Source organism: Rhea pennata, chromosome 16 (assembly GCF_028389875.1).
Source record: "Rhea pennata isolate bPtePen1 chromosome 16, bPtePen1.pri, whole genome shotgun sequence".
In the NCBI taxonomy this organism is placed as follows: Eukaryota; Metazoa; Chordata; class Aves; order Rheiformes; family Rheidae; genus Rhea; species Rhea pennata.
This window is the reverse complement of record NC_084678.1, coordinates 15,814,237-16,090,204: the sequence shown is the minus strand read 5'-3', so window position 1 is coordinate 16,090,204 and position 275,968 is coordinate 15,814,237. Positions and strand designations below refer to the sequence as shown.

Below are 275,968 nucleotides of genomic sequence, written 5' to 3'. Positions count from 1 at the left end.
TTTCTTTCATACTGTCTTTCTAAGATCATTTGGTGAAATTTCTTCACGGTGCAGGGTAGGCAATTTACATTTCTTGGTAACCTTTTAAGATGCAGGGCACAAAGGAATCACCTGGCCAGGGCTTTTGGAGGTCACAGTAACTGTTGGTTGGCAGTTGTCAATGGAGTTGACACCTTTACACATTTTGGAGTCGCAGAATGAACACATGGTTGTTTCTGGCTTAGATTTCAGGTTATGTGGTAATTACTGGAGGGTTATTAGTCCATAATTCCTCATCGGGAGGGTGGTAAAATTCCAGTATAATACATGGAAAAGTTGCATAGGGTCCTGCAGATGAGAGCTGGTGGTGAGAGGTTGCGATGGGCGTGAAGCTATTCTCACAGTTAGGCTGTGGCCAGCAGTGCTGTTGTGGAGCCACAGCGGCACGGTGCCGAAGGGAGAGGGTGACGCATCGGATGTTGTGGTCTCTGCGCTGCTGTGGACTCAGCGCTGAGCTCCAGCCTTAGAAGCCCTGCTGTCCAGAGCGGTGCCCTTTTCTTACACAATTTGCATTGTGCCTGAACACTTTTGCACACACTATGCCCCACAAAAATCTTCCCTTTCTTCTTCTGCCCTGCCAAAACTCTCACACTGGTGTCCTCAGGATGTCCTTACAGTTTTGTTTTGATCCCTCAAGCTGAGTTAAGAAGTGCTTCTTTGTTTCTTCACCGTCTTTTAGAAGCCTCTTACCTGTGCTTGCCCGCAAGTTGTGCCAATTCAAGTCTGCCCAGTTGCGTTGTCGTTAAAGTGCTTTCTCTTGGCAAGATCACTATGTCCTTACTGGGAACCTCAGCAGTGCATTCAGCTGGGGGAAGGCAAGGGGGAAAACAATGCTCAAATTTCTTTTGGGACCAAAACCAAGTCACAAAGTGATCCTTTGACTATCAGAGACCTGAGTAGGGTTTGGGTTTTTGGTTTTTTTTCCTTGCAGAGAGATGGATTAAGAAAAAATCTGCCAGTGTGTTTTGGGATCCGTCTCCTGGGCTGGGCCACCATGGCCAGTTTTGTGCCTGACTCCTCCCAGGCATCCACAGCCCAAATCCCACGTGTGTTTGTGCAGTGGAGTTGCAGCCGCGTCCATGATTTCAAATCTCGTCTCTCCACATTCTCCCCATGTCGTTGTCAGGAGTTTGTTAAGGGTAATTGGGGGACAACTCCATTTCAGTGTGGCTGTTGAGAGGCTGAATATTGACTTGCTTGGGGCGAAGGGAGAGTCATAGTGTTTTTCTGTCCTCCAGTTTGCTTGGCAAGAGGCAGCAACTAGGGGAGACACAGGACTCTTACGACCCCGGGGAAGACGTATGTGCAGGAAAGGAGTCTGAGAGCTTGTAGACAGGAAATAAAAACATCCTTCTGCCCCAGCTAAGGACCAATGCAGATCTTCGCGTGGAAGTGAAAAGTAGGGAGAGGCTTTGTGTCGTTTTTCCTACCATTTTTTTTCCATTCAGGAGGAAAAAGCATTTTTCCTAGGGAGAACTTGGAGTTCCAGTCCTGCTAGGTCCCTTCCTTCCCTTTCAGTCCATTTTCCCCTCTCTGCTTGTGCTCCCAAACTCCCTTTGGCTCCAGATTTCTCTCTGCAGAGTGAACCCAGTGATAAACTTCCATAAAGAGAAAGCTTTCATTTTGGAGTGCAAAATGGTTGTAAATTGTGCGTATCTGACCTTTGTGTGTTGCAAAATGAGATGCCTTTTGGTAGAGCAAGAAATGTCAGCAGGTCCCAAATCGGACTTGGTGACATGTTTTCTAGTGACACCAGGAATGGAAATGGCATTGAGTAAGGGAAGAAATCCACATTGCTCCAGGCAGCTGCTCACTGCTGATGTTGCCCAAGTCAGAGCAAACAAGCATTTGCCTTTGCACTTGCAAGTGCAAAGTGCCTCTTGGAAGGCCTGTTGGAAATTTGGCACAGAAAGGTATGATACAAAGGCAGTAACTGTAGCTGAGGTTGAGGATGATATTGTGCAGTCCTGTTACAGCATAGGTACATGGCAGGATTTTAATGTAGCCCCAAGACTGGAGGCAGTCAGCAGGGCATCGAGGCACAGTTTCTGTGTGGTGCAATTTTCATCGTGCCCTAAATTTGAAACCCCATTAATTCTGTTTTGAATGCCCATTTACGGTTCCTATTGCAAAATCCCTTTCCTTGCCTACATGATCTTATACCCTTGAAAGCGGGTAATGTCATGTGCGTGCATGTGTCCTGACGAGAAGTGGTCCCGCTGTATCCTCCCCACATGCTGAACTCTGGGGGAAATTTTCTTCTTAAAAAAAAAAAAAATCCAGATTCCCATTTCCCAGTCCTTCAAGGATTGAGAAGGTAGAATTGTCTGTTCCCTCTTCAAGTTAATTAGTACACTAATATTTATAAAGTTCTCCTAATTTGTAACTTTAAGAGGTATTGGATTTGTCCCACAGTCAGGGCTAAAAGGTTTTATATTTATGTGGCACAGATCGTATCTAGTTTTTACGAACTTCACAGAGATTTTTTTTTTGAAGATGTAAGAAAGATTCCACCTTTATCCCCACCATCGTTTCGTAGAAGTTCTCACACGCACGCACCCCTCCATCCACAACCAGTCGTCACTTCTCATTCATCCAGGCAAGAGGTCGGAGGTGCGTTCTGGGGTTAACTTACACCAGAATTAACCCCAAATAATGCTCCTTATTTTAGTCAAACTGAATTATGCCTGAATAAATGAGAACAGAGGTTGCTGTAACTGAAAGATTTGCTGCTTATAAGCATAAATCTTTTTTTTCCTCTGTTCCAAATTGTAATCCAGTATTCCCTGCAAAGTCATCGCTTTCCACCTCTCGCTTCTCCCATGCCCGTAAGACATGCTCCTGGTGTTACCTCTCCCAAAAAAGTCCTAGCTACTAAATTTAAATAAAATACTAGATTTTGGTCTAATAAAGGAGCCCCAATATGGCAGGTGTTTAACAAAAAAAATGACCAGGCAAACCTTTTTCCCCCGCTGAACCTCTGCCAGGCTGGGCTTCGCTCCCCTTTCCTCCCGTGTCCCCATCTGTATTTTTTGGAAAACGCCTAAAGGACAGAAGCAAGATTGAGGTAATACCAAGTTTGGACACAAGCCAAGGAGAACTGATGAACAGGCATAGGCCAAATTTGCAACAGGCCGTTTTGAGCCGCTCTCGGGGTGTTTGGGCACCCGGAGGCTGGGTTTCGGCATGCATCAGAGCCCAGCATCTGCGCTCCAGCATATTTTGGGGATATTTTTCAGAATCTGGGTATAAGCCTGGCCAGAAATATTACAAATGATCCCACCTCTGGAATGGGGCCATCCCTGAAATCTGGATCTGGAGCCACAGTCGGGTGTCGGGAGCTGTGTGTCCGAGCGTGATTTCAAGCCGCCGGGTCCGCTCTCGTCTCCGAACGGAGCTGGAGGAGGCTGAGGAACAGAGCGCTGGAATTAGTTGAATTTCCCAACATTTGGGAAAGGTCTTTAATGTTACTCAAGTGCAGGTTTTGTATGTGAATTTCCTTGTTGGCTCATTTTCTTATTAATAACTTTTGAAACAAAAATGTCAAGGAACTCACCCCAAAAAACCTCTTGTTCAGCGCAGACGGCCATTGCGTTTCTTTAGGCAACCTATGTGATGGATCAGGTTTTTTAAAAATGTGGTTTTTTTAATGCTGCTTAGTCGATCCAACTAAATTCAGCCGGGTCATTCCTATTTGCAGACAAATTGGTGCATTTTTACTTTTTTAATTGATTTTTTAAGATTTTAAATTATGTAAATTTTTAGAACAAGTTTATATAATCTTCCTGAGAAGCCAGAGCATCTCCACAGATGAAGCATTCACTTACCTAGTAGTTACTGAAGAGAAAGGAAAAACACGTTTGCTAATGTTTTTCTCAAGAGGGAATTACTGCAAACCGCATTTCCCTTATATCCCTAGACCACTGTGGTCACAACATTATCGCCAAGAACAAAACACGAGCCCAAACTTAATGCTGAGGCCAAACCATAGAAATACGTGGTACGGAGATACTTTAAGAGAAACTGAGGTTCCTGTGCTGCAGAGACCAGGAGGAGGAAATCGGGAGCTGGGCTGCAGCAGCCCGGTGCCGCGGGGGCCGGTCCGCGCGGGCAGCGCCTTCCCGGGCCGGCCGGGCTCTCCGTGGGCACGCAACCCACGGAGCTGCCACGCAAGAGCCCTGCTCCTCCCCAGAAAGGTTTCCTCCTGCCTGAATAGCAATTCCTATGGCCCTGTGCAAAATTCACCTTCTAGGAAACCGGAAGGTGATATTAGCCTGCTTCAGGACTCACTTTAATGAGAAATTCCCAAGGAATTCGAGCAAGAATTCTCCTGTGTAAATATCCACAGCAGTGAGTTGGTTTATTTATTAATTTTATTTATTTATTTATTTGCCCTCATCTTCCCTCTTGGGGCAATAATTTCTCGGGGTAAGCTTCCTTTTCATGAGACCAAAAACAAGGAAATCAGATACAAAAGCTCCTTCAGCTGCCAGTAACGTTGAACGGGGCAGGAGGCAGCAGCGCATCCGAGCCTCGTGCCGGCCACTTCCTTGGTGGTGTGAAACGCAAACACCCCGACTTTCCGCAGCCACGGCGTGGATGCTCCGTAGAGCAAGGCTGTGACTTTATTTTTTTTTTTTAAAAAAAATAACAATAGAGTTTTTTAAATAACAATTATAATAATAATACATAGGAATCTTCTTTAGTATATCTTAGTGTTTGATGCCCCAGTGACACAATACTGCTTGCCTTATACTAGTGTCTAGAGGGAGGGATTACACACGTTTTTGATACCGTATTAATCACGCTCATAATTTAGGTAACAGCAAGGAGCGGCTGCTGCAGGAGGAGCAGCCGGTTCCTTTTTAACGTTTGAATGTGCTTTCCAGACTATCTCACTGACTGTACTCTCAATTTTGCCTGCTGCTGCATGCAGCCTGAGACGAGTAGACAGCGATATGCTCCAGCTGTATCTGCACTCCCAGATTGCTGTAGTACTTAAAGAGGTGACATTGCCAAAAGCATCATTTCTGGGCGAGGACTTTCTCTCGCCGCCCCATCCCATAGGGTGCTGCGGTGCTTCTGTAGGTGACACTGATATACAAGTGTCTTCAATGCTGCGACTGACCATTGCCCTGTCCCTCTGATACAGCATGCACAACTTTCACTGCTACTACCTGTAACTAAGGGGCAAAAAATTACATGTTTGTAACTAGTGGTTCATAGAAATGTGTATATGGGGAGAAAAAAGAAAAACCAAGGACTGTGTTGGCTGTATATAATATAACCTTTCCACCTGGATGCCTCTACAGAGCAGCATCCTGGACACCTCGTCCTGAGGGCTGGAGAAGCAGGCAGAGCAGGGTGGGGCCTGGACTTCATCTGAGAGATGCCATTTTAGCCCACATGTGTGGGCCTTGCCATGTCTCTGTTTTAATTCCCATAGGGCTGTCTGGTGTGCATCAACCTGAGCAGCCCAAAGCAGCACGTCTGCACTGCGCTCCAGTGTGCATTTGTGCCTGCTGCCCAGCCCCAAGGGACTGGGGGAAAGGGGCTCCCAGACTCTGGGAAACCCTCTTTGGAGATTTCTTCCACTCATGTCTACAGTCCGTGGGTATCTTGGGGACATGTAGCTGTGCCATATCCATTCATTTTGGAAGCATCCTCTACTCTTTTCACTGAGAGGTGCTGAGCTACCTTCATATCTCAATAAATGTTTTGCCACTGTTCTCTCCCCTATAATACCAGACTGTCATGAGACTCTCGGGGTTTGCCAACATTGCTGGTGTTTGCCATCTCTCGCAGCTCTTAGTGCTTCTGTTGTAATCTGGTTTGCCACTGGGCCCACATCCTCATGTTCCTTGTCCGGCCTATGTACAAATGAACATGTAATGCCAGAGCTCTACTCCTGAGACTTGCTTTTGACATGGCATCACTAGATGCCCCAGGAAGCCTTTGCATCTTGTTAACGTGACAGTTTTGCTTTATATTGGCAGTTTGCTTCTTCGCTGAGCTACTGTAGGCTCCACACATCCCTAGTTTGTTCTACTGGAGCCTTTCAGTGTGCGGATGGAGCTGTTTTTGCCCATTTGTACAGCACCCTGTGAGGTTTTGCTCCCTTGGCTATAGCTCTTTGCAGTGAAACAGTGATGAGGGTTGAGTTCCCATTTTTGTGTCACAGACTCTAACAGTGTTGATGCTTTTGCTCCCTGAAAGCAAGAGCTGCTCTCGAGAGCCCAGACCAACTGAGCAGTGCACGAATGTGGCTTCACATGTCAGACTCCATGATTAATCTTGATCATGGAGAGAAATGTAAAGCAGCTAGTCTGACCTGTGTCACTGCCAAAGTTGCTGGTGAACCTGGAATCATCTTGCCCTCTCCTGACTTCTGTAAATACAGCCTCAAATGAATTGTTCAAGCAGCATCTGGTTGCCTAGTCCTGAGAAACTTGAGCTATCTGTAACCACAAAGCTTTCCAAAACACAATGCCAAGCTCAGGCTAGATTTCACTGGCAGCTTAGTCTATAATTTTAAGGCAGGGTTAATGACATAAGGCAGAAACATGCTAACTTTCCTTGGCCAAAGCCAAGGCTGAATGTCACACTGCCGGTGAAGTCTCCTTGGAATTTCAGATCCATTGGCTCTTTGGGCTTGAGGAGTCACTCTCCTTTCTGCTTCATTTCTGTGTAAAGTAGAAGCAGCAATTTCACTGTAATCTTTTAAATCTGACCAACACAGTGACTGTGACCGGGTTTCACATGTGCAGTGATGGTCATGAAATGGTTATAGATGGTTATAGATCTGTTACAGATGTCAATGTGGAGTGCTCAGTCTTTGAGCCTGCTCTGTGGACACCTGGCTCAGTCCTTGCTGATGACCTGGGGAAAGGTCTTGAAAGCACTGGTAACCGGACTCTTCTGTCCTACCCGGTTATCTATACTGGCTCCACACCTCTCCTGGAGCTGGAGATGGCCCATGCTCCTGTCAGCAGGTGGCATGTGGACCATTCTGGGTTGATTAGTCTTCCCCACTACTTGACCCAACCCCCTAAAATTTAAAGTAAGAATTTCTTCAAGTTTTTTTTCCTCCAAAACTTCACACATGACTTAGAGAACCTGAGGCTTGCAGGTAACATCGTGACAAGAAAAGATATAGCTGAGAAATGACAGAGGGTTTATGTTGGTTACTTTAAATCAAGAGCAGAATTTAAATATAGTTACAGTTGCTGCGTGGTATATCAAATGCTTTAGGAGATTCAATAAATTATTCTTATAAATGTTTTATTCTTTTATCAATAATTCATATGTGGGTGCCACTGTTCTTATACAGTAATGCCCCTTACACTAAAACTATACACCTGGTTCTCCAGTATAGACATGGTATTTATGAGGTTTATCTTGCTTAGTGTCACTTTGGCACAGTATCCACATACACTGCACACAAACTGCACATTACATGCCAAATGCTGACAGATACCATTCCATGTAATAAGTGTATGTGTGTTGACCAGACACCAAAGTTACCTGCCTATTTCGTGATGTGACTCAACATAACTAGGAGAAAAGAAGAGAAAGACTGCGGTTTGTTAAGAAATACCTTGTGTTTGCTTGCTTCTGAAAATGTATTTTACCAGGAAGCAAAAGTAAGTGAGATTTTGTTCTGGTACTTTTTTAAATGACACTCCAGAAACAACAAAACAAACGTATCCCTAAAGCACTAACTACTGTATTTCTAAGCATTCTTCATTACTTTACATCTGAACTGTAAATTCTGTACAGATTGAATGAAATACACAGTTTATCTTTGTCATAACCTGCAAGATAAAAGGACAACACAACTTTGGCTGCAAAAGTGTGTGAATGGTGTTTGCATATATGCTCATACGCATTACTGTATGTGTGTATATACATACACGTGCACACACAAGCTTTAAGGCAGAAAAATGCATCCAAGATGAACAGGAGAAAAAAGATTTTTTTTCTTTTGAGGTGGGAGAGTGAGTTAAAATGAAAACAAAAGACTATTTTGATAATATATTTCTTTCAAAAGAAAAAAAAAGGTTTGCAATATGGGATGATATATAACTTCCATCCCAGGGAGAAATCCCAAATCTGAAGGTAAAACAGCCCACTTCAAGTGATGCAATTCGTTTAGATGATTATTTGTTTGGCTTTCTTGAAAAAAAAAAAAAAAAAAAAGTATAGTGGCCAAGAGCAAAGGCTTGGCTTGCTGGGAAATGGGCACCCCCCTGCAGCAAGTCCCCCTCAGGACCGGCCACTGCCAACGGGGCAGATCCTGCTGCCTTTGTGGGTCCTGGTCTTACCCTTACCCACATGCTTAGTTATATACTTCAAAGTGTCTGTTTAGGATTCACTTTTTTTTTTTTTTTTTTTTTTTTTTTCCTTAAAAAAAAAGGAAACAGTATCATCATCAAAAGCCCATTTTTTTTGATCTTAGAGTTTCAAAAGAAATGACGTTACATAGCCAAGGGCCTGATTTTCCAAACTAGTCAGCCCACCAGACTCCAATTGCCTCTATCTCGAGATCTTGTCTTTCTCATCCAATTAATCATACTCTAAGATTTAATCTAGCTTTAAAATTTTACCTATATTTTGACAGATGTAAAATCTAGATTGGGTAGAATTTATCCTTCAGTGCTCAATCTAGATCTAACCACGCCATGAAAAATTGACTTTTTCAGCTGAATGCTGCTGGATACCATTAAAAGAACAGTAATCAGATTTTTGCATTGACCTGGAATTTGTGTCCTGGTCCAAAATTATTACAGTTTTAATAGCCACTTACGTCCCTAAAAGTGTATGTTCCAAAATATTTCTAAGCAAAGTGTATGTTCACCGCTGAAGCCTGGTGTAGTTTCCCTGAAGTACCTTGAAGATCCCACGGTTTATAACAGGATCCAGTTTTAATTCTGATCCTGGGTTTGCCCTCATCCTGAGCTAGGATGTGAAACTCATCCTGGGAGAGGCTGTTTTGGCTTCGCATGGGTGCAGGTGGCCGCGTGCTCTGGCCTCCCGGTCATACCAGTCTCGGGCTCAGTCGAGCGTTGAAGTTTGGTTGTCCTTTAGAAAGCAAAGACAGCTGCTGCTTTGCTTCCTTTCATTTGCTCTGTTGCCTTGGCTTTTTTGCACTTTTGTTTCATCTCCAAAGAATCTCTCATAATGCCTTTGGTACTTATGTACAATTTTAAAACATTTTGTATGTATTGAATGGTACACACTTTCTCTTGTAAAATAGCAATCGGAGTTCTTTTTTTTTTTCTTTTTTTTTCCCTGTGAATGTGTAATTTTCTCTGTACATTTCAATCACGACTTTGTGCAATGTACATTTTATAGGGACAGATGCCAAGGGAATGACCTGTAGTTTTCTAACGGAATAGCTAGATGCTGAACAGCACAGTCACAGATGGTTTTACATTAGCACCACTGAGAAGCAACGTAGCCCAGACACAGAAGCATTGAGCATGAAACAGCGTGTACCTTCACACGAATGACTGTGGCAGCTGCAAAACTGTATATGTGTGATATTAAAAAAAAAAAAAAAAAAAAAAAAAAAAAAAAAAAAAAGTTGCAGTCAGAAGGGAAACGGAGGAAAATTAAATAATCACAATCATTAATTAAAGCCTCAAAGCATCAGAATGGAAAATCTGAATTCAGTAAAAATGCCAGAGATTTAACCTTCATGAGATGAAATACACATTTATTTTTCTTTGCACTTCTTCCGTTCCCGTTGTTTGGTTATTTCTGATGACTTCTTAGCGCTCTGGGGACAAAGACTTATTCTTAATGGCAGCTAAGGAGGAGCAAGAAGGTGCCCAAGGGCCTGGCCCTTCCTGGCATTAAACTTCTCCACCTCTCTTATTCCTGAGTTTAGACAACACTCTTCTTTCTGATGTATGAAATCCAGCTCACAAATCTGAAGTGTCATCAGTTACAAGGATGCTGCCCCTTCAGAGTCCCTTAAAAATGTTGATTTTCTAAAAAAGTTTTTTGACATCAGGCACTTCCTGACAGATTGCTATCTGTCCTGTCTCCACCAGGTACTTAACACTATTCCAAAAATTGAGGCTGGTGTCATCTAAGTAGGCTCAGAGCCAACGAGCAGCACTGGAGACGCCTGTATCTGTCCCGAGTTGTCTGCTTTATGGAGCATCTATCCTAAGAAAATGCAGGCTGGCTCTCTCTAGGAACAACACAGGCGAACAGACAACATTTTCAATAGTAGGTTTAGCTGAGAAAGCAGCGGTTTCATTTTGCAAAGAAAGAGAAAAAAGTAAAACCCGTCCCCCCGCGCTGCTGTGCTGCCAGAAAGATGAAGGACCAGACTCCAGGTGAGAAGCCAGCGCCTGGGTTTTGGAGAGCCTGCCAGGCCGGTGAAACAGGCTCTGCAGAATGGACAGTTTGCTTTGGGCAGACCAGACCCTGTGTTAGCTCCGATGGCTCCAGGCCCTTAGCGATGGCCCTTCTTTGCAGAAGCTATTAAAGAAACCCAAGTGCAAGCATTTCCCACATGGATGCAGCACACTCAAGTGTACTTAAATAACATCACTGTATTTATTTCATTATACTTCTCCCCAGTGAGATAAACAGGAAAATTCTCAGCTTGCTAAATCCCATTCCCTGTCATTTGAACAGACTTAATGCCAGGTTTTTTCCCCGTACACCCAAGAAGTCTCTAGTAAAGCAGATATGGTATGCTCAGAGCAGAGTAACTCATGCTTTCCCACATGATGTGTCAGCACACCATGTACCACCCCTTAAATACTCTGTGAGCCCCTAGAGTTGCCCATCACACGTGCTGTAAAACCTGCCAGTGCTTCGGCGTGTCTGTGTCTGCTGGGCCCCAGTGTTGTCCTCCAGCTCTGCTTCCAGGTAAGCTGCAAAAAACCCGGGAGGCCGATGGGGCCTTATACAAAATTCGTGTGAGTGCAAAACATGCGAATTCCTGGCATGAACTTCTGCAAGAGGACGACATTGCCAGAAAGTCTGCCGAGGTTTAGGCTATGTTCTTAGGCAGGATCCCAAATACTGCTCCAGGCTCTCTTCCTGATAGAGCAGTAGTGCTGCTGCTGCCTCATTCATGAATTAAAACATATCCCACCCTTGAAAGGTAAAGAAAGGTTTATCCCTTAGTTCACTAGAGGGGTAAACATGAGTTGCCATAAGAAACTTAGGTTTTAAAAACTCAGTCCTAAATTTAAGTCCAGTTTGAGGCACCTGGAGCTTCTGCGTCCAAGGCAAAATCCAGCCAGTTCTGGCCTTTGATGTCAGCACCGTATCTGACTCCAGCCGTTTGGTTTCCAGCCGTGGGCAGAAGCAGCGTGCTACATGCCACAGTTTTTTTGACTTTCCAAGAAGATGCAATAACTTAGCACCAGAACCATGAAAGAAGGGAAGGCATTTCCTCTCAGACCCATTTAACTGGCTCCTCAAGCATCTCTCTAACTTATATCTACTAAGTTCCTGGCAGCTCTCCCTGATTTCTATCAATAGGAGCGTAGTGGTGGTTTTGCAGATAACGTAACTTTCTGGAAAGGAAACCTTTTCAGCAAAAGTGGCCACGAGTTCTTTAGCCTGCACTCCCCTTTTATGTAGGCAAATCAATTATTTATAGCTAAACAGGAAGAGAAGCATAAAATAAAGTTGAAGTAAGAAGAAGAGGGCACGGGACATGCTTTAAAGGATTACATAACTTGGCACAAATAAGGAATTTGATCAATTACAGAACATAAAATTTTCACACACAAGTCATGAGCAATTTTTTTTAATCTCCTTGCACCTGACAGACTTTTAACAGTAGGAAAGTCAGAGATGTAGAGATAAGTTTTCCAGATACAAGTAAATCTCTGTAAGGTTATTCTTTAAACCACCAAGTTTAGCTGTTAAAGAAAACAAAAAATGCTGCCATCCTTTTTCTCCCCCCCAGGCATTTGGGGATTTCTCAGCTTCAGTTAAATCAGCCACTGCTTTGCCGGAGTGAACACATGGAGACCCAGGCTGGAGGAGGTTTGAACCACCCCAGAAAAAGCCACCCAAGACCACCTCTAGCCCAAATTGCTCCAGCCTGGTGGCGACCGATACGGCGGTGATTGGGCCGACCAGAGGGGATGGGAAGGAGCTGAGGTCCGGAGACCTGTGAGCTCCTCTTTGCAGCAGGTTCGCAGGGCCGAGGCAGCGGGTTCGCAGAGCCTGGACCCTAGATGGCAGAGCGAACCCGCCGCTGAGCGCCGCGCTGCAGAAGCGCCCGCTGCTGCAAGGGCCCGCAGGCCGGCGGCTGCAGCGGGAGCCGCGTGTCAGAGCCTTCCCGTTCCCAGGAGCTGCTGACGTGATTAAGTAATGATAATAAGCCTCTTAATTTGTTTATTTTACCAGACGACAAAAATCTCATTACTGCTGTGCAGTTAAAGGGCCGTCTGGGTTTCCTCCAGGGAATGCCTCGAGGCTGCTTGAACAAGCAGCAGAGCATCCCCCAAATGGGACCAGACAAATCTGCTTTCTTCTCCAGCTCAATTTCTGGGTCATTTGGTGTCCAGAGAGCCACCTACCACTGCTCAGTAATTTTAGTTAAGTACCAAGTGGACAAACACACATGGAGTTTCCTGGGAGTCCTGGAAAACCATCCCTCGGAGATGCAAGTCGAGCTGCTTGTTCCTGGGACAGGGCCACTCACAGGATCAGGTACAAGGACAGGGTACATGCACAGCCACAGGCTGCAGTGCCAAGTGTCCAGGTTTCATTGCTGTTCTTTGCTACAGAGAGACTATAGGCAAATTTGAGGGTTTTCCTAAGTTTTAGGAAGTCTCTCAGCTCAGACAGAACAAACTTGGGGGATGTTTCTCCATCACAATAGAAATATTTTGAGAACAGATATCCAGGCATTCAGTTTTCAACAACAGTAAACACTCAGAATAGCTGCTCTCTTGCTGTTTGCAGAGTGAAAACAGCTTTGTTGACAAAAATACAGAAATTCAGTGAGACTCATTTCCTAAATGGGGTAAAACACCTACAAATGCATTCTTGGGTTATTCTATTAAGTGCATAAAGCTGCTGGATGAGGAACTACCAAAGATTTGAGGTTTAATATCGCCTGATCTCTCTCCCTTCAAGCCAAGGGCAGCAGAGGGAGAAAAAAAATTGTTTTTAATTCTGCAATTTATTGATAGTAGTGAAAGTATTATTCAAAGCTGCCTTCTGAACTGGGGCCGGCAGGGAGGCAGGGAGAAGGGTGGGCAGAGAGCCTGTCTCTGCTCCCCAGACTGAATTTTATCCCGGGTTTTGCTGCAGGCACCTTGATGCCTCCAAGCATGCTGCAGCCATGGACACCTCCGAATAGAGGCACAGGTCTCTGCATGTCAGATTGGTGCCCGGCCCAGCTTCAGTGGGGCCAAACTTTAGTTTTAGGCTGCTGCACATCATCAGGGTTGCACCAATTTGAGGGGTACCAGAGCAGGGACTAAGGCCCAGGACCTGCACAGGGCTCACTTGATCCTCATCTTCACGCAACTATACTGTTTTCTAGTGTTAGGAACCTGGCAAAAGTTGGGGTGAAAAGACTAGGGCTTTGGAGTGCCTGGCTACTCATCCACAAACCTCTCCCCAGTAGAGGGTGCAGGAGCTTTATTTCCATAGTTGATCATGCCTCACTTGGTTAATTAGCGATATTCATCAGTCTGGTGGTGGTGATCTGTTCTTGCCTTTTCTCATGTGCATTCTGTCCTGCAGAGCACAGAGGTTTGCGCTTCACATCAGCGTACAGAGACTTGCAACACTATCTTGCGAAAGGTGAATGAAGCTTCCTGCTGGATTCAGTTGTATTTCAGATGGAGGAGAAACGTGCACTATTTCCACACACCCCCCATCTCACATTATTGCTTGCTTGCCTGCACTGAGCAGTGCTATTTAGCTACCGGACATACAGCTCTTTGAAGATGTGTGGCACTTTGTAAATTCTTAGCATGATTACTCTCTGCTCTAATCATAAAAGGCAATGATGCAGTTTGTCTTCCACTACAGTGTGGAAGCTTTCGGGACCAGAGGGGGAGCTGATTTACTTCATTTCTTACTAATGGAGGGCAAGTTGGGAGGCTGACACCAGTCTTTGAAGGATATGTCCTGTGACCGATCTTGGATTCAGCTGAGAGGGTGGTTTGATGAAGAAATGGGATGGCTTAGAGAAAAATAGAGGTAGTTTTTTGCAAATCAATTTTCTGCAGGTTTTTAAAGCACAAAGCAGGCAAGACTTTTATCTGGAAAGCAAGTGAAGCTGTTTTTGTTTTAACAGAGGCTGGGGTTTTGCAAAGAGGTGAGTTGATACCACTTGTTCTGCAGAAGTGCAAGATATCGAGCAATCCCATTTCCTCACTCAGCCACAGCATCCAAAGCTGCTTCCTCCAACCACAAAGTACCCTGTGAAATCACAGGGGACATCTCCCAGGGAAGTCTTGCATCTAACCCTTGTCACACACTGCAGGAGGTCTCAGCCCAGTATGACATAAATGCCAACTGAGTGCTGCGCACCACAAAAAATCAAATCAATATTAGCACGGACCACAGCTGGTCAAAAGCCAGCAATGAAAGTGCCAAGAGAGTTATTTTTACAGACCTCTTGCTTTCTTTTACTGAGTGGCAATTGGCAGCACTAGTCTATAAAAACAGCCAGCCTGGGGCAGTGTGAAGGACTTGCTAGGTCAGCTCCTGGGCTCAGCAGCATGCGGCGGCATCGCATCCCTTTCCCTCCGGCTAATAGGAATGGGCCCAGCAATGGAGGCTTGCCAGAGAGCCGGGAAAAGAGCTGAGCGCTGGATCAGTAATGTGAGTTCAGCAGCATTTGGGAATTTCATCTGCCATGTGATGTTTATTTTTAAAGAGTAGATCTGAACAGACAATGTGCAGAAAAGTCTAATTAACAGAAGACTTCATCAAACTAGCTGAATCTCAAAAATTCTCTAATTTCTAAACTAATCTAATTAATCTAATTCTCTAAAATTCTAAATTTCAGGGGGTGTCAGGAAGAAAGTAAGAACATTTCCCATTCTTTTAATTTCCAAAATTTCCAGTAATCAGAAACCAGGCTGTTGCAGCTGGTGAGATGAACACTCTGGGTCTTCCTCGAGCCTCAGACCACCTTGGTAACAACCTGCTCTGCCAGCTCCTTGTTATTCCTGGTCCTGCACCACAGAGGGAGAAAAGCCATTTGGGATGATCCTTGTAGGCAGGGGAATGGAAGTGCCAGGTGGTGAGCTTCCTCAACCATCCACCCTCTTGCTGCGCTGGGAAGAGCGGAGGGGCACTAAAGGGAACAAAGGAAGGAGTGAGTTGAAGAATGACAGAGAAGCCAACCATGGCCTGAGATGATAAATTCTGCGCCTTAATAAAATGCTGCTGGGGAGGGTCATGTTCTTGCACTGCTCTTGAGTAGACAAGGTTTGCTTCCCAAAGTCTGTTTTCTCCTTCGGTCTTCAGTCTCAGATATTGATCTGTATAAAAATGGATTTTACAAAGGGGAGGTGGGGGAAACAACCCTGTGACCTTCACATTTATTTAACAGTCTGAGTCACTTGAAAAATATCTTGATTATAGCCTGGTAATTTTCTTCAGCTGCTCAGGAGTGGAAAGGCAGGGGAGCTGATGCAGGCAGGGGGGAAAAACACAAAGAGCAGAACTTCTTTCTTTAATCTGAGGGGACATTTATTCCAGAGGGCTGCATGAAATAATTTCTTCTGCCTTCTTCAGCCACCTGGACAAGGAGTTCAGATCACTGATTTTGTCTGCCGCGACTCTCAGTTGCCAGCTGGACAACGCGTGCACTTCCACTGGAAACAAGAGAACTGCTCTTGTGGGTAAGAGCTGCTGAGTTCCCCCGTTACCACCTGCTGGATCCGTTTCTCTGTTTCTCTGACTCGCCCTGGGTGGGACCCCTCATTCTCCCCAGGATCAGCACTGCCATGGGCTGTGCCAAGGGGCACCATCCTCATGCCGCACGGGGCTTGCGGGACAGCAACAACGACAACCCCAAGCACTGCTCACATCCCACTTAAATCCAGGCACATCCTTAGTAAATAGTGGTATATGATGGACATAAGTCACATGAATTGACCGGTGACCTAGAGATCACCACTGACCATAGACACGGTTTGGTAGCTCCTCCCAGTAAAGCATCTGTACAGCCATAGTCCATAGAAAGGAACGCTCAGACTACTGCTCACCAGGCTTTGGAGAAAGTCTTAAAACCTTTCTGCTTACAGAAGATGTATTAAGGTTCAGTCAGAGAAATTCCCAGACATCTCACAGATGTGATGACTGTTGAGGATTATATCAGATTACTGGAAATTCTTGTTCTTGTGAGTCCTCGGGCCCTAGTTTTCATTCTTGTGCAAGGCATTATTTGTATGGAACAATTTCAGCACAAGAAAAAGAAGTTCTGTTCTGTTGCCTTTGGTTAAAGTGTCTCTAATAATGTCGGAAAAATAGAAGAACAAAAACGAAAACAAGCTTTGTTGTTCATGGACAGGTGGCAAACAGCCAAAGGGCTTGTGAAGAAAGCTCCCAACCCACTCATGACCTCTCCCTCGTAGGTGCAGACTTTTTCCCTTTGATTGGGGGTTTAGACAAGAAACTGCTTTCTTTACCAGAGTTCTTTAAAGCGTTTAATGAATTCCCTGTGCAGAAATCAAATGCCAGCATAGTGGCACCACAGGCGTTCGGCAGGCCTGCTCTTCACCGCTGAAGAATTACATTTCTGCTCACTCCCCAGTGTTCCTCCTTCTCTTGAGCAGCAAATGGGGCATACACAATAAATAAATACCATATAGCCTTCCATTAATTCTTGTATGCCCAGCTGCCAACTGTATCTACATTTGAGCGAGCTTCCTTGAGGGTGTATCCAAGGATGCTCGCTGTGAGAACAGAAAGAAATATTTTGCTGGAGATGCTCTCATTAATTTCCCATGTTGACAAGAGCTCATACAAACTCTAAAAGGTTCTTCAAATGTTGAAAGCTCCAGTTTTGTGCCCTTTGTAGAGCGGCAGACACAGAGTCTTGCAGGTCACTGTCATACTATTATTTGCCTAGTCAGTTAAAAGTCTATGCTTATAACGGGCACATGTGCACAAAAAAAGTTATCTAAACAATCAAACTATTAAAAAATGGTCAGCAAAAGCTACAATTTCTTATGACAATAAAATAGTACATTAATATAATCAAGAGCAGATATTAAAAATAATTGGTTTAGATTTTGAGCAAAAGTCTGCTTCGGTTATTAATCATTGGACACTGTTTTAAATAGGATAATTCAAAGAAAATGTTATCCAGTGCCTTTAGTCTTCCTTCAGTAGAAAACTTTTTTTAAGAGAGCTCTGTGAAAGTTTGCTTTTCTGTGAAAAAATGTGTGTGTGTGTGTGTAATTATGTATGCAGTAACAACAGTTACAACTATTATTAGCTAATGTTAGCCAAGACACATGAGTGAAACCAACAGAAATTGGGTAGAGATTTTGGAAGGTTTAAATTCAGTTCTCCAGACTAAAGCACATGGAGAAGTCATGGAGAAACCAAGCATCCTGCATCTCATTGTTTCTTCATATGCCACAGATATTGTTCCACATGAGGTTAAATTTCTAAGAGTGACTCCCAGCGATCTTCTGTGGGATCACAACCCCACGTGCTTAGCGCCATCCCCACGCCACGACGCAATGCTGGTGGCCTTTGCTGGAAACTCGGTATCTTCTCCTGCACAGCCAAGAAACAGAGGAAGAGAGACAGAGTGAGCTGCTAAACATGACCCGTAAAGATTTCTGTTACAGAAAATGGATAATATGGACAGAAATTTAATTTAGAATGCTAGAAATACACACCAGATGGGAGAGACCCGTTTGTGCCAGAGCAGAGCTTGGCAAGTGGATGACTGAAGCTGTTGAGATAACATCAGCTTCGGTTTCATTTGAAAGCTGTGTTTATTTTTCCTTTTAACCTGAAACCTTGTCACAAAAAAAATGAGAAAAGAAGAGATTCTGAAGCACAAGAGGGTGAAGGATTGAGTCACAAGCTGAGACAAGACTCTCGAACCTTCCTCTCCCTAGCAATGCGGATCCTGGCCCATCCGTTGTGCTTATCCTGCTAGTTTTCAATCCGCAGCCTTTTGGCATTGCTGGACATCTCCTGTTCTTCTCCTCTTGGTGGCTTATATTGGTGTATGTTCCCGCAGAGCTGTTAGCTCACCCTACCACCACAAAGGCAGGAGTAAGCACACAAGAGCTCCCGCTGCTGCTGTCCTGTGATGGGGGCACAGGCTGGTTTATAGGGGTGCTCCCAGAGCTAGCACAAATCACTAGACAACTTTTCATTGGCAGCCTGCCAACATTTGGACACCTTACCTGAAATGAGGCAGATGAAGCCTGCAGAACTTTTTCCTTGACATTCAGAGCTGCTAATTTTTAATGAAAACTGTTGCCTTGGTATTTGCATTTGAAATGAGATCTGAGTTTCTTTAACTCTGTTGCCACCTCTCTCTGCAGCTACATAGACTGTGTAATTTTATAGGAGCATTCGAGACACCAGGTTGTCCCTGGGAGCTTTGCCTGGGTCTCTAAGATGAGCCATTCTTGAAGCAGATCAGCACAAGGACAATACTGCTCTCCTCCCCTCTTCTGAGATTCACGTCAAAAAACTTTGAAATTCTAATCAACCTGAAGATTTACTCAAGTCATTTGCTTGAAAACAAAATTCAGATTATATAGATGAAAATAAGAATTTGATTGCACAAAGCTGACCATATTTACTCATAGAATGATAACAGATTTGCAAGATTGGAAGTTAAAGGATATTTCATCACTCTTTTGTAAGGACATTTACTGCAATAACTCTTTGTAGCTCCCACTTCCCTCTGCTGCTAAAAACCTGCACAGGAATTAATGCTAGTGTCTCACTTGGAGAAAAAACAACTTTTGCACGTAGGTGTTCGGTGTGAAGTGAAAGAAGTATAAGGATTTAGTGTGAACCGTGAGCATGCATTCCTCATGAAAATGAATCAGTTCCAATATATTCAGGGTGAGGAAGGAATTTAATGCTTTGGTAACTTCTCTTGACATTGTCATTTGTATGGGTCCATTGTGCGTAACCACTGAAGTGCTGAAATGAGTGTTTTGCCAGAGGAATATATAGCTCATTTCCCTTGTGCAATATGATGTAGAGAGTCACTGAAGCTGGAAGGAATCTTTGGAGGCCTGATGGTCCAATCCTTGCTCTGAGACCAGGGCTGACTATGAAGTTAGACCTAACTTTGAATTTAGACCAGATTGCTCAATTTTCCACTCTGATTTTGAATGTCTCCATGGCTGGAGACTCCTCATCCTTCCTGAGCAGCCCGAAGAGTCTGTCGCATGGGAAACATGCAGCTGAGAAGCAGAACGATAGTCACTACATCAGCATTGATGACCCTGTGGTGGCCATTCTCATCAAAAGAGAGACAGCACTCAATTTTCTAAACCACACAGGCCCACGTGCAGCTGATACACTCTCCTCTTCCAATTTTTCTGACGAATTATGTGAGTAAGTGCACCATCAAATGAAATCAAGTTATGGCCTGACAAGTTTAAGCTCACTAGATGAGGCACAGCAGAAAGTCATATACATGCTTTTATCCCATACACCAGTGAAATCTATTTGTTTAGGCTTTTCTCAGCAAGTCAATCTAACGTGATCGTATTTGCCAGTACCCCAAACAAGCCTGTGCCAATGTGCAAGCTAGAATTATGGGAACAAATCAGTGCTCTCCTGTGCATCCTTCCATCTCCTCAAAACAAGACAAGATAAATAATGCAAAATTAATGCAGTTTTGTTAGGAAAATGGAAAAAGTCAGTGCTATTCTGCTTTACATGATGATAGGCTTGAATGTGGCAGTGGGAGACAGTCTGTGGGCAGTAAGAAATGATTTGGGAGCTTTAATTTAGTGGTTTTTGTAAGAGAAAGCACAACCCTATCTGGCATGATAGCACCTGGACACAAACATCCAGGCAGACAGCTAGGAGAAGGAGACACTTTACTGTCCTCAGAAACATAATGCGGTGTGATTTCAGACTTCGATAATCAGCATCCATTTTTTTGTCACATTAATAGTGATTGCATTCAAAGCTTTTTGGAGCACTACATTTGACAGACCTGGTGTCTGTGGGAATCTCCAGGAACAGAATCAGAAGCAGAAATTCACTCCCAGTGTGTGAGAAGAGAAAAACTTTTGACAGAAGAAAACCGAGCTTGATAATATCTAACCCTAAAACCAAGAGTCACTATGAACTGAAGTTTCAGTTCTGTAGACACTGGCTGCTGGGACTGATGTTACAGCCACAGCATTACATGGCTGTCCAGAGTAGTCCAAAAACTTCTCTCATCTGTCCCATCATTTCAATCTGTGTTAAATGGTGCCTTCAGGTATCTGGCTGCAGAGCTGCCTTGCAACAAGTTAAATACCAAAGATATTTCTTCCACTGCAGTCCAGACATGAATCTCAGGAAACATAAGTTTGTTTGCTTATTTGGTCTCACTTAAAAGTAACAAAACTCAGTGTGTGCCAACTTCCTTAGTAATCACAGACTCACAGCGGGGCTGGCTGGAAAGGACTTCTGGAGGTCTCTATTCCAACCTCCAGCTTGAAGCAGGGCTATTGCCAATGCAAGGTGAGGCCAGCCACAGCTTTAAATTCCTGACTGTGTAACTATAATCCGTGCACTTCCCATTAACTGTTCTCTTTTCCCTTATTTTTCTCTCTTGATTATTATTTGTATTATTTTGCATCTAAGAAACCCTAACTGACATCATGCACCACTGTGCAGAGATGCACAGATTCGTAATAGATGTGATTTGCCTGAAAACTCTCTAGGTCAGCAAGAAATAGCACTATCTTTATTTTGCAGTTGGAGACACACGGAGGTACAGATCCATACATTACTTGCCTTAGGCCAGGTGAAGGGCAGAAAGGACACACGAGGAAGGAGGACTGTGATGAAAAAGGCCCTGAGCTTGTGTCTCAGGACACGGACTGGCTGACGGATGTGATGAATGGGGAGCACACACAGCAAAACATCAGGGGCTCCATACCCTGATGCCTGGAACAAATTGGCTCATCACAGCCTGAAATGATCGAGGTGATGGTCCTTTGCTGTCCAGGACTATTCCTTACTATCTCCTGTCTTGTAGGTGTCAGACCTACCTCCATCCTTTCATTCAAAAAGACAGAAAAACTCTCTGGTCTCCAAGTCACTTACCACTACACCCACACACTCAGCAGGGCAACTCCTGCTGTTCTTCAAAGTTAGGTCACCTTACAGCACTCCATGGTTTTCTGCAATGTTTTAGCCACCAGGCACTCCCCGTAATCTGTGGCTGCAGGATCACAGTTTGAATTTTGGGAAAGGGATCTATATTTGTTAGAGCTGCAAGCAGCTGTGTGCATCCGAAGTCTTATGTTAATAATAAACAGTCCCATGCTTGATTGAGGTAGAGGCACGAGTCCAACACTCATTAAATGCAAGGGCCCAAATCCCATAAACATTCCTAGTGCCTTAATTACAACAGAGCAGAGAATAGATAGCAGCGAGTCGGGTCCTTCCTTGACAGACAGTTGCTCCATATTACAAGGGCACAGGGAATACAGATCTTATTTGAATGCATTAAGAAACAGCGGTCCTCAGAACAGTCTGAAGAAAATGTCTAGCATATTTTAATGACTTTTCTAGATAATTTTCCACTTAAGCAAAGGAACTCTATCAGTATACAATCAGCTGAGACAGTGACACTAGCTCCCAATGCTTGCTTATCACATTTACAGTAGCTCTTTCATATCATTTACTTGGAATTAGCATTTGGACCATCAGCAAAGCAAGTTCCTGAGCCAAGCACCTGTGTATGATAGGAAATTAAAATCAGGAGCCAGGACTGAAAGCCAGATCTTGCATACAAGCAGCCCAAATCTCCAGAGATGTAGCATATACTAGAGGATTTCATGCTGCACTGAACATGAATGTAGCCTGATTTGCAGATCCAAATCTGTTCCTACTAAAGACATACCAGGCAAAAATAATCTGCAGGTTAGGGCTCAGGTTTGGAAACTATGGGATTCTGCTCTGTTACAAATAGATCTTGATCAGTCACGTTGCTTCTCTGCCCCTCTGTTCCCCAGTGGTAAAGTAAAAATGGTCATGTTTTTCCATTTGCCTTTCAGCCTGTGAGGTGCTGAGGTCCTTTGGGTGGTGGCGGCCTGAGGAAGGAGGCAGCAGAGTTCTGTCTGAAGGCCAAATATTTCTTTTAGTGGGGGAAAAAAAAAACAGAAAAAGGACAGGTCCCCTCCCTCATCCACTAAAATGCAAGTTTATGGAAGGGAAAACCTGCCCTCAGTGAGAGCTTTGAGAAAGTCACTAGCTGAGTTCATTGCTTTCTGTTTTTGAAAGTGCATTATGTCACCTGAATACAAAGCCTCTACCTTTATCCTTTAAGCCTCGTCTGGTCACGCAAAGTAATCTAGCAGAACAGTTATCTGTTGCAAGCAGGCAGCTCGTGACGGCTCCCGGGTCTCTGTGCATATTCCTGCCTCTCTTTGGAGAGAGAGATGCTGATCTCTCCGATTGAGCCTCTGGTCATCAGCTGTTTCCGTCGATGGCTGCTCACCAAACGGGGCTCCGCCACCTCCTGCCCCAGGTGCTGGGCAGTGGTCGGTGCCTTCCCATTGCTCCCACTCTCACTTCCATCCCCAGCACCCCTGTCTCAGACAGTTGGCTTCTAAGTCTTGCCTTAAACACAATGTGGGAAAAAAACAAAAGACGAGTTTTAATTCACAGCCAATTTTGCAGAATCGCAGGCCATGAAAACAGAAGACCATCTCCACGTTGTGGATCAAGATGCAAGGTCCAAGGGCACGGTGCCTGCCTTGGAGACTTCTTATTGTGCTCAGCCCTGATCCCAGAGCATCCTTCTCTCTCCTCAGAGATAAGGGCCTCTGCATCCCTGTATTTCAGCTGGCCCCATGGAGCTGGGAGGGATGGAAGGAGGCTGCAGCCTTTCTCCCATGGGTGCCAGTTGCTGCGCCATGGTTTGCTTTGCACTCTGAGGAAGGAGCTTGCAGGACTCTATTCAGACAATGTCTTATATTTAGCACTGTATTATTCTGACCTGCAGTTGGACACTGTAATAATAGAAGATTTCCGTTGAATCTTAGCTCACGGCCGGGAGATCCTTGTCAAGAAAAGGTTTTTGAGGCTGTGCATGCGAGATGCCTGCTTCCACCAGTGTCAGGGCAAGCAAGGGGAAAGGCAAAGGTGTTACAATCTGCATCTCGCACCTTCCTCAGCAAAGCTGAAATGTTTGCCAACGCTTAGTTTATACAAGGCGGATAAGAGTTGGAAAAACAAGATTATATTCACCGAACACTTCAAAAGTAAGTGGCAATGGCTTCATGCAATCAAACTGGCTCCCTCGTTGAGGGGAAGGGAGCCCTGCCTTGGCCGAAGCATGCCCCAGGGCCAGCCCTGGCGTGGGGGCTCGAGCCCAGGCTCGCTTCCTCGCCTCGCAGCCACCTCCCTGACACCCACAGCCCCTCCTTTAGCAGTACTAAACTTGGATTTTTTTCCCTTCTCTCTGGCATTTTGTTTTCAGTGCAGACATCATATGATTAGAGTCTCAATCTGTTATTTACACGGCCACCTAGGATTGACCAACCCATGATAAGAAAAAGTGGAAGGGAAGAAAAAAAGCTTCAGTGGACTGGATTGACTGAGCTGGATGATGCAGGTTTGCACAAAATAACTGGAATCCCTGCGGTGATATTATGTAGTGAAGGATGCCCCTTTTCCCACCTTGGAGGAAAACCATTATGGGAGGGTGAGTTACAACGCAAGGGGAAAAATACTGCAAAAGGATTTGGATTCATTCTTTACTTACAAAGAAAATAAAGGAAAAAGTAAAATTTTATTTACAACCAACCATTATTCCCACCTTCATAGGCTCTGAATCACCTTGGCACGTACAGTCTAAGGTGTGTCAAAAGCTTATTTGGCTCCCAGAAGAAGCTAATGAGGCAATTAGGGAGGCAGAGGAGAGTATCCTATCTTGATGAGATACAGAGGAAGAAGCTGGATTGCAGACACTCAGGTATAAGTCCCATTTGGATGTGCCTCATTCAGTGGGGGGGTGGGGGAGGAACCACCCCATGGAAGCAAAATGTAGAAATCTGTGCAATGTTTGTAGCCAGCAGCACCATGATCTGAATAACATCTGTCTCACAGTGATGGTGAGCAGGATCCCTTCCTTTGAATGCAGCAAGCCCTAGAGCCCCTCTAGGAGTGAGAGCAACCTGCAGCAACCTGCTGCAAGCTTGGGAAGTGAAATGGAGAAAATATTGCTCATCCTCTTGCATGGCAAGTCTGCCCTTTCTCCTCCACCCCACCACAACTTTGGGGTGTTTCATGGCCCCAGTTGACTGGCTGAGCTGCAGACTCTTGCCAGCCGCTCTTGCTGCCTTGATGTGCTTCAGTATGACAGCGCTGCGTATGCCAGCACACCAGAGCCGAGCAAGCAGGTTCCCCTTTCCTGAGGCCACTCTTCAAGGATAAACATTTCCCGTTACCAATTATTTCCTCATCATTACAACTTGGAAATTTGCTTTCTGTGAAATTGTCCTTCTTCAGCCTGGCTGAATGGAGAATTGCTCACTGCTGCCCTTTCCTAAATAAAAAATCTCTACTGCTATACTTGGAAATGTAGTTCATTTTCCTGCACTACATTGTTGCAGGAACTAAAGTAAAACGCAGCATGATCTGAGGATTCTCTCTATCTCTCCTCCTGTTGGGTCATGTTAAAGAGAAAGAAAAGGCTGACAAATCTCAGGGTCCTTTTGAAAGAGATAATTGATTCATGTGACCTAGGTCCCATGAACCACCAGTAGAATCACTTTATTATACATATCTTAACGGTTTCTCTAGATGACAGACAAATCAGATCTGGCTCTACACGTGGAATGAGTGTATTCGTGCGATAAGATATTCACACTCGGCAGCAGCGACATGGTTTTGACAACACGGCATCGCTCAGCAGGCCCTTGAAGGCACTGCAGATAGCACAGCTCAGCTCAGGTCTCTCCAACAGTGTCCACAGGGACTTGGACTTTTGCACACTCCATTCAGGGCAGGCTCTACCCCAGCCCCCGTGAGCTGGGTCCCCTCTTCACTGGTCAACACAACCATCCTGCTACGAGGTCCTCAGCTACCTTCTCAGATGACTGACTCTGGCCTCTTTCCCAGCCTCGCAGCTCCACCTGAGCATCCTGAGATCTGTTCCTCAAAGAAGCTCTCAAGCTACTCTGCAAGGATGGAAGGTTTAGGGTTAGAGCCACAAGATAGTACACATTTTGGACAGACTGGTTTCCTCAATCTACCCTGCTTATTATGTGTGATTATATTTATTATCATGAGTTAACTGTAATTAAGAAGAAGAACAGTTAGCAGGCTTGTTAGTGAACTCGATTCCTCCCTTCCCTTGCCCAGCTTAGCAGGGCTCTTTCTACTGGGAACTCTCTTCTGCAGAGACAGCCCGGCCATCATGGCTTGGGCTGTCTAGCAAGGAACAACTGTTTGTCATCTGAGAAGAGAAGAGATTTGTGAATCTCCTGTGAAAGAAGTAGGAAAAATGAGGGACTGAGGAAGTTTAGCCAACCACAAAGCTTTTTTTCTTTCCCGGAGAGAGAATGAGGATGTTTACACATGCTCAGGGCCACCTCAGTTCTCCCTCTATTGAAGTCGACAGGTATTGCTCTGAACGGGAGCTTTGCCAGGGGATATTGTCTGCTCTTGGAAATCTCAGGCACAGTTTTTTATCGAGGTGGTGGGAGATCCCAGTGAGAACTTATTCAGGTTGCTCAAAAAGAAGATCACAAAAAGGCAAAGCTTTTTTATTATTAAGCCTTAGGTGAAGGCCCATGTTTTACAGATTAGCAAAATCTGTTTTTTCCTTCTTGCAGTAAACATATATATTAGTTTTGAGTAAGTGAACTGAAATGTCACTGGACCCCTCTCTTTGACAGTAGCTTCACTGCAATGAGCTCCATGCTCAGTGCAATTCCCAGACCAGCAAGTGCATTGTATTGACAACATCAGTTAACAAAAAAGAGGAAGAAAGGAGTAACCTACACTTAAACACTTTGTGAGTCTATTGATGTTGGATTACTGATGCCCAGAAAGAGGATATTAATAATGTATCGCTGCTGAAGGCTATACCCAGCCTGGGGAGAAGGACATCAGAGCGACTAAAGCAGTGAAGCATGAAATGTGAGCACCAAAACCAGAGACATTAGTCAGTAAGTTTCCATCATACCATTTACGCTTAAAACCAGAATAATCAGAGTGGCTATGAAGATCCCTAGCACGGCTTGATGTGGATGCAATGGTCTGGGTTTTTTAAGCATTTTCTCTACAGAAGGTGACAGGGTCCAGGGTTACCAAGCAATGCATTGCCATCCCCTGTCACTAGATTTACACATTTAACATCACCTTCCAGAAAAGATGGAAGCTAACTCTCCCTTCAAGCTGGTTGTGTTTGTGATACCAGTTAGACAAATACTAGAGAGTGGGCTGGGACCACCTAGCTCAGTCCACCTTGAAAATAAATCAACAGGTCGATGCTACTCCACAAGGAAAGAAGGTTGCATGTAGATATCCTGCTCCTTTTTAAGGATAAGACGCTTGGCATTTTTTTTAAATAGTCAATACATTCAAGTGTATTTAATAACTGCCCCCAAAATCTAAATGAAGAGACCACAAGCCTTACTCTTCCACTGGCTAAAGAGTTAACTAAAATATTTAACATTGCAATAAAGCATCTCATTCTATGAAAATCACCTATAGAAATGCATATGACCTCAAATTTAAAAATATGCCTAAGCAGAGCTAGCTGCTAGGAAGGGCATTATTAGACTGTCTGAGAAACCGCTTGTAACCCTGTATTTTCTCTTCTCCAGCAGCACTGACAGTGTCTCTGGTCAATACCATTAGACCAAGACTCTTGGAAGGCTTTGAAATGTTTTTTTTTCCACAGTGAAAAGGAACGACTCCGATGCAGGCTAAAAAGCCCTTCTTTTCCTCTTCCACTTCCTAATTAAGATGAGTGTGTAATCTTCATGAAGACAGAGGTTCAGCAAAACCAAGAAATGGAAGTGCTACAAATACAGGGCAAGACCCTTTCTTCACTAATAGCACTAATATTTTCAAATAGCCTCCTCAAGCCATGAGCAGACAAATTACCCTCCAGGACCTGGCATATGGGAAGAGGAGGCTCTCAGAAGATGAAAAGAGGAAGAGGAGAAAGGGAAAAGAAAACATTCTGAGTCATAATTTCCAATTCCCTTTATCAGCCAGTGCAAACTTTTTGGCTCTGCTTGGCTTGAACTTTTGGGACGTTCACCCTAACCACCAGTGTGAACACCAAACCCAGCCCTTTCTGGTGCCTGGCTTTCGAGCAGGCTTGGAAAGCAACACAACTGACGTGTTTGGGGATGGTGAGGGGTCTTGCACATGAATATGATCTTTTCTTCCAGAACAAGCTCAGTGCTGTGACAATTGTGCAGCTGAACAGGCAGGACATTTTTGCTGTAGATTTTTTTTCCCTTAGGCAAAAGTTAAGGAGCGGAGGTAGTGCTGGATGCTGCAGACCCAGCGGGGAAGGGACGAGCTAGCAGCTTTGCCTGTTTGCTTGCTATCTGCTCCCCTGGCAGAGCAATTTGCTGCAGCAAGCTAGAGCAGCCCAGGGATTGCTCTGAACTGGGCCAGGGTCATCTTGGCCTCTGCCTGGCCCCAAGTGCGGGCAATCAGCTAAGAAGTGTTTTCAAAAAGGTCATTTAAACATGGATTTGGTCCTTTTATCCGACTGTCTCAAAACATTCTGCTGCACCCTTGCACATGCCTGACCTAACTCCTCTGCTCGTAGCATCTGGCTGGCATTAAGCGGTGGCCTGGTGGAGGTGAGGTGAGCCAAGGGGATACACAACTATTTTTTGGTGTGGCGAGACAGGCTGGGGGAAGGGAGAAAGAGATTATTTTAATCTTTTTGGAAAATGGATGAAAAGGCTCTAAGCAGAGATTATCCACAGCCCAAGCCAGGCCCAACACTATACATTAAATAAAAAAAAAGAAAAAAAAAAAAAAAAAAAGAAAAAAAATGAAAAAAATTAAAAAATTAAAAAGAAAAGTCAGAAGCTTGACATAAACCCCACGAAATGCAGAAATTCGCAGCCAGCTTGCTCCCAAGGTGTTTGGGCATCGCGGCCTCGGCAGAACGACAGCGGCCGGATTAGATGCGGTGGGGCGCCTTGTGAATCCCTTCCGCTAATCACCCACTCCCACGGGCTTCCTGTTATCTCATGCAGGTAAAATCAGCACGTGCCCGATACATCCCTGCACAGGGCCACCGAGGAACCTCAGCAGGGCTTTCTCCCTTTTCCTGCTGGTGGCAGAGGGACTGGCACCATCTGTCTTTAAAGGAGGCCAAGTTCTAGATCCCTCCCCCCCCAAAAGAAAGGATAAATATTTTATGACTCTTTTTTGCTTAAACAGCATGAATCAAAGTGAAACGGGCCAGGAGGCCAAGCAGGCAGTGCTAAGAGGTGCAGCTGTGATAACCTTCAAAATAAAATGTCTGCGGAAAAAGGCACTGCTAAACTGGTCCGTGGAGTCCCGATGGCAACTGACCATTCAATAACGTTCAGCTGAAGCTTCAAAATGCTCCAATTTCTTTATATAAGGGGATTATGCCTCCGGCTACGCACGAGGAATGGGACCGCCTCGTATTGCAGGCAAGTGCAGGAGTGGGGCGGCTCGTCATCCAGCCTCACCGTGCAGCGGGGACACAAGCAAAAGTGCAATTGATGCTTTTGGATGATTTCCCCTCCTTCTCATCTCCCTGCCTAGTTGCTGTTTGCTTCTGCTAGCGTCGTGCAGTCTCCTAGGCTCCGACCCTGCCCAAAGCCCGGCTGCTGCTCCGCTCCGGACACCCGTCCCACATCCCGGTTGTGCCGGCGGGTGCGCGCGGCCCTTCTCCCCCGGCACTGCCGAGTCGTTGTTTTGCCACGAGGGACAGTCTGTTCTGCAAGAAGCACGCGGGTCTCGCAGGGGCTTTTTTTCCCCTTCGCTTTGCCAGACACACAATTTGTAGAGACGTGCGTGTAAACAGCAAAGGCAGCGCAGGTCCCAGCAGGGGCGAGGAGGGAGCAGAACAAAAGCTCAGACGTCAGAAAGGATTTAGAGCCACGGAAAGAAGGACGATTTGAGATGGGGGGGAGGAGAGACAGCAGAGGGGAAAGGCGAATCAGGGAAGGGAGGGAAAAAAGAAAAGAAAGGGGAAGAGAAGGGGGAGGGCAGCCGGGAGAAGGAAAAGGAGGTTGCAAAGTCTGCGGCACAGCAGCAGGGTGCCGGAGACGATCATAGCTCTGCTTTCCCCCTTTTCCTTACTGCTTTTTCTCCGTAAATAAACCACAGCCTTGATTGTGGCAAGGTTGTGCCAGGATTATGAATAGCAACTTGGTTCCTCAGTGTATCTGTAAATTATTGTAGAAACAGCAGGCAAGACTCTGTCTCTAAGGTCAAGTCACCTCTCATCAGCTTCTCAGGAAAGTTGGTGCCCTATCCCATGAAACTGAAAAAAAAAATAAATAAATAAAAAGGAAAGGAAATAACACTGTATAGGGCCCACAAATAAAGGGTTTCATCCCCTGCAGCACCCAGGGTGTTTGTCCTTTCAGCCCCTGGGCAATTCTTCTCCCCACAGTCGAGACAGCTTTCGTAATCCATCATTGCCCTTACTTGAACTTCTTGCCCATCCATCACACGTGTCAACACTTGTAGTAAACCCAGCACATACCTAGGACACGTCCTTCCGCTCCCAGGAGTGACTTGCCCTCAGGTTTCTGTCCCCAGCATGTCAGTGCCATAAATTATTATTGCCATGTGAAAACCTGGGACTGCAGTAATAGCCCAGACTCTCCCTTCTCCCCTTTACCTTCAGCACTGTACAGCTTTAAGTTTCATCTGATTACTAAAAATAATTTTTAAAAAAATCAAAACCTGCTGCTGCCTTCTGGTTTTGCCAAGACTAGAGCTGAAATATTTGATTGACATGAATTCTGTCTAACATATGTGTATTTATTTAAAATTCCAGCTTGCCTGCCCTGCGCTAAGAATAGCTCCTGTTGACATCAGCCAAACTAATCGTATGTGCAAATGAATCCAAATATCAAAAAAAAAAAAAAAAAAAAAAAAAGAGAGAGAGAGAGAAAGAAAGAAAGAAAAAGAAAAGAAGCAGCAGCACGTACAGTGTTTACAGGAATCTGTAGAGCCAGCCAGGTGAAGTACATGGGGAATTTATTGTCCAAATGCATACTGATATTTAAAACCAGTGCAACTCCCTCACATCCCATGGGAACATGATTCATAAGACCATATTATTGCAACAAGGCTTAAATATGTCATACAATTAAATGTGATTAACCATCTTCCCCAAATCCTGCATTCGTTCGTCTCAACTGTTTTAGCCATTTTCCAAAGTGACTGTTGAAAAAAGATATTAATAACATGAACCAAGAGGGGAAGGGGAGGAAACATCTTCACCCGTTGTTAGAACAAATTAGCTGCCTGATAGATGACGGAGACTCAACGGGGCGTTAATACCATTTGACACCTGCAGCCAGGACACAGCCAATTCTCCGATCACTGGGACCAGGCAGCATTTTGCTGGCCACCCCGCAATGGGAAGGAAGGCGATGCTGGCCTGTCATGAGTGTTGCTTGAAACAGCACCCATGGGCTTCTGCTCAGCTCATTTCAGGGCTTGGTTGGGCTTTCCCTTCCCTCTTCTCCCATTAACTTGGTTTCTTTCTGCCAAAGGAACAGTAAATCTTGCTAAGCCTGAGAGAATGAGATGCATGACACTTGGGCCCTTCCAGATGCAGCGAGGAGACTTGTCCCAGCAAACACAGTGCTGATGTGCCAGCTCAGACCAGGGACCAGCCTGGGCCCAAGCAACTGAAAATTGTAACTTGTATTTCCAACAAGGACAGCAGCTTGTCTAGCTTCCCTAGCCCCTGATCAACACCAAGCTCTTGTTAAGAAAAACTCTTGCCAGCCCTTAAGCCATGAGTATCTGAGAGCCACCACAGTCTCCATTTTCCAAGGTGTGTAATAACAAGTGACGAATATTTGACCAGGGGCATCACTTCAGAGTATCCTTTTTTTCTGAGCTGTCAGTCAGACAGTATGTTTGCAGTGGGCTTAATGGCACTCTGCCACGTCTGCTCATTAACAAACCAGGTGCTTCCTCCTGTGAGACCCAATTATGCCAGGGAGAATAACAATTTCTCACTAATCCCTACCAGAGTGGCCCTGTGCTGGCAGAGAGTTCAGTGATGTCTTGCCTGAATTGCAAGACAGGCCGAATGATGAATCACATCCTCCAAGGACAAGTAATGCCTCCTGAGCTGAAAACCACTTAGAAGGAAGAATCTGTTATACCTAATGCAAGAAGATTGAGGACCAAGCTGGTCCTAGGTCATACAAACTCACAGCTTAGGGAACACCCTAAAGATCCTGGTGAAGGTGTGCCTGACTTCTCTGTGGCTAGATGTAATCAGCACAATATATTGAGTATGTGCAAACTACTGAAAATTCAGTTAAATTTTTAGTGTCCTGTCAAATTTGTCTCCTTACCCTACTTGAGGAAGTTAGTCTGAAGTGAGACTAATGCCTCTTTCCTGGGCTCTCTATTCCTTTCTTTCCTAGAGAAGTCCTCAGAAGTGATTTTAAATGACCACCCAGAGAGATCTGGTGGCAGCTTTCAGCAAGGGTGATGTTTTGTGTGAATGAAAAACCCCAACCCCAAATGCTTGGATATACAACCCCTTTGCTGCATACACTCACGTAGGAAGGGCTGCTGGGTGTCAGTGCTTAGGAAAATGAAGCCTTGGCGTGAAAAATCATCCTAAAAGATGTCAGCTAACAGCATGGTCTCGCTGGCATTAACCTTCCCATATTATAGGTGACTTAAAGAAGTGATGGCCCCCTCCTGTGGTAATGGCTCCCAAAAGTCTCTGGGAGGAATTTCTTTCATGGGATTTAAAAGAAGGCAACTGTCAGAATAAAAATATAGGATTTTAAAGGGAGAAAGGAAGTAGCAACTCATTGTTATGCCCGTGTTGCATGTGAAAGCCCCAATGAGCTGTGTAGAACCATCTGCTCCTGTAGGGCCAGGTTGTCTCCCAGCTGCTCCAGACTCAGCAGCACAGGTCTGCTCCAGACTGAGCCAACTCACCAGTTTACACAACAGGAGCAAGAATCAGGCATCTCTTTCAACTCAGGCTGAACAAGCAACTCAAATCTGAGCATACTCATTTACTTAATTTCTATCATATTTTTTAACCAGATCCTCTATGCAAAATGCTCCAGGCTTTTCTGAAAAATACTTACAACATAGGAAAACTGCAGTTCTCTGTTGTGCAATAATCCCAACCAAGCAGGCATTAGAGCTAATAACCCTAAACAACTGACTTTCTCTCTCCCTAGGCACATTTCTATGAGTGCATAAAGCTTTGTTAACCCTTTTAAGACAGACTGCACAGCTTGCTCGGGTTCAGTGAATTCCTTCCAGCTGAAGCCTTTCCAGTCTCCTGTTTCACTTTTAATGAGGTGGGGAATTACCATCAGAGTCTTCTCTGCAGGAGATCCTGTGTGGAGATGATCCTTCTACAGGGAAGGTCCAAATTTCTCAAAACCTCAAATCCCTTCCTGACTCGATGCTGATGTGGGTTTGCTGAGGTGCAGGCTGTCAGTCAAATATCTCTGCTATGTATTGGCACTATTTGCTCAGTTTTGAAACTTGTTTCATGCTGCAAACATGAGGTTGGTCATGCAGCTATCAGGTGTGAAACCATCCACTGCTTAATGTCCAGCTACACATCCCACTGCCGTATTTGATCTGTGTACTTCCTCACCAGAGCACATTGTATTTAAAAACATCTAGATAACTTTGTTCGAATCTATCTAAACACCCCAGGCTTCTGGAAGAACTGAAGCATTAACATAACACAGCAAAGGGCATTTTACTCCTTGTCCTTTTAATGATCCCTTCCCCCCCGAAGATGCACTGCACTGAGGTGCCTCCCAGTGTATATCTGATTGTAGCCAGAAGTCACAGGCTCCTGAGCTCTTCTCCTAACTTTGCCACTTCTTGCCCTCACAGTTTTGGAGGCAAGCTGTTCTCTTGGATCAGCAAGTCCTAGCTGACCTATTCATCAACCAGAGAAAACAAGGATTGCCAGGTGGTTTGGTAGTTGGTGGTAAGGGTTTATGCTTTCTTGATGACTATTGAGGCTACTTTTGATCTCTGAGATCCAATTAGTAAAGGTGTGTACTCACCATGAAGAAGGGCTAAGTACGATGACGAGAAGGATTTTTTTCTTTTTTTCGGTAGTTGACAGGCTTTGTTAGAAGCCCTTTGCCCTGTGATGGGGTTGAGATGCTGCCGGAGTACATCCAGCCCAGAGTGGCATGTAATGCTGCAGCGAGGGGTGAAAGAGCCTCTGCACTGCAGAGAGGAGGCTGTGAGGGAGGACCGAGCCATCAGGCGGGAAGACTGCTCCACACAGAGGTGCCCTTGTGTACAGCTGTCCTCCTTAGGAAGAAACCTCCTGGGAAGTACCCATGGTGTGGGCTGCCTCCTTGGAAGAGTGGGGAAGGCACGAAATTCTGGGACCTTGGAAGATGGCTTAGTGCACTCACCTACCCTCAGGCAAGAGCAGCTCTGCTGAAACCATCTGTTTAAAGCCCTGCTCACGCAAAGCTGACGGAAGTTAGAGCTCCTGAACCGGTATGGAAGAATATCAGTGTCCTGCTGGAAACAAACTTACTTCATATTTGTTTGCACACAACAGTGGAGCCTCATAGATGCTTTATAGGCAAATTCAACATAGTTCACATTTTCAGAACAGGCAAAATATGTAAAATGTATCTTTAAGCTCATGACAAATGGAGTGGAAGGGAAAGGACAAACTTCAGGTCTGGTCAGAAGACTGAAAGGAGTGGCACTAGATTAGACTGAGATACTATGTTTTAACTGACAGATCTGCTTTACCACAGATATTGTAGGAACTTGGTTCTCGTAGACTAGATGAATGATTCCTATTCCGTGATGGCTGCGAACTTCACAAAGCTCTTGAAGACCTCCTGTCATTGACTTGTTTTCCAGCTTGCCTGGGATGACCCAGATCTGTTTGTGCCTGGATGGAGGTGACAGGATAAACCCAGCTAACATCGCTCCCTGAGCTTCAGGGTTATGTTCAAACTGTGCTGGATTTGGCTCTTTTCTTACCACCATGAACATCTAGAATTAAGAGACAAATAACAGCATCTGAAAGCAAAAATCATCCAAGCTTACGGGCTAAGCACACCTCCACTCCTGAAAGGCAGCCTGCTGCGTATGCCGAAGAACAAACGTATTAAGCAAATCATTCACTGAAAGGCAGGAATATCTCCCTGACAAACATTTGCTTTTCTACATGCCAGTGCCTCAGGAGCATTCAGGAAGGCAAAATATTAAAATTCTTGCCTCAGTCAGTTTAGAGCTTTACAAATATCTGCAAAATTGCCTTGCCTAAATAAATGCAGGAATTGTGCTGTCTTTTTCTGAGCTGCTGAGAAACCACTTCAGAAGAGGTGGATCGAAGCTCAGTTCCGTGGTACTTGTCCCCTATCCCATTTGGTACCTTTTGAAGTTTCCTCTTTGCTCAACCTCATTGCTCAGGCTCTGAGAGCTCCTCTCAGAGCGAAAATAGTCTTTTTTTTTTTTTTTTTTTTTTTTTTTTTTTGAAGTCAGGCTTCAAACAGTTCCTACTGCCTCCTAAAAAAACTTTGGGGGAAACACAAACATATAACTTCTTATGAGAGCAGAGCTGTGGTTATTTAACTTATTCCCCGTGTTAGCTTTCAAGCCTTATCCCGGAGAAAATGTTACAGCAATGTGTTATCATTCGTTCACAACTTGGACTTTAAAGAAAATGATCATCCTAGAGCTATTTTTTTAAATCTTCATAGACTATTTAAATAGCTTTCCCCTCACTTCCTTTACCACAAAAGCAGTTAAGCAGTAGCTGACTAAATGCGTGAGCAAAAATATCTTATTTTGTTCAAGCTTTTAAACTCTCCTTGTCAACAAATGATGTGAGCAGCTCTGCAGAGTGTGCCGTCACTTTCCTGCCATCTGCCATGTGTCACTTCTTTACTCTTACTCCCCAAGGAGAAATGTCAGTGGCTGATTTATATTTCATGTTTTATTTTACAAAAAAAAAAAAAAAAAAAAAAAAAAAAATCCTGCTAGGACACAACTGAACTGAGTTTTATGGCTCTTCCTCAGCTTCAGAGGGTATTAATTGTTCTCTTCCAGGCACTATATAATTCCTCCCCCATATTCCAGACATAGACATATTCTATTTGTCTCTCTCTCGCTCTTTTTTTTTAAGAAGCCATACATTCTGCTCATTTTAAAGCAAGGCAAGTGCAAACAAGTCTCACCAAAAATACTAAATGGTTGTTGAGACTGGTGGGAAAATGCTCCTGTGGTAGCAGAAATCAGACTGTGGATAAGATTAAATTTGATGGGAGAAACGCTATTATAGTTATATTTACTTGAGTCTAGGACAATTTCAGACACACAGGCTTTACTTTTGGAAAAAATATTTTTAAATAATCCATGACAAACCTCTTCCAGATACGTCTCTCTCGCTGTGGGGTAAGAGCTTGCATACGGGTGAGAGCTTGCATACGGGCAGAACAGAGGAGCTGACACGTTTGTGCAGAGACGGTGTTAAGGTAACATTTTGATTTTAAATCTGAGGAAGAAGGGAAGGTTTATTTTTACTGCTGTGCATTTAAATAAATCCATTTACACAGCCACTGTCTGCCCAGCAATGGGGCTGACTCATAGAGCAGGAACTGGTGAAGTGCTGCTTTTCTGCCTGTGGACGATGATTGCAAATGAACCAGGAGACCTCCAGTTCAGCAGCTTGGGGCTGAAGCAGTGTGAAGAGTTAGGTGGGCTCTGGCCTTCCTCTTCCCCCTCCTCCTCGGTGCAGCTCCCCATCACCTCGCTCAGAGCCCTGCAGCTGAGGAAAACTCCCCACAATGCCCAACGGGAAACCTCGCGCCTGGCCGTAGGGTGCTTTGGGGGGGCCAAATTACGGAGAGGGTTAGAAACCTCTTTGAAACCGTCCACACTTCTATTTCCTTGCAAATGTGGAAGGAGTCAGATGGTACCTGATTGCAGGAACTGCAGAGGAGGAAGGGAGGGGTGATGACAGCTGATAGTGGACTTTGCCTCTTAAATACAGAGGAAAAAAAAAAGAAAAAAGAAGAAGCTTTGATAGTTACAATGTTCTAAATGTCCCTATTTTTGCCCTCAGTCTCTGGAGAATCTTCAAATGATGCCCGACCTTACCCTCCCTGCTTAGAAAAGACGTTGGTTTCCAGATTTAATCAAAGTAGGGCTCATGCTGATTTATAAACGTTCCCCGCTGTGCAGCGCAGTGCCCGTGCCCTGCGGCCGGCGCGGAGCGAACGGTGCTGCTCCAGCCTGGCTTGAGCACTGGCTTTGATGGTGGTTTCAAGGCGACACGTGCAGCCAGGGATGTCCCACCCACAGTCCTGCTCACGTGCCTCTAGCTTCCACCCGTTACGTGGGAAATCTCTGGATCCCTGAACATTGCAAATTTGACCCAGATCAAGCTGACTTTTTACCTTTGCAGTAGGAACATTAGTGAGCCAGGGAGCTAATTAAACTTTCAGCAGATCACCTTTGTGAGAGCTTAATTACCTGCAATACTGCCTCCTCTATGTTTATCTTGTGTGTCTTCCAGAGATGCCTGTGGAAAGGAGGTTTGATTTGTAGGTTATGTAATCCTAAGCATGCATAAACTTTCCTGTTAGTCTCCTTGGAAGGACTGGTGGTGTGTAGGGCATCACTGGCTATGCTTTTTGCAGGGAAAGGTGAATATTCAAAATACTTGGGGGTTCAGAGGTTTGAGTCCTATGATTTAAATCAGAGTTGCACAGCAGAACGCATCAAATGCTTTCAGTGCTGAAATCACAGCAGCAAAGCCATCGCATGTGGCTTACTTTCATAGGTCAATTTTTTTGGTATGTAGCATGAACACAAACTCTGGTGAATAATCTTTACTTCCAAACCACATCAGCTGCATTTAAGAGAAAAAATACAAAAGCTACTGCAACCCCACCCCTTCCTTTACATAGCAAATGCCCTGCAGCAACTTCTGTGCTTGCCTCGATTTCATGATGCTAATTTTCTCCTTTCCTCCCTCTCCTCCTCACCCCAGTAGCTGCTTTCTCACACAGCGGCTGGTTTTCAGTGGAGGTGGGGCAAACGGGGCCTTTTCTGCAGGCAGCGTGGCTGTGAGGGGATGAATGTGCCTTTCTCCTTCCCTGGCCCGGCATCAGGAGGTATCTGGGCATCTTTCCCATGCGTGGCTCCTGCTGTTGGCTCCCACGGCAAGGGAGAACCAACGCGTTGGTGTGACCTCCCATGCAACGCTCTTCTGCCAAGAAAGCAATAAACTGGGTATTTTGGACTAGCAGATACTTTGATAGAAACTGTAGCTTAGTCTCTGGCCTCCCCCATGTTGCTGGCTCCAAGCTGACGTACCCAACAAAGCCACCCAAGGAGCCTTTCCCAGGGTGAGGAAGCACAATCAAAATCTACTCTTTCGGTACCAGAAACTCAGACTTTGCCTGTGAAATCATTAGAAAAGAGATGCTATGTCCTACACTTACAAGCATCGTTTCATCTCTGGTCACTGTGACTGTGCAATGAAATTTGATAGTCCTCCTAACCTCACTGAGGATGTGCATCGCTGTTCTGATTTGTATGCTTCTTCTCCATAAACTTTCCCCCTTCCCAAAAGATTCAGATCACCATGGCTATCCTCAGCTTTCACTGAAAACTTCAGCACAACAGCACAGCCCAGATTACGAGTAGCAACTTCATTCCTCAGTGTATCTCTAAATTATTGTAGGAATAGCAGGCAAAACTGTCTGTTAGGTCAAGTCATCTCTCCTCAGCTTCTCATGGAAGTCGGTGCCCTGTCCCATGAAATAAAAAAAGAAAAAAAAAAAGCAGGAGGGGGGAGGAAATAAGAACATTGTGTACATTGTATGAGTGCCACAATATGCTGAAATTCAAGCAAAAAAATGATATTGAAAATAAATATATCGCGATCTCCCTGAAAAAAACTATTACTCAATTTAGAGAATACCTGTGAATAGTCTCTGAATGGAATCATAGAACCATTGAATCAGTAAGGTTGGAAGGGACCTCTGGAGATCATCTAGTGCAACCTCCCTGCTCAGCACGGTCACCTAGAGCATGTTGGACAGGGTTGCATCCAGGCAGGCCTTGAATATCTCCGGAGAAGGAGACTCCACAACCTCTCTGGGCAACCTGTTCCAGCGCTCAGTCACTCTCACAGGGAAGAAATTCCCCCTCACGTTCAGGCGGAACTTCCTGTGCTTCAATTTCTGCCCATTGCCTCTTGTCCTGTCACATGGGACAACTGAAAAGAGTTTGGCCCCGTCCCCTTGACACCCTCCCTTCAGGTACTTGTACACACTGATCAGATCCCCCCTCAGTCTGCTCCTCCCCAGGCTGAACAGGCCCAGCTCTCGCAGCTGTTCCTCATAGGGCAGATGCTCCAGCCCTCTGATCATCTTCGTAGCTCTACGCTGGACTCTCCCCAGTAGCTCCATGTCTCTCTTGTACTGGGGAACCCAGAACTGGACACAGTACTCGAGATGAGGCCTCCCCAGGGCTGAGGAGAGGGGCAGGATCACCTCCTTTGACCTGCTGGCAACAGTCTTCCTACTGCACCCCAGGAGACCATTGGCCTTCCTGGCCACAAGGGCACATTGCTGGCTCAGGGTCAGCTTGTCATTCACCAGCACTTCCAGGTCCTTCTCCTCAGAGCCGCTCTCCAGCAGGTCAGCCCCCAGCTTGTCCTGGTGCCTAGGGTTATTTTTCCCTAGGTGCAGGACTCTGCATTTGCCCTTGTTGAACCTCATGAGGTTCCTCTCTACCCAACTCTCCAGCCTGTCCTGGTCTTTCTGAATGGCAGCACAGCCCCCAGGTGTGTCAGCCACTCCTCCCAGCTTGGGAATGGCCCTGCGATCGCACACAGGTCTCCAGCTCCTCCTGTTTGTTCCCCATGCTGCGTGCATTGATATACATGCATTTCAAGGAGGTAATCATGCCCGCAGGTTTCCCAGGAAGGGTGTACAGGGGTCCCCCATAGCCATGTCCCAAATGCACATCCCCAGCTGCATGCACCCGTTGGAGGCCCCCCAACCCAACTTGTGTTTTGTTGTCTACCCTTTCTCTACGACATCCCCTTTCCCAGCTCCAACCTAGTTTAAAGCCCTCTTTACTAGGCTGGCCAACCTGTTTGCAAAGGCAAATGTGCCCTGCTTGATGAGGTGAATCCCATCTCTCCCCGCCGGTTGTTGATCTGCAAACCATGTTCCATTGGCAATAAATATTCAGCAGGGCTTTGGCAGATTGCTTTGGAGGATGTCTAATTACCTCTAATTAGACTTACAAAGCCTTCCTTGTGCACACTTTACAAATTCAGGCTTTTTGGTTGTCATTTTTTTCTCCCCTTAAAGCCAGCTCTCCACACTTTACTGACATGCAACATCCTGCACTGGAGAATGGATTTGGAGAAGGGAGGAAAATTAAATTAGGAGACTGTGGGAAAGGGCTTCTCCCTCTGGAGAGGGGATGAGGGCCAAGCCTGAGGAAAACAAGCGGCTTGCCATGGATGCCAACCACGTTGGCACAACCATTAAAACTACATTGTCCACCGCGGGTGCAGCTCCGAGCTTCAGGAAGGCCAATTGATAAGGCATTGGGAAACAGCTGTGTTTTGATTTTTATCTTACCGATCTGGGGGGAAACCCTGCTCTTTTAGACCATGGTTAGGGCTTGCGTGTGGCCAGCATGCTGCCAAGGTGGGTGCAGCATGCTCATATCCCTATTTCCCAGGGCACTTGCTTGGATGCTTCAATTCCTGCAGCACTTCTGAAGCTTTCAGTTGCATTTATGCTCCCCATGCAGCCAGTTTGTTCCCTTGCTGTAGGCAAAACTGCAGCTGTCTCCATGCCATCCCGCAGGCCAGGGTGCTGGGATGGAACGGGCCCCGGGGTGAGGACAGACGTGGTGGGAGCAGGACAGGCAGAAGGTGACTGCAGTGATTCCTTTTCCCTGTTCCTACAGGACTCGGTGATCTTTGCACGGGAGAGCGGTACTCCATGTAGCCACTTAGCTTTTTTAGATGTGAGCAGTTCCCCTGCATGGGGGTTCTTCCTGTCAAAGCCTGTCCATAGCTTTGCTGAACTGCGGTTAGTCAAGCCCCAGCATAAAAATGGTGGTGTTACCTACCTCTGCTGGCAAGGCAGGGACAGGCTCCCCACCGTTTCTCAGCCCTGACAACCTTTCTGAGCCAGAGGTGATTTCTACAGCAGCTCTTTCTGCCCAAATATTCCTCTCCTTTACATTACTGAATTTGACTTTAAAAGTTGTGTTGAAAGGACTCAGGCTGGGAGCCTTCAAAGGAGCTCAAGGGAGTCTGGTGGATGACACATCAGCTGTGCAGAGGCTTCCTGAGCCAGTAAACCTTTTGAAAATGAAATAAACCTGGGAAAGCAGCTCTGGGTGAGTATTTATAACCTTGTCCATGTCCCACGGTCTGTTCCCAAATCTCTGGCTACTGCGACGGCTGCAGCTCCAGCCCTGCAGCCTTGGAAGGAAGGTCTCCAGGAGTGTGCAGCTCCCTCACCTTGGCAAGATTCACTGCGCGACAGATTCCCCTCCCAACTCACCTTAATTCAGCACTGACCATGCAGATGCAGACCACATGACTGTCCTGGGAGATACTTCTGGCCTGGTGGAAAGATCTCTAAGGCCACTGTAGTGGAAGTCAGTGTCTTGCTAAGTCAGTCCAAGCTGCAGCCCAGACGTCAAGCTGAGAGGCAGCAGAGCTTGGGACTGCCACGAGTCCGGCCGTTTGTCCCTGCCAAGAGTAGATGCCCAAAGCACAAGGTCTCTTCGGTACACTTACACTGACATAAGAATGGAGGCACCAAAGAACAGTGCTAGAAAAGGGAGGTCCAAATGGCATCGAAAGGCTTGTCTGAGTTTCTCAGGGGTGGTAAAAAGGGAGATTTTCATAGAAAATCTTTTTCTCCAATTTTCTCTTCTATTTCTGCCTCTGACGTGCTTTTGCCACACTACCACCTTGGCATTTATGAGCCATCGATCTTGTCCATCAAGTAGAGATCTTCGCTGTGGCCAGCATGGCCATGGAGAAGGATGCTGTGGGACAGATCATACCCCACTTTCCCCATGAGTGACACTCCTAGCCAGCCAAGGGTTATCTCTAGCCTTGGCTGTATTAAATACCCAACAGCTCCACCACAGATGGGATTTGAACCAAGTATGATGGTAGGTGGGCTTTGGGCTCTCTCACATAAAAGAATAGCACAGTGAAACCAAGTAAGTGTCCAAACCTAATGAATAATATCAGTATCATGTCTTTGAGGGGGCGCTCTTGTCCTGTTAAAAACTAGTGTAGTGTTTCCCTGAAGTCTCAGGGTAATAGCCAAAGACAGTGATACCATCTGATGGGGAAGGAGAACCTCATTAGAGCTGCACAACGTGATGCATACGGAAGAAAAGGATGTGCACAACTCCGAGCTCGCACATCGAGAACAGCATTGCAGATTGCCTTGGATCTCGCCTAAGTAGAAGTCTTTGCAGCGACCATTTTTGCAGGCATCTTCTCAGTTAGTTGATTTGCATAGATCTCAGCTAGACAGTTTGAATAAAGATGTTTCCATCTTGGATAAACACTGAGAAGTGACGTTGCTGACCCAGAGCGAACCATCTCCTAGAACATTTGGGAAATTGCTTGTAATAAGTTGTTGCTATGGCTCTGGACAGCTTTTCTTGTATCCTAGCAATGACTGTTTTTGACTGAAGCTTTGGTTGCTGTAGTTGGGCTCCTGACGGAGATATTCAGTGTCAGCCCCTTGCCTGCTCTCATACTGACTATTCCACAAAATGATCTCCTGCCTGCTTCCATAAAAGTGATAGCTTGCCTCAGGCAACTTCATTCCTTGCAACCTAGCAATTTACACCTTGCTGAAATGATTGCAGTATTAGAATAACATCATTTCTGCATGGGACCTGACTTGATTTTTAATAAACTCCAGGGCTGGTGTGATAGGTACTTATGAGTCACTGGCTGTAACAGAGCTGAGCAGCTCTCTGCCTTCAAAGCTAGTCTCAGTGAATCCTCTCTCAGAAGGCTCATTGATTTTGCCTGTATAATTTATACATTTGCCTTCTGTGAATAAAGGGAACAAACAATGGCTTGTTCTGCTCACAGAGACAGTCCTTTGAAGCAAATATCCTCCAATAAAATACTGTTTCATGAATTCCACAGCTCTTTCTCTTGGGGAGAAGAAAAGAAAAAACTAGGCAACTCCAAGAACAAAATAAATGTAGATTTTCAAATCTAGGAAGCTTTCCACAGTTGCAGCAAATAACAATCTCCAAACTAGAACAAGCCACGCTGAAATGTGGCCGGTCGTTTGGCTTTCTAAGCTTGTTCCCCTCCCCCCCCCCCCCCCCCCCCCCCAAAAAAAAAAAAGGGCTAGCAGCTCATGAATAACAGACGTGACCCAGTGAGTAACAGCGGAGAAGCGTGCTGCTTTGGGGAGCGCCTCTGTGTCTGCGTGGTGGTAGCAGAGGGTTGCAAGCTTGTGCTGAGTAAAGGGATGAAACCTGGGACGGCCAGCTCCCAGGATTTTATCGCTGGGCTTGCAGTGTTTTATTGACAGCCTCAGCTACTGAAGTTGAAAAAAGTATCTGAGAACCTTGGACTTTTTCTAGAAAAAAAGCTAGCTGTAGAAAAAACTTGCTCAAAAAGCGAAGCATACACTCCCTGCAGGTTAGAGGCAGACAAGAAATGAAAAGAATCGCAAATGTACTTTTTAATCCTACAATTTTTAAGAAAACCTCCTGTGTTTTTTTGAGTTTGACTCATATTTGGGAGTTCTCTTGCTTATATTTTGAGTAGTCTGGACATTTTTTCCTTGCAGAAAGCAAAGCTCAGCTCAGTGATTGGCGTCTTTGCTAAGAACAAAGAAGGGCAGTGACTCCTGGCAGGGAGGACACGCTACAGGAAACTCTTTTGCCAGAAATGTTTCAATATGGAGAGTAAAACGACTTTTTGTTGATTCAGGTCTGGCAGCATGGTCCTTAGCAGATCCGTTCCCTTTAATATTGGCTGTTTTAACTAATTGATTTTCACTCTGTGCTGTATAAAGCTGTTTACTGTCAGTTCCATTTAAAAACTTCGCGTTGTTCAAGGCGTTTATGTTATATGGATGTTAATGCATCTAGGCCATAGGATCAAACACAACTGCTCCACTTGCGAACAGCTCTGAATCCACCAATATTTTCATCCCACAACATTTAAACTGTCTGCGTTTTCAACATTTTCGTCTTCCAAGTGTCCGATTTTATTCCCCTGCCAGTAACACGACTGTGACGGAGAAGATTTGAGGATTGCAGCTTTTCGACTGTGAGCACTTTCCAGACAGACAGGGGGGATAACTGACCCGTGCCCACCTTTTCTTCCTTCACTCACACTGTGCGTCTTGCTGCAGCCTGTAAATAAGCAACTCTCTGACTGCTCTGAAATGTTTTCATTGGGATTACAAGAGGAATAATTAAAATTAGCAAAAGCTTTGCTGCTAACAGTGCTAACAAAAGTTTTACACCTCATTTATCCACACCTACTTTTGTGAAGATAGGTTAAAACTGGTAGTCTGGATAGTCCTGATGGCCTCAGATCAAGTAATAGAGACATGTCATTATGCTTTTTGGGAGGATATTTAAAAAAGAATATGCCAGTGTCCATTCCTCCAAGTTTCTACTGCAAACACATTGTCAAGAGTCTGGTTTCATTCTGTAAAGGAAGGGCCATTTGATTTTTAATCATATACCAGAGCTGGGAATGGATTTCTATTCCCCAAAGTTTTATTCAGAGCTAAATGTCTCATCTGAAACCCATTTCCGAACGGAAGTATATTATAGGAGCTCAAAAGAGGGACATTTTATCCCTTTAGAGAACAAACTTATACATAATGTTGCTCAATGTAGAAAATGTCTTCTTCCTGTTGAACAGTGGAATAAAAATGACATGACTATTTCCATTTGCCAAAAGCATCCACAGCCTGAGCCAGCCCAAAGGCAGAACTTGGTATTTTCAAGCATCAATCAAACATGCTTTCCCTTCAGCTGGTGCAGGGTCCAACAAAAGGCCATATGGGATGTTAGTCAGTGCCAGACGAAGAAGAATTGAATCAGGAATGAAATACATCAAAGTATCTCCAGGCTATTTCCAAGCTCTGTACTCAACATGATGTTGAGGGGGCTAATTGTAGTCATTCCAGCACAATCATCTTCATTGGCAAAATCAGAAGCAGCACAGGTATAAATATCCCTGCCCTAAGCTTCTCTTGTGGGTTTTCAGAGTGTAGGATAAGGTCTAAAGAAAACATGGTATTTTTGCAGAAAAGTGCAAAAAATAGCTGAGTTCTTAAGGAGCAAGTAGCAACTGCTGTGATTTACTGACTATAGTTTGAAGGGCACAGCCCAGGTCTCCAAAGGTATTTATACTTGTAAAAACAAGTGCTTACGTTCCTTCACTCAGACTGAGCAGTACTTACCTCTGTAAATAACTGCTATACAACACGCACGCAGGGTACAGAAATCTGGTCCCAGGTAAGTGCCTGAGTGTTATTAATATGCAGGGCTTCAGCTCTGAAGGCAGGAAAAGAAGCTGTAATTTTAGAGGGAGATATATAGTTCTTGGAAATCAGTGGGAGATGGGTGTCTCACTCATTTATTCTTTTGCAAAACCTCCTCCTTAATCAAGATCCAGATCTTGTGATCCAGAAATCTGTGGGAGGAACAGATGGCTGATGTTTCTTTTCATGTAGGCCCATCAGCAGTAAGCATGTTTCTCAATGAACAGAAAGTAAGTTGAGTCCAAAAGTACAGTAACATGGGAGACAGATGCAGACAAACATCCAGATGCTACCTCCCTGGTTATCAATAAACTTTCTTTGTTGCTCAAAAAGAGCTCTTGGACTGTCTTCTTTCCACCTCCCTAGGGGTACATCGGAGAAATGCACCCCAGATCAAGTGCTTGTATGATAAATTTGGCCCCAGCTTCTCTGGTGTCCATGAAAAGATGATACTGTACATCCCATAGGTTTCCTGAAAACACCTTTTCTCTCTGCTTTGGACAGCAGTTTGAACGATTCACTTCCCAAGAATGTCTATCAGCTACATATGAATGAATCCAGCCAATGAGGGGATTGATGGAAACATAAGAAGCTGTAACAGAACTGTCACTACAAACTCCTGCTGCAGACAGCTTTTGGACTGAGCTACGGAAAGTACAGAGTATTTTTTTCTGATCCCAGAGCTTCCAAACTCAACAAGGACAGAGAGGTGTTGAACTCCAGGAATTACCAAAAATCACCATTTCAGGGCTGCTTGCAAGAGGCAATGATGCTGCAGGAAAGCTGCCCTTGTTTCCCACATAAGCAAGGCAGGACCCCAGTGCCAAGCAATGTGAGCCAGTTACTACTCAACTGTAATTGAGATTTAAGAGCTATCATTTCCTATTGGTTAACCAAGGAAATATTTATGGGCAAAGCTTTGTGCCAAGCACAACATTTACGACCAAGTTTTCAGCACTAACTGCATCTTTTAATGCTAATTTTTGCACAAAGCACACAGATCACATTCACACTGAGGTGACACCAAAGGAAGCCTGGAGATTCTGAAGGAGAGTCTGGAGCAGAGTTCGTTTCTGCCAAACTTCATCCTTGCCATCACAGCAGGCAAGGCAAGGGCCCTGAAGCAGAAAATCACATCAGGTAGTAGAAATCAGAAGGCCTGGGTTGCTCTGCTGTCCTCTCCACCCTAGCTAAAACACCCTTTGCTCAGGGCACCAATGCCTGAAACAGGCAAGATTTTAAATGTTGTCTATGCACTGAAATCGAAAGCTTTAAATGAGGTTGCACCTTAGGAGCTCGACTGATTCACCCGGAGTGGCTGGAGAAGTTCCCAGCTGCTGCTCCCTGGGCTGGATGGACAGTGAGAACACTGCTGAGCCCCTGCACCGTTGCTACAGTCTTGCCCTGTCCATAGCAGTGAAGCCCTCTGACAGGTTTACACTGGTTGGGAAGATGTGAGCTGTAGCTAGCACTGATCATAGGGGAGAAAAGGGGAAGGATTTGTCAACCAGTCAACTCCAGATTTTTTTAATGAATAAATCGGGTTGCATTTGCCCTTTGGTGAGGAAGGACAAGAGCCTAATTTAGATCTACAAAGCTAAGCAGTGAAACCAAAGCTATCCTTGGAGAACAAACTTGTCTGGAGAGACATGCTTCTGTTCTCTAATTTAAAATCTATCTTCTCTTGGATCTCAAGAGAAGCTAAAGCCATCTCCTTGCTCTTTCTGTGCTCTTTACAATAATGTCTTGCATTTACAAATAAGAAGTTGAGGTTCATCTGATTTGTAACATTAAGTCTCTAATAGCTGTAGCGCTGGCTGCTGTAATGAGGTCATGCCTCGCTGTTTTGCTGCCCGTCCATTTTCAGTGGTCAGCTCGTTTTGTTTGTTTGCTTTTAGCACAGCCAGAATCAGAGATTCCCTTACTGACTTACTAATAATGAGTCTTATTCTGATATTCACGAGACATGTTTGACTGCCTGCGTGAGGAACAAGAAATGGAGAAAGTATAGAGTAAAAGAAGTGTCTGGATGAGTACATCTAGTTGTCATCAAGCATCACTGACCGAAGAGCCAGATCATCACCACATCATACAGCAGTGGAGGAGAGAGAGGTGGGAGTGAGCCAGGAGATGAAACAATGACAAGATGCTGAGAGAATTCCCCCTGCTCTGCAACGGCACAGCCCACTTAGAGATAAACACTACTTGAGGTTCCCCAGAGCTTTATTATGGAGCTAATCCTGCAAGGCGCTGAGCTCCCAGCTCAGTAATGCATGAGGATTTTAAGGCAACACAATAGCTTAATGCATTAGAGCTCTTGCGCTTGGATTCAAATCCTAATCAGCTCACAGGGAGGAGGGAGAGTGATTACGTTAGTGAACGTGCCCTGCTGTGAGGCATATGTGTTATCTTCCCTGTGTCCCATGGAGCGGCTCGGCATGGCTGGAGCCATGGGGGCTGCCACGGGCTGGGATTATGGTGCACTCAGAGCATCCCAATGGTTATATTCATTTAAGGTAGAGTCGTCTCTCCTGTCTTGGACCCTCTCCGTGTAGCTCCCATCTCCACACCCACAAAGCTCTGCAGCCTTCATAGGAACTGTGCAGTGATCTTCTCCAGGACTATGGCTGGTACTAAACAGCACGACGAAGGCTCTGCACACTTTGAATCTCACATTTACCAACATCCCTTGTTTTTCCACACCCTTGAGCTACCTGCCCTATGAGCTTCCTCAGCTCAGATGTGGGGTGCTTTCTCTGAAGTCACTACTTTTTTTCATGGAAAAATAAAAAGTGAAAATGAGCAGTGTCCATGTGGATAAGGGCTGTACCACGAGCTCCAGCCTGGTGCTCAGCGTCTGCTGGAGGGAGATAGAATGTCTTGTTATTAAAACACCTGGGACCAGATCTACTGCTTTGGTAAAAAGCGTTACCTACACCTGCTTTTTCTCCATCATTTTTTACTCTCATGCAGGTGTCTCAGCTTCCCTCCTTGGCCAGAAGTCTTCTGTGCAGTGAATGTGTTTAATTCAAAGTGTCTTTCAACATATTCTGACACTCCACAGAAAATCTGAAATACATCTGAATAAATCAGTCACTCTTGGGAAGCCACGAGTACCGCGAGGATTTCCCCAGAGGTAGATCCAGCCTGGGTTTTTCAGATACAGTCTCGCATGTCCGTCCTCTCTGCTCATGTTAATGCACAGTTCACTGGAAGGAGATGCCGCTCCTTTCCTCTTGGTTTTAGTCTTGCTGCTTCTGCTCCACCTGAAATCTCTGCTGACAATGAAGCTGCCAGCAACAAGAGAGAGAAATCTGCTTCAGCACCAGAATGGTGACAAGGAAAAAAAAATCAGATATGTGGGGAAAACTGCTTTGAAGGCAGAGTATTTCCCAAACTTCCCATTAACTTGCTTTGTCCCTCATGTGAAGCCCAAATAGACAGGATACTATGAGACGGCATTATTATTATTATTAATTACTGTTATTATTATGTCCTATTTCTGTACATCCAAACATGCAGATGACGTTTTGCAAAATGAACACGGGCCGAGGGCTTGCCCTAGAGAGGAGGCAGCAGCGACCCAGACCAGGAAGAGAGAGAGAAGGCGAATCCAAAGAAAGCGTCCAGCCCTCGGGTTCCCGGGCCGTGCAGTTCACGGCTGGCACTGTGCCTCTGCGGGTAATGGATTTTTTTTCTGTATTTCAATATTCCAAGAACAAGCCTGAGATTTCTTTGAAAACCTTGGGGGGAAACACTGCCTTTATTATGTTTAGCTCAATCTTCAACAGCTGAGTTGTTCGGACCCAATTTTTTGAACATCTGGATTACCCAGATTATCCACATCTTTTCCAAACAAAGGGAGATAATAACAATGGTGAGGCTCAGAGCTGGGTGCCTGAGAATCAGGCCAGAATTGCAGCTTTCTCCCACAATAAAAAATCATTAAAACCCTTAAATTGTATCTTTTGTCCCAGTTAGGCTGAGTCCCTAGCACATGTATTGGTGGAAAACACTGCCTTCCAAATACATCCAGGAGCTGATGGAAATTCTGTTATGGCCCAATGATGCAGAAAGAAACTGGCAGTGAGATTTAACAAGGTCACTTAAGCCACAGAAACCTCTGTAAAATACGCTTGTTCTCCCACATCATATAAAAATAGGGCCAGGGAGGTGAGGGATAAACCTCTCACTTGTAGGAGATGATGATTTATGATTAATTTCCAAAAGAAGGAAATCCATTTTTAATCAAAGTTATTTATAGGGTTAATCTAAAGGCAGTATTTGTCAGCCAGCTTCCTTGCTCACCAGCACAGAAAATGAGGCAAGGTGAAGATGGATGGAGTATGTCCATGGGATTTGAATCGCTCTGCACAGAAAGGCCTGTAGTCAAGGATACCTGTATAATTTATGGCCCCGATTTTCCAAAGGGACTAGCTGATTTTGGTTCCCCTGGGTCTGGTTGCCCAATGCGTGACCTGTGCCGAGTACCAACCCCTGAAAAATGGCCTTTACAGATCCCAGTTTACAGGCACACAGCAGCTTCGGTGCAGTGGCACACCACGCTATAGGCATTATAGCAACCCTATGGACCTTTATAGCACATCATAGGGGCTCAGATGCTGTAAGACTGGCTGCAAATGAGAGGTGTTTAGCCTGCAATTCTTGCCACCAGAGGCAAATTACACAGAAATTTATGCTTCCAGTAGAAAGAATGGGTGTAATGCAAAAAGGTCGACAACTGTTGAGAAAGAGGTGAAACAAGATGCGACGAAAAGAGTTTGATACTACACTGACTTTGTCCGTAATCTCACTATAGACCTAATTTCTTCTGTTGCTTTAATTCTCCCCATTTCCAGCCAGCAATCTCATCTAATGGAAGATATTTGAGATTCTCTGGGAGCAGGGAAATTACTATACATAAAATATGTAGCTAGTATTATTAGAACAGACTTTGATTAATTCTGCAGCTGGCAAAATTACCCCTCCTTGAAAATGAAATCCATTTGCTTTCAGTGTGGAAATAACGGTGTTAATATTAAAGCTAGTTTTAAAATGAATGGAGAGGGCTCTCCTCCTCGTCTCCCATGCACAGAGGCAGGGAGGTGAGACGAAGGGCCGGAGTGCTTATTTCCTTGCAATACTTTCCTCCGCAAATAATCTTCAGGACTTCAGCAGGGTTGTTTGTGATAATAGGTGTATTCTAATTGCAGTGAGCTCCTTCCTCAGCCTCACCTTCAGTTTGCAGATTGCTTGTGGCCAGAGGCTGTGGTTTTTTTGTTGCGTATTTGTACAGCGCCAAGCACTGTGGAGCCCTGTTGTCCACAATGAAGATACAAGCCCAGGCCAGATGTGTCCCCAGACAGCGGGCATGCTGACTACCCTGTTAGTCTGCAGGACTGATTTGGAAAAGCACCTGGTCAAGATTAGCTGAGCAGCTACGACTGACTACAGAGGTGCTTGGGGTTCAGGTGCTATAAGGCACATACGTGGCCCCAAATCCACCACTTCTGGCAGTCTGCTGGGTCCAGCTCTCCCCCTTATTTCTCACGCTGGAAGTTTTCCTCCCCGGCAGCTTGTTTGCTGGAGTGCACAGCCTCTCTCCTCCTCCTTCTCCTAAGCAGGAGGTGGGCAGGTCTAAAAACATTAAACACACAAACATACTCCACTCGCTCCTCGCTCATCCAAGGACTGGCGTTGGCAGCAGTGGACCACCAGCAGCAGAAGCTGCCCGGAGGGCTTGGGGGAGGGTGAAAACAGCAACAAGGCAACCAAGCAGCTAAGCCTCTCCCGTCGGAAAGGGGAACGGAGCAAGCAGGAGAGCCCGCAGAAGCTCTGCGGTTTGTGCCTGTCTGCAAGGGCTTTCTGCAGCCCCTGCACACCTCTTGCAAGTACTTGTGTGCATCCGTGTCCCAGGGAAGAGCATCCTTCCAGGAGGAAGAGCAGGGAAGCAGCTGGAAGAGAAGAGGAGGGGAGGAATCAGCTATTCTCCCCTGCTAGAGGCAGGTGAAAGAGGGAGAAAGAGCAGTTTAGGGGAATGAAGCTGGAGGATCCAGAGACTCAGGAAGGAAAAGTTGCTCTGCTGGGAGATTCTGCACACTAGAGATTGAGCTCGGCTCCACTATGGGATTTCGCATGTCTGACGGAAACCTCCTCCTTCTGCTGTGCGCCAGCGTCTTCCCCGGTAAGTTTGAGGAGGCTGTTTTTACTCCTGCTCTTCTATTTAGCTCTCTCCTGCCTGTGCCCTGCCACAGGCATGCCCCGTCCTTTGCAGCGAGGCTTTTTCCCCACTCATGCATCCTCCTGCCCCTCCGTTGCAGATCCCCGAAGTACCAGCCTCTACCAAGAGCGGTTTTCTTTTTATTTTCTGGTTATTAACTAATTTAGCAGGGAAACAGTTAAAGTCGTAATGGGGAAGGGGCAGCTGAACCCACACAGGGGCTCAGCCTACCTGCTCCCTGCCAGGTTTTTTTCCCTCGTTATCGAGTGCGTTGATGTGTCTCCCAGCTGCAGCTCCGGCTGGAGAGAAAAGTGCAGCCAGGGCTCAGCGAACACATCCCGTCGGATAAGCCCGGCTCCCTCGCACCCCGCGTCCGCGGGCCAAAGCTGCCGGGTGCCCGGGCAAACGGGCAGGGTCGGCACTCCTCCGGGCAGCGTCCAACTCTCAAAGTCGTTGCTGGGAGAAGCTGCACTCGTCACCCAGTCCATGCCCTTCCTCTCCCCTCACCCACCAATCTGTGAAAGATCAACCATGAAGCTTTGTTTGGAGAGCTGAATTTTTATCTGTTTTTTTATTATTTTTATTTTTCTGATATATTTGATTGCAGCTTTCACGTGTAAATCTGATCCAAGAACCCTGTCTCCTAGTGGGTTTTGCTGGAGAAAAGCTTCTTTCTCCTCTTCGGGTTGCCCTTTCTCGCACACCTAACCTAGCAGGTTACTTTGCTTCCCCGATCCGTGCCCGTACGCCAGCAAAGTGAGCATCCCTCTCTCCCAGCCACAGGCTTCAACACCAGCAGCTCGCCGCAAAGTGGCCAAAAAAATTGTAAACACTTTTGGGGAAGAATGTTCCATGTCGTGTTTTACCAGTGGTTTTAGCAATCAGCCTCTGCTGCAACGGCAATACTGCAGCTGGGGATCAGCCTCGGTGGGTGAAGGGATGCCCGGGGCAGGGCGGAGGGGGGACGTCAGCGGGGCACCGCCTCGCACCCCTCACCGCCCTGCCCGCAGCCCGCGGCCGCGTGGAGACCCGAGCCCACGCCGAGGAGCGGCTCCTGAAGAAGCTCTTCGCCGGCTATAACAAGTGGTCCCGCCCCGTGGCCAATATTTCGGATGTGGTCCTCGTCCGCTTCGGCTTGTCCATCGCCCAGCTCATCGACGTCGTAAGTGCAAGCCGCGAGCGCGACGGGCAACTGAGCTCGAGCGGGTCAGGGCTTTATTTGGTTTGGTCAGAATTTTGGACTTCGCACCAAACCCAGGGAGATGGAGCACAGCATGGCATGGGAGCATCTAGGATAAGGGCCAGAGGACACCGGCTAAGGGAAAACCAAGTAGCTAATTTGGAATTTGAGCCGTAATTATTAACACTGTGATTTACACGAGCTCATAGGTGCAGCGTAAGCTCTGGGACAGAGCTTCCCTAAAGAGCTAGCTCTTTGCTAGCTAATTTGGCAAATACTAGCAAGAAAAATATTCCTGAATATTTGTTCAAACAGAACTTACATGTAGGCAAGCTACAAATGCTATGTACCAAACAGAGTGATTTGTGCTGTGGACTGATACACATTGAAATGGTTTATATAAATATGCGATCTATTTCATAATTTAAATGCATTTATTTATATCAATATAAATTTTATGAAATAGGAGAAAGAACTTTTAGGAATAACGATTGCCGTGATTTTCACTTTCTACCTTGGAGAAGCTGAGGTTTCTTAGCACCAGCACCTCAGCTAGGGATAACTCAGATAGCCAAAGCAGTGAACAGAAATCTTGAATTATCCTCAATACCTTTTTCACACTATGTGTTGCAGTGATCGTTCCTGTTCCCTCCAGACCACAGGAGCTGTTTAGCTTCTTTCTCGGTGGCGGGAAATTAGGATCTTCGTTCTCAGTGAATCCCCAAATATTCAGGCCTTCGATTTGTCATTGAGATTTATTCTGTGTGAGGAGGGAAAAACAGAGAGGCAGGTTTTTCCACAGGGAAGAACAATACTGGGGGCTGCTACGTTCACGTGGGACCAGCGCAGCCGAGCAGCCGTCTGCGTGACGAGCGAGCAGCCCGCTGCGCCACGCGGGCGCGCGGCGTCAGGCCTGAGACGCGAGGAGACGCAGCCCGGCTGAGCCGGGAGCCGGGAAGCGAAGCACACGAGCGTCACGAGTTGCAGCTCCTTAACGTGCAGAAGCATTAGCCTCCAACTGTGCAGTGCAGAGACGGTTTTCTGTTCTCTTCTGCTCCCTTACGTAAGCCTGAGGGATCCAGAGCTGTTTGCCACTGTCGAAACTGTATGGTTTTCATTTGAATAATTGATAAGGCTCAAATGAGGCATCGATGATTGTGGAGGCATAACAGAGACTTTCTACCCTGCAGCTGCTGAACTGTGGAAGCGTGGGATCAATACACGTTTTGTAGTGCTGTGCCCAGAGTACTTCACAAGAAATGATCTTTTCAAATTATGGCAATGTTTAGAAGTGCAACTAGCAGACGCTTCTGTGGAGAGGCTGATGGCTATGTTAGGGGAATAGCTGGAGGAGAGGTCTTCTTCCCTCCCATCCTGTGTGCTGTTGGATAACCCCGCCACCGACGCATCCTCCTGCCTGTCACGGTGGCCTTTGGACCATCTCTGTCCTCCAAACAGCGATACCATGCTGGTGCGAGCCCCGATGTGACTGTGAGACCTGACACTGCTCCCAACAGCAGGAAGTCTGAAAGAGAAATCGGAGTCGTATTCAAATCCCAGTTCCTGCTGACAAAAGCTGGGGCCAGGGGGAGAAAAAAATCAATGTGAAACCTGCCATCCCTCTGTATCCTTAGATCACCCCAGCACACTGAAGTTATTTTGAGACCACAGTAGAGTGATAGGGGATCAAGCCATGAGTCTAGGAGCAGCCACTGAGAAACACATCTGGACTCCTAAGCCCCCGTCTCTGCAGGCCTTTGTGTGGTGCCTTCACCTTGAAAAACGGAGCCATGCAGCCCAGTATCACCATCGGCTGGGAAACCACCCGCTGTCCTCCAGGCCACCTCTGCGCAGAAGCAGGGAACTGTGCTGGCTGAGGCTTAGGCAGTCATTAGCATATTGCAGATCCTCCTACAAGAGAAACCCATGGGACCAGCCTCATCCTCCGCTGAGCCCAGATGGACGGCAGAGCCCTTGGGTATGGTATTGAGGTGTAAAACAGGCAGGATTTTCCGCCAAGACCTGCACACAGCTAGGGAGGAAAATGACGCTGAAAGGACAGCACCTACAACTTTGGGATCTCCGGTCCAGGAACTGTGGTGCAGATCCTCACATATTCACCCTACAAATTGACAAGGGGTGTGGGTGCCCAAGGAGCCTCCTCCAGTGCCATTTCGGGATCTCCCACCTGAGCCCAAAGAAGGAGCTAGATTTGTCCTTCCTCTATTGTTCACTTGAATAGCTATGTATTTTCTAACTGCCTACGACACAAGTTAAGCACTGAAGATGTTTTTTCAAGTGATTTCCTTCTTCGTGCCCTCCTTCACTCTCAGAAAAGGGATGTATTTTGTAGAATGAGGAATACCGTTTAGCTTCAGGTTTCCAGAAATGTATGCACTATTAATGTTTCACAGTATAAGTACTCGTAGATTAAACTGTTGTAATCCATGCATGATGTATGCACACACGTGTGAGGAGGGATGTATTTATCTGGCAATCCCTTTCCTCCTTGCTGAGGTCAGAGGAAGCATTTTCCTCTGCCTGTCCCCATGGTCCCATGCTGAATCCATCGACACTGAGGTAAATCCCCAAAAATTTGAACTGGTCTGTTCACAAGATTGCTTAGGTGCAGGCTCAGCTGTTCAGTAGTATCAAACAGCTGTGCCCTCTCCCATGTTAAATGGCAGAAACATCTGTTTTTTATTTCCAAGATGGAACTTGCATTTATTGCTGAGGTGGTTTATGACTACAGAAATTAATTACAATAAAGAAAAGTTCCATGAGGTCCTTGGGCCTCTTCATCTGCTCCTGTAACAGACATCTGATCTTGCATTTTAGGACGAGAAGAATCAAATGATGACCACAAATGTGTGGGTGAAGCAGGTGGGTGCACTAATAGGTACTTTTCCCTGTTCCTTTTCAGTTTTGCAATCCAAACTCTCCCAACTTTACAACCACCTTGTTTTTGGCAGGAGTGGCATGACTACAAGCTGCGCTGGGACCCCCAAGAATATGAGAATGTCACATCCATCCGTATCCCCTCAGAGCTCATCTGGAGGCCAGATATTGTTCTCTACAACAAGTGAGTGTGAGTGTGGTAACCGGCAGGCAAACCTGGTCCTTGCGCATTTGCTCGATGTATGGCATGAAGGATATTGTTGCAATTTTTGTTACCTTTGGTTCAAGCCTACTTAGTTCTCGTAATACCTGTCCCAGGCATGCCTTAAATGACATGACTGTTCTTCACAAGGGTTTGATTCTTCTGCTGATCCTGTCTCTGGAGAGCAAATTGTGTGGGTGGTATCAGGCATTATTTTATTTTCACATGTGGGAGACATAACTAAGCTGGATTTGAGCTTTCAGTTTCCTCACCATGGAGCTCCCCTCTAAATCTTCACCATCAGCTGGAAAAGCTGATTTCTAAGGATGGCCTTAAATAAGGAAAATATGCTGAAAAATGTCAGATTTGCCATGTCTCCAAATACGGACTAAGTCAAACTCTAATTTTTTTGGTCTTCACTTATACCAAGCTGTGATTTACGTTTTGCTCAGCCTATCATCCCTGATCAATAGCGTTTCCTTCAGGCGGAGTATTTCAGTGCAGAGTGTGTTAGCAGCAGTGAAGGAGGGCTCTTGATACCCGTATTATAAACTCTCTGCAGCTGCTAGGGCAGTGGGGGGCTCGTAGGTTAGTTTTCAGGTCAGCGCAATGCAATTCTAGGATTATTTCTAAATAGATATTTGTACCTGAATGCGAAATGCTCGAAATCTGTCTCCCTCATGGCCACTTCAGGGGGACCAGGTGATTGTTTCCTTTCTTTCCAATGGTGCCTGTATTCTTGGAAAGGGTGTCCACATTCCAAGACTTTCTCCTTGACCCCTCCCCCAACTTTGCTTATCACACCAGAGCTCCCTGGTCTCCTCAGATGCTGGAATACCCCAGCCTCCCTCTCCAGCATTGGCTCCAGAGGAAACACTTGCTGCAAGCATCAAACAAAACCGTCTTTGTATGTGGCTAACTCTCAGCGAAAACACTCACAACGGAAAGCAGACTTATTTTTAATGAATAGTTGCCTGGTTCTAGTTTGATATGATTTTGCTTTAGTTTTCCTAAAAAATGGCTGAGGGAGAAATCTGTCCAGGGGATTGTGAGCTTTGGAGACTATTGAAATTTTTATCTTTTGCAATAGCTTGTCTCTGATCCTCAGTGGTGGGGAGCGATTGCAAACCTCTTGGAAATCACTGGGCCCTCACATAGCAGCTCTGAGAGATTAGGCCAATGGAAATGATTAATTCATAGGCACGTGGGCCTTTCTACAGGGACACACTCTGAGCAGAATATTATACGACAAGTGTTTCACATTGCAGCCCAGAAAGTGCTCACAGCTTCCACTGGAGAAACTGAATGTGCCTATCTGTCTTATGTATGGAGAAATCACTGCTTAATTAATGATGGTGATAAAGATTATCATTTTAGGAGCTTCTGAAGACTGCTGGGTTAGACAGGACTGCCAAAGGAAATGATCAAAGTTTTATGCAAACCAGGCCCTCATAGTTCAAGCCACCCAGCTGCTGGTGCGCAAGGGTCTGATGTGTTGGCTTTCCATCTACCTCCTTGGCTCACCACACTCTCCTCGGGTGACTGAGCATGGGCCACCACGGGAGGACCTTAGTGCTAAAGCAGAAGGCCTAGAAGGCCTCTGCCACTCTGCTGCTGTGCTCTGGACCTCCTAGTGCCCCAGCTATCTAAATACAACTCTCCCTTTCTCTATATTAATCATCAATAATCATATATTCTGCTATTGATTACCATGAGTCTATCATGCATTTTTAATTGGTTACTTTATCCATGAATTAAACATGTATGTAGGCGCCAACCATTAGCCCGTAATGGTTTTCCGTTACTTCTACACCTCTTTAATACTATATTTGCCCTCGCTCTTTCAAACAGCGTCAAACATATCTTACATGGATTATTTTTTGTCTCGGGATGTTTAATCAGCATTCTGCACTTCTGTCTTCTAGCTAGCAAGTTATGAGCCATGCCTCCAGCTGCAGTCATTATTTTAGTTGCACTGCTTACAAGGTGCACTGGCAGAGTTACGACACTTCTGTTTGGGATACTATGCTTTGAAAAAAAAGAGCTTCCGGATGGAAGATTCAGCTAATGTCTCTTGTTTTCATCTTAGGGAATATACAGAAATGGTGAAATTTAAATTGATTTCAGATTTGCATCTTTAAGGAAACCTAACCACTTGTGAATTATTCTCATATCTAAGCTCATTATTGTCAAAAACTTCCATTTATTCATTATATGAGGCCCAAATTAAATCAGTAAACTTGGCTGGTTTGGCCTAGAGAGTATTTGTAAGTTGTCAGCATTCATAAAGGATCTAAAATCAAATTAATATCCTATGGGGAAATTAATATGCTGTTGGGTTTTCAGGCTTGATGAGATAAGTTCCAAGGCTCTGTAAATAGTTCCTGCTAGATGTGACAAAACATATGTATAACAGAGGAATGAGTTAATAGTGAAATGACAGAGCCTCTCTTTTTCTTTGCCAAGAAGGCCAGCTGTTCTCTGTCTGAGGTTGTGAAGGTTCTACAGGCACAATCAAATCATTTATAAATGAATTATCTAATCCTCTGCATTGGCTTCTTTTCCCATTCATGAATGGACTTGAAGCACATTTTATGTTTTCTGGGTATATTTAAAGTGAAAGTGAGCTTTGTTGGCTTGTTCTCAACTGGGTAGTCATGACAGCACCGTAGCATTTCTTTTCCCTGGCCTGGTGATTGTAATACCTGGGAAGAAGCTCAGACTTCAGAATTTCCTTTTCTCAGTATTTTCTGGTGTTAGCTGTTCCAGAAAGCTATTCCTGCTTTAGCCTTAACAGCCACAAAAATGAATAAAAGGCAAGATTGCACATGAAGAGAATTCAAATACAGTTTCTGTAATTAGGAGAAGGAAATATCTTCAGGAATTCACCCAGGGCTAATACGGACACAAAGCATTACTGGTCTTCGTTAGAAGATCAGCTGGTAGGCAGCTTTCAAAAATCATGGGAAGAAGATGGAGAGTTCTTTTGAACTATACTGTAGTGACTTGTTCTTTTTGAACTACACTACCGTGTTTGCAACCAGTGAGGCATATGGAATGACACTAGTTTCCTGACTCATCCCAAGGCTATTTGGAAAAGAAATACCAGAAAATGCCCTTGTCTAACTTTAAAAATATCGGAAACATTCTTGACATTTTTCTGTGTTTGCGTTTACTGACTCTTCCCAACAGAGTATATCTTGTCATTTCGTACTAGATTGTGCTTACGAAGGACCTTTAATTGCTATTTCACACTTAAACTTTCCTGATTCATCTGGGAAGTTTAGATGACTATGATTTTAGAGACAAATTGTATTTCTAGATGCCTTTGAGATTTGCCCTCAAGCTCTTTCTAGAAATACAGGAACAGATAGAAGGAAATCTATAAGAGAGATCTCTCTCATGGGTTCTTGCTGAGTTGGCGTCCAAGCCCTTCTCCTACCTTTATTCTTGGGACAGAGCTGGAGTCTCCAGTCTCCAAAGTGCTGATGAGGATTCTTGGTAAATGGAAGAGTCAAAGCAAAATGCGCAAATTGAGCATTGCTTAGAGCCCTGTGATGAAATAAGCACAAGATTCTCATTGTAACACTGCCACTTCTGAGACAAATGCTCATATTTACTGAGGATTGATAGGAATTTCCATTACCAATGATTTAAAAACATCTGAAGCAAGCAAAAACTGAGATAGGACCTACAGAAGTACATATCTCCACATAGATATCTACATCTGGCGTACCTGTGATGTAGATGGTCTCATCTATCTTGTACCCAAGAAGCCAAGATATTAGAGATATTCAAAACCCAACTGGATAAGGTCCTCAGCAACATGCTGTAGCTGATCCTGCTTTCAACTAGACAGTCTCCAAAGGTCCCTTCCAACCTCAAGTATTCTGTGATCCTCTGAATTTGTTGTGACCATTTTGACAGTACAAAATAGTTGCTAAACAAAGAATTCTGTAATTTGCCTTTGGAGAGTATCTTAATGTGAAGATCACAGATGCATCTAATGTTTACCACGTTGTTTGTAAAGGTCTTGTGACCTTGTTCTGTATTGGTTAGTGCTGTCATCTGACAAATGCATCAAATGAGGGATATTTTAGCTCTATCTATATATACATATAGCTAATTTTCAGGCTTTTAAAGCTCTGTTTGGATTAAAATAGTATAATCAGAAATTAAAATAAATGTGTGCCTCATTTACATGCATTCTGAAAACATTTAATTTGTGACATGATGTATCTTCCAAGTGCAGGGGAAATAGAAACTGGCAAAAAAAAAATCTCCATCAGCAGAGCTTTTTAATGAAGCATAGCTGACGTCTGCTGGACTTTATAATAAATAAAGCTAATAAAGCTCTGGTACTTTATTACTGACAGATATTTAGAGCTGCCAGGTCAGAGTAATCGAGTGAGTCTGACTATCTTAATTCTCCTAAGTCCTTGCTGTGATGTTTGCCTTTCACTAGCTCATTCTTCCAAATGGTTTTTCATGACAACTGTCACAACATAGTGATCTAGATTGAATTAGATGAAAATGTGTTTCCACTATAAAGGAATGACTGCAAACCAGATTTGCCCTGTCCCACTATATCAGAGGTCCTTTGTGTCTAAGGAAATATTCACATTACACAGTCAGAGCTGTTGGTATAACTTGGCTGAGAATGGGCTTTCCCACAGCAAAACCTTCTGCAAGGAAACAGGGTTTCCCCAGGCTTGTATCTCCAGACTTCGTTTGCGGTCAGTTGGCGCAACTTCATCCCGCAGAGGAGACAGGGGAAAGACTTTGGAAGACCATCAACAGTCAGGTGACATTGTTGGCTCCCTCTCATGTCAAAATGAACAGATTCACTCAGAATGAAGACCTCTCTCTAGGATCACCCCCACATTGCTGGCATGGTCCTGGACTGTAAATTGCACATAAGGAATAGGAAAGGAAAGGAAAGGAAAGGAAAGGAAAGGAAAGGAAAGGAAAGGAAAGGAAAGGAAAGGAAAGGAAAGGAAAGGAAAGGAAAGGAAAGGAAAGGAAAGGAAAGGAAAGGAAAGGAAAGGAAAGGAAAAGAAAGGAAAGGAAAGGAAAGGAAAGGAAAGGAAAGGAAAGGAAAGGAAAAGAAAGGAAAGGAAAGGAAAGGAAAGGAAAGGAAAGGAAAGGAGAGGAAAGGAGAGGAAAGGAGAGGAAAGGAGAGGAAGAGGAAGAGGGAAGAGTGGGCTAGATGGTACAATGATAACACTCTTTTATTTGTGTTGAAGAAAAGGCTATGGCGGTCTCTGCCTTGACCCCTATGGGACAGCAGCCTGGGTTTGTGCATATTTTTAGCTTTTCTGACTTAAATAACAGGAAATATTAAAGCTTTAGAGAAAGTTCCATGGATAAAAGGCACCGAGTCCTTCTGTGTTCCTTTGATTTCCAAAATCTGACACAAGCAACAAAGGCTTTCCATTATAGAAAGAAAAAAGTTTAGTTAAAAACCCCAGTTTTTCACCAAGCAATAATTCTAAGACTGTTTTTCCATTATTTCAACCAACCTGGAAAACTATCTCAGAGCTAAAGATCTGGGCAGTGATCCTGGGGGTTCTGCCTGTGCCTCCAGCAGCTGGAAAGGGCCCTGGTGGATCTTCCCAATGGAGTTTATCATGGTGTGGAATGGGAGTGGTCTGAGCCCGGTGCTTCGGCACCACACGGCTGTTGCCACAGCGGAGCACTGCAGCGGCTGAAGGAGTTTGCTGCTGGTTTGGAAAGAGGCTGCAGCCTGGGTCAGCTCCAGCCAGGAGGGTTTGGCAGGCAGCAGAAAGCTTTCTAGCTATGTCACACTGAATAATTCATGTCAGGGTCTTAGCAGAATCTCTCCTTTCCCTTCTCGGCTTCTTTGTTGTTTAGTAGCGTTGTTGCTTGCCACCGCTCTGCTTCTTACAGCTGGCCTCTTGCTTGGTATCCAAAGACTTTGCAGCACCTCGAGTGCATAAGAAGGTCCCAGATCCCTCCCTGCTACTGTGCCTTTCTCTGCTGATGTGGTCCTCAGCAGAGGGAAGCATAGATGGATCGCTCTCCAAAGAGTCCAGCTTCCCGGATTCCTTCTGCCTTTTCCGATTGGCTTGTTAGAAAATGTCCTGAGTGCATTTTTCAGAAGCCAGGCACTAAATAGGCTTTTTCTTTAGTAAGAGTTACAAAGTCTCAGAAAAGTCTAAAGATAGAATATTGTCACAGCTGTCATATTTAAAATCTCCCTGCAGATGTGATGGAATAATTTTCTTCACCTGTTGTCCTGGAAAGGCAGGCAGCAGGGCTGTGTGCCCTAGATCTCTCTTGGGCATATTCTCTCAGAATATGATCCGCATTTTGGGATATCACCTTCAAGGTCTAACTTTGTTGTCCTCTCACTCAAGTGGCACACAGATGTGGCAGGTGTATGCATTGAGGAGGTTTTCCAGATGTACATGTGTTCTGCCTGCCTAGGTGTGAGAACACTTGTTAAAAGTAATCTCTAGCTTGCAAGCTTTGAAGACACTATTTCCTCAGTCTTTTCTTATCTTACATCTCTTCCCAGTGCTGATGGTGACTTTGCAGTCACCCACCTGACCAAGGCCCACCTCTTCTATGATGGGAGAATTAAATGGATGCCACCTGCTATCTATAAAAGCTCCTGCAGCATCGATGTTACCTTCTTCCCCTTTGACCAGCAGAACTGTACAATGAAGTTTGGCTCCTGGACCTATGACAAAGCCAAGATAGACTTGGTGAGCATGCACAGCCATGTGGACCAGCTCGACTACTGGGAGAGTGGAGAATGGGTCATCATAAATGCTGTGGGCAATTACAACAGCAAGAAATATGAATGCTGCACGGAGATCTACCCTGATATAACTTACTCCTTCATCATCAGGAGGCTGCCCTTGTTCTATACAATCAATCTGATCATCCCCTGCCTGCTGATCTCTTGCCTGACTGTCTTGGTCTTCTACTTGCCCTCTGAGTGTGGAGAGAAGATAACCTTGTGCATCTCAGTGCTGCTGTCACTCACTGTGTTCCTGTTGCTCATCACAGAGATCATCCCTTCAACCTCCTTGGTCATCCCCCTGATTGGAGAGTATCTCCTCTTCACCATGATATTTGTCACCTTGTCTATCATCATCACTGTCTTTGTGCTCAATGTGCACCACCGTTCCCCACGTACCCACACTATGCCTGACTGGGTGAGGAGAATCTTCCTTGACATAGTCCCACGGCTCCTTTTTATGAAACGGCCCTCTGCAGTGAAAGATAATTGTAAGAAGCTCATTGAATCCATGCACAAAATAACTAGCGCACCAAGGCTTTGGTCTGAGACTGACATGGAACCCAACTTCACTACCTCATCTTCCCCAAGCCCCCAGAGTAATGAGCCATCACCCACATCTTCCTTCTGTGCCCATCTTGAGGAGCCAGCCAAGCCCCAACCTGTCTGCAAATCCCCTTCCAGCCAGTACACTGTGCTGCACCCAGAGCCCATTCAGGTGTCCTGCTCCTCACCACAGTCCTCCTGCCATCCCCTGAGTGACACCCAGAGCACATCCATCTCGAAAGGCAGATCATTAAGTGTTCAGCAGATGTACAGTCCCAATAAAGCAGAGGAAGGGAGCATCCGCTGTAGGTCTCGGAGCATCCAGTATTGCTACCTGCAGGAGGATTCCTCCCAGACCAATGGCCAGTCCTGTGGCTCTCCAGCATCCCAACGGTGCCACCTAAATGAAGATCAACCCCAGCATAAGCCCCATCTGTGCAAATGTAAGTGCAAAAAGAACGAGGCTGCTGGCATGACAGGTCAAGGGACCAACACTCACAGTGCCAAAGAGCAACATCTTCTGTTGATGTCCCCGGCCCTGAAGCTGGCAGTGGAAGGAGTTCATTATATTGCAGACCACCTACGAGCAGAAGATGCAGACTTCTCAGTAAGTGTGCTAATTTAGCCTGTTATCCTCGGGTAAGTCAAAAACCATCTACTAAGAGAGACCCACCAAACCCGCGGGCTATACAGATCATGTATTTGCTAGTATAGGCTCTGCCACCCTCTGTCACAGCCTCTGGACCCACTGGTCACTGCAGGCATGACTGCAGTGTTTGTTCCTGGGTCTTGGTAGGCCTGTGGGCTGAGAGGGTGGCATAGCCAGACCGCACTCAGGGCTGCAGCAGAGCAATAGGATTCTCCAGAAGAAAACAGAAGTAAAGTTGTTGTCAGATATGTTAGAAGGACCAGCTGTGAAAAAGAATAGTAATTACCCCCATCCCTTATTTATTTATTTATTGGGTGGGGGAATTTTAACTTATTTTTCTTTTTTGAATTCAAAACTTAGCGAGGACACAGTAATCCTTTGGCACTCCAAAGTCTGAACCTTTGCAAAATCCCTCTAGTTGCAACCAAGAATGAGATTTTAGTCAAGGGCCCAGATTCACTCAACACAGTGAATTTGCCCTTGCCTGCTATAGGAAACAGCAGTGAAATTTATTGTTTCACCATCACTGAGAATGGTATCATCAGGTGCACTTTAATTTAATTAATTTAATTTTGGTTGCTACAAGATGGCCTTAACAGCCAAACTTTGGTGGTTTCTCAGTTCACAATGAGGTGTGTTAAACATCTCTTGTGAGATGCTGAGAGCTGCAAATGCCTCTGACTTCTGTAAGAGCTGTTACTGGAGCACCCCTTGGCATTGCTGGGTAAAACTCATCCCCAAAGCTATTACCAAGGAACAGGAAGCCCATCAGCTGTAGGAAGCAGCTAAAATTAGGAAAGAAGGAGAAACAAAAAGCAGTCATCTCTTGGGAATTTATCTGACTTTCGCTTTATAGATATGCCTCTGACAGACAGAGATTTAGCATTCTCTGTTTTCTATTAAGTATCGACTCCGGTTATTGAGTTTGGCAAAGTAAATTACCCAGAATAGGTTATGGATATGGGCAGTATGCAGTAGCATGGGGATATGTTTGGTTTGGCATGACTTGATTCTTCATTAGTGGGCTTCCGCTGGAGCAGGTGGGTCTGTCTGCGGGAAGGTGGGTAGACAGACGAATTTCACACATACTCTGAAGGGGTAAATGTGTCTAAAAGGGTGAGAAGGAAAGACAGACTCAAAGTGCTTCTTCCACTGGAGTGGAAAATGTTGTTACACGTACAAGGAGCAAGTCCTTCTGCACCTCTTGTAGCTCTTCCCCTATGACACTAGGGATATAATGTGCTACTTAATTATGGCAGTACTGAAGGAAGCTGCAAGATAACCTGATGTTAGTATTCTTGCATTAAAGAGAAGTCTTATCTGGCCTTTCCCACATGGATCAGTCAACAAAAGCATTTTTTTCAGCTGTGTTTATAGTTTGATTGTCTTAAGATTTACAGTCAGTGTAAGCCATGCTGCTTTTTTGCAATACTTCTTGGGCATGGAGAGTGTCTTTATTCACAGCACTGAGCACTTAGCTATATAAGCAGCAACAACAAAAGATTACGTGCTACTATCCACTTATGCACCTTCTGCTACCACACTGAGATGTTTCTGTTCTTTAATGTCTTTCACTTCACAACATTCCTTTGAGGGGATAACTGTTTATTCCTCATTTTGAGGACTGACAGCCAAAACGCAGAGATGAGGTGACTTGTTCAAGGTTGCAGAACAAATCTGTGGCAGAGAAGGGATGTGAATCCCCATCTCCATTAGTCAACAGTACAGATCTCTCTGCGGGGCTAAGGCGCTTCACAGATGTTTTAGGACTACTGGCATTTAACTCTGCTCTTTCCCACTAAGAGTAATCACAAATAAATCCACAGAATTCAGTTGTTTTTGACTCGTACATTTTCCCATGGTGCAATTGAAAGAATATTGCACCAACAATACTTCTCATTTCTACTGATCCTCTTTCTGGTAAGCTTGTGGCTGTCAAACAAGAACCAAGTCAATAAGCATCATGGAGTCTTTCTTTAAAATGAAAAGAGTCTTCAGAGTCCACCAGTTTTCTTCTTGTACCCTGCTCTGCTCTTCCCTTTTGAAATGAAGCAATTATCCTGGGCAGAAAGAAATTCTCGGTGGCAAACATCAAAAGCAGAAGTAGAGCAGTTTTGCTGGCTCTGACCAGACCCTTTGCGCCAGCCCAGCCCGCTGCCAAAAGCATCTGGAAAACATCCAGCAACAAGGTGATGGCGAATGGAGGACAGCCACTGCCAGGACCACCGATGCACCAGGCTCCGCTGGAATAGCTTGGCCAGCCTGTGATACAAAACTATCTATCTCATTTGATGGCCAAACCACCTCACCAGCATTTCAAAGCCATAGGGAGCTTGACAATATTCTCAGAAACTAACAGAGAAGCAGACGTCCCCACCCTGGCATGATGGTAAAACAGATTACCCAACTGTCCGCAATTTTCTACTCTTTCTCAGCAATTGTGGGCCGCACTGTAGGCAGAGTTCAGTGTTTGGAGGATTTGCTGAACCTAGTCTAAGTTTTTTCTTGTTCTGGATCCAAGTCAAGTGGGAATTTTTCTGGATGGAAATGAAAGAGAAGAAAGAAATACTATCACTTGCAATTGAAATTTAATGTAAGGAACAGAGCTGAGCTAACAAAATGGGAAATTATTGGGAAAAAAAAATCAGTACTCTGAAATTTGCTTTCATCTTAAAAATCAAACTGTGGCGTTTATCCCTGGGATGCAAGTTTCCAAGGAATACATCAGCAGACACCTCTAATGTAGCTGCAGCCCCTTGGACAAGCTCTCTGTCTCTTGGGCAATATTTTTAGAGAAATACATCTCCCCAGAATAGGAACAGAGCTTCTTTTGAAGTTTCTGTCTTTTTCCTAAAGCAACATTGCCACAGGGCAGTGTTTCTAAATTAAAAGTAAATAGCTTGTTTAATTAAGTGCTTCAGCAAAAAAGAAAATGGGAAATGCAAGGAGCAGTTGCTTGCTACAACAATATCTGCAAACACAGACACAAAGGTACTCTGGGGAAAATGCAAGAAGAATGAATCACTCCAGCATATGTTAAAAACACCATTAGAAATTAATTACAGACTGAGAAGCAAGACAAGCTGGATGTCACATGAGCCAAAATAACCAGACAACCAACACTCCCATCCAGAAAACCTCATCATCTCTCTCATGACTACGCTAATAGAAAGTCTTTGAAGAAGGCTTAGAAATAAAATGGGAGAGAGTAAATCTTAAAGGGAGGGAACGTGAGATCATCTCACCAGTTTATTTTTAACAAAGTACAATAAACCCCACACAGGACTGCTCTAATCTGTGTTTCAGGCTATAGCTCATGAGGATCAGCTGCTACTTGGAGGTCCCTGAGGTGCCTCAGCCCACCAGTCAAACTCCTGGGCTCCTGCCCTAGTCCCATGGCTCGGGTTTGGAAGGAGCTGCACCAGGGAAGCAGAAACATGGGCTTCACCAGAGCCACAGAGTCCTGAACATTTCAAGACTTCGGGGGTGGGGGAATCAGCTGGTTCCTGCCCCTGATCCTTTCCCTAAAGTAGTTTTGAGTGAGATCACACTCAAAAATACAGATCAGAACTTGGGCTGCCAGATGTTGACAGCTGCATACCTGTTGGCAGAGATGCTGATGCAGATCATGTTCCACGTGTTTTACCAGAGAGTTTCAGTTAAAGAAAATGTATGCAGTCAGCCAAAAATAATAATTCTTTTCCTTCTGCTCTGTTTTTTCATAATGTCTCCATAATTTTCAATTTCCCCCTTCTGTGCTCTCAATCTGAAGCTGGATATTGATTTAGAAACATCTGATGCACTCCCAGCCATCATTTTCAAGATTGGCTGAGTTTTTTATGTACATGCCATTGCATCTGAAAGCAAATTTCTGTTGACCTTTTCAAATTGTTCCTCTTCTCCCATTCTCTCTCTTTTTTTTCTCTCTTTCTCTCAAAAAGAAACTTCTGTAGGTCATTTCTTGTCTTGGAGTGAGCTGTCACTTACTAGCACAAATACTTACGAAAGTTTATTTCACTAGAATGAGAGAATATTTCCTCAATCCAAACTCCCAGTTGGACATCAGATTATAAAATGCAAATTTTCTTCACTCTTTGGTTACATCATGAGCCACTAAACCCTGGAAGCTATCACCCAGCGCTTGCTTAGCCATCCTTCTTACTGGCAATATTAAGCATCAGACTGAGAGAGTCTCACCCCAACTCTCAGCAAACAATGAACAAATCAGTAAATTGGTGCAGCAAAGGGAAATTATCCACAGTGACCTTACGCCTGGATAAGAGAATTCCTTTGAATTTTGAGAGCTGCTATTTCTTTTACTCTCCATGATTATAGAGCATTGTGCTAGGTGCTGTGAAAGAATAGTTTCCCCCAGGAAGGTAACAAGCTCCAGGATAAGTCTCTGCTTGGTTACGTCTCCATGAAGTTATGCTAGTTCGACAGAGAATAAAATTATCCATTGCATGGAAACATACAATTGATTCTTACACTTTTGAAAATATTCCAAGTATTCCTGAAACTGAAGATTGGGAGTTCAGAGAACAAACTGGGGGGAAGTATTACTCACTCTCCGGGGCTCACCTCTAATTTCCCACGTTACGAAGCTGCACGCTGAGCCAGGGAGCTGCAGCAATACCAGGTGGCCTAAAGGCCTGAATAAGCAAATAATCAGCGGTGTCGTTAACGCGGTCACTTTGCAGGCATTGCTTCGGCTGGGTGCTGTCCATGTTAAGGCACGGAGTGGGCACGGGTGCTTAGCAAATACAGTTGAAGATTCATACTTGGTTGGGGAAGGGCTGAACAAGCCGAAATGAAGTGAATGCATATATCCTGCCTGCAGGATATATCCTTTCCATGCACAAGCCGGCCCCGTGCCTTTGGTGGGTTTGGGCTACGGCGCAGCCACCGTTTGCTGAGGCCGGCAGGACGTGCAGGTGGAAGCAACCACAGCCGGCAGGAGCGGCAGCCGCTGTGGCCTCTGCTTCCATCTCCCAGGGGAGCCGGGAGTAGCAAACCCAGCTCTAAGGCTGATTGATTTTAGTCTCGTCCTCGAGGGGCGGAGGGGCCTTTTCTCCCCTCGCCCCTGGGGAGGTTCGAGCCAGCTCCGGCCGAGGTGGTTCCCCTGCAGAGCGAGGCGGCGCGCCACGGTCCAGCCCAGGGCTCGAGGCAGCGGCAGGGCTGTTCATCGCGGAGCAGGACGTTAGAGGGAATTACAACGGGCAGAGCCGCGTCAGTTAAAACGCTGCCATCCGATCGGGCCTCTTCCTGGGAAAGAAATTAATAGCAGCAATATAATAAGAGAGGTTTTCGTGTGCATGTGGTTTCTTACTTAATGAAATCACCATTTACAAGAATTCTTTCTTGCTGGTATAAATGAGTATTAGACCTCCCTGGAGAGGAATTGCTGGAAAACCCTCCCACAGCAAGACAAAAGTGGATGAAGATGACCACTGCTTTTATTTGCAAGTTTGTTTTCACTTCCTACTCTGTCAAAGCAGTAAATCCCTTCTTAGAAAGAATTTGGCTTCATCAATCTGTGAGTGAGTCTGGGAAAATTAATACTTTTTTCCCCCTCTCAGCTTGAACACATGCCCAGTTACAGCTGTTGCTCATGGAAAATGGGACTGAGTGCGTAGATAAGCTTAATCACCCGCTGGCCTATGTCATCCGTGGAGAGTTGTGAACAGTGTGCAATTGCACACGCACTCCCTGCGAGACTGGAAATCGGACCCCCGCGTAGCTGCCAGAACAAACCTTGGCCAACACACAGGACTGTGGCATGTTAAACAGACCCCTCCCTTCCCTGCTCTCTCTGGACCTAAATTAAAATAGTATATTTTGGAATAAAGCACTAATAGTCTCACTAAGCTTCAGTCTGGATAAAGCATTAATAATTGTAATAATTGCCCTTTCCTCTCTGTGTTCCCAGGTGAAGGAAGACTGGAAGTATGTTGCAATGGTCATCGACCGAATCTTTCTCTGGATGTTCATCATCGTGTGCTTGCTGGGAACTGTTGGTCTCTTCCTCCCACCCTGGCTGGCAGGAATGATCTAAATATAATCCCAGAAAAAAGAAAGTATATCCCACTCGATGGGTTTTAGTTCACCTGGAAGGGGATGAGCAGAGGAACGGAGACACCTCTTGAATAATTTACTGGGCGTCTGTGCATGAGTTGCTCCGGAGCGCTCTGAGAACGCTCTCTGAGGTTACACCACTTTGCCAAGCCATTCTCATCTCCTCCATCTAAGTTAAGGGAAAAGTTGTTATTCAAGTTTGTACATAGCATGGTGGCATTCATTGACAAATATTCAGCAACGCGAGAGCAGGAGCGTGTTCTCCACAGCAGCACGTGCAGAGGCTTCGTGCATACCAACCAGCCCCGGGCAAGCTAGCTCCACTCATCTTCAGAGGTCCCGGTGTGCCCTGCCTAGTAAGTTCACCCCGTCAAGCTGATATGGGTCAGGACTCTTGTGTCCCTGTGTGTGTCATTATTTATAAATAAAGTTCCAGATTTGGGATTCTCGTGGAGGATGTGGTCTGTGCTTTCAAGGTAACGCTGAGCCATGCTCGGTGGTCCCCGAGGTCGGGTCTGCCAGGTCAGGCAAGGCCGGGCTGATCAACTTTCAAACAGCCGGTGGGAGTAAACAGCAGAAAGAGGCACAAACGTGCAAGCAGGGACTGAATCTGCCACCAGCCTCAGCTGGTGAGATAAACACTTGGGAGATGCTATTTTAAAGGGCAGTTTCAGCAAGACCATCTTTTGGAGCAGGCCAGATTTACAGATTAATCAGAAAGAAAGAAAGTCCCATGGTTTTATCAGAGTGCCAGCAGAACCAGGGAGCATGGACAAGGAGTGACACTGGCTGTCCCAGGTGCAGACAAGCCCACGTTAACCTGCTCAGGGAGCAATATGGGCTGTGTCAATCACCTCTGACAACCTAGCCTGCTAACAAGTAATTTATTACAGAGATTAGTGTGTTTTCTACCATTCCCAAATATGTGGATTCAGGTTGTGGCACATGTCCCACCTGCTATTACATTTGGTGGGCTAATCCTCACCTTTGTTGGTTCTTCTTTCCAAGGAAGACTGCGAGTCCCTGCTGCAACTTGGCTCCAGGAGCCATGTGATTATAGAGGTGAATAACAGCTTTTAGAGCTATTTTTATTTTAGAGCTATGATACAGATGGGAAGATGGTCTGAAGAGCAACCTGGGAGCCAAGAATATCCCACTGCCAGTGCCACCACTTTCTAGCACTACCCAGGGGAATCCTTTTGCCCTCTATGTTTCAGCTTCTCCATTTCCACCCTGGCTCAAGTGGGAGCAGGTCAGGGAAAGCACTGAGGACAGACCCTCTGCTCAGCTCCAACCTAAAGATCACTGTTTCCACGTCAGGATTTTCAAAGATGAAATGAGCCCTATAAAAACCCCGCTGCTGTTGTCATTCTGCCAGCAACGGGCTGCAGTCAACGTGCTTTCACAAGCCTCGCAGCAGCTCCATTTACGTTTAGCCCCTCTTTATTCTTCTGGGCTGTGGTTTTGAATTGCAATTTTTCCCTAGATTGCTTCAGCCGGGGCCAGTGCCTCCGGGGCAATGAATGTCACCTCTCTTCACACCGGGCTAACCTCACATCCAGGGAGAAGTGGGAAGCCGAACGTGGGCTCCTGCTGCTGACCTCTCCCAGGAGCTGCTTACTGTGGTTGAGTTTGATTTTTTAAGCCCAAAGTGCAATTTAGCCACCTCTCCCGCTGTCAGGCAGCTAGCTCCCATCCCAAGGTGAGGAGAGGCTGTGAATGTGAGTTATCTCCTCCTGCACAGCGCATCATGCAGGCTGCAACTTCAAGGCAGAATGGGCTTTTTGGGTGGGGAATGATGACTCCCCAGCTCCCGCTGGATCAGGTCTTGCCGTGCCAGGAGGCTGGGGGCAGCCGCCAAATGGCCCAGTGTTGACTGTGGAAACCTCTTCAAGTAGCAGCTCCAGTCTGGAGCCTGTCAGCCACCCTCATGTATCTCGGACAATGCTGGCCTCGCTATAAAGCATCCTGCAGCAGGTCTCTCCCTTCCTCCATCCAGTTTCCCTGCCTTTGCCTGATGGGCTGGAAGAAGTCGTTTAATGAGCATCAGATGATGAACTCACATGAATGCAACTACAAATGTTCACTACTATTTCAACAACTGTGTTCTTTCCACACAAAAACAATCCTTTATGTAAGCGTTGCCCTTGCTTTGGGACTCTCAGCAAGGAGGCAGAGATCAGTACCATGAGCCAGCAGGAAAAGGGAGCTGCTGGAGTCCTCTCCAGCTCCAGGAGCTGGAGACAGGACTGGACACCACAACTGAGCCAGATGCAATGGGTGAACCAGATAGAGGTTGAGCATCTGCCTTTTCTTTGTATGCATTCATAACCACAGAACGGCAGTCACACCAGGACAGACCCCAAGCCCATCTAGCCCTGCATCTCCTCTGTTTAGCATTTGTTAGGCCACAGTTCCCATCTCCACCACTGGTCGCGGGTGCCAGGTAGGAACAGCACAACAGTGCCTGGACCTGCATCCTGTTTGCAGGCAGAAGGGCACATAAACAGTTACTGCAGTGTGCGAAGGAAGACAGACGCAGCCTAAAAATACAGGCTTCCCCAGGGACCTGCCGTGACTGCACGCTTCAAAAAGCAGCCTGGCAGCTGAGGGGCTCTGCACCTCATGCAGCAGCTCCTCTGCAGCTGGGATCAGCACCCATGAGGCTCTCTGGCCACTATGAAGTTTATTTCCAGGCAACTCTAGTTAGCACAGAGCTTTGGAAAGAACACGTGGGGAGAGGTGGGCAGCTGCCTGGTGAGCAGCACAGAGGGTCCAGTACAAGCCAGAGCCTGTGTTAGGTGCGATGTGTTGCACCTCTACGCAGTAGTTTCGGACGTGAAGCTGAGCCATGCTGCGCGACCCAATGGAATAATATGGTTTAAACGAGATTTTTCTCAAATACAAGTTATCATACACACTCCAACAACCCGAGCACTACAGGCTAAAACCCAGGCAGTTATCAGCCCAGCTGATGTGCTGATCCCACTTGGTCTTCTTAGATAAGATGCTCACTCACACACTACTTTTTTCAGCTCTCAGCTTTTTAACTGGCGGTGCTGGCATCAGGCAAGATGTGGAAGAGATAAGCAGGCTTGTATCCTCAAAGTCCTTTAATAAAAGGAGGGGCAATCTTAAAAAGAGATAGCTACCCCTGCAAACTTCTAGTTCAAGTAAAGTCTTGCCTTTCTGATATTCTTCCTGGTAAAATTTCCTCGTAAAAAATAGGAATCAACCTAGGTTATTTCATCATGGAGGTTGCTAAGGAGGATGCTCTCCTCCATAGGAATCGAAGATCAGAAATAGCCTTACTGGAATAAAACTGGGACATGAACCAGGTGTAAATACAGGAAAATGAATAATTCTGCTATTCTAACTCCTTGCTCGGTAATGGCTAAGACAAAATACAAAGATAGAGTTTTTAGCATATGAAAGACTCTAGAAAAATGTGTGCAGCCAGACTATTAATATTTGTAATGCTCCCAGCTCAGAAGCGATTCCCACTACTTGGTTGACTAAGTAAGGAAGCAAGAGTGGTAACACAGCAGGTGCCCTGAAGCTGCCTTAGAAGAGATGCAAGGAAAAATAACTATTGCTCAGGATCTGGGCCTGCAAAACCGAGCTGAAAGACCCCAAAGGCATCATGGAAAGCAAACACAGATGCTAACCTTTTCTGCTGTACTCACTGAGGAGACGCCTCATCTTCACCATGGCAGTTCACATTTTCCCACCAGCATACCTCCATCAATCCCAGCAAAATCACTGTATCATGAAGGCAAGAAGGGCAAAGGCATTACCTGACTGTAATAACCTAAATTACCATCATTTTTCTAGTTTTCTATACATCGTTTTCCTTCTAATTCCATAATGCTCAGCTTGTCTGGGTTGCTTTTCCAGCCATAAAGCGCTCAGGGTACTTTATCTGCGGCTGGCTGCTAGGACAAGCTATGTAACCACCATTGCCCCAGCTGTTTGGGGGACTCTTCTCCACAGCAGCATCTCATCTTCTATGAGACGACCCACGTAGCCAGCACCACCTCCCTTCTGCATAAGTTTCTCTCTAGACAGTTATCTGAAAACTGCACTTAAGGAAACCCACTTGCCTAGAGACAGACAGACAGAAAGGCAGATGGACATGTAAGACAAGTACAGCTCTAAAGACAGAATCCCCTATCACAGCCTCGCTTGCTTAAAAATCCAAATTCATTCAAAGTTAAGGACTGGAGGATAGAAACTTTAAAGATGTAAGAAACTAAAGATGATCCCAGACTGTATCTTTTCACTGTGTGAAAAGGAAGTCTCTATACCACTGATTACATGAGGATAGTGGCAAGAATGAGCAAATCAGGACAAGGCACTTTACTAAAGGCTCATCAAAAGGGGAGGTAAATGATCATTAATTTGTAAAGATGAGGAAATGACAGGTACCTGTAGGGTTTCTCAGGGACTCATTAAACTCCTGCTTTATCAAGAAATCAGGCTTAAATCCCCCCAATTTATGGCCAAACTCTTTATTTGTGGTGATTAAAGCTTTAAGAACAAAGTCCCTACTGGCAAAAGATCTGCATAGGAATTTTAAATGCTGCATTGCTAACGCGTGGCACTGTTTTTAACTGCAGTTTCCATGAAATGTGATAAATTGGGCCAGAAAAGTACAAAGCGTACTAAAGAACGGTGCAACGGGGAAAATGGCAGGTTGCACTCACCAAAAGGAGCACGAAAAGTTTAATATTCACAAGCGGCCGGTACTCACTGGCAGAGGAGGGAAGGGCAATTCGGGCCGGGCAGGGGCCCCGCAAGCCGCTCTCCTGCCCTCCTCCCGCAGCCGCCGCCTTCCCCGCGCCGCACCTGCAACCCCGCGCACGTCGTGTGCCCTCCCCAGCAAACCTCTGCTGCTCCTGCCCAGTGCTCCACGCCACGAAACGCCGTGACAAACCCGCTGCAAAGGGCTTTGACCAGCCTTGGAGTGACAAACGAAGCAGGATGCGTTTTCTTATTCCCACGGAAACTGGTATGTATATATACTAGTCAGATCACATTCAGGCAGTTTAATTTCTTCAAGGGTTGATGTTTCTCCAACCACAGAAACGTTCTCTTTCTGCTATTTGCTAGTGTGCAGAGGTTAGTGCTGGATTAGGACATCTCAGTACCTGAAACCTCTCAACAGAAAGGCGCCTGGATTCAGAGCGACGGGGTCGCAACACGCTTGCATGTACAGTCACTTGTTGCGTCTTCATGCAAGTGAAGTTCCTAGTTGTTTCATATAGGCATCTTTAGATGCATTCCAAATAATCCTGGTTTATCTGGTCTCACATAGCAGGAGGAGGCTACTGGCAAGCATTTCCTTCCAGCGCAGCAGGAGTAGCGCTGGGGGCTTGTGCTGAACGCAGGCAACGCTGCTTTGGCTGCAGCAACTGCAACGTTTCAGGGACTTCCTCAGCCCCATCTCCGGCTGCTTCTGAAGGGGAGGCTCTGGCACTATCGTTTAGGAGTGGCTGAGTTTGCTGCTGATGGACATCTGGAGCAAGTAGCTAAGTTTAACAAGTTATCGTTCCCTGCCGGGCCAGGGCATCTGAAAACAGGGAGGTGGCACCACTTGCTGCCTGTCACTCTGCTCCGTTCCTCAGCAGCACCCTGGACTCATCATGACCCGCAAGGAGGCAACCTGTCTGGGCAAGGAGAGTGGCACAGCCTTGTTCTTCTACCTTTTCCACCACTTGTGCCAAAAGCCCCCATGTTCCTTCTACAGAATTAGTTTTTCTTCTTTAAACCACTTGCAGATTGGTTTATAGCCATTAATTAGCACAGCTGACGGGGCCCACGAGGCTCCTGCCTGCCTTTGAGCCAAGCAACACCATTCCTGCATGCTCCTGGGCCGATCCACACCCGCACATCAACTCCAGATAGGATGAAGGCAGATCAAAGACACGAGTACGTGCACCGAGCCAGCCTTAGCCACAGCCCCCTGCCGTGGACACCCCAAGCAGGGCACCATCCCAGCCAAGCCTTGAGCTGCCAGTTGCTGCGTCTGAGTGAGGAGCTCAAACTTCTGCAGGTACCAGCTCCTCCAACTGTGTGATTGTCCTTAGCCACCTACCAAGTACTTTCCTACGGGAGCTAAGAGTTTCTCTCCTCAGACCTTTGTGCAGGTATTCTTCATGTGCCTGAGCAGGATACAAAAAACTTCCAGGTTCTGTTCAAGGGGTAAAGTTTTGAATCTACAATACTAAACGGACTAAACAGCTATGATTTCAAGTAAATAAAACCACTCATGGGGCAAAATTTAGGAACATAAATGGACAAATTGTTTATGCAGGTTGCCTTTCTCCTAATCAATAGCTGTCATGGCACTAGGTTTTGTTAACAGCTGGTCTTTCATGTTGTATTTGAAATAATCAGACAAAAGCAAACGTCACTTGAAATTCTGCCTAATAGATTACATCCAAGTCAGGCAACGACATGATTCAAAAATAAAGAAAAACAAAGAATTCTATATCAAATAACCTGCAGTGACTAGATTTGAACAGACAAAACTGCAAATTCAAGACTTGGAATCTGGCTGTACCGATTTAAATGAGAATGGAAGCCAAATTACCTGCTAAATTCAGATGCTGTGTGTTGAACTACCTCACCCACTACATGAGTGGTTTTGAGGCCCAATTTTAGAGTTCTGCTGTGTGAAGAGCACCCCCTTTTACTTCCCCACTTTTCTTGCCCACTACTTTGTGTCTCATAGTTGCCAGAAGCGTTGAGTTCTATAACCAATGGTAAATACAGAAACATTCCTGATGCAATTTTATGTAGGTTTGTTGGATCCATTTTCAGAACATCTTCATTTTTCAGATAGGGAAAATGAAGATCAAATGGAAATGTATACAACTCCTCAGTATGTATGCAGGAGGTCTACTCCAGTGCCTACATCTGTTTTAATTACTGCATTCACAATATGCTATATATTCTAGCTCTTCTGACCTCTCCTTTCTTCTGCCTGGAGCTTTTGTCTGTGGTGATACTAAATCTAAGCCGGAAAGATTTCTATCTGATATGTTAAGGCAAGTCTGGAAAGCATCAACATGAACAGGAATTTTACTTCTGTCAACATGGTATTTCTTTGCACTTCCCTGCATTTACCAAGGGGAATATACATCATACTGAAAATATTCATTATTGTGAGTTTCTAGAGAATTGACAAGGACTAAGACAAGAATTACTTTAAATACTTGCAGACTGTAGTGATCCTGTTGTTACGTGACTCTTCTAGTAGGATTTATGATTCCCAAACAAGTCTGACATGTTAAGAAACTACTGTTAGCAAAATTTCTTACTTCTGTAAGATTTTTACTTAATGGAAAAAGAAATAATACTTGGATGCAGTGTTGAAGCAACCTAAATTTTCTTAACGGAAGCCTCTCTCTAATGGGTGCTTGACAATCTGGTCTCTAGGACCTGGAGCTAAGAATTCAAAAGTTAGCTATAGCCATGTGAATACACAGCTACCAGTACACACCTAGCTACAGAAACTGCACATCCCAATTAAGTGCACAGGAATACAAACCATGTTCCATTTTTTGCCTCTTAGGATCTTTGAAAATCTGTACTGATACTTTTTGCTCCATTTTGTTTTGACAAACATTTCATTCACAGAATTTGTTCCACGATGTATAAATCTAAGTTCATACACTACCGTTTGGCAGCAGGGGAAGCTTACAGCCAGGATAACATAAAGCAGCAACACAAAGCAGCAGGTACATTTTATCCGTATCTCTACAGTTCGTTGTGATACACATTAGACTGGAGCTGACACAAGGAAAAGGGTGTAACATGGCAATTACCTCCATGTCATACGGGTAAAAGTCAGGCTCAGAGCTATTCAATATTTTAGCCGACAAAATGTAAAGTAGCTACTAGGATTGCAGGAGGCAGAGATGGAAAAGGCCAAGAGGTTAATCTCCAGCTCCTCTCAGTACATGGCGGTGCTCTGTCTGATCTAAGACTTTGCTTGACAGATCTCAAGCCCCAGAGAGCACAACTAAATGGTGAGGTTTGTCACACCACGAGAAGGTTATCACGCTGTCTGCAGTGCTTGTGTACGTAACGCCGCTGTGAGGAAGCCATCAGCGCTGAGCTACAAGCAGAAACAGTCAAAGTAGTCCAGATTTTATTACACTGTCAGCCAACAGAAACAACAATTTTGTTCCAGTGGATTTGCATTTTTGGCCATGAGGTGCTGGTTTTTTGTCTGCGCTAGGGACCCAAAGTAACATGTGACAGAAATAAAGCACAAACTGGCAAAAATCACCTATGTTATATCTGAGCATTTCAATACATTATTAAGTCTATCAGCCTGCACTGCTGGCCATGTCTTTACTTTGTGTGGAACAAATGATGTGAATCTGAACACTGCACTTGTCCAGTGCTGATCAGGAAAACAGGAAAGGATGACCGGAGCTCATCTGTATGCAGCCTGGTTTGGTGGCTCTGGTGTTTGATTGACACGTCATTACAGAAACGATGGAAGGTTTAAAAAACAAACAAACAATGCATTTTGTGTTCAGATTGCTGCTTCTCTCAGAGTATGTGGAGCCTTCACCCAAAGATTGCCAGGGCAAAGCACTATCCTCAGCTGCCTCTGCATCAGGGGATGAAATCTGTATGTGGAAACATGCAATGATACCAGTGAATAAAAAAATAAATTAATGTCAAGTACTGAGGAGGAGGGTCCAGAGTTATTCCTTTCCAAATCTTTTGTTCAGCACAAGTGATTTTATTTTATGGGACTTTGCACAGTCAAATCTCTATAAGATATATGTAGGAATCCAGACACTGGTCCACCATAGAAACATCTCTGGGGACATTAAGAATTGAAGATATACCCATGATCACTTTTTATACCAAACTGCTACTACAGTTAAATATATTAATTTATGAAGGGTGGGTTAGGAGAAGCCAAATGTGCTGGCTTTTTAGTCTTTTTTTTTTTTTTTTTTTTTTTAATAGACCAATTGCATATGAATCATCAAAATTGCTTTACAAAGGAAGCTTTTCCAGGACTGACAGTGCCTGAAGGATGAACAAAGGGCTCTACCTAGTTTAAGAGAAGTAACCAGAAATATCAGTTCTAAAATCCTAACTTTTACATTAAGACATTCAAGGCTTACCTCTTCTACCTGTCCCATAACATCCAGAGATATCACAACCCCCTGGATATCCAGGCTGTCCAGGATGTCCTCTGACACCAGGAAAACCTTGAGGACCGGCATTTCCAGAGGAACCCTTTGGACCTGGTTTCCCCAGCACTATTTCTCCTGGTGGGCCTGAAGAAGGAGAAGCATTGTAAGCAGTAGCACATCTACTTTAGCTGGTCCTTGGTAATATCCACTCTGTACTGCCTCCATCCTACATTGCTGTTCATTATCTGAGTATTGTTTCCTCTTTTTCGTGGAAGGATTGCACCTGCCAGTTGGAAAAATATCTTCTGCATCCCAGTTAACTACAAGTCTTATCCTTGACTTCACAGGTGTCAAGTTCCCCTAAAAATGGAGCCTGTTTATGAGAATCCAAAGTTCACCTATGCAACAATGCAGAAAGTCACCTTAATCCCAGGAGCCATCTCAGAGTCATTGTTTTTGTGTTTTTATATCTCAATTATAAAAATTTGTATATACAAGAATATGTGTGACCATACTCCCTTGTTAGTGCCCAGTTCGTTAAGCCAGTGGTAAGCCTCTCACTGATTTCAAATAAGAGGGATCAGGATGGAAGAATATACCAAAGCCCAACAGATTACTCAAAAACCCTTGGGTTTCAGGAGTTGAATTTTCAATGCGTTTCTATCACTTGAGAGTCTGGATGGGAAAACTAAAACTCCCTGGATATGCCTCAGGTCATTAAAACACATCATTGCCTGTACGTAGGCACTGAACTGAGATGTCAGCCTGCAGACTGGCAGCTGTGTACTGAAGAGGGGAGGCTGTCTGGTACAGATGGATCTTTTTGTCTTAGTAGAGAGGAATTGGTGCAGCAAACAGCACCCTCAAGCTGTTTGATCCAGGATGCTGATTATCACCTACAGCTCTGCCAGCAACCCTGCAGTGGGAAGGCCAGTCTGCCCACTGCAACAGTCCTAAGGCTGAGTGGTGCCTTGAATCTGGCAGCCGGGAGGTCTGGATGACCCATGGTTGATACAAAAAGGTTTATTCACTCTACCTGTTCTGCCTCTGGGTCCTTGGATTCCTTCTTCACTGGCTCCAGACATCCCTTTTTCACCCTTGGGCCCTGGTGCACCTAGTTAAAGATAAAAGACAAGTTTCAGGTACCTGCATTTTGCATTTCACCCAGAATTAAAGCTCCTGTAATCTCCTCACTATGCTATTTTTCATTGTTTAAGCAGCACAGGAGGGTTGCAGCCTTTGGCAAAGCAGTCAAATAACTATTTTCTCCAATTCTGTCTGTGCACCATGGGGCAGCCTAGAGAAGTATCCCTTGAGTATCATCAGACACTAGGATGTTCAGTTTGAGGTTTAGTGAATGTTTGCTGGTACTGAAAGACCTGGCTATGCATACCTGGTCCTTCTCAGAAGGGTCCAGGCTATCAGCAGGTATTTAACACACAGACACAAACTCTTTGCTCTTGAATCTTCCTTTATCAACCAAACGGAAATGTCTTCTTAATGCAGGTCTGTACGTCATCCCTGTAGTTCCTCCTCCTCCCTGGTTCATCACTTCTCCCAGTCAATGTCTATAACCAAATGTTACCATCTCCCACTCTTTTCCATAATGACCAGTTGCCCATGACTAGCAGGGCTCCAACCAGCTTTGACTTGCATCCCGATACGGGTGAGAACAGAGATTTTTTACAAAGAAATTTGCAGTACTGGTGTTAGTGCAGTGGCCTGAATGTAAGGTCCATTCCCATATGTTCTTCACCTTGCTCAGACAAATCACACAGCTGAACAGTGTCTTCAACCAGCTGCTGGTTACATCAGGCTTACAGTTTTCTCACTGCTATCAAAACCAGTATGTTTCAGCAAAACAAGGGCATTTTGACAAAATATCATTTTTCATATTTTTAAGACGAAAATATTTTAATCAGCTCTGTCCTTAAGAGTTTTTTTCAGTGAGATCCATCTCCTCCTGTCTCCTCACTTGACAGGCTTGAAACATCTGCAAGCTGTTGCCTTCCATTTTCATTTCAGTAACATTTCGGCAACTTCTACAGATCACAGCCAAAATGGAACAACGCGGTCGGAAGGGTAAATAAAAGGTCTCTAGCTATTTAGAGGTGTTAGGCCACCACTGAAAGCAGTATGTTTTACTTTACTTTGACGATTACCTGAGCTTCTAACAAATGTTCTCAAATCCAAAGTGTATTCCCATGATTCATTCATGCTTGTGCAGTAACTGTTACTACTTTTATACCACTGCATACTTGTATCAATGTTTGAGACACGCTTCTGAACAGGATCCTCTCCTGTTTTGAATTTATGTACAAGGACTACTCCAGCACTTCCAAGTCTTTCATCATTTTGCTTTTGGGAGACACATCTGCATTTTCCAATTGGTTTCCCCAGTTTCATTAATATCTCTAAGTTTACTGTCATTTTATGGAACTTCTAAGTCTCCCATCACTAATCAGACAAATTGTTTGGAAATGTTTTGAACCTCTGAAAATGTCTTAGAGTGTATTTTATTATGTAATGATATTTGAAATAGCAAAGTTCATAATCTAGTTTGGCAAAGTGGGCAACCAGCCTAATCATGATTTCTATGTTTTGGGGGCTACAGTTAAATGCTATTCTCTAGACTGAAAAAGATACTATTTCCCTGAAAATATCGAAATACTGTTTTTATTTTTAATAGCTTTTTTCAACCCCCAGTTGGTGACCTTTGCTTATTCTCAGGATGTTGAGATTATATTAATCCATTTTTTTAGTCACATGTGAGGCTATTGTTGTTGGAAGTATTGCTCCAGAAACCTGCTTCCACCATCCGCATTACTTCAGTTGCCTCAGGCTTTCCTTCCACTTTTCCCGAGATTTGTCATTTCTGCCCAGAAGCAATCAATTCCATTGCCATGCAGTTCATCAAAATGGCTTTATTTTGCCTTTCTGTAAGGAAAATATCCAGCCCTCTAAAATCAAACTTTCCGTCCCCCAAAAATGTACAAATGGTTGCAAATTGACATCCCTCTCAAAGTAGACTTTACAAGAAGAGTGAGCTGCATTTGTTCTCTCTAGTCTTTGACCTATCTAACTTTGCAGTAAAAACACACACTGACATAATCCTTCTGGCTGCTGAAGCTTTCCAACAAGATTAGGAGAGGCCCTCCTGGAAGGACAACATTTACAAATGCACGTATGCATATATGTTTGTAACTACTTTGGTTTATCTCATCTACCACTTCATGTAGATAGCACTAAAGAGAAGTTTTCTTTTAGACATCGCGATGAGTCCAAGAGGAAAATAGGAAAGAGATGAGATAATATCATGAGGTATTTTTACTGCTTGAAGTACTGAAGCGCTTAAAGTATTAAATATGGGGTCAAATATGCTTAAGAACACTTCTAGCCATACCTCTTTCTCCAGGATATCCATCTTTGCCTGGCTGTCCGGGGATGCCATTTTCTCCTCTTTCTCCATTGTTCCCAGGGGGACCTGGAGGACCTGGTGGTCCTGGTTCTCCTGGTTTCAATTTTTCTTCCCAAATAGGAACTGGTTTCCTTGCATGTTCATGAATGAATGAGTCAAACTTCAACACGTGAGCTGAGAAGACAAGCCAGAAAACCAATGTCCATTTGCCAGGAACTCAGGAAAGGGACAAAAATCAGAGGATGTCATCTAAAAAGATACTTAAAAGGATCAGGTACTGCTAAAATATGCCAGTCCAAACTAAAAAAGCCAGAAGCTGAGGAGAAGACTGGCAGCTGAGTCATGATTTTGCTATCTGACCTTGGGCAAACTGTTTCATCTCTTTGTGCATCACAGCACAGGAACTTTTCTACAAATGCTTCATCTTAAGAGAGATCCATGCGATTTCTTTAGCATTTAAAACACACTGCACTCTGTTCATGTTGTACCCTCTGAGCTGAGCATACCAGATTAGATACATCTCCAAAGTAGGCGCTCCATTTTTTTTTCTGCTGCATAAAGTGAATCATTGATTCAGCACAAATCACAGCAGTTTTCCCTTAAAGGATCAAGTTTCAAACGGAATCTCTTCCATTTGAGAAAAATTTGAGTCTTTGCAAGGTGCCAAAGGGACTTCCTAAATAATACTTCACGGGTTTTTGTGCTAATACCAGCCCAATAAAAACAATGTAGCACTGACAGCCTGGCCTAGGACACTTGCTTTACTAGGCGCTCAGCATGGCACAGGATGGAGGAGCTCTATGGATCACTACAGCTTCAGGTTGTTCCCCTGTGATTTTGTTCATGCCTCACCATTGCTCTAGAGGCAGCATAAATTCAGGAGTCCAGTTGGTTATACTCACTCTGAATCATCCGCTCACAAGCCTGGCTAACTAGCTGGTAAATTGTGGCCAGGGACTGTGGTTCCCCCTAAAGTGAAACATTTTTTTAAAGAAAAGGAAGTATTAATATCATTAAAGCAGGATCAATATCATAATGCAGGATATCTGTCTGCCTGCTCTTCTTGTCAGCTTGAGTTAGAGATACTCATTACTATGAAATGTAGCTTTATTTATTTATCACAAAGCTCTGAAGCCATAAAATTGTAATTGGGAAATGTCAATAATTGCTTTTTTCCTGCACATCAAAAGCGCTAGACTGGATCTACGTAATTTATGAAGCTACCAAAAAAGGAGAATAAATTTCACTTTCAAATGTTATCACAAAGGATGCTAAGATTGTGTAGCCTGTAATTCAGCATCCTGTGATATGTAAAACATTTAATAAGATCAGATATTGCAGTGTGTTATCTTTGTCTAAACCTTTTACAAACATTGATTCTTACTGTTACTGTGTTCTAAAAAAAATGATATCGGGAGTTTCTATAGAAAGTTTTAGTGGAGCAAGGAAAAGCAATAACATGCAAAAAAACCTGCTTGAATATAAATATTTACTCTGAAAATCCATAACTGTAACATTGCATCTCTCCAAAGCCATATAAAACATACATCTTTGTCTGGATCAACATGCATACTTGCTCAAAATTAAACAAAAGCTTAGCACAACACCCAAGGGAGGGGAAAAAAAACAGTTCCATTGTAAAAGCAAGCATAGAAAAGGAAAAGCTGCTGGGAATGGAAGGAGAATAGTTTTAAAAATTATAATACCAAGGTGTTAACTTGACACTAAAACAGTCTTTAGCCTCAAGGAGATCTGCAAAACGTATCAGAGATTAAAAGGGGGATTCATCTCTCAGTTTTTGGAGTGTACGTCTGCAATTTGAGCCAATCCTAAAGGCACCCAGACAGGCAGGGAAAGGAAATAGGCAGTGGAGGACATGATTCATCTGACTTACTTTATTCTGCTTTTGGGTGAGAATCATGTCCTAAAAATACCTATTTCTCTCCACTGGTTATAAAGGGAGTCAGGGAAGAGGAGCTGACATGCATCTACACGGTAGACAGCTGGTTTGGCCTGATGAAACCCCCACAAAGTTTGAGGCTCTGATCCAGAATCTGCTGAAGGAGACCGTTGAAGGTGAACCACTGATGCTGGGTTCTCAGCCCCATCCTAACTGGGAGAAGGTATGACAGCACGTCCCGCAGCTGCACCTGCAGAGCAGCTTTACCTTTTCTCAGCGTGTGCTTTATGAACACAGCAATTATACAGAGGTGCAAAGGATGCACAAACCCACTAACGATAACAACAATCTAGAAACAGGCAAGTAAAGAGCACAGACTTTTCAAAACATCTTAGGTGACAAAAGTCCCCTTGACTTCCGTACAGATTTGCACACTGAACTTGCTGCAATTTATAGGGTTAATTGGGCTGTAGTAAAAGCAATGTTCATCTCTTCAATCTGCCTCAAACGTGAGGGAAGACATATTAGCCCATTAATTCCTTGTCATTTTTAAGCCAGTGCATATTACTCCGTGTCTGAGATAGGCTCAGAGTACATGCATGGCTAATTCCCTGGGCTCAGCTGGCGTGTGCTAACTCATTACACAGCATAGCTCTCCTGCTTGAAGCCTAATTCATGTAAGTCATATCTCGCAATGAGACTCGGACTCCCAGAAGTACACAGGGTTGCGTTTTTTTAAACCAAAAATCACGATAAGAAAATTTTTCTCACAATAAAATAACCTTCCAATGTAGCGTAAATATCCTGACTGCACCATCTCTCCGTGTAAGCACACCAGAGATATATTACACGAGTCCCTAGTTATACAATACATTTAGAAAGAACAACTGGGTGAAGTCAAGTGTTTTTGTGTTTTCCTTCCCAGTAAGATGGGATTTTCAACTGGCTTTTTTTCTCATTACTACAACTGACACTAAGAAGCTCCTAGCTGCTGTAAGATTATATATATCCCATCAGAATAGCCAGTGCAGGAAAGTGGAAAGGTAATGAATTACAGCTACATTAGGTTATTCAACATCAAAATGGTTTAAATATGTAAGTATAACTTGTGAAACAGATTACCACCTCCATTCTTTTGAGGATAGGATACAATGTCTGTGTTGCCCAATACCCCAAAAAACTCACTTTCTCTCCTCTTTCTCCTTTTGGACCTGGAAGCCCCTGTGAAAAAGCAAAAGGAAAAAAAATAAAAGTCTAGAGAAAGGAGGGGCAAAAGAAAATAAAAGTTCAACAGGGTACAGGTTACATTAGTGAGACATGGAGCACATTTGTTTCCAACACTCTGGTTGTTTATTTGACCTCCTGACAATGACTAAATAGGTTTTGAGTTCACAGGAATATTTTGTTTTCTTTTTAAGGGCATCAAAAATAAGGCAGCTGCTGATGCATAAAACACCATCAACAAGGATGCAGAAATTCCTCAGATATTATCTTAGGACAGTTTTCCCAACTTAAGTGGTTTTTAACATCTGAGAAGAAGAAATAAATGTTGACATCTAGACTTGAGGTTGCCTTGCCAAAGGCCAATATTAGCTAGTCCTGTTTGGGCCTTATTCTAATTCTTTATTTTATCTACACTCACACCAGATATTTGTTTGCCTGCTGGATTTTGTATAGCTTGTAAAACCACAGAGATTGAAGGAAAGTAGGATTTGTTAAATGCTTTATCAATGGTCAAGTAGCCTGGGCTTTGCATACCCAGAGATCTTCTTAAGAAAGGTGAGTGTAAAACAAAATTATTCTTTACACCTTGAGGGAGACCTTCTGTGGGAATAGTTTCTTTCCCCTGAATTATTTCATATCTTTGCCTTTGAACAAGCAGAAACTTACTGTTGGCCCAACGTCACCCGGAGGTCCTTTCTCTCCGCTGTTGCCTCGGGAGCCTGTCACTCCTTGGAAACCCTGCAGCATCAATTACAAGATGAAGATAAAAGGCCAGTTACTTCCTAACTTCTTTTTCTGTTTGAGGTTTACCCCTCCCTGTGGCTTCACAGGCACCAGCAGTTTGAGTTCAGAGGACTCTAGCAAGGGCATTGTCCTTAAGGCTTATGTCAGTGTCTAATCCAGCCATGAATATGGTGTTAAAAGTATATCATATATGAGTCATGTTCACATCATTCCCTATTACTGTCTCAATTATGGTCCAGCCAGCAAAGTTCAGTTTTGCTAACAAATTGCAATGCATTTTTTACCCTGCAGGTTTTAGATCCTTCATTATATATTCAGATTATTTTAGACTTAGCCTAGAGCATAATCCTTTTCTTCAGCCTGCTAATACCACATTATTCTTTTTTTCCTTGAAGACCTATGTTTGCCTCTAATGCTTCACTGCAACAGTAACAGTAGCTTAGAGAAAGGGAAGTACATTCTCTGGTCATCTCCTCTTTGTGCCATATAGAGAAAAACAAACAACACACACAAGAAGTATTTTCCTTTACAATTTTCCAGCTGTTAGGTTTAGACTCAGTGATTAGCAATTACTTTGAACAATGGAAAATGAAAGAAGTCTTTGAGACAGCACCAGAATGGCTTTCAGAGTCCAGTACGAAGGCTACAGTGCTCTCGTCATACTCAGAAAGCTCAGGTTCTATCCTGCCTCCTCTACATCTTCCCAGGATGAGCAAGTCACAGTCACAAGCTGAATTCAGACTTAGCTTCTATAAATACCCAACTAAAACTACTATGAGGTCTCATACAAAGACAGCAGTGAGCAATTTCCACTGCACACTGCTCCTTTCACATCTGCCTTCACCCTCCAGCTCCAGCTAGTGATTTCAGTGTGACAACTCCCATACACCTCAAACTCACACAACACCTGAAAAAAAAGTAGCAGGAGAAAACTAGCAATAGAAAAGCAATCATCTGCTTCCTGCCTCAAGGCCTCCCCAGAAGGTACCTCCAACAGGGGAAGCTAAAGGCATTACGCCTCATGCTGACAGCGTCAGCGTAGGTACACCTGTGAAAAGTGCTGGGGTACAGCCCTGGGACACCCTGAGAAGGGGTTTTACTCTGACATTGTTGGAGGACAGCTTGTCAACACAAACCACAACCACGTGATGAGGAAGATTTTTCTATTGAATGGCTCAGGGCATGCACCTACCCTTGGTCCAGGTGGTCCTGGAGGCCCAGCCGTGCCTTCTAGTCCTCTCACCCCCTGCAAAGCCAAACCCAGTTATGCATTAACAAGAGGACTCAAAGAAAGCTGGTAAGCAATGAAATGGTTTCTCCACACGCTGTTTTTAACAGAAGCTTGCCAGAAATTAGTAAAAATATACCTGCCAAGCAGACAAGACACTTGGCACCTGGTCAGTGATGAAAAAGTTTGACAAAACTGAGATGACCCAATATTTTTTTCTCCAGTCCTTTCGGCCTAGTGAAAGCATCATTCAGTTATGCACTGAGTTCATAAGGAGAGCTGAATGTTTCAGGTCTCTGCAAGTACACTCAACAATTGGAATTTATGGCACTCATGCTTGAAAACTCAGAGATTTACCTTTGCACCTTGAAGACCATCCCTGCCTGGAGCTCCCTGCACACCAGGAATGCCCTGTAATTTAGAATTGCTGGGTAAAATTGGCATCTGATTATTATTTCTCTACTTCATATTTTGCAACAGGGAACATAAGAAAACATGGAAAAAGAGACGGGGTTATTTGTGGAACAGAACAATCATTATCATTCCATCTTTAACCTGCATTGTCTCCAGGCCTCTGGATAAGTTCTTTTTTCTCCCACCAACTGACTCACTTTTCCTTTTTCCCCCTATATTGCACCCCTACCTTGAAAGGGTGCTTTTGATAACAGTTGAGTCCTAAGGCACTTTGCTGACACCATCTCCTCCCTCTTCTGCTCTGAGGATTCTTGGAAAACACCAAAGCAGAGAGCAGGCAGTCAAGCTGACTTTCCTTCCTACCTTTGCTGATTATTTACAGTTCATTTATGGCTTGCTTGTTGGAGATTGTCTTATCGCTCTGTGAAACGGGTAGGATATTTGCCCCTTTAGAAGGCTAAAGCTATGGATGATTGTATGTTTAAAACTTTAGGAAGCAGGACTAGACCAGCACAGGAAGATGGTTTGACACTCCAAGTGAAAGAGTTTCAAAACAGGCAACAAGAATCCTATCACTTTTCAAACTTGCTTAAATTAATTACTAGGAAAAAAGGGAAAATCTTCTAGACAATTTAAAGAAATGGTATCTGCTATTACTTGCATGCCAGGACTTCCTGTGTCTCCTTTCTCTCCTTTAATTCCTGGTGGTCCCTTGGATTGAAACAGAAAAATAGTTATGCATACTGGACTATCCTGTAAGGAAAACAACATCATGCCTGCTCTACACCCATTTCCCAGTTTGCTCATGCTCTCCAAAGTGCTAAAAGAGAGTTTGGAATCACATGTTCATGGGAATCTGCCACGTTCCTACAGACATGAACACAGTGACCTCCACCTGCATTCCTTGCTTAAAAATGATGACCAAGAAATGCCTGAACACTCTACTGGGCTGTTATCATTATCTTTCTCTAGTGCAGCTGCCCAGATGTTAACAGGATGATGTAAACACATTGACACATTGCCTGAATTTTTTCTTTCTTTCTTTCTCCTTTCTCTGTCTTTTTTTTATTTTATTTTTTTTTTTTTTTTGGAGACATGTTCTTAATGCAAAGCACAAGTGACAAATAAGGCAGTGGAAAAGATCACATACCACTGGACCCTGAACCGTGATCCCTTGGGAACCTGGAGAGCCTTGCTGGCCACTAGGACCCTCTGGCCCCACTTGTCCAGGTGGGCCTGGTTCACCCTAAAGCCCAAGACATAAAATCAAACATAAAGAAGGAAAACAATTAGAGGCTGTCCTCGACATAGACTGCACCACAGCAGCTGGGTCAGCACGAACCCTCTACAGGATTCAAGATCAATAATTCAGGACAGTAGGGATCTCTAGAAACCTCAGCTGCCTTTGTTTTTTTGGTCCAAGATGCTGGCACCCCATCTACAGGAGTCAATGGCAAGGTGCCACATCCTGCCTGGCAAAACAGGATTCACCCTCCCAAGCAGCAGGTCATTCCAGCTATTCAAGATGGCCTTAACCTGCAGGTGAAATCCGCATTTATTGTTATTTCCTCCCCAAACCGTTTCCCCTGCAACTCTGCTTCCTTCAGAGCGTTTACCCCAAAGAAGGGAAGAAGTGGGTTGGTCTGGCTTTGCCGTGCGTACATTAGTGGAACAGCACCTTCAATACACTAAACACTTCAGTCAGGACTTGCTCTTGTCCCCAACATTTGGGAAGTTCAGACTCGGTCATTCCTTATGAGCTCAGAGCTGCTCTTGAAGTCTGCGCGTGGCTCTTGCTCTGCTTCACAGCTCACCACAGACTAAGAGCACAATCAACCCAGGTGTGCTTGGCAGCCAGATCAAGCACAGCACAAAGACTGGCTCTTTTCCAGAATGGCTGCTTTCCAAGAACATTGCTGATCACAGTGCATTATTTCAATTCAATAAGGCCCATCATCTTAATTTTTATAACCTGAGTATTTAATTAATACTAAGTGATCCCATACTCCTCAACGCATTGGTTCTTAAGGCCCTAAGTCTACTTACTCTACACTCACTACGCTCTGCTTGGCACAGTAAAACAGGGAGAGGACTCAGAGGAATCAAGTTCAAATCTGAAACAAAAACATCCAGCTCCAATAAAGGTGAAGCTTACACTCCTGTATCCTTCCTCTGATGTAATCTGAAGCAAAAGAAAGTCAATTATAATGCTGAAAATTAGTTCTTACCTTGGGCCCTGGCTCTCCTCTTTCCCCTTGTGGCCCTCTCCTTCCAGGGCTGCCCTGCCAATAACACACAAAGCTACTGTTATTATTATTTTTATTTCAGTGTAACAAAGAGCCTAGCAGACAGAAGTTGGCCCGTTTGCTACATACACACAACGAAAAGAGAATCCTTACCCCAAAGAACCAGGTGAAAATGGGTGCAAGAAGAAAATGAATCAGCCATCCAGTCAATTGGAAGATGAAAGGAAAGATGACAGTAGAGCCCCATTTGTGACAGGGTACTTGCACCCACCGCCCATGGGAAGAGATGGAGTTTTGACCTGTTCAGACCTCCCCCAAACTACCAGTAAATCCAAGCTGAGGCAACAAATGGAGAAGGAGTCACACAGGAACATGGGAAGGCACCAGAGAAGAGGGGCTCATGTTTACATCCCTTTAGGCCAAGGCTGTTTTATGTAACATCCTCCTGATAAAATACACACATGCAGAGATCAGGGATGGTGGCCAACTCCAGCGAGACCCAGCTTAGCTCTGCATCTGCGTAACTGCTGGATCTGAGAGGAAACTAATCTTCTGGCACAAATCAGTACTCTGTGAACTTTTGACATCTTAATCTAAAAGTTTCTGTTCTTGAATCTAAACAACAATGGATTTAGATTAAGAGGTACATCCAGGAAGCTTTGCTAAAGGTTCTTTCAGAAATGCCCAGAAGCTCATTTCAGAAGTATAGCTTGGCCTGGTCAAAAACACTCATTAAGAAAGAGTAATAACTACAAAGTGGGAGATAATCTTGCTAACTTTAAACTACTGGAGTTTTAAAAGTAGCAGTAAGTACTCATGTAACTGCAGTAAATTACTGAGTCAGATGGTATGAGTATAAGGTTATGTATCATAACTGTATTTTCTCTTGTGCTCAAAAGAACTCAGCTCTTAAGAGAGTTGTGCTGCAGAGATGTTTAAACCACAGGGCAATGCAGGATGGTAATTATGCACTTAGTATATCGAAACATACTGTGATAGTACAGTGTGCTCTGTAATTAAACTTCCTTCCACTGGAACGAGCATGTAATTACTATACAACAAGATGCTGCTCCTAGTGAAGAGAGGAATCGATTTTCACAGTAGAATAACAGTATTAAAAAAGATGATCTAAAACACCTTCACCTGAGCAAGGAGGCCATTGTTGCTTAAACCATTACTTTCCAGGAGTAAAGCTTCTGGTACGATTGAAATCAGGTGCTGTGGACAGCATCTCAGCCTTCAGCAGCCAGTGCAATCACAAATGTTTCCACTCACACTTTAGAAGTGCAAACATTCAGCTGTGGACTAAACTGGCTGCCCTTGCTATTAAACCATGACCAGGTAAGTTACCACTGCTCCCCCAAAAGCTTCTCAGTGAATCCTAGAGAAATGCAGCCAGGAGGAAGCTGGCTTCTGGTCTGTCTGCCTGTTCCAAGGCAGGATCAGCTCCACTTATATTGTTCTTTAATCTCTTAAATGCCTCCATTAATGGAGATCCTACCGTATTCTTGCATTGCCTGGTCCCGGGCTTCGCCAACTGCTGGATAACTGCTTACTATTGTCTAACTAGAATATTTCTTGCTGCAGATTAATCCCATGGTGACTTTCCTCTGTCTATAATGGATAAGGCAAAAGATTGAGTTTGTCCTTTATCCCAGAGAACATTATATACCTAAAGACTATCATATTCCCTCATTTCCTTCAGGGTTTTCTTGCAGGTTTTGTCCTTTGTAAAGAGAGTGCTTTGGGGATAGACAGCATTGTAAAGTCTCCTCTTTCTTTCTACATTGCCGACCTACGCAGACACTCAGTCTGGTCTGAACCCAGACCGCCCACAAGCCAGTGGGGTGCTGTACAAACCTAGTGGCACAGCCACCCTCCAAAGCCCTCCCGTGCAGCTCAGCCACACTGCTGTGCGCCACCAGAAATCTCAGACTGCTCTGAGCAGAGATCTCCCTGCAAGCACCTGTACAGATGTGCCCCATGCGCAGTGGGCTATGAAATGTAAAATATGTGGTTAGAAGTTATCCATTTTTCACAGTGGGTGAAAAGAAGATGGATATAATCAGCTGCTGAGGATCAGATTCTTTATTGACACCCTTTTGCATGGGCAAAAGGGAGAGGTTTTGCCAAGTGTCTGCATAAGACTCCCAGTTAGCAGATGAACCTTTTTTTTTTCCCATTTACAAAGAGTTTCAAAGCTTCTGATCCATAAAATCTCTCCAGCGACACACACAGAGGGTGGTCAGTCCTCTCATAAGAGGATTAATGTGGCATCAGGAAATGCTCTGTCTCTTCCTAGCTGCAGTTATTGCCTTGCCGAAGTGCCATCTCCCCACTTCATGACCATAGGAAACCTGAAGGGTATCGCTTTGTTTCAGCCTTTGACTGGTGAGGGGAAGACTTTAATGTTCCCTCAGATGGGGACATCAGGGCAGGAGCTGGCCTGCCAAGCCCAGACTTCACCTGTTATTCTGAAAAACAGCCAAAACATGCACAGAGAAACAAAACTCTATCAGGCAAAGCTTTGGAGTCTGTGTTCAGCAGGGAAGAGCTGCCTTCCCACTTAATCGCATCTGGGATCAAGATAAGAGAAAGAAAACAAAACCTTGTAGAGGCCATGATCCTCCAACACACTATAGTCTTGCTTCAGTGGAATGCTGACCTCTCTCCATCTACCTGCCCAGCTCCTCACACCTGGCTTCCCTCAGGGTGTCCAAACAGCATGAAACAACATCAACGTATACAATATACTCACTTCTAAGAAGACATGGAAGGATAAACTTACAGGGGGTCCTGGAGGTCCCGGTAAGCCTGGGAGGCCAGACGTACAAGTGCAGGCAGGAGCTAAGGTAGGGCAAGTCTCTTCGTCCCTCTGAAACAAAGACAAGCCAAGGTGCCATGAATTGCTGCATAGCAAGAGTAGAATGCAACATTTTCAGTTATTTCAAAATTCAATCTTTCAGCTGGAGAAAAAGAAAAGTTTTCTGCAGCTCACTGAGAGATGTTTGTGAAAGATTTTCTGCTTTCTTTCTCTGTCAAATAACAAGTTCATACAGAAAATTATGGATCATCTCTGTCTGAAATTTGCATAGCAAACTGGAAGATAATTTGCTTTTTGCTAGTATTTGCACACACCCCCAAAACACTCAACTGCATATTAATTCTCATTTTGAAATGAGAATTTGAATAGTAGAGCAGAGCAATGTTGTAATTCTGGGCTGAAGGGTGACAGCAAAGCTGTATGGTTGTTGGGGCTGCTGTCACAGAAGAATTCATGATGGAAACGATATACGTTGCACTAGAATTTGAAGAGTTACCTTGCCTTTTGAAGCAAACAACTTCATTCACTTCACCAAGAAACATCCTGTCAGTAATCCCAATGGATGAGAAGAAAAATAGTTTCCCTTTTGTGTCTACCAAAATCGTTTGCAGTATCACCTCCTTCTGCATGGTCTTGTTCCATCATCCCCAACTTCATCTCAACTAGTAGAGTGGTCCCTTTTGTCTTACCAAGGCAGGAAGATCACAGCATCTGTCTTCCTCTGCCCCTAAACTGTTGCACACAATCCGCAAAGACTGCAGCTGGAACTGGGAGAAAAAAGGAGAATTTTATAAGGGAGCGTTGGCATAGTCAATCCATCACCAAAATCACCTTGTGACATTCAGGTACCGAAAATAATCTTCATCAATGATTTGACAGGACTCCTCTATATGGTCCCAAGTGCCATTGTGCAAACAGAGCTGTCCTATGCCCCACGGTCTCACCTTGATAACCGTGGAGGCAGATCCCAGTTTCACCCCACCCTCATAATACAGAGCTGTGAAATGTGTGGCAGTTTAGGTACTGTGGGAGATCAGGACTAGACTAGCCTCTAGCCCCCCGCACATCCTCCTTTTCAAGAGGCAGCTATAACAAATGTAGATGTGCTTAATGCATAATATAAAAAGTATCACTGGCCTCTGGGTGATTTACAAGTCTTCAGGTCTCCAAGTCTTGCTAAGCAAGTCAATATGAAGCTTCATTCCAGCAAAAGCCACGTTTGCAATTTACTCACTGTTCTGCAACAGTGGCAAGGAGCAGAGTCCTCAAGTAATTGGGCTTCAGCATCACCAAAATGTAAAAATAAACTTTGCTTTTGCTGGCCCTCAGGGGAATGAAGATAAAAGTGGCAACAATTCCTAGGAGATGGATGATTCTCCTCCCAATAACCCCTCATCCCGTCTTTCTCATCATATCCCACAACTGCCACATCTTCCCTTTTTGATTAACAAAGGAACACATACTGCACAAAGCTAGACAAAAATAATGAGGCAGAGATTTTTTCCCCTTAATACTGTTTCTAGTTTTTTTTTTTTTTTTTTAATTCCATTCCATGCATTTAACAATGAATAAGCTGTACAGCCACGGGAGTGTGACATGCAGCATACAGATACAGATGAGCCCTGTAGATCAAGCAGCATTTAAAGACATCTTAAATTAAATAAGGTGCCATGATAACCATTAATGAGGCACTCTGTCTTCTCAAGGGCAGCAGCACTGTGGAAGATGTGAAGCTTTGCTAGGCTTGAAAGGCAAAGGAAGCAGAGAAGGCATGAAGCTGTTCATTACCGTTTCCTCAGTTACAAGATCTGTCTAGCTAAGCTGTTAGCAGGAAAAATTTCACAAGGACAAAGCAAGCACAAATTTTCCTCCTTGGCAGCTGTCTGTTGGCTTCCAATCAGTCTAAACTCTTGCAGTGTTTATTTAGCAAAGAAGTATTGCTTGAATCCTAGTGTCCCCTTGTTTCTTACACAACTGCTCCTATACCTAATAGGCAATTCCAATAACCACTTTTCCCTGGTATATCCCAGTCCTCTGCTTCTTTCTTTGTAAGCCAAAGTGGTTGGGCAGGCTTACGGGACAAGCTAACTTTAACATGCCACTTTGAGGAGAGGGAAGTTGCAGTCAACTGGTATGCTTTCTCCTAGACTCTTAGCTCTAAAAGCAGAATCAATGAGGAGGAGCATCACGCAAGTCATGAGTGATTTTCTAGTCCCATTCAGCACATCATAGGTGACGAAATCCCCCTTTTTCTGGATATATTTAACATATCTATTGCATAGGGTAAACATGGCAACAGATTCCTGTGTGATGGCAGATATAGGTCTTTTTGCCTGTAGGACCATGCACCGTGCTGTCATAGGGCACAACACCTTGGCCTCACTTTTACTTACCCTTTCCTCTTGTAAGGAAGCAGGATGTCTGCAGCGCTGTGCAGCAAAGGTATGCCCACAGTCTGGCACTGATTGGTTTGTTTTCTTAAGCAGCAGCTGACAAAGAGCCTCTAAACTGAAAATTTTTTCCACCATTTGCATGCAGATACGCAAGCACGAGCACACTAGAGATTGAGACCAAACGAGGCACAACCAGACCTGTTACTCTCAGTCACCAGTGTTTCCTGTTGTCACTTGGAAGGGGTTGAGCTACACAGCCTTCACATTTAGAAGCAATTCCCTAACTCATCTGTCATCTTCAGCCTGTTAGGGCAGGAGGATCCGTATTTCCCCTGGTCCCCAGACTACGCAGCGTCATAGTGTGATGCCTCCTGCTCCGAGCACAGCTGAAGGCAGCTGCATGACACTTTCATACTCTGCCGCCTCTAATCACAAACCTCAAGCAGAGGTAGGAGGTGAGGAAGAGAGACATTGCACTAGGAAAGCTCATTAAATCTAAGAGATCAGCGGGATCAGTGGGAACTGTCCCACATCACAGCAGCGTTAGGAAGCATTCAGAGCGAAAATGATGCGAGATGGCAGTTCTCTCCTTCTGCCCACTCCAGCCAGCCCCATATTTAAGCTCCTCACTCTCCAAAAACATACATCACCGAGGGACTTACCGATGCTGACCCGCTCCTTGGCCCTCTAGTCCTTGTCACTTTTCCCAGCATGATAAAGCCAGCCATGGAGATGCTACCAATGGTGTTGATAGGTTTCTCTGCTATTTTCTTACAGTCCAGATAGAGTTTGATCTTGAAATGGCTCACTGCCACGTGCACCTGGGTGACAGGCAGAAAGAGTCAGGTTACAGCTCTGCTATGGGACGGAGGAGTCTTCTAAACAAGCCAACGCTTTCTGCCCAGATCCCAAACCTAGTGCTTTTCCAACTATGAGCAAATGGATCAAAAGTATAAGGGCTAGAGAATAATTTTGAGTATATGGTGTGTCTGCTATGCAACAGTGCGCTCCTCCCTGATGTTTCCCTGCTATACATCAACTCACTTTGTGGGAAGCCTTCCCAGAGTTACAGTATTAAGTAATTCAGTTTTGAAAACTAGCTTACTGATGGACCTGCCTATAGATACTAATAAAAAGTGTTCATTGCTCATTTGGGTGGAGTACCTTTGTTTTGAGGATATAGACAGCCAAAAAAAAAAAAAAAAAAAAAATCTTATGAATAATTATCGGGTTTTCACACAAAGATAGATATGTTTTTTTTCTTATTTCCAGCACTGAATGGTCACTAAAATTCCTAATTCTAGGGAAAAAAAAAGTTGATTTTAAAAATTTTCCTGGTTATTAACATCTTCCCAAAAAAAATAATTTTTAGAATTCTTTAAGGGAAAGGAAAGGAGCTTGCCAGGAAACCTCTCCTCCTCCTCTTTTCTCTCCATCTCAGTCCACTCCTGTCATCAACTCACTAGCAGTTTCAGTCACACCATGAAAGGCCCATCAAAATGGCACTTCAATACAAAAGTTCCTTTTTCCCCCCCCCACTAGATAAGGGAATGCAAAGCTTCCTCTTATCAGTTTCTAATGCAGTTCTCTGGACTCAGAGTTATTAATTTGTGGCTGAAGTCAATATCCACAGCATTGAGATGATGTTTGTTACTTCAGGGAGAAAGGGATATTTTTCTCTTGCATATTTAACACAAAACAAGTACATTTCAGAGATCTCAATGAGGCCTTCCAGGCAGCAGGCAGTATGGCACTAGCAGACTGACAGATGTGACATTAAATCCATGCAGCATTTGTCCCTGCTTTGAAACCCATCTGAAAGGCATTTAAGCCAATCCATGTCACTCTAGCTTTCAGCACTACCAAAATCTAGGCCCTTAGCACTTGGTTACACCTGGAGGAAGGAGATGTTCTGATTAGGAAGTTGCAAAGACCAAAATACACTGCTGCTGTTTTACTTTGAACTGGGCTTCAGGTGGGACTTGGGCTAAAGCTCTGCGTCTGGCTATACACGAGATGTGATTCACACTCTGGAGGTTTTTTTTGTTGTTGTTGTTTTTGTTTTTTTTTTTTTTCCAAAATCTGAGCTCAGATCTGAACCTCAACAAAAATTAGAGCTATATGGAGCTGGGATTTAGCTCGAGTGCATCTCTATTTCACTCCCTTTGCAGAGTTTATTTATAAAAGCTGGAGAATCTGATCCGTGCACTTGCAGTGCTAACTGTTTTTAGACGTAATGATGTATCACCTGCAGAAAAAGACAAGACACTATTTTTATCAAGAGGGATTGACTGGAAAATTCAAGGGAAATATAAGCAACAAGAACAGTGACAGCTTCTCAGTGATGTAAGCGCCTATTTGATACAACACAAATAAAGTTACAACAGAATTAAAAGCTGGAAGTGAGCTCTGCCTCTTTAAATTACAGCAGATCTATCTGTATTTAGGTCAACAGCCGTAGCTAAGATCATAGCTAAATACTCAGAAAGAGGGTCATAAAGGGCAACTTTGCAGGTACTGAGGTGAGCTGAGAAGTGCCTCAAGGGTTATGTTTTCCTGGGAGTGTTTTAGCTGTGGCAGGGGGGTAGGAACACAAGCTCTGCAGGGATTACACTGCTGAAAACCCCACAGCAGAAAGCGCTGCAGTGACTGATGACAGTATCACTGGCTGGGAAGGGTGGGAAAAAGCCAGGAAGCAGAGAAGAACTGAACATAGGGCAGCAGACTGCCATCCCTGCAGGAAATCGCTGCCTCTTCCACAGCCAGCCCCAGCAGACAGGCCCTAGACTAACAAAAAGGAGGCGTTTACAAAAAGAAGCTGTTTGTAGTCAATGACCCTGAAAACAGCCCCTGCTCCTAGTCTCTGCTATTGCCTTTCATTCCATCCTGCCTCTAGATCGAGCTCATCGCTGTCCTCAGTTTTCATACTCTCCTGGACTGCCACCTCCCTCGCACTTCTGCCACAGCCGCCTCCTTGCCTGGGGGTTGTTCCTCTGGGTACATCTAACAGTGCCCAGCTCTCATCCCTTGGACCCCCTGAAGCTCAGGGGGGCTGGACTTCTCCTCTCTCCTCAGTGAGCAGCGGTACTAGCAGCTCCTGTTGAGGTGTGTAAAACCAGTCTTTGGGACCACGCAAGACTTGCTCCTAGCACTGACAACGCTAAGCATCCTGCCAAGGCCGGCCGGCTTTGCGTGTCCAAGCAAGAGTTTTGTGCCTAGGTAATCAGTTACAGGGGTATCTTGGATCTTCACCCTTAGGCTTTGCCTCTACATAGGCTTAACTACGAAGACAGGAATTACATGGTTACAAAGGGACCACCTGCATACTTTGCAGGACACAGTTACAGCTTTAGGTGACCTGAGCTAAGTCCCCAAAGAAAGGACAGTGCAGCCGACAGCTAGCCTCAGCTTTTCTCCATAACTGTGTACCACCGAAACCACCATACACACCAGAAAGGAACAAGTACACATTCCCGAAAATGAAGTAGTTGGTTGGGGACAAAAATAATCAAGGTGACAGAACTAGAAGATTGTGCAATTCATAAAATGCATCCCTTAGAGTACTAACACATTGTTTGTGCGGGGAAGTTAAATCTTTAGAAAAATGTATATATGAAAATATATGCTGTATAAATACATACTGAAATGGCAAAGTTTCATCTTTGACAAGGAGAATTATAATTTTGTATATATTATGTATATTTTTTTTCTATGATATTTCACATTATGACCATCATTATTGTATGTAATACACGGTAGTAATGTGTGGCTATAATTTATCTATATATACCCAGTCTTTATAAAATGGATAAGTGTGCAATGCATTTTAAGAAGCATTCAATGTGTGAAAATCATATGTTGTGCACATAGGATCAACCCAAATTCTTTATAGCTATAACTTCAGCATATCAAATAGGTTTGCCAGTTCCCTAGCAGTCTGTATGCAAAGTATTTTTGTAATCACTCCTCAGTTTGAACAATATACATTGATAGCATAACATTCTCAGATTGGAGTGAGATCATGAGCTACAATTCTCCCTCCCTTGATAAGGACCTTATGAAAGCTCCCATAGAATATCTTCTTCACTTCCTGTTGGTCAAAGGAGACTTCCTGTAAATCAGCCTTGTAGTCATGATTGAAATAGGTCAAGGATTTCTTACTGGCTACAGGGAAAATAGGACAAATAACAACTTAGAATTAAAAGAGAATTTGATTTCACCCACATACTGAACAATAATAAATAAATAGGCTTAAACACAGTGAAAGTTTTAATATTTCACAATCAAGTATTTCTAAACAGCAGAAAAAGAAAAATAACATGTAAAAATAAAGAATATATTAGAGGTGGAATAAAAACAAAAGTATAGTTTTTACTTGCACTGAGAAACATTTAAAGTGCCATGTTGGCAGCAGCAAAGCATCCCATGACTGCTGGTGTATAACAAAAATATTAAAATAACACACTGTCCAATTTAAAAAAGAAATCAGTTCTATTACTCCCAAAAATGTATACAAATGCCCAAATTTAATCTATTCATCATGAAACTTACAGTCAAGGATAACACCAAGGAGGGGCTGGAAGTCCTCATCTGTTACTTGCCACACAGCAAATGGCTCCTTGGAGGTCTCAGGTAGGAGGCGGAGTAGGATGCTGATGGTGTGCTCAGGTGGAATTGCAAAGAGGTGGACATCACTGCAACAAGACAAGACAAGGAAGCGTCAGTGGCTTAAAGTGACAAATGTCCTTCAGACAGACAGGGTTTGCCGGCAGTGTTTCTCAGGTATGATGGCATAGAAAAGACTAACTTGTGGGAATGAAACACAGGCTCAAATTCCCATCTGGCACAATCCACGGCAGCGGAACAAGATACATCAGGAGAGAACCTGCCCATATTTTGTGCATTTCTCATGTATTTAAAGTCTGTGCTGAATCCTAAGCATGCACTGCAAGGCCCTCAAAAAGCCTTCTCCTCGTGCCGTGCAGAGATGCAGATGTGGTCGTTGGTGTCAGACCAGTACTGCCTGAGCCACTTCAGGGAATGCTGAAGAGATGGTGTGGGCAGCCTTAACGTTTTTCAAAACAGAGCTCAGTAGCAGCTTATAAAACATCTCTGCCAGGCTCCAAACAATTCTCCATTCTCCCCCAAATCTCTTCTTCAAGAAAGAAGAATGACGATCATGTTGTATGGGCTAAATATTTAAGCTGTGGCAGAAATTTGTAGAAGTGTCCTTCATGGAGCAAAAAACCCACAGAAAGCTCCCTCTGGATCTTCCCCACATCCTAGCCGAAAAAAATGGGTTCAGCTCTGGAACTCATGAACATACAGCAAATGCTGGCACAGCTTAGCTTCTTCCCAACTGTGCGCCAAACTTTTTAGAAAGCACCAGGCAAAAGCAATAATTAGAGGATACAAGGCAATGAGGAAGGTCAAATTGGTTATGCTTGAAATACATCTGTAATCTGAAACAGCACACATTTGCATGGGCATATACACAACTCATCAAGCATCTTTTCAGGACTGATTCATAAGTAATGTCAACTTCTTATTTATCTCTCTGTTTCTGAAGTAGTAATGTCCTTGGAAAGGCAAAAGTAATAGCTGAACAAAAGGATCAGCCATAATTTTCTGAGTACTTAGACCAAAGAGCTCTCTGAATCTCCCCAATTCTGTTTACTCTAAGAAGCTTTACTTCTGTAACTAAGTAATTAGTTACAGAAATTAGACTTAAAACAAAGTATCACTACATGTCATGAGTCAAATCGTTCTCGATTTATAATTATAAAAAAAGACAAAGGTCACTGGAGCTGCCTGGGCCAGAAATTGGCCCTCTGCAACTTGTGGAATGCTGAGATGAAGCCTACTATGCAACAAATGGAGTAAAGTCACAACTCAAAGTCAACAGTTAATCCTCATCAATAAAGACCAATCTGCTGAGGGAATCTTTGAGCCAAACATTTTCTAAAAGCAAGGATCTGTCTCCAAATCAGAGATGCTGAGAGAAAGGGTTGAAGATGAAAATACAACCTCAAGCTTTCATCACTGAAGTGTGTATATTTATGGACAGAATGCCTAAAGAATAGCACATTAATACTGATAATATTAATACATGACATAATCCTTACATCCATCATAGCCTGTTGGTGGGTAACTAACAATGCTGGAAAAAGTGATGCAGTAATAAGAAACAACCTCATAGTCTGATTATTTTTGGCCATGCCAAAAGGAGGGGGAAGAAAAAGAGAGAGGAGAGAGAGAGAGAGAGAGAGAGAGAGAGAGAGAGAGAGAGAGAGAGAGAGAAGAAAGAGAGGAGCCCTACTGTGTCCTATTGACTTCTGCATTATATATTCCACATTCTGATTCATTTTGAGGCAAGTCAGAGGTTAATTTCTTGATATATTAAGGAAAAATAAACTCTGGCATTCTTTTCAGTCTATCTATAGTTTGATTTCTCAAACTGCAACAGACTTATGGACAGCTCCAGACTTACGGAGTTTGCAGACTCATTGTCTGTAAGTTGCTAATGGGAATTAATCATTCACACACAAATCAGTGATCTTTATTCACTGTGAGCATAGTTAATGTGTATGCATCAGACAAATGATCAACATGATGCCGATCGCAGCTAATTTCCTAAATTACCTGGTTCTCTGGGTGAGCTGAGTATCTTTGAACAGGGTGTAGGTACGGGAACCACTGAATACGAATGGCTCCATAGCTACTCCTTTAACAGAAGCATATTCCTTCTCTACTAATCCAAAAGCTTCCATCATATCAAATCCTGGAACAAAGCAAAGCAGAAAAATAAATGGTTATAAAATAGTGCAAATATGTTGTAAAGGACTTCCCCGCACTGGGACAGAGATTTGCTTTTTACAAACATAGGTAAAGCGCTAGGCAAACTGGCACAACCAGCAGTCAGGCTGAACTTGAGATCCGTATGAAAACAGGGGGCCCAAGGAGGGTGAGGGTTTGCCACTTTGACTCAGGAAGGGTGTTCACAGATCCCGTTCCCCGGGGATCTTGAGAATGGACTGTGGTAATGCAAAGGACTAGTCGAACCATTTTTAGTCAAGGCTTCTCAGAGCACATAGTAATTCTGCGAACTGGCTGGGAGGCAGCATGACTAGCAGATCAGCAACGCTGGTGGAGTTCTTTGTTGACAAAACAGATTAAAAATAAATACAATCAATTTAAAATCAAATACAATACAAATAAAGGAAACAACTACTGTATCAATCCTGAAAGGAGGTATTTCTGCCTATGCATTCCTCTGCGCGGAAGGCACTGTGACTGCAGAGTATGCAGAATTAGCTTTTAGCTAGCCTGGAGAAGGCAACAGGAGGAAAGACAAGAAGCACAGACATCAGCACAGGCTGAACAAACTCACTGGAAAGCTGGAGCACATACCACAAGTGGTAACCAAGGAAAATAACATGCCCTTGTACTCTCTGCATACATTTGCTGTAATCACATCTCTTCTTGCAGAAGGGTATGCTACAGACAGACTTTTGTAATTTTGTTTTTAAATCTCCAGAATGAAAAACAAATGAGAAAACTTACTCAAACAATTTTTCCTTTTCAAGTTGATGCAAAAATATTATCTTCAAAAGACATGGAATCAATCCAGTAATTGCTAGCATGGAGGGAGAATTATCTCTGCTCTGAAATGCCTCATATGCAAGAGTCACAAAAATCAGGAAAGAACTTCAAAATATGAGCATTTCCAGTTCTATTTTCATGAAATACTCAGAGATGACCTGCCTTACACAGTCTACAGAGATTCTCCCCTGACATATCTGACATCGCCTCTCCGGCTCACGCAGCTTCATCTCACTTTCCCAGCTCATCATTAAAGCTCTGAGTCATTTTCTCATTTCATTTTTTTTTTTTCAGTAAAACAAGATCTTGCAATTGGGATTCTTTTTTTCGTTTATCTGAATTTGCAGCAGGCTGGGACGAGGGAGCTAGCTCGTTCTTTAGAAAGAGGAATGACTACAATTTCATTACAATATGGTCCTTTCAGTCTGGACTTCCTCACTCCTTCCTCAGTTACTGTCTTCTGTAGTGCCTTGACTCAGGATGTTATTTTGCACAGGGGCTGCTACAAGGTGCATTTTTTTCATTCCCCAACAATACTAGGGAGTCTGTTAAAAGAAAACACCTGCTGAGAGCTATTTACCTCTGATGTGCTGGTCCAGGCACTAGAACTACATTAAAATGTACATTAAATTTAGTAGTATAAAGACCAAAAGCAAAGCTTAAGTCACAGTTATAAACATGTTTTGAACCTGCTGTATAACGGATTCAGAGAGCTGATAAGGAAATGGGCTACTCCTGCTGCCATTGCCACGAGGATATGGAAGAGAAAGAGAAGGGAAAAGGAGGAGAAGGCAATGTTTCTTCTGGCTCTGCAATTCAACTGCTTTGAACAGTACCCAAGAAACTCCCAGGCATGGATGCACTGCCCCATGGTAGTGGTAAGGTAAGTTGGGGGGAGCTGAGCACAAGACTGAGTAACTTGCCCAACGAGATAAACAGCAGAGCTGAGATCTGTAGCCAGTTTCTCAGTCTTACCCATATTGCTGAGCTCTCTGGCAAGGAGGCAATATCAACTTATAAGCAGAATAAATTGCTTTCTAAGTAGCTCCAACAGCATAAAGAGGGGATATGGCATAGAGAGGATAAATGGGAACATGTTACCTTAGCTGTTTGTACAGCTGGACTTCAGAGAGCACTTCGGGTTATCTATAGCTCCTTGGCTGGATGCAAAGGTAATCTTGGTGATAGACTGCAACTTTCTTTTAAGGCCCCATATGAGTTAGAAAATTGAAATCTTCTTGAAATTCAACAGACATTTCAAACCTTTAAGGCCAGTGAAAATCCCAGCACTAAACACTAACAGCTGAGAGCAAAAACTGATGGGACAGCAGGGGCATATCAATTCAGTTAGTGCAAACTTTTACTGGAAGAGGAGGACAAAGCACAGGCAGGGGATGCAAGCACAGCAGGCCGGAAAGACAAGGGAATACCACTATGGGACGATGTTCATAATTAAAAGATAAAATCTGAAAAGGGTTTTGTTTTGAGAAGACGACCCTAAGGAATTATAATCCTCAAGCAATCTCACTTATAGTCTGATTAAACCGTCTTGGCAGAAGCCTTAAATCCAGCCATAAGCGTGACATATGGAAGGCAGGCTGCTGTCTTTCTCCTCTGATGGAGGCAACAGACAAGTGGGGGAGAAATAAGAAACGACACTCGTATGAGAAAAGGTGTTTGTACCAAATCTGCTGAGAAGGGTGGTAAGTACTGAGCCAAGACTTCTTTCCTGGCCTGAAAGATGCAACGGTGACCACTCGCATTCAAAACAAGGCTCTGGAGAAAACCATCAAGAACCTTCATCTAAACAGTCCCTAGCTGGAGAGTAGCAAAACCCTGAACCCTAAACTTTTTACAGAGATGACAGAATAGTTGTTTGTGGGCTTTCTTGCAGTACCAGAAAAAAAAACTGAGACAGGCAAAAAGACATCACACCCAGAGGTGCCTGTGACGTGATAGCTAGCAAACTACCCAGCAACTGGGGAGATTCAGGTAGCCTGAACCTCTGTGTCCTGCAGCCCACTGCAGCTTTATCCTCAAGTGCTCCTTTCACTGTTTACCTCATCTGGACTCATCCCATTGTATACATTTAACATTACATATTCACGGGAGCAAGGAAATGAGAATGCTGTCCCATGCCTCAAGTAAGTGCCTTAAGCAACAGAGTCAATCTCTTTCTTTCACCTAATAACCATTCATATGAAATCAAGTTGTTCCAACAGGAAAGACAGACTTGTGCAATAATAGCCCAAACTGAGATGGAAAGAGCAACCACCTGGCATACGGAAGCATCAGTTCTCTATCAGAACAGTAATTTAACCCATATCTTCCATATTCTATGAATATACTCTAACCTTTCAGGTTTAAATCAGCATCTGTCTCTATTTCTGTCCCTCAGCCTGCAAGGTGGTCTTCTTTGTCAGTATTTGAGAGGTCTCAGGTTTTACCTGATGAAGGATATTTTCCCATTACAGTTCTCAGACTTTGGTAGGACTAGAAAACCGCTTCCCCTCTGTTCAGACGTTGTGCATTTCTGAATAGACAAGATCTGATAGTGCTTTCACATTCACAACCCAGCACTGTAGGGGTGTGATATGATACTGTACCTCGTACAGAGCCTTCAGGTGAGCTGATGGTGGGGCAGGCTGCAAGAAGAAAACAAATGGAAAACAAACATGTTAGGGAGAAAGTCTTGCTAGGAGATCACAGGAACAAAAGAAAGAGGTCCTCTGTGCAGAGGAATAGAAAGCACAGGAAAATTTAGTAATATTACAATATTCCACAGCTTAATTCAGACTCTGGCCTTGAACTTTGATTTTATATTTAAACATATATATGCATATAAATATATAGACTTTATGCAAAAATAAAAGTTTTCCTCGGCTTGCCCATCACAACAGCAAATAAAAATATGACCTTTCACCAGACTTCACGATCGCTTTCTTTTGACTAAATCAGCTGGCACCGTGCAATAAGAAACAAAAAAAAAGAGCATCATTTCGAGCACGTTTCTCTTAACTCGTAGACATCCAAATGCCACTTTTAAAAAGTTCTACTTCTACTGAAACAAGCACCTTAACGACGCTGTAAAATACACGAACATATCTGCAGTCCTAATTTTTATACCTGAAACTCATCTTAGCAAAAATATATCTCTTGGCCTCATTTTTAAATAGCGTTACATTTAGTGTTACATTTCCTGAAAAGGGAACAAATAGCAAAACGAATAATTTCCCAGAAAGGGGGGCAACACAGTGCTGCATATACGCAGTGGCTTTGTGCCATCATACACTCAAATTACATGTAGCCATGCAATCTGCAAAATTTGTGCTCTTCCTTGTTCTTCTGAAGACATTCTGTCTCTACAGCTTGGACTTTGAACTCTTCAGAGAAACATGAAGAGTTCTGGCAATCTTTTGCAGTTCTCCTTTCAGAAACACTCTTGTTGAACCCTCTAACATGCCACAGAGCAGAAATTTCAAACACACCAGGGAGAACAGGCTAGAACCTGAGGCACGTGGTGAAGACTTGGTTATGAACACTCTCCATTTAAGTGGTTCAGGTAAAGGAGTGTTCTAGAGAACAGGGCACAACTGTAATTTTTAATTATCTGCTGCCGTTTAAATCCCTCAGCATGATTGCCAGATGGAGCTGGGAAAAAGGGAATGCTTGATGCAAAATGAGAAATAACCCTGAAAAATCAAGGACACTTGACAAGATGGGCTACTTCATAAATGATTTTCTAGGTCATCAGCATAATGCAATCTAGCAGCTCATTATATTAACGCTTTATTGTAACCCTTTTATTTCTATTAATATTACATCATATGACATTTCATATCTCTTCGGAAAAGCAGGGCTTCTAACTTCTGCAAAAGGTGTAAAAAATAAAATAAATAAATGAATAAAGAGGGGGAGGGGAAGGCATCACATCCTCCCTAAGGCACCTTAGATTCCTAAATCTGTTGGAGTTCCAGTGCAATTATTCTTGATCAAGACCTTCACAAGAGGAAAGGCACACAAACCTATGACTTCGATGGCTATGGGACTACTGAAACCATGAATTAAAACACAAAGACTTATAAGTCTCCATAACCTCCATTATCTGACCTGAAACTCAAAGGCTTACACATATATTCCATAATTCCAACAGATGTGGATTTAAAAGTAGTCGGTTACTGAAACTTTCGCCTTGAAACCATCTCTCTGAGCTTGATCAATCCCTGGTTGTAAAGCCATGCCCGGTAGCCAGGACAATCTGACTTCTGTCTACAAGCTCTTTCTCTTCACAGCATGGTACTACGGCAGGGTAATCAAACTAAATCGTTTTCCTAATGGGAGGGATTATTCAGAATTGGAGTGTGATATAGAAAAAAAAACATCTAAAATAACTTAAACAGGCTATACGCTGCCCTTTTACCAGGTAACCTACTCTGTCACTTGGGAGTCAGGGGAGTTCCTTATGGCCCTTTCCCCAGACCTTGCTGATGTCCCTGGCAGTCGCTCTCCTCCTTTCCAGGGTGGAGGCACTTTGCTCACAGCTCTTCGATGTGGCAATACTCAGCTTAGGCAAAGTGCATCAGAGTAAAGGTGACTGACACTGTCAGTTTGCCCTTCTCCCTTTAAAATTTTTGCTAGACTTTCAAACATAGGATGCCAGCTGCCTTGCACTCTTTGTTTTTTGTTTTTTCCCCCAAGTCCTAGTTACTGTACTGTGCAACAAACATCCACTCCTGCAATGTCAGAAAATTTCACAGTAACTTAGCTACATATCAACACTCAAATTTTTCACTGTACATCCCACAGTTTTCCCAACATTATCATCTATCATCTCTGCTCCTTCAAATAAATTACTTTATAAAATCTACAGGATTTTATATCTCTCCTATTGTTTTTTTCAGCTATCATAGCCATACAAACTATATTAAATTCTACCAAGTGGCTCAGCAAATTTACGGGATGTTTGATTTCTACTTAAAATTTCCTAAGACTTTCCTACTGTGTTCTAAACTTGTAGATTTTGTCAACAAGCCACTTGAAAATTCAGCCTGGTAGGTTCTTTGTTTGTTACAAACTACAGTTTTCTCAGCCGATCTGCTTCATTCTTCCTTATTGGCTTCCTTCAATAAGTTTTAAGCTGAAGTTGTATTTAGAATCATTTCAAATAGATAGGAAAGGACATTACTGCAACAGTATCTGTATTCTAGTATTTGCTTCTTATCAGCTTTTTATAATCTTGTTAATTCAGCATTTCTCACTAATCCACTTCATAGTTTGCTTTGTATCAGCTACAAGAACATATGCTCATTAAATTTAATAAGGGACTTAACAGAGAACTTTAATTTAAAAACATGTCATCATTCTCTTTGCTCCATTTTGGTCAAGTTGTGCAGATATCCTTTAAAAATACTATCAGTCTCTTCACTAAATGAGTCTGATTAAAGAAGTTGCACGGTTTCAGGCTTTTCTTGGATACATTCACAGTCCCTGTAGGCATCTGTCAAGAAACAGTATAGCTATTCCTGCCTGCCTCGCAAGGACTTTACAGGGTTAGGTTTAGCTCAGTTGGTTACAGCATGGTGCTAATAATGCCAAGGTTGTTGGTTCAATCCCCATATGGGCCACTTGTTTGAGGGTTGGACTAGATGATCTCCAGAGGTCCCTTCCAACCTTCCCAATTCTATGATGCTATGATTTGTCATTGGAAAAACTAAAGCAATACTTTATAGCAGCTGATTTACCCTCTGCTTTAGATGGAACAAATCCTCGTATTGAAGGGAGTTTAGACAATACAGGAGCTGAAAGAGAAAACAACACACATGAGCTCTGTTATTCAGGACCATGATAGCTAGCTCAAGACCTGTATACTTGCTAGCCCTTCTCCATTATCGTGGAGCAACAAATAATGCATAGGAGGAGTGCAAAAATTAGGGCAGGAGTGTTTGTTTGTTTTTTTTTTTTTTGTTTGTTTTGTTTTGTTTTTTTTTTAAGGCTAGCAGTCTACCTTGATTAGGAAAACTCTGACCTTAGTCACAGGCCAGTGCAAGCATTGCCACCATCCCACAGACTGCCTTGGGACTGATGGATGACAGGTTACAAACAATGCACAAGCGATGACTGATTCACTTACTTGTTCGGCCTGTTGTGGACACGCTTTCGCTCTCTCCTGTGTTGTGGACAGCAGAAATAGTCACCTTGTAGGCTCGGTCAGGCATCAGGGACTGCAGGGTCACACTGCTGCTTTTGCCAGAAGCCATTACCTACAACAGGATGGAAAAAGAGCCCAGCGTTGATGCAGACTTCCCTCTACAGCTTCTCATTCACACCTTAGAGTTATATGAAGCTGCAAGTCTTGAGCCAGCAGAGCTCAGGATGGTTATCCCACCTAGTTCAGACAACAGTAAAAACAAACCAAGGAAGCTTTGCTGTGCATTGACATCAGCTGTGTCCAGGGGAAGAGCTGTTCTCTATATAAACTCTCTGTATAAACAAATACTCTTCACATAGACATTTTAACACAGGTCGAAAATTCTTTATGACATAGCAGCTAGGCTGGGTCTGAGTAGAAAATTCTGAGTTTTAAGTTAATCCTTAACCTCCTCAAGTCAGAGGGGCAGTAGATTTATCCTCTACCACTCTCTGAGTATTCCCCACCATGGTTCATGAAGAAGAGAAAGCTGCATCAGTAGCAGCTTTGATGGACACAAATACCTGATTAGCAAAGAAGCCTGGTGGACCTTGGCTCCCGTACAGAACTGGTGTCCCTTTCTATTAGTCAAAAGACTGCCACAAAGCAATATGCTGGCGAGTCAGGGGAAGTGGTTGTTTTTTGTACTCCTGCAAACCAGTCTTCTATAATGTGAACCCCACTGGCATAAGCAGTTCCCTTAGGTGGGAAATTGTTCCCATGCCCCCTAGTTCACAGCCTTCCACCTACAAAGCTGCTAAAGACCTACTGTTTGCTGAGCACTGTTATCAGAAACAGGGCTGTAGATGATTTTGTAGTGCTGTATGCGGCCATCTGGGGGTTTCCAGTGGACCTGGAAGGTGGTGGGAGTCTCAGAGTCAATGAAGAGGTTGGTGGGTGGGCTCCGGGAATCTGCAGCAGAGATTAAAGGTGAACCACATAAAAAACAGATAGTGATGTCTAAACTGGACCAGCAACATTTGCTTTTGGACTGAAAGTTTCACCGCTCTGCTGTGCTATTAACCAGAGCACAGAGCAGAAACAGTCACCTCAGAGATCAGGAGGGAACTAAAACAGATCTCAGATGGAAAAGGATTGCCCAAACACAATATAGTACAATTCAAACATACACTTCAAGCCCTAGGACCTGGAAATAAAACTTTGAAGGGGAGAAAGTAGTGCTGGAAGTATGTGGAAAAGTGATCTTTTAAATATATCACTTATAAACGGCTAAGGATAGCCTTCATAAAGCCCAAACTGAAATTTTATTTCATCAAAGATCTTGAGATACCCTGGAAAAACAGCTCAATTGGTAGTTAAGGACTTACAAGTTCATCCATTATCATTTCTAATATTTTCCAGTTAATGCCGTGTTTGGCCTTGTCCTTCTGTTTTAAAACAATTCTAAAATAAGCCAGAGCAGCCAGCACACAACAGTTTTGTCTAGCTCTTGTCACTCTAATACTCAGCAGCCTTGGGAGTGGACTGCATACAGCGCCTGAGCTATTCTTTCTCTTTCTGGCACCGAACTGTTCTGCATAGATGCATCGCAAACAGGTAATCAGCTGAGCTGCTCTCAGCAAGAACAGTATTTGTCAGAGAGCATAGTTGAGAGTACCTTAAAATACATGTTGAATGAAGATTATTTGCATCCTCATTAATCCTCCTTCCTTTTCCTAGACAAAATGAGCTTAGTTTTACTGATGCTGAACCAAGTTTGTTGGCAGCTGAATCAAGCTGGATGCTGTTGCAGTGCCTCACCACAAGATAAAGTGGAGCAGAAAGCAATCGTAGAAGGAAAAGTCACTTCAACAGCAGTATTATTTAGTGCTGTGCTCTACCTCTGCCTTTGCACCTTTGCTATGTGTACTGGCTATTTCATTCAGCTGAGCTAACCAGAGACTCTTAAGTGAACAAAGCGGAAAGTCAGGGGAAATCTTCCAAGTCAGGTTTATTCTGGAAGGCCCTCAGGCCTGGTAGAATTTGATGGCATGGATTTGACAGCCAGGGGAAAGGTCACTTTTCTAAGCTGCCCAGGAGGAAAGAAGCATCTCTGACACAGAGGACACCATCTGTGCCTTCCATTAGCTCTTGAACCTCTGCTCTCTATTCCTCCACAGCAGGAATCTCAGGCTGCTCACTCTTGGGTCTAACTAGTAATACAGACACATCTTCAAATAAAAGTAAAGCCCCAGAGACCAATCCGTCAGAATACTCATCTGCAATTATTATATAGATCATAATTTTGCCCTCATTGCCATGGGTTGAAGCCTCTTCCCACATTTCAACCCCTTTCATTTGCAACGTATAGCCTGTGGAAAAGATATCTAGGAAGCTAGACAGAGAAGCTGAAGATGTTTATCATCCCGGAGCTAGAGACTGCTGCCTACATATCTTAGCTAGAGGAATGGGATACAGAAGCACTTCATAATCCACTTCAGTGCAAAGTCAGTTGGGTCAGCTCAGCCCAGCTTCAGCAACAGTTGATATTCAAAACTGATGACTTTGCATTGAAGAAGTGAGACACGCTCATGTGCCCTGTTCAGACAGCTCTGCTTTGATGGCAGGAACTTCCCACTAAGGGAAAGCATACAGGCAGATTGAAAGGGATGGGGAGTGCTTGGGCATAACATTTCAAAATGCCCCGGCTATCAAATAAATAAAAAATAAATACAATCTTCCTAAGTCCATATTTACTAATCTTTACCTCAGCTTGCCTAAGCTGAAGGACTTCTCTTTCATGACCCTGCAGTTGTGGATCTGTCTGACGAAGTGACATACAACATGGGGTGCCCTGTTACAGCCCTGCTCGAAAAGTCTATGTTAGCAAACTATTAAAGGTAGTTTTCGAGGTAGTTTTTCTACCTCGAAAAGTCGATGTTAGCAAACTATTAAAAGTCAGAAACACAGCTTGGGTATGGTGGCTTAACATGTAACTATTCCTCCACCAAGCCTTGATTACTTCTCTCTGGGACATAATGTCACTTCACTTTACCCTTTTTTAGTAAGATTTGAGCTACATCTGATTATCACAGGAGGGTACAGACTGTGAGTGCTTACCCCAAAATTCATGCTGATAGTATAAATCAGTCAAGAGGCTGAATATCTTCTTATGCTGCTGTAATTCAGTTACATACACAGTAGATCTTAGAGTCCTGCATTTATGTCTGGATCCCCGAGTCATATCAGAGCCCTTCTGCTGCAGGGTAAGCTCTGTACCACCATGCTGTCAGCTGCAATGGACTGCTTAGGTATCCTGCAAGGGACATTCACATCACCCCTGCTCGAGAGCACTACTCAGGAAATGCGGTGGCAGAAAGAGACCCCAATATCTTCAGAACAAAAACGTGACAATTTTGCTCTGCTCAAGGGAGAACAGGCAGACTCATTTACCTCACAGTGTGAGATTTCTTTTTTCCCCTCAGTACAAGACGTCCTTATCTGCTTCTGAGCAAGGACAAAACTTCCAGATCTTTCAACGGATCACCAGCCAACACTGCCTCTATGTCCCTGTAGCTTCCTCTCCAAAACTGCATCCTCTGAACTCCTGCTAGTTTGTCTGAAAGGTTTGTGTCCTTTTGAAGTATTGCTAGGATTATTTATTCGTGTGACAAATGATAGCAGTATGTAGACTCCTTTAGTCAACGGTAAGGATTTTGTTAGGCTAGATAATTTATGCTAACATAATAAAAGGACAGCTCTTAACTCAAAAGAGTCTTCAGTCTAAATATAACAGAAAGACAAAAAGATACAACAGAACAACGGAAAAAGCACATGGAAACAATTTTACTATCCTTGGCCAATATATCAGTCAACTGTTACTCCTGCTCTGTATTTTGGTAAGCCCATGGGGAAAGGTTTGCTTAATGGGGATAATGGAAGAAAAGCCTTAACTTCTTATTTTTTCCTAGCCATAATTAAGAATCGAAATACGTGTTTTGTACATTTTCTGTTGACTAGAGTCCTCTCTCCTTGGCACTAGGTTTTCAATTCGAGACTCATAAAAGTGAAGCAACAACAATGAGGGACTAGGCTTACAGAACCTGGGCTGGTCCAGCTACACTTCTGAACTCCAGAAGTAATTATCAGTTCCTCTTGCTCACTGAATATTTAATTATGTCATGAGAACCTAAACACCAAGATAAAAAGAGATCTGCAGCATACGAATCTTTCTCCAACTTTTGTTGCTTTTCCAGACAAAACCATTCAGACAGTTTAAATTGAGTTCACAAGTACTTTGGGGATAAATTAAACCATAGCTTTGGGGAAAAAAAAAATCTGTCTGCCAAGAAAAATAGGTACTTTAGCCCAACCCTATGGAAAAACATACTGCAGTGATGAACAGGCTTTAGGAGGGAAGATGTTTCTGCTGTTTTTTTGTGAGGTTTCTGCAGCATTCCTTTAGCATAAACTATTTGACCTTGAAATGGGATGTTTCACCTGGTGCAAGAGGCAAAGTGATCCTGAACAAAATGAACTTGGTGTTCTCACCTCACCCCCAAGGGAGGAATACACTTCGGCTTCACAAAAGCAGCATACAAAGAACATCACTCTGATCTGGCTTTTTTCCCCCCCTTAATCTTCAAGAAAACAGTATTCAGAGGAGAATGAAGGATAGAAAGATAAGCATGTGTTACCAGTGCTTCCTGCCGAATTTCACTTCCATCACTGCCCTTAAGCTTCAGTATTCTCACAAATTCTACTGAAGCATTTTTAAGAGAAACTTCACGTCTTTATTTCTGTGTATGGGGATGATGCCAAGAAAAGAAAATAGAAAAGCAGCAAAACAAAGGTGCCTTTTCATCTCCCTCTGTTGCTTTTGATCAACACACTTGATTACAGCTGTTTACCATGTTGTAATCCAAAGACACTGATAGTATGTGCCTGTATCAGCACTGAGAAATGTGGGGCACTGGCCTGATTGCTCATGCAAAATGACCTGCAGCACCCAGGCAGGAGGCTGCAGCCTGGCTCCCCAGTTGTACACCTGATTTGTCTGAACATTTTCTTTTTTTCATGAAGCGAATGATATCTCTAATGCATTCCTGTTCATGCACAAGGACAACAAGCTGACAAGCTGAAGTCCAACTGCCTTCACTATCCCACCGGGGTGCCAACTCCAGCAAGGAGTGGCTTGTCCAAATATGCCTAGAAGAGTGCCATCACATACTTTTGCAGTGGGCTGAGGATGATTCTCTGGCATCCTGTAATTCCTGCCTTAAAATACAGACATTTGTTTACTCAAGCTTCTAAACAGCTCTAATTGTCCCTTTGTTCTTGGATAGCTGTACGATATTTTCTTTTTTCTTGTGGGCACGTTTCTTTTCTTGTCCTATGTACTTGCCTAGGGTAGCTTTCTATAAACAAAGATTATTATTATTCATTATTATTCATTATTAATGAAGCCTGAACTTCTTATTTCAAGATAATCATTTGCTCTAAGCTTCATCAACTCATCATCAACCTAAATGAGCTTATTCTGCAAAGGAAGTTGAGAGCTGAGAGATGCAGGAGTGGACTGCTGCTGTTGAATGAATCATATTCCATTTTCTGCCAACAAAGCCATTACACAGGCAATATTAATTAGGAGGACATCGGGGAATGCCACTTTTTAACCTCATATCCTGTCTGTACAAAGCGAGAGTTAGATAATGCTTCCACACAGAGTATGACTGCAGGATTCCCTCTCATCAGATGAAGCATGATTCAGCAGTTATGTAGCTGAGGAATTCATCACTCTCCTTAATAGACAATATTTTACTAACAGGAAACATTTATTAGGTAGTACTGCGACACAGTCAGCTGAATACCCTACAGAAAGCCAGCACATTTGCATCAATACACTATACTGAAATGGGAAAAAAGCAATGTATTCTATACAAAGTAATGCAAGGTCATCAAATATCTGTAAGATACACCAACCTGCCTAAGCATGCCCAGCCTCTTTGTATCCGAAAAGGCTCAGAATACTAAAATGGGAGTCTAAATACTGCTAGCCGCTTTTATACATTTAGTTTGGGGTTTTCAGAGCTGGAAAAGACCAGATCCAAGCTGCTGGTCTGCGATCTGTTCTGAGTTATCCCACAGCCTGTATATTTTCCCTAAGCCATGAATACTGAGCACTGATCACTTACTGGTTCTATGCTGAACTGAAACTGTGTCACTTCGAGCACCATCTTTGTAATAGGCCCACATGGATATCTTATAGTCCGTGTTCTTCTGCAAGCTTGGCAGAACAGCGGTTGCCACGTTTCCAGCAACAGAGAGCTGCATCAGGGAAAGAAATGAGTCAGTGGAATTTCCAGGCCTTCCCAAGCTAGCTCACACCATCCAGCTGCCTGACTCAAGACTGCCTGTAGGTATGAGTTATCACTGGGCTTTGGGAATAAAGTCTGCTGTTGTGGGTTGCACAAATTTAAGTAGTGGCAAAATTCCAGCCCTAATTAATTCTGAGTAGACGCCCATGCATTGCTGCCCAATTATATTCAGCAGCTACTACTACACAACACAGTGCTCTGATACCAGCTACTCTACCTATTCTGAGCATGAAATCCCTTTGCTTAGTTTTCAGTATCATTGCTATCCCAACTCTGTAAGGCAAGCTAGAATACCTACAAGGTATCTCTGAGATAGACTTGTGAGGCACCAGTGCTCGTATCATTGCTCCATCATGCTCACGCTCAGAGGCTGAAATGAGACTGAAATTGTGTCAGTGTACCTTTCAGAGGTACTGAAAACAGAAGTCCCAATACACTCTTACTCCAGCCCAGCTGCGAAGAACGACATCCTTCTCGAAGAGCAGTAAAAATTAATCAGTGCTCACAGCACTGAGCAGAACAGAAGTTGCTTTACCTATCTTAGAGGTGATACCTCTAGCTATAGATATCTGAGTATGATGTTTGTCTTTTCCTCAGCAACTTGACATTGTGAATTGGTGATTCGCTGTAACCCGAGATCTTTTTCTGCTGAATAGCTACTTAGCTATTTGTTCTACATCCTGTATACCTGTAATTAATTATTCCTGCCTAAGCCTAGTACTTTGTACTTGCTCCTCTTGAATTTCATCCTTTAATTTTTCAAAGAACATTTTCCAGTCTTCCCAGATACTTTAGGACTCGTGCCCACCCTCTTGTAGTCCTTCCCTGCTCCTCTCTCTACCAGCACTCAATTTGTTGACTAATCCACGGAACAAGCCAGGTCCAGGACAGATCCAAGGGCCTTTATCCAAAAGGCTTCTCCAGTCAGGTGGTGAACCACTGAATTTCCTGAGTCCATTAACCTGAATAGTTTTACATCTCTTTATTCCACTTCCACAAGCAAGTTCAGAGTCATGAAGCAGGCACAAAGCCCAGCTATGCATGGTTCAGTACCTCCTGAGGCTTCTCTCCACCGAGGGTGCTCCATCTGATCTGATAGACAACCACATCTGAAGCAGCGACAGCTTCCCACTGCAGTTGGAGATTGCTTCCTGAGAGCTCAGTAACCTTCAGTGCCCGTGGTGGGGGGACCTTTACTGAGAGACACAGAAGGAAAACAAGCTGAAGTGCAGGCACTGACAGAGCTTTGTCAGAGCCAAGGTAGGGAGCAGATGGTCAGGGAACAAAACATCAGCCAGGCAGATGTCTGAGACCAGCATGTCTTTCACTTCTCCAGAGCCAAATGACAACAGCCATCAGAACAAAAAGGGATAAAATATTTTTAAAACCCTAATTAAGGAGGGTTATTTCATTTGTGGAAAGGACCTGCATCACATTGGCACTTCAATGGGGAGAAGGCTATGAGGGCACTCAAGGACACACAGGTTACCAATACACTGCTTTCTCTCTTTTTTTTTTTTTTTTTTTTTTTTTTTTTTTGCCTCCTTCCTTTAATTCTTCCATCTCATTTCATACCTAACACAGTTGGGCATATTCCACACACAAAGAACAACCCTCTAAATAGTCCTCTGAGTTTTGTGTGAGGGTTTTGGCCATAACCTGCTGGGACTGGTCTGTAAATCTCCTATTTAGGGCACAAAAAAAGCCAATTTCATAACCTGTAATTGGGTCCAAAGACCTTCTGAATCTCTCAGCATTTCTCTTGCCTACTTACATGTGGTAACATTGCCAGTAATTGGCAAGGAGTCACCTTCATCATATGTAGATCTGACACTGATGAAGTACTGGGTGAATGAGGACAAAGGTCTTAGGACTGTGGATGATGCAGTGCCAGGAACCTCAACCTACAAGGGAAGAGTAACATGAGTATTAGGAGAGAAGCCTGGAGCTGAACTCCCCTGGGATTGGTACACTGGGGACAACTGCATAACAGGTGCCCATGTCGGTACCGCTGTTAAAATGCTGCCAGCAGGTGAGCCCTCCTTGAACCATGCAGCTGAGGGAGGACAGAGCAGAGTCTGACCTCCTGATTTCTTTTCCATCTACCAGCTCACTGAGGACTCACCTCCCCAGTGTTACTTCCTCTGCTGGAGATGTAGGTCACGTGGTGAGCTTTCACTGCCTGAGACGCAGCCTTCCAGCTGACTCTGACAGAGGAGTGGCTGATCTCAGAGAAACTCAGGTATCTAGGAGCACTCAAGGCCACTGCAACAACAATTAGTGACAGCACTTAAATATTTTAAAGGCTGTACAAAGGCAATGCCACTGGTTGTCTCCTACTACTCGTAGAAGGCTCCACCTTAAACCAGGAGGCTCATTCACTATGAGGGAAAATACTCTCTTTATATCACTGCCATACATGCCTCTGGATGTCAAGAAAGGCTTCTGGGGCCTTAGGTGGAGAAAAGGCCAAAGAATTCCACTTTCTCCTCAAGAAACAAACATCTTGGGGAACACTGTTTCAGGAGGCCTCTTTTACCAGAGGAAAATTGCTCCTTTCCATAGCGCATCATGTGATTAGAAATCCCCTCATGGAACAATATTTGCTGAAGATCAGACAGGGAAGAGACAGTCTGTTTGCAAACCACATGAACTGCATGGGAAGCACCTCATTTAACATCTCACATGCCTTAAGTGTTTAATAGCACCTTAGTAGGAAGCAACACTTACAGGTGGTTTCCTGGATGCTCGCTGGATCACTTGCATCTTCCCCATACATTGCATACACCGCAACAGAGTACTCTGTGCTGGGCGACAACCCGTCTAGTAGAACCTCAGGCTGGGACACTTTCACCTACCAACAGAGAGCCATCTTGGAGTACCCTTCAATTCTAGGGTACCCTCCAATGCCCTCAACAGCACAAGGGCCAAGCAAGATCTTACAGAGACACAGGCTGAAGCCAAAGTTATACTTTAATTAGCCTTTTAGTTATACTAGTGACATGTCACAATTTGGGTAGGTGTATTACGGTCGTCAGTGCTTTGCCCCCTCACTTCCTAAGGGACCCAAGTACACATCGCTTTCTCCTGCCCTGGCCTGTAGATGTATAAGTCTCTTACACTTCACCTGCAGTGGAAAAGAAATGATTCTCTGTTTCTAAGAAAAATCTCATTGAGATTTTTCTGGAGAATTTACTAAAATGGGAAGGTGAGGGGGGAGGTAGAAAGGAGAGTCGCTTCCACAACTGAGAATATTTAAGTTTAGGGCTGTTTTCTAACATAGCACTCAAAAATCATATCCTTAATAAAAATCCTTAAAAAAGGAAGGCAACATAACATGCAGTTCAAACACTTTCATTTACAGGCATCGTGCAACGGTGAGTCCCCTTAGAGGACCCAATTCTCTCTGAGACAGTCCCAAAAGTTTGCAAAGAGAAGGCAAATTCCTAATCCTACCTCCCCAGGATGGAGCACAGCCCTTTAGGGATGAAGGCCAGAGGAGACCAAACAGGCAGCTGCTGTGGTGAGCAGCGCAACGTTTTGGGGGTACTATGTCTTATGTCTCACAGAGAGAGAGGATGAAAGGGGTGCATAAAAGCTGAGGTTTTAAGCAAAAGTTGAAGGTCCTGTTTCCTGAGAGATGCAGGGAAATTCAGGCTTACAGCAGTCGCCTGTTTGCATGCAGGCCCGTAGCAGCCGGAATGCTGCCACCTGCCGCTAACAGAGCACAGCCACATCTCTTCTTTCACAAGATGTTCACGGCAGAAACCCACCTCGGAGTGCTTTAGGAGTCTGCATACAAAGGAGCAAACTTTTAAAAAAGGCTAGGAACATTTTAGTAATATTTTTGTAGACATCACGCAGCCATAGTGCATTGAACTTTTACATTGGGTAGGTCAAGTAACAGGAGAAATATTCTAATATGTTAAAACATAATTTTAAATGTTGTTCTCTATTAAAATGCTCTGAATCTTAAAAAAAAATACATCTGTATATTGGAAGCAGAGTACAAGCATTAATTGCTGTATTTTGAAAACCATCTTGCAATTGTTCTTATCGCTATGCCATTAGGAGGGGAATCTGAGTCCGAGAGGCGGCACACGTTCTCCAAAGCCATATGGAGCACATGTGGCAGAGGCCTCATGCACAAACAAGGAACTAACTCAACCCCCTGAGAGGAGAGTAAAGCAGCAGCAGATCCTTTCTACTATACTTCATATCCTCAGTATATGGGTACTCCAGAAAACTTATTAAAATCCACACAAGACCTTAGAGGTTTTTAAAGATTTTTCATTCATCTGCTATTACTTTATTTTTACACAGTGTCATAAGCCCAGCTTTAGAGTCAGAGGAAACTACCTTGATAAATTTTCAAAGAAAAAATTAAAGATAAACAAAACAGACATTTCTGTACAGAATCAAGGATACTGCAATTACAATTGGGGCTCAAGAGATGTGGGTTTAATCCCAAGGCTTCTAGGGTCCTACACAGTAGTCACTCCTCTCCCTATGCCTCAGTATCCCACATGTGAAACCTTCACAACCACACTGACCTTCTTTATAAAGTATATTCAGATACAAAATAATAAAAAAAATCTTTCATGAAAGATGCTACCAATAATAACAATGATACTTTTACACATTACATCAATTCATAAATAGTAGAGCTAGAGCCAAACTCCTTTATTTTCCAGAGAGCCCCTGAGTTTACATTTAACTCTCCACAGCTCACATATTCACTAACTGGAACTCTCCCAAAGGTTTTTGTGTTTTAAATCTGCTCCATAAGTAACCAGCATTTAAATCTCACCTGCATACTGATAATAAAGAGCTGAGGGTTCATTTCGGCCTAACTTTACTGAGGACAGCCCAGAGAGAGGAAAAACAGTGGCATTATTCTTTTGAACTCTACCTCCATCGTATAGTCCTCTGCTCCTCTGGGGGCTGCGGAGCAGAGCACGAGGTACTGGGTAGCTCCCTTTGCTGCCTTCCAGCTCAGCCTCATGCTGTTGTGACTCAGCTCAGAGACGCGCAGGGAACGGGGAGAAGACAAAGGCACTGGGGGAAAAAAACACGACAAAGACTCACAAAATAAGCCAGTTAAAGCACAGTCCCCTCCTCCCCTCAGATGTTCAAGCGTATTGAAGCCAAACTGTCAGTTTAAGGAAAGCAATTAGGACTCATAGGAAGAACGTCCTCAGCGTACGAGGTTTACAACAAACTCCAGAGCAGTGCTGGCTTTGCAACAGCTACTGTAAGCCAGTGGACATCTGCCTAGCATCTAACACAGTACAATAACCACTTTATGGATAAATAGGATTAATTAGTGTGGAATCCCAGGATAAAAAGGGACAAGGGGCTGAAAGACATTTCTAGCAAAAAAGGTTACACCCATGTCTGGATAGGCTTAACACAGTGCCCTCCTCTGCAGAATGACACAGGTGGAAAGGGCTCCCTGAAGTTCTCTGGTCCAACCCCCTGTTCAAAACAGGGCCAGATTAGAGAGAGTTCCTCAGCATCTTGTCCAGCCAAGTTCTGAACATGTCCCAAGGATAGAGATAGTCGTACGCAGACTGTCTGAACTTGAGGAGGGAAATACTATGCCAAGCTCCAACCTGAGGATCATAAGAGCTATTACAGAACTGTCCATCAGCATAATTCTCTGTACTCACGACCTACATGTGGAGGTGACGCCTCTTAGCCCCTCTCCCATAGCAGGGGGAGAGTCATAAACAGCAAACACTGACACAAGATATTCTGTGTGCGAGGTCAAGTTGACAAGCTGCAAAGAGGAGATTGTTCCATCTAAAACCACCTGAAAGCACAAAGGAAGGCTGTCAGGATGGAAAGATGCTGGCAACTCTCTAGCAAAGGAACAGCTGAATTAGCCTTCTCTAGCAGGTGCAACTTCTTTGTCATAGTTCTGTGCCCAGAAACATGAAGTTCAATTACCCCCTTTATTTTATGCCAGCTAGTATCTCTGAGGAGGCTCTCTTACCCTCCCCCAAACAGATAGGGCCTTAAGGATGCCTGTCCTCCAAGATGGGATCTGTACAAACAGATCTAGCAAAGGCTCTAGTAGCACTCTCACTGAAATTAGTGGAAACCTATCAAGCTTTTCTGTTTTATTCTATCCAGTACAAAGTAGCATATTTAGGCAGCTGAATGTACCAGCATGTCGACTCCAAGTGATACCAGTGCCCCATAGGCTTGCAAGGAGCTAGTCTGGCGACATGGGGTCAGCCTTGCTGCAAGGAAGGGCAGAGTAGGGGTTCAGAGCAGCGAGGCAGAAAGGAAATGCTAACTGCCCACAATTTGAGAAACAAGAATAGCAGTTGGGAAGACAGAAATCTATTTTCTCTGAATATTGAAAGGCTGAGCAATCAGAGGAAAATATATTAACAATGGGAAAGCGACAATGATTCTGGCATTCAGGGAACCGCAAGTCAGGGTTGTCTGCCCAGCTGAAGGTCTAAGAGCAAAATTGATAGTTTCCTGAACACCCCACCTCAGATTCAATGAGGCTACACAAGTGGAATGGAGGGTAGTACTTGTCAGCTCAACAACAGCAAGGTCCTGAATGTTTTGGCCTATAGTCCCCAAATTATTATTTTTATAACATCATGGAGATAGCAAATGCTTTACAGACAAAACTGAAGCGCAGATATGTACATGACTGAGCTTAATCAGAACAGATTTTAGGTAGGGGATAACACTGTTCAAGAGACAGAAGATCTGCATCAGAATGTCTTGCAATATGTCTAGTAACATGATACTTATTCATACTTTTGCTGTATGTAACATGATACTTTTGCTTTGCCGTTCTATCAGTTGACCACATATGTAGTCACTGTGTTCATTTAAATTCATACCTGGTTTTAGTTGATACACTGTGATAATTGCACTTCTACCCTCATCTCTTAGTCTGTTCAAGTCTGCTTAAATTCTTAGCCACCACCTGGAAGATACTGCTGTCAAAGCTGTTCAAAGAAAGGCCTCTCACCTCTTTGGGGATGCCACCCCTAGATGGATAATACATAATACGATATTTCTTTGGTGGTCTCAGAGGAGGATTCCAGGTCAAGTGCATGCTCTTAGAGGTCACAGCTGATATTTTAAGGTCAGTTGGGCTCAGCTGGGGACTGGAGTTCACAGGGATATCTTTCACAGTGCTACCTAGGAATTCAAAACAGTCACTTTCTTATATTATCTTCTCATGCCAGATGCACTTTCTTACTCATGAGTGATATTTTTCAAATTGAGTTACAGTCTCCCTCCCTGTAGAGTTCAAAAAATGTTCCAAATTGTTCTGATATAAATATTAAAAAGCTAGCATACAGAGAACATAAATACTCTGTTGAGAACAAGTTGTGTATTGTGATGGATGCTGGGAATATATTTTCATTATAAGCCTGCATTTTTGCCTATATAGAAAAGATGACCCAGCTTTTTTCAATCCTGAAGATCTGTCAAAATGAACAAGTAGAAGATATTTTGGTTTCTTTTTTAAACAGTGCCTCTTTCTTTAGGATAACTTGTACCTGTGAAAAAACAGTCTAATTGTATCAAACAATTTCAAATTGATAAGGACAAGTCAATTTATCTCTATGAATCTCCAGAGCATTAGAATTAAATTATGTTTGAAAGTTTGACTCTCCCATTTTCCTCAGGCCAATCTGTGAGCAGAGAGAAATGAAAATATGTACATGATATTGCTCCTGATGATATAAGCTAACATCTGGAGTGGTTCTTCACTCTTCTGTTCATTGCACAAGCTGTTTTCCAGCAAAGAAAAGAAATAGATTGTTCATTTTTAACTTGAAAATGCTTTGGAGATCCATCATCTGAAAAAAAGGGTGTGGAAAAATTGTTTTTAGATGTTTTGCTGTCTCCTCATCCAGCCTCCATATTTCCACCTTCATCTCTCCCTAATGTCTTCCCATATTAGCATCTTTGCTTCTTCTGCCTCCTCTTGGCTGGAAGAAACTCAGAGAAGGAAAAAGTGACAACACAGTTATCTCTCAGTAGGATAATGGAAGTGAGAGGATAAGCCCTCTCTTTACTGTAACAGTAATTTTTGTCATTAAATATTTATATCCACTAAGAGCAATCCAAATCACTAGTAAGAACAGTCTTTGCCTATACTGACACATAGTCCAAGAATAGATAACTCAATTGAGAGCAGCTGATTGGAAACAAACATAGGTAACATCTCTCTGTGGCTTGTTACAGACAGTAGTAAGCCTGCAGTCGAGTAAGAGAGAAGAACTACATCCAAAGGGTCTTGCAGAAAATAATGACCACATGTGAAACTGGCCAGAAAGAGGACAAAGCAGGAGCACTGTCAGGCAGCAACAGAGCTGAGCAAGGAGACCAGCATGAGAGAAGAGTTAGGCAGAGCTGAGAAGATGGTAGAGCTCATAGATGGAAAAATAGGAGAAAAGATCCAGCCAGGCGGTGAGGAAGACATATGGCCAGCAGGGAGGAAGCTAAGCCCACACAGAGCAGGTTTCATTTCACCTGTGTTTTCACTGTTCCTCTTCTCTTTGATCCTGATGCACAAGACCTGGATGAGCCTGCCAACCAGAGAGCTCAGCAAGGGGAAATCCAGCACGTTGTACACTGTGAGCTCCAGTGGCTCTGAGGCCACCTGCTTCAGCTCTGCTTCATCAGCATTTTTCACCCCTGGTAAGCAAAAAACAAGACTGAGAAAATTCCCCAGAGACGAGCAGCTTTCAGGCCTCCCCCTGTTTACATGTTGCTTTTACAAGGCCAGAATGAGGACATCCTTGTGCTCTCCAAGCAGAGCTATCCACCTTCCCAGTGGGATGGTGGTTTCCAAGAATGGCCTTGGCCTTTTCTGAAGCTACAGCCTCAGTCCAGTCTGGAAATGGCTTTAAACTCTGTGGGGTCAAAAGGTCTGTTGTGGCCTGGAGACAGTCTAGTGAATCCTTCTTGTGTTTTCCTGCCTTCACATCGCTTGCAGGTTTTGCTACCAGGAAGGCAGATATCTTTCACCCTTGGATGTAGTTGGCATAGATGGGGGAAGAAGTGAATGAATAAACATTTTTTATATTTATGAGGTGCCAGTATTCCCCACAGAGAGTCTGTTGTTCATCAGAACATCACATTGTATTTCAAAGAGTTGGAGATGGAATAAAAGCACATCATTTATTTTGCAGAACTTTACCAGTGCAGAGCATCCTTTGTCCCTACCCTTCTGCTCTCCTTTCTCATTAACTCTCTGCAAATCAAGCCCTACCACAGACCACAGATTTTGTTTCACAGTTCAGAGACAGCATTAGAGAGAGTAGATCAGGGTTTACTCCTCCTTCACATTCACTTTTCACAACATTCACATGAATGGTAGAGCCATGGAAACTAAACTAACTGCTTAACCCTCTAAGGATGTTTTGCTTCATCAGATGACAACTCAACCTGTTACACTCATATGCAGCCCTGATTTCACCCTTCCACACAGCTCAGAGCAACTGTGCCCCCACTGCATGTATAGGAACGGTTCACGTTCACTTTTTTTAAACAAACAAAATCCCCATTCAAAACACTGTGTGATGAATAAACGAGTTAATTTTCATCTTAGCCACAATGCAACGCAGTCCTGCCCACTATCTTAGTTTTACAGCTTCAGGCTGCTCCTATCAAAGTTGAAGAAACATAGCCTTCAATTTGAACATGAGTGAAAGTAGTCTAGCCTTTTCCTAGAGCTTAATAGCTCTTCAATAGCTGTGTTCTTACCAATGGCAAATATCTCTATACCCATGCTTTTCAAGGTCTGAGCAACCAGGTTGGCGTCATCCTGGGATTTTCCATCAGTCAAGAGGATCACAAATTTCTCTGCCTCCACTCGGGCACCAGATTCTGGTTTTAGATTCTGTTCCAAGACATGGGTCAAAGCAAGGCCTGGAGAGGAACACAGAAGGATGGTACACTAAAGCCTCACAGATAATCCTTAACCTTTCCTTTTTTTTTTCTAGCCATAGAATAGCTTTGCTCCCCATGGAGGATATTCTCATAGGAGAACAGCTTTCTGGCTTGCAGCCTTAAAAACCATTTAGCAGACATCTGAGAGCTGGAGTTACCTGTAAATGTGTTGCCGCCCTTGTACCGCAAGTTCCTCATGGCCTCCAGCACCTCCTCCCTTGTAGTGTAAGTGTTCAAATCCCACTCTGTGCGGGGATCACTGCTGTACTGAGACAACCCTGGGGAAGGCAAGAGCTATTAGCATCATGCAAGCCAAGCTAGAAGATGAGACTGGTTTCAGGAGGAGGAGTTTACAGGCTTGTCATGGTAGGATGACAGAAAATAGTGAATAGAGTGCTGTATTGGGGGCCAACAGACCTGGTTTCCAGCTCCACTTCTCTTCATGGTCCTAAGCACACAGACAACTAGGTGATGCCTCAAGTCTCATTGGGTGCAGTGTTACTTACCCTTGCAGTGGTGCTCTGAAGTAGCTGACAATGTCTCAGCATCATTCAGGAATGCTCCCAGGTCAAACTAAGCAGCTGCAAGGAGTAGGAAGGATTTGCACTGTCCCCAAGGCCACGTACATTCTGCTCTTTTTAATCTTTCTCCTTTCCACTCCATACTTGTGTCAGTTTTCTCTCTAGCTGAGATGAGCCAAATTTTCAACCAAAGCTTTTGCACTGAGGGTCTCCTGTTTCGTGCACAGGCTGCCCAGTGTTGTCAGCTGGACTGAGTGTCGCTCAGAACTGAAAGCAGCACTGTTCTGAACCAAAGCAACTGTAGTGTGTCACCAACAACATTCTGTTTACTGCTGTGTAAACTGAGCACCTCGTCATAGCTGGGCAGGAAACCTTAAATGTATCCGAGCATTGAGTGCTCCCTAAATGCCTGACTTGGTGCTAATCAGAAGACATTGCTTCTGTTCACTGTACAACTGTTTTTTACAGCCACTAGAGGCCAGAGCTTGCTACCAGGCAGAAAAAGCTGTCAAGAGTGGTCTGTCACACCCCAGCCTAGAGGAATAAAAGCTGCTCAGATTAGCACATAAACACAGGAACAGAGACCACAGCATCTTCAAATACAGCTATGTTTTCAGATAAATTTCCCAAGCTCAGGAAACAGGAAGGTCTCCTACCTACTCTTATCTTGTCCTGGGCGATATTGAATGGGGAAATCAAAGTGCTCAGGAACTCTTTAATTAGCTTGAAATTGTTGCGTCCAATGCTCCAAGACCCATCCACAAGCAGAACAATATCAGTCATTGCCGATGTGTCGCACTGAAACTGGGAACCTGAGGGAGATAATGTTTGATATTTAAAGGAGGAAAAAGGAGGAAAAAAATGCTTGAGTTTTAAGATTAGAAACAAATCTGAAGCGTAAAGCCTTGTCTGGATGGCAGATTGGACCATCTGCCAGCCTGACCCATTCCACCCTCTTGGTAAAAACCATGTAGCTAAGGGTAACAGGTCTCAGTACCAAGCAGCTGAGTGGCGAGCAGTTGCATTTTTGCAGTTAAGGGGTTAAACTTATGAGAAACTGTGCTCCTAACCTAGGCACTTCTCTCTGCAAACTGTCAGCTTGATTATATCTCAGCCCCAGTCTAGTGCTTCCCTTTTATCTCGCTCTACGTCTCAAAAGAATTGCAGGTGATTGTTTAATTCCATTCCACCACAAGATTCCCTGTGGGCTATAATTATTTAGTGGCTTTATATTAAATTCAATCTCTTCCTAAAACCCTGCTGGCATCACAGATACTCAGCCCTGCCTTTCTCTCCACCCCAGGCCTGCAGCTTAACAGAGGATAAGATAGGGCATGTTGCTGATCAAATGCATCTTCCCTGAATATTTTTCAGATGGGGGATTTTACATCTGTGGTGGAATGAAACAGATGATACCATCAAGATTAAGCAGGCTGCAAACAAGTTACTCTCCTATCTCTTTCACAGCCATGGCTTCCTACCCGTCTCAAGGGACCAAATGCAAATGCTTTGGCCAATCCAATTTTCACCACTAAGAGTCCTCTTCAAAAGTGCTGTGAACCTTCTACCCTGCCATATTCTCAACTGACAAAACCGAAGGATCAGAACAAGTCAGTCATCTGGGAAAACACAAAGAACCACTCCAGGCAGGACATGGAGCAGGTTGGGTAATCAACAACACTGATGCACTCCTAACCTTCTGAAGAGTTATTTGTCCTTTGGGTAAGTCCATGGCTGGGCGGGACTCCTCAAGAATGCAAACCCCTACATGCATCTCTCAGAAGTCCGGGGAGGTGACAACATATGTCAGCAACACAAATTCGTACATTTGTGAAAACAAGGCCTCTGAAGACTGGAAGAAACCTTTAAAACAAGCAGGAGTTTGCTGCCAGCCAGAGGAGTTACTGCCAGTGCTATCAGCTGCAGAACAAGTCCTTTTTTTTCCAGCTAGAAAATCATCATCAGTCTAGTCTAGCTTTGGATTGTTCTTTAAAAGCTGTACTGATAAAAGCTGTTAGCTACAGATGTCATTTTATGGCCCATGTTGGAGAGCAGCAGCTGTGACTGGGGAGTGCTATACATCCTATTTTATAAGTGCAGAAATGATAGAAGAATATGAGTTGAATCGAGGTTGCCTCTGTCACAAACATAGACCATTCTTCCTCTTCATAGTTTAATAAATCAGGATAATTGAGACAATGATTAGAGAGTCTGAATAAGAAATTCACAGTTCATATTAAGACTACTCATCCCTCACAGTTTGGGACAGCTCACCTAATCACATGGTACTACTCTGCTTCTTCAATGGATAACACAAATCTGTAAGCTGGAAAATCATGAATAGAGGACAAAGAATAAATGAAGCCTCCCAGATGGAATTTTTGGCCTATTTCCATTTTGCCCTAAAATCTGTGATGTTTTGCAGAATTGCAAACTTTTCCAGTGATCCGTGATAGTTCCCCAAAGTGTCACATAGCAAATAAAAGCAAAATCAACAGCACTCTCATTCCTGAAAATCTTGGTGACAGATAGTGGGCTGGCAGGCTTGTATTCAAAAACCTTAGGGAACACAGTGCAAAAGAAGGAATGAATTCTAAACCCCACTCACCTCTCCTCAATGAATCCTTCGTGGGTTTTTCTTTACCTAGAGACTCTCGTCCTGAGTTTGCAGAGGTGCGCTGTGGTGATTTAGTGCTTGCTGGTGTTGCTTCTGTCACACTGGCTTTGGCACTGGGTTGGTTTCTTACAGCTTCACCTGAGACCTTTGATTGACTCCCTTTCTGCCTTTTCTTTTCAGTTCTGTCCTTTGCTGTGCTCCAAAAAGAAAAACCCCATCATCTCTGGCTGTATTATCACCCACAAAAACTGCTGCATAACAATATGTGATGGTGTGATGGCTGATTTCAGCCACGTTTGATAGAAGTTTAAGGGACACAGAGAAGATAAAAGTTTTATGAAGCTTTAAGCTTTATGAAAACAGGTGACTAGGTAAAGAAAACCATCTCCATTCATGCCTCTCTGAAAGGCTGTACATGGGCTCATAAGTTAGCATAAGAATGTTGATCACATCAAAAGTTTGTCCATTCCATTGTCTTTGACATTGAAGAATAATGAATGTTTATAAAGTATAAAACTAGGGAAAATACCATGACATCTGTTATCTGGTGTACTCTTCAGACTTCAGCAATCTGGGACTCAGAAACATCATGAGCAAACAGTGGTTTTATGTACAATGGACCCTGACAGATCTTTCTTCCATGAATATCAATAATTGCTTTTTAAACAAATGAAAACCTTGTTCTTAGGCAAAAGAGAATCTATGTGGGTTGTGTACAAGACTCAGCCATAGGGGCAAGCTCACACTTTTTTGGAGACCAATTGCAGGCAGACTTGGGATACAAAGCTTAGGAAATCAGCATCTTTAGCTCCGCTGCTCACGGAACAACTTTGTTCTCAAAGAATCAGTGCTCCGTTAAAGGATGTGACGGTATCTGTTGAATTTCAATACTTGTCAGTCCCAGGCATGCATGGATGTAGTTTGTTTGTCTGGAATGAGGGATAAATATCTCAGGCTGCTTACAGCGGTTTTTGTAGTTAGGATGAGATATGTGAAGGATAAGGTTGTAGGTGTAAGATGACATCTTACTGTACGAGTGCCCTTGACAGGATAAGGATTGTCTGGGGAAAGGTGGATGTGATGCTGGGGGACAGTTGTACTTTACCCTCAAAACAGCCCTTGTGACTCAATTCCACAAGACACTTGGACTGCAAAACATGCCTGATGCTAAAGCAGGAGCCGTTATCTGAAGACCACTCCAAGCCCAACAGGGCTGTCCCCCTGCGGACTAGATTTCTATTTCTTACATGCACTTGTAGCACAGCAGATGCTCCGGCTCAGAGATGCCTAGTGAAAGATGCTACATGAACCCAGACTAGTTACATGGCCCTTTTCACACCCTTACACATTTTTTCCCAACCAGCAGTCCACCATGCCTCTGGGCACTGACCCCCAATGGTCTGTGCACCTACCTGTCTGTGTCAAGACTGCATTCAGGGGTGGTAGAGTGGCCTCTGCCACTGAACTATGCTCAGCTGCCGAACTCCCTGAAGAAGTGAGATTCTTTTCTGACATGGTTCCTGAGTTTCTTCGGTTACTTCTAGTCTGGGAGGCATTTTTGAGCTCCTCAACTACAGGAACAGCAAAAAAGATACCAATGTATCCAGGTCTGTGAGCTTCACAGTTCTTCGCTTACTCTTTGGTCTTCATCACTCCCTTATTAACCCTCTGATCAAAGGGATAACAGACAGTGCTGTTATTGCAGCACAATCTACAAGGTACATAACAGAAGATGAACTCTGAAAAACCAAGTCTCTGAGAGCCTAAGGAGCTCTCTGCATGGAGAAAGAAAAGTAGCACACTACTTACTCACGAATTTCCTTTTGGCAAACAGGGCTTCCTGGGAGCCATTAAGCACATAGACCTGCAACGTGTATTCCTTGGTAGGGCTCAGCCCTGCAACTGTGGCTTTGGGAGTCTTGGTTTTCAGCATAACTTCTTGCTCTGAGTCCCCTGAGGTAGGATGAAGCCACAGTTCAGAGTCTGTTACAGATTAAATTTATGCTGAGAGTAGCAAAAGCATAGCTGAAATGCAGAGAATAGCTCAATCAACTCTAATTTCCTATTTAATTTTGTGGATCTCTTAATGATTTTGACTTTTTTCCCCAGTCCAGGGTTGAGAAAGTATTTTAAAATCCCTGATATACGCCCAAAACAGAAAATCAATTTCCACCTAGCATTAGTGTGACTTTCATCAACTTCTCCAGGAGCTGCTGATATTTAAATTTCTGAAAAGCCAGTCCTCAGAGGCTGCAGGTTGGGCCATTGCTCAGAAAGACCACTTACAAAAACAGCCAAGTGATTTGCTTGAGGTCACATGTGACAAAGTGAGGAACTGGCTTTGCATGATGTCCTAGATGGCACTTGGGATTCACTTTGCTTATCTCTGCTGCTCTTGCCATGTTATCTATCCTCGCAAGCCTCCTCTATCTCTAGAGGATCAGCTGCTGTCTGCAGATAGACAGCTCATTTCTGGAATCAGCACTGCTTCCAGCTCTCTGTTGCCCTCGCTCACGCTCCTGCCATCACCAGGCCTCCTGATAGGCCTCCCCGCTCTCCAAATGTAGGCAGGTTTGTTCGGACTCAGTTATGCACTGGAAGGGAAGCTCACTCTGGCTCCTTCCTTCCTTAGCCTGTGGTGCTTCAGTAACAGCAGCGCACAGGGAGAGAAATGATTGTAAGGAAAAGGGAGGAGAACAGAAGAGACTAAGGCACTAAGGCCCTGACCCGGAACACATCGTCCAGCGCATCTGCATTATGGGAACAGGCATTTGCACTTGGCTACAGCTGCAGTGACACTTTGTAAGGGAACTGCCAGCGGTCTGGCAGTGGCACATAGAAGCACTGCTCACACAGGACCTACGCTTACTGCTGCCTATGAGTCACAGAATCATAGAAGGTTGAGGTTGGAAGGGACCTCTGGAGATCATCTAGTCCAATCCCCCTGCTCAAGCAGGATCACCTGGAGCACGTAAAGTCCAGGCAAGGACCTTTAAATCTGGCTCTCCTTGTCTCTGCTGTTATGTTTCTGAGGCCAGACTCCTCCTGCAGTGGATTCCTGGACTTCCAGCAATACCTCATAGCCCGTGGAAGCTGTCCTGGGGCTGTGATCCCTCTGATCCGTTGGGAATTGGAATACTTCCACATTAACCTGTCAGCAAGTAGATGGCTCAAGACAGCTCTTGAAAGCAGTGGTCAAATGCAGCACAGAGATCTCTCTGTTATTGGAGTGGTTAGACTATCCCAGCTGATATGGGGAAGTTTTAGGATCACAGGAACAAAATGAAGGGAAAGACAATCAAACTGGCTTCCTAAAATCCTCTGATTAAGATCCATGATTCTGTAATTGTGGCAATGGATGAGTTTGACACCTCAGCTCCTGTGCTCATGCCTAGTTGGAGAGCTAGAAATGGAGCTCCCCAGCCTATGCAGTGGGGAAAGCCTTAGGCATGTATCACAGAGCGCGTGCCTGAGTGCAGAAAGGGAATTCCCTGCATTCCCGGGATGCTCACTGCTCTCAACCCAGCACCAAGGCCCGGGGAGGAACAAGGGAAGGCAGGAATGAGAAATGTTTTGCTCCTGCTCAGTAAACAGGTGCAGGCTGAGCTAAAAGCAGGCAGAGGAGCAAATGTCCTCTCATCAATGGCTCTGTGAACATGCATTCCTGACTCATAGCACCCTTCTTCTGGCTAACTGGGATAAGGGCAGTGACTGCAGACCTTTCTGAAAACCAAATGCCAGCCAAGACTAAGGTTCTCCCTTTGCTGCCAACCATTGCTCCTGACGAAGGATGTAGTGTCCTTTCAATACCACCAAGTTCAGTGTCAAAAACTCAGGAGAATTGGAGCCTGGCCAGGGCAGGGAGCCAAGAGGCTGAGCCCCACTACAGTACACACACTGCAGGGTCAAGGACTTTGACTAGGAATCCCCAGACAAGCCAAGTACAGGCACAGCGGCTGTAATGAGAGAGGATACAACAGCAAAGGGGATCAGAGCAGGGGCAGTGACATCCTGCAGCCATGTCTAGCCAGTTATAACCGCAGCACCTTGAACCTGTTTTCTTCTTTCACTCCACTTTGGATAAATACTCAGTAGTGCCAGGCAAGAGGAAAAGAGAATTCAGTGAACACATAATTAATTATACAGAAGTGGAACAGCTCCCATAGAAGAATAAAACAACAAACCTTTCCCAATCTTTTCTTTCACACAGTCTCAAATAGTAAGAGTTTCTCGCTAAGGCATTCCCTTAGGACGAAATGGACAGTTTCACGTCTTGTGAATCTATGATACAGTGATTTGATAATCTTTCCTACGTGTACATTAACAGAGCACTATTACTGATTGCTCTTACGCTAGCCAGAAAGGCTCCTTGTCCAGACTGCTATGTACAGCCCCATGGAAATTTTTGATCTAGGTTAATTAGCACTTAAAATGAAAATAAGCAGTATGTAATTCCCTTTTCCTTAGTTTTATCACACAAACTAATGCTTGTAATTAAGTTCTGCTGCCCAAGATACACACCAGATAAAAACTGAGGCTTGGTCCCCACTCACACAGAAATTTTTGCTTGGTCTAAAGTGTGACTCATTAGCACATACCTGCCATGGGCTTTACCCGAACTTTGTAGCCATTGATGTTCCCTTCAGTTTCTTTCCATTTCATTTGGAGTCTGTCTTCCGAAAGGACAGTGAGTTTCAGTCGACCTGACCCTGGAGGAGAAGTGTCAGGCTGTTATATACAGAATTCTTCCCACATGCCCATGTACAAAACGCCTCGTGAGTTATCTCCTCTGGGGACATGAGAATAATTTCAGCATAGAGGAAACCTTTGCTGTCCCATCAAGTGTTTTGCATTCCCTGACACTGTTCTTCAACTCCTGTGGTCCTTCTGCACCTCTGCCAGGAAATCTAACAAGATTTACTCTGTCAAATCTGCAGCCTTCACCCTACGCAAAGAGAGTTTCTCCGTGTATTGAGTGAGTATATACTCAGTATATACTTCAGCAAACAGAAGAAACAGTCTGGAATAGAAGTGGTGGCTTTCCCTGCACCCCAAACATCCTAGGAGGCTCATTTCCAAGAACTTTTTGCAGCATCTTTTATGTGTGGAATTCAGCAAGCGTGTTAGAGTGCACACTTAGTAAATGAGATGGCAGGAGACAGGTAAAAGGGATCAGTAAGGCTATTCAGTAGACTTGGGCCGTGGAGCAATAAAAAAATTCCCAAGGTGATGGATTCCATACTTCGACAGGAAGATCATTTCAGAGGCAGCTCCAAGGACCAGCTTAAAAAGAACAGGAAAGAACAAGAAAAATCTCATAAAGAGTAAATAATAGTTCTTGACAGGACCATAACACATGGGTGCCAGCTTGTACCAGTTTGCTGCAGGGAGCAGCAAACTGAAAAGACAAATCTTGAGGGAAAAATAATATCAGAAAAAGAAGTAAAAAGAAAGAGAAATAGGGCTAGCCCACTCCCTTAGCATCTCCAGATTTCAGAGAGATCTTTTAAACCTCAACGAGATTTTTGAACTCATGTCACTCTGAAACAATGATTCCTCAATAGAACAGAGCTGTACCATTGTATGAACATCACCATATGAAACATTTTCACTTCACTGGATGAAGAACGGCAGATTTATCTCCTCTCTTTCCTTACATTTTATCTATAACTGCCTTTTCAGTAGACTTCCTGCTGAAGCAAGGTGCAATATGCAATGGATGAGCACATCCTTTGCCTGCATACTGTAAATATCTGCACTCGTTTGCATCTGTGCCAAAAATGGCCACACTGCACTCAGCTGCACGCACGATTACCAGAACTGCACATGCAGCTGCAATAAGCATGGACACAGATTAGCCCCACAACTGACAAGTGCATGGAAAATGGACAACCAAAGACACAAACACTGAGCTATGTGTAGAAGTGTGACATAACCTAGCACGTGTTTTGCAAATACAAATAGATGGTTGAGGGAGGGAGTAGTAAAAGCATGGACATTCACTGGGGAAAGAAGAGTCAGAAAGAAAGGTAAGAATGACTGATAGTCTTGATCCAAACACACTGTGGACAGAACTCAGACATACGAAATTTCTAAATATTTTTCAAAATGACAAAAGTCATATTTTTCTCTTCATCATTAGTCAAAAAAAGCTTAGGAAGACATGGAGTTTTCTGCTCAGTGCTGGCAAACTGTGCTGCACAGGAATCCTTGGGTTCCTAATCTGGTCTTGCACAGAATCCAGACATCTCCTGACATCTTTTCCATGAAGCCACAACCCAAAAGAGCATTGATAGCTGGCAGTGAGGACTTGTTTGTTTCAGCCTGACATCTGTGCCTTAGCTTCTCATCATGGACACTTCCTGCAGGCTGCCCAACAAGCAGATAACTATGTTAGGAAAACAAAGCTCAGATTCACATCTCACCCCAGACAAATATGAAGGGAAAGAAAGAAAACATAAGGAAGGGGGGTTAGGGGTAAAATCAAGTCCCAGAATCATGTCTAAGAGAAATGGTAAAAGATCTTGGAACAATGAGGGGAATTCATATTTGGATGAAACATGGAGCTGTCTTCTTCTGGACACATATGGTCCAGCTCCTCAGCCATCACTCTAGGAGCCCAAAAGTTAAAAAGGCAAGAATGTCCACTGACAGATCTGAAAGGACTACATCTTCTAAAGCTCCTTTATGTGCTGGATGCAAATGAATGCCAGTGCCATGAAAGCGCTACTGTTTCTCTTCCCGGTGTTGGATGTGCACTATTTGATGCTGTAACCTTGCTCTCCAGTTGATTCAGAGTTAAGTCCAGAGATGCTGCAGAGGCATCTGCAGAGGTCTAGAAGATACACAGCATGGAGATACATTTGTCCAAATCCTAAAGTACTACCACTTGTTAAGAAGCCCTTGTATCAACCACTTATATAGGAGTAGATAAAGGTAGATCCTTTAACATCAAAAAGCAGATGATGAGGTTCTACGGGTATTTTCTGTCCACTTGTGAAACCATGGGAACACTGTATGTAACAGAAGGAATACACCTTGTGTACTTTTTGATCCAGATGTTGCAGCATATATTGACATATTGCTTCAAAGAAATAGTTTCAGACTGCAGGACAAATGCAGTGATTAATAGAAGCAACATCATTTAAAAAAATAATAATTTTTTAAGCTCTATTTGCAGATCACATAAGCATCCCTCATTGCTTATATAGGTAGAAACGCATCCCTAGCGTAAGGCAGTAGCATGCTGGATTACTGCCAGTGATGAAGACAGGCATTGCAGGATAGGGAGGGACTAAGGTATTCTCCCTGAATGGGTCTCCTGTTGCTCTTATGTGTGGAAACCACCTGTTTGAATTTCCACCAATAGACACTGAAGCCTAGCAGCCCCCTGAAATTGTGTATGTGTTTAGAAGTGGTCCTCACACACAAGGTTAGCGCAGCTGACAGTCATACCCTAAGGGATTGTGCCTAGTGCTTCTTTCAGAGCAACCACAGACAAGCTCCTTACCTTGGCTGCTCACTCGGCCGCAGACATCACTCACGACAGTCAGGCAGGTAAAAAAGAAGCAAGTGTGAATCCGCATGGTGACCAGGACCTACATGAAGGTAAACATCAGGAAAGAGAAGTAAAGTTGCATTTACCAAATCAAAAGCCACTTTCATTCTTTTGACTAATTCTGTTGCCCTGGAATCTCTCTCCTTTCTTCATCCCTGCAGAAATATTAGACAGAGATTCCAGAACAACTGTTGTTTCAAGTAATATATAAGTAATTATTACAGACTTAACCATGTCAGTGAATCACTCTGACCAAAAAGTAACCTTTGCTGCATTCCCAGGGCTGGTTAGCTTACAGACAGACCCCCATCTACAGCTCATTGACTTCAAGGGAAGTCCCTGTCTCATCTTCCCTGGCCTGGATTTAACCTTTACTCAGTTTGGCTCAGAAAAGCTACACCAGCATAAAACCATCTCAGTTGATGGAAACAGTGCCTCCCCCTTGCCTCAGTCTCAGTATACAGGGTTTAAAACATATGCTGTTGGCCTTTGCAACGCATCATTGGCATCTGTCATTTTTGTGCTACCCAGTTCAGCCTTGTTGCTTTTGGCAGGATCAGACTATACACGAGTTTCTTTCATTGCAGTCTGCAGTGACATTTCGGTTTTGTTCATTTTGATGGACAGGTATTTAGAGGCTCCTGGTAAATGCCTATTTCCCATCAAATATGTCAGCTTTTTAGTGATTAAAAGGAAAAATATATCTAAGTGAATGATCCAGCTAGTTTTTAAATCAGAAGTTCTAAAATGTTGTAAGATTGAATGGAAAAATATGCAAGTTATAACGGACAGATGTTAACAACCACCCTACCCCCATACACAGACACACAGACACACATATGCTCACTACTCAGTCTGAGTTTTTTTTTTGTTTTTTTTTTTCCCTTTGATTGAATATCAGGTTATATGGAACAACTGCAGTGTAACTGTAGCCCTTAGCCATGGGAAATGCTTGTTGTTTTTTTTTTTTAATTCCAGCTAATAAAATTAAGTCATTGCTTATAAAAAAAACAGCAAACATTTTACAGGTAGGTTTTAGAAATCTGACTATCATACCCAGAAAAGCAAAGCAGGCACTTGTGCCGAGCAACAGAGAAATCTACATTTTTGAAAAATTCCCTGAATCATTAATAAAGTTTATTTTTGTCATTTTGCAATGCCACCAAAGCTGCTAAACTTCCTTGCAACTTCCCTGTGGCCATAGGATGTCAGCTGCAGACAGAAACACTGGATTGCATAGGACCTTCTCATATTGACAAGCGTTATAGAGGGTCCAAAGTCCAGTGAAAAGACGGCACAGACTTCTCCAACCTACACTGAATCAGGTTTATTGTAAGGTCTGATTCAGCCATCAGCTTCCACCTCTGATGTGTCATTAAGGAAGAATTCAATATTAACTCAGGTTGCACAAAGCAAGTTCCCAAGAATGTAAATCTTCACTCTTACAGCATTGCATCTAAGGCAAGAAACAGGGTCTTGATGTTTCTTTCCTCACTCAGAGACAAGCCCACAGATATTTTGCTTCCCCTCCAAGTTTCATTTTCCTGCCTGTAAAGCAGGGATGGAAAAACATGCACCTGTTTCAGATGGTTGAAGATATATGTCTGGAGGAGGTATGCTTCCCCACCTCACAGTACTTTCTACTCCAAAGGATACCGGTTACATCCCAGGCCCCCACCTGAGTGTCTGTGGTCCCTTCCCATCCAATTCTGTCCTCGCTAGTGCAGCCATCCAGCCAGGCTGAACCACAGACACTGGGCTCAGCAGGACCTCAGTGTCATCACCCTGCCGGGGGCAGGGAACCTCCCACATGCCAATTCCTCTCTCCCATTAGGTGCTCAGGGAAAGAATCTGGAGACAGCAACACACGGAGCACATGGTAAGAACTTGCAGGGCCCAGAAAATGTGTATGAGGGAAGCACCACTTCCCCAAGTGGGCTGAACGTGACTTCCCGTTTGCCCCAGCTACATGGTCAGAAGGGATCTGGAGGTTAAATCAGCCTGACGTCACCTTATTTGTACAGGAAATTTCTAAAATAGTCACTTTAATTAAAGAAAAAAAAAAAGATTTTTTTCTCCAAAAGCCCGTCACTTTTTTAACTCAGCGCAAATGAAGGTGAGGATTTTGGAGCATCGTGAACTAATGCCACTCTCCACAGCCACAGAGGCTAGCTCACAGTTTTAAGGACATTTCTACCACTCCTCATCCCAGAGGGCATCACTGACTGCCACAAAGCACTGGCAGGAGCAACACCACTCCACAGCCTACTCACTGCCAGTCACATGAGCAGGATGAGGCCTTCTGCTCCTTCCACCTTGGCGGGAGCCAGTGCAGCACTGAGCAGCGTTTATCTGTTCAGAAGCATTCCTCGAATGAACCTGAAGAGCAGTTCCTCACCTCCTCTGAGCAAAACACAATAAGCTACATCAGAGTTAGCCTGTGAGCAAATCCCAATCCAGACTGGTTCCCTGGAGCTGGTCCATGCATGAGGGGAGATTCTTATGGGAGAACCACACAGAAGAAACTAGCAACCCTAGGAGAGCTGGATTTTCTGCCAGAGCTACAGAAAATCAATCTGGCCCACACTCCCTGAACACTTTGCTAGTTAAAGGACCTAAAAGAGAAAAAAAACATGTTCAGCCTGCCCTTCCTTTACTCTCCAAAAAGCCTTCTGTGTTTCTGTTTAACTATTGAACCAAAAGCCTCAATTATATCAGCACTTGTCTTAAAAATAATGTACAAAGTTCACTTTGGGACTGAGCATTTTTAGCTCCCCATGACCCAGACACGCTTTAAGATACTGGCTTGATGCAGACACACATCACATCTATAGGTGGGGGGAAAAAAAAATAGACAACTGCAATTTCAGCCACAAGTTAGCAAGCTCTTCCAATTATTGTCTTCTTTTGCTGAAATTTCCCCCAGGTTTTACCCATTAACAACTGAAGGAAAACAATAAAAACACCAGTCAAACTCCATTTCCCACTGCCATCACTCTAAAAGAATTTCCTGCTCTCTATAAAACCAGTCCTTTGACATTTAGACCTTACCTCCAGTGAATCTGAGTCTTGAAGCTACTTCACCTTGCAAGGATCAGACTCGTAGGACCTGCCTTCCTTACATGACATTGGAGGTGCTGCCCCTGAGCTGAGCTGCACCACTGCACTAGCTCAAAGTTTCTCCCAGTTGGAAAGTCTGCAGAAGTTCCCTGTTCTGTCAGTACGCACACATCCCCCCAAACCATGCAGCCCCCCCAACCCAGCCAAGTGACATCCAGGCAGACTCAGCCCCAGATGGGGATCAGTCACAAACCTTTGCTGAGCAGTGCTGTTTTTCTCTGAAGTCAGATGGGAGGTGTGAAGAATCCAGCTACATTCTTAAATTGTGAGAGAACTCAGCTCCATGTCTGCTTCTCAGAGTGTTTAGAGGGATTTCAAGCCCATACGTCAGGACAGCTAGGAAAGGGGAGGAAGGGGAGGGAGATAAGGGGGAGAGGGACAGCGATTCCCCCACCTCCTTCTCACCACGTAGCAGAGAGCAGTACTCTACGCATGGCCTGCTACATGCAGCTAAATAAAGCACACACACACAAAAAAAAAAAAAAAAAAAAAAAAAAAAAAAAAAAAAAAAAAAAAGAGAGAGAGAGAGAGAGAAAAGAGAGAGAGAGAGAGGAAGAGCCCGCTTCTGTGAAGCGCAGTAAATAGCTTTTACTGTTTTTTCTAGGATGAACCAAATACGTAATTTCTATATAGGAAATTGCATACTGATTTCCTAGAGTGCAGCAAAAAGTCATGGTTCCCACCCACTGTTATACTCTCAGGAATAAAGTCCCTTTGGACACATTCACATCTCATTAAATATTTTTGAGAGCCTAGAGTTTGCACTGACGGCATACAGTATCACATTTGTCCAAGGAAATTAAGCACATCTGTACATTTTGCAAGGCCAGAGTCTGAATCATGCACTGGGGGCTTGATGCTGCTGTAGATTTCACAGCTGTTTGATACAGCTCTGACCTCAAATAGTATGTGCTTCCCCGCCCCAAGAGCGCTTGAGAGAGCCACCCAGCTCTGGGCCAAAACATTTTTTGAAAGATTTTGTCCTCATTGCCAAGAATAGAACAACTGACAGTGGCATTCCTCATTTTAATTGGAGACCAGATTTTCAGCTGTACTCCCAGGAACTACAGCATCACTCTCATATTGCAACAGAACAAGCTACAGGAAACTCACAATTGCCATTCTGCAGGAAATATAGACACTTTCTAAATTGTCAGATTGGAAGAAAAGATTACAGTTTGTAAATAAGTCTGCAGAGTTTTTAAATATGCCCCAACAAGACAAACATTATATACTTCTCTGCAACTTTAGCATTATGCATGAGTATTTAAAGGTATCACAATATACAAGTCAGAGGGTAACATTAAAATGAAATGCTTAATCTTGCTAATCTTGTTAAAACAGAATAGAGAGCACTTGGTAGTCTGCAGAAACAGAATTGTTACTATCCTACAGATTACCTTTACTGTACTTGCTGTTGCATTTTAATAGTTGCTTACATTTGCCAGTTTACTCTGCAACTAGGAGGAGGTGAAAAAGGAAAGACCACATATCTCCTGCATTTCACTTTCGGGGAAGTTCAGACCCAGAGGCAAAATTCATGCTCTGTTCATCTCAGAAAAATCTAGAGTTGCTTCCAGTCTTTATGTTAACATTAACTACTCTTCCCAAGGTATATAAACAATACTGTACAGTCTCTTGGCTTTGTCTTGCTTCAGAACAAGCCCAATATTCCAGAGTAAACCTTGGCGCCATCACAGAAGCCCAACCAAAATGCCAACACAGAACTGAATTTAGAAAGCAAACAGGCAGATAAATATGCTTTGCTTTCTTTGTGCACTGAAATGCTGGAAATAATAATTGCATGTTGACAAATAGCTTGGAAGATTGTCTAGTTTCACATAGGGCCTGGAAGGACCCCAGTGGAGTATCAATTCAAACATCTTACTTGGACCATGTTCCAGTAATACCATTGCAATTAGGACTACTACCTCTGCAGCAGCATTAGGAGAGTAAATATTCCTTTATGCCAAGGAAAAGAAAGCAGTCAGCAGTAATGTAATGCTACCTAATAAACAGCTGGCACCAGGTTTTCCAGGAAAGTCAGCTTCCATTTTAACACAAATCAAAGTGACTAGATTAAAAAAAAAAAAAAAAAAAAAAAAAAAAAAAAAAAAAGATTTGGCTGGCAATCAATAGAGCTGCATTCAGAGACCTGTCCCAACCAGGAGTGCCGGGAATCATCCTGCTGTATGCACAACATTGTAGGCCAATTATAAGCAAGATGCTCTGTGACCTGGAAAGCAAGAAATCTCCCGTTTTCTTGTTATTACCTGTTATTCTATATTTAATTCACTTGCAGGGTAGGCTGCATATGAATATTCTGTATTGCCTTTAAATGACATGATTCTGGGAGCAGATGGCTCAGGAGGGCAAGTTTTGGGTGGCTTTCACTTGTATCTGTTTCATTCCATTTGGATTTTCCAGTATCTAGTGATGCAGTTGGGACAGACAGTATTTAGGGTCTCTGTTTTCCCCCACTGCCTGCTGTCACTAGGTTGGTAGCAGCCAAAAATCTTCCAGACCTCTCCCTTGTTCCATGCAAAACTGGCCAATGAATTTAAGCAGTTGTTTGGCAGGGGGAAGGAGAGGGGATGACACAGATTACAATCACAGATGTCTGATCTCTTCAAGAAACTCAGCTAGGAAATGTAACCACTCCTAACTGTAATTGTGGGTGAGCCAAGAGTGGACTTTCTTTACAAAAAAAGATAATTCATCATTGCATGCATTTCCTTCTTCTCTCGAGACAATTCACAGTATGACTTATTGGACCATCTCTTGGCATTCGTTGCTCACTTCCTCAATACCAAACTTCTTGGTACTTACCAGCTTGTACAGCCTGACTTGCAGCTTGGCTGAGTGAAAGAATCATTTGTTCTAAAGACTTTGTTTTGAGATGTGCTCAACTCTCTCACTGGCATTAAAAAGAAGCTGTTAGAGTTCAGACCCTCTCAAAATCAGGTAAAGCCAAATATCTCACCACCATCGACATCCAAAACTTGTCCATTAGAACATATTTATTTGAAGATATGTTAAAATGCCCGGCTAATATTTCAGAATGAAAGGTCATGCTTGGTCCCTCCCCAGAGTCCATCCTTGCTTTGCCAAGTGTCCTGCTTTTCTAAATAGTGATGGGATGAGAGACTCCTCCATTCATTCAATGGCTTCCATGACTTCCATGACAAGAGTTCGCGGTCCTGTCATGATGAGGCTGCTGATGGTCTGATAGTCCAAGTGCAAAACGTACATGCCATTCACAGAGAAAACAAGCTGACACACCTGCAAGGGAGATGAAGGGCTGGTTACCTTGAACTGATGCATGCAGGCAACTACTGCTGATGACTAACTACAGCCAGACTTTGTAAAGCAAATAACTTTCTACAAAAATCCTACAAACCAGAAAGCATTACTACTCTATGAGCAACAGTAATAATCACTGTGCTATAATCATTGTATCATAAGAAAAGGACCAAGGGGATTTAAACAGTGAGCTAGCAGAAAGTAAAAAGATTCACTTATGAGCAGTGGTTCATTTCACAGATGGAAATGAGACACAATATTAACATTTGGCAGTTTGGTAGCAAATGAGATTAGTAGGGGAGAGATGAACTAGGCTCCTGAGTAAATGAAACAAATTCACCCATCTCCTTCCAAAGCTGCCTGAAGCAGAGTCAAACTCTTCCTCTGAAGAAACCCATTATTTTAAATATCCAAGTGATTTTAGAGTTATACTAGCTTGTTGAAATTACTCCCTCCCTGTTAGGGTTTTTACAGCAGAACTGTGAAACTACTATTTCCTTCATTCACTCCTAAAACTAGGCCTGCAGCTCAACACACAGCCCATATATGCTTGAATAGTTGGTCTAAAATTATATTCAAGACCTCAGCTCATTTCAACTGAGCTGAAAATACTGGAGATTACCAGAGGAATCAAATCGAGAGGAAATTATCGATACAAAGTTATTCAGCTTTCCTGAACATAAAGAACAGTTCTGCACAGAGCAATGTTGTTAATAGTAGGCAAATACAAAATACATTACCATCGCAGAAGCAGTAAGAACAAATAATTCATGATAAAGATCTGCTCCTTTCCTGCTTTCCTTTAGTTATATATAGTTACTAGAGCTGAACTGGGAATTCCCTGCTTTCAGTACCTAAAATAGTTTCAACAGCTCTAAAGTTTGCCACAGGACAGCTTAGTTTTGACTATTTTAGCTGCCCAGTCTCTGAACTGCTGGGGCAAAAGTCAAACCCCGCCCATGGAACAGAAACACACAGTACACTGCCTGCAGGACAGTATGTCTTTCACCCTGCCTCTCACAATGTTATTGAAGTTTCCTGAGCTAACACAAGCAGATTTTTCTCTGTTGCAGGTGGTAGGATTAGCACAGAGGATGCTTTCAACTTGAAAAGCTCAAGTAGAACGTAAAGCTTCTCTCATTTTAAGTTACCATGATCAAGAAGTACCTTCATCCCTGCAGCAGCAGCAGGTCCTCCTGGGTCCACAGCTTGGATATGGCAAGGTCTTCCTCCTCGGACCACAAACCCCCAGCCCACAGCATCCCCCACAATCTACAAGCAGAATAAAATGGCTTTAAAAACAAAGGAATGGGCTTTGTTTTCTTCACGTGGAAGAGGTTCTGCTGTACTGAAGCTAAGGTTAACTGATCAGCTTAAACACTTCCACAAGTGAATGGCTCACCTTACCACAGAGCAATGACATGCAACCAAATTCCAATTGCAGTACCTGGATAGATGAGATGTAACAGCTCTAGTGGTGTGGAGAATTCTCCTCAAGATCCTAGTCTCTGTGATGAGTGGGAGAGAAAAAAGGGTTTACCTCAAGGCTCCTCTGACCATTAAGAAAAAAAAAAAGGACCTTTATGTCCTGCTTCCAGCTCTGTTAGCAATAGTCAGTGTCACCCAACAGTTCTTTCTCAGCCTCTCCGGTGGAGGAAGACATACTTGGGCACTAGTGAGCTTTCCATATCTCCAGTTATAAATCTCTTGACAGTTCTCAGCATGGCAACTAGGCTCTAATTCCTCCTGGGAATCTTGTCTTCAAGAAGAGTTCTTCTGTCTCTGCTTTTATTCTGGTGGACCTTTTCATTCACCTGTGCCAATGTGGTGTTTCAGAGAGCATCCTTGGCAATTAAACATCCCTTCCATTTTCTCGTGTGTGTCATGCTCAGCTGTAGATAGTTCTTGCTTTCATTTTTTGAGGTTGTGAAACTTTTCAAACAGGCAACATCTGCAAATCCAACCATGTCAACCATTGCTTTCCCCTTCTGGATTGTTTATTTCTCTATCTGCAAGTATCATTAACACTTCTCCTTGCTTTGTTCAGTGTCTTGCTACATTTGGGCAAAATATATATTTTTAAGAAATATTTAATCCTCCACTTACCATTTAATCCTACACTACCATCATTTGGAAGAGTATGATGGAATATTCCTAGGCTGTATGTCATATGAGATGCAGAATTACTTGCTATCTGAAAAGCTGTTTTCTGGTTAATGTGCCATGCCAGTAAGTATAGAAGAATGAAGCACAAGCAACATGAAGTTAAATGCAGGACATGTATTAAGAACATGTTGAGGACATTTCTAGAGAACACACACAGAGTGTTTGCCTTTTTACTGGCACAGGACAGCATTTCCAGGATAGAATTATCCACTCCTTCAACTTTTCCCACTCTGTTCTCAGCTTGTCAGAGCAGTTTACTGTAATATGTTGTCCATCTGATGTGACTTAAAGAGAAAACAAATTCTCAAAGCACTCTGTGTATTACCCATATAAACAAACAAAAGCAACTGCACAGCTAAGCGGAAGGAAATGAGCCATGAAAAGCACAGCCTGGCAGAGTTGAAGGGCAAGGCAAGAGCATTCTGCAGGAGAATGAACGGCATGTCCTCATACATCTCACACCGATCATCTGCTCGTTTCTCCCATCATCAGTTTCTACGGCAGAGTTAATCTGGGGACCTGATCCTCAGCCCTTCCCTTCTATAACCTCACTTGGATCAAACTAGGAAGGCAAGGCAGCCATCACACTCCCTAAGTTGGTTTTACAGAATTTCCCCTAATGGAGCCAGATAGGAAAGGTCCGAGAAGTAGGAAGTGTGTCAGTTCTCGACAAGTGATCATTTACACAAAAATAAACAAGCATAACAGGATCTACAGGGCAGCACACACAAGCTCTGCTTTGACTGACTGCAACTATCAGGTTCTATATCTCTATAAATAATTCGAAGAACAAAAGCCCAAAACTAAGGTTTTCACTAGCATCCTGGAGATTTTGCAGTGTATTTATTTTGTTCACACACACACACAAAAAAAAGTAAGATACAGCCCATTATGAGGAAGAGCAGAGTGGCCCTCAAATGTTCCCCATTCACTTCTGTTCCATACAACCATTTTCCACACAACTCTACGTTTTCATAAACCTAGTGACACCTTCCACATCTAGTCTGTAGCATGAAGCCAAAAAAATGCATAAGACAGTGCAGAAAGGTGACATCTTTGTGACTGAGAGAATAAGGGATATCAAAGTCTCAACTGTCACAAGGTTTGACTGAATCTTCAGTTTGCATGGAGCTGGATGAAATATAAATGGGACTTTTCCTGCCCAGGAAACAATTCCTTTCCTGATTCTACCTCTTTAATATACACCACACTAAAACAGAGGCTGCAGAGAGTGAACACCAGTTTCACTCTCAAGAATATCTGAAGACATCAACCCGCTGAAACTCGCAATGTTAGTGTGATGATGTGACATGCAATCAAAGTTTCAACGAACAGAGGTCACAGCAGCAGATACAAAGCTATCAAAGAGTGGTCAGAGAGTTCAGTACTATTAGATTAGCAATACTGCTCATACTGATCACTTACAGTTAGTGTTTTCTTGATGTAGGGGGCCCCAGGGGACAGAAGCTCTTCATTGGTAACTGGTCTCTTTAACACTAGAGAGGAAGGTGACAGATCCTATCAGAATCAAGGGTTTCATACAGTAAAGTGCTTAATAGGAAGCATGGGGATTACCATAGGCTGAGGAACAGATGTTAGAAGCAGCTACAACTACTACACACAGAAATCTTTGAATTCATCTCAATTTTTTTCCAAGATAATTACACAACTTCTCAAATCAAGCCCCAGAAGAGAGGCTGACCCTCCCCTCTTGCATACTACCAAGTAAATGGTGGATAGGTTTGTACTTAAGGCCAGAGCCAGCCCATACCCTAGGGATGTAGATATATCTTACACAATAACATGGCAATGCAGAAGCTCTGACCTGATTTTGGGTTGCACTCAGCCACAGGAGGGAAAACCAATGTAGGAGTAGCACTGAAGTAGGGATTGGAGTTTCCAGCCAGGGAAGTGACGCTGCTCCTTCGAACTGCTGAGACAATTTTAATCTCCTTGGTGGGCTGGACTGAAAGAGACAAAAAAAAAAAAAAAAACTAAGAAAGGAATAAACTAGCCTAACACAATAAAATTACTCCATCAGTCTGGCCCACATCTGAAGGGTAAACACACACTGAAGGTGGCAGTTGAACACAGACAGCATAAAACCAGCTTTAAAGAAGAGATTTCAGGGGTAAAAAACAATGTAGTGTGGCATAGTGGAATTCTAAATACAAAATTGCTGTCATGTTTTGAGGTTAGAGGAGTTTTGCATATATTAGAGAATGGTCTGTGTCTGCTGAAATTGTTCTTTGCTGTCCTTGGAAAGACAAGAATCAGATTTTCTAGCTCTTAAAGGCAGACACACACCCCTATACACGTACATCCCCATATTTGTTCATTTTCAGTTTCCTCTCCTGCTTATTTCTGCCTAAGTGTTGATTTTTTTTTCTCATTCAAAAGCTGAACTGGAGGCTTTCCCATGCCAGTCTGGCATTACTGTCTCCTGACAGCCCACATCAGTCTATGGGAAATTGAGGTATGTGGGACAACTGGATCAGGACCAAGAGTCGAGATAAAGTCCTGCTTCAAAATACAAATTCCTTCACCTCCTGGAAAAGAAATAATCATAGAATCAATAAGTTTGGAAGGGACCTCTGGAGATCATCTAGTGCAACCTCCCTGCTCAGCACGGTCACCTAGAGCATGTCAGACAGGGTTGCATCCAGGCAGGCCTTGAAGATCTCCAGAGAAGGAGACTCCACAACCTCTCTGGGCAACCTGGTCCAGCGCTCCGTCACTCTCACAGGGAAGAAATTCCCCCTCACGTTCAGGCAGAACTTCCTGTGCTTCAGTTTCTGTCCATTGCCTCTTGTCCTGTCACATGGGACAACTGAAAAGAGTTTGTCCCTGTCCCCTTGACACCCTCCCTTCAGGTACTTTGTACACATTGATAAGATCCCCCCTCAAGTCTTCTCTTCCCCAGGCTGAAGAGGCCCAGCTCTCACAGCCGTTCCTCATAGGGCAGATGCTCCAGCCCTCTGATCATCTTCGTAGCCCTGTGCTGGACTCTCTCCAGTAGCTCCATGTCTCTCTTGTACTGGGGAGCCCAGAACTGGACACAGTACTTGAGATGAGGCCTCACCAGGGCTGAGGAGAGGGGCAGGATCACCTCCCTCGACCTGTTGGCAACACTCTTCCTACTGCACTCCAGGATACCATTGGCCTTCCTGGCCACAAGGGCACGTTGCTGGCTCATGGTCAACTTGTCATCCACCAGCACTCCCAGCTGCTTCTCCTCAGAGTCGCTCTCCAGCAGGTCAGCCCCCAGCTTGTCCTGGTGCATTTCTGCCTAGGGTTATTTTTCCCTAGGTGCAGGACTCTGCACTTGCTCTTGTTGAACCTCATGAGGTTCCTCTCTGCCCAACTCTCCAGCCTGTCCAGGTCTCTCTGAATGGCAGCACAGCCCTCAGGTGTGTCAGCCACTCCTCCCAGCTTGGTATCATCAGCAAACTTGCTGAGGAGGCACTCTGTCCCCTCATCCAGGTCACTGATGAATAAGATGGACAGGATGGGACCCAGGACTGAGGCCTGGGGGACACCATTAGCCACAGGCCTCCAACTGGACTCCACGCCATTGATGACGACTCTCTGAGCCCTGCCTTTCAGCCAGTTCTCAATCCACCTCACCGTCTACTCGTCTAAGCCACACTTCCTGAGCTCATCTAGGAGGATGTTATGGGAGACAGTGTCAAAAGCCTTGCTGAAGTCACGGTACACAACATCCACTGCTCTCCCCTCATCCACCCAGCCAGTCATTCCATCATATCATTTATATATGGCAGGGAGCTTATAACTATTAGAAATAGTAATACTAGAGACCTGAGAAGTTATTTTCCTGAGATGGGCAACTGAGGAAGAAACTGCCACTGCATCATAATATCCACCACAAACCAATCCTTGGGATGAGTAGTTACTTCGTAGTATGCCTAAAATAACATTCTAGGCTCCGTTTTACTCTGGTCACGACAGGCTTGCTTTTGCACCCTTCCACAAATACACCCACATTACCGGAAAGAAAGCTGGTGTTGCCTTGGTCTGGGTTGAGCTTGCGAAGACAGAAGGGACTGTCCGGGCTCTCGGACAGAGCACGAGAAGAGTTCTCATTGAGTAACTCTGTGAGACGACGCCTCCGGCGGAAGTTGATCCAGAATTGATAGAGGATGTTACTGTCAAAGAAGTGATGTCTGTTGGACACTGGGAGAGAACAGAAGAGGGGAGAGAGGCTGAGGATGTGTAAAAAATATATATATATACACAGCAAATACACTGAGGGACCCAAATTAATTATTTTTAATGCCTTTATGATATATTTTAATCTTTCTGATTGTTTGAGGATGCCAGTCCCTTGGCTCTCCACAGGGAAATTGGAACAGCAAGCCAGGCTTTTCAGAGATACCATCTCCCAGAGGCAGGCCACTTTGAGTCACAGTCCTCAACTTGTGCCATACCCAAGGCAATACCTTTTGTACTGAAAATCCAATTCCTGCAGAAGGTTATCTCCAGCAAAGCAGAACTGAACATCACATCTTCACAAACAGCCTTCAAAACTAGGGGAGGATTCCCCCAGCCTGAGGCTTTGAAGAACTGCAGAGAAATAACTTCATCTCAAATTTCATCTCAAAGCCTTTGTAGGCGATGTCAGATTGCTCCCATTTCAAAGGTCACAAACTCCAAACATAGAACTAAATGGACCCATTACCATCTCCAAGTGGGCACTTGACCAGCACTTGTTGGATGACATGAATGAGGATTTGTTCCTAGCAAAGCCTTGGTAGCTATGCTCATCTTTTACTTTCCTTCTCTGCATCAGCTTGAACCTTCACTCACCATGCTGAATGATCCCATGCTCCAGAAGTGCACGGCCCAGCTCCACAGCTTCCTTTCGGTTTGCTGTTTCTCCTTCCTGAATGAGCCAGTCAATCATTTCACAGCCCAAGAATGTCCTCTGGTACTTCACAGAGTTTTCCTCTCTCACCTTCAGAATTGAATCTTCAAGACTGATCAGCCTGGTACAGAGGTGAAACATGGCTCCAGTGACCCTTAGAAACCCTGTCTACTTACACAAGGAGCTCAGCGGGAGCTGAAACCAGCCAAAACAAGACCAAGAGAAGCAGGCAAACTGTTCCAGACAAAATATTTCTGTCTAGAATCAGGGGGAAGGGAGGGGAAAATGCACAGATGCACGTTTCTATGCTAATCAGGTAGTTTTGTATATCTTTATCACAAAGGAGGAAGCAATTTCAGCAAAATCAGTTCAGCTGGAACCTCAATTAAAGACTGCAGGGGAAAAGCCAAATAAGCAACTAAATGTATGTCTAAATGTCAGATAATTCAAATTGATGGAGAAGATGCATTTCAGTAAGGATAAGCTCATTGTTTGCTACATATGTGAAAGCTAAATCCAGTACATCCACGAGAGGGTGCAGCAACCTCAGTCATGAGAAGAGCATTTGGCTCTTCTCCACTGCCCAATTTCTTCTGCCATAGCTGTGCAAAAGCAAAATACAAACGATGCACTTCTGCCAGAATGGTAGGGAGACAGCAAAAATCACCCATCTGTTTGCCTGAAGAAGGAATTCTCCCTCAGTACTAATTTGTGAATCTGACTTCCAGTCTGTTAAGGATCAAGAAAATATTAGGAGGCTGTTAAAGAAGACAGGTCCAGAGAGAGCTTTGAAGTTGAACTCAATCTAAGGAAAGGACTTATCAGGTGTGTTAGGATCATCTGGATTTAGAATCAGAATCAATCAAGAAGAATAAAACATTTCTCATTAATGCCTAGGTACACAGAAATTTCTTTAGTGTACGAGAATTGATATTTCCACTGGAAATTTTGCAGATAGACTAAGTGAAGTATAGGGATCCAGGTCCAGAAGGACCTTGAAAATCCTATATCCTGCTGATTTCAGTGGGATATAACTCCTAAGTGCTGGTGGAAAATTCACTCAGCCAGGGAGTTTGCGGGAGAGGTAAGAACACACTAGATGTGCTTGTCCCAACCAGCACTTTAACTGCGAACGAGATCACAGTACTTCTTTGTACTAAATCCCGGAACTAGCAGCTGCGCAGGAGCCCTTTAAAATATCAGTGAGTTCAGATTCCAGCTTTTCTCCCTCTCTAAGCTCCAAAAAGCCCTATTTTTCTGTTGCTGTGACAAGACTTTGGAAACAGTATATCCTGATGCTAAAGCATGAGGTATAAAACGAAAGGAAGAAAGAGGCCGGCTGTAGTGGTGATTCTCAGGTGCAAAGCATCAGCAGCAAGTGGAACCAGCAGACTGCACTTCCAAAGCCTTTGCTAAGAATTATTTTGCAAGGAAAGGACTCACATACTTCTCATAAAGACTCTGTCCTCTCATGAACACCTTCACATCCTTATTGAGAGGGAAGGTCCCATCATCCTTGCGGAAACGGTACAGCAGCTTGGCATCCTTGTAGTCTGAGTGCTCGTCGCAAACTGAAAGGAGTCCAGAGCAGGCACATCAGTAATATACGGTGCAAACATCACAGCCTAGATTTCAGCCCATAACAGGCAGACAACAGAGCTACACAGAGCACAGACTCATCAGTTTTAGTTATCTCTAAGTTAAAATCTATGGAGGCTTGTGTGTGATGCCCTTCTCTAGGCCTCTCGCACCATGCTGCTGAAGCCATCTGTGCATCAACCAGTCCACACTGGAACTAGCATTTGAGCCTTCGGTGCCCAAATTAGGTGCTTACAAATGCCTGCAGCCCAGCTGGTGGGAGAAATCACTCCCACTGTATAGAATTCCTTAGGGAAGCTTGAATCCCAGTCTACCCTTTGATCCATTAAAATTTTTTTTTTTAATATTTTTTCAGTCTAGACAAAAAGGAAACAAACAGAACTGCCACTGCCATGCATAAGCAAACTTCAGGGGGTGGACCTCCAACAGGGCATCCAAAACCCCATTAGATCACCGTTGTCCTTGCTGAAAATACTTGTATATAAAATGTCATAATGACATCAACTTTTCCACATTGTTTTGTGCCAATCTTGCCTAATTTATTTGTATGGCAGGCTGATCTCTAGAGAGAGATTGTTTTAAAGCTAGATGCATACCACTGGAATAATTCAATCAATATGAAAAGCCTAATTTTTACAATTATCTTGGGAATGACAGCACAGTCTATGGATGCATGGCTGTTAAGTATATGCAATATTTCACGGGCAAATATTTGAGATTCAGTTTTGAGATTAAACTTGTCTGCAATAGATTCATAGACTAAACCTCCCCTAAAAATCACAGTCCAGTTATCAAATGGGTCTTGCCTTTCTTCAGGTTCACCTACTTGAAGTGAGAAAAGTGCTATTTCCTGCTTAGTTTCAGGGGTTAAAAAAGAGTAAAGTAAGAATATGCCCAGAAAACAAAAAAAAAAAAAAACAAACAAAAAAAAAAAGTCAAAGAGGGGGGAAAAAGAGAGATTTCCTCACTAAAATACTGTGCATTTAAAAAAAAGACAAAAGACATTCTTGTGATAATTTTAAGTAATAGCTGTTCATTTCTTCTGAACCGAATGACACTGCAAAGCTTCATTTACTTTTTGGTAACCAGCTCAATGTCCGTAACTATCAGATTATCTGGAGTTCAAAATTCTTCCTGAACACTCTTCATAGTGCCAAATCAGGACATTGAAAAACACAGGACTCATCAGACAATCATGTAGCTTCAGACCATTGCTTTAAAAGGTGAAAGTTTTCATGTTCTTAACTGAAAGGAATAATGAATCAGATGCCATTTACAGTTGGTTGATTGTTGGAAACTGAGCAGAGTACCTTACAGGACTGAGTTCTTGGAAAGCCAAACGATTTTTGTTACTTGAAGACCAATTTCAACATGTTTCCAGCATGTTAATAGAGTAACAGCTCAAACCACATCAGATCATTAAGAATCAGCACAGACAATGATTTTCGTGAGATAATTAGTGCCTTCTAGATCCCAGCAAAGAAGAGTGCAAACACTTTAGACAGCCAATTGCAAAGCACTTAGCACAGTGCTGTGGTTAGCAGGCAGGCCTGTTACCATAGAATTAATGAAAATTAATGGTCATAAGACAAGTTAGAAAGTCAGCTTCTGTGTTCTGCAAGGAATTATCACAGAAATAGGAGGGACGTGCCCATGATAAGCAATCAAAACAGCACTGGTACTCAGTGCTGCATAGGTTTAATCAACTAATGGATTTATTTGAACCTAACAGCCTAGCTGTGAAGAAATCACTGAAAAAGATGGAAAAATAATCAGTTTTGAGAGTTAATGGTTAACCAAGAACTAACTGCTTCAGCTTTATTCTTTTGCGATAAAGCACAGCAGCAAAGCTTATTTTTATTCAAGGTACCTTAATGTAAAAGGCATTAATCTCAGCAAGCAGCAGATGGCAACTGAGAATGTTTGCACTGCAGTGGGCAAAGACAGCTATTTCTGGGCTCTGTAGAAGGGGGAGGAAAATCAGATTGAATGTCATCTGCTTATATCTCCTCAGCTGCATCCTCTTGCAATAAACTACCAACTCCAGCTTACCACATCTCTTGTCCTGAAGACTTGGAAGCAGGTTTGCAAGAGAGCTCAGCCAAGGAGAGTAAGCAGGTTTCTTCTCCAAGCTCAGCCACTCCTAGTCACAAACCTTCCCAGGGAGGGCAATGGTCTCCCAGATCTATTGGAAAGACTAGGACTTCATTCTTCCTTAATGGGAGCCTACTTGGGCCTGAAATCCCAGGGAGGGGAAGTTCTTCACAGATTTGAAGTACTGCTATTTCCTGTCCTAAACATACAGTTCCTTATCAGCAAGCACTAAAGCACGTTAGAGTCTTTATGTTTTAGATAACTATTCAACAATCCTTTTGGTCATTTACTCTCCATATAAACTTACAGTAACATAAAGCTTCCCTTCCAACGGTACCCAGAAAAGCCGGGTCCCCCACCATGCCACTGACATGTAGTTCTTTAACGTAAAGGCCTTTCTATGCACAGCAAACAAAAACAAAACAAAAAAAACCCAGAAAATTATTTTCTTCTTTTATTAGCAAAAATGTTTTTGTGCAAAGCCCTGATATGTCTACAGAAAACCATAATTAAGATAAAACTGTAGAAATCTTCATTGAAACTGAAAACCTTCCTATTTAGGAACCTTTGCTCTTGGCCTGTCAGTAGGAGATGTGTTGTCAAAGGCAGAAAAGGTCAAGGCAGGGAAACAGTCCCAGACTTGGTTAAACACCTGGTCTTTTAAGCACGGCCCTGTATGGATATGGACAACTGTCATGCAATAAATGGTGTTTTCTCCATATCAGCATCACACAGGAATCGAGAGAACAGGAAGACTTCAGCAGAGGCTGTCTGAATCTGACTCAAAAAGTCTTTAAAATGGCATCACACACAATTTCTAAGGGAGACATTCCTGCAGGATACTTTGGCCTCAAGTCTAAAGGGATTGGATTACCTTTTGCACTGATTGGCATGGATTCCACACCCCTACTTCTCCCACCCCAACATATACTGAGAAACCAGGGGTGCTGTGCAGATATGGTGAAAAATAAACTTTGATGCACACATGAAGTATCCACTATCATTCAGCTTCCATTTCTGCATGATGCAAACATGGGCTAAGACAAGCATCTGCAAAAATATCCACCACTCTATTTAGGTGGCTGCATTTGCTGTAAGGAATACAGGTCAGATATTACTGAACTTGCTTTCAAATAAGAGACACTTAAGATGTCTTTTTACCAGTACACAGCCCTATTCTCTTCTCTGTGGCACAGGGAATTAAGACATCCTCCAAAGTATTACAACCTAACAGAGATTCAATTCTGTGTGGCCTTACTTGCCTGTAATCTTCTAGCTCCTCTGGGAGCCCGCACCATGTGAGGGTCATAAAACAGGGACTTAACTGCTCCCATTTCCTGGGTTGACTGACAAACACTGTGACCAGATACTCAGGTGTCCTCTCTGGGGAGACTTAAAAAGTAGCTAAAAAATCCACAAACCATGATGGATGATGTAATGGTCCATTAGCTTCTGCATTAGGCGGATACCCGTCTCTCTGTCAGGTGCTTCTTTGTGGTCAATCAGCCAGTCTGTGAGCTCCTTTGCCACAAAGCAGTTTGGGTATGTTCGGAGGTGGTAACGTCTGTCCTTAATGAGCTTCCCGTCATGGAGGCGAAGCCTAGAGTGAAAGAACACCTTTGAACATAGCTGGAGTTACAGGGACATTAGAGTCTAACAGCTCAGTATCTACCCAGCCTGGAGAAACCACTCATGTTTTGGGACTTCTGGCAAGTACTCAGAGACTTATAAGCTTAGCTAAACCTTTTTGCTTTGCAAAACTGCATCAGTCAATTCTAAGGAGCCTCTCTTCAAAATTCCCCTCTCTCCTACTATCACTATACAGCTTTTGTAATTGTCAGCAGCAGACTTGTTCTGAATCTTACTAAAAAAGCCTCTAAAAAAACACAGCAGCTAACTGGAGCTTGTGAAAAAGGGCCAAAAAAGGTTTTATTTTTTAAAAAAAATGTTATTGGCACAGTTCTGTACCTAGCTCTCTTCTCCCCATAACTGTGTAAGAGTAGCTTCCCCCAGGACAAAGGCTGAAGTCTTAGTCATAGCTCAGGGTGGGAACATAAATGGGAGTATTTGTTGTTTCTGTACGTAGCCAACAAAGAGGAACATCAGGCTAATTCCATGCTGCGTTCCTGTACCCACTAATATACAGCGCACAGTATCGGACTAGTCCTGCTCACGTGTATTAGTGCTGGCCAGTGAACGCACACCAGACGTCTCGCTCACAGAAAGCATGGCCTTCAACCCCATGGCTACTCCTGACGCTTTCTGGTTCACGCTGGGATAGACTGGGACGGAGTTTATTAGAACGTATCTGCAAGAGCCCTATTCCGCGAACCCTGATGACTCTGATGGGAAGATATAGCTGAATAAAGATTACTCAGGTGAGAATGGCTTTTACTTTTAAAAGGATCTTAACACGAGCAAACTGCAAAGCACAGACATCTTATGTATTCAGGCCAAAGCTCACCAAATTTGGCATGAGATCTAACTAGAAGCCAAATGTGTGCCCTGTAGTCATTACTGTTTTCAAAATACTAACCCTGGAAAATGCCCAGTGCACGCAGCAGATTCAGAGAGGAGATGTTTAATTAATATCCCCTCCCTAACTCTTTTTTTTTCCACATTTCAAATTACTCATTTCAAGTCACAGTTTTGCCTTGGGCCAGTATATTTTAAAAAGGCATTAATCACTGGATCATTTCTTTATTTAATGCTTCAGGTTCTTTTGTCCTGTCTAGTATTTTTGACAAAACTATCTGTATTGCACATCATACATGATGTTGTCTGTTGGACAATGCTTTCAGGAACCATACAAGAATTTCTAAATATCCTGAAATCTAACAGAAAACAATGGATTATTCTATATTATAGGATTAAGGAATAGTAGGTTCTCAGAAGTCATAAAGTTAAGACCCTTGGCTGGTGAAGAATATTTTTTCACTGATCATTGCAAATAATGTTCCGGTTATTATGAGCAAATATAATTCTTAAAGACTTTCAAGGACATATGTATATTGCTGTATGTATGACCTTCCAGGTAACATACAAAAAAAAAAAAAATCACATTAGAATTTTTCAGTGCAGACAAATAAGGAAAGCAATTTGAAAAACTAAACCAAAAATTTCAGGTACACCCAGTTCCTGAGCATCTTTAGAAAGAGACATCCTGCTTTCAACTGGCCTGCCTCAAATTCTCAAGTTCAGAGAACTTGAGAATTTATTTTTTTTAATTTATTTTTATTTTTTCCACTTTGTTTAACCAAAAGTACTCCATTGCTGTTGAGTGTCTGCAGAAGTCTATAAACACTGTATATGTAACATATATACACATATATATGTTGTAACATATATACGTATATGTATGTATGTATATATCTTCACCCACAATGACACAGAGCATAATCACACAAGGCCTGAATAAAAACTGGCTTGAAAAAAAACTGTTTCCACCACACTTTCTTTCCATTTTTCAGACTACTGGAGAAAACGTACATAACTTATGAATAAGGGGAAAAAGGATTTTCAACAAATGAATACCATTAAAAAACTAGGAATCTTAAATATTTTAAAAATCTATTATATATTCTGCAAGCTACTCCATCATAAACAATTATCAAGACAAGAACCTAAGCAGTATTTGAGCGTCTCTGGAGCAGCAACGTCCTGGCACTTCATGCTGTTTTCATGTGAAAGTTGCCATTTTGCCCTCAGAATCAGTGCAGAAGGCACCAGAAGATGTACTACTCAGTGTCCCTGTGTCCTTGCTAATTTTCCTCTCCTTTACTGTTTCCTGTCAACAAAAGAGAAACAAAAATGTTGTCCTTCACATACAGAAGGACATAAACCCAACTGCGTCTTCGAACAGCTCAGCTGACTCCCTATAAACCAACCAAAAAATTATGTTGGAAAAACAAAGCTAATGAAACTGGCTGGTTTACAGTCGTGCTTCCAGATAAAAATTGTTACGGAAGGATGTGTAACTGAATATGATGACTTTTCTAAACGCCAAAACCTTCCCTGTGTACATTTTACCTCTTCAAAAGGAAAAATAAAGAGAATGGAATAACACAAGGATATGCTTGCTGGAACACGAGAATCGACTGTTACGAAACACTCCTCTCGTTTCGCGGTCTGCGTGCTGCTTTCACATGCATTTGCTTTGGACAGGCTGCTTTGGGTAACCAAACTGTTTCTTTGTCAAGGTTGCTAAAAAGGCATTATTATTCATTCTCTGTAACCTTGTGGAAAGGCAAATATGCAGCAGTGTAAGTAGAAAAAAAAAATCACAGGATTCAGTGTGTAGGTCACTTTAGTTGTTACAAATATGACATAGAATTTGTCATGGATTGGAAGTCAGATTGGTTTTCTATTCCTAATCTGAGATGTTCCCTCTCTTGGATCCAGCTTTTTCCTGTTTGCTGTGTCCCTTCCCTGGTTTGTATTTCCCCCTATTTAGGTGAAACTATATCCCAAATGCTACAGACAGCATTACTGGGAGGCTTGTTCTGTTGACCGAGCTTGGTGCAGGCACAAACATCTGCTCCAACACATTCAATTTTTAGAGAGGATGCCAGAACAAGGGAATTTTCCTATGCTGGTTTAAAGTACTGTAATTCTCTGCATTTGTCCTTCTCACACAGAGTGGCTCCAGACATACTTTCCATTCAAATCTGTCAACAGGTCTTTCTCAATCTCCTCTAGGTTTTCACAAATACAAGCTCTATTTTTATTATTGTTCCTTGCCAAAGTTGAAATATTCTTTGTTATCTTCCTAAAAAAAATAGATTTTTTTTAACAGATCTTTCCTTTGCATTTTTGAACATTTTGACTATTCACTTCATCTCCTGATACTTCTTAGCAATTGTTTCTATTCCAGGTAGTTATTTTTATGAAAACAGTATACCTGACTAGAATCAAGCCTTCCCTAATGATTTTTGGTCAGCCACTGAATGACTGTAAAGGAGGTGAAATTATTAATTATCTAAATAAATGCAAGGTGTTACCCAGAAATCATTTTTTCTGCTATATTTCCCTTCCAATTGCACTTGCCTTAATTAGATTTTGTATATTGCATCAAAAGGCTTTTGTACCATTTCACAGGATTATTTCCAGTGAAAAATTAATTATACTATTCTGTAAGCCAAGGTGTGGATTAGCTCATTTGAACTTTTTTGCAATGGATTTCTGGCTGTATTACTGCAGGTGCTACATTCCTGGGGAAAAAGAAAAGCATTGTGTCTTTTTTTTTGGCATCCCTGTAACTAATGACATAAAATCAGTAGAGGTAAGACTTGAAATATTTTTCCTTCAGTACAATGGCTTGGCATTTCCCTTCTGCCAGGCATGTGAATATTTATCACAGCTACTTTCAGACATGAAAACAGCCCTACTCTTTCTCTCCATTCAAATTCTAGGTTGAGATAGCTACCCTCTACTACACAGGCTGGCAGCATACTTCTGCTGTGAAGAGAGTCTCTGAAGTGCCTGAGAGCTGTCTTCCCTCTGAAAGGACTTTCACAAGTAACAGGCCAAGCTGTACTCTTGGCACGAGCCTCCCCTGCTCTTCCCAAAGGCAGTCACTCTTCCAAGGGTATTTCGGAAGTCCACCGCTGGAGCAACCCAAGCAGCTCCTCTCCTGAGGATTCACATTTCATGTGCTCCTACAACAGAGAGTCTGAATCCAGGGCGGACACAGAAGCGAGAGGCTTTCTTGTAATGGAAAAGGTGCTAGTTCTCCTGTGTTACTGGACAGTCAGAGCAATTCCTTGAGCTGCAGTCACTGGGCACAGACCATATGTCTGTGTGAAGTAGGAATGCCTCCACAGGGGCTGGTGGCGAATAGCTCTTCCGAGCTTCCCTTCACCTCCTACCCACCTAAACAGACTTTGGGCATCTCAAATGTCAAGGTGGATCTTTCAAGGCTATTAATTTCAGTTCACATTCCCACAGCAATCAAATACAAATGAACAGCCTTGAAAAGATACTTCAGAAGAATCTTTTTTATTCCTATCTTTAAATGATCCATAAAATGCAGGAATAGCCACAACGGCATCTCTGCAAAATTGCTGCTAGAGGCACAATGTGGGCCATACAGCAGAGTGAGCATTGCAAGCAGTAAAACCCCATTTGCTACGCTCCATGTTTGCAAAAGCACAGGTGCATTCCGGAGAGAAGGGGAAAGCGTGGCATGACTGTATCAGCCCTGCCAAAGTGGTACAGAAGTGTTTTATTTCCACTCATTTAAATGTACACAGAGGAGCACGGGACCTGAATCTCAAAAAAAAAAAAAAAAATCCCTGCAAGTACAAGTCTACTTTCTAGTCTTCACTTTTATCAGCGCTGAAAACTTACTAATGGGCTAAAAACCAGACAAGACCACTCCGATCATTTAGTCTGATCTTCTGAACATAGCCTAGAGATTCTACCTGCTGACTCCCACATCAAGTTGTGTTACACGATTCTTCTAGAAAGACATCTTCACTTCATTGAAGGATCTGAATTCAACAGAGAGCTACCAAAACCTTCTGTGGGCCCAGTATTTTGGCCAGGCATATAACCTTTAGCAGTTCGACTAGATATCTTTAAGTGAGTCCAATTTTCAGAGCATCACAACATTAGCACTTAATGTTAGCATTTAACAGTGTCTCAATCTGGGTATCCAAATAAATCATTCATTACCTTTGAACATCTTGTACAGTACTTGAACTCACAATTGTTTTCCTCATAGGGGAAAACCTTCCATCTTCCCTCTTACTTCTTTGAGAAATAGATCTACTGAGTGTATTTTACATCTAAGAGTGATTAATGCTTTTAATGCAGTTATTAAAGAACTGCTGGTTCACTTGACCATGAAAAACACCTGGGAGAGAGATTGTATGAGGACTCATCTATACTTGAAGAAACTCAGATTATAATAGTGTGAATTTAAAGTACAGTAGTTGTTCCAGAATAGCTCTGTGCACATAAGCCATTTGTTGCTACAAGACTAACTGGACTCCTACAAAGTGCCACCCAGAAACCCAGTTCCTGCCCTTTGCTGCACACACACAACACCTAGTACACCTAGAGAGATTTTCATGCAAGAGTGTGTGCCTGGAACAAAAAGAGTAACAGCAGAAGATATAAGGAATGAGAGTCTGACACAACAGCTCTGTCAAACACAATATCAAGATAGCAGTGGAAATCTTAATCTTTCTGATGAGGAGAGACCAACGGCCAAATTCCTCTTTTCCCTCTTTGTGGGCTGGAAAGCAGCATCCCTGTGGAAGCTGTGGGGCCCTCACAGACTCTGTGTCTGATGCTGTCATCCAGTATCCCCTTGATCTATTTAGGATCAGTTTCGTTCCTGGTCATCCCCACGAACCTTTCCCTTACCCCTCCATTGTGCAGTTATTTCTGGCTCAGAAAGCTGTCCCAACACTGAACAGACTCATCCCTCTGGCCAAACCAAACTGAGAGGGATTTGCAAACTTCCTTGGAAGCCAAAGAATCGTGAGGATGGAGCAAAGGTTTGTTTCGTTAAACAAAACAGTGGGGAGGAGGCAGGGCAGGAAGTGGAAAGTAGAGAAAACAAATGTTTGGGATTTTATATAGATACAGCAGCATTATTTGCTGATCAAGGCTTACAGAATTCACATTCGAAAAGCAGCTCCCAGAATGACTGCAAGGCTCCTTTATTGCTTATGTGGGCATAAGCTGCAGAGCACAATGCAGACATTTCATTCTGCTTCCCTCTGCTATTGCCTGAGGCAAGGTCCTCCAGCCTCCCTGCCTCCGTTTCCCCATCCCTACCTATCGGACGCCCAGAGCCCTGGGAAGCTTCGTATCATCTCTGAAACACAGCTGCTCTCTACATGTCAAACTGAAGTTCCTGGAAGTGCAAGAGACAGACAGGCTCAAACACTCAGCACCCTGTATTCTGGCTTCAGGTAATTCTCATTTCAGCTGGACTAGCTGCAACAGAAAGAAGGAGGGGAGCCAGCAGGTTAGTGGAGTCTCTCTCTTCACCTTCCTCCCCAGGCTTTTAAACTCTTTGCTATCCAGCAGCTGTCTTTCCAGTCTTTCTACGCTGAGAAGAGGCTCTTGCCTAGCTTAACGGAGAAGGATGTGACTGCTCCTTGCCAAGGCACCAGCAGAAAGATTATTGATCCCACTCACCTCTCCATCACTGTGAGCACTGGACACCTTAGGGTCTTTCACTGGCATTCAGATCTGTCACCCACAAAACACAGCTGAGGAAAAGAGCAGTTGTACTGGATGAAATCCACCTGCTGTTCTCTAGGCAAGTGTTCAAGAGCAGGTCAGAGGTGTGATGCAATCCAGACTGCCCAAGGGCAGAACAGGTTTGCTCTCTACAATCAAGTGTTGGCAAAACAGCATGTGTCTGCCAGTGTTGTTGTTTTTAGTGTATGTTAACCTCTGAGGTGAGAGCTTGTCTCTACATTCCTGATCATGGCTTGTGCTTCCTCCTACCCCTCTACCATGCTGCTCAGAGAAGTAACTTGCACCAAGCTCATCATAACATAAAAGATTGGAGAGGACGAGGCAATTCAAAATGCACTCTCACTGCAATTGGCTCAGCCCAAAAACCATCTGAGATTCTGTGAGCTCCCTAACTCAGGCAAGGATTCTCCAAGGAACTCTAGTTGGGGGGGGGGGGGGGGAGGAGATGAGTGCACCAAAAAGTTTGTCTGCTTGTTTCAAGTTCTCTCCAAGATCATCTCAGTCACTCTAACAGAAAAATATTCCCTTCCTGCACAAATGTTTTCTTCCTTTAGGATTTCAGCATCCTTTTTAAAGGTTCACGGCACATTCAGGCTGGCAGTGAGGAGTTAAGTTTCCAGACAAATATTTGGAGGAAAAAAAAAAGGATTCATAGTATCAATTATCCAAAGAGTGTAACATTTGTACTATGTCTTTTCCTTGCTTCTAAGAACTAGAGCATTGTGCAGTATAGGAGAATAGTTCTATTCAACAAACAGATTTATTGTATCCCTTTCTCCTCTTTACAGTCACACAGCTGCCAGACTGATAGGCAATCTGATATGCTGGTTTCCTGTAAAAAGACCTAGGAAGGCACAGCATTCCCCTTGCACGAATCTGACTGCAGCTTTAACACATGGGTGGATAATCTTATTGTCTCTCTGAGTACCTGACCCCTCTTCTTTAGCCCACGCTATTAGACCATTTATAAACTGCAATCACTTGGGATGGGCAAATCAGAAAAAAATATATATATGGATAAGCCTGCTCTGCCCATAGGATAGAAAAAGTAATAACTTTACCCCTCAATTATTGAAATGAAGCTACTCACTCCAAGATCAACAGCTGCTTTTCCCTATAAAAAAACTAAGCTCATTTTCTAAACTTGGTTTATAATTTGGGCTGCAAATCTTGCAAAAGCAGAAAGGTTTGATGCAGTCCTCCACTCCCTAACAGCAGTTCTCCTAGTTGTTACCTACGGAAAGGATTTAATTTCTGGAGCCAGGACAGCAGTATTGGGGAAAGATAACAGACTGGAAATGCAGCTGACTGTCACTACACATTTAAAATCCAGTCAGTTTGGACATGGGCAGTATTTGCAAGATGGAGCCCTAATCCTTATTTGAAAGTTATAAATCCTTAATATGATACAAATAAATAAAGCTGAGGCTAATATGACTCACTGAGGATGGACAACATAGATACACAAGGCTAATTTTACAGATCTTGCATTAGCAATCTTACATTCTGGGTTGTTTAAATTATTCAAGGATGCATTTCCCAGCTTCTACCTGCATTTTGAAATGAAGCAGCATGGACCCAGATGCAAACAAGCAAACTGTGCTGAAGAGCTAGAAAAGCCTACAGTCAGATACCTAGAAGTAGTTTTGTTTTTCCAACCTCAGATCCACAAGGAAAAGGGAAATGTTTCCTCAGTCTTGCAGGTTTTTCTGTATAGTAGAATATATTTTCATTGTCATAAGAAAAAATCTTTTAAGTTACTCAAGAATTGTGATAACAAAAAAGCAAATTTTCACAAGTGACTTTTGAAAGAGAGGACCCTACATTTTGCTATGTGAAATGATTCAGGAACATGGCACCCGTGGGACGGCCTCCTGAATCACCTTTGAAAGTCCAACCATGCACCCAAACTGCATACAGGCAGTACTGCTCCCATGCAGCTGAGAACTGGGCACCTCGCCACATCTAGGTCCAAGTTTGAGACAAGATGTAAGGGGAGCAGAAAACCTGTTTGCATCTAAAAACATCTGCTGTCTGAGATACCTGCAGGTGGAGGGCAGGTGAGCCCCAGTCGCGCTGAGAGGAGCGGAACAAGGTAACAAGGGAAAGGAACTGGTGGGAGAGAGGAGAGTCAGCTGCCAAAGGGGAGGAGGAGATCCTACCAACTGGGACAAAAGTGCTTGCTTAAGATAATATTTTGAGCCTCCTGCTAACGGGAAGCAGTCAAGAGTCCCAAGGACTAACACTGAGCACACCCCTGCCTCAGCCTAGAAGACAGAAGGAGTGCATCTGAGTCCCGTTGCCTCCTACCTCAGTTGTTCTCCAGCAATCATCACTTCTGCCCTGTGGTGCCTCTCTGTTGCTTTCTTCTTCAGGCTGTTGCTCAGGCTCTCCATGCCAGGCTGGAAGCAGATGGTGGTGGGAAGATGTGCTTTGGGTAGCAGGGAGTGCTGGGAGACTTGGCACACTCCAGGGGATGCAGGTTTCAAAGATGCTCGCCCCCACCTCGGTCCCTCTGCCCGGCTGGCAAGGTGCAGGTAGGCAGTGTGAAGTTGCTGGCTCCGGGCTCCCTGCCTCTCCTTTCCCTTCTGTTGTCTGGAGGAGGAGCCTGCTGCAATCTGATCCTGGCTTTGCTGGTTTCTCACAGGCACATCTCCAGCAAGGCTTCTGCTGAAAGCCTACAATTTCTTCCTAGGGGAGGGAGAGCTCCCACTACCCTCAGGTCTCCTAGGCCCCCTCTCAGCTCCTGCAGGGTGGCAAAGCTGGGTTTTCAGCAAGCTGGAGATGGTATCCTTTCTGCTTGCTGCGTGCAAATGAGACATGACTCCAGTAAGCTCTGTGGAAACAGTTAGTTGAGTGGTTCGATTAGCGGCAACATGGACAAAGCCAACATGTCCCTCATGCTGTTACTTTCCCACAAAGGTTTCAAGAAGTGCCTTTTCTCATGCACAGTGTTGACTTGGGGACTGGCTCCCACCTCTTCCCTAATAGCCTTCTTCCCAGAGTGGGCTGCATCTAACACCATGGCCAATACTTGCTAAAAAATGGGCTCAGAACTGCTTGGCCTCTTTCTCATTTTAACAACTCCCACAGAAGTCAGATGGAAGAGCATAGGTTGTAGGAGAAAAGAATCTAGAGCCAACCTACATCCCTACTACCTGCAGAAAAAGCCTGCCTGGTAGAGACCCTCTTCTCCCTAGAAATCTAAAGCCTTATCCTATCATTCCCAACAGAAAATAAAGATCCAAACTGTACCAGCATCCAGATAGGTGCTTTAGCCATGTCTCTGGCAGGAAACAAAGTCAATCAGTCTATACGTAAAATCGGCATGCAGCAATGCAGCTGTTAAGGCACACAGGTACCATGCAAATGGTGCAGAAGCCTGATTCAGAGGATGCCCCTGAATGCAGGAATAAAAGTTGCTGTTATTTCAGGTTAGCTAGCACAGGTGAGAGCTTCACTGTTGATTCAGTCATCTGTGTTTGTACTGGAAAGGCCACTGGAGTATGGCCAGACTGCGTATCAGCAGCTCTTTCACTGCATAAAGACATAATTCTCCGCTCAGAGCCAGCAATCAAACCCATTGAGGCTTCTGTTCTCAAATTAACCAGTATCACTGAAATCAACTGCTTTGCAGCTAGGGAAGGCTTAAAACCTGAGCACAGTTCCTAGCAGTTCGGCAGGTTGCAAGTCCCGAGTCAGTTTTGTGCACAGAGCTGGCATCAGAGAGATTTAGCATAACCAAAACAAAACCACAGAATTTACCAAGTATCTTTTAAGTACTCAAGAAGGAATCTTAAGGTCAAGTACAGCTTTCACCATACCATCCCAAGTCTCCTACTAACTTCAGCTGTTAGCAGATACATGGTTTTCCACTGTCTAGTTCTGCAGTACTTAACAGCCCAGCTTTAGACCTTCAGTACAGTCCTAAGCCTTTCAAATGACCTACGCCCAGAGTCAGAACTTAGTAGAGTTCACACTGACACAGGAAGTATATACACAATAAAAATAATGCAATTATTCAAATATTGATACGCAATATTCCTTCATCCTTCATTTCCTTCATTTGCACTTTTCACTTACCATCTAACTTCTACTGCAGCCTCACAAAATCCACAGGAGCTGTATCCTAAAATAGAAGTTAGAGGCTTAAATACAACTGTAGATCTGGGTCTTGTGAAGACTTACTACCACTAAATTTGTGCTCACTGATACCAAATACATGCAGCACCAGGACCTAATTAGCAAGACCTGGCACTGATGAATTTGGGACTTTGCTGCTGCCAAACTGTTCGCCTGTATGATGCTCCTAGCTTTGGGTGTTAAAATCTGACACCTTACTCAGCTACCATTAACCATTTCTATTATTCAAGACATGTTTTTTACAGGCCAGCCTGGAAGTGATAATGTTCAGTAATGAAATAGGCAGAGGAACTACGATATGAAGCTGGTTAATAATATCTACTGTTGCCATTGTATGCATATGTAATTATATTCTTATTAGTTAAATTCAGAGTGAAAAAATACAGGCTGGTAAAGAGTACCAAAACCCAGAGATGCAAAGGAGGGGAGAAAACTCTAACAAAACACAACACAGAGAAGATGGGGTTCAGGGAAGGGAAGGAAATCATATTAGCTAAGAAGGTTCTTTGCTTCAATTAGAAGCCTAATAAAGCAGCAGTAAACTAGATACTGTGTTTAATCATCAGCCTTAGCAGCAGTTCATCAGCCAGGAGCTAGTTAGCCAATATCCCAAGTCTGTATGAAGGCTGATGAACATGAAAAAGAGGAGTAGTCTCTGATTAGAGCAGAGAATACAGCACAACAGAGAAGGGATGGTCAACCAGGAAAGCTGCTTCTTAGTCCATTTGTACTGCTCTCATCAAGTTAACAGTGCCTTAGAGCCAACTTTGGGTTAGTGCCTGGTGAAAACTCCCCAGCAGCCACCAGTTAGGATTACTCTGCAGCACTCACTGCTACAGAGTAATAGAGGATGAGGAATAGGGACTCTGGTTCGTTTGCATGATCTTTGCTATATCCTATGGGGCTAGTGAATTATTAAGGTGAACCCATAAAATTCTCATTTTATTAATAAACAAAAGCTATGACTTTATCAATAATGAGTGATCTCTTATTTTACTCCTCAGTGAGGGACAAGCAAGCAAGGGAGGATAGTCTGAGGAAGGGCACTGAGAAACCACTTGAGTCCAGGTGTCCCCTATAGCAGTTATTCAGTGAGGTCTAATCCTCTCTGGGAATCTGGCTTCAGCTAAAATACATTTCATCATGTCTCAGAGTTGCACAGCTTTGTTTCACCAAAGCTCAGATTTTGATACTCTGCCCTGCTAAGTAACACCTTTCTCTTAAAAATAAAAATAAATAAAAATAAATGAATAAATAAAAATTTAACACGTGAAGGAAGTAAGCGGTCTATGGAGTTAGGAATAACCCAGCTGAACAAGGGAATCTGCATCCGGCCTCAAACCACCTTCCTTTCCTCCTGTGGTTTCAGTCTTGTGTTACTAACACAATTTGCCGTATTGTTTCCTGGGCTAGCAGGAATCCCTGCTGGTTATTAAAGGAAACAAGGAGTTTATTTACCCTAAAACTCTCTTACGTTGGTATAACAACAGCAATGCCAAAGCACTGTACAAAGGAATTTTAACACAAATGAGACTCGGCTGTCAGTTTGTTAAGCAGAACAGTAACTCTGTCTTCAGGCTCCCCGGTAGTAGGCAGAGCACTGAGCAGAGGCAGGCTGTATTCCCAGCTCTGCTTAATAGGCAGCGTCCAGCAATTGTTCCATCTCACCTTCTCTATCACTAAATGCCATCTAATTTCCTCTTTAAAATACCTGAAGGATATAGAGCCCAAAAGAAGAAGAAATCTAAGGTAAGGAACATGCTAACACAAGACCAATGGGCCTATAAAAAATTAGTCTAGGAAGGAGGTTGCTGACCACCCGAGAGGCAGGAGGCTCTGGCACGATCCTCTACAGCGCTAGCAGAAGCACACAGCCGAGCTGGTTTTAAAACAGAGCCTGATCTGTTTGCAGCAGATACTCTGTGACTCAGTGTCCTTGAGGGCAGGGGGCTGCACTCACACAAGCAAATCCTTCCAGGCTTATATTCCCCCTATACCATAATACTGCTAAATCAAACAAGTTCGGGTTAGCATTTCAAGAAGCCTTATATGCTGCAGTGAGGGCCAAGATCTGAAATCAAAGAGAGAGCTGTGTGCCTTCTGCACTGAAAGAGCAGTGAGCTGGCATGTGGAACCACATGTTCTTGGCTCTCCCAAATGAGCTCCGTGTCTTAAATTACTACTCGCCGTCTGTGGTTATTGGATGGCATGTGAACAGAGAAGGACCAGCTTTTACAGAATGCCTCCTGTCATGGCTGAGCTGACCCTGAACTGTCCATTCCACTCCCCTAACATCTTCCTTACCTTTCCTGACCTCTCCATCAAAAAAAAAAAAAAAAAAAAAAAAAAAAAAAATCATTGCAACACTCTTTCACTCTTTTTGTCACCAAGTCATAAGAAGTGAGATTTAAGATGGCAGTTTGATTCCTATAATGCGGATGATGAAAAGACTTCAGAGAAGAAGATAGGCCCCTATCTTTGGAGGGGGTTGGGATGCAGGGGCCAGTAATACCTGGCTGTTGATAAGGTCACTGACAGACACTGCTAATTCTTGCCAACCCAGATGGGGATTTTCACATTGTGCCAGGAGAGACTTAACTCTCGCAAGCCTGCTGTTCTGTAGGTGCTAAGGCACATCTTTATAACAACTACATTTCATGCAGCTTTTTCCTCAGAGTAGAGTTTGCAAAATCACTTTGCTGAGGGGTGCAAACACTGCTGGACCTTCCCTTTGGAAAGCTGCCTTCCCAACACCAGCTCCACATGCTCCCTGGCAGAAGGCTGAGGGCCCAGTTGCATTCTCTTCCGCCCTGCTTGGATGGCTGCTCATTCTGTTGAGTTCCAAAAATATCCTCTAGGTTTTCTCCCCTACAGAGGAGCCCTACATCAGGCTTTCACAGGTTTGCAAAAAAATTTATTCCACCAGGCCTATATCCTTTCCATCGTTTGGAATGCAAGCAGTGGCCTTCCTCCAGAGAGTACTACTATCTGCCTGGAGAGAGACAGGCATCTGACACTGAGAGGAATTTCATTATTCCTGTGCAAACATTTGGGGAGTGCATATGGAAAGATGTTGACAGGCATCATCCATCTCCAGCTGACCCAAGCACTCACCTTATTCTGAGCACAGGGGAAGAACGTAGGAGAAAACATTTCTGTACATGCAGAGACAGAAGCTCAGCAAGAAGGAACTGACACAGGGTAAAGGAACCCCTGCAGCACGTTTTTCCTCCAGCCAGCACCTCTGGTGGCCCTCTTTGGCCAAGAGGGAGCAATAGAAATGCAGCTAGCAGACTGAACAAATTTGAAGACAGTCAGTGTCAAGTCCAAGTCAAACAGCTGCTGCAGTCTGGCTGTGCAAAGAACTGCAGCAATAGACTGTATCAACAAGGCTTCTTCTATCCAGGCACCTCACAGAGCGTCCTGGCTCTGCTTGTCTTGCTCATCATGCCACATCATCAACCTAGGAAAACAGGCTCCCCTTGTGCACATAGGCAGGCTTAGCTGACTGCCCTTTCCCCAGCCGTAGGGCAGCTTTCAGGCTGTCTCCTGAAGGGATCCACTTCAACATTGCTGATGCATCTATTCTAATCTCAGGGAAAGAACCTTTAAAGTGCTCTTAAGGCAGGGCATAGCTTGCCACTGCCCAGCACTGGGACATCCTTCATTGGTAACATGATGCTATGGTGTGATTGTATATTGTTGTGGAAAGTTTCCTCAGAATTGCTTATCCCATCACTTCCACTCATCACAGCATGTGAGTAGTGTAGCCAGCTCCCTACACCTTGCCTACACACACAGGTGACAGCATGTTGCTCAGCTAAACCTGTATTCAACCTCAGGACATCAAAGCTCAAGCTCAGCTCTCATTCTTCAGCACCCAGAGCCATCCAACCCATGGAGCTATCACAGTTCGCTTCTTTTCTCCCGGCCCTTAGCTAGTTTATAGTTTGACCAGCAACAGTACCTGTAGCCAGCTGGCTTTCCCACATCCACTGTGCACAGTGGGATGCTTTTTATGGTAGAAACAATAGCATACACCAGAAAGGTGTAAGGCTAACACTATATCATTACAAGCACAAAGGATTGAGAGGACTCACCAGCCATCTTATTAAACTCCCAAGTTAGTTCTCATTTATGCCATTTCTCTGATCTGTACCATAATCGTGTGCTATCAGTGTGGAAGTGCAGAAGTGACCAGGATTCCCCCTTTGCTTTCCTCTTGGGTCTGGTATTCTTCACTTCAACTAATGAGAAACTGCTGGTGTTTTATTCATCAGATTTTATATGCCTTCCTGAAAAAAAAAAATAACACAAAAGACTATTTCAAGTATAGCTCCAAGGCTGAGAGTGAATATTTTGCTGTTATAGTAACAATGTAAAGGATTGCAGTTCTTGCCAACTTTGTTCATGAAAAAACAGGTGGGGAAAAAAGCTTATTGCTTCTATAAATAACCTTGTAAAATGTACCATTTAAGCTAGACATCAATGGTCTTACCTAAGTCACAAAAACAAAGAAGTGAAGCTACTAAAACATACTCTCTCTCCTAATCAATTCCTGAGAGTACTTGACTGGTAAGCAGAGGGAAGGCACAGTGCTCCAGCTCCCAATAAAGCTAGAGATGCCTAGGTCTGCTGAGGATCACGGATACTCAGGGAGCTGTCCTGCCTGTCTCCCACTACTGGAGACAGCTAAAGAGGAACTCTTGGCTTTTGTTCTTCCTTGAGAGGAAAAACAGAAACCACCATGACTCCTCTTCAATGATCCATTGCATCTCCAGAGGTTGAAAGCACCATGCAGTTCTGATTCTTCATCCAAAAAGACAAGGAGACACAACTGGAAAGAGCATCCCAAGAGAAACTGAGGATGATCAGAGACCTGAAACATCTATATGGACGAGGGACAGACAAATAGACTAGAACTTGTCAGGAGAGGAAAGAGTCATTATAAAAGTCACACCTGTTACAGAAAAGGTGACTATGTAATAGGCATTCTCTCAACAGAAGAACCAGGGCAGAGCCCATAAAATGAGCGAGCAGGCTTGAAACAAACTACAGGTTTTTCCCCTTTACTAATATAAAATTGAATTGTGTGATTTATCACCACAAGATATTAAGGCTCAAAATCTAAATGAATTCACAAATGGATTATGTAAATTCATAGAGGAGAAGTCTAGCTACTGAACACAATAATCCATACGCTGCTTCCATTTGGGGAAATCTCTGATTCTTGATGTCTGGAAGCTGAAAGAATGTTAGTGAAAAGGTTACTCACTGTTTCTTATCCTTTTTCCCTGGCTTCTGCTATTAGCCACATAATAGAAAGGATCCAGGCCTGAAAGAACTTTCGGTCTCTGTTAGCATACTAGTTTAAATGTCATGATTTTATGCATTTACACATGGCACTTGGAATGGAGAAAGGGGAAGGAAGGAGCCCCAAGTATCTCATTAATTAAAGAGAAAATGAATGTCAAATCAAAGCCAAACATGCCCCATGCTCACAGCACAGAGATCTTACTTAACCTCAGGAGTGTCCTTTACAGTTTTGACACGTGGCACTGGAGGGTACGTACCCAGCAAGCTGCTGTTAAACTCTACCCCAGAGATGGCAGCATTTCAGGACTGGGAAAAACGATCCCTGGATGTGTCTTCCCCACTTCCCATATATGCAGGGATTAGTTAGACTTAATTAGTTATCAGCTAGATCCACAGATGAAAGGTGTTATTCATAGGCAGTACAGTTTAGGAGTCCAAGGCTACAGTGAATATGCATACACGACCACAGAGTCATTTCATCTAGGTTTCCTCTCCAGAGGAACTGAAGTGTCTGATTTTTCTCTGTTTCAATAGACTAGAAAGTAGTTTGTCTCATTAAGTGTTCAGAAAAGATAGAGGGGCCTCTGGCTACAGCAAGATCTCTTGTTTTTTAACTCCCCGCATTGTTACAACATCAAGCAGAAGTTTTAACATCCGCTGATACTTGTTTCAAGCAGGGCTGAAGAAAGCAAAGGAGGGAATTAGAGCTTGTTTTTAAATTATACATTTATAAGTTGTCAAAAGGGGGGGAAACTGCTTGTAAAGTATTTCTTTTATGCAGCAGTACAGCAGAAATGAGCACAGAGGACACCATAATCTGTCAAAGTCATCTTTGATATTGAGTGCAAAGTTTGCCTTAGTTCTTTACCTAAACTTCATCCTCCACATGGCAGGCCAGGGTTTGCATGCAGAGCAGGCAGGCAGAGAACTGCAGAAATATTCCATGCAGCGAGCCTGGCAGCATCCTGAGATTAAGCTTTTTTCCTGCTCCAAGCTGGCACATGCAATACCAGCAGCTGGCCGTCAGCCATCCCTTCCCCCACTCCCACAACTGATTTTGATTCAGCTTAGCAAAAAAAGCAGTTCACAGCCAACATCAACACAATAAAATCCCTGATTTTGTCAGGCCTGGGCTTCCTCTTCAGCATGAAAGAGTGCCCCACACCAGCTAGCAGCAAGCTTTTCTTGCCAGAGACCATTTTCCCTAGGGGTAATTCTTTGTCCTGAGCAAGGTGTGTTTAACCTAGCCTGGAGTCCTGCCAGCAGGGCCGGGCAGTAGAAGGCAGGGCATTGTTTGGAAGTCAAGCTCTCCCTGCTGCTTTCTGAAGGAAGTTTGTATTTGGATATGAAGCTCACAATCCACTCCCAGGCTAGGCACCATTTAACTCATTGATGCCTGCCCCAGAATAACAAATACTGGAAGCCAGCTCCCAGCACATGCCTCCATACTGTGCAACAGTAGAAGAGCATTTAACATATCAGATCAGCAATACTAGAGCCATCTTGCACGAGCATCTCTCAATCAACAGTGCTCAGGGAAACGTAGCTAAGGGAACAGTCTTACAGCTATTAAAGGCAGCCTTAATGCTGAGGAAGCAGCAGGAACTGTGTTGCACTGCAGGCTAAGAGTGATCCTATCACATCTCATGTAAAAGAACTGTCAGCTGCTACTACTACTGCTACAGCAGGCCTGTATCAGAAGCAACGGAGAGGAAAGCTCTGTCCCCGGTTCTCTGTCACAAAAGCCTAGTACCTCCTTGTCATGAAAAAGGGCTGTTGCAGTGTTTTAACAGCAAAGGACCTATGTTAACAGGGGTTAACAAAACAGCCTGGATACCTGTTATTACCTAAACTTGAAACAGGCTTTATGCAGCTGAGTACATTGAGCCAGAGAGACAGGAGAGCCAAAATCACAACATAAGTAGTAAAACCAAAGGTGTAAGTGTGTGTGATTGAGGACAGGGAATTCACATCACACAAGCTTAACACAGCATGTAAGTCAAAGGCAGAGGACAGGATGGTACCATGGATAAGCAGATACACAAGCAGAAGCAAGTTTCTAACCCTGCATCCAGCTATTCAAACCTTCATTTAAGCTATATACAGTAAAATAATTCCCTCTAGAGGAAGGATGGAGAAGTGAGACTATTCAACCAGCAATCGTTAACTCTGATTTCAAGCTCCCAAAAAAGGGCATCTTCTGTGACAGCTTGTACATTGCTGCAGTCCTTTATCTCAACCTGTGCAAAGTAAGATGGTATGCACTTGATATGAAGATGTTTCAGTCCAAGGAATGCACTCTATGGAGCCTCGCTAGCGTTAAGATTACAAATGCAAATAGAAAATGACCCAGAGAAAATTCACTAGTTCTAAGCTACTGCCATAAGGAGGCTATTCACAGCACGATTATTTCCCAGTTGCACTGATATTCAAACACACTTCACCTTAACGCATCACCTACAGTTTTCTTACTTCATCTCCCATTCCTCTGACAGCAGTGGCCAAGTGTAGCAGAACGGTTTCACCTCCGATCCCTTGAGGATTCTGGAAAGAGATTGTTCACAAATGATAAAAGGCAGATGAACCTCTGGACTGCATCACAAGCAGTGCCCAGTGTATGTGGTCTTTTATAGGTGAAAGAAGCTCTACATAAACAGCATCATGCAAAAGACAGGCTTTTAAGAGATGTGGAAAAAAAGTCTATTTTGCAGCAGTTAACTAGTTTGGATATTGCTAATAGTCTAGGCTACACAAAAAAGTATTCCACTTTTTTGACATATTTTGTGCTCCATACCAAAGTTCTGTGACCAGCTTAGAAACACACCTTGATATTGTCAAGCTTAAGGGACCTTCCAGAGGTTTGAGGGTCAAATTCTCTATTATCCATACTGCTGTAACAGCTGGGTTGAATGGGAAGTGCTGTACACATGTAGAATATACAGTCAACTTGCAAAACAAGCTATGTAAGCATCTTTAATAGAAGCAGTCCTTTCAGTGATCAATGGGGAACAGCACTGCACAGCTTTGGATCTAGTGAAGAAAGGAGGACTGCATTTGGGTACAGGACAAAGGCGAGGGCACACAGGAAGAATGTTGACGAACAGCAGTGCAGGGGACTGAACATGAATATTCTCTACGTAATCTTGGGCCATATCCCATAGCATGTCAGCGAGCGTGAAAGAGAGCTTTCAAAACTCCCTCCTAAAACTCCAAGGAATTATCATTGAAATTAGCACATCCCTCCGAAGAGTTTCCTTTTTAATAAGACAACATCTCCTTCTAGAAGACCATTTTAATGGAATGTTTCCAACCAACTCCACTACCACCTCCCAAACTGCAGAAAAGGCAGTTTGAATTAAAACACAGAGTAATTGCTTATTTACCAAGGCAGGGGAGACATTTCACCGCAACACTGTTTTGCTTTCAAGACTTTTCATCTTTTCTAAAGCAATCTTGGTATTTCTTTGTACTTGAAAGAATAAGAGCTTGAGTCAAGCTTCATATCAGTTGAATTGCATATTACCTATAAACATCTTATGTAATGAAGCTGTATCGAAGTTCGGTGGTTATGACTACAAGGTATCAAGAGTAGTGTCAGTGTTGTAACCATCATATCATTTAGACTTGGTCTGAGTAGGGTTAGATAGCATCTCAGAAATAATACAATGTAGAGCATTAAGACATCATCATATTTATGACTGCCTGTTGAACTGATTCTGTTTCCAGCAAATCTCGTGGTTAGGCTCACACCAATTTCAACAGAAAAGTCTGGTCAAAGCTGGGGGTTAACAGAAAGCCCTGTCCAGGTGGATTGAATTTGAAATTCAAGTCCACTGCATTGTACCGATGTCCATGACAGAAGTGACAGCTGATTGCTAGAGTCAATAGAAATTTGTCAAGATAAGAGTAAAAAATAGCAATTCACTCTAACTATAGCGTATAATGGGCTTACATACAGTAAACAAACACAAAGATTTCTGTAAGGAGAAAAATAATTCCAAGTTTGACCTTGATCACAACATCCCTCACATGGTCTGGTATAACTTTTTACATATATTAAACATACTTCTCAGAAGAGTAGGAATAAACTGCATATACTTGCCTTATATAGTCAAGATTAAACACTTACATAAAAGACAATCTGAGCAGTCTAGTGAAGAACTGCAGATACTAAGCAGCAACACTTCAATCAGAAGTGGACAAAATATTCTTTTCAGAGACACATTCCAATCTTCGTGTTTCTGGACAAGAGCCAATTTATGTATTATAAAATCCACCAGCCTCAAAGCTGAATAGCCTTTCAGAGGGAATATAGTTTGGCAGAGCTTAAAGGGAAAGACTGGTATAGGAACTGTGAAAAGCTGATAGCACTGGATTTTCCTGTTTAAGCAGCAAGCACAGTCCTAGTGAGGCACAACACAACTGTAGTCTTGGCAGTCCTTGTAATCACCACAGCCTGAGAGAATCAGTCTCCCCCACCTGCACTCAATGACTGCAAGCACAAGTAATTTTCTCCTGATGAGGTTTCTTTGGTATTTATTTCATCCCCTCCATTCATGGCCAGTTTAAATGTGGCCATTCTAGAAGCAGTGAAATTCAGAGCCTGGAGGAAGAGTGCAATGTGAGGATTGAAAGAAAAAAAAAAAAGGAAAAAAAAAAGATAGAACTTCATCTTGTTTCAAAGAATTATCAGTGAATTGCTCAAGAGAGGAAGGTGACGTATATTATTGCTTCTTTTCCTGTGTTCTTGATGACATAGAGCTTCTTGCTGGAAGAGCACCAACAGCTGGAGCTAAAGCAGACAAGGCAACATGTCTTGGCCTACTTGCAGATTAGTGACTTAGAGGATAATGAATGGTTGTTCTGCGTTTGTGTTGGAATTGCTTCCGAACAGGACACCTTTACTCCATATCAATTTCCTTTCAAGACTTTCAGTTTTCACACAGTTGCCACATCCAGTTATCCTTTGTCAAAGCAGCAGAAAAGGGAAGAGTCACTGGGGTACCTGTGTACTAGTGTAAGCCAGAGCAGTTTGGGGAAAATATGGAAGTCAACCAGCTCTGGGTTGACCTCTCAAAATGAAGAGCTCATGTTGAAGAAACTACTGACATAACTACAGTGTATAAAAGGGAACCTCCAACTTTATAGTTAGTAGCTTGGGACTTCATCTCAGGAAAGCAGTCATGCTAATATAGTCTGCCACTAATTCAGCACATCCAGGATGCTTCCCAACTGTCTGTTCTCAAAAAATATAGAATGCAAAACCACTTGATTCCTTAAAAAAAATAAATGGGCTGTGAACTCAAGACGACCCAAGTAGCCTTCTTCTGAGCCTGTGTCTGCTATGAAAGCATATATAAACAGCTATATAATGGTAAAGGAGCTTGAAAATGAATTTGCTCGTGCAATTGGGATCACAGCACAAAAAGATGGTTGAGAAGGGACAAAGAAAAGTTACCCAGTAGAAGCGTGATATGTTTTCCCTCAAGTCAGTGACTATGGTATTTTCTGATCTACACACTATCAGCTTTTGCCGATTGTGCTCAGTTTGAAACTCCAGACATGTATTATTGCTTTTCATGGTATTTTCTATGTTTCTAGGTAACTGGTCTCCATATGCTTTCAGAAGCAAGTGCCCCCAAAACCTCCATCTAAAAATAGCATATTCTCTTTGATGTAATTCCTGCTAAAGGCTTTGTATCCAATACACACAGGAAACCTTACCACAGGATGTTATGTCAAGAACAGACAGTGCATCAGTGGAACAATGCTAGTTTAGTTACCCAAACATCCACTTTTCTGTGTGAAAAATAATATAGTTACTTGTACAAAACAAGCAAGGTTCAATCCTGCTGACTGATAATATAGTAAAGAGATTTTAAACTTACATAAAGTTCAGTGCAATGATGAGTCATCTACAGTACCCACACAATTGGCTAATTAAAGAAATTGGAATCTGATTATGAAGAATCACCACCAGCTGAAGTACTCAAAGGAACTTCCTGGATGGGAAAAATCCTTTTAAAATTTTGCTTTGTCATGGTGGTAAGTACCTTTGCAGATAAACTAATAAAATCCAGTGGTATATAAATCTGTGTACAACTACCTGATTTCTGTTTTATTGTTTAGTTTAAATAAAGGGGCAACCAATATTGTCTTAAACTGTTCCTAATCTAAATAAATCTTTAACTGGTATTTAAAGTTAGACTATGAAATGGAAAGACAAAATACCTGCTCTCAGTTCTGTCATCAACACTGGCAGCTTCCCTTCTCCTTCATCACTGGCAGAGAAGAGTTCACAACATAACCCCTGATCTCCAGTGAAGAATGTGTACGACATCAGGACATATATTTATACTGTTCGACTGCCCTGCAATGTTATGTTAACGATCAATATGTCAGTTACTCTCCAGGATGACAATTTTCACATTGATACTGTAGTGATACTTTCCTACTTTCTTAACAATGAAGCATCCCATTTGACTTATTCTATGATCCAACTATACTGAGAACTAAGCTACTTCATTTCTTAGAGAGACCAGTTCCACTGAACCAATGGAGCCAGTTCTAGCCATCCCTCCAACCAAAGGTCATGTTAAGCCACACTGTCTCATTCTAGGCAAGTTAGACTGATGCAAATTGATTATTTTTCCTAGTTTTTAAAATTAACTGAAGTTTCTTGAAAAACAGCTAAACACAATTCTGCTCTGTATCTCTTTGCTTTATTTCAATGCTCTTTTAAGAGATGACACTGCCATTCAAGGTCGGTACCACTCTACAGAACAATGAAGAGCACTCACTGAAATTGCCATTCCTGTGAATTTCACATAAAACACATCAGGAAAATTAAAGATACAGTACTCCACACTGACTACTGGCATGAAAATTAAAAAGGGTTTTAAGAGGTCACTCTAAGTCATTACTGTAAAGTTCTAACAGCCATTACAGTGTTTCTTGATTTCTGTTTAAATAACTGCCTCCTTGACATGGTTACTGGAATTTAATTGTCAAAGCAAGGTAAAAACTGAAATACTGTGGTTGACTGCTATTCTCAAAGACCACCACTGTATCTTTAAATATATATCCTGGATTAAATAACAAAGGCTTTACCTATACTTGTTAAATTATTGCACAGACTATTACACTGATAAATACATTATGAACCCACGGAATGTTACATAGTTTGGACTAAAAAAATAAAAGCAGCAGCATTATCCTTGAAATCTCAACCATGAGAGAGAGTTGTCCAAACACTTCTTGAAATGTAATAGTTATTAACAGGCTCCAAGACAAAAATGAAATATTTTAAAATAACCCCCAACTCCTAGAATTAGGCTCTGTTCCTGGCTTGGGAACACTAACCAAGACCTTCTGTCCTTTGCAAGTGGCACTTAATTTGAATGTCTTGAAATTTCTCTGATTTCAGATCATTGGCAGGAATCCAGCTGCTCGGTATCTTCTAAAGTTGAAGCCATACAAAGGAATAAAATAAAGTTTGAAACACTATGAAATTTGAAACAAATGTTACAATGTCCAATTGTCATTGCCAAATACCAGGTGTCATCTCACCTACAGCCCTTTCTCCCAACAATCTGACCTGCTTGTATGACCTTTAAAAGTGTCCATGAAAGATGCAGGATTGAATGGAAAGTGGAACCCTATTCATCGTCCATACAAGTGAAGTATAGGGACATTAGAGCCACCAGACGCTGACTCAAATCCACCACCAAGCCATATCTTTAGGGAGGCAGCCTCAGCTCTGCCAAACTATAATCAGTACCTATCAACAGTGCTCACAATTGAGCCAAAAAAAGAAAGGACAGGAGAGGTTTTAAAGAAGTCCAGTTCATAATGAAAATTGACTCCCAAATATTCCCTCCACACATCCAACTTGATTGTATGCCTTCTACCAAACTGCTTTCCAAAGCAGAAAATTCCTAGTCACCTCCTCTTTGAAAGAGTAAATCAAAACAGAGCCTTTGCAACAGAAAATGCCCTCATTCCATCATCTCCTCTGGAAGACATGGTAAATTATTCAGATTCAAACAAGTAAAAAAATTTTGATTCATCTGTTAAACTGAGACCAGTCAGCATGTTAGTTTTGTCACTGTAGCTTTGATTTCTGCCAGCTCTTTATATTGTCTTTTAGTATTTTCCACTAACACCTTTCTGTTCTAGAAGTTGTAGCCTAGCTTTTTATTCTACAGCATTATGTAGAAAAGGCAACTTCTCTGTCACTATCTACTCAACTGGAAGGAAAAAAAAAAAGAAAATCAATATTCCAAAGCTTTGCCTTAGTAGGACTCTGGTTGTTTAATTCTGAACAAAATTTCAAAACAAAACAAAACAAAACGACACTCGACAAATAAACAAATGGCTTATGCCATTTGTAGCTGCAACTGATACCAGTTTTCTCCTAGGCAACACACACAACCGAGGAGAACATATTCATACACATCACAGTACTGTTGATTGAATGGATTGAAATAAAGCTCATCCTTCTACAAGCTATTGCAGGAGGTTTATGAAAGAGAAACTGTAATAAATTTGTACACAGGAAGCTGAATCAGCTTCACCTCACCTCAGACAGACATGAGCAGTCAGACAATACAACCGGTTAGATGCATCACGCTGTCACCACTACTGCAACACTCCACAAAGATTAACTGTCAGTCAAGGACTTGGCAGTGCCAGTTCACATAAATTACACAGCATGGCCTTCAAAGTACATGCATTACAGTTTCGTACTGGGCAGCAGACAAACTACAAGAATAAGGCAACAAAAGTGTATGCATAGAAATACAAAGTTACATGTGTGACATGCAATTAAGCTATGACAAAAGTATCTCTGGAACAGAAGAAAACATAGAACAAAATTCTTGTTTTATGGTCAGGCTGTAAACCTCTTTTCCAAGAGTAGCACAGGTTGCCTTGAAAACTTAGATCTCTCCTGCCTCTGTCTCTTCTGTAGGTTCATCATGTCAGCAAGGATGCTTTGCGCATCTGGCATGGCTCAGCCTAGACTGGTGCTTGGGTCACGAGCAGTACTGTGGTGCTTGGGTCACGAGCAGTACTGGCTCCAGCAGCTGCATTAGATTCAGAGATCATTTTATAAGGAGAAGGAGGGAAAAAAAAACAAAAACAAAAACAAAAAAAAAACCTACGTTTTGCTGTAGAGGGCTAGAGAAGGCTAGAAAATTTTTTTGACCATCTGAAAGATCATATGAATAGAAATACAGCAGTGGGTCTGCAAGATCAGAATTCAGGTATATAAATAGAGATGTTCTTACTTGGACTACAACTCTTTAAAAACTGCTACTTTAAAAACTACTTATTTCATAATTTACCTCCCCCTTCCCCTTCTTTTTCTTTTTTGGCTGCTAAATACAATTACATGGCCTCTTGACTTTTGACTATTACTATAAACTTGAAAACCTCTGTGAAGAGGCAAAGAAATGAAGCATTATTTGAGATAACTGACAACTGGAGCTGATCATTTGCTTGAACAGTTAAATAAACGGTTTTCTGGACAGGTTCTAAGATCTACAGTGTCCACAGTAGAGAACTCCATACTGGTACCAAAGTAGACTACATAAAGACATCATGATTTAGTTTTCAAATATATCTGAAAATAATCAGCTCATAACCCACTCCCCAAAACAGAACTAGTAAGCATACATAAGACATCTTTGCTGATAAAGGAGGAAGTCCAAATATTTCTACAAAAGTTATGGTGTATGTCATGCAAACCAGTTTGTGGGGTCAAAATTGCAACATGACTGAATCTCATTTCATTCCTTAATGCTGACAAGAAGTTTCTAAAAGTTTCCAAAAGTATGTTCCTTTTAATAAGATCCAGGAAGAAAATCTGGAGAAAGACATAACAGAAACAGAGATATAGTGGACAAATTAATGATTAATTTAGAAAACATCTGCTTAATTTAAATTTGACTATTAAATCCAGACATTTACTTATCTGGAAATGGGCTTGCTGCCAGCCTTGCTCCTCGATGTTCTCACATTTTCCACCTATTTCATCTAACTGTATTTTTCTAATAAGTTCGTTTCATTGCCAAGTTGCCAAATAAACATCCAAAAGGCCATAAGCAGCAGAAAAGATGCAATTTTTTTTTATCAGAATAGATAAAATAGAAGAGTAGAAGGAAGAAAATTTGACAGAGAAAAGAGACTCTACCAATATTCAAATCAGGGGAGAAGTACAGAAAAGGAAGGAGAATATCACAGCTTTGCATTATATGTGTAGGAAAGCTGCACTGTGTAAACTTTTAACCAAACGAGTAAGAAGGACAAGCAGAGCCATTCTAAATATCCCTTGATAGCTCACACTGTCAAAACAATAAGTGTATACAAGTAACTGTCTAGTTCTAGATTCTTTATTAATTCTAGGGGAGAAGTTTTAAAAGTCTTCACACCTCAAAGTTTAAAAACACATATCCAATAAAAAGCATCTTAAAGACCGTTTTGAACTGCCAGACTTAATGTGGTCCCAGCAATCTATAAGGCATTTGATCTAAAACGATGCAACTGCAATTTGCCTATTTAATGGCTATCTTTTTAAGATACACATTCCCCTTTGTTTGTATTAAACTATTCAGGTCATCTCAAGTTATATGGAGACTGGATGAAGACCTATAAAACTACACATGCAAGGTTGTGCCATGAAAATGTGCTTGCACTTTTTTTTTTTTTTTTTTTCCTGTAAACACCCCTGTTAGGAAAGTTACTGTACTCAGCTTCAATAGTGCAAGGAGATTATATTTATCATTATCCTTAAAAATGGGAGTCATCTTTATGTAATAACAAGATTCCGACACTAATTTTTTCCTAAACTTGGAAAGAAGAAAGGAGAATGAATGGGAAGGCAGCACAAAAATAACAGATCAGTAAAGTCAACCAAGATAATCCAATTGTGTGTGAATCTGTCTCCCCTCAATCAGCCAGCATAGCCACCCTTCCCTAGCTGTGCAAAACAGGGTTAACAGAGTTCTACCAGTTTTGGTTATCCCACCCATCATCAGCTGAAGAAGCCTTTTTTGTTGCCTTAGGAGGTTTTTTGGTCTTGCTCTCCCCTCCTGCATTTTCCCAGTTAGTCTCCCAGTTTTCCCAGCTGTCGCTGTTACTGTTCTTGTTGTTGGAGACTGTTCCTGAACCCCATACATCCCAGCTATCGGAGCTCTTCTTCTCTGTGGAATTGTCCACATACGTCCAACTCTCACTGCTTGGAGATTTATGAGCTTTTGGTGGGTCCGAGTTGCCAAAGGTCTCCCAGAAGCTTTGATCTACAGCATTGTTCTGGTAGCCCTCCCCTCCACTGTTCTGGTAGCTGTCTCCTTCAGCTGGTCTTTTATAGAGAAAAAGAAAAAAAAAGGGGGGGGGGGAAATCAGTTATGACATAAATGACTATAAACAGAGAAAGTGATAATGCTGTTGTCCTTTGTTCAAACAGAAACTAAGGATAAAGGCAGAAAGACTAGAGGTATTGGTCAGAATGGCATATATTCCAAAACACAGACTTTGGACACATTCTAAAATATGAAGGAAGGGGCTTTTGGCATGAATTTAAAACCTAGGTGCAGTGCACTACTTGCTCTCGGTTTAACAACTGGCATAAACAAACTCTAATACCTAGCTAAGCTTTGTGTGCCCCTGTACTACATACAGAAGCACTGCTATCAAAGTTTTCCTAATAGACAGAATCATTTCTTCATATTTAAAAATTATCTGCTACAACTATATTAAACGGAACATACAGGAGATGAAACTATGTGTTTAAAGGGACACAGAAGCCAATAACAAAAAATATATATATACCTTTCAGAATTATCATCTGGTTTACCAGAAAAGAAAGTGGTGACATCTCGCCATCCCTTACTTCCAACTCCCTGAACCTAGAGAAAAAGGACATACCATTCATATATACAGAACCAACATCTGCTCTAACAGTCTAAATAGCAAAAAACACAACACATTCCTCCACTTGTTCAAATGAAGATAACATATTTCATCAAAATATTTCACTCATCAGGTATTAATATTTTTGATGAGGAGTTACAAGGTTGATGTAATGAAAATACATTTGACAGCATCATGCTGCTGGAAGATGTGAAAAGTAGGTCAAATTCATTTTTTTCACCTACTGTTGTCAGTAAGAGCTTTGAATTCTGCCCTAAGCTTTCTTGACAAAAAGTGCTGGAACTGCACCTTACATAAATTGCACGCTGCAAAAATATTAGCAATTCATAACGGTAGTACTTCCCAGCTACTATGCACTACTATAAAAGTGGGACAGAGTTCGCAGAAACAGAATCCAGTACGTCTAAATTTTTAGAACTTGTTTCAATTTAATGTACCCACTTCAGTGCATAATAGCAGGCGCTCAGAAATCAAGCAAGCTCCAATTCCACAGACTAGAGTATCCTTTCACTACTTTGAAAGCTAACTTGCACTGTCATGTGTTTCCTAACAAGTTTTATATGGATGCACCGTAAAATTTAGAGGTCTCAGTCACTGATCAGTACACAGGAGAAACAATTCAACGATGGTTTTGTAAGCCAAAAGAAATTAAAGTGCACTAATAAGAAAAACTCAGATTAGGAAGTTTGTCTAGATCTTTTAAATTATTAGAGCATAGTAATTTTCAAGAACTTAGGGACTATGTTAAGCAAGTTTCAAATTAATGATAGTATTGGTGTTTTGATGTTACCAAGTAGTATTTATACTTCTATTGTTTTACGAAACTACTTCCACCCATTTTCACTAGTTTTATTTCAGTGGTCATGTAACAGGTCAAAAGCTAAGTTCTAGAATAAATATGACTGCTAGAGGAATCCTTTTAGGGGTATGTTAGATTGGTGTTGTATTAGAAACAAGAATTCTGAAGCGACATCAACAGAAGTCACTATTTTAAGTCACAGATACTAAGGATGGGTCCCAGAATTCAGACTTCAAGTTGTCAGGCTTTAAGCAAAAAAAATATTGTAAGAACTTACTTTATTCAAATATTTGCAACATTTAAGACATTAAGTGGGTACATGATATGGCTTCCCCTGCCAACTTTCACTGTGCTAGAAAGACAGACTCTCCCATGTAATACCACAGAAGTTACTCAAAACAGGCATTACAACTCTGCAGCACTCTAGACTTCACAGCTGTAGAGAGCACTTACCACATTACCAAGCAACGAAAGCAAAAGAAAAACAAAGGAAAAAAGGTGCAATACATTAGTAAGTTTAACAGTACAGATGTAATGCAAGCTGTCTCCATATTCTCTAGCAGGTATTTCTCTTTCGCGTTTGGGACGCCGTCAGTGTAGCCATTGTGAAATTGTATCATACCTGTATAGAGTTTTTCAATACCACAGCACAAGTACTGTACATTGAAAACTACTTTGTCAAAACTTAACTACGTTCAACACAAGCAGAGACTAAAGCTGCTTTGGGGTTTTATTTCACTAAAAACACTTGATAAGAATATGGAGACTGGCTTGGTATTTGCCTCCTCAAAGGCAAGCAGGCCACTTCATACCTTGCTAGCCAACTGTGATACCCCCACGGTGACCTCCTCAAATATTTTTCCCTCTTTCACCTACATGAATCAAAGTATTAGTAATTAATCATAAAAAGAAGTATTGTAATACCTTAAAATAAGCTTAGTTATGGTAAGAGCTAAAGATATTGTGGCAGCTTAAAACAATCTTATTTATGATAACAGCTAAGAATAAAAAGTGAAAAACCCAAAGTGAATCCAAATATATTTAATTTATTTAATTCAAAGTAACAAGGTTACCAAAATAAAATCCATATAGTACATGGATCTCTAATGGAGTGAACCAGTACTCTGAAGTTCACGGGAATTTTCTACTGAAATACACAGTCTGCGGAAGGCATCATTATATTAACACTAAGCATTAAAACTAAAGACATCAGCTCTTAAAAAAAAAAAAAAACTTGGCTTTTATAAAGAATATGTTTTACTACATTAAAAAATGTTTTGGGGAGGTTAAAAAAAAAAAAGCAAAATTGAAAACTTACCAGATCTTACTATCTTTTATACATGCTTACATAAATATTAAAAAGACCTTGAAATTTGGTGTCCTTCACCAACTAATAAATTACAGCCATTGCAAAGCAAGTGACATTATCACATGTGCCAGGCCATCACTGAATACATACTTCAGAATGTAACATTTATGTAGAACTAACAGCACAACATCCTAGAGGGAAATACTCTTTAAGTAGAGTACATTTCTCATTAAATAGTCCTACAAAATGTAAGTCAGCTCAAGAAAATGCACCCTAAAAATAATATATCTAAAGAGTCTAAAATAAACCATGGATAATTCTAGGGAATAGGAAACCAATTAGACTTTTCCACTGTGATTTGAGATGCTATGTAAAGAAAGCTGAATTAACAAAGGTAATGCAAAGGAAATTATTTTCTGATGTACTTAAACCATACTTTTCAGATTGAAAATTACTCAATATCCCAAAGTGATGGCATTGCTTCTCTCATGAAAAGAATTAGTCTGCTTTATTAAAAATAATGTTTTGGAAAAGATATGTAGGTAATTAGATTACCACATTCTCAGAAAAGGCATCATCAAAATCTTGGAGTTGATCCAAAATTCTGGAAGCACAGAACAAATCCATGCCAAATGAGTAAGATGTAACAGTATGTACACATGTGTGCGCATGTGTTTAAATATATGAAACGAGAAGGTAACATTTGACACTATGGAGAATCTTTTTCTAAAATAGGTAGAATCAACTGTGATTAGTCACTTAGGAGGATCAACTGCTTTACTTTTTTTTTTTTTTTTTTTTTACATGCCAACCACCAAGAAGTATTTATCCAAATTAATATAATGTGCACTTTCCACCGAGCACTGTTGAAAGTGCTATTAGCTACGTGTTTGAGGTCATTAACAATTGTAAAAGGAAGACCAAAAAAAAAAAAAAAAACTAAAAAAATACTTCAGACTATTTCAGTTTCCTAGAAATAACACAGCAATTAGAATGACTAATCAGAATGTTGCTTTAGAGGATACTTTGCTTATGACTGCATGAAAACCTTGATATTAAGGAACTACCGTAAGATTTTAAAAGAATTCTAAAGGTTACAAGAACATATTATTTGTATTAGTAAATTGTCACTATTCATCTTAAACATATACTAGTGCTTCAACTTCTTCTACTGCCCCTCATGTAGCAGCAGATAATCTAATGGGGCTCAGAGAGGCTAAGCTGAACTAGGAGTACTGGCAGGCAGATGGGGGAAACACTTTTTTTTAGCAATGTCTTTGAGTATTACGTTCAAAATTTGTTTATGACTGATTTCTCTGCCCATTTCAGATGCATCTTCATCCTGTCCACTTTTCCATTACTGAAAAGACCGTATCTATGAAAGAATATATCTAATAGAGAAAGAGTGTAAAAGGGAAGACTTGTGAACACAGGGAAGATTATTCAGGGAAAATATGCCCAATTAACATTTCTTTGCTACCATATTAGCAGTGAATTATTTGATGTTTCCCCTCTGCTACTATGCTAGTATATGAAAACAGAAGGGTGCATTGACAAGCCAGTTATGGGAGGAAACAATCACTCCCCAAGGAATCATAATCATGTTCTTTAATAATTTACTAGTTCCAAAGTTACCTTTTCCTGTGCAGGTTTGAGAACATTTTCATTTAATGTCTGACCTAACTCTGATGCCTATTTAAAAGTAAAACAAAAACAAAAGTCAGTTTTTTTTTTCTTTATTTTTTTTTTAAAGCCAACATTCTCTGCAGATGAGATATTGCTAAGATTCTCTTAGCAGTATCTCCAAAAACATATAAAGCCTTAAGCTTTGATTCAAACAAGCAGAATGAGCTGAAAGCATGTACAGTACAGTGCGGCAGAAAACATTAAAGGAAAATAAATCTAAAACCAGATGTGCATGGCCACAGGTTGTGGGAAATGTCCAGAGCCCAAGCAAAGTCTGACCTTCCACTGCAAGCAGAAGCAATGTTTCAATCAACAATAACCTGGAACATTGGCCCCTTGCTAATACTTGCAGCTTAATATTTGAGAAAACCAACCTCCTCTACCCTTACTTTTTCTAATTAATGGAAATACTCATAGAACGAGGTGTTTTCATTCCCAGTTTTTTTACCAGTTCTTTTGTCTTGTAAGGCTGCTGATGTCATCTATTAATAACAATCTAGCCCTGTTTCTAAGCAATACACAAGAGTCAGTTGTGACAGAAGATTTTTGTAATTTTTTCAGGTTTGCAGGGAGAGAAAACAATGAAATTCAGATACTCCTAACAATCCCAAAAAAAGGATGCATAAGGGCATTTTACTTTAGAGGCAAACTTACAAAAATGCAAGTCCACAGTCTACATCACAAAATGATTTGTGTAAAAGAATCATATTGACAAGGACAGTAGGGTTTGAAAATGCTTCATGTGAAATCATCTTTCCCTACTACTGTAATAAGCCTCTAACAGTTGCCCTTCTTCAGAACTGGCAGGCGTATTCTACCGATTAATTTCTTAATCAGCCCACTGATCAGTCCGAAAGGGCTACCTAGTGCTTGCAAGACAAACACCATTCCCATTCACTAGCACAAGGGAGTAATGAAGTTCAGCTTCTCACAGGTTTGCGTCTTACAATCGACTACCCCTGGTTAGGGTGTGAGCCTCCACTGAAGTTCCTCATTGGGATGGTGCACATGTGTACATTTTTCCCCTCCAGATTCCCAGCTGTCTATTAAGCTTTTCCCTAAGCCACAGCCCTGCTGGGATCTCCCCTCTACCCAACCACCCATTATCTCCAATGCTTCTACTCCTTAACAATTTGAAAGTTATTTGAGGAGACAAAGGCTAAAAGTAACCCCATTCCCACCTTATAAGAAACATGAAACATCACTTAAGGTTTTTTCCCATAGAAAGTCAGACTAAGAAAGTGTTAAGAAAAACAGGAAAGGGGATTGAATAGGATTTTCCAAAGATACAAAATATCTCAACACAGTCTATTAAACTTGATAAATTAACTGCTTACATTATATAATAAAAAGTCTAATATGTTAAGTCTAATACTTGAGGTTTGCTAAGTGAAGTCATTGCTAGGATCAGCAAGAATTGTGATATAACCTCATTTAGTCAACCATATTGTTTATAAATATGGAAAAGGGAGATCTGGATAAAACTGTGTTCCCTTCTGAATTATTTCATATTTATTATTGTTGAAGGCCGAATAGCATATTACCCACCACTACAGACTCTACATAGTGAAGCATTTCTTACAGAGTCTGCCTGCAAACAACACCTCAGTGTAATTCTTGGTACATAGCACTCCTGAATCAGACATGCAAAAAGGAGATCCAGAAACCATCAGTACTTAAGAAAAGCATGGGCAGAAGTACGGAGTGTTTTCTGACAGTGCAGAGCTTGGATATCTCTATCCAATTTAACTTATTTTAGTAAGTTTGAAGAAACATTATTGTACAAAACACACAACATTACTCTAAACAGATTTGACTTAAGGCAAAAAAGAAAAGACAGCTCAAGAGCAAATGCACATATTTAGCACGAACAGTGACAAGGAGTCCATGCACGAAAAAATATGTGAGGGCGTTACCGGCTCTGGCTGCTGCTTGTAGCCCCAAAACTTTACCCAGACAGCAAGAGAAAGAGCAAGGAAGGTAGAAGCAGCTTTTAGAAAAAAACTGGAAGCATTTTTTTTCCAAGCAAGTTAAGGAGCATGAACCTTCTCGAATTTTAACATCTACTGACAAGAAAAACAGTGAATACATTTGGTTGCTGGACATCAAATACACTTTTAATCAATATATTACATCAAAGAGATGTTAAACCTGTATTACAGGACAACAATTCAGGTGTTTCAGGAATAAAATTTAACAGTAACAGGACTTAAGATTCTAGATCAGCATGTTGCTGAGGTTCTTGTCAGTAGTTGTGGTAAGCTTTTACACTTAATACTGTATTTACATATGCACACAAATGCTGATAATACTAAACAAAGTACAGTTTTTCTAAAAGCTAAACTGCTGGACAAAGTGAAAAAAAAGACTTGCAGAACACTAAATTTTTCTTATGTAAGCCAAGCAGCAAATGTTCTAAAGCTTCTAAGTATCCAGTTTGTGTGCTTTCACTACACATTTTTGTTAATCTTGTTAATCAAACTGAAACAAGTTTGGCTTGCTACGTGGAATATTGATATCCTATGGCAAACACCTTTTTGAACACCAACTCCTACAGCTTTGCCTATGTTTTGAGCAATAGTATCCTATGCATATGAGGAAGCATTCCTGGCTAATGCTATACATAGAAGACAACCCAGTTCAAAGTAAAATTCCCTATACCATATATTAATATATATATAAGCCCTCTCTCACTCAGAACATCGGTATGTGAAGAATCCTGTTTATAGATTACTATACTTAAATTTAAAAATTTTCAACGCAAGCAGATCTCACTAATGCCAGAGCTCAGTATTATTCAGGTCTGACTGTTTCTCTTTCAAGCTTAGTTTGAAAGAATACATTTTTGGAATTATCACTTCAAATACACAGAGGCAAGTTAATTTAATATTAAGTAAATTACATTTATAATGTACTATTAAAATTTAGCAATGGAATGATGGCTTGCATTCCACAAGACAACCTAAAGAAGAAAGCTTCTTCAGATGGACCACATTAAAGCTTCAAAAAAATAAAATCACTAGCATATTTTATGGTCACAAACATGAATTAAAGCATTTAATTCTACTGCCTATCAAATACTCCCCTACAATTACGTAAACTACCACTATTTGCTTTCCGCTTATTATGCCCATTGCAGTTGATTGCAATCCCCATGGAAATAAAATCTAAATTCTTTCAGATGACATCCTAAAACATCATCATGCATCATGAGGGATAAACACACTGATCTCTTGATGATCAAATCTAAATCAACTGGTGCAACCAAATGCATGACATTTAAAGATAATTACTATCAATAAAGCACAGCTAAATCTATAATCACCTTTTGACTTGCTTGAGATCCAAATCTGGTAGCCTGTGAAAAGAAGCAAATATATTAAAATTTAAATTAATCAAAGGCTTTATTCCTAGTAAACACACACATTCAGAAATGCTGCACGACCCTCTTTAAGATGAATGCATCTTTGCTAGAATTTCACATTGAATGGGCAATATTCATTAATTCCTTTGGTATTTCAGATCGTCCTGGGAAGCATCAATCTCAACTTACAACACAGGTAAGAAAGACTCCTCAATCCAGATCAGATCTAAATGAACCTACACAGATGAGTATCAAAATGTCCCATATAATGTATACTTAAGTATTTTTCTCAAGAGATAACTGTTATGTTCAAAAAAGATTGGAAGACTAAGTAGAACAAAAAAAATGTATCTTTCATAAAGTTATTTATTTCCACCATCATCATCATAAAATCTGAAAAATTTTTACTTCCTCTGGTTTCAGTCTGTAGTTACATGACTGTTACATGACAGTGTGTGCAAATTTTTCAGAACACACTGAGTAGGAAGACCATGCCCTAGTTTTTTGCAGATGTCCCTCCTAGTACAACCTCTGCCTAACAAACTTTCTGATTAACCAGAAGAAAAGTCACAGTTCAAGAGATGTCAAAGAAAAGAAGAAAAAGCCATCAACAATTTGCCAGCTGATATTAAATTCTTGCTGAAAAATGCAGGTTAGCTTTACTTAGAGCATACAAATTTCAGCTGCAGAAATAATTCTTCTATTTATAAAGTCAGTATAGAAATGCCAGTTGAGTTCTTCCCTGATGCTTACAAGCAACAGACAAATTTACAGAAATACCTATCCAGAAACACGAAGTAAGGCACAGGTAAGGAAACACAGGTAAGGCAGAGATACACGCTCACTGTGCCCATGTTTTATACGCCATAGGCAAAAACATAGGTACAAACAAACAAAAGTTTAGTTTGTCTTGGTGATACTTTTAAACATACACCTCTATTAGATTTCAGATCACATTAATAGTCTCCTCTAGTCTGCAAGAATTACACCAAAATATATTTTGTTTACTTACACCTTCTTTAGCAGCTGAGGCAATCTTGCTAGCTCCAGTTGTAAAACTGCTCCATCCCTTTAAAAGAAAGGAAGAATGCAGTACTCTGCACTGACTATTTACAATCATTATTCATAATGTTCATGAATGCATGTTAAATTAAGTCAAAATGCTCTAATACTTGTCCTGTAGTCATGAAAACTACCCGCTGGTGAGTAAAATTAGTCTCTCGCTGAACTGCAATATTGTAACAAATCTCCATTACTTGCCTGCACATACACCAAGCAACAAAACATTCCACACATCTATCTATTCTATCTAGACAGAAAAATGTTTTCCCTTCATCTTAAAAACAAACAAAAAAAGCCCCACCACCCAGCAAAACATACATTTTGGCTGTCCCTTTAAAGTCTCTTCATTATTAGTCCCTCCTCAGCCTGTTCTATGCTGAAACACTGAGTAATAATTATGTCATCAGTATGCAAATGGCAGAGTGGTATTTCTTGTAGTTCTTACGTTAAGTGCAGTCTGAAAGGACACAAGACAAACAATTGAAATTATCTATTTTTTACAGAAAAGCTTGGATGGACTAGTCAGTGTGACTTCTGTAGAAAATGCTCCTTATGATATGTAGTAGCAGAATACTGATGTGTATATGTAAATGTAGCATATGGGGCAAAGATGATCACACATTGTAGAAGGAAATTCATCCTAGTGAGGAAAACTATGTGTGCAAGTAAATTTCACCATGTCTTTAAATTACACTGTAGTATGTATTTGTGGTCACAAGAGGGCATTTTAATCATAAGTTTCAATGAGATCATATATTCAAACAATGGTTGACAGTAACTTAGACAAGTGTCATCTCGCCTTTACCGTCTTAGCAGTACATTATGGTTGCGGTTTCTAATCTTAATTTTCTGGCCCACAATCAATGGAAAACCTAGAAAAGGTTCAGCAGCACCATACAGGCTAAGCATCTTCCTTGTAGGACCATTTGGAATAGTATTCAATGACTCAGGAATTTTTTTTTTTCCTATTACGTTCTAGTGAATTATGTAAAACCATAAAATGGAGTCTGGTGTGGATATTCAGTTGTATTCTACTACACCACAGGAGTCAGGACTTCTGGGTGAAATATTTAAAAGTTGTGTGTCAGTAACAAAAACAAACAAAAAAAAAACAAACACAAGCAGTATTTCTGATGTGTCTCCCTGCTGTGTTGGAATACAGTATTGCAAAGGGTTCCATGGGTAAATGAGTCATTTCCTTGATATCACAAGCATTTTTGAACCCTTTAATTTTACCAGGTACATTTGGAAAACAGATTTTTGTTCACCACTAATTCGTCCCAAAAGTCTGTTCCAAAGCCTACTCTAATTTAAAGATAAGTATGACCCATAGTATCCAAATCATATGCTGAAGACTATAGTAGAAGTCCAGAAGACTATAGTAGAAATCCTTGCTGTATATTCAAAGTGACTCTGAATACCAAATGTTGTTTTGCACGGCTACTTCGCAGCATACCACAGCAGCAAGATGCACCTGACTAGCTCTGTGTTCTCACTTTCCTTCAATAAAGTACTTTTCAGTACTTCTGCTTCAAACATTGACAACTGTTCAACCATATGCCAATATCTCTTCATGTCTGGCCACAAGTACTTACAACTTTTTCATCATTGCTCAGTACTGCTGCCACCCATATAAGCACATATTTCAGCTATTTTCTACTGAACCCATCTAATATGATTAATCACTGCATTATCAACCCAACTATTTTCATCACATGACTATTTTTTTTTTATTCAAGTCCCATTAGGTATTAGATCTTAATTCATTGCTATATATCAGTTCACAGATATGAAGAAATGAAGATACCAGACATACTGCTTAAATTTCTTTCAAACTTCTCCCTTAAGTCTTCCAGTATCTTTCTCACTCCTTGAGAATACCACTATTACTCTATATTCACTTTGTACCTATCTGCAGTCTACAGTTTGTATTCTCAAGTCATATTCCAAGAAAATAGCACAAAATAGAAGAAAACAGCATTTCAGGTCACAGAAAGCTCAGAGCCTTTCCTTACCGAGTACAGTGACGACATAGCATTATTCAGGAAGTCATCTTCCTTTTTTGGAGGGGTTACTGTGTTCCCAAACCCCACATAGCGATTCTCTTGGCCACTACCATAAGAAAATGAATAGCATCTGTATTTGTATGCATTCATTAAAACTAAAAATGCAAAGCATGAAACAACAATTGTTTAACAGCCTTTAAAACACACTTGGGGAAAAAAGCATCGTAGTGCTGATATCTGCATAGACACTGAATTCCTGAAGTACTTAGCATCCAAAAATATAAACCCACCAATTTTATGAAAATATAACACTATCAAGGGTTCACTAGTGAATCCTTACAAAGGAAAGTGTAAACTAACATTGTCTAAATCATTCTCTAGTGGTTTAACAGATCACTCATATCAGAAATCTGAAGTAGGTCTCAAAGAAGTGATGTATGAAAACATGAGTAGGAAATGGACAGAGAAGAAATCTCTGGACAGAGAAGAAAAGTGTTAGTGTTATAAATACTCCAGTTTAACCCAATACACTCTATACACTAAAAACTTGTTAGTTCAGAGCTCACCACAGTAACATTTTGATTTACAATAACTTTTTTCAAACACTATTCAAATATTTCCTTTTTACACAAATGCAGTAAAAGGCATCTTCCATCATCTTCTCCCTTAACACATTACCAATTTTTTTTCCAACAGTAAACAAGACATAACTGTTTACCTAGGCTGAGTGAATCAGGATCACGCTCACGTAGCTGTAGCATAACATCCTGGTCTATGCTATGCTTGGGGATGAGGCACACAAAATGTTAATGTAATAAATATTATGTTACCCTTGATAGGAGTTAACATCATCATTTAACCAGTCTTCAAAAGCTTTGTCAGATGAGGCAGTTGCATTCTGAGATTGTCCAGCAGAACTACTGAAATGAAAGATTTAAAATAAACTATGTAAAGCAAAAACTACTAAGTGAGCACTGCAGCTTGTCAAATATCATCAGAAAGAGGTGCAAAATTGATTATTTCTTTGGTCTATCAAATAGCCACTAAAAGCCACTAGGGTATTGAATGAATAAAGCAACAGCAGACCCAGTGTTACTCAGACTACAGTTAGCCGACTGAACTTGCTGGATGATGGCCAAGCACAGAGCACTTGTTTGTCTGATTTACAATTGTTTTTTTCAGTTAGCTCAATTCTTAATTGCAGAAGAAAATAAACAAGCATGCAAAAGCAGAAAAACAAGACTGCTGCATTCTAATTTTGATGCCCTATTAGCAACTAAATCCATACAGAAAAGACTGCTACTTCCAGTTTGTGACTGATTACCAAGCAACAGCACTGTAGTTAAGGTAAGTCTGTGACACACTAAAATGACTGACAAGACTAAACTCAGTTGCATTACAAGGCAAAAGCAAAAAGATGATCGAGTTTGCTTTCTGCTCTTGCTCACTTGTCTCTATCACAATTTTTAAGATTCAGGAAAGGCCAAGGAAGGGGGACTGATTACAGAAATTAAAGCCCTGCTACCTCAGTTTCCTTATCTTCAACAAATAAAATGCTTGTTAAAGCAACATTATCGACAAAATGAAAATAGAAGACATTCCAACATCAGTGTTTGATCCTGCTATTGTTATGTCAATATTAGGTAGTAAGAATACATACCGATGAGCTGAAGAGAGAGACATTTTAGGCTGTGGTGGAGTCCAGTTCTTTGCAGGAGAAGTTTCAAGGGACCACTCCTTGCCTTCAGCTACAGTAGCTACCTAACAGTGGTACGAAAAAGATCAGAATGTCAGGGGTCCAGATTTTCACACATATTATAAACTGTTCCTGTAAAACAAGTTGATTTTTCAGTTCACTGCCAGTTATGCAGTTAACTCATTTTCACACACACAAAAAAAAAAATATTGAATCTGAGACTAATATCTTCTCTTCCCCAGGCTAAAGAGGCCCAGCTCTCACAGCCGCTCCTCAGAGGGCGGATGCTCCAGCCCTCTGATCATCTTTATAGCCCTGTGCTGGACTCTCTCCAGTAGCTCCATGTCTCTCTTGTACTGGGGAGCCCAGAACTGGACACAGTACTCAATATGAGGCCTCACCAGGGCTGAGGAGAGGGGCAGGATCACCTCCCTCAACTTGCTGGCAACACTCTTCCTAATGCACCCCAGGACACCATTGGCCTTCCTGGCCACAAGGGCACATTGCTGGCTCATGGTCAACTTGTCATCTACCAGCACTCCCAGCTGCTTCTCTGCAGAGCTGCTCTCCAGCAGGTCAGCCCCCAGCTTGTACTTGTGCCTAGGGTTATTTTTCCTCTAGATGCAGGACTCCGCATTTGCTCTTGTTGAACCTCTGAGGTTCCTCTCTGCCCAACTCTCCAGCCTGTCCAGGTCTCTCTGAATGGCAGCACAGCCCTCAAGTGTATCAGGCACAGAAAAAAAAGAGTTGAAAAGAGAAGCTCTAAGACTCACCCCTTCCAATTACTGCAGAAGTTCAAAAAGGTTGGGTGGGGGGTTTTGCTTTTTTTTTTTTTTTTTTTTTTTTGGTGTTGGGGCGGGGGGAGGGAGGTTAGTGCTTATGAAGTACTTCGGAGATTTTCAAATAGAAGGGAACGAGGACATTCATGGCTATACAACTAGATTTACCTGATCTCTAAAAAGAGCTGCAGCTCTGCTGTTGTATTTCTCTTGCATCGACCAGCAGGGATCATAGTCATCTTGAGACTCCAAGAACTCTCGAAATTTGCTGTTACCTCCAGCCTTCATTTTCTCCAGCTCGATATCCTTCCATTTATCCATAGTTACAGAGCGTACAAAGCTGAAAATCAGTTAAAGATTCACAGCTTGTTATGCTATATCCTTCTACAACAGCAGGAACTGATATTATTGCAACTTATCTCAAAGACTGAGGGTATGGAAATGTTAGAATCACTCTCAAAGTATAGAAAGAAAGAGTCTCATAACACAAAGGTCAAATCCTCACTGAAACAGTCTAAAATCATGCCTATATAGGTAATTAAAGATGGCCACCAGAAGGCAACTGACAGAAAAAAAACAGCTTTCTTCTACAAGCTTAGAAAATGATTTAACCCATTATACAAAAGAAAGCTTCTCCCAACCTGTTTTATTCTGTAATTTTTTCATGTTCTCTATTTCGCACAGTTACACTTAGGGAATCTGTAAGGATACCTTGTGTCCCTCCTCACTCAATGCCTCTGCCATCAGGTACCTGACAGCTCACCTGTCTTAAGGAGCTACACTGTAGTATCTACCACGACCTCATCCCGAGGCATTTACGATCGCAGTTAATATCTCAGCTCTGTTTCAAGCTATAAATTTTTGCTACTGCTCATTAAAGTACATTAAAAAAAAGTGCCCTATTGTTAATGTTTCAATATATGATCACACACACACACACAAAAAAAAAAATCCTCCTCAGCAAGGCTCTGTAAAAACTTGTATCTTGACTGATTTCTATCTTTTTGTCCCTAAATCATTACCATTCATCACATCTTCCTTTCTCTCACATAACACATGGAATAGCTCCACTAAACTCATTTCTCACACAATTTCAACTCACTAAGGAACTTCAAAATACCCCTTAAAAAGCAAAGCACATACTTCTGAATGGCCTCCTTGCTTTGATGATCTCCCTCCTGGACTTTCTTTCCCTTTCTCATTTGAGTAACTGTCCCATGTTCTGCCCCTATTATAGACCGTGGAGTCTCTGGAACACATAACAGTTCTTATTCCATAATTTCCTGGCTCAGTTGAGTATGTTTCTTGGAAAAAATAAGAGCTATCATTTATATTACAAAAAAAAAAAAAAAAAAAAAAAAAAACTCTAGAAGTGAATAAAACTGTTTTATACACATATGACAAAAATATATTGTAATCGTACTGTAACTTTTTTGCTCAAATCTTAAATTGCTCTAGTACTACTGGTTTCTATCAATAAAATTATACACTTTAAAAAAAACCAAAAAAGTATATTAATGAAGGAGGACAAAACTAGTGCAGTGCTTTACAGATTCTGTAGTACAACTCTGACTATGAAGGAAGAGATCTCATTTCCTGAACTAAGAACAATATAGCTACACCAAAGCAGCACGTGCCCAGTTTAATCACAAAGAGTACCCAGAGAGTTAAATACACTTTGGAAAGAAGCACAAAGCAAAATTGCCTATGAAATGCTGAAATTGAGACATTCTATACCTCTCCAGAACAATAGATTTTGTTCATAGCCACAATATACCCCCAGGTAACCCAATGCAGTGTTTGCCAGAAAGGCTGACCTGAGATGAACTCCCAAGCCTCGATGTTTTCCCGAGCATTCAAGACAGATCCAAATTCCATAGGTCACACTCACCCACTGGGGGTTAAATGCACCACATTCAAAACAGACCTGTGAGAGAAAAACAATTATCTCTAACATTCAAGCATTGCTTATCTATGTGAAGCCTTTAAAATACAACTCAAAAAGTCAAATCTTCAAGATGCTGCATGCGGAAAATAAATTCAGAATAGAGGATTCTCAGTATTTGAAAAACTCCTTCCCTGAAAGTCCAAGCTTCCTTTAAATATTAATAGTTCATGGAAAGAAATATTTGTTAACCTGCCTGACTCAGACTGCAAAACTATTTTACTGAATCAGGCACCAAAAAACAGTAAGGAAATAAAGACAAGTGAACTCAAATTAGTCAGCAAAGAAGTCATCTTGATTTTATTTTCAGATTGTTTTGAAGGAGGAAAAAATAGCCAAATATAACCAAACAGACTTCCTGAAGATACAACATCAAGTTTTTGAATGTATATTCAGCTGTACTACAGTTTGGTAGTAAAGTGAAAAGATGATAGCAAATCAAAACGGAGTTTTTCTTAAAAATCGTTACTGCTCATAGATCACAAAATCTTACATTCTTATGATTGGAATCACACTTTAGTATTACATATTGTGGGTGTAACCCACAAAAATAATTTCAAATGGGGTTGCAAATAATTTTTGGAGGTGCCCACAGATATCAATGTGTCAATAAAAATTAAAATGAGCTTGTCTGTGGACTATTATATTTAAGGTGAAGTACAAAGAAACTTCTTTAAATAAACCATTTTATACTAAGTTATGCCCAAGACATCACTTGTTCGACAAACTGTTAGGGCTTACAGCATTACTAAAATCTCTGAAGACCTGTGGCAAATATGCAACCATGCACTGTAATACAAATATGAATAAAAGTTACTGAAACTACCACAAATTCGAGATTCCAAATTTGTATGTTACCATTAGTTAGCCATACCAGTGCTATAAGCAGATTAGCTCTAGCAGACAGTAACGTACGTCTGCAGCAGGCAAAAAAAAATATATATATATATATATATAATGCTACAAAACTAATTTAAACGAGATCATAAATAAATTTCTCACATTGTTCTCATCTTGTGCTCTGACTTCCTTAAGAACTTTCCTAGTCCTTGGACTTGCCATGGTTCTACAAAAAGGAAGAAAAATAAAAGCACAAAACTAAAACATTTTGTAAGATTTGATATTGATAATATATATTCAGTACTAAATAAGGATGATCTCTACAAAAAAACGTTTACAATTTAAACAACTGAGTCACAATTAACTGCAGGAAAAACTCTTACCACAACCTTATTTTTCCATTTGATTTGTACATTTTGACAGGTAGTCATCCTATCTCACACACTGGCAAGGTATAATTAAAAAGCAGAGAGGCTAAACATGGAGATTCTTTTACACTAAGGTATCAGAACAGACACTCACTGATACTGCTTCCCAACCCATCTGCTATCTTTGCTGAAATAGCTTTATAATTCTTTTTAATTCCATGGGTCATACGTATACAACTGAATAGACCTAACCAAGGAATAGTAGCTACTCTTAGAGCGCGGAACAGACTGCTAGAAGTGCACTTTATTAGAAGATACAAAAAAAAATTGTTTTTCCGTAACTCTTGAGTTTCCTTGTTAGTTAAATTCCATGAAAATAGCACACTTATTGGGATCTATTACACAAAATAGAATTCAAATTCTGATAAAGTTGGTCTGGTTGGCAGACCAGATCATCTTCTCATCAACTTTTAATTTTATATAGCTTACTCATATCCATGCGAGGAAGAAGACAGCACTATGAATAAAGTGTGTTTCTAAACAGAAACCATAACAAACACACTTGCACAAATCAAAGTCCAGCCTTTGATTCTACTTTGTGTCACTAGTAGGGTAAGAAAATCTCCCTCCTAACTTAGGATTGAAATTAAGTAAGTAGACAACTTAATCAGTTGGTAGACAATTAAATATATTTCCGGCCTTCTGCTTTGCCATTTTTGTTAGACTCTCTTTGTTAATTCCCCTTTCACAAGGTTGTATTTTGATAACAACTTATAACTCTTGAGTATACCACAGGTCCCTCTTTGGCTAGCCATTTGTTCTCCTTATTACTCTTGTTTTTTAAAGCACTATTATCATTTTTCCTCCATTTCCTCAAGTTGGTAAAACTGGTTTTCATTTAGAATAATGAATAAGAGATTGATTACACTGTAAAGTCCTCGCAGGCTCAATGGCAAACACTCATTACTAGAGCTGAACAGGAAAGCTTTTTTCCCATTCTAATTCAGCAAGAGCCAAAAATTTCAGTATTTTGTTGAGCAGAAAAACCCATCCAACTACACCAATACCCAGACTATTTGAGAGTTTATAAGAATGTGAATTTGGAATCTTTGACTCAAAGCTGACAGAACAGGCAATTGCCTTTGAATTCTCCTTAACTGCCACAGTGGCCACAGCCACTGTTTGCTCAGAACTATGTATTCTTCCTTACCAAGGAAGTTTATACACTACTTTAGCAATCTTACCATGACAAGACAGCTGAAAAACTTCCAATAATAGATTTCATTTTAACAAACTGGCTTTTCTGGATGAAAAGCTGACATCAAATTACTTTTAGCTGACTATAATCTGAACATACGCCCTATTCCAGAAGGGATAACTTCCCTAACTAACCCACCAAGTGTTTCTGATGAAAAGGCAGAGCTCCAGCCACACTGCTTCATCCAAGAAAAGGAGCAGGAAACACAGGTCACCAGCTTCCTACCTTTTTCTCTGCTCCTCTTCCACCCCCTCTGTGACAAATCATTTGGAAATGAAGGGGGGTGAGCTATAAAAGGCCTTTGCTCCTCTGATGTAGCAGCAAATTCATATAGCCAACCTGTAATGAGTTCTGCAGGTCAATATACGAAGATCAGCTGTGCAAAGTGATCTGCATGATTTCACGCACCTGAAGTACCCCTAGGGGATCTCACCAACACAAAAAGGCTTCTGAGGCCCTGTTATTTGAAGAAAAGTTTTGAACAAAATGCTGCCATCCCTCTGCACGGAGCAAGCGCGATTCACATCAAAATACATTTCATCTTTTTAAAAGAAGGTCAAGTTCAACCCCCTCTTAAAGTCTGATGCTTTTCTATACTAAGAAGCAGAACCAACTTACCAAGAACTTCCCCAAGGATGAGAGGCTAGCAATTTTCTTCCAGAAAACCCGTGAAACTAAGATGCTCGGCTCTCAGGTGGGTCCCGGAGAAGGACTTCAAAACATGGCCGGATTCAGGGGCAACACCTCAGCTTCTCCTTTCTAGGGGAGGAAAAGAAAAGAGGGAGAGAGAGAAAATGAGAAAATAGAAGGGGGAAAGACGCTGTAAGCACAAGCGAGGGCAGACCACGTCCCGGCTGGCTGTCCCCACCCCCATGCCACCTGGGCACGCGCTCCCCCCGCACATCCCGCCTGCTTTTAAGGGATTTTCCTTTATAAAAGCAGAAGCCGGGAGAGGGGTCGGGTCGGGCCGAGGTAGAGCTGCCCGCGCCCCGCGAGGAGGGGGAGGGCGGCCGCCCGCCCCCGAGGCAGGGCAGAGGGGAGGCAGCGCTGGAGCTGAGGGGGGGATCCGCGCCCCGGCAGGTGCGAGGGAGCCCGCCGGGCACAGCCCGGTAACGCACCGGCCGCGCTGGCGGTGCCGCGGCTCCCGGTCCCGCCCGGCTCCTCAGTGCGCAGCCGCTGCCCCCGCCGCGGCCGGCGACGTTGCAGGGCCGCGAGGCATTGTGGGCGCCGCCGTTAACCCGCTGGCGCCCGGCGGGAGGGCTGAGGGGGCCGCGCCGCGCCGAGGTGCGGCGGGAGGCCGAGAGACGTGGCGGGGGCGGGAGGCGAGGCAGGCCGCGGCCACGCTGACCGGCTCCGGTGTGTTTCAGCCCCGTAGGGAGATGCGGCCCTGTCCCGGCAGAGCCGGGAGCAGGGGGGACGCGGGCGCACGGTGACAGTGAGAGGAAAATCCTCCCCCTCGGGTCAGAGCTGGAGAGAGGCAGGTTGGTACGCGCAGCGCGGCCCCTGCGAGCGCCGGGGCCCGCGGAGCCGTGGCCTGGGCCGAAAGCAGCCGGGCTCAGGGCCGGGGAAAGGCCCCACGACCGGGGGGTTCCTCCTGCGTGTCCTCTCGGGGGGCGTGGCACGGAAATAGGGGCGAAAAAGCAAAAACTTGCTTCTTAGAAAACAATTAGGAGGAAATTGTTTTATACGGAAGTCGTATCCATGTGTTTTAAACAAAAGGTGCTTACCAGACGTGCTGTTGAAAGCATAATTAAACTGCTGCTGGTTCGAGTTTTTATTATTATTTTTATTATTTCAAAAGCCTGCTTTTGGTAAGTGAAATCTGTAAGAATGTGAAATTATCAAACATTGAGAGAGCAAAAATGAGTGTTGCAAACCAAGCAAAACTGAACCTCAACTGTGAACTTCTATCATCTATTCTCACTTACTCAGTAACTGACCCTCGATATTTTAGCTCTGGACTTCTTTGAGCAGATGTTACTTATAAAACCGAATTATATCAAATTATGGGGCTGAGCACTGTAAGTCTCTTTCACACATTTAGTCCGCAAGTAGTTTCTGTGAACTCTCAGGCTAGGCACCTGAGACTGCCTAAATGATGTTAGGTTGTGAGATCGGGCTCTTGGAGGGATTGGTCTATAGGGAGCAGTATGAAACTATAGACCTCATTTCATTTGATATCAGAGGATGATTTCCATTAATTGCTATCCAACAATACTCTCTAAAGGTGGAGGTATATTAGATGATATGAAAAGAGCCTGTGGAACTGCTTTGTAATGGTTGGAGCCAAATGTCAGGAGAGCACATTTATACTGTCTGTAATTTCTTTTTAATCATCATCTGTAGATGCTTCAGAGCAATCCTTTAACATTTACACATGAATTCCACAGAGACAATATGCTGTTCATGTTCAGTGCAACTCCTATTCTGGCTTTCGTACTTAATAAGTAGGCTATTATCTTAATATCAGTGCATGGGCGATTAACAGAAGCAATTCTCATTATCATTAATGGTGGCTACATACATAACCCCCTTAAATCAACAAGAAGATAATGGGTCCTTAAATGTGTGTACAGCTGAAGGAGAGGAGGAGGAGTGTGAAGCATAAAGCAAACTCTACTTGCACAATTTGTTCTTCCAGTTAGGGCAAAGTGGTCTCTTCTGATAAGCAGCATTGTTTTCTGGTAAACAGGAGCTAATGGGCAATGAAGTTCCCATTATACAGATACTGTATTATAGGCTCTAATGAGAAATATTAATCTTAGTTTTTCTGTAATTGATAAAGAGTCCAGTGATTCGTGCTGGTGTTGGTTCTGCAGTGTGTCTGGTGGGGCTGACATTGCACATTCAACACTTTGTGCTCACAGCCTCAGGGGAGCACTGTTGTGCAACATTTTTCATCTGTTGTGATGCTGGACTGGAGTACTAATGCCTTCTGTATTCTTACTTAATTTACAAAATGTGAATGTTCACACTCTGCCTGGGCAGCAAATTCTGGCAACTTGTTTTCTGGGATCAAAATTGCTGCAACTGAAAAAAAGCGCTAAATGAATGTCTTATCTACACTGAAGCTGCCATTTCTGTCCTCCTCAGAAGCATAAACAGTGCTTCTCTTTTCAGTATAGTAACAATACTGCAATTTGCCCTACATCTGGAGTCATCTTTAACTATGGGAAGGAAATGCTTCCCTACATGAATAAATGTTACAAGATCAGACTATCTAGTTCTCAGTAGGAATGAAAGGAAGCTGTAAGCATAACTTTCTTGGTGAGCAAGTAAATGCATGGCATTCACTGACAAGTCCAATTTGTGCTGTTCTGGAATTTGGGACGGGTGCATAGCTCTCTTCCCATGTCTGCCATGTGTGATATATCTATTATACACTAGGAAGAGAACACTTCACATGCCAACAAGAAGCATTTGGAAAGACATCTTGCATTGTATTCCCCACTTCTTCCCTTTTTTTAGTTACCAAATTGGTTCTATCTTGAAACTAAATTATAAATATTTTTAGCATATTGTTATAACTGTTATGCCTAGTTTCAAACTTGTATGAAATGTGACAGTAAGGAACAAATTGTAGAATGAAATAATAAACTGTAAGGAACACAGTCTTTTTGAGCTGTTTTTCACAATCAGATTTTTCAAATAGAAATAATTTTACTTGGCTACAAAAGGATAATACTTCTGCTGTCTCAAAAATGGGATGGCTAGTCTGATTTGCAAACATACATGGCAACTAATAGAGTCCAACTCGACAAAGTTTTCATGAATATATGCATCTAACTGCAATGAGAAACACTAATCACAAGTGAAAGCCTATTAATTTAATCTACATAGTTTAGAATTTTGCTTTTACATTAATGTTTATCAATGATCTCTTCAAAACTGCTCAAAAAAGCCTCTGAAAGAAGATTTCAACCAGAGCATTGTTTTTTCACTTTTTTCATCCTTTCAGATTTCCAGAACTCTTTCTAATCTGTTAGTAAAACTTGATTTCAGCCATTAAATATAGTGGTCCATGATATAAAAAAAGCGGCATTACCAGACATTTTAAATTCCTCAAAAGAATGTGAAAAATTCTAGAACTGATGATGACATGAGCAATGGTGATGGGAGAGAATCATCATAAACCTTAAATTATTAAAGAACAAAGAACATCAACAAAGCTCTATTTTGATATATTTATAAAGATCTGTGTGGGATGAGTGCAGTACTAGTTGCACCTCTCATGGACTGAGAAGCTATAGATACTTACTACCTTCTTCCCTCACAACACACCTGAGATTAGCAAGTATATCAGAGTAATGTTCAAGGTGCCACAACACTTAAATTGAGGGAGAACTAAATGAAATGGAGATACCCTTGTTAGATAAATCTATTTAATAAATCTGAAGAGCAAACAGAAAGGAATAGACCTGCTTGCTAATAAATGCCACCTTTCAAGTTGTGCGTTGCTATTATTTATGACTTAAGAAAGTATAACTGTGAATAAGAAGAAAATACTGGGTTCGGCCCTTCTAGCTTTATGAGTAGCCTCATTAGTTGATGTGAATATGATAATGTCTTCCACTTGTAGGGTTTTTCGGTTCTGTATGTTGCATGTTCTGAATAGCATCTTGTGAACTGTAAACAGGTTTTCAGCCATGCAATGAAAGACTTGGTGATATTTTAACCTAACGGGTTTCAGAACTGCAAGTGGTGTCAGGAGGATGTCTTGTATTTGCAAATTTCTACAGGATCATGTACATACTAAAATTATATCACATAAAAAATATTAGAAAAGTAAAACTTGAAATGTTTTCTACCATAGGATGAAATATCAGTCCAGTTGTTATTAGTTGTCTATTTAATGTTTTTATTGCTATAAATATCATTTGTTTATTATGAATTACAACATTCAGCACTATTGGTATGCATTGTGTTTGGCAGCCATAACATAGCAACCTTATCAAGAGAGAATGTATGTTGCTATTAGGTTATGGAAATGTCACATAGGCTGAATAATTTAACTGCTTCCCTCTCATTGTGCAAGGGAACATTTTCCATCCTTTTCAAATGAGGCCTATGTGTAAGGGCTTTTCTGTCACATTTCCGTAGTTATGCTAGCAAAATCTGGACCTATAGCTAACTACTAGGACAGCCCTACTGGTAAACTAAATTTATAGTTTAGGCAAGACTCCTGCAGTTAAAGCAAGGAGTCCTGCCTACACTAGGGATGGCACTCTGCAGCCACCAGTGCTGAATTTCATGTCCAGCTTTTCAAACATGGCAAGATTAGGAGACTAATCAACTACCATCTTTCCACAGAATATTTATAGGACATTCATTTATGATTTGAACTCACTATGCCCACTTCATCATGTGGCTAGGAATACATTTTAACATGTGCATTTGTATTATTAATCAGGTTGCTGAGACATCCTTTCATTATTTTTCTCTAATGACACTTCACAGCTAGATTTGATAGAAAAATATCAAGCAGCTGCTTCGGACCTTCTGCCCATGCAAATTTTTTTAAATCTTAGGAATGTAACAAAATTTGAAAAGTCTCTGTGTGAGACATCAATAATTCTTACCTCTAATATTAAAATAGTAAGCAAACGATTTTATTTAACAAGCAGCTCTTATTACACACACGCACACAGCTGAAACTTCATGTAAATGTCACGTATGTGTGTGTAATAGCTGGTCAATGCATCGGCACAGCAACTAAATGAGGAACTAAAACCACTGAGAGCTGTTTTATTTCTTTCTATTTCACACCCATAAAGTACTTGGAGAAAACCATGAGGTGGCTTTACTTCTTGGAAGCATAGAGTTACTCAGCCTAAAAACATCACAATTTGTGTCAGTATTAAATAAACTTTCCAGAGTGGCCATCTAGAGTGGTCCAGGCAGGATGAAGAAGCCTGAAACTGCTACTCTTGGTCTGTATCCATTCTTTGAATATTCAAAGTGAACTTCTGGAGGCTGGCTAAAGTGGCTTATTTCATGGGCAATTTATTCATTCTAAAGTAAGCGTGCATAAAAAAAATGCATTGCTCCTTCAGCCTGGTGGCACCTGATGCTACCTGTGACTTCTTAATTTGTATTAGATTTTACTGTCTGGAATTGGAAAGAGCATTACTGAAGGCATGGCAGAAAAGTAGTTCTCTTTTGTGTGTATGTGTGTGTGAATAGAATTGCTTCTGACTGCATATTTCGTACCTACTGAGGGACAGTACTTATGTGTGCTGTCTCCTGACACTGTTCATTCGTGCACACACTGTTGTAGATGCCATTCAAAAGACATTTTAAAGTAAATGTATTACTGATTTCTTCTCTGTCATATCACACAAGACTTGTTAAATTGGCTTGGGGGAGTTAATGATAGTTTGAGAGGAAAAAATCACTCTTAAGCAAATGGGGAAGCAGCTTGTATAAAAGAGAGCCCCCAAATGACTGCCCAAAATTGGGGACTGCTCTCACACTTCTGGCTCATTTCATTGTCATTTCATTTGAGAAATGCAACTGTTGCATGAAAGCCTTGAATAATCACTTAGTATCAATGCCCAGAGACCTTGGCAGCTGCATTGAATTACTTCTTGGTCACACTGCCTAGTGAAATTGCAGCTGGAAATGTGGCTGCAATCATGCCAGCTACTCATATTGCATAGGCTGAGATGTTCAGATGGCAGCTGTGACAACTTGCTTTTCCCGCGTAAATTAACCCTTCCTCTGGCACTCCCTCATACTTGCCCAAGGCCATGCCTTTGAAAGCACCTACGCTGTCTTCCCTGGAATGCTGAGCTGCAATTCCAAGAGCTGCTAGGGCCCTATTTTGAGCAGGACTTCCCAAAGCAATTCAGTGGTGGTTTTGAGTTCTTAGCCTCCTGGTTGTAAATAACACCTGGGAATTTCAATGAATGATGGAAGCTCTTTAATGCTGCTGTTCAAGTAAGGTTATGATCTGCAGCATGAAGTCCCTGCCTCAGACTAACAAAAATGCTAACAAGTTCTGGGATGTTTCTATCTTTATGTCATTTCTTTATAGCTTGGTATTTCTGATCCTGGAGAAGCAGAAAACATCTCTCCTTGTGAGATGTTGTGGCAGAATTGTCAGGGCATCTTATTATAGCTGTAGAAGTATGAGTTTGAACAGTTACTCCACTGCAGCCATAAATGGGTGCCTATACGTTTGGTCCATGGGAGAAGAAGGCATCAAGTTATGATACCGGTCATTTTTTTCTTCATACCAGCTTTTGATTGTGCAAACAAGATAAGTATTAGCTAGATGTGGAGAAATTGTTCACCTTGCTATTATTCTGACATACTATAGAGCCTAGAGAACCTTCTACCTCTTCCATCCTTCATTTATTCATGAAAAAGTGATGAGAATGTGTTCTGTGGCTCAGCAAGTTAGAATTAGGGAATTACAAAAATAGATTGCAGATGAAGGCAGTGTAGAAATGCCAAAGAACTTGATTAGGAGGCATTCCTGCTGTAACATCCGAGACTTCGCAGGGATCAGAAGAACTGGTGTGTCCAATTTCACACACCAGTTCTGATAAATTTCGTGAATTGCCCAAGGCTGCTAGGAAGCTATTTCAAAGCATAAATGTTGTTGAGATTGTTTAAAAATTACTCTCATTGCTATATAAGAAAAAAAAAATAGGAGTATTCTGCTTTACTCTGGCAGTCCTGTCTTTTTTTCTGCAATATATTCACTAGGCTACAAAGAAGAGGGGAAAAGCAGACCATGGTTCCTATGGACATCACCTGCTGAAGGTGTACCACAGCAGCACTGCTTATTTTGGGCTTCTCTGCCTCTCTGTGGTCCCCGTGGCAAAAGAAAGGGAATATATGTACTGTTGTCACCCCCCTCAATCATCTATTTTGACAGTACTGGCTTCAGCTGGCATCAATCCCAGAGGAGTTGAGCTCTGTAACAATTGTATTGTTTTACCCCCGGGTAACGGAAGAATTAAAAAATTACAAATTTAAAATTAGAAGTTGAGAAAGTCCTTGCCCTTTACATGATCTCTCTAGCTGGTTCGTTAATTTTTTCCTAGGTAAAAAATTTTCAATAAGAAATGGAGGAATATTGCACACTCAGGTTGTTATAGATAGGCCTCACTGCCCAAGGTTAGCAAGCTGCCTCTGGTTACCAGGGCTTAGGTCCTATCACTACAGCTCACGTTCATCTTTTGAGGGAGTAAGGCAGAAACTAAGGCCTTTTCTTCCTCCATGCAAGAAGGTTAGTTATCCTAATCCATTTCTACCTCATACACATTTTCAGCACCCGCATGTCCTGTGGCAGGAAGTCAACTTTTATGTAAGGAATTTCCAACTGATGGTTTGAATTTGTCCCCTGTGAAATACTACTGTGCACAGTGGAATGATGCCATCAATCAGTTCATTGGCAAGGAGGTTTACTTCTAATTTGTGATAAAAAATACGCAATCTGACATGCTGCCTTGGAAAGGCTGCCATCTCCCCTGAAGGAGGGGAGCAAGCTGGCTAATTAAATAGTAACACCATAAAGCACTTAGCCTCTGTGATGAGAATCGGGTAAGGCATTGCTAAGGTTGGAGTATTCTGACGCACTGTGTTTGATCAGACATCTTTAAAGTCACTGTAACCCTAACATCTTCTCAAGAAGTTAGGATGTGACCAGCATGTGCATCCAGGTCTTAAAGTTAATAGGCACCCTTGGGTGACAAGAAAAAAACTAGGAACGAGAAAAAACTAGGAGCTCGTACCCCAGCCACAACATTTGAATAGAACTACAGCAATAACTCCTTGACTGATTCCCTTGCCTTGGTCTCATCCTGATTGCTGTTTGGCAGAAAGGGATGGAACTACCTGCAATTCCCTTGCTCCATGTACACACAGCAGAGATCAATATCCCTGCTAAGAATTGCTTAGATCCCATCTGAAACACCTTAATCATGAGAAAATCTTGCTGTCATCCACACTGGACTCTCAAAGAGATGTTTTGCTGGTCAGAAGCTGAGGATGAAATTATACTTTGTGAAGCCAAAAGCTCAGAATACTGAGTAGTTTAGTTTAGTTTAGTTTTAGTTTTCTTCTTGGCAAGTTTACAGTTGTAGTTGCTTTTATGAGTTAAACTTAAAAGTAGGTATGTAGCCCTGTGGCTTTCCTGCAGGAATTCAGACTGGGTCAGGGCTCACACAATTTTTAGCAGATTCTGTTAGTGGCAGCTGCTGTGCCAGTGCCACCACTAGTGACATGACTCCCAATGCTATGACAAGCCAAATACCACTTTAAAGTGGTACATGGTACGTCACTGGTGCTGTATTACACATCAGTGATGGTACTGTGATCTGGCAGCCAATGGATTTACCGTCCAATGGTCCTTTACTAATCTGTCTACTAACTAAACCTAATTATGGGTGAAGCGCTACATGTTTTATTCATTTTGGCCCCAATTCTGCTAGGTTAATATTTTATCATTCTGAAGTGAAGGATTTTCTGAAAATCTTCAGGAGATTTTTTAATTGGCCTGTAAAATGTAACCAAAAAAGCAAACTTCTTGTCAGGAGATTCAGATCTAATGCCTCTCCACTGGTGTCCGTGATCAAAAGAGTCCGAGGACCGCAGTACTGAAGTGTCCAACTTCCAACGTGCAAGCAGCCCTACTGAAATCAGTGAGGCTACCCAGATGCTTAAAGGCAGATACGCACTGAGGCAAGGCGTCCTGCTGCACCAGCACAATCATATGAATAAAAACTGCAAGATCAAGTTTTAGGCCCGTCTGTTTGAGCTACAGTTACATTGTCTTTTTTTTTTTTTTTTTTTTTTACCCTTAATAGACTAAGAAAATTCAATGTGTTTTTCAGGTGCAAAGGAGTCCCCACAAACGCATAGTTGTGTTCTGCTCCCATCTTAGTTTATCAAGATAAAAAGGGGCAGGGAAGGAATCCTGTCTGTGTCAGTAGCAGCATCTTTCACTGTTTCTCATGTCTCCTCTGTATTACAACTGAGTTGGAAAATAACTATGCTTATGGGAGGTTTTCAGAAGTGGGAGTCAGTACAAGAGATGCAGGAAGCCTTAACAAATGATGCAAAGACCAGGTCCTAACCTGCGTAGCTACAGTCCAACTTTTTTCATGCTGTTCCCAGCAGTTTACAGAGTGTGTAACACAAGCCAGTCTAATCCCAGCCTGCTCTTGGCAGTCTTGAGCTAATGATTTAATTCTGATGTCAGGTTACCTGACCCGACAGTGCAGAGTGAGTCTTCTCTATTCAGTTAGCAAGGAATGTTTCATCTGCATTCATTAAAAAATAAACCAGCCTTTGTTCCTATTGCCTCCACCATCCAAAATCCATCATCCTGTGAGTACAAACGCTGCCAGAGCTTCTTCAATCCACAGTTTTCTGGGTGAAGTATATTGGTTTCTTCTCTGGGTATATTTCTTTCACTTATAATAAAATGTATTCCATTGTATCTGACTGCATTAATTGCCGCACTGGTTATGCTCAGTGCACCGATCAGATAATCAATATGTATTACCATTTAAAACCAGAGGGATTTATGATCATTTTAGAGTCTGTCTCCTAATCTTAGATATTCAGAGTTTACTTATTTGATTGTTTGTTCTTTCTCTCCTTACTGCTTATTTGAGTACCGATGATGATGTTAATATGAGGTTTTTAAGATTCGTAGTACTTTAGGAGGAATCCTAAATTCAGCAATGCTTTCCTAGAGTAAAATAATAGATTCTCTATCATTTCAGGTACCATCTCATTTTAGTACCGCTGTGATGAACAGTGTTGTATGCTTATTTAAAGGAATTAATCACTCAAGGTACCAAAGTCACACCCTATTTTAGAGACAAGAACAAGACCCTGACTTGCTTCAAGGGAAGAAAGAACTGTCTAAGAGTAGCAGAGCAAACTTTGTCATGTGGCCGCTGAATTCACTGGAAATTTCCAAGACAGTACATTGTGATCAGATGGGTCTTTTCCAAGCTTCTTTTCCTGCTGTGCTGGAGCTTAGCAACAAATGTGTCCCAATCACAGTGTATGTGTGACCTACTCCTTCTGCCTGACCAAAAATGCATGTGGCAGGGAGGAGTGATGTGATCCCTGTCTTCTGGACCCCTCTCTTCCTTCTTGGACTCGGGGATGTGAAGGAAAGGGGTTACATTTTTCTGTGCACAGAACTGTGTTTTCATGGGGGTAATGTGTACTCATCGACTTGCTCTACCATTTGCAATTTAGGTTGTATCTATTGCTTTGCTATAGATACAGCAGAATACTGTGATCGGTGCTTTGATGGTCTTCTGGCAGAAGCTCTCTAAGGAGAAAAGAGACATGCTCCTCTACATCCTTCTGCTATTATTCAGGTGTGATTTGTACACCAACCTGGCTATATGCATTAAAATTAAGGAATTCCATGTATTATCTCGCTTTCGGAGTGTGTCTTCCATGCACATTCTAGCTGACAAAGTTTGTGGGAAGAAGCATGGCATTTCAGGCTAATTTTGAGACTAATGATTTTAGGGTCATTTAGGCTAACAGCTGCACGGGGAGGAAGATGATGGGAATAGGTGTGTGGAGGAGAAAAGGTGTTGATCCCCTGCCCTGCAGGATGCCCTATAGGCTGTTTGTCTGTAGCCCACCTGGTTGGCACATACGAGGCACCCGCGGGCAGAGCAGAGCCGGCGCAGTCTGGGGGAAAGTGTCACATCAAGAGGACACTCGGGAAAATCCGGGGCTGCCCCACGAGCACTCGCAGGAGGGGAATGAGCTGCCGCCGTCGTGCGCGTTTCGCCTGGCCCCCCCCTCTCGGGGAGTGGGGCTCTTGCCGGCGGGGCTCCCCTCTGCAGGGGGAGCAGGAGCATCCCACGGGGCCTGGGAGGGCTCCCGGGGGCGGGGAGCGAGACAACCCCGAGCAGGCAGCGAGATCCCCGCCGCCTCCCCTCCCCGCAGCCGGGCTTTGCGAGCGGAGCCGCCGGCAGGGCATTGCCCTTTTAAGCAGTGGCCCCACTGCCTCCTCCCCGCCGGCCCCCAGCCCGCCCCCCCCCCCGGCTCCCGGAGGGGCTCCGGCAGCCGCCGCGACCTCCCTGCCTGCCGGCGGCGAGCGGCAGCTGCGGGCGCGGGGCCGGAGAGCCGCAGGGCGGCGGGGCCGCAGCGAGCCGCGCTCCCCCGCCGCGCCGCTCTCGGCCGCGGGGCAGCGCGGCCCCGCCGCGCTCGGGGACCATGGGATGCTGCACCGGGCGCTGCACCTTGATCTTCCTCTGCACTTTGCAGCTGGTAAGTGGCAGCGCCGCCCCAGGGAGCCGGGACCCCGCAGCCCCGCCGCGGCTGCCGCCGGGGAAAAACTTCGCGGCGGAGCCGGAGCGCTTGGCTGAGCGCGGTGGGCTCGGCTCCGGGGGACGCGGGGAGCGGGGCATTTCGGCTCCCCGGGACGGGCCAGCAGCAGCCGGCTGGGAACAACCCTCCCCCCGCGCCGCTGCCCTCCCGGTGCGGGGCGGCCGCGTCACCCGGGCCGCTAAAGGCTCCGGTCCCGGCTGAACTTCCAGCGCGGCGCCGGCTCTCCAAAGGGGAAGGTGAGCTGGATGTCAGCCTGCACTGCCGGGGACTCTCTGCAGCTTTGCTACACAGAGGCATTTACTGATCTTTTTTAAAACTCGTGGATACATAAAAAGTCGTTAACTTGTAAGTCTGTGGTTTATCTAAAATAAAACTAACAAAATCAGTCTGTCAAAGGAGTCCTAGAAAGCTTGGTGGCGGTACTCAAAACAAACCAAAGTTTATACGTGCTGAAACGTATTGCTCCCCTCAGCTTCTTCTATGCAAGGCTGCAAGAAAGGGCTCACTTAGGGCGTCTGTTATCCCACCCTGCTTGTTTGCACTGAAGAGCTCTGTGCAGATTTGGAAGTAATTGTTTAAAACGTTTTCGTAATGAAGTGCTTTTATTTTGTGTGCGTGTATATATATGTATATGTGTATAAACTTCGTGGTGTTCAGAAAGTGTCATCCCTTGTGGGCACAGATTCCTAGCCCTCATGACATCTGCATACATGTCAGTGCAGAGCAGTGATAAACAAAGGTCTGGTTGTTTTATGAGGGTCTGAGCATCCAGCTTGGATCTGGAGGGTCCCCTTCTTGTCAATAGCTAATAGGCTCCAGGGTTTCTCCAGCCTTAAAAAGGAAATGACAGCCTGTATATATTTAATCTCATTTAGTTTATCTACGTTTGCTTTATTCTGGGCTATTATCAGTGTGGAGGAAAAGACCAGCTTTCTTCTAAGTTCTGTTGAATAGTGAGCTAGTGCCAAGGGGTGATCTAGTTCAAACTCTTTGTTTTGGAGCTGTTTACGGTCACAGTAGTTTATTTTCTGTGCAGAGGCAGTGAGTGGGCACTTCTCCGAAGGCAGAAGAGAACCTCGCATTAGAAAAAAGTGGAATGCGTTAGTTTTTAAATGTAACTGGCAGCCTAAGATTGAAGGGGAATAGGGTGGGAATGCAGTCCTAGCATCCTTCTGATGCCTAGCCCAATCAGAAGATGTGGATAGAAGATTTTGACTTGTAGTTAAACAAAATAGGGGAATAGAAGTTTGTTTGTTTTTTTGCACAAAGCATATCACGCAGCATATTTATGAACGAGTTAAATGGCTGGGGAGTATAGTTAGTCTGCCGGGATATTTGATTTTTAACCCATGATCACAGCAGAAAGAAGTGTACCCTGCGTTACATTTGAAATTGTTATCTGAACACTGTCTCTTAAACCCATCAGTATGTCATCCTGCTTTAAAGCACATGCTCACTTGCTCTCTCACACACACATACACACACACGAAAAAGAGAATAAGAAAAAAAAAAAAAAACACGAGCTGCTGGTGCTGCTCTTATTTCTGACAAGCGTGGGAGTTTTCTCGTTTCCAAGATACAGGGACAAAGAACCCCCAGCATTTTATTTTCCTTAAGACCCTCCTCCTTGAAGAAAAGAACCAGTTTGGCTCATTCTTAAGGAAGTTTGGGTGCTTCAGCCCTAGCGATTTCCCATGCCACTTGCTGGGTGAATTGGTAGAGCTGGAAAAATGTAAACTATAGGGAGGGAATTCCTGGAGCTCTGCTCCGAGGGGGGTGAGGTCAGGAGATCCTGACTGGTTCCCAGCAAGCGCCTGGGTGAGTGCGAGATCAAGTCCGATTTTTTTTCTGTTGCTTTTTTTTATTATTTTTTGCAAGCCTTGTCTTTAAATGTTCACATCGTTTACACATCAGTACAGCCCAGTGACCTGCAGAACTAGCTGCTGTTCATAATCGGTTCTGTTAATATAAAGCATTGAAGTGATCGGGCCAGGATCATCCATAAATTATGATGACGTGAACTTCCTTTGTTCTTCTTACATCTCTACTCTTCTTCGTTTGATACTTTGAACTCTTCATATTCTTCCCTATATGTTGCCAAGCATCATGTCTCCCACTACTGAAATCCCAGAGGTGAAATCCCAGTTCCTCTATGGTCAATGAATGTTTTGCCTCTGGCTCAAATGGGGAGAAGATTTCAATTGTGGGACTTCCAACTCCAGTTTTGCAATGTACCTTATGTTTCTTTACTGGAAATTACCTAGTCTGAGATCTATTTGTGTAAGCTTCGTGGGGATGTTTTATATATGATGAATGGAAAAACAAAAGAACCCCCTAAAAAAAAAAAAAAAAAACAAATCAAGCATTCAGGTTGCACTGGTGTTTGAAGACTGTTTTACTATTAGGTGTAAGTAGTTGAGCCGGTATGTTGGGGAGTGTTTGCAAACTGCAGTATGTTTGTCTGGAGAAAAGGCAGAGAACAGACATATTAATCGTTGCTGTATATGCTCTCAAAGAAAAACTTTGTGATCCAGTCAGAGCAGAGCACAACATGTGAATGCAGTGACCTGCTACACAACGTGAATACCAACTAGATCTTCAGCCCCCCACCGGCTGAGAGCTTGTGGCGGAGATAGGCAAGGAGGGCCCTATGCGTCTGTCTCGAGAAAATCAGGGCTGACTCCCCAGTGGTTTGCTAATCAAAAGTGGGGGAAGGGAAGGCTGTAGTTTGAATAAATAATTTGCCGAGTTCCAATTTTAGGTTATTGTTGCCTTGAAATGTCCAAGTTAGGATCCTGCTGTTTAGCTGATCAGTGCTGTGGAAGGGAGGCTATGAGAAGATCCTGGCTCTCCCTCTTTCCCTTTGATCATGGTGTGTATCGCTGTCCCAAATCCTTTCGTTCTTCCTGATCAATCCATCTCTTTGGTGGAATAGTTTGGGTGAACTGCCAAATCGGGGCCACCCTGTATGTAGATGAGCTTAGTCTCAGCTACTGCGTAGAGGAGCACCTTCTGCAAGGTGAAGAGCTGTTTGTAGTTTTTGCATCACGAGAGCAGTAAAATAACTACCACAGCCTCCTGTCCAGCAGCTACCAGCAAAGGGGAAATACAAAATGCGTTTCTGACCGCGTCGTTATGCTGGGCAGGCTAGGGTGGATGGTCTTCCCTATGGATTTCATACAGCATTGAAAAATTTCCATGGATATGGTCGCCTCTCAGTTCTGACTTTGTCCAAGCCTCTCTGCCGCTTAAGTACTAACGTTAGCCACAGGAGCACTAGCCCTTGCTCACCCCTCTCAGCCATCTACCTTGGTGCCGTTGGCCCATTAAGATCTGCAGGGGGGCTCTGTGGAGGGTTAAGAAATGTATCGTATAGAAATTAGAGTTGAAAAAGGTCTGTCAAGGGCAGGATTTCAGAACCTTTGTGGTGTGACAGTGTGTCGCACAAGCAGGGCCAAAGAGGGCTGTGGAATATAGGGGTGGGTCTCAGAGAGGGAAAATATTTTTAAAATCATTCCTTTTGCTGCTTTCCTCTCTGGCAGCGTGAGAGTGCACCCAAATGGTGTAATTGCTAGAGTAGTAAGTGATTGTGCACTGAAGGCACCATGTGAGTTTATTTCCACCAAGCTGAGCATGGAAAAATTCCCTCCCTCCCTGTGCCCTGTCCCAATAAATCAAACAACTGTAGTTTCTTTGCATTCTGTCCATGGATTGAGAGCTCAGATGCCAAGCAAAGCCTGGAGACAATTTTGCAGATACATTATAAATCCCCTTAGAATAAGGGGTTCTAATGGAAAAAGTGACTAATACTTCAAATGAGCACAGAAGAAGGCGCCCCGGGACGGGACTGCATATTGAGACTAACCAAAAGTAACTATATACCTTTATTTATTTATTTTTTCATGCACTCTTTCTCCCTCCCTTCTCGCCAATGCTTTTTTAATCTCTTACAGAAGTGGGTGACCAGTTCTGGAAACTATTTGAAACCAGCACAGATCTTTCTCTAACAGCTCTTTTCTGTTTCTCAGTGGCCATGTCAGTCTGATCAAGACATAAAGTGATAAACAGCATGCTGGGGGTCAGGGCAGAAGGGGAACGTGGCAGACAGGCATTTGGAATTGCACAGCCTGTTGGGCAAGACAGAATCTGGGCAAAAAAAAGCACAAGTGAGAACAGGTATACTCGACCCGATAAGCACACTGCCCTTCTCTCCTAAGCTTGTAGGGATAATCTGGCTCCAGTGCTGATTTTAAGTCTTGATATTCACCCCCATATTGATAACATTTGCATTCATAAACAGACCCTGGCTTTCTGCCTGGATGTTGGGGGCTCTATCTTCAAAGCCCAAATTCTTTGGGGAATTCCAAACTGAGTGCCTGTTTGCTGTAATTCAGGCTTTTCCCGGGGCATGGACAATGTCTGATACCCTGCAGGCTCCCTGGCCTGCTATCTGCTAGATCTCACGATCAAGCATGGCTACGTGGGCCTGCAAGAAGGAGGGTGGCAGAGCGTCCTCCTGCCCAAGGTTAGGAGCAAGCAGGACTGCGGCTTCTGCAGTTCGGGGGCTGCGGAAGCAGCTTGCTCTGTCGCCGGGACATTTTGAGACTGCGGAGGGGGGGCAGAGCCCCTCCTCTACAGCTGTCTGGGGAGCTGGGGCGGTTGGATGCATTTCCTGCGGGAGCTTTGAGCTCGTGCTCTGTGGCATGGCTGAGCACGGAGCATTAAAGGAAGAGCAGGTGCAAGGATGAGCGCAGTGTCCCCCCGTTGCTCATGCTGATCAGAACCGCTCCGCAGTTACCTTGTGCTCTCCCCATCTGTTTATCTTCTTCAGATTTTGTGCTTAAATTATAATCCCTCTGGGGAAGGGACTATCTTTGGTGCGTATGCACAGCACCTAGCACAGTGGTGGCTTGAACCTTTCCTGAAGTCCTTTAACAATGCTCCGGTCTAAATAATAATACAAGCCCAAAGACTACGTTTGACAGATGCTGTCTTCTCTGTGTCTGTTCCAGACAAAGGAAAAGTAAAGCTGTGCCAATAATAGAAGTTGTCAGCATTTTCTGCTGAAGCTGACTTTCAGTAGAAACTTGGGATTTGTCTAAATGAATATTTTCATGAGAAGTATCTGTTTTCCATAGACAATTTGGAGTTTTTCTCCAAAGTTTTGGCCAGAATATTTTGGCGAAAAATCAAAAATGTGCTGGCAAATGTTTGCTGCACTAGCAAACATTTTTAATTTTGGAGTTGTGGGACTTTTCTTACAAAAAGTTGAGTTTTTGCACGAGGAAATCTTTCTCTTTTTTTCTTTTTTTTCTGAGCAGCTGGAGTCAGTAATGCCCTAGCACAGTGGGTTAGTCCAAGGAGAAGAGGGCTTGGGGATATGCACAGCACAGGGTCTTTCAAATGTGCCCCGCTGTAGATTGCAGATTGCCAGGCAGTCCACCACCGTGTTTCCCATAGTAGTGGTAGAGATTGCAAATAACTCCCAGAAATCCAGTTTCTTTGTGTCCTCTCACAAAACCTATTCAGTATTTTCAGACCAGAAAAGAAATTTGGCAAAAACGAAGACAAAAATCAGTCCCTTTGCACTGCTTTTTCCTGAGATGTTTTGGCAGCAGCGTGGTTTGATTCGTTCGTGATCTGCTAGTCCATTCCAGATGGACTGGAAGTGCAAGCCGTTTTCTTCTGAGATAGTGTTGCAGTGTGGTTTAAACTGTAGTGTGCAGACCCATAAATTTGCTTTGCAGGATTGTTTTTCTGACAGAATTTTAACCTAGATAGTCTAAATAATACTGACGCTTATTGTATCAAATTTGTAACGAAATCTAGAACCTCACTGGGAAGTGTCCCATTCCCTGATTTTTTCACCATCTCCAAGAAATGCAGAAGTCTCTGAAACTTCTGTGCACAGAGGGTGAATCTGGCCAGGCTGTGCCCTGGCCACCGTTCTGCTCTGCTTTCTCCTTGATTCCCACCATTTCCTGCTGAACTAGCTCTCACAGGTCCTAGGAGTAACAGGACGTTCAGCAAAAAGGAATTGGGTGTGATTGGGGCGATTCGGAGACACGGACAAAGATTTTTGGGTTTGGTCAACTTTTGTTGTTGTTGTTGTTGTCGTCACATTAAGACCTAGTGAAGGCTGAGGGCAGGATGGTACAGAAGTCACCTCTTCTTTGAACCCTGGCTCTCCATCTCAGCTGATGCAGCGGGTTTGGCTGACGGCTCTCTGCTTCGTCTGGGCCGCGTCCTGCTGCTCGGCCTCCCCCCTTTTTCTCTGCCTGAGCGCCAGGGTCGGGCAGGAGGGCAGGGAGCCGCCGGTCCCCCCGCAGCGAGCCTCTCCCCCGGCCCGGAGCCGAAGCCGGCGTGGGGTGAAGGGAAGGCCGAGGGGCCGGGAGCGCCGCGCCTGCCAGCGCGCCCCGCGCAGCGCGGGGACGTTCCCGGAGCGGCGCTGACGTTGCTCCATTGTGTGCTAATAATATACGGAAACTAAGAGCATTTTGGCTGGGGTGCGAAGTGGAGCTTTTCCAAGAATTTGCTACAGGGGCCTTCAAATAGGAATTCTTGGAGGATAAACTAGAAAACAAAGGCCAGATTGTGGTCTCTTTTACTCCAGGAAAACTCTGGAATAGCCCATCGCTCTTTGAGCGTTTAAAAAAATGCACATGGTATAACAAGCTCCAAGCGCCCCAGCTGTCGCATCCCCTTTTCCCATTAACATGTCACTGGGTCAGTAGTACTGCATCTTTCTGTCTTATAAAAGAGAGATAATTTGTGATTTAATGTCCTTATGACTGTGAAGTTCCCTTTGTCTCCACTCCCCCTGTGCTGGAGTAGATGTGATGAGTGCACCTGTCTCTGTATGTTGTGTCTGGATTTTAGTTTGGTAGAAAATAGAGTTTTTAACAAAGTGTAAATTTCCACAGATTTTTTCTTTCTCAGAAGGAGCACATTCTTCTTCCATTCCCTACCTCTGGAACAGGAGGAGGAAAAAAGGACATTTCTGGCCAAAAAATAAAAATACCCTGGCATTAGCAGCATTTTCTGAAAATGATGGGGGTTTTATTGCGCCAAACCCCAAATATTTTTAACTTTTCAGAAATGTTTTCAAGATTCTTTCCATCACAAGGTTGAAAAGTCTCACAAAGCTTTTTTCTTTTTAATTTTGTGCTCTGAAATTTTTATATTCCAAATACATCTGACATTGCTGTGTCAGGAGCTCTGCTGATGCTCCTAAATGTTGGGGTTTAAGAAGAGAGCTCCTCAAAGAGAGAATGCAGGCTTGGGTACTCCTGCAGTGTGTTGGCTGCCTGAGTTCATCTATTATTTGCTGTAGGCCAACACTTACAGTATTTTTGTTGTTAAAGAAAATTTAGTAAATAACACCCTGCAAAACTGCCTATCTGAATATTTTGCAGTCATTCCAGACTCATAATATTACCTTGAAGTTCATGAGATTTCAAAGTAATAATAAATGACTTCTGCTTGACTAGTTTATTGAGCTTTAATGATGGTCAGAATCTTACTTCATCTTCTCATAGGCAGTATTATTACTAGATATAATAGTGGGGATTAGGAAGGCAGGGATTAATACTATCAAAGAGTAGAGAAATAGTTGTACTAAAATAATAGCAGGAAAGCAGGGTTTAAAATAAGAATGAGAAAAAATGAAATCATTAAATATCTAACAAAAATCTTTAAGATGAAGCTTCAGGAAAGATGTTGCTTCTCATCAGGGTATCACATCTGTGGTTGATGATACACACAGGAAGTCAGTGGTGATGTTTCTCTGGCTTCTCATTGGATTAACTGAGCCCAGGGTCCACTTCTGAAAATGAGGAGCACTTTAAGATGAGGAACACAAGTTTTATTTCACTTTGTGTTCTGAGTTTCACCAACCAGAGAGGAACAAGCAGCAGTTCTCAGCTGGGGTGAGATCAATGGGTCTTCTCTGGACTTCGCTGTAGCTCATTTACATCAACTGTCTTTTCCAAGGGATGCTTTTTGGTCTCATTTCCACAAGGATATAATTGCTATTTTCCTGGTGTCAGTGGCTTGTTCGCAGCACAGCTGCTTCCGTGTCAGGATGTCAGACACAAATATGCTGTTTATCAGGGAAGCTCACATCCCAGATTTTCTCTCAAAGGTGAGGACTGATGGAAATTAAGGGAGCAGCTTTTCTGATCTCCCTTTCCCCTTCCTCCTGGACATTGTTTGGATGAATCTAGCTTTAGTAATTGAGGTGTCAGATTCTCTGACATCTTTCAGCCGAGAGGATGATGGTGTGGAAATGGTGACCTCCACTGCCATCTGCCATGGCTTAATGAAAATATACTGTGGGAATCAAGGTGACAGCTTGCCTCCGTCACCTGCTTGGAGAAAGCAGACATCAGGAGTTGTGCCAGCTTCCTTTGCCACCTTTCAGGGACTGGCCAGCTCAGCAGGCAGCTTTCCACCTGCTCTCCAGTCATGCTCAAGCCAGTAGAGTAGCCCCTTTCTCCCTTATTTTTTCTTCTCCAATTCTTTCATCCAACACTAGAAACTCTAGAATAACAGGTTATTCATCACTTTTTCTGTGCCCATCAGCTGCCCATGCGCTCAGTGTCCCAGGTTTCAAAGGCTATTGCTCTGTGATGTAATTGCTTTCCTCAACATGGTTCCCCAAGGCTGTTTCACTATAGTTATGTCATCCTGGAGGGATCTGGGACATTGCTGACCTAAGAAAGACAGGTCGAAATTGGCAAGTGAACAAGAAAGATGCTCTCCTTCATTACTAAGCACTCGACAACCAGTGATCCTAATGAAAGACATTAAAGAGCAAGAACTGAGTATTACTGAAGAGATGACTACACTTATCAAAAATGAAACCTGGTGCTTAGATGAATACACAGTTACAGTGAGTACGCAAACTTGAGAACCTCCTGTGACTCCTCTCTGGGGAACAGGGACCTGCCCTTTGTCCATGGTGACCCTGACAACAGCTTTGGACCCATTAAACTGACTGGTTCTGAATTATTTTTTCTAAATGCTATTCCCCAGAAACAATTCATCTGTAAGTGCCATTTCAGCTGTACAGGGAAGGTGAGATAGAGGGCAATAAAGAAGAGGATGGAATATTTTATTACCCACATAGAACCTACAAAATATTGAGTGTAACTGTGCATGGAGTGCTCTGTGTGGTGTGCTCATCCATCATGGATAAACAGCCTCACCACAATTAATAGTTTGTCACTGTCTTCAGCTTTACCTGAAAATTATCTCTATAGTAACTAGAGCTCAGTCTTAGTGCTAAGAAGGTTAACCTACCTGGAGGTCATTAGGAATCTAAATCCAGGCTGGTTCTGTTCTTATTTACTAGGTTTGGACATTATTTCTACAGTACTGCAATAAGCATGCTGTTCTGTGTTTCATTTCCTGAGCAATGGTCCTGTAATGGTTTCTTCATATGGGGAGCATACTGGTTTGTACTGTAAACTCTACAAGCAAAATTTTCTCCTATGTGAAGTTCAGCAGATGCATGTTTTTCCTTTTGTGGAAAGTATGTGCAAGCATTTTTCCTTTCTTATTACTTATACTCTAGATACTCAGAAGTGCCTACCTCCATGCCCATGGTGTCTAGGAGTACCCTTTCCCCCTTTCAGAGATGCTGGACCCTTCATACTCCACTGAGAGGGAAACATTCCCACTGTGTGGGGACACCAAATCCAAATATTCCAAGGACCAGAAGAAGAATGTAGTTATTGGCACCTAGAAGACTTGTCTGCTCCCTTAAGGAGGAATTACTAAGTGAAGCTGGGCTGGAGAGAAACTGCTCCTGAACCAAAAACCTTATGTCAGCAGGACAAGATAGAACTGATCTGGCCTGACTAGCTTTGACCTTTACTTGAAGGCCTTAGGAGAGGGAGCGACTATGTATATTTGTTTACCAGCTAACAGGCTCAGACAGCCAAACTCTAGATATATTTGCTAATTAACCTTGTGAAGAATGACAGCAATCTGAGACATCAGTCATCAAGCTCAGGTGGACTATTATACTTTCACTGAAACCAAAACACCTTTGAGGTCCTGCACCAAACGTCCTCTATTTAACTGTACTTCGGAAGAACTATTCTTGCAGTGCTTCCCTGGGGCCTGGGAAGAGAAAGGCCAAATCTCTGGCCAGGTTTGACGATTTTGTACATTTAGATAGCTTGAATGAATATCTGAACTGTTGGCTACTTACCTAAATCAAACCCAGTTCCTAATTTCCCATGGCTACTAGTAATCCGTAGCAGCAGATTTCCATGTGTGAGATCAGAACAGGATCTGACAGGCATCTGGCATCCATAAGTCCAGTAGACAACACGCTTTCTGTGATATCATTGTGGGAAAGACAATACACATGCTTATGTGGTATATGTACAGAATTAAGGGAGAAATCTGATTATCCTAATTACTCAGAAATGCTAAATATGTTCAGAATATAGTTTGGCTAATTAGCCTGGGAGATTGCTGGCTGTTCTGCAGGAAGGAGAGTGGGTACTGGGAGAAGTGCAACGGGAGTTCACAGTTGGTCTGTTATGTGCCCTCTGCTTTTTGAGCATGCGGAGGAAAGTGAGCATGGGGGTTTGGAGATGTGATTGCCAATCTTAAAACAAATTACAAAGCTGTGAAAGGGCAATTCTTTTTCAAATAGATGCCATTTTTTAATATTCTGGGTCTTCAAATTTTCCATCTCATTATTCTGTGAGGAAACATTCAAAGGAAGGATGGGCCTGCCTCGCTGTGCCGGCAGCTGGTGAGAGCCTGCACAGAACACCTTCTCAGACGTATCTTCTCTGCATGCTCTTTATCGTGCATTTGTGCTGACACGAACAGATTCTCAAATACTCTCAGAAGCCTGAGAAAAAGTGATGGTGGCTGGTTTTGTGAATGATGTTGCTTCATTTGTGTTTAATTGGCTCATTTGTACCACAGAGTGCTCTTTCCCAGAGATGCAGAAGTCAGGCAGCTTCAAAGCAGGACAGTGGGTTGGTTCATGTTTAGTACATCTCATGGTAGTAGTCCTTCAGGTGTTAGATCCAGAGATCTGGAGTATGCCTTTGACTCCATTTGAGCATATACGTGAAGGAAACCATGACACTGCCCAAGAGGGTTGCTGTGCACCAGGTTAAGACAGCTCCTACGCACAGCTCAGTGCGTTCTTGGAACCTTTACTCTACACAAATTTCTGTCATCAAACCAGAGCCCAAACCCAAATCTTCTGGATGTAATCAGTGCACACAATCTGGGCTTATCCATTGTTTCTTCATAACTGTATTTCCTCCTGTTTTTAAGGAATCCTGCATGATTTTCATTCCTAACTCAGCTAGCCAGAGACTAACATCTACCTCTAGCTTTTCTGGAAAGGTTACCTTTCCTAGTCTTAAGTAACTGGTCATCTTCACTGTGCTTAGGATCAGCCCTGCTGTCAGTTTAAAACAATATTGTCTGGAAAGCTAGAAATGGGAAGTTACAGGAGTGTTCCAGGGCTACCATTGAAATGGCTTAAAACTGAGTTGTGTGACAGCCTGAAAGGACAGATAGGGTGATATAAAAACTCCACCAAGGCTTCAGACAATAAAGACTATGTCTCCCTTCTGATGAATAATGGCTCTTTGTTTTATTCCTTAGATGACAGAGCTGTTACAACTGCTGAGAACTATTCCAGTGCTAAATATATGTCTGTGTAATAAAGGCTCTGCAATCTATGAACTGGGGCTGAATGGATACTTGAGTGAATCATTTAAAGTACAATGAATTTCTGAAGCAGCTCATAGTGACAGGAGGTGGAGGGCATAAAATCCTTTGCAGAACACTTATCCAAAGGATGCTTTCCTTGAATGAAAAGCATCTCAATTTTCACATCGGCCAAATCTTTTCCTTGTAGTGACTCCCATGGCCATATAAAGTTCCTTGCTTAGAGTTTTGGATGCTGACCTACAAACAAAGAGCATTTCAAGTGGCGTCCCGGTGTTTGGTGGTGAGAGACTACAAAGAATTTCTAGTAGAAATCTTGGGAAAACTAGTCCTGGCAGACTGAATGAGAATGGGAATGCAGCAGAAAAATCCTTGTTCAACTGTAATCCAGGGCTGAGAACTCAATGGGATTTTGCTGGGTCATATCAGAAAGAGTAGTGGTCTACAGCCTGCTACCTGAAGGAGAATAACACTGCTTGTTACTCCTGCAGTATATTTACACTAGTGAAGGAGGCAATGCATGGGTAGTGTGATCATTCAAAATAGTGGAGCTCAACCCAGTGCCTTTCCAGATTAAACTTCCTTGAATTAACTTAATGAAGCAACAAGGATTTCAGTTTCCATAATGTGGAGTAGCACTTTTCTGTTTGAGCTAATCCTTGCAGACAAACCTGCAAGCAAGAAGACTAAAAGACCTTGAAAAACTGGTCAAAAAGTTTGGTGTAATGACAGGCCAAAGACGCAATCATTCTGGGGACCGAAGAATTGTCCCACACTTGCAAGGGAAGTGGTAACATTAGGAGGGAGACGGCCGCTGGGCAATGTGTGGATGCAGCTTTTGTAATACACGTTAATAGAAGGCAAGTCTTTGTTCCCTCCTCATGGCTGGAGGAGATACGAGAGTTCAGGAGTGCACTGCTTCTGGGCTACTGCCCCATGGTTAGGAGTTCAGTCCATGCAAGGTCACCAAACTCTTGCACTGCTGTCATCCAGTGCAGATTTGTCATGAAAGAAAGATTTCATTCTCCAGAGGTGCTGAAAGTGGCGTCTATTGACAAGCCTTTAATTTAAAAGGAAAAGAAAAAGAGAAGGAAAAGAGAACTTCAGCTTTGCTGTTGAATAAACCATGAGCCATTGAGGAGCAGCGAGTCGGCAGGGGAGGGGCAGGAGCCGATCTGGGAGAATAGCGCAGAAATGAAGGGAACGCAAACGTAATGTGAAAAATGAAGCACAGGAGGGGCCTGGCCATTGTGAGACACTCTTGGAAACTTAATTGGAGAGTCGGTTGGTGGGAGGCCAAAAGATGTATACAATAAAACAGAGACACTCGACCAGACTGGAAATCCAAACAAATTGAGTAGCACAACAGAAGAGATAAATTATGCTCATAAAATAAACAATGGCTGAGTGACATTATATAAACAGTTACATATAATAACACCACTGTTTGTCTCAGCTTTCCTAATTGGAAGGCTGGGCAGCATCCGATGAAAACTCTGTGTTGCACATTTTCCCCTTATAATGAGGACGATTTCCCTCCCCCATGGCAGCCTCCCCCCAGTCCTATTTAGCAGCAAACTGAAAGGCCTGGTTTCATTCCACTTTCCCACAGCAAACTCATCCTGGCAGGAACTGCATTTAGGAGGACAAGTCGAAAATGATAATAAATTGAGGAGTTGCTCTTATTTCACCTTGTGACAAATCTATCCAGTGGGTGACTCAGGGAGGGTGATAAGAGTATAGACCGGACTGCTGCTCTCCTTTTGATGCTTGGTCATGTGGAAAATAACCCCATTCCAGCCCTCACTCAAAAGGCTTTCCTTTAAAAATAGTGCTTTTTAAAAGGTACCTAAGCCTTATTTACACTGCTGGAAAGCCTAACCTGCATTAATGTGAATGTCATGGGTCTCATTGCATCATCTACTTGGACTGAAATGCAAAAGCAAAAGCTACTACACAAGAAGTAATGTGACCAGTGCAGTAAATGCAATTCAGAGAACTAGTTGAATCTTAGGGTTTTTAATATGAATCTGTGTTGCTAGTAAATCCCTAATGAGAATCTTCCCTTGCATAGCACCCTTTCTCAAGTGCACCATAGCTGATTTTTATGGGAAAATCCCTCCGGTAGTGGTGAGAATGGGAAAAATACAAAGTTTAGTGACATCCATCAAGGTTTATACTTATACTTTGAACCCAAGACTCTCAGCCCTAAAGCACTTATTTCTAGCACTGAATCTTTTTTGAAGCAGAGATGTGCTGCTACCCTTTAAGAACTACCCAGAGCAGAGTGCGCTTCACAAGCTGCTCAATCCAACAGGGAAGCAGCATGCCTGAAATTCAGCCTCGGATGTGTACCTAAACTTACCACGAGCTCAGCTGTACTTAGGTATTTTTTTGTTAATGCGTCTCTGTTTTCTTACTTTTGTTGAGTTAAGAAAAGGAGAGCAGGAGCTCTGCTTTCCCTTCCGTAACGCTCTAGTGGAGATTACAGCGGAAGGAAGAAGCCGAGGAGCCGGTCAGTGTTCCCCGAGCTCGGAGAGCTTTGGGGGCGCAGCGCTGCGGCTGTGCCGAGGGTATTAGTGACTCTGGAGAAGTGGGTGGCAGCTCCATCAGGATCAGTCTATAGAGGGACACAAAATTGGCTTTGCTTCCCAGTGTGACTGGAAAACTTAAAAAATCTCTAGTTTACAGGTCTAAAGGGAGGCAATGGAATGTAGATTTGTTACCTGTAATTACTAAGGTAATTAATCAATTATTCAAGTACAATTGATTTCCTTCCAGTGAAGCAACCAGAAGATGAAAATCCATAGTGATTGATGCATTTTCTAGCCACTGTGCAGAAGGGAAGTTGTTTGTGGGGAGTGTGGTTATTGGAAAATTCCTGCAGTGGCCTGAAAGCCTCTGACAGTCCCTATTTGTAACAAAATAGTTGTTTCCTGTTTGCTCCAATTTAAAACTCTTCCTGTCAAAAGCATTTTACTGGAACCAAAAGCTGAATTGTTAAATGTCTTTCATGTCCAAAATGCTATTTTCTCTGTAGCTCTCTCTTATTTAATGCTTTGATGACAGGCATGGAAGTTTGTCAGTATTTCTTCACTGATATTTATTTTTCAGTTGAAAAATGGTTACTTTTTTAACTATAAATTTCCAAGAGAAATTTTTCTTTTGTCCTTTTTTTTCACTAAAATAAACACATTTTCATTTTAGGTTGTTAGTTTTTTGCAAAGAATAATTCCTACACTCTCACTAATCATGATTAAAAATCAGCTGTCACAGTTTTGGGTCATTTCATACTGATGATATCATATATGAAATGCAAACAAATTGTTTGGCCCATTTGTCTCCAAACTGCTAAAACACCTCCAGCTTCTAATTTTCCTGAACACTGTCTGCATATTGGCATGACGTGCAGAGGGGAAAGTCTCTTGGGTCCGTTTTGATATATAAATCCGATTGCTTCTGCAATATTAGCTCATCTGCTCTGTCCTGACTTTCCAACTGTTTATTAGATTAAAGTTACTTCCTCTAAATGTGGAGGGCAAGGTAAGATCAATAGCTGAACCAAACAGCGCAGGGGTGCCTGACCAGTGAATTCGCTCAGCGTCCTTTGCTGGGCATCGCTAGGATTTAGTCTGTATATCTACAAGCCATAGCAGGGCTGAAATTTGGGGGCTGCAGGCATGGAGGCAGGGTGAGTTTACCTGTTTTGTGAGCTGACAGGGAAGGGAAGGGTGACGGGGCTGGTGCTGGGATCAGCGATGGAAGGTCCCCAACCTGAAATGCCACTCTGAGATCCAAAAAACCCACCAGTATAATGATGAGATGGTTTCTGCAGATACATTAGCATGAAATATTAAAGAAACTTTTTACAAACGTAACCTTATTCTCCAACTATCCTCTGTGTCAAGTGAGGTTATTATTCCTATTTCCATAATAGAGATAGGAAAATAAAACATTAACACTCGTGCAGTAACTGGAATACATTAGTGGAAGCAGTGGAAACAGAGCCAAATTCAGGAGACTTATCAATATTTGGAGGTAGCACTCCTTTGGGGTTGTCTGCGTGGCTGAGCCCAGCTGGGTGTCAATGAATCGATACCCAGCAGCAGACAGCATCCGTGTTGTTCCTCACTGGCTCTTCTCTCCTGCTCAGGCAGGTCCAGATTTTGCGGAGTGCTTCAGCACTTGACTTCAGCTGGATGTACATTGTGCTTCAGGTTAGCAAATGCTTCAGTGCTTCACTGAATGCTGGCTTCTGCCTTTCTTGAGGAGCTGCTGCTCATGGTATCACAGTAGAGCAAGAAGCATCACATGTAGCCCCTGGCAATTAGAAAGGGAAAGCCATAAAATCATGAGAGATCCATCTCTTTGGCTTCATGTGTTTCCCTTCCCCAACCTCCACAACTTTACAGCTATGTTTTAGAACGCAGAAGTGCTAAGAGCACTTTTCTGTATCCGAGTGCAACAGATAAAGTCTTTGTTGCCTCTTTGCTTTTCATGAGAAACAGATGCTTTATGAAAAAGGGTCCGTTTATTACCAGTGGAAATTTCTGAGCAGTCACTCCCCTCCTGGTGCAGGACGATTACAAATGGGCTTTTCTCCTAGGAGCAAAGTTGCAGCAAGACTGTGGCAGATCCCAATTTCCTAGATTATTAGTAATAACAATATCATTTTTTTCCTTTGCCATTTCTCACCCACCCTGCACTTCCCTTTTAATGAATTCTCTTCTGTTACTGTAGACTCCGCAGTGACACCAGCCTGATTTGTAATGTAAATAGGCAGCCCAGTGTAAAAGCGACCTGCAAGAGCACCGCAGGGCTCTAATTATAATTTTCATTAAACTCCTTCTGTTTACGAATATCCAAGCAATCTGGCACTGCAGCAGGAGCAAGAGGAAATTAAAGCAACACTACTGCTTAGTGACAGTGTTGGGAAAGGGGGGGACCCAGCTGTTGAGCAGAAGCTGAAACAGGGTGCTGCTCTTTCCCATGGACAAAATTTTGAGGAGTTATTTCACCTTGGACATCCATCCCTTCCCTAGCTTTACCCCAGTTGCAGAGCTGGCATGTGTTTTTTCTTCCTGGCCTGCATAAGTGTTTTACGCGTGATCCATTCGTGACCTAATTAAGGGGATCAGCTACTAGAGAGCTCCTGTTAAAATGTGCAGGAACGAGGCAGTGGGGAGAGCAGCCGCTGACTCAGCCTGGAGGGGGAAGGGGACGGGGAGATGAGAAGCACATGGAGCTTCTCACCATCAAGCAAAGGGGAGAGTGGAGAATTTTAAGTAGCATAGCCAAGGACCTAGGGAGTTTCTACAAAAGACCAGCGATGCAGAGACCTTTTATGCACATGGGCTGGAAAGCAACCTGCTGATTTCAGGAGTGCTGTTATACACAGACCTGTGTGGAAAGCAGGGCTTTGCTGGACATGCTATGTGTTCACTAAGAAACTCCTATCCTTTTGTTCTCCTGGGTGAGAAAAACAGGTTCAGGTGTTCTCAGAGAGGCATTTTCCTAACTCACAGGTCACAGTTGAGCCTTCATGAGGAGAAATTCCTAGAGATGCCAGCCATGAATTAGATTTGCAGGGGACATGGAATGTGAACTGTTTTGCCCATAAAGCTAAAGGTAGGGGAAGTTCTTGGTGACACTGACACAATGAGTCTGTCTTGGACTGTGTGTGTGAACAGGACGGAGGAAGAACTGAGCTCGGCTTTCTGAGCCTGAAGCAGGAGTTTCTTCCTTCTTTGGGAAATTGTCACTGGAATATTTAAGGCCATGAATTCAACCTTGGGTAACCAGAAACGAAATAAAGCTGCAGTTTGCAATAAGTGTCTATAAAATAGCAAGAATAACAATAATTTTGTCTAAATCTGGGAGAAGTCCAACTGATACCACATGGCCTTCATACACCCTTTGAGTTTCTGTCCAACCCCTGAATGATTTCTAAGTCTTTCTAGTGCTCTTGAGAGCTCCCAGGCACTTGTGAGCTGTTGCCAAACAGCTGCTTCACATCCATGAGACTCCAGAGAGCTGCAGCGCTAGAAGACAGGCTGAGCAGTCCTGGCCCGAACAGTGACAAGTCGTATCAATGTGTTTGCTGTTTCCCTTGAACATCAGGGCTCCAAGACCAGGTTATTAGCTGGCTTTTTTAAGTAAGCAAACAATGCTTAAGATAGGTCCAGAGGGTATAAGGTCCCTCTAGCCAGTCATCTATTCCAGCATTGCATTGCACCAGTGATATTGAATGGAAAATTTATGATGTCTGGACAAGCCCATTGCTAATTTTGGTGTTTCATTTTTTCCCAACATCCCCCACATGTGAACAAACACAAATTTTTGGTAGCCTTTTCTGGCTGAGTAAGGGAAGAGATCACAGAATATAATGCCCTGTTGGTGGGAAATAAATCTCTCTATTAGAAAATTAAATTCCTGCTCATCTCTAACACTGCTCTGCCTCATAGACTTTATAGTGTTTAGATGGCCTCATAAACAGTAGCACATCTCCCCTGGGAAATGGCTGGTGAGTTAATGGCACATCTTTAATATACTTGGCTCAACAGTGAAATTCATGCTACTGATGGGAGAAGGTCCCCTCTGTAGTGCTAGGGTTATCCAGCAAGCCAGGACACTGTCTGTGGGGAGCAGCAAAAAGAAATTTGCCCAGGGTCATCAGTATGAGATAGCCCAACTAGGTGGACAAAGATGGGAGCATAAGTTGTCCAACAGGTGAGGAAAAGCCAGGACTGACAGAAATGTGGAGCCAGAATCTGAGATAAGGCTGTGCCTAACAACTTTCACTGTGTATCTGGCTAACAAATCTTTCAGGCACTCGTTGAAGAAGAAAACATTATTTTGTATCTGTTGTAAGTACAGTCATGTTCCCTTCATTCCAGTGCCTCCTCTCTGTAGCAAGGCTTTAGCTGGAGAGCCAAAGCTGAGCTATGAAACTGAGCGAGGAGAAAAAGCTGGGCTGCAGGGTGAGAGGGGATTATGGGCACAACAGATTGAATAATTATGTTTAGGAAACTTGAGTCTGAGTGTTGATGTAGGTTACAAATAGAACAAGTTTGTCATTCTTGTCAGAGTGCTTTTTTGTCTGGATCACAAAGGCACCTACTTATTAATTTAGTGTGATTGCTAATCTCAGCAATCAGCAATCATAGCAGCATGCAGTAAAGAAAATGCTATCAGGAGACACAAGCAGGACTGGAGGGAACAGAGTAGCTCAGGTATCTGATCCTACTGCACAGACATCCATCTGCAACCACTCAAGTCCAGCATAGCCTTGAGGGCTAGATGTAGTCCAAGAAGACCAAACAGGCCAGAGGCCATGTGGGATGTACAGAGCACAAGCCTTTCCAGGCATGTGGCTGATCCCAGATTGGGAGAAGTTTAGGCAACATAGGCCTTTCTCTAGATATACCTGTCATTCTTAGGCAATAGGGCAATCATTTTACTCAAACATTCTTCCTAGGAAGCTGTATTCTGAGCGCCTTCAGATAGACAGACCATACTGGGTGACCTCTTTCCTCCTCTGCAACCTAATGTGCAAAAACCAGCTAATTCAGCTATACTGCTGCCCACTCCATTTAGAGGACTGCAGAGCAGGAGAGAGGCTGCAATGCTTGTGATGCAGCTAGGCATGTTCTGTGCTGTGGGGCACCATGAACCATGGAGGCTTGCTAGAAAAAGTACTACCAGCTACTGCCTTATATCACAAGACACAAATAAACAGGCTTCTGCACAACTTTGGTGCCAGTCTTATCCCTTATGTTTACCAAGGAGCATGCCTTTCTTGGAATACTAAGCAGCATTCAGGCATGTGGGACTGAATAATTACGTATCTTCATAGCTAGGATGTTTCTGAAAGGCATTGGCAGCAGAAAGTATAGGGATGAAGGTCAAAGCACCAGCACTCCTGAGAACGTAGTTGTCAGGTAGCACAGTGACCCTGGAGGGGAAAGTCCAGAGCATAGGAGTGCCCAGCCAGAAGGACAGGAAACACAGTGAGAAATGGACACCAAGTTGTTTAACAGCTCATTTCTCTGGGCTTCAGCAGAGAAATTGTGCTGAGCTGTGCTGAGTGGTTAAGTCTGTCCAGCCACTCTGCTGGACCTTAACTGGGGTTAGGTTACTGGGGAAGAAGACATGTCTGATCTTCAGCTGTCACTTTTATCACACTGTGCAGTCTAGAGGTTATGTTTGTTGGAACATAAAACCCTAGGACCAGTCCTCAGGACCAGCTCCTCAGCACAGAACAGTGACTGTGCAGCAGAGTGGGGGCTCACAGCTAGGGACAGTAACTTCTGCAGCTACTCTGTGGGAGGATTTCATAGGCATTTGTCCTGCAAGCTGGCAGAGCAACAGAAGGTTGCTTCTGAAACATAAATGATTTAAAGTCATAAGATCTACTTTTGGAGACATCTCTAATGTCTGTGTGAATAAAGGTGGTTTAAACAGCTCCTGAGGAAGAAATGGACCATACCGAGCAGAGAGCAGGGTTTATTATATCCAGTGGCTGTAATGACCAAACATGTCTTAGAGACAAAGTGACAAACAGAGACCTCCTGTTCAATTAGTCTCTTGACCTCTGTGGTTCAGTGAGGGATGCTGGGACAGGAGCTGTGGATCACAAGGCCCCAAGGAAGGTTTCCTTGACAACATTTACTGAAGAAAAATGAGATTTCATGAATGCAGTGTGCATTAGTGCAAGAGGAGTTTGGGAAGAGACAAGGAACTGGCCTAGCAGAACTAGCACCTCAGTTAAGGAGCTGTGAAGTTGCGGCTCAGTGAATAACTGCTCTTTTTCAGATAAATTAATTAAACAACTATTATGACCGTTGATATTTATTTAGAAATAGAGTGATAGAAGTAGACTTGTTGTACCACAAAAATCTTCACCTTGCTTTTCAGGCCCTGGCACACAGAAGGTAGTTTCCTACTCACTGCTAGTATTTTCACCATACTGGGGCTTGGGTTTATGATTCTTTTGTCTAGCGTTGCTTCACTATTTACAAAAGCAAGGGAATTGTATAGAAGACTATAGTATAATGATAGTAAGGTAGCAGATCAGATAGGTGTCTAGTATTGCCAAGTATTTACCTGTATTTGCTATTTGAAATAACAAAAAATGAAGATTCTTGCATTCAAAACCCGAATAGATGTATTTTTAAATAATGCAAGATTTTTGTACTTTCATCCTGCTTTTTCTGCTAGTTGGAATCACATTTTTGTCCGTATTTCGTGTCTTGAAGGGATAGAAATGCTGTGACTTTGCCCTGAACTCAAGTCATCAACTATTGCTTGGCCAAAATACCTCAGGAAATCAATGCAATTTTTCCCCCAAGAAAAGACCAGTGACCTTTTTCAGTGATAGTCTTGGCCTCTCTGATGGTGTTTGCACAGTAGACAGACAAAGAGCATCTTCTTAAAAAGCAAAGCCATTTGGCAGGAAATCAAAAGCTGAATCAACGAGTAGGGAATCAGCCTTGAAAGCAAATCACAGGCGTGCAGTGGTGAGCGAGAGGTGCTGGCTGAGGCTCTTTCTCAGTTCAGGCGAAAGGGAAAGTAAATATGGGAGTTTAAGTCACAAATTTGGTCTGTATTTAAGCTGCAGATACACACACATATCTTCAGGGATCCAAGGCAGCTGTGTACATCCACTGAGCAAGGGCAGCACAGGGGTTTGAGCTGTATGTGCAGCTGTCTGTCCTTTTTGTGTTAAGAGACAAAGAGATGGAGAAGAGTTTTAAAGTTGATTTTTTTATAATCCAAATGGAAATTTTTCTAAGTTTCTGGATGAAACAATTCTGTTTATTTTTTGCAGGGAATATATCTCTCAGGGAAAATTCTAATATGTCAAAACCTGAAGCCATCAGTTATAGCTCCTCAGGCTCACTTCCTCAAAAGTCTAAACCTTTTGTGGAAGAAGTGATATTCTGATGAGCTCAAATCACAAAGATAGGGCAAAAACAAAGATAAACCTAAAATGAACTCCCAAGGCTAAATAGCACTGGATTTTGGGAATGTTTATCTCCAGTAAGAACAAACTGTCAAGCTGACTGCAGGGTGAGCTAGAAGACCTTGACATAAGTAAAACCTGAACCCGCAGTGTTCATGTGTGTTGCCTTTTAAAATTCACTGTAAAACCTCACAAAACAGCTGGAGCCGTTAGCACTTTGGAAAACTGAAACTGAGATGATTCAGTGAATTTATTGAAGAAATCTTTTTATTATTAAGCCACTGCGTAATAACATTTCTTGTCCCTTTCTCAAGTGCTATTTGACCTGTAACGATAGGATCAGCCTTTCTCATTTCCTCCATTTACTGCACACTAGTAACTTCCCTCCTAACATTTAATATAAAAAAAAACTCCTCTAATTAAAGTTAAGGTTGGAAAATATAAGGGCAGCTTTCCTGCAGTAACCGACACAGATGGATATATGCATGTGTTTGTCCAGAACATCCTGTCTGCCTCTCTGTACCCATCTTCGGGCTTTTTGTCCATCTTCATACATTAGTACAGTCATGTCAAATCTTGCAGGGGATACTTGTTATTTTTTGTCCCAACTGATTTCAGAAATGCAGTGAAAGACACCGATCCAAAACAAATAAGATTAAAGGCTTTAAAAGCTTAATAAATTAAGAAGAGCAAATCTAGCTGATAAAATGGCCTTGATAGTACAGTATAAAGGACATGGAGTTAAAGGATTACAGGTAACTCCAGCTTGTTCAACAGCTTTCCTTCTTCCTTAGTAGTATGGAGGCACAAAGGGAACAGGATGGACTATTCAGCTTACCAACATGACAGGAGAAACAGAAGACAAAGATGAGGCTGCTGGGTTGGAGAAGATTTGGGGGATGAGAATTTAAATAAATCCCCCCCCCCAACCCATATGGAATCAACTCAGACCGTTCTGCTGGCATCAGCGTCCAACAGTGACACGGTCCTGCCAGAGCCATCACAAACATAATTTGAACAGTTTGAACCTGCCATGAAGAAGCAGTTCCACATTTTGAGATGTTTTCTAAGGTCATTATCCTGTTCTGCAGTAGGCTCCACCAAGCAAACTTCCCCTCCAGCTCAGCTGCAGCTTCCCTCCCTGGTAGAGTTTTAATAGCGTGAAGACCTTGAGCATGTCCTGTCTTGCCAGCTCACAAAGCCTTTCTTTGCTCCCGCTGTGTGAGCTATACGGCAGGACTTTCTGTAAACTGCACAACTGCATCTCTGCCTTTCTTGTATTTCCTGGCCATATAAATGAAGGATAGCCCGACAGAGAGCTTTGGCTTGTTTTGTTTGCCTGACTAACAATTGCTTCACTGGATTGTTTGCTGTTCCCAGTTTCATTCACATCAGCAGAAATGTGGTTTGTTTCAGGAGAGGAAAGTCTGCTGCAACTATTCTGATTTTAGTACTGTAACAAATCATTTAACTTAAGGAGTGAAAGGTAGAAATGTTCTATTGTCTAGAGAAGCAAAAAGAGCAAAAGGAATCCTACTTTTAATAAGAATAGTCATAAAGAAGAAAAATTTCTCCTCCCTGATGGAAAGGTCCTGTCAGCTTTGAATAGGTTGAAACCAGCATCACAATCTGTGAAATTTCTCTTTACAACCAATACCCCTAGAATATAATAGGATTTCTCAATAGAACCATGTGAATCATCATAAAGGGCATTACAGCAAGAATATTGTTTTACTGTAACTCGACGGCAGCAGCAGAGAAGGATGGCATTTCTCCTGCTCAACTAGGCAATCTCGTAAGCTCAAGTTCAAAGTGATTCAAGAGAGCTTCAGTACGAGGGTGCAGGTATATTGCTACAAATAGGCAGGGACAAATTCGGTCCATGCCCTTTCTGGATCAGATTTAAGGAGCCAGATCTGGAGAGTAGGACTACATCTCTGCTTTGTTACCAATCCTAAATCAAGACTGCATTAGCACAAATATCAGCCCTGTTTACCCACAAATCTCAGCAGCTTTTAGTGGGTGTGCTATACACACCCAACAGTAGCGTGATGAGTGAAACGGTTGTTTATCCATTCATTTTTAGTGAATGTTTTTGTATTTATCCTGGATTCTTGGGGGCAGTAGGGACAAGCCCAGGGTACCTTCGGGCTGCGTTTCTGACAGCTGGATCGCAGCACAGACTCATTGCTTGGATGTCACTAAGACAGTGTTAAGAGTTTCATCAGTTACATTTGAGCTTGTCATCAATACACATCTTACAGAAAATTGCTTTCATTTTTACAAATGAAGAAACAGCTTGTCTGAGCTCTCACATCACACCAAAGGGAATCGACCCAGGCTCCTTCTTCTCTTAGCTGAACCCAGAGGCAGGCACAGCAGGTGGCTCTGCACCAGCTGAGTCACACTGGTAGCTCCCAGGGACACAAAAACATTTAAAAATGCAGGGAAAGTGGAAAAGGCACGTAAATCAGGATGGAAACAACCTGGAGACAAAGCAACAGGATGAAAGGATAAAGACAACTGGTGGGTTCTGCAAGAGGTCTTTTCACACCCACGTTGCAGGGACTCACAAGGATCATCTCCAGGGCTATTGGGTACCTCCCACTTCACAAACCAATGTTTCACCTCATGCAAACATGCCAGTAAACATCATCACTAGAAGGAGATATTGAAGACACAACTTCTCCCTTTCAGATGACCCTAACAGCAAATGTTCACTTGTGAGAAGGAAACACTTTTCCAGACGTGGATGCCTAGATTCTTGAGAGCAAACATTCATGGCAAGAAGGCATGGATAGGAAGGACCTGTATTTATCCCTCTTTTCGGGGTCTGAAGGCAAGAGGCGAAGCTAAGCAGTTCATCCCCTCGGCGGTGGTAGGGTGTTATCTCTTTAGAACACACACCCATTGCGTCCCCTCGGCTAATTGATGTACCGAGGTGCCGTCCCTGTTCGGCACACGCTCCTGTGTTAATGTAACTCACAAAGCCAATTAAATGCCTGATGGGATGAAGTGGTCACAGTCAAGCGACCTACTGCCAGCCAGTCAGGATTCAAGATTTCCAAATATCGTTAAGGTATGTGCACTAATCCCCTTCCGAAAGATTAGGCGTTTAACCTATTATTGCCATTTCTGATGAGATACAGAAAATCTCTGGCGCTCGGTGGGAGACCAAGCTGAACGGCGACCTGAGCGCTGCCCACCCTGCTCTGGCCGCACGCGGCCGAATAGCACATTTCACAGCATCTTCCAGGCCGTTTGAATTGAGCAGAACGGGGCAGCGTGCGGCGCTTCAAAGACTCATTCCTTTGCAGAAGAGACGGTGTTTGAGGTTGCCTCCGTCTGGCTCCCTCCTTTCTCGGCGCCCCTTTTCCAGTGACGAGAGATGCCAGCGAGGGAGAGCCGCTTACCGCCGCGCTGACTGGTCTCCTCTAGCCGGGGAGGCTGTGTATTTCTTCAAAATACAGATTTTGCTGAATCTCGAAGATAGTCCTGAGAATCGCAATGCTTTCTTACCCCAAGAGAGGTGTGAAGGTGATTTCCCCACTAATTTGGGGAAAAGGAGGAGTAATAGTCATTTGACATAGGTGGCCTCCCTCACTGTACAGCCTCACGCTGGCACCTGTGACCACTCATGTCCTTAAGTGTTTTAAGCCAGTATGGAAACCCCAGTGCTTGGCACCCAGCTGCTGTTTAAAAGCCAAGCTAGAAAAAGATGTCACATTTCACAGCTGATTACACATAGTAGACCAGGATCATCTATGGTTAATATCTAATTAGTGGTTAAATTAATATTGACTAGCAGTGGTAAACTGTAATGATTTTTTATGATGAAAATAAATATGAAATGTGATAATGAAATCCCAGTATATTACTTGGATAATTAAACGCACTTTGAAATCTTATCCTGATAGGAAAATCTGCTGCTGTGCTTTAGCATCAGGAACATCCCCGGGTGGGGTGGAGGGCAGGGGGGAGCATGAACCATGTTAGCAAGGAGAAGATCTCTCTGTGTTAGGCTGGGCATTCAGGGAAAATCTGCAGGTGCCATTCTGCCCCCTCCACTCTCTGTTTCACCTATAAACATGACATTTCAAGGCTGTAAGGATGTAAGGGCTGGCAGGAGATTGCATGTTTATTTTTTTTCTAACAGCTACATGCATAACACAGTTCAGAACCAGATGACCAGTTGCTTGTTTGATGCCCAGCTGATAGTTACAAATCAAATTTCATATTTATGCAGATATGATTTGAAAATCAGGCCCAGCACTTCAACAGTAATGGAGATTTATTTCTAGAATATACTTTTAGCCTTGAACCAAGTTATTAATGTGAAAGAGGAACACAGTCTGTCCTCCTGGAAAACCAATATGTTTGCAGAATTTCTTTGCTGAGTGGCAGCATTTTCTGCTGGGAGAAAGCAAAGAAAAGAGTTTTCCCCTCCCTCCCACCCTGAGGGATGAGTGCTTGAGAGTAAGAAACACGATTAGTGTCGGGAACGATGGAGTGGTGCTTAGGGCTCTGACAAACAACCTCTTGAAAGTCCTGCTGCAGCCATTTGAGATGTTCCTGCACTCCATTGCTCAGCTCTGCCCTCTACCAGGGCTACCTTCCCCTTGCAAAGCGCACAGGATGGAGGCTGTGTCCATGCTTAGGCACTCCAGCACATGTTAGCTTAGCCATGGGAGGAGGTGGGATAGTGCAAAGTGGAAGAGGGGATGTGCAGGCACATGTCCCGTCCTGCTGACCCTGCGTATTGGCAGTAAATTGCATTGAGAAGGGAGTAACATCTTCAACTGCTGCAGTGATTTGTTCAGCAAGCATGTTGAAACCTCGAGCATGAATGTCACGAGTCCAGAAGCTGTAACTCATCTTCTCCTTCTCCCTTCCAGCTTGCGGCATTAGAGAGGCAAGTGTTCGACTTCCTGGGATACCAGTGGGCTCCTATTCTAGCCAACTTCCTCCACATCATCATTGTTATCCTTGGCCTGTTTGGCACTATTCAATATAGACCTCGCTACATAGTAGTGGTAAGTAACATCTGTTTTATGAATCAGAGCCACTGACATCCGTTCACAACCTCAGCTCTGATGGAATATGGCAAGTGATAAGGACCCTGAGCAAAGCCCTTTGGAAATCAGGCACAAGCATTGCAAACAGTTTTAGCAGGAGGTGCCTGGCAGTGCTGAGGAACACATTGTTCAGTTTACTGCATTTTTGCTGTACTTACTGCAAACTCAGAAGACTTCAGATTTTTGATACTGGTACCCCAGTAAACCTAGATGCTGCACAACAGAGAGGGAGAACTAGATCCTGGACAAATATGTATCAAAGGTTCCTCCACCTGCTCTGACACAGTGTCTCTAACCAGGTAAGGGACTTCCTGCATACAGAGAAGTGCTCTCACAGCTGAGTAGCAGCCTGGTCATACGGTTTGCCTGCACATACATTACTTGTCCTTACAGCACCTGTGCTCTTTACAGCAGAAGGTCTCCCTATTTTGATGTAAGACTCTCTAGGCTATTATTGGGAAGTCATACATTGCATGTCTGGTGGCAGCATTCCTAAATGGAAGATTCCTTCCAGACTCAGCCAACGCCATAAATAGTTTTCTATTCCCCTAACTTTTCTTCTTGCCTGTCCTCCAGATCAGACACTATCATCCCATCAGACTGAGCATGCTTCCCTTCAGAGTCCTTCTCTCTGCTCTGATTAACAAAACAGCTGTTTCCATTGCCACCTCCCTCTCCAACCTACACACAGAGGGAACGGGCCCCCAAAGAAGAAACCTCTGTATAGCTTTATTGAACCAGGTTCTGTGTTTTACCTCAGTTGCTGGATGCCAGCTGTCTTAGTGGCTCTAAATTCACTGTGCTGAGGATGCCACTTAGGAACCTGGCTGCAGTGCTGCAGGTAACAGGGACGATACACTGCCTTGCCAAGCCCCTCAGCTCCTGAATTCAGGAAGCAGATTAGAATATTCTGCTTAGAAAAGGAACACGGGGATGTTGAAGCCCAGGCTGTAAAGAAAAGTGCCAGGGGAAATAAGAGAAGAAAATCCCACATACAGAGGAAGAGAGAGTGACTGCAATGCTGACTCAGGGCATTTAACTGTACCCAGCTGGATCACATATATGTGAGCTAATTGCAGTGACTTGCTAATGTTTATTGCTTCTCTCTCCTATTCCCTTTCTAGTATGCCATCTGGACTGCAATTTGGGTCACCTGGAACATCTTCATCATCTGCTTTTACTTAGAAGTGGGAGGACTCTCAAAGGTGAGTAGGGGCTTTATGGGTGATTTTACATCCTTTGTATTAAAGGGAATTGAGCTTAGCTGTGAGCTAAGAGAGCAATTGGAAGGCTGCCCTGTGCTTAAGGTGAGAGGTAGGGGCCTGTCTAGGAGCACGTCCTGCCTCCTTGCCTATGGGGGTGGGGGGGCTGACTTTGTTAGGGATGGAGTAGTAGTGCTTATTGTATGGTATAAGTTTGGGGGGGGGGGGCAAGTACTGATTTCTGGGTCATTCACCAGTCAGTGCAGCTAATGACTGTAATAAGCCCTGGCTCTTGTGGGAGATAAACTGTGTTTGCTTTTAAGTGTGAGAGCTAGTCTGAGGACAAAACTATCCTGAGGGGAGGTGGGGTTTGAAGGTTAATTCTCAGCTGTGATTCAGTGGTGGCTGAGGAAAACCTACTTGGCTTGTAGCCTATGGTTGATGCCCTTGTGATAACACCTTCAGAAGGTGTGTGACTTAGAGGGGAAGACCCTTGGGGTAGTAGCTACAGGGTCTCTCTATCAACTTCTCACAGAGAAGAGCTGTGGCCAGGTAGTACCTTCCTGTGATTCCCTCACTGACTCTCTCTTTTTTTCTCCCTCCCAGTCTTGCTAGAGACCTAGCACAGTTCGGTAGCAGGGGTAGGTATCTGGTTGTTGCTGCCTCAAACAAAGTGTTTCTTATCATATCTTTTGAAAGAGTGACCTCTTTCTGAGTTGGACAAAAAAAAAAAAAATACAAACTAGAGAGAGCTCTTGAAGGCTGAGCATCTCTTCTGAGGCAGCATTGGAAGGAGATGCAAGCTTTCCCGAGTTAATTCTTCTATAATAACAGTGGTAGTTATCTTGGCCCTTCTCCAGGGATGTTGTGAGTTAGTATCTGTGAAGCTTTTTGAAGGTGAGATAAGCTAAGTATTGCTGCCTGCTTAATGAGGATGAGAATAACAGAATAGCAATGGGAGGCTGGCCCTAAATTAAGCCTGGACTGTAAGCAATGAATTACTAAATGTTGCGGTAGTTTAGCAGAGTTGAAGTGATTGTGGGATGCAGGTTCACTTCAGAACACTCTACATCTGACCTAAATTCCCAGGTCATACGTCTAGGTTGCAGTTGTAATTGGAATGGCACTAAGTTTATTTATTTATCTTATATCAGGTTTACTGCTAGTTGTGAATGACAGTGTAAATCCTTTGCAGATAAGAAAACTTAACTTCCTAATTCCTTAATTAATCTCCATTTCCCCTCATAAGTATCTACAGAAACTTTGAGAGAGTTCTTGCCTAAAACAGGGGTGATTATTGGTCTATAAGTTCAGCCTGAGGTGATTTGGCACTGGCTGTAACTGACTAAAAAGGAGGAGGAAAAAAAACCCTCTTCCCTCTGTTCCTTCTGAGTGGAAAATATTGGCTTGATAAACTGTTCTGGGAGCTTCCCTGACAGCCAGTGTTTGTTTCCAAATAGCTTATTTCTTGTGTTTACAAATACCAACCTGCCCTTCATCACGTGGGGTTGCTGTTCTGCAACTCAGAACACAGCAAAACTCCACTTGCTGCACTACAGAGGAGCTTCATCTCATAACCTTGTTCTGCGTTGTGGCTCATTTTAGCGAAGCCAGCACACAGAACCTCTATTTAGCCTACGAGATGACTCCTGTGATTGGGGACTCTCTTGATAACACTGGGTTGCAGTGTATGTTATTGTCTCAGTGGACCTGCCTCTAGAGATGCAGTGAAAAATTCATGCTACTAGTTTGGTGGCAACTGGAAAAAATAATAACCATAGTGGTTTTGTTATAGAATAAAATCGTTCTGCAACCTTGCTTCTATTCTTTGAATTTTTCTTACAAGACAGCCTTTCAATATAAAAATAACTTGTAGTGCTGCTTTCTTTCCCCGCTTCCCCTCTTCAGAAGAAATTCTTCTTGTCCCTGTGACCTTGCTGTCCAGGAGTGCCCCATCTCCTGGAAAAGCAAAAGCTCATTTGCATAAGAGAACAAAAGACACGCTTGGAACTGGAGTGAAGGTTTCCATAAGACTGCACGGCATTTTGCAGGGAGGCTGGACTCGAGAGCAGGATTGGTCTCTTCCTGCATGTCTAGAAACCTGATCCAAATGCAGCTGACATCTGCAGAGAGTCTTACTGATCTTAGTAGTTTGGGGTCTGACCCCAGGATGACACCTGTGCTTCTTCACAGCCCAACAGACTGTGGGTGGTGGTGAGGACAGTGTAGTATCAAGGTGGAGTGACAGCAGCAGTGCTGCAGAGGAGCAGGGACTTCTGTGTTCACTCAGGGGCCTTGGGAGGAAGCTGTCCCTTAGCTATTAATAGAAAGTCAAAGCATGTAATTATCTTTCCAGTAAGCAGGTAGGTTGCAAATAGAAGAAAGAGCTTTGGAGGAACAGGGCTGACACAGGCTAGTCAGATAAATGCTAACTTGGAAGTGTTTAAGACCGGGTTGTGTTTTCATGCAAGTCCCTTCATGGGTGTATAGTTCTGCAGAAGGTCTTCGGTCACAGGCCTCCTCCTGTGATTCCCAGCAAGGCTGCTGGAGAGAGCTGGGGAAGAGGGTGAGCAGCATTTCTGACTGCATTACTTCTGCCCACCATGTTCCTGACAAGGGCAACCTGCTGGGGACATCTGTCAGCAGCTAGCTAATTTATAATGACAAAATGCAGAAAGGGCAATGAGCTAGGAAGAATGGAGTTTGTTAACTTGGCGGCTGGTAATGACAGTCCAGTGCAGCTGAGATGGGCAGTAACTCAGGTGGGATGAGAGAGGGGAGGAAGAACCCAAGTGTTTCTGCTGTAACAAGTTTAGGAAATGCCTGGAGGTTTTTTTTTTTATTATTTATTTTAAGGGCAATTGTCACGTGCCTGTATTGCAAATAATTTTTTGTGCTCTGGTGTCTAGATCTGATCTGATGATGGAGATGGAAGGCAGGGAAGTGCCGCGCAGTATAGATTAGAGGCAAGCAGAGATGCTTGTTCTTGTGCCCACCTTGCTCTGGGTGTCTGATGTTCTAACAAACAGAAACCAGAAATTCCATGCTGGTAAGGCCCACAAAGGGAGGGGAAATGATCTCTCCTATGTCAGCCTGTAAGCAGCTCAGCAAAGGTTTTGAGAGACAGTCTCCCAGTTATAAACCATGTCATCAGCAGAAAATGGGCTGGCAGGTGTGTTTGTTGAATTGTACCTTATGGGGCTGGTTATTAGCCTTCTTTCACCAAGCAGTTGCTCCTCCACTGCCTCTTCCTCTTTTGCGCTGTCTGCCCCTCACCTCTCACCCTCTCCTCCTGCTTTCTACAACACTTCCTGAAGTGCTCTTTTATCCATCCAGTTTTCTCTGACAGCACTCACTCTTACTTGGCTGTGGAAACCCTGAGGATAGCTGTTCTGGCCAGCAGTGCTCTAGGTAGTTATAACTTGTGGTTAGAAGGTAGTTGCAACTATCCTGAGGTTTGGTTTTGTTTTGTTTTTTAAGGGGAAAATGCTCTTTACTTCTATGTTCATCCATTCTCTACTTTATGAAAAAGCTGAACTGACAACTGTGAGCTAATTGAGCTAATTTCTTTTTTTTCTATCCTGTCTTTTTAAATCTTTTTTTCATAGTAAAAATAAGAGATGATGAAATATGGCACAGCAGAACTCCATTAGATGGGCAGGAGATAAATGGATCGTCAGAGAAATGCCTGAGAAAGCACTTCCTTTATTGCTAGAAAGGCCTCCCTAAGCACGTTAGGCTGTGCCAGCTTTCCTGTAAGTGCTTTGCTAGCAAGCAGGCAAGAGACTGAGCAATCTGGATTTCAAAGGTTGCTTCTCTGCACCATCCATGAGATGGTGATGAGCCTCTGAGCGGGTTTTGGCAATGGCGCCTTGCTGTGTCTCCTCCCTCGCAGTTCTGAGCCTGCTTTCAGGCATCGGGGTGAAATACTGCCTCTCGGAAAGTGCTGTACCACTGCGCTATCACTGTGACTGCTGGGGCTCACAGATAGCTAGGCGAGCTGTTGAGAGCTAAATGGCCAGAGAGACAGAGAGGAAAGAACATGCAAAGACTAGAGGAGGAGAAACATCAGTCTGGAAAGCCAGCTATCTCCTAGGTATCTGGGCTGTGCTTGAAATAACAGGTTAAGCTTCTCCCTGTCTATGCCGGTGTGAAACACACACACCATCCTGCAATCCTCCCAGCAGGAACTGTAAGTCTGAGTTAATTATTAAAATCCTGCTGCTAAGACATAGGAGCATCTGTCTGTCCAGCTGCCATGCTCATGGACCCTTCATCATATAGTTGAGAAGCACTCAGAGAGGTTTCAGGAATTGCTGTTGGATGTTTTGATCCACTCCTTTCCCTCTGCAATTACTCATCTTGGAATAGTGATTTTTTTTCCCCCTCCTTCCCATTTTATATTTTCTCATGCCTACTTAGTGCTTTGGTGTGCATCCAGAGCTGTCGTGGTCTAAATCTCCACTTGAAATGAAGGCAGCTCTTATTAGTTGTATGGGGATTTGTTTGTATTCCAGAGGAGAATCTGGATGGCATATTTGGGATGACTACCTGAATGAATACTGAGTGGAGGATGGATAAAAGCACAGTTAATTACAGCTATCCTTCAATCCACCTGCATTTAGAAAATGGAGGTCTGGGATTTGGCCTTTAAATGCTGTGGCATCATCAACATCCCTGCTGAGCAGCAACAAAAGTGTTTCTCCTGTTATCTTGGGGTGATACAGCTATTTGGCACATGTGGCTAAAAGATGAAGAGTATATTCCCCTTTTTGATAATAAACATTTCCAACTTGAAAGATGTAAAATGATTCTGCCTTCAAGCTCTGGGGGCTCCCATACAGGGCTCGATTCGTTTCCAGAGCCATTATAGCGCTGGCTTGCCTGATAATTAAGGAAATACTGGGGGAGGAAGTTCACAAGGCTGTTAACAAGAAATAAAACTGCTTCTGACAGCCTTTTAGAAAAGCTTTTTGAAGAGTATTTTAGAAAGGGAAGCTTTCCAAACGCAGCTGGTTCTGTGGGTGTCAGAGCTGGGTGCAAGTTTCCCTGCTGGAAGCAGTGGGGTGAGACTGGGAGCGGAAAAGAAACTCCTTAAAATGTATGCGCTCTGGTTTTAGTGCTCTTGTCTTTCTTTCCACACAGTGATGGCAAATGGATAGCAACCAGGTGCTACCACAGTTTAGAGTGAAATGTGATTTTTGGCTGGCCTTCAGCATGCTCCTGAGAAGGAGCTTGTATCACTGTTTGCTCATATTTCCTACGGGCTGAAGGTTAAAGAGGAAGCGATAGCCCTGCGCATAGCAGCCTGTCAAGAAACGAGGGGAGCGTGGTTTTGAACAGCTCGGTCTCCCTCCCTGCTGCAGGGCTTGCTTGCACCTGGGACTGACTAGTCCCTTCCAGGCTGCCCCCTACTTGGGGGATTTCAGTGTGTTCAAGCTTCAAATCCTCTACAAAGAGGTTTTGGTAAACAGCTGTTTCCTAAAATTTCTTGCTTTTTTTTTTTTTTTTTGAGGGAGAGGAGGATTCTTCCTGGTTCTTGCTTCTTGGTTCTTCCCTGTTTCTGCTTCATAGTTTTGTTTTGCTTCAGCCATCTCCTAGCAAATGAAGCTGGCAAGCTGCAAAGGCATCCAGGGATCATCTTCCTGGTCTCTGAACAACTGGAGGTCGATCAAATGTTTTCCTTAAACGCTCTTTTATTACATCCCATCCATGCTGGTATCCTCCAAGGAGAGCCAGCCAGGGATGCAAGCAAAGGAACAGCATTGCATCACGCGTTGAGACCCCTTCATTCGCATTGCCCTCTTGCCCTGCAGCGCTCCAGAAAGACGTCTTAGAAAGGTGTCTCTGCGCCCTGAACCCAAGGGCATCCGTGACCCCTGTGTGCAATCAATATTCGTGCTACATCAGTGAGCTGTGAGACGGATGGCTCGTGTGTACCAGCCGTCGTGGTGCCTTTAGAATTCAAATGTTCTCAGCTTTTCCAGGCTGTTCTTAACTGGAATATAATACTTTTTTGCATAGAGCTGGAGCATGATTTTTGGCAAAAAGCAGTGAGTGCTCTTTAAGACATACTGTTCTCCCACCTGCTTACCCCTAGCCCAGTACCCAGCACCATTCTTCTGCTTTTTTTAGGTTTAATTTACAATGAATTTCAGCTTCTGCACTGAAATTAAGCCAGAGCCAGTGCTGTAAGAACTGACAAGAGGGAGATTCGGGAAGGAAAGCAGCCTGTTTCTTATTTTGACAAATGCACAAAGATGTGTCCATATGGGGGTACCAAGGAGTGGGGAAGGATACCAAAGGGGCTCTCTGCCTCTGTGAAGCAGAAGGTTTGAGCAAGCACCATCTGCTAGAAGAGGGAAGCCCTGGGGACGGGGAACAGAACCACGATGGAATAGCTTTGTTTCTGTGCTAATTGGGGGAAGCCCCAGGCGCAGAAACAGGAATTGAGCCTTCTTTTTTGAGAGAGAGAAGTGATTCTTCGGCAACTGAGGCATACAGTAGCTTTTAAGAGGGAGAAGAGCAGAGCTGTTGGAGGGCTGGCTGTTTCTGGGAGGAAGAGCTCTTGCTGTGGAAGATCCACATGTCACAGAACAGGCGAAGTTGGGAGAGAAAGCAAGCATCTCAGAGAAGATGCAATTTGGTGGAGATGTGGGAAATCTGTGAGCCACAGAAGAGCAATGCTCAGCAGAGGGAGCATGCCAAAGACTTTTTTTTTTTTTTTTTTTTTTGGCCAAAGTCATGACAGACTGCAAAAGAAAACTGTTTCTTGAAGTTTTTCCTTGACAGCCCAGTGTCTTGCACTGTGTGCCTTACCCTGTAGCCTTCAAAATGCAGACAGCTCCCTTCAAGCTCCCAACTGTTAATAGTTTTTTTCCTATTGCGATTGAGGCTGCTTTTGCAACGCTGCTACACTTCATCCCCATGCCCTCCTGCATCTACTGTAAAACACATCCATCCCATCTGTTGTGGTGATTATGTCAGGAGCCTGGCAGCTGTCTTCTTACTTAACTGTCCACATTTCTTAGCGTGTGCTTCCTGAGCATATTTTAATAACAGCTCCACAAACTTACCGAGTATTTGCTGTGGATTGGAGGCTACTTGCACAACGTGCAAAGCAGAGTGGCTGGGTTTTGCTCATGGTTTATCTGTCTATCGTTCAAGCTTGCCCCTGGAGACAAACGTGGACATGCAAAGGTGTATCTGCAGGTCTGCTGTCTAGGCTTCCTGTACTGGTAGTGGAGACAAGTCATGTCTTCAGTGGGTAAGTCAGAGCAGGAGCCTACTCTGAATTGATTCTAGATGGAGCTAAGGCAGAGGAGCTTCCCACATGAGGATTTTCATGTTAGAAAGCAGGAATACTCCTGGTTCTAAATGCTGCTACTCTGGGAGCTGTTCCCTAGGGACTGAGTAGGACCCTGGCTTGAGTGGTGCTAAGTAGCATACAGATAGGTGATAAAAGTCTTAATAGTGGCTAGGTTAGGTGTGTATATCCTTTAACCTGTAAAGACATATAGATCCTATGCCTGATCCATTTTATAATCTGCCCTACAAAACAAAACCTCAAACCCCCTATCCCTCTTTGAGTCTGTAGTCAAAAAGGGTTGTTGATTCTACATCAAAGTGAATGGAGAGACTTGCTGGGACATCCAGCATTTAACACTTGTTGGTGAAGTGATGCAGCTGAGCTCTTTCCTGCCCTGTTCTGCCTGTGCTAAGTTTGTCTTTCACCATATGCAGGGAGGACTTTGCAATGTCCTGAAAGCTCAAAATCCCAAAGCACATGCCAGCTTTCCAGTGCGTAAAATGTTGTTATTTTCAACGTGCGCCTAGTTGTAGAATTGCTGGGGATGTGTCTGCGAGGAGCAGCAATCATCACAGTGAGGTAGCTCAGCTGGATAGTTGGGCAGGAGGCTGACGGTGGTCAATGGTCAGTATAAGACCCAGAAACCCTGTATGTTAGAGTATGGAAGGAGATTAGAGTGTTAGGAATGGCAGAGGAACTTGTTAGACATGTTGAAAGCTAGGGACAGAGGAAGAACTGTTGGTTTTTGAAGTTCACTTTGAGTTTATGAAGTTCATATTTTTCAGTTCTGCTCTGTGTAGATTCCTGTTTTGGGAAGGGCATACATATAGACATGTGATTCTGGGATGGGATGCTTAGTGCTGCCTTGTCTACCCTTTTCTGCTAGATTTGCAAGGTTAATCTCCCCAAGCCAAGTCTTGAGGTTTCTTTTCTAGGTGCAGGAACCGATAGCAAAGTGTTCTTGGACCTGGATCCTAGAAACTGTTCTTTCTGCTTTAGGAGCTGCTCAGACCTGCTTCCGAGACTTGTTATGTGAATGTGAAATGGCTTTGAGTGTTGCAGGGCTGCCTCAGAGGTGGTTCTCATCACAGAAGCCTGTCTGAGAGATGTTTTTAGTAAGGGTTATAAAGCCAAAGTGTTTTGATCTGTGCTAGCATTTCTCGAGGGTGGGGATTTCAAAAACTTCAGATTTTTCCACTGGTTTTAATAAGAACTCAATTTAAAAAGTGCATCAGATACTCTTCTACAGTAAATGAAAATTTCCTTGCAACTCTTCTCTCTTCAGGACAGTGAACTCTTGACGTTTAATATTTCCCGGCACCAGTCGTGGTGGAGTGAAAATGGCCCTGGCTGTGTAAGGAAGGAGGCTTCGATGTCTGGCCTCAAGGGCTTGGACAGCCATTCCTACATCTCTGTGATAGGCTGCGCCCTGGAGTATCGCTACATCGAGGTCATGCACAGCTCCTTCCAGATCCTGATCGCGGTGAGTGTATCAGTGACAGCAGCATGGGGCAGCAGTTGTCAAGTAGATACTCTGTTTTTCCAAGCACTGAAACTAGCCCATATTTTCTGCCCCACTTAGTCTCGTCTGATTTTGAAGGCCTTTGTAAATGGCATTGAAAGCTAGTGGTTTTCATCCTCCTGTTCACTTACCAACAATATTGCTAATAAGAATTGGAAATTAATACCAGCAACCTAACGCTTAATGTGTCATCTGCAATCTTACAATGAGAACTCATTGCCTATCCATGTCAGGGCCAGAAAAGTCATATTTTGACAAGGACAGAGACCCTTCTTCTGCAGGATTTCTTCTGTTCCTCGGGACTTGGTGGTAGGTGAGGGAGCACATATTTGTTTGTGTCTGTGAAGAAATAAAAAGGAGAAAATCCTTATCTGCAGAAAGTGAAATAAACCTTATGGAAGCAGAAAGGAGCACATTTTATTTCTGCTGACACCTAAGATATACACTAAATGTTTCCATCAACTGTTTCCTCACTGGAGTCTTCTTCAAGCTTTTTAAACACTGCAGTAATTCAATGTCCTTAGTGTTCACTGTTAATAAATTGTTTCTCATTTGTCTGTGAAATTAACTGAAACAATGTCTGTTGTTTCCCTTGCTTTGCTGGTGCTCTTGTGTTTTGTAGCTGCATTAGAGTCAGCAGCCCGCATCTTTCTAATCTGCTTTGGTTTGTTACTTTGTGGTTGATGGCTTTTGAACATAGATTGACATATACTGGTGGAACAGTCACATTTCAACGTTTCAAGTCTGCCTGAAAAAACTTACTTTGATTTAAATGTTAAAGGGAAACAAATACAGAGAAATTCCAAGTTTCTGGAATCCCAGGAACCTTCTCTGCACATCTTTGGTATGATTCTCTGCTATCTTGATCTTGCATTTCCTCTTGGCTGAGATGACCTGTATGACCCAGAGAACTGCAGGGAGGGGGAGAAGACTCAAGCTCCTTTCTTGCTAAGTCACAAACAGGCAGACAGAGAAGGCCCTGTTTTCCGAGCTGTTAATATTTAGTGGGTTCTCCTTCAGGGAAAATAATCTAAGTTAAAGTATCAGAGAGTTGTTTCACTGCATGTGTATGAGAAATGAAAACTTAGGTATCCAAAAGCGTAGAGCCTGGTTTCTTTTATAAAGGACTGTTAACTGAAATAGGATAGATGTTGCTGGGCTGGTGCTGTTCCTCCAGTTTAGTGAAACAGTTGGCAGATACTGAAGGCAGATCATCCCAGACTGTTGACATGTGGAGCTGTTGCTGTTAGCATCCTTCCCAAATGCCTGAGACAGCCCCAGGCCACAGGTTCAGCCAACAAATGGTAGGATCTTGCCTTGCACTTTTTTTTTTTTTTTTTTTTTTTTTTTTTTTTTTTTTTTTTCCCCCTAAACAGAGACCTTTGTTTTATGGCATCTTACTAACTTAGCACCCAGTCCGAAGCTGAGTGGTCATGCTGATTCAGAGGAGGCAAAGTGCCTAGTCTTTCTCTGTGAGCATTTTCTCCTTTGCTACCTTAAGACAAATAAGAATATTCTTTGTGCATGTGCAGAACACTGTAAGGTGCCAGCTGGAGAGAAAGACACGGGAACTGTAAGGTAATACAGTATTTAGGTAAATATTTTCTCTCTCCTTCTTCCTGAGACTTAAATTGCAGTAGGTTTTTGCATCCTAAGCCCTGGCAATGAGGCTAGACTACCTGGATATGAGAAGCCCGTGTGGGCTGAGCTGTGCAAAGTTAAACAACTTGCCTGTCCTGTAGCAAAGGTGGGATATTGAAGCCCCAGGCCTGTAGCTCCTGCCAGCTCTGAAATGCTTATGTATTTTTTTTTCATGTAGAGGGACAAATAGAGTTTTTTCCGTCTCTGTTCTGCTGAAGTAAGACTGACAGAAAGACGTATTCTCACTTAAACCTTGCCTGAAAACAGTCAGCCAGTCCTCATCCTTTTTAACGTCTGAAGGTCAGTGATGGGGTGGGTTTTTTGTGTTGTGAGGGTTTCTTTTTTTCCCCTCCTATTCTCATCATCTCATTTTAAGGCAGATTTCATTACAGGCTGCTGTCCTTCCCAGACCCACTGGCAGGTACTCCGTGCTGCAGACAGGCAGGGAGTCCAGATCAATAATACAAAAAACATGACTAGCAACTGAAGACTTGGGGGATAGAGTCTTCAGTAGGGACGTGACCTAGTTCCCTCCTTGTCTGCTAGGCATTTGAGACCAGAATAGCCAGTACTCGATTTGGAAGGAGAGGGGAGGGGCTAAATTGTCCTTTTCTAACCAATTGGCTTTGGTTAATGTGTTAGAATTTGGAAGAGCATTATTCCAGATACAGTGACGTGAAGTCCTTGTTCTTACCCGGTTGAGGACTTTTCATTTTGTTTTCTGGAAATATCAATTCCCTGCAGCTCCTGAGGAGCTGTAGTGCACTGTGGTGGGTAGCTGGGGTAAGGCTGAGTTCATCTCACTGAATTTGATCTTCCACGCCAAAGGAAGGGGAAGGAAAATCTTGGCCCATGTGGTGAGCACAGTGTTGGCTGTCACCTGGGATCCTGCTGGCTGTATAATTCTGCTCCTGTGTATGTATTTGAAGAAGATGCATAAGGTCTCCATCTTCTTTGGCTGAGAGCTTTTCTGTATTCCTTGAAGGGAAGAGCAACCTCTTTATTCTAGAGTGGGATCAAACCCACTCCATACTGGTCACCATGCATGATACAAGTAGCCATAGGAGGTGGATTAAAATCCATCAGACATCTCAAACATCCTCTTGTTGAGATTTGAACCCACATCTCTTGAATGTGAAAAGGTTACAAATGAGACGGAACTGATGGTAGATTCTGTGACAGAAATGCAGACATAAATCCTGCTCAGTGTCTTAGCACTGAAGACACTGGAGGAAAAGGTTTTCTAGAATGAAACCTCCTAAACAAAGTCTGCACTAGTATAGAAATGTCACTGTAAAACTAATCCTACCAACCCAATTAGGAAATTCAACAGAAACCAGTTTGTCAAGAAAAGAAAAAATCTTCTTTGTTCTTATATCAGCAAGGATCTATCTTACATCCCCTGAACTTGCCAGTCAGCAGGGAGCAGAGTGTTTTCTGGTTTCGAAATACCTGGCATAGTTTTGGTCTGTCCATATGGTAGTTCTGGGAGTGAGGAAGGATGGGCTTTTCCTGAGGCTCCATTGAATGGGATGGAAATGGGAAATGTCTTCCCAGCTGAGAGAACTCACTGCCTGCCTGTCTGCTGTTTCCACTCAAACTGACAGGTTGGAAGGTTCCCAGAAAGGCAGCAGTGCAAGCTTTGACAGCAGATGTTATGTGCGAGGCAAGGCACAAGAGATGCTTTGCTGTTGGCAGAAGCTAGATTTTTCAGTGGTCCTAATTGCATTCAAAGAGCAAAGTGGATCAAGGAATCAAAGGGTTTTGATTGCCTCTATTTGGCTATCTGATCACAGTAGCTTTTTTTTCAAGCCAGTTCATACTTCTCATAGTTTAGGAGTTGGGTAGAAATCCCCTTACTCCCCCTCTCACACTGATGAGAGCATACACACTTCGTTACCTTTGATTAGAAGTGAAACCTAGAATACATCTGCCCTAAAGAAAGGGATTCTGCACCTTTTCTCTCTGGTGAAAAAAACAATGAGTTTCTCTTTCTTTGAGAGAGAGAGTTGAAGAGCCCAAAACATCCACTAGGATAGATGTAGACTAAAGCTAAGATTCTGCACAAGCAACACGGGACACCTCCTAAAATCTGCCTTCCCAGCCTTCCTCTACTTAACACACTTACAGCCAGCTGGTCCCTTTCTTTAGATCTTCCTGTAATTCAGTCTTTCCAGCTTGAGCACTTTGGTTCAATGCTGCTCTTTAACAGTATGCTGAAAAGCATTTTCCAAAGTCAACTTCAGATGACTGAGAGGCAGAAAGATGCTCTGACTTCCATTTTGCTTGTTTCTGGACAGATTTGTCCCCACGTGTCTCCCCTGCTCTGCGTGTTTGCCTGCAGAACACTTGGCACATCCCAGTTCCATCCTCCCTTTTGCTCTGCAGTGTGTGCTTTTCCCAGGCTGTCTGACAGGCTGACTGAACACACCTGCCTGTAACATGTGTTCCTAATAAAAAGCTTAATCAGATACTTGTGCAGCCTGGAGGAAGCTGGTACTGAACATGCAGAACAAGCGAGGAAACAGCAGCAGAGGCTAAAGCCTGAGAATATTCTTTGAGGAATTGGAGCAATAGCTTAGTGTCACTTTACATCACTGACTTTTTTTTTTTCCTCTTCTCCCACCTCCCCTACATAGTTGCAAAAATCTAAGAATTATTGATATTTCACTGGAATAATATGGCTTTAACCCCTTTCTTATTGAAATCAGGAATGAAGATGGCACTCAGAGCAAAAGTGTAATTACTTCCACATTTTTGACATCTGTCAAGATTTCTGCTTGCAGTTAATCACTCCTACCTTTGGTGAGGTTCTTGGGCTTGATACAGCTTCACCTGAAGGGAATTGTTGGTGTCTCTTGGAGTCCGCTCAGCTCACATTCTAGCAGGCCCTTCCAGTGAAAGGGATGGGACAAAAGAAGCAGCATTTCTCCTCTGTAACTGTATTTCATTCATAATTCATGAAGGAGGGAAGACACAGTAGATCCCAGGAGTTCATTTCATCCCTGAGGTGATAGGTTTAATTATAGCTTAGTTCAGCCAGTGTGAAAATGCAACTCACGTTCATGTTGTACATCTCTTCCCTCTTTGCCACGGAAATTTTCCTGTTCTGACTATGTTGAGACTCACAGAACTTATTTGAATAAAAAAGAAAACAAGCCATTGAAATAAACAGTAATTTATTACTGATGAAACTCATGCCAAGAATAAATGGGTTATAAGGTCAATGCAGAGAAAATCTTAAAAACTAAGCAGGTCATTTTGAAACAAAGTCCAAGGAAACAACATATAAATAAGCCTCCATGGAGCTGGCGTTGGAGATTTTGGAAAATTCACTTAACTCACTAGCTTCTTTTTTGGTTGGTTTGTTTGTGAGTGTGAAAGGACACCTTGGCTGTAAAAGGAAAACAACCGTGGGGAGAGAAGAGTGATGGCTGGGGGTTACGAGGTATTAATTTCTGTGCAAAATGAACTTTGCAAATCAATCTCACCCCTTGCTTGCTCTTTCTGAACTCAGTTTTCAGAGGTTTAACAGGTTGCCCATGATAGTGTAGCTGATAAGCATTTGTGTGTTCTACTCAAAGCAGGCAGATAAGTCATTTTCGTTGTTAATACCATCGGGGGTCCCTGACACGGCTGTCAGGAACAGCACACACGGGTAGGGTTTGCTTTCACGTGCTGTTGAGTGTAATACAGTGACGGGATTCAGGGCCGCGGCTTTGCTTCTGCCAGCAGCAGGAGGGGGCGAAGGCTGCTGCTCGGGGGTTGTGCCACTGCTGGAGCTGCGGTTCTGCTCAAATTAATTTCAGAAGACACCAGGTAACATTGCAGTGGCCTTTGCCATCGCTTGGCAGTTGTCCTTGCACTTGGAAGGGTTTCATTCGGAGTCAAGCATCCTGTGGCTGATGGAAACCTAGTGTGAAGCACCCTCGTCTAGGAAAATACAGAGCAAGAGAGTGAGTGAGTGCACAGAGCCACCTCTCCTCCTCTGCGGTGCTGGGACAAGCCTCCACAGGGCCCACCTAGGAGCAAACGAGAGCACTGGCTTGTCTCGCGTGCAATTATAGGAAATTGTTAAAGGAAATAAGAGATTTAGTGGGGAAAAAAATTCCATTTCCATCCAACAAGGTGGGTTTTTTTGTCAGAGAGCTGCAGAAATCAAGAATACCTTATAACTTCCTCGTAGAAATCTCATTATCTTGCCTTTTGTTTTCTAGTGTGATGTATTTTTCTGTCATATTAAAAATGAATGGACTCTGCTTTTCAAGTCCCACCATGCATCATTCTGTCTTCCCTCGGAGTGAGTCACTGTATGTTACATTCTAACTCTTGTTCAAGGGAATTGAGTTCACAGTGGAAAACAATTACGTCTCACAATAACTTTACTAATAGAGTTAGTGTCAACCAAGATCTTGCTAAGTGGGGTGTTATGTAAAGATGTAAAACGAAGGATGGAGAGGATATCTGATTAACAGGAAGAAAGGAAAGCAAAATAAAACCCTGCTTGATCTCAAATGCTGAATTCTCATAGTGCCAGAAGGTTCAGTCTTGATCCAGGCTGGATAATGACTTTCTGCTGAAGTTTGACAAGGACAGCAAAGCCCGACTCTGACACTTTAGAGCTACTACCACCTATCTGCTAAGGGCACAGCCACCAGGATACCTTAAACTGCCTTTTTTTTTTTTTTTTTTTTTTTTTTTTTTTTTTTTTTTTAAATGTTCACTGTAGCTTTCTGCTCTAGACACTGCTCTGGGCAACTGCTTTGACATGTGGGCCCCACCGCACCAGGAAGGCTCTGTTATTTGAGAGACCTTCTTGTGTTCTGTTCCTTTGCTGCTTCTGGCAGCGATCTACTGGCAGCGGAGGTGGCGATTTACTGCTAGCCTATGCAATTTGTGAATTAAGACCATCACTGTCATCTTGTTTGTTTCTCATCATCCTCTGGCCCATTTCCCTTGCAAGCCCGGTGCCTGACTAGTCCAGGCAGCTTTCCTTCCATTCCAAGGATAAAAAGACCCTTAGAAATTTTAGAGCTAAAGTAAGACTAGGATTTCATTCCGATGAATTTTTGATCTCCAAGCCTAAGATACTAAAGAATTCAGGGTTCTGAATGTGGGCTGCCAATAAGTCACCTATTTCTCTCTATCTCATCTGCATAAAAATTGGTCCCATCTTGTCGGTAGATCCTACACCAAAGTAGTGTCTCTTTCCTTGCATGACCCTTGCAACAGGATTACGGGCTGAGGAGTTCTTGTCTCTGGGCCTCTGTTAATAAAGCCTACCCCATATGTCTTGTATGGAGTGGTCTGGCCGAAATGTGACATCAGGCACTCTCCTTCATCCCCCTCACTAAACATAGCACAATAGTTTCAATGTCTACAAAACTAGGCCAGTCATTGTAACAGCAGCAGGCTGCTGCTCTGAAGGTAAGGATGGCTCTTGCAGTTTTGAAGTTCTGAGCTTTTAGTCTGCCCTTAGCAGTCTCTTTCCTTAAGCCTACCTCTGCACTGCTTACCTTAGAGCAAATATGGCTTGGCTCCACCGTTACAGTAGTGCTGCCAAGTATAGAGCAAGTATTGGCTGTTGATGTCATGTCAGGTGGGTTTTGACCAGCCTCACAAGACTGATGATAAAATGATTTCTTTTCTGTGTTTTCCAGCTCTTGGGCTTTGTCTATGCCTGTTACGTTGTTAGTGTTTTTACAGAAGAAGAAGACAGCTGTAAGTATTAACAGATCCCTTGGCAAAGGTTTTATTAAATTCTCTCTCTTTCTGACATTGGTCCATCAGCAATGAGTTGCAGTTGGGCTTCTTTCCATCTTGCCATCTATGTGATACAGCAGTAACTACCTTTCAAGGACCATCTGTTTTTACTATAATTTTTTTCCTGCATCATTATGTGTTGGATGCTATAATCCTGTTACTCTTTCACCACAGAAAAGCTTGGTGTTGGCTGCTTATTTAGGCTAGGCTTTAGGGAAACAGGGCGGCTTCCTCTGTTCTCAAGCTGGTATACCTCATGCATAATGCTGCTGTAATATTGCCAGTGTGAGCAGGGTACCTACAGCGGAGAATACAGCCTGCTACTCAACTAAGCAGGAAGGATACCTGCTGAGTATCATATGCCACAAGCTGAGGATGAAGTAGAGAGCAAGGTTTCTTGCCAAGAACTGACCTGACCACTTAATGTAAAAGCAGGGGAAGAACTACATCTGAATTACAGGAAGGATGAACAAACTGGCTCCCTTGCGCTTGGTCGGCAGTTCTCTTAGGTGTCATGCATTCGCCGTGAGAGCGTCAGGGAGGAGCAAAGAATCAAAGAGAGAGCGCACGGATGGCTGGGTCTGTGGGATCTATCCAGACACCTATAATCTGGTCCTAGGTTACTTTGCTCTTGTAAAACTCCCTTGGAGACCAATACTTTTGCACACAAAAGGGTGGATGCGTAGGGTTCAAACAGATGTGAAGTCTGCTTTCTTGGACAATGTGTTGCTTTCCGTGTCTGAATTCTTAACATGTTTGAAGCAGTAGTTCTATTCAAATCAGTGGGTCTACGCCAGTTTACTCCACCTAAGAATCTGATCCAAAGGTTTTATATCCCAGTATCACTTCCCCAAGACATTCATTAGGTTTGTGCAAGTAGCTCTGTCCTTGTAAAGAGCAGCTGGCATGGATGTTAGCTGAAAAATAACAGCTTTGAACTGGACATTTGAAAGTATGTGAAGAATGTTATTTTAAAGGGGTGAGATGAGATGAATTGCTGGTCTGACTTGCCTGTCTTTTTTTCTGTTGTTTCCTGTGTGATTGAACTGATTGTACTGGCTGTATTCACTATTTGGAGCTTGTCAATGCATTTTGTGAAGATGCTATGTTACAAGTAATATTTCTTTTAATTGCCTTATAGCTCTCCCTTTATCTAAACAGCTCGGGTTCTGAGCTCCGTTTTAATATTGTAAAATAATAACTTGACAGAGCTCATTCTTATGGCAGGGATCTGTTAGGAGAAGCAATCATATGGAAGAAAGCATTATCTGGAAATGCAAAGCTGGTAATTTCAGGATACGCTTTTTCTTTTTTTTTTTTTTTTCCTTTTTTTTTTTTTTTTTTTTTTTTCACTAGCAAATTCCTTTCCCTTCCTAGTTTTCCAGCTTGGAGTTAAAATGCCAGATTGAATAATTAACAATGACAAACCATCAATATTTCACACTCACAGTGGTAGATCCTTCCAGTGACCCGAACAAATTTGAGCTGCGTTTTAATTTTCTTTTTCATTTGCGGTTTCTTTTAAATGTTCCTTTGATATGCAGCATGAAGTAATTATAAGTGCTGAGGCACATTAATCAGGAAGCTCGTGCTAACGTGATTTTCATGAGAAAACACAGCAGTAGGGATCCACTAATGCTGAATTATGAGCAAGAATATTTCAGATGTGCTAATGATTGTAATGTATGGCTGGTAGTGGCAATGAACTATAGTTAAGATTTTTTTAAAGTGACTCAGATTTTGGGTGCTTCTGTAGGTGGGTGCTCAAATGAGGTGACTGTTTAAGGAGCTAGACAGTTACTGAAGACTGTGTGTCTTTAAAGTCTCCTAATTTAGACATTCCACAACTGAGGTAATGCAGTTAGTAACTTCTTTTAAAATGCAGACCATTTTAGTTTTAAAATACTCAAATAAGCATTTTCAAAAGGGGCTGAAAAGAATCCAAGTCTCATCAGAAGCCACCAAGAATTATGCTCCCAATTTACTTAGGACCTCTGCAGATTTTGCAGTCATTCTAGAATCACGTTATCGGCACGAAGCCATCTATCGGGATGGAACTTGTGAGGATACGGTGTCCTCGCATTCCTGTTTTAGAAATTTTTAAGAGATATTTTCACTTCATATTTGTATTATTTTTTTCTGATTTTATAGTGTTTGATTGAAAATACTGAAAATCCTCAGCAATACATAGCTAAAATCTGAAATAATAGTGCCACCTTCAGGAAAGAAAAATGAACAGGCACCTACATAAGACACTCCAGCTGTTTTTAAATGGCATTTGTATGGGATATAAGCTTTTACACTTCCAAACAAAATACACTAACAGCACAGAAAAGTGGTCTAAGCTGAATCTATTTTAAAGGTTTTTTGTTTATTTTAAAGGCCTGTGAGGTCAGTCACAAATCACACATCACACCCCTGCGGACCTAGCTGTGTTGGCCAGCTCAGCAGCATAGATTTGGCCTAATTTCAGTGGAACCAAGAGGCTTGGAAAATTCTTCCATGGGTACTAAGGGAATTGTCACTTAAAACATCCCTTGCTTAGTAACATTGCCCTTTTGTGAGTACTGGAAAAAGGAAGCATTGTTCCTGTCTGTATACGTTTAAAAGAAACTGAGCTGGCAGAGGGGACCTGAAAAATATTGGCGCTGAAGATAATGAATGGGATATTTGCAGTTCTCCAAAGCTGCTGTTGTCTCGCAAGAAAGACAAGTGGGGCAAGAAAATTCCCACTTCGATGTATAACCTTCCTGGGGATTGCTGTGCTGCCAGCTGCTCTGCTGGCATTCGCTCACCCGCCGCTCCCCAGCTTCCTCCTTTCAGCACGCTGCTGGATGGCTGAGGCTTTGTCAGCTCAGTTCTTGTGTGTAGTTGCAGCGTGGTGGTAATGCCCAAAGAGGCTGAGGGAAGCCTCCTTGTTTTTCTGGAGTCTTGTTTGGGTTTGGTTCTTGTGTTAACTCTATGCTTTAAGTCTTGTGTTAGCTGAATTTCCTACTGTGGATCATCATCTCACCCCAGGAGTTGAGGGGAAAAAAGAGGTCTTTACAGGTGGAGATTTCCAAATAGCACTGGGCAATCCATATCCCCAAAATCATTTCTCTGTTCTCTCACTAATTTTTGTGTTATGTCATGACATGCACCAACTTTTTCTTTCATTTCCTTTCAACATCCTGGCCATGTTTGTTTATTTATTTCAGTTTTGATTTTTTTTCAGTTGATTTCATTGGTGGATTTGATCCATTTCCTCTCTACCATGTCAATGAAAAGCCCACCAACCTTTTGTTCAAGCAGACATACCTGTAAGTATTGTGTCCTGTGCTAAAGGCTACACATCCCTCTTAGTTTGGTTCAAGGGTGCCGTGGGCTTGGGTTTGTTCCTCCTTTGCAGGTTGATTTCTGCAGTAGGTTTTCCAGATGTGGAGGGCACAAATAAGTAGCAGAACACAAAAGGAAGGGGTGAGACTGCCTTTGTCAGCCCTGTGCTGCTAGGGTGAAGTGGTGGTGCTGTACTTAGATGACACTGTCCTGACAGGAAGCACTTGGGCCAGCTGTAGGACAGCATTATTGACAAACAACTGGACACTTTTCCCTTGGTGAAAGCAAAGTGAGGCTTTTCAGCAATTAATGCTGCCCAAATGGGTAAAGGTAGGAGCTGTGGGGAAGGAAGAATCAGCTTCAGTGGCTGCTGGGAATAAACCATAGCAACCGCAGCATGTAATTCTCCATCTCAGGGTTGAATTGCAGTCCATCAAGCAGAGCCTCAACCACAGACCTGTGAATATGGAAAATATATGCAACTTCTACAGTTGCTTAAGCTCTGTCTTAGTTCTGTGCACAGACAGTCACTGCTGAACTCTGATCTCTGCATCCGTATCATTTTGATTCCTGGCCACATCTGTGCCATCCTCCCATAATCCTCTCTCAGGCTGGCACCACAAAATCTAACTCTATCACTGGCACAGGGTTGCAAGGTCACCCTGTATCTGCTTACGCTCCTAGGGGACCTGTAGAGTACAAAGCTAACACACAAGAGTTTAATTCAACGGAGCATTAGACAGTTTGTATGCAGGAAGGTGTCATTTTGTTGGGCTCCTGTTCTTACAAGAACAGTGACGCGTGTGTATGGCCCACCACAGGAGCTCAGATGAGAGAGGGGAGTAGAATGGGGAGTTGTCCACAGCAGCTCCCCTCATGCAGCTAATAGAGACCCATTGTTGAATCCCAACTTCTGCCCTCGGATAATCCCTTTCCTCTATTGAATCCACAAGAGCTTTCATGCAGTCCACTTGAAAGCTGGTTCTTAATGAGATTCTCAGCCACAAAGGCCAGTATTATCTGTTTAAAGCAGCAGTAAGATCTGAATTTCTGATACTCCTTATATTGAAGCTGCAAAAAGGCAATTCAAGGTGCAGAAATTTTTAAGAGCAGTTGCCAAGGGAGGTTGTTTTTTCTGGAAAATATCGCTCCTAGAGAGCTTTGCCAAAAAGAAACATTTGAGGATGGAGGAGAAAAGCAGGGCTTAGAAAAGAAAGACTGCCCCTACACTGACTTGCGGATGTGCCTCCGTAATGCAGTACAGAGTTACTGCACACTGTCACTGCAGCATGAGTCCCGGAGAACAAGTCATTTCTGCCAAGCAGTTAAACTCCATGTAAGTTTGGGGGTGCCATAGCATTATTAGGAGGGATGCTACAGGAGATTAAATATTGATTTCCCTCTCATTTTGTCACGGTGGGATGGAATTTTCCATAGTGTGCAGAAGCTGTGGAGCTTCAGGCAGTTCTCTGATTTACTATCTTGACACAGCTGTGTAGGGAAGAAATATCACTACACTTTTACAGTACAGGATTTAGGCTGCTTTTCTTTTAAAGTGATAGTTTTGTCTGTAAAAGAAGCTAGTACTTAATATATTAAGTTTTCTCTATAGAGTGATCATAATATGAACAGAAGCTGGTAATGTAAGACTTCCCTACAAGGTGCTCATTAAGATGATAAGCTACTAATAAAGTGCACAGGTCATTCTGTCACTCTTCACTCCTATTCTTCAGAGAATCACTCAGGTACTGATAGCTTTTGTCTGCACAATATAATATTTTTTCCTGGCTAACTGGAGGTAAAAACAGCTGCTGAGCAGTAGATAAGGCAACCCTCTATAAATTTCACAGCAACCATCAAAAAGTTATTTTTGCTTATTCCAGCTTAGTTCTTGTGTTTCTTCTATATGCATGAGCAGAAGTGAGAGGAGCAGCTGATGACCAAGTAGGAGGAGTCTCACCTAATGGTGCTGCTGCAGAGTTTTGCGTCTGGTGCACCGAGTGCCAGATGCCTCTGTTGTCCTGCTGCGAAAACAATTTCGTGATGACTGAAGGGATTTTCTTTCTTTATACTCTGTTCAAGAAGATGCAAAACAATAAAAACATCCAACTTCTTTCAAATTTAAATGTTAAGAGCAGCTAGGAATCAGGAACATACACTTTGTCTTTTCTGTTTTTTGTTGGAAGAAGCCTAGAATGAAATCAAATTCATTCTGAAACTACTAAGTCAGGGCAGACAGCAATACCGAGCTGTCATTTTTCATTTTAGGATGGCATTCCCCCCTTGTCAACAGGCAACTGCTCTCCTGATAACAGCCTTGCCTTGTTGCCACAACCCTCCTTCTCTCTAACAGGATCACTTTCATTTATTGCTTGTCTAATGGGATTATCCCCATCACTCCTGTTTTATCTGTCCTTTTCTGATGAGATCTCCTTCCTTCCTCTCCTAATATGCCCTTTCCCTTGTCCCCACATGCATATTCCCCTTATCCCTCTTCCTTATCTCTCCAAACACTGAATCTTCATCACTCTTTAGGCCCCATAGAACAAGGATGTTGAGCTAGACTAACTTGCATAGTCTAAGCCTGAGACCCACCCCCATAACCTCTGTATCAAGGCCAAAGCATCTGAGCTGTTTTAAATGTTCTGTCACAGTTCAAAGATTTCAAATGGCAACTCCTGTCTCCCTTGGTAACCCTCTTCAGTGGTTATCAGCTGGTAAATTTTCTTAAGAAAAAAAAAATCCAACTGATATTTTTGTACTGTTGCTTACAAAGGCACAATTAAAATGTTTCATCTCAAGTAGCAACTCCAAGACTTGCACTGCAACAATGATTTCTAAAATACAATTATTTCTATTTCAGATTCTACAATTGCTTCTGTTTTACATTTTGTTGACTCCAGAGGTTTTTAGTTGTGATAAATTTGTGACTTGAAATAGAAATTAACAGACTCAGAGCATGGAAAAATTGTTTGAAACTTTACTGTTTAGAAGAGTTGCCATTAATCTCACTGCTGCTTCCCAGCCAAGGCACTGGACTAACTGTTACCTTTATCAATAATATACAGGGAATCTTGAGAGGAAGTATGGTAAAGTTACCAGTGTGCATTTCTAGGCCAAAGTACCTAACCAAAGGCTAATACTCAGTTATTGAAAACTGAATTCATATTCTCCTGAGCCCAACAGACAGCACATTCCCCCTGAGTTTTCAGGAAGGAGAGGCTGAATTCTTACTTTCAATCAGCTAAAGCTTAACTTCAGGCCATAACTGTTTGCAAGCCTGTCTCCTCTTTGGCTACACAGGAAAGGACATCTGCTCAGGCTTGCTTTTTTTCTTGGTGGTGGTAATAGACCTCTCATTTTAAAGAAGGAGGCATCCTTGCAGTAGTAGCCTCCAAGAGTTAACCAGCACTACATTGAAGGTTCTGACTAAAGCTTTTATCTCCAAGTATCCTGAAATACTTGCCAGATCATAACTTGTCATCACTTCCAGCCTGCTAAATCCATTCACTTTTTGACTGAGAATATCATTCTCTGAATTTGTTTCAAAAAAAAGGTGCTGTGTAATCTTAATTGTAAAGCAGAATAGTCTTAAATCATATTTTTCTACTTGATTTAGTGCTAAAGCAAGAACCTGCTGGGTGACAATAAGTAGCCTAGGTTTATTTAAAGGGTAGAGAGATAGGCAATAGGTCCAGCACCATTTGAACATTTCATATATAAAACCAAGCAGAGAATTGCACAGTTGTGAAGTTTCTCTCCTTAGTACTTACTGCAATCTAGCACATTTAACATATTAATGTGAAAGGATGTTCAAAGAGCTTTAATTTCATCACATATAGCCAGTTTCTCTGACTGTTTTCTTCAGCTCTACCATTTGGAAGAGGACACAGGCTCTGACTTTTACCAGCTGTAGACTTTAGGCCTGACATTAGCAACAGGAGCTATTGGTTGACTGAATGATCTAAGGTTCCACTTGGCAATTGCTCACTTTAATGTTCCCTAATCAGTTCTTTTGTAGTGCAGTTTGCCTGCTGGCCAAAGGTGTGAAACAGCTGTGAGCATGGAGTATTAAAGGACTAAAACCCATAAAAGTCATCCCCTTATTGGTTGAAAGTAGGTTCTTCAATAGATCAACTGGCAACTGATAGGTACTAGCATGCAAATAAAAAAAAATCTTCAGCTCAAAATCCAAAGTGAAGCACTGGGGGAGGGGGAGAAAAAATTTCTTTTGGATTGATTTTTTTTTTCAAGTTTTTGTTTAATGAGCAGAATAGTTTGCAAAGGAAACTAACATCAATGGGGAAAAAAAAAAAACTCACTTTTGAAAACAAAACACTTCTGCTTTTCTTTCTAGGTAGACTTTTTTCCCAAACAAACAATTTGCTGAACATCAACATGAATTTGCAAACTCTTTTGGTCAACCTGAAGCTGCATGCTTATGAGGTGATGTTTCAGCTGAAAACATTCACTCATCTTTACTGCTAGCTACAAAAGTAATCTGCTTATACTGCATCTACAACAAAAAGCACATCACCACAATTTCAAGAGGTTATTTTATTCCAGAGATAATTCCCAGCTTCTAAAATTCCAAATTTTATGCAGCTCCAAAGGCTGGGGATGCATGGATCTAACACTATGGTTTAGACCTTTCTTTAGTCTAACTGCAGTATATTCAGGTCCATTATATGCATAATATTCTTTCTAGACTTGAAGACTACTTAACCACATTACATCTGATCTTCAATCCTGTTTTTCATCTGCAGTCAATTCTACTTACAAAAGAAAGTTTTGTCTTCATTATTTCCACATCATTTCTGTTATTTTAAGTAAAAAAATTTACTACTTGCTCCAGATTGATTCCCTACCTCCACCTTCTTTCTACAGGCCTGCATAAATAAGGAGGATGCAGAGAATGGATAAAGCTTGCACTCCACCATCAAAGGTGCTGCAGGAAACAATCCTTGCAGCCTGGATCTGAGGCAGAGGAAATGCAGAATGGTGAACTCAATTCCATTTTTTGTTTCTTGTTTTCTTTTCAAATGCAATGAATGTACATTGAAGAACAGCCACATGGTTTGTCTTTAAGATCTGTGGGTGCCCTGACAAACCATGCCTATCACAGTCTGATCATTCTAGCCAACAAGTGGCATGGGCCTGAAGGCTGAGGCAGAACAAGCCCGCTGGAAGCCTCTCTCAAGGGACACAGTTCAAGTAGGAGCTGCTTCCTTCCGCCATGGATCCATAAAGGAGGAAGTGCTGCATATCACCCTGGGACACTTCAGAAGTTCTGCAGTTAGTTTCTTCACCTTTCCTTTCTCCTTATTCTGAAATGAGCCTATATCCCCTAACACAACCTCATCTCCTCCCTGCCTGTATAATACTAGGTGGGGGCTATTTACATTTCAGGGGTTCTTTTTAATGCCCTCCACATCTTTGTTTCTTTTCTAAGTTATAGTCAAACGCTCTTCCTTTTTTTTTTTTTTTTTAATGGTTTCTCTCATCCAACATTCTCTTCCTCATTCTCTAATCATTATAAGTGATGGACTCCTCAGCAAGAGGAATTTGTCCTGGATTTCGGTGATCTGTGTGTGACCTAACTGCTACAACACTGAACCGCTAAAATCTAGTATGAGCACCAGATCTTCACTCAGCATGGAGCTTAGCCTCCTTTCAACATGCCAAGCCAACCTCAAAGTAGCTGTAACTTACTCTGAGTTTGCTCATTTACATTAACTTAACATTGATGTAGCCATATACACGACTGATACCTGCAGCAGGACATTGGAAAATGCCTAGTTCTTCATGGATCATAGACCTGTTGTACCTGCTTTCCTCATCAGGCAGCCACACTTATTCCATATGCAGGCCTGACAACACCCTTCTGGAAGGTTTGGTTTTTTTTGTTTTTTTTTTTGTTTTTTTTTTTTTTAAAGGATAATTTAGAGGAAAGGCGCAAACAAGGAATAAGTGTAATTAAGTTGCATTAATGAGCAGCAGTAATTAATTGGGGGAAAAAGAAAACATACCAGTTCTGATAGCCACATCTCCCAGCATATAAGTGACAAGTGGGAAAAGAACATTTGTACAGCCATCTCTGTTACTCTTTGGCTGGTATATTCTGAAGTGCTGTTGTAATTCTTTGTCTTGCCTAATCAGTTTAAGATTATTTGGGATTTTTGAACAATGCTTTTCAGAAGAGTCAGGCCTGAAGCCATACCGGGGAAGCAAAGTGTGAGGGAAGGATTAAAGAAATAAAAACATTAAGTGCTTAAGTCAACGACTGAGTAAGGTACCTTTCTTTGTCCCCTTCCAAAGGATCCAGGAGGCAAAATAATTTTTTGTAATACTAGAAGTATGAGCAGTAAGAGAACATGTACTGTTTCTGTGCATTTTTTCCCCTCAAGATGCCAAGAGCCACCTGAAACTTTGCATTCTGACCGGGTGTTGTTTTAAGTGAATTTCTTGTAAGGTTAGTTTTCCTTCTCTCTACCAGTAGGAGCCACAGCTTCTGACTGAGTACATACCTAAAAGGATAGCTGACATGGCAGCAGCCTTGCCATCCGTTTCATCACTTGATGAAGAAAAAGCACAGCCCTCTTTGAAAGAAATCTGCCTGACAAAACTAGCTGCCTCCCATATTGGTCAATAGTGTGCCACTCCAAAAAATGAGTTTTGTTAACAGCAGGATACAAGCCACTGTGCCATTTGACAACATGCACAGCAGTGTAGGTACAGTTACTTGGCACTTTTTACCTCCTTTTTGGCCCGGTTCTTTCATGCATTACACTCATTCATAGATGCCTATCTGACATTCTCTGGAGGGGCAGAAAAAGGAATGAGAACAAACATGCTCTAGGTAGACTGTTCAGAAAAAACAAATTCCATTTATCTGGAGATTAATCTTCTCTTTCCCAATTAGAAAACACTGACTTTACATTTCTGTTTTAATGAGAATTCTTTTCTTCTCAGAAGGAAGGCTGTTGAAGAGAGATATGTTGTCCATAAGATACTATGTTGGCCTTGTTGAGTGCAAAAAAAAAAAAAAAAAAAATCAAAACCAAACCCATGCTTTGTCCACTATCTGTGCTGAACAGCCAAATTATTTCACTAGTCAGTTCAGAAAGGAATTATTGTCAGTAGCAATATGAAGTCAAAAGAAATTCAAATTATTTTCAGGTCTACACATTTTTAACACAATGCCTCTCAAATTGACTGAGCTTTGATGACATATTTACAAAGACCACCTTCTAGGTACTGTAAGGGAGATTAAGTATCCATATCTCTAGAACTATGGACTTAACATATCTCTTGGCTTTGATATATACCACTAAGGGTCAATTAATACACATGCCATTATCTGGTAGCTTCAGAATCACTTTCTGTCCTATAGGGTACAGAGATAAGAATCTTCTACTGGAAGTAAAATAAAGGTTAAGGTAAGCACATAATAAATATTATCAGTTAGAATGCCTTAATTCAAGCCCAGTACAAGTGGGGGGGGGGGGGGGGGAAAGAGCAGTGGGGAAAAGATGAACTACTAGGAATCCTGGAATCCAATTCCACACTTAATTACTTCCCCTGTTTTTTGATAGCAGCAGCATCCATCTTTCATGCTCTCACATCCCTTCTTCCTGGCTGTTTGTGCTATACCTACATGTACTGCAAGTCTGTAATATCATATTTTGTTAGGGTACCAACCCCCAGTCCTTTGCATTTCTTGTGCCATAAGAGAGCAAAACCTTCAATTGCTCTTTTTCAAGTGGTTCCCTTATTGCCAAGTTAAGAGTGCCCTCTGTTGGGGACAGGCATCACTTGGGACTCAAGTGCTCGTCAAGAAGCTTGCACAAGTTAGAGACATTTCCCTTCTTTCACAGTTGAAGAGTTTGGGCACACTCCCCCTACCCACTCTACTGTTGGCTCCCAAGGAAATCACTAATGGATGGTAAAAATCCGTTGCTTCCTTCACCCATGCCTACCTAGCACGGAAGGATGGAGGTTCAGCTATCTACTGCCTGATGCCTCTCATGCATCTTATGATTCTCTCCCTCCCAAGTAGGGCATTATACTAGTATCAGATACTTAGACCTCCATAAGATAAAGAAAAACCTTTTATTCAGTAGAATAGAGCACTTATGTTTTTAAAAACATACATTCTTTCCCCTGCAGCCAGTAAACCTATTAAAGGCTATGTTATTGACAAACTTTTTTGGGGGTGTTTGGGGGGGAGGGGGGGAAGTGTGCTACATAAAATACCACATTTGAACTAAATCATAAGTTTAGCCAGAAAACAGAAGTCCTTAAAAAAGTAAGTTTCCATAGCTATCTCTTAGCAGAAGGATATAGTCTCCAACAGCTAGGGAAGAGGCTTTACAAGAAAACTTGCAGGAGATTATCCAGTAACCCAGATCAAAGTCTTTCACCTTCTGTCTAGTGAGGAAGGTCATTAGGCTGACAACAGAGGTTGGAGGGGAAAAAAAATTTCTACAAACAGATTAGAGTTTTCACTTAATTATGTAAATTTAGATATTATTGAAACATTCCTCAGTTGGTAACATTTCAACAAGACAACTCCTCTTTTATGGTTTCACTTGTCCAATCCTCTTCCCCCTCACAGCAAAGAGCTCAGAACAAAAAGAAACAAAAGCCACCCACTGCTTCCCCATGCTGCTCAGTATTTTAGCTTCAGAGGAATGTGTCTGTTATAAAAATAGTCTAGTTTTTACTTAGACTTATGGAGGGAAGACATCAACCCAAGAAGGATAAGCTAATTATTTTCATCATCTGTAAGCAACTGCTAAATGGAAGAAAGAATCAGACAGTCCACTGAAAACTGTCCTTGATTTCAACACAGAGCTGAGGTTCATTTGAATATGCAAGACTTCAGAGGAGGATAATCAACAGAAGTCTTATTTTTGGTGGGTAAAGAAAAAAATAGCAGAATTTCTCTGGAGCAAACTTCCAGCAAGGTCAGTAAGAGTACAACGTATCAGCAGCTCTCACTGTAGGCACTATGCAGACGAACACACTCAAATTTGCTGAATGCCTGCATTTAGGCCAAGCTACCCTGCAAATAAGATTGCTCCAGCATCAGTTGAACTATTTACTTGTTTTGTTCATCCGCTGCATTATGATGGATTTTATAGACTATCTTTCATCTTAAGTACCTCATGCTTCAGGACATGAAAGTCCTCACACTTCCCCGGATGACAGCTCTGCAGATAGGACACAGTCTCAAGTTGAAGGCACATTCTGCGCATGCTACCAGGTGACCACAAGGAACAAAGACAACAGACACATCTCTGTCCATGCACACTTTGCACATCCTCTCCTCCTGCAAGCGTCTGAGCTGCTCTTCTGTGCTCAATGGAGTCTCCTCTTTAACAAGGGAAAAAAGAAAAAAAAAAAAAAGAGTCCAGTGTTAGCAATACAATTATTCCAGAGTGACAATCCTATGATCTGAAAGTCATGTATTCCTGCAGCTTGCTCATCATTTTGTTCAGCAACTGAAAGTGGCAAAAGTGCTATTCTCAGGCAATTTCTTTCAAGTTGAAAAAACCCCACAGCTCTTCTAGACTCACTTCCACATTCATACACACATGTGGGACCAGGTAGGTAAGAAGGTATCAACATCATTACACTAAATAATGCAACTTAACCCTGGTAAGCCAGATTTGCAATATCAGTCTTTCACAGCAGAACCCCAATTCCTGAATAAATAATGTTCAGTCACAAGGCAAACTAGAATACATTGCTTTTCAGGATTGACAAATTAACATAGTAAGCATTAATATTGCTGCCATAAGAGCTGTCCTAGTTTTGGCCTAATTTCCCCACCACTGGCACTCCAGTACACCTGATTCCTTCTGTTGCACGGGTTGTATTTCTTCTCTTGAACACGATGTTTCAGTCTCTCTCTGAACACGGTCTGTATAAACAGGAAGGAAGATCACATTAAGTGCCACCCCTTTCCTCTTCAGACAGTGCTGTGCTTGAAGAAGTAATGTCCTCTGTTTCCACTAACCTCAGAACACACACCTTTACAGAGCTGCCAACCCCACACATAACCTGGCCAAGCTGATGCTCTCACATCCTGGTAAGGAGATTAACATACATGTTCTCATTACATTCTCTGCTCAGAGAACCTGGTTTAAGTTCTACTGAATAGTGGGAAACATCAGCTGGCTCATTCCTGCTCTGGTGCTACAATTTAATCACTCCCTCAGTTTGGTGGGAACTGTTTTATTTTGGCCTTGACACAGCTAAAGTGGTAGACTGTCACAGAGACAAGAGCTTTGGAAAGCAGGCTCGCTACCAGAAGAAAGAAGTAGAAACGTGGAAAATTATTAGCTTCAAATAAATTCATTCAGCAAATAGACTCTGTGGAACAGATAACACAGATGCAGGTAAGTTAGGAATGTACACTATCCAAACAAATGGAAAACTACTATTTGACCAAGCCCTGAGTTCAACTTTAAATAGGCTTGGAGCATGCATTTACCCTAGAAGCCTTCCTTCAGACAACTGCCTATGTCTATCTGTCTGCACCAACAGACCTGAATTTACGGATAAGCCTCCACAAAGTGAGCTGCCAGCTCCTTTAAGAGCAGCAGCAAAGAGCAAAGATCTACATCACACCCTACCGAAGACGGATAAAATTACTAGTACTCCAGTACTTGCAGCCTCTTCAGGCATCATGAAAGCAGAATCTCATTCTGTAGCCTCTCAGAGAAAGTCAAGCTTGGGTACTTGCTACACTGAATTCCAGGCTAGGAAGAGAAAATGCAGACCCACAAGACAAGTCCACAACAGTGCTCAAGATTAGGTGAATAAGAGGATAGACAACCACCAAGAACACAGGTGGGCAAGTCAAGCATACCTCTGCTTTCTTCTGCACTGTTGGTCCCTTCCCAGTCTGTCTGAAGCAGATCAGAAATCAGTTCAGACTCAGAAAGGTAGTAAGTCCCAGTCAGCATGTACTTGTTCTCTACCAGGTCAGCCACCAAGGTGGGGTCAAAGCCCATCTGCAGGATATTCTGCACTACAGAAAACTGATCCAGAAGAGGAAGAAACTGCAATTCCCAATTCCTCACCGGATCTGTAAAGTAGTGAGCATACAGCTATCAATGTCCAGATTTACAGTTTTTTTTTTTTTTTTTTTTTTTTGCTTCTGATCATGATTCAAACATACTTTTGCTTTTTATGAAATTGCTTGCAATAAGATTTTCAATATTTCATTCTAAAGTGTCAGTGGGTCTGAGTCTTCCAGGCTTGTCACCAGTACAAGAAAAAAAAAGAAAAAATCTTTGTTTCCACATCTCAGAACAGAAGGCTCAAAACTGCTTCCATGGAGGAACATCCCAGGTCTCTCCTACCTCTTCACCTAGCTCACCCATTCATCAGGAAAGACAGAAGTGGGAAATTCAGCTGCAACCCATTCTAAGGGAATAGTTCCCCAGGATCAACAATTTCATAAACAGCGGGATCTCAGGTCTCACACAAAATATATTTCAAATGCTATAGTCCGACAAGGACTCTTCAGACAGACAAAAACACCATGAACATGGACAAATCAAAGGAAGTTTAGGCAAACTCCCACAAGTCACAGAGTTACTCTTTCTTTTTAAGATCAAAGACATTTAGCTAGCCTGGATACGTAGATGTGTGTGTGTGTGTGTGTGAGTGTGTGTGTGTGTATACACACAAAAAACCTCACAAGAACAAGCACTTTTGCTTCTTGTGCTAGAAATTGTTTCCTAAAAATAACGCCGAATAGCTTCTAGAACATCAGAATCTCTCTCAAACACCAATGTACAGAGTACACAGAAGCCGAGATGTGGAAGCTTAGAAAGAACTACAACACTTTCAACAGAAGGCAAAACAGTACGCAGTTACACAGCACCAACCTTGGGAAGCAGAAGAATCTTGGTCAGCTTGGTGCCAGGAATCTCTCTGAAAATGTCACAAGATAATCACGTAAGAGAAGCACCTGTTTAAAGCTCCCCATCACCCAAACTCCCATCCACTATACATAAAATACATGTGACTCACTGGGGATACCAGAGTGCTGAAAAAGGACTCTTGAACACTGCTAACAAATTCTCTTCCCCTTGATCGCAACAAGAATTCACACCTATGAGCAGAAAGAATTAAATAATTCAGTACAGAATCTAAGTGAAAGCAGTAGTAGTGGTTTGAAGTTTAAGAGCAATCGGTGCTATCAGCTTACAGGCAAATTGCTATATTTGGTAAGAAAGAGGGATTACCATGGCCTTCCTGTCCTTGCATAAAGAAGGACAGCATTAAGCAGCTCATGGTCTCCCCTTAATTCAGTCTTCATGTTTGGCCTCAGATTAGCTGAGCTGTAACATCCTTGTGAACTGGTTTATTATGTTTTGTGACCTGTTCCAAGAAGATCACAATAACTGCCACAAGAACCACAAGGTTTATGGTATCTTTGTACCTGAGAACAGTAGAAACCCAGCTACTCTGACATCAAGTGATATGAATTAACCTTGTAGATAAACTCTAGAGCAAAATCCAAAAAAGCTCAGGTCTGAACTATGTCATTCCACTTCAGCTTGCAGGTTTGATTTTCCTTTTAAAGTGAGAACATCTAGATGTGTAGTCTTTGTCACTTCTTTTGTATAGATCTTTTAAAAAGCTAGTTGCAGTTTAGATAACCATCAGCAAGTAGGTTTCATCATTAATGCAGAAGGTTATGATGGTTAACAAATCAGCCTTTGGGATAGAAAGAAGATGGCTAAGGGACTGAAGCTGACCATCCTGGAGTCAGTGACCTACTGTAAGAGATAACATTCATAGAGAGACTGCAAATACACAAAAATCACTTTCCCTAGGAGTGAGGGGAAATGAGGGGTGCAAGAAGATGATAATTAGGTTTGCCAGAAGGCCTTTCAAACCAACTATTGATTCTCTCACTTGGGAGAGTGGGATGTACATGCTTTTAGAAGACTATACAAACTAAAGGCAGCCCTACAAACAAGTTCTCCAATCTTTACCCACTACTAGGATTTGGAGATGGTCTTTTGCTGTGCAACTCTGGTCTCAGGGACTTGGAGCCTCTCTTGAGATTTCAGAAGGTTATAGACTATAGCAGTTTATGTAGTTGCACAAGACTGAACATCTGTCCAGCTGATTGCCTAGTTCTAAATTTTTCCACTTAGCTGGAACTAAACTAATAACACAGCCTGGAGGTAATACCTCCTAGTACACCTGTGATTCCCTTCTCTCTTAACTGGAGGTACTCCTGTCTTGTGAGGCAAGGATCCACAGTGTGGAACACACAAACTACGTTTTGGCCTTGCTACGAGAAACATTTCTCAGCCAGGGCTAAGTTACCTTGGGTACCATTTTGCATGTTCTCTCCAAGGGTCATCTCCGAACTCCCAGTTCCTCACACTTCCATCACAGTAAAAGCACCTCACCATATCACCTTGCCCTGGAAAGGGAAAAAGAGATACTATATGCTATACTAGCCCAAAATCAGAAGCTAGAGATTCAGTACAAAACATAAGCCACAGGATAGAACAGATGAGCACATGACAACTTAGAGTTGTGCAAATTGTTTAAGAGCAGGAATCAGATGATAGTATTGAACCACCAGAACTGCTGTTGAGATTAGCTAGTTGAGATTATTCCAGAATTGGGTCACAAGCTAATAAGTAGCATGCATGTCAGCATCATACCTTTCACATGTGCACATTCCTATCCAATCCCCTCTTACCTCCATTTAGAGTAGAGCTGTAATTAGTTAAATCCACAAACACACTTTTCCCCGCACCACAAGCTACTCCTCTGGATAATCAGTTCCTGGTGCCATCAGTCTGTGCTACTTCCGTTTCATAGGTATAAAGAATTTGCCACAAAATGGTCCCAAGCTATCCAATCTGCCATTGCATTTCTCTTCTCAGCTGGTGGGGGGGGGGGGAACCACTAAATACAAGTAGGACCTATGCTCAACAACTACTGCTTAAACAGAAGAGAGCAATTCAAATTTTACTTCACTGATAAGAACACAAAACATTCAGAAGAGGTTTCCTCCCAAGAAGACTTTAGTTTATGGACTCTGCCTGTCACTTCATCCCATGTCTCAGTTTGATAAGCAAAAAAAAAAAAAAAAAAAAAAAAAAAATCCTTCATCATAGGGAATAAGTTACATTTGTATTACACAGAAATTGCACTATAGTTTTAGATCCCAAAAGACAGAAGGAACCTCTACCCACCAATGTTTAATCAGTTAGGAATGAATATGCCATAAATACTGGACTGAACAGTCAGAGCAAGTAAACAGTTTATTCAAATCTACTGCCTAACTAGCAAAACCTTATCAAAGGGAAGCAACTGTAATTCAACTAAACAAGAAATACTTTTGAGGAAAATACGCAATAGCTTTTAGTTCTGTAATGAAATCCTTATGGCAACAACAAGCCAGAATGACAGCTAAAGGGGCTCAGTATCCAGAAGATTTAACTCAGCTCTACATAGGCTTTTGAGAAGGGAAGGCTGTGGCACATAACAGAGCTTATATGAACTGTCATACCAAGTAAGTGTCTAGAGTTCTAACAGTGCTAGTAATACTTTTTTTTTTTTTTTTGTATCTTAAACTACACTTTTCTGCCAGTAAAACATCCATTAAGAACACTTTTTCTGTTCCTGCTAGTAATGAAAAGGAGGATCTACTAACAGACTCCTCAGTGCCCAAATAGGAGTAAACACAGAACTAAATCCTGCCCAAGACAGTAAGTACAGCTGCCAGGCTGAAGAAAGAAACTGGTTTCTAACCACACTCCAAGTGGGTACAGTTATTCAGACAAGCAATAGCACTAAGACATAGTGACATCTTCAAAAAAACAACTTGAACAGGAGTTTAAATTTTAACAGCTTTCAAAGCAGTTTATCAGATGAAAAGCATCAAATTCATTAGGTTTCTTCTCATGTCTGAGAATTACAAGCTGTTCTAATGTGCTGTACTAATTTACACCACTAGAAGAGAGCCAGAAGAGATTCCATATCCCAAAGCTTGAAAATGCTTCAATGTAAAGCCATAAGCAACACTTAAGGAAGCAACACCAAAAGCCAGGCATGCATTTTTAAAAACACTGCAAGTAACATTTGTATTACAGTGACACCTTCAACTAAGCACAAGCCTTGGTCTAGGATGCAGGTGCTGTGATGACAGCAAGATGTCAGTGCAACTAAAGCTGCTTTACAAGAGACCACATTTACTCTGCTGAAACCCTCAAGTAAGCACACCTTTCTCTGTATGCTGAGTCCACTTGCAATATCAACAAAACATTTGCACAACACTGTAGCAAGTTTATCCAGATACCAAATCGTTGTTTCCAGACCATGCACTGAATGACTGTGTGCCATTCAGATGGTCCAGTTGAGCAAGATTTGCATCAAACTGAGTCAAACCCTCTAACTGAAAGTTCTGGCTATGAGCTAACATTTGCACTAAAAGGTTTACGTAAGGATTCCCAAACAGGAATATACACAAACATACAGTGTTACACAGAGGGAGAATTTCCCTAGTGTACACCTACCTGTGTAGAAGAATCCTGCTCTAGCCAGTTGCTCAGGATGTACCTCCATATATTGTGGCCAGCTCTGGAAAGTAGATAGTCTCATCTCCTCTGTTCCCATTTCCGGGTATTCCGGGTGATTGGGAAGAGCTGTCTCCTCACTGTCTATCCTCTGCAAGAGGCTGAGGAACTGCCCATCCACACAGTCAAATATTTCCTCAAGAGGAAACACTTGTTGGCTCCCAACATCCTCACCAGAAATGAATTTACAGGAAGGGAAGAACTTCAGGTGCTCTACCATAGGGCAGTCACCAGGTACCCAATCCTTCAGGATGCCACCACAACAGAAGCACTGTACTTCATCTCCAGGACCCACAAAGAAAAAGCCAGCCCTGGCCAGATCTTGGGCAGACACAGGTGAGCTATCTGGCCACTGCCAAAAAGTTCTCAGTCTTCTTGCTTCATTCCTCATGATGAATTTGAACAGCTGGGAACGAGCTGTCCTGAGCAGAGTCTCCTGTGGTAGGACCGTATCCCCCATGTTCCTGTTCCAAAAGAGAGGAGTGGATGATTCAGAGCAGTCAGCTGGATTCCTGATGTCAGGCAGCACCAGGCTGCCAGCTCACATCATGCATTGTGCCTCCCCACAGCTCATCCTGGTGCACGTTCTGGAAAGCTCATGGTCGTGACAAAGCCAAGTTTGTTCCTGAACTGCAGCTTTGTCACTGTCCCCTGAACTTTTGCTGCGTCCTCACTAGTGCCTGAAGGGAGGAGACTAGCGCTTTCTAACCTCCCCTGCCCATTTACAGGAAAGATGCTTGCAGGAACAGACAGAGGGAGGGC

At 42.9% G+C, this 275,968-nt stretch overlaps 6 protein-coding genes across 15 annotated transcripts; 2 read left to right on the top strand and 4 right to left on the bottom strand.

Annotated features, from left to right (window-relative positions):
- The first annotated feature begins 51,134 nt into the window (after positions 1-51,134).
- Positions 51,135-69,530, top strand: CHRNA4 (cholinergic receptor nicotinic alpha 4 subunit). Its single transcript, XM_062588887.1, has 6 exons — positions 51,135-51,195; positions 52,242-52,393; positions 55,250-55,294; positions 55,384-55,493; positions 62,053-63,433; positions 69,405-69,530. The coding sequence occupies exons 1-6, from the start codon at positions 51,135-51,137 to the stop codon at positions 69,528-69,530; spliced, it is 1,875 nt and encodes a 624-aa protein (XP_062444871.1).
- Positions 69,531-77,164: 7,634 nt separating this feature from the next.
- COL20A1 (collagen type XX alpha 1 chain) lies at positions 77,165-139,255 on the bottom strand. The gene is made up of 40 exons (XM_062588931.1): positions 139,169-139,255; positions 135,808-135,895; positions 132,896-133,006; positions 130,107-130,250; positions 129,710-129,868; positions 128,289-128,489; positions 126,337-126,492; positions 125,318-125,437; positions 124,974-125,138; positions 123,738-123,902; positions 122,221-122,393; positions 120,897-121,032; positions 120,130-120,275; positions 117,948-118,071; positions 117,343-117,482; positions 116,992-117,121; positions 116,271-116,413; positions 115,035-115,167; positions 109,670-109,812; positions 108,844-108,973; positions 108,455-108,511; positions 105,320-105,358; positions 101,754-101,892; positions 99,663-99,805; positions 99,166-99,275; positions 95,774-95,932; positions 93,408-93,485; positions 92,683-92,769; positions 89,877-89,930; positions 88,799-88,894; positions 88,306-88,359; positions 87,592-87,645; positions 87,199-87,252; positions 85,929-86,000; positions 85,224-85,259; positions 83,041-83,107; positions 82,124-82,312; positions 79,757-79,834; positions 78,709-78,864; positions 77,165-78,198 (listed from the first exon to the last, which is right to left on the bottom strand). Exons 2-40 carry the CDS (start codon positions 135,881-135,883, stop codon positions 78,185-78,187), a joined length of 4,431 nt encoding a protein of 1,476 aa, XP_062444915.1. The 5' UTR covers positions 135,884-135,895; positions 139,169-139,255; the 3' UTR covers positions 77,165-78,184.
- A 2,876-nt stretch (positions 139,256-142,131) lies between these two features.
- LOC134147820 (DEP domain-containing mTOR-interacting protein-like) lies at positions 142,132-163,687 on the bottom strand. Its single transcript, XM_062589319.1, has 9 exons — positions 163,553-163,687; positions 154,444-154,622; positions 150,777-150,900; positions 149,272-149,450; positions 148,453-148,638; positions 146,270-146,410; positions 145,870-145,940; positions 143,446-143,550; positions 142,132-142,257 (listed from the first exon to the last, which is right to left on the bottom strand). The coding sequence occupies exons 1-9, from the start codon at positions 163,636-163,638 to the stop codon at positions 142,132-142,134; spliced, it is 1,197 nt and encodes a 398-aa protein (XP_062445303.1). The 5' UTR covers positions 163,639-163,687.
- A 15,312-nt stretch (positions 163,688-178,999) lies between these two features.
- ARFGAP1 (ADP ribosylation factor GTPase activating protein 1) lies at positions 179,000-200,477 on the bottom strand. Of its 9 annotated transcripts, none has more exons than XM_062589321.1 (14): positions 200,366-200,477; positions 198,284-198,347; positions 197,154-197,263; positions 195,505-195,676; positions 194,522-194,622; positions 193,692-193,781; positions 192,871-192,967; positions 190,806-190,862; positions 189,755-189,787; positions 188,346-188,375; positions 186,379-186,435; positions 184,247-184,306; positions 182,534-182,610; positions 179,000-182,063 (listed from the first exon to the last, which is right to left on the bottom strand). In XM_062589321.1, the coding sequence occupies exons 2-14, from the start codon at positions 198,341-198,343 to the stop codon at positions 181,709-181,711; spliced, it is 1,299 nt and encodes a 432-aa protein (XP_062445305.1). In that variant the 5' UTR covers positions 198,344-198,347; positions 200,366-200,477; the 3' UTR covers positions 179,000-181,708. The 9 variants fall into 9 exon arrangements, with proteins under 9 accessions (XP_062445305.1, XP_062445306.1, XP_062445309.1 ...); XM_062589322.1 differs by having other exon boundaries at positions 193,692-193,778; XM_062589325.1 differs by lacking the exon at positions 184,247-184,306 and having other exon boundaries at positions 182,534-182,604.
- Positions 200,478-211,891: 11,414 nt separating this feature from the next.
- Positions 211,892-265,861, top strand: NKAIN4 (sodium/potassium transporting ATPase interacting 4). Of its 2 annotated transcripts, XM_062588953.1 has the most exons (8): positions 211,892-212,011; positions 238,646-238,783; positions 239,950-240,030; positions 248,622-248,819; positions 256,160-256,220; positions 259,477-259,561; positions 263,935-264,023; positions 264,465-265,861. In XM_062588953.1, exons 1-7 carry the CDS (start codon positions 211,958-211,960, stop codon positions 263,936-263,938), a joined length of 621 nt encoding a protein of 206 aa, XP_062444937.1. In that variant the 5' UTR covers positions 211,892-211,957; the 3' UTR covers positions 263,939-264,023; positions 264,465-265,861. The 2 variants fall into 2 exon arrangements, with proteins under 2 accessions (XP_062444937.1, XP_062444936.1); XM_062588952.1 differs by lacking the exon at positions 263,935-264,023.
- Positions 265,862-268,752: 2,891 nt separating this feature from the next.
- BIRC7 (baculoviral IAP repeat containing 7) lies at positions 268,753-275,606 on the bottom strand. The gene is made up of 7 exons (XM_062589338.1): positions 275,147-275,606; positions 272,940-273,039; positions 271,629-271,710; positions 271,484-271,529; positions 270,457-270,675; positions 269,434-269,505; positions 268,753-268,955 (listed from the first exon to the last, which is right to left on the bottom strand). The coding sequence occupies exons 1-7, from the start codon at positions 275,595-275,597 to the stop codon at positions 268,753-268,755; spliced, it is 1,173 nt and encodes a 390-aa protein (XP_062445322.1). The 5' UTR covers positions 275,598-275,606.
- Between the last annotated feature and the right edge of the window lie 362 nt (positions 275,607-275,968).

Excerpts from the sequence above, each read along its gene's own strand:
- CHRNA4 (XM_062588887.1), top strand. The coding sequence starts at position 51,135 with ATGGGATTTCGCATGTCTGACGGAAACCTCCTCCTTCTGCTGTGCGCC. Across the intron at positions 51,196-52,241 it reads GTGCGCCAGCGTCTTCCCCG|CCCGCGGCCGCGTGGAGACC; the intron begins GTAAGTTTGAGG and ends CCCTGCCCGCAG. Across the intron at positions 63,434-69,404 it reads CAGAAGATGCAGACTTCTCA|GTGAAGGAAGACTGGAAGTA; the intron begins GTAAGTGTGCTA and ends CTGTGTTCCCAG.
- COL20A1 (XM_062588931.1), bottom strand. The coding sequence starts at position 135,883 with ATGCGGATTCACACTTGCTTCTTTTTTACCTGCCTGACTGTCGTGAGT. Across the intron at positions 130,251-132,895 it reads TCGGGTAAAGCCCATGGCAG|GGGACTCAGAGCAAGAAGTT; the intron begins GTATGTGCTAAT and ends ATCCTACCTCAG. Across the intron at positions 86,001-87,198 it reads CAGGACCACCTGGACCAAGG|GGTTTCCAAGGAGTGACAGG; the intron begins GTAGGTGCATGC and ends TTGATGCTGCAG.
- LOC134147820 (XM_062589319.1), bottom strand. The coding sequence starts at position 163,638 with ATGGAGAGCCTGAGCAACAGCCTGAAGAAGAAAGCAACAGAGAGGCAC. Across the intron at positions 149,451-150,776 it reads GGACAGAGTCTTTATGAGAA|GCTGATCAGTCTTGAAGATT; the intron begins GTATGTGAGTCC and ends CCTCTGTACCAG. Across the intron at positions 148,639-149,271 it reads GCATGGGATCATTCAGCATG|TGTCCAACAGACATCACTTC; the intron begins GTGAGTGAAGGT and ends GTTCTCTCCCAG.
- ARFGAP1 (XM_062589321.1), bottom strand. The coding sequence starts at position 198,343 with ATGGCAAGTCCAAGGACTAGGAAAGTTCTTAAGGAAGTCAGAGCACAA. Across the intron at positions 190,863-192,870 it reads CTATGTCGTCACTGTACTCG|GGATGGAGCAGTTTTACAAC; the intron begins GTAAGGAAAGGC and ends TTTCTTTTAAAG. Across the intron at positions 184,307-186,378 it reads TCAAACCTGCACAGGAAAAG|GTGAAAGAGGGAAAAATATT; the intron begins GTAACTTTGGAA and ends TGATTCATGTAG.
- NKAIN4 (XM_062588952.1), top strand. The coding sequence starts at position 211,958 with ATGGGATGCTGCACCGGGCGCTGCACCTTGATCTTCCTCTGCACTTTG. Across the intron at positions 212,012-238,645 it reads TCCTCTGCACTTTGCAGCTG|CTTGCGGCATTAGAGAGGCA; the intron begins GTAAGTGGCAGC and ends TCTCCCTTCCAG. Across the intron at positions 248,820-256,159 it reads CCTTCCAGATCCTGATCGCG|CTCTTGGGCTTTGTCTATGC; the intron begins GTGAGTGTATCA and ends TGTGTTTTCCAG.
- BIRC7 (XM_062589338.1), bottom strand. The coding sequence starts at position 275,597 with ATGAGGAATGAAGCAAGAAGACTGAGAACTTTTTGGCAGTGGCCAGAT. Across the intron at positions 273,040-275,146 it reads AGCAGGATTCTTCTACACAG|GGCAAGGTGATATGGTGAGG; the intron begins GTAGGTGTACAC and ends TTCCCTTTCCAG. Across the intron at positions 269,506-270,456 it reads CAGTGCAGAAGAAAGCAGAG|ACCGTGTTCAGAGAGAGACT; the intron begins GTATGCTTGACT and ends CTGTTTATACAG.